This window comes from Manis javanica, chromosome 4 (assembly GCF_040802235.1).
Source record: "Manis javanica isolate MJ-LG chromosome 4, MJ_LKY, whole genome shotgun sequence".
Classification (NCBI taxonomy): Eukaryota; Metazoa; Chordata; class Mammalia; order Pholidota; family Manidae; genus Manis; species Manis javanica.
Genome location: NC_133159.1, coordinates 147,426,925 through 147,674,566, shown reverse-complemented (window position 1 = coordinate 147,674,566; position 247,642 = coordinate 147,426,925). Strand labels below are relative to the sequence as shown.

The 247,642-nt window shown below is 40.1% G+C and overlaps 2 protein-coding genes and 2 long non-coding RNA genes across 16 annotated transcripts; 2 read left to right on the top strand and 2 right to left on the bottom strand.

Moving 5' to 3' along the window:
- Positions 1–7,241: 7,241 nt before the first annotated feature.
- Positions 7,242–12,399, bottom strand: LOC108398508 (uncharacterized). 5 transcript variants are annotated; one of them, XR_012130650.1, is made up of 5 exons: positions 12,263–12,399; positions 11,002–11,076; positions 10,623–10,823; positions 10,015–10,112; positions 7,242–9,181 (listed from the first exon to the last, which is right to left on the bottom strand). It is a non-coding gene; the product is annotated as an uncharacterized lncRNA (long non-coding RNA). The 5 variants fall into 5 exon arrangements; XR_005057478.2 differs by having other exon boundaries at positions 10,015–10,043; XR_001853444.3 differs by lacking the exon at positions 10,015–10,112.
- A 159-nt stretch (positions 12,400–12,558) lies between these two features.
- On the top strand, positions 12,559–123,608 carry YPEL2 (yippee like 2). Of its 4 annotated transcripts, XR_012130648.1 has the most exons (11): positions 12,563–12,736; positions 30,864–31,185; positions 59,036–59,079; positions 60,052–60,160; positions 63,802–66,627; positions 71,739–71,877; positions 82,039–83,465; positions 85,168–85,264; positions 88,114–88,219; positions 91,439–91,616; positions 123,095–123,588. XR_012130648.1 is itself a non-coding variant. In XM_037004035.2 (5 exons), the coding sequence occupies exons 2-5, from the start codon at positions 31,069–31,071 to the stop codon at positions 63,889–63,891; spliced, it is 360 nt and encodes a 119-aa protein (XP_036859930.1). In that variant the 5' UTR covers positions 12,563–12,736; positions 30,864–31,068; the 3' UTR covers positions 63,892–68,488. The 4 variants fall into 4 exon arrangements, 2 of the variants coding, with proteins under 2 accessions (XP_073091425.1, XP_036859930.1); XR_012130647.1 differs by having other exon boundaries at positions 82,039–85,264; positions 123,095–123,608; XM_037004035.2 differs by lacking the exons at positions 71,739–71,877; positions 82,039–83,465; positions 85,168–85,264; ... (1 more) ...; positions 91,439–91,616; positions 123,095–123,588 and having other exon boundaries at positions 63,802–68,488.
- On the bottom strand, positions 89,226–201,516 carry LOC108398501 (uncharacterized). Of its 5 annotated transcripts, XR_012130652.1 has the most exons (5): positions 201,207–201,444; positions 197,965–198,069; positions 142,608–142,735; positions 136,108–138,065; positions 125,089–135,273 (listed from the first exon to the last, which is right to left on the bottom strand). It is a non-coding gene; the product is annotated as an uncharacterized lncRNA (long non-coding RNA). The 5 variants fall into 5 exon arrangements; XR_005057470.2 differs by lacking the exons at positions 125,089–135,273; positions 136,108–138,065 and adding an exon at positions 89,226–89,404; XR_012130654.1 differs by having other exon boundaries at positions 125,089–138,065; positions 201,378–201,516.
- Positions 201,517–201,557: 41 nt separating this feature from the next.
- Positions 201,558–246,503, top strand: DHX40 (DEAH-box helicase 40). Of its 2 annotated transcripts, XM_017662585.3 has the most exons (18): positions 201,558–201,747; positions 202,576–202,743; positions 203,775–203,920; positions 205,390–205,509; positions 205,700–205,927; positions 206,143–206,209; positions 207,155–207,286; positions 216,345–216,444; positions 218,199–218,285; positions 218,419–218,601; positions 221,173–221,253; positions 221,869–222,026; positions 234,741–234,855; positions 235,370–235,478; positions 236,164–236,258; positions 243,683–243,752; positions 244,021–244,249; positions 245,218–246,503. In XM_017662585.3, exons 1-18 carry the CDS (start codon positions 201,636–201,638, stop codon positions 245,355–245,357), a joined length of 2,340 nt encoding a protein of 779 aa, XP_017518074.3. In that variant the 5' UTR covers positions 201,558–201,635; the 3' UTR covers positions 245,358–246,503. The 2 variants fall into 2 exon arrangements, with proteins under 2 accessions (XP_017518074.3, XP_036859933.2); XM_037004038.2 differs by lacking the exon at positions 207,155–207,286.
- The last annotated feature ends 1,139 nt before the right edge of the window (positions 246,504–247,642 follow it).

The following is a 247,642-nucleotide window of genomic DNA, read 5'->3' as shown; positions in this document are numbered from 1 at the left end:
TACAGAGAAATCTGTGGCTTTCCTATACACTAACAATGAACTAGCAGAAAGAGAAATCAGGAAAACAATTCCATTCACAATTGCATCAAAAAGAATAAAATACCTAGGAATAAACCTAACCAAGGAAGTGAAAGACCTATACCCTGAAAACTACAAGACACTCTTAAGAGAAATTAAAGAGGACACTAATAAATGGAAACTCATCCCATGCTCTTCGCTAAGAAGAATTAATATAGTCAAAATGGCCATCCAACCTAAAGCAGTCTACAGATTCAGTGCAATCCCTATCAAAATACCAAGAGCATTCTTCACCAAACTGGAACAAATAGTTCTAAAATTCATACGGAGCCACAAAAGACCCTGAATAGTCAAAGCAATCCCGAGAAGGAAGAATAAAGTGGGGAGGATCTCACTCCCCAACTTCAAGCTCTATTACAAACCCACAGTAATCAAGACAATTTGGTACTGGCACAAGAACAGAGCCACAGACCAGTGGAACAGATTAGAGACTCCAGACATTAACCCAAACATATATGGTCAATTAATATACAATAAAGGAGCCATGGACATACAATGGCAAATGACACCCTCTTCAACAGTTGGTGTTGGCAAAACTGGACAGCTACATGTAAGAGAATGAAACTGGATCATTGTCTAACCCATATGCAAAAGTAAATTTGAAATGGATCCAAGACCTGAATGTAAGTCATGAAACCATAAAACTCTTAGAATAAAACATAGGCAAAAATCTCTTGGACATAAACATGAGCGACTTCTTCATGAACTTACCTCCCTGGGTAAGAGAAAAAAAAGCAAAAATGAACAAGTGGGACTATATCAAGCTGAAAAGCTTCTGTACAGCAAAGGACACAGTCAATAGAACAAAGAGGCATCCTACAGTATGGGAGAATATACTCATAAATGACAGATCCGATAAAGTGTTGACATCCAAAATATATAAAGAGCTCATGCACCTCAACAAACAAAAAGCAAATAATCCAATTAAAAAATGTGCAGAGGAGCTGAACAGACAGTTCTCTAAAGAAGAAATTCAGATGGCAACAAACACATGAAAAGATGCTCCACATCGCTTGTCATCAGAGAAATGCAAATTAAAACCACAATGAGATAGCACCTCATGCCAGTAAGGATTGCCACCATCCAAAAGACAAACAACAACAAATGTTGGCGAGGTTGTGGAGAAAGGGGAACTCTCTTACACTGCTGGTGGGAATGTAAATTAGTTCAACCATTGTGGAAAGCAGTATGGAGGTTCCTCAAATGCTCAAAATAGAAATACCATTTGACCCAGCAATTCCACTTCTAGGAATTTACCCTAAGCACACAGCAGCCCTGTTTGAAAAAGACAGATGTACCCTTATGTTTATCGCAGCACTATTTACAATAGCCAAGAAATTGGAAGCAACCTCAGTGTCCGTCAGTAGATGAATGGATAAAGAAGATGTGGTACATATACCCAATGGTATATTATTCAGCCATAAAAAGAAAACAAATCCTACCATTTGCAACAACATGGATGGAGCTAGAGGGTATTATGCTCAGTGAAATAAGCCAGGTGGAAAAAGACAAGTATCAAATGACTTCACTCATCTGTGGAGTATAAGAACAAAGAAAAACTGAAGGAACAAAACAGCAGCAGAATCACAGAACCCAAGAATGGACTAACATTTATCAAAGGGAAAGGAACTGGGGAGAATGGGTGGGAAGGGAGGGATAAGGGGGGTGGAAAGAAAGGGGACATTCTGATTAGCATGTATAATGGGGGGGTGCATGGGGAGGGCTGTGCAACACAGAGAAGACAAGTAGTGATTCTACAGCATCTTACTATGCTGATGGATGGTGACTGTAATGGGGTTTGTGGGGGGGACTTGGTGAATGGGGGAGTCTAGTAAACATAATGTTCCTCATGCAATTGTAGATTAATGATACCAAAAAAAAAAATACACCTGACCAAGCACTGCCTTGGTAAAATGAAGAAAGATTTTAAAGTGGTGACTTTCCTGGGCTTCTGATTTCCCATCTGAAAGGAATCATTTGTGACTGTAAAGAATCAATCAAGCCCCTCACCTAACACAGCAGTATCAGGTGAGAAAGGCAAAGATTGATACCGAAGAAAACTGAATAGAATAAAGGAACCCAACTACTTTAAACAATTCTTACAGGTTATTCCTATTCTATTAAGTAGGCAAATGTGGCATGATCATATAAAGAGAATAGCAATGATTATATGTCACTGATACCCCTTTGAAGTTGGTACTACTTCTAGTTCTCTATTCAAAACTCAAGAAAATAAAGTCTCAAAGAGATTATGTATCTGTCCAAGATTATAGATCTACCAAGTGGCAAAACTAAAATGCAAATTTTTACATTTGATGCTAAAATCTTTGCTTTTAACTTCTGCGCAATTTTCCTCCCTATATGTGACAGCCAAGGTTATTCACTGATACTGTAGAATATGTATTACATAATTAAAAGAGTGTTGAACAAAAAACTAGAAGTCTGGGTCCTCATTTGGCCCAGGATATCAATTTCCTTACCAGAAAATTGTGGAGAATAATACCTGATGTGTTTACTTCACTGGGTTATTTTAAGATTCAAATGAAAGAATATATGAGATAATGTTTTGCAAACTGTGAAGCATGGCATTGCATCATTAACACATTTTTACTTTTGCAGTTTTTGCATTTATGTCTGTGAGCTAATTGCAAAATGGAATGTGTGGAGATGATTGAGGGGAGCTTCAGATTAGAAGGCTTAGAAAAGAATCGCATCAGCTTCAAATCCTCCCTCTGAATATAAGATGCCAAGTCTATGGTCTTCATCACTGACTGCACTTATCACCTGGGGAGCTTTTAAAGGCATCCATGCCCACGTTCTGCCCCAGACCAATTAAATCAGAGTTGCTAGGAGTGGGGCACAGGCGTTGCTATGTTTAGAAAGCTCTCCAGTTGATTCTAATATGCAACCAAAGCTGAGAACTGCCTTCCTAATTGCTCCAGAGTCAGCCCAATTCCATGGGGTCCACCATACTCGTCTGCTGGGCTGCTCCTCACGTCTAGAAATTGCTAGAGTTGGAATATCGTCATCAGGCAGTGAGGCTCAAATAAAAGTCTACTAGGGCAGCTGATGATATCATCATTTGACTAAAGGAAATGGGTGTCTCTCAGTTTCATCCACAGAAGGAAGAGTTCAGTAGACGGGGGGAGAATGTGACAGGTGCTGGCTCTGCAATGTCTAGTGCTCTGCCTCAGCAGTAGGCCGGCATAGCAGAAAGGCTGCTTCTAGCCTTCACAAACTCAGCTCTGAGTTGGTTTATCATGACTATTGTGTTACCTGAAGAGCCTTTGTTGGGAGACTGGTGCTCCCAAACAACAATGAGCTTATGAGTTAGTAAATTAAACTAAGGCCATAGTAAAAGCAATAACCTTCGTGTCAGACCTGACAAGAAATGATACCAAAAAAATTCAAAATTAGCCACAGATGATTTGAAAAATGAAGTTACAACTTTTTATTTTCCTGTTAGGAACACACAATCAGAAAAGTCTGGAGATCCCTAGTTTGAAAAAGTGATCCCTGAAGAGCAAGAATTTGTCAGGGAATCTCTAATGTGGTCCAGACCCACTCAGAGCCTGGGTTATTTCATTCAGTTTAACTGGTCATCCTAAGGGAGACATAATGAATCCAGCTACTGAAGCTTGATGATACCATCTTTTAAGATCACCCAATTCATTCCTTAGTGACATCATTGATTTTCATGTATAATTTATGGTTCTGATGTGGCTCCCCCTGTTGTCTTTCTTAAAGGTAGAGAATGTACCATCCAGTGCTAATAGCTTGCCATTGCATAATTCAGTATTGGACTCTTGGTTAATGTGGGTCCATCCTCAAGGGAGTGCTCACTTCTGAATGTTATGACGAAATGAATTCCTGGATTTGTCAAGGTGATTCCCAGACCATAGAGGACAGGGACCCTCAGTTTCCCCAGCTGACTTCTCCATCTTGGTACTCTCTTCTGGCAGGCTGTAACCTAAATTCTTCCATCAAAGACCCTGAGAAGCAATACGCAATAGGAACCTGGGTCTTGTTTCCAAAAGGAAGTTTCTGGCTCTGAATTGTACTAATTCTGTTGTACACCTAATGTTATTCTTGCTCAACAGTTTTTTATTCTAAGTAATGTGGCTGACAGCTTATATTAAAGGTAACAGCACGGCAGCCCATTTTCTTGTTTGCCTCTGCTTTCATTATTATTACCTTTTTTCATTGTCTCTTTGCAGGAATCTTGCTAAGCCCTTGTCCATTTTATGAATACTATAATCTAATACAATCTGTAAACTGCAAGCTTAGAGGAAACCTGAGAATGAGGTGCCCCTGTCAAGCTTCCAGCTACGGAATTCCAGTTCTTTGCTGGGATACCTCAGTAATGAATGAGGCCATTCTTCAGATAATATATAATACAATACATTCTCTCAGAGACTAGAATATTTTACAGCTTGGGATACAATAGCAATCTACAATATTGTATACAATTAAATACAATAGCGCTTGCTTAGAAATTGTACCCTAATCCCTAAATGGATAAAGTAGTCCTAAGTCTCTACCCATTTGCCGACTAGGTGAATCTTTTGTGTGGATAGTCAATCTCTTCCATCACATTTTGATTCTCCTTTTTCTTACTCCCCTAGGGGAACTTTATTGGAAGTTTTTGGGGGTAGTTAAGGACTACACTGCTCTCTATAAAATCACAAAGTTTAATATGAGGGAGTCACAGTCATCACCACATTTTACTGTTAGGAGGATGGTTTTATTTAATCCCAGAAGCAAAACAGCTAAAAGCAAAGTTGATTCGGTTGCAGGGGACAGGATGGACGAGTTTCACCCCTCTCTCTTCAGAAACTTCTACTACAGGGCTTCCCAGGAATGGGAAGACTTCCACTGAGTTTGAACATTGTGGCTCTAAACCACTTAAAAATCGACATGGAATTTTGTTATAACTGGTACTGTACTAGAAGTAAGACCACAGGAACCAGAGACAAAGGAGACCCAGGCACAGTTTGCGGTGAATTAAGAACAAAAGGAAGCATTTGTTCCATGTCTTAGCCCAAAGGTATAGCACAAAGTGTTAGAGTTTGGACTCTACTGTCAAACAGTGTTGGACTGCTCTTCTTATTCCCTCCATAGAGAATTTAATACAAATTTTAATAGGTCATACATACACATGATACTAAATGGTAAGGCTCCCTCTCATTCCTAATCCCCACTCTCCCAGTTTTTCTCCCCAGCAGCAACCACAGGTACCAGCTTCTTGTGCCTTTTCCTAGAGTTAGTAAAGCCATCTTTAACATATTTGTACACATATGATATGTAAATATATTTTCAAAAACAAATGTTGGAGTACTCTGTATAGCTGTTCTGCACCATGCCTTTTCCTCCATGTAATTCTTGGAGTTTGCTCCCTCTTCATTCACCCATTCAACATATACTTACTGAGCACTGTGAGAGCCTGACCTACTGCTCCCTACTCAGGATGTAGTTGCACATCCTGAGTGACTTCAGAGACTCTTTCAGTAAAGAAGGTATAGTGTACTTCTCTTCTCTCTTGACATTGGGCTTGGCCAAATGATCCTCTTTGGCCAATGGATTGCAGGTAGACGTGACAGTGTATCGTTCTTGGTAAAGGCTTTAAGACATCAATTGTTTCCATGTACTTCTTGTAGTCAGTGGTCCCTAAGTGAGATACTGGAAGCCCACCTAACCCAACCTGTGACCCTCAGCCTGAAACAGTGCCACCATAGCTGCCCTTCATTTCCATGAAGGAAGAAGAAATGTTTTTCGTGTAAGCCACTGATAATTTTGGGTTGTTGGTTACCAAAGTCAGAAGCAAACTAAGACTACTAGGTGCCCAGGCACTATTCTAAGAGCCTATGTTCATTAGGGAACCAAAGATCCTTGCCCTCATGGAGCAGCTACATACAGTCCTGCCTCTTTTTAATGACTGCATAGTATTCCTCTGTACAGAGGCATTGTAACTTATTCAACCAGTCCTTCACTGATGGATTTAGGTTATTTCTAAGCATTAGTGTCAAAAGATGAAAAGCATATTTCTAATATAAATGCATAGAAAGTACATATTAAGGTTTTAATTCATAATGAAGAAACCACCAGGATGACAACATTGGTTCAAAAGAGAATATGAAAATTGGAAATTGTAAAGTTAGTAGAGAAAAAGAAATTTAAAATAAAATTGCTAATTGTGATACAAAACTGGTCAATGTCCTACAGAGTAAAAATAATAACTTCTGAGTTTCTCTTCTATTAGACAGAAAAAAGTAATCATTCCCCCATTATCAGTTTTAGAGCATTATAAAATGTCTGGGCTTTAATCAACTCCAAAATTACATTCCTCAGAGAATTAGCATTTTTTGCTGATACAAACAATGTTACAATATCCTTTTATATCCATCTTTGTGTACATGTGTGAGAATATCTTAAGGAGAAATTCCTAGAAGTGAAATTTTTGAGTATATTAATTTCTAATTTTGAGAGAGCTTACCTAATTGCCCTTCATAGAAATTTCACCAACTTATCTTAAGGCAAACAACATATGAGTGGCTGTTTCTGCACATCTTCTGCAATAACAATGTTAGTGAACTTTTTACAACTGGCCAATCTGATAAGATAAAAGCATATCATTGTAATTGTAATTTATATTTTTTTCTTGTTTCAAGTATGCTTATTTTTTCATATGTTTACAAGTTACTTCTTTTTCTTCTACCATGAATTGTCACTTCATATACTTCATATCCTTTGCCTTCAGAAAAATGAGCCCTTGTCTGTCATATGTGCTCCAGTTCTTTTTCCCAATGGTTTCAGACATTTTTCCAATCCTAGCTCTACTATTTACTAGCTGTGTGACCTTGGGAAAATCACTTTATGTCTCTGAACCTACATTTATTTGTCTGTAAAGTAGGGATAGTAATATCACACTCAAGCCAGTACTTGAAATCTTGGCATATGTTTTAGATTCTAGAGCTTTCATATGCTATATGCATTTCTAAATTTTTCTAGAAATAAAGAAATGAGTACAAGGGAGAATTATCTTCATATATTTTTAAAAGTTTATATACTATATATTACATAAAACCTTAGGGAATATGAGTTCTTTCAAACATTAATATTCCTATAAGAAACATATGAATATACTAGATGGGATCAATAAAGCCTATAAATGACCTCAGGTCAGTTGAAGTTTGCCATCAAATGAGCTGTGTCAAATGTTTGTTTTCCTTTAAATGGAACATAAGAAAATCTTCTATGTTTTATTACATCCGTTTATTGAAAGTTAAAATTGTGCAGAAGAGTGATATCCTCAATGGCATCACAACTGACTGTGAGATATAATCTACTGATTAGAGAAATATTGAGAAGACTAACCCACCTGGGAAAGACTAGAAATGAAAAGATATTCAATGAGGGTACTATTAGTAGCTTGTGAAAACAAAGGAAGGAAGATATATAATTGCTTGTATCCTCTCAAATATTTTCTACCCTCCAGATTTTAGTTATTGAACACTATTGCCCTCTTACTGTTCCATGTGAGCTGTGTCAAATCAAACTTACTTTTGATTTTCAGAGCTGTTTGGATTTTGGAAGTGTGGTTAAAGTATGCAGACCTGTGGTATCTTCTTCATAAGGTTGTTGTGAAGATTGGGTTAAATTTAACAATGCATGTAAAGTGTCTACACCAGCTCCTATAACGTAGGAAGCACTTAATAAATATTATCATTATTGTTGTTCTTAAGATAGAAGTGCTAAGCCCTTACAACTCTTGTTTCTGGGCCCTTTACCTTAGCATACGGTTTTACTTTGTGGGGCAGTTTGATATTTTGATGAGTTTCCTTGTAAAGGCGATTGGGAGATTTGTAAGAGAAGAGAGAAGCACTTTTACTCTTTGATGGTACAGAAGAGAATGACTGGGCTTTGAAACCAGATAGATCAGGGTCCAAATGCCATAGGATCAGCTCTTTAAAAAATGGGGAAAAATACCTGTCTCGCAGGTTGCTTTGAGGATTAAATATAACTGGGTAGAATAGAAACTTATCTGTACACAACATGTGCTCAATAAATAATAGCAGCTCTTTTGTGTTCAGGAGGCAGTGGCACAGCATTTTCCATTTACAGTCTAAACTAGTACATAATCAGCCACTTTCATGACTGAAAATGAGGGACTTGGACAAGGATCAGAGAAAGCATTTATTGTACTTAAGACACAAAGCACTGTTACCATGATCTGTCTGCGGGAAGATGGCACCAGGGCCTCCTCTGTGATGTAATGTCATGGGACTTGACTTGTTGGGGAGGAAGGAGGAAGAGGTGAGGCCTGGGAGGAGCAACTCCCACTGCCCACACAGACAGAGAGAATGTTTTCCCAGGTGGCATGGTAGTGTGAGAGCCTGTAACCTTTAGCTGTCAGCAAGTTTCCCATGTACTGTCATTTTAAAACGTAGCCTGTCCTTTTTATTATAGAATATCCTGAAGTTTCAGCTTTAATGTTGTCGTGCTGCCAAGTTAAGACTGCTGCCTGTTGATCAGTTTTACTCTTGAGGACAGACCCTATTCATTCCTGCTTGGGTCCCTACTGGATTCAATTCAGATATAAACCTTGAGGATGGCCTACCCTGTGTCAGGTGCTAAAAATACAAAGGCAATCTGATAAGGTTCCAGCCCTGGAGGGATGGGCAGAGAGGATGGGTAACTGGTAACTCTTAATAGGCAGGCAGTGTTGAGCGAAGTAACAGAGCTACAAATAAAGTACTATGGAGGGCACTGAGAAGGGGAAAAGTAATTTTTCTGGGGAGATAGGGAAAACTCCTCCAAAGAAGTGACATTTGATCTGATCATTGGACTGAGGCATCAAACAGAAGGCTTTGAGATGTGAGGAGGAGAGGGAAGAGCAGAGCAGGAGGGGAGGGGGATAGAAAAGAGAGCAATGTCCCAAGAGTAAGAGGCTGCTGGGACAAGGGTGTGAGGCGTAGGCATTCAGTTGTTCAGTTATTTATTCAACAAATATTGGTCAAGTGCTAGACACCGTTCTTGGCACTGGGGATCCAACAGGAAGCAAGACAGACTAGGTCCCTGATGCTCCGTGGTTTACATTTTGGAGCTGCATGGGATAGAAAACAAGGAAATAAATGAACAAGGTAATTTTTGAGAGTGATATATGTTCTAAAGAAAGTAAGATGGGAGAAGGTATGACAGAGAACGCTGGGGTGGGGAGGGGGGCTTGTAGGATTGGGTGGTCAGAGGCCTCTCTGGAGGAGGCATTTGACCTGAGAACTAAGTAGTGAGAGGCAGTCATCTGGGGGCTGTTAAAAAACAAAATTCAGTCAAGTAAATCTGAAGATCTAATTGATTTTATTAAGTGACTCACAAATTAGGCAGTATCCCACCTGGTGAGTAGAGAGATGCTCTGAGGAGTTGTACAAAATGGAAGGTTTTTATAGACAGGAAGGTGGGGCAAACAGTTACTAGCAAACTAGATTAGGGATTGTTTCCAGTAAAGTCACCTTCCCTTAGGAGGAGCAGCAGGTCTTAATGCAGTTTACCTCACTGGAAGTTCCAAACTGATTGACTTAAAATTCCACTCCTGGGAGAGGCTGAAACTACAATTAGGTTGGGCAGTAAGGCTCAGGTTGGTGACTTTACCTAGAAGTGACCCTATGTTGGGTCTGTTTTTTTTTAACAGGGCAAAGTGCTCTAGTTGAAGGTAATAGTAAATACAAATAATCTAACAGGAATAAGCCTGGTGTATTTGCAGACAGAAAGGTGGCCAGCTTGCCTGGAGCAGCATGAGCAAAGAAGCAATGGGGAAGAGGAGAGAGGTTGGAAGACCTGGTCGGTAGGGCCTCATGGGTCATCGTAAGGAGTTTGTTTTGAAGAAGTACCATTTAGCTGCTGTGTAGAGAATGACTGGAAGCAGGGAGATCTATTGCTTACTCTGGGCCAGAGATACTGGTGGCTCCAACCTGGTGGCAGCAGAGACAGAAATGTTCAGAGCAAATATGTTTTTGAAGTAGAGCCAACGCTGATGGGACCTGCTGATAGATTAGTATCAGGGTGAGGAAAGGACGACGTGATCATGCCAAATGCTAGCAGTTGGCTGTAACAAGCACGTGGAAGTGAACAGGATAGTGAAAGCCATGTGGCAACAAGTGGGAACATGGCATGGGAGAGAGAGCAGGCTGGACAAGTATGGCTGTGAGGGCTGGGAATGAACGCATTCGGCCTCACACTGAGAAGAAGGGTATTGGCCACTGATAAGCCGGCTGATAACCTGCCTGTGAGGCCAGGAACCTCTCAAAGATCCTTTTACTCCAAGCGTTTTAAAAAATGAGCCCTCAGACCATATCTGAATAAATCTGTCTACATCTCTCCCTACATCTCACCGTCTCTTTTTTGCCTTACAGGATAGGAAATTCTGCACCTAATAGGCACTGAGTAAATGTGTCCCGAGGGGCAATTAGAGGTGCTAGTACTTTTCAGAGAGGAATTTAAGTCCCTTCGACTTCTTTGTTTCACTTCTACCTTCTTGCTTAACGACTTACAATGCTTGGCTCTTCTGGTTGGGAGGAGGTCTGATGAAGCTTATCAAGTCGCATTTTTTTGTTGGCCGGCTGGCTGGTTCCAGCCTCCTGGTCCCAGTCCTGGTGCCTCTTCCAATCTCCTGCATACACACAGCAGGCCTGCAGGGGGCCTCAGATTTCCCTCTGAACCACAGCATCAGGCTTGTCCTCCTTAGATAACGTCTTTTATTTAAACAGAAACAGCAGCCACCAATCTTGTTACATAACATACAAATACCCTGGGGTGCTAAACTAATGGGGCATCTACTGGTGTAAAGTGGTGTGAGGTGGCAACACAAATATTCACTAGGAGAATACTGCCGAAATGTTGTAACAAATTTGACTTTCTGGCCCTACTTACAATTTTGGAGCTGGAAGGGCCTTTAGAGATTATCCTATTTCAATCTTCTTTGTCATAAACTGTGGAAACCAAGGCCTAGAGAGACAAAGAAATTTGCTCACGAGACAGACCAGGGCTAGACTTCAAGCTCTTAATCAATCTAAAGAATCCATTTTATCTTCTTAGATTAAGGATTAAGTGTGTTAAACCTTTCTTGATCATGATTCTTTCTTATCTGAAAAGCATTTTTTTTTCCGTTTCAGACTTACCAAGTGTGTCAATTGTGAAGTGACACGTACTCCTGCTCACACCAAGACTGATACATATGTAGGAGACTGATGTATTTGAGGTATTTTTGTTGTTTTTACTAACATTAGGACTGGATTCACATCCAACCATGCAATGTATAATGACTGAATCAAATATATTTTAAAGACAGCTGGGTGGAATTGCAGATGAATTTAGAGCTACTGGGATCTACTCCAGTACCATTCCCCATTTATGTGCAAACCAGTGTATGGAAGAGGGCTGAAGTCAGCGGGTGCCCCAGAAGTATCTCACATCCTGATAGTTTTCAATGAAAACATGGGGTTTCCCTCTGTTCTCTGAGGAATTATAGAGCCTCATGGAACAGTGGAAAGGCTGGGCCGCTCTCTTCCCCTGACCACTGCCAGCATTCTTTCTCAAACTGACCTGCTTTCCTGTTGGGAGACTGCCCCACTCCACCCACCTGGTGCCTCCTGGATTTCCTGACTGTTCTGGGCTTATTTTTGAATCTTCTCTTCCTTGAAAAGCACCACCCTATTGACTCAGAACGTGGGGTACCCCCCTACCCCGGTCACTGATAACCCTACTTTCATTTCCTAGGCTAACCATCCTCATCCCCCTCTAAAAGCCTAGGAAAATCAGCAGCATTAGGGGGCTGGGCGCCTTTCAATTCCTCTAAGGCCTCTTTTCTAGTTTTAACTCTCGGAAATTACTAGCAGAGCAGAGAAGAGGGGAAATACCTTGCTTCTAGGAGTAGGGCCTGGCTGGGGCGCGTGGGACTGGCACTATTTTATTAAATTCAACTGCCCTGGGTCCGGAGGGCCTCTTCAGGTAAGGCTCTGGGTTAGGCATGGCTGCGGCGTAAGGAGGGAGTCACTACTTGACATTTCAAACAGAAGCCCTATGAATCCTCCCCTTTGCCCACCCCAGGTTCTGGGGCTCCCAGCTTAGACCTGGGGACAAACCCCAAACCCAAACAAACAGTTATCTTTCCAGGTGCTTACAGCCCACCCACCTTTATTACCCTTTCTCGCCATTCCTGCGGCCAGTTGCCCTCACTAGCCAGGCGCCGCCGGCAGAGCTTCGCCGCCCCAGAACCAGCGCTAGCGGCTAGCGGCTCTCCCCGCACCCAAGCCCGGCTAGGGCCGAGGGGTGGGGGGGTGGGAGGTAGGGGAAGCGGGGGGCGGAGTTCCGTCCTTCGCTGATTGGCTCTGGGAGGATGGGCTGCGGCCGTGCCGAGCCAACCCGCAGCGTGTTGCTATGTGCTGAACCGAGAGGATAGGTGCGGGGGCGCGTCCATCACAGGGTAGCACCCCCCCCCCACCCCCCCGGCCCGAGCCGGAGGGATGCGGAGTGGCGGCGGCGGTGGCGGGGACTGTGGCTTTAAGAGCGCGCCCGGAGCCCGGGATCCAGCCTGGCGGGCTCCCGCAGCTGCGCACCCCCGCGGAGCCGAGCCCAGCGCTGGCCGGACGCGGCGGCCGGCGGCCGGGTGAGCCAGGGGGAGCGCAGCGCGGCTCGGGCGCGCGTGAGCGTGGGTGTGCTGTCAGCGCGGGCGCCTGGTACCCGGCCCTGGGGACCGGTCCCGCGGCCCCTTCGGCCCCGCTTTGGAGGAGCGTGCGGCGCCCTCTGCCCGCATAGCCGAGGCGGGGTCCGGTGTGGGGTCCCTGGGCGCAGGGGGCGGAGAGCGGGCCGCCAGGGCCACGTGACCGGTTTGTTTACAAACACTGTCTGGCCCCGGAGGCCGCCCGCGGTGGGAAGCGCGGGACCTGTGCAAGGAGCCGGGCAAGTCTGGGCTGCGCGGGTCGGCGGGGGTTTGGGGTGGGGGAACCTGCAGATCCGGTCGCTGCTGCTTTCTTAGCACAGTTCCCGCGGGCTGGGACTCCGTGAGGGCCAGGATGGAAGCTTTGGCTGTTCTCTGTACCCGGTGACGCTGGGTCTGCCCTGGAGACACTGGGTCCCGGGGCGCCGCCCTCGGGGCCCCCACCTCTTGGGGACTAGCCGCCCTCGAAACTCCCAGGAACGCTTGGCCGGCCCTGGGCCGAGGTAACCGCAGCCGAGTTCCTGCCTGGCCGCTTCCCGGCGCCTCCCCAGTGTCCTTGCCAACGGGGTGGGCGCGAGTTCCCTCCTGCCCGACGGAATGCAGGGGCCTCTCCAACGAGTACCTCCCAGGAACCGGCGCTGAGGGGCAGCCCCGACTTCTCACTGCTTTAAGTTAACCCCCTTGGCCGCTGAACTCCTCTGGGTGTCTTCACCCAACTGGTGGCTTTTCTGCCTTTGGGGTGTGTGGAGGGGAACCACCTGTTCTTTTGGACCCAGCCCAGCAGACTGCCACCTCTGACTTCAGCTAACAAGAGCTTAAAAAGCCACGTGAGTGCGTGTGCTCTGTTTTTCTCTGTTCTGCATGTAGCTGATCCTCCCCCTGTCCTGCCAAATGGCCTATGAAGCTGCTCCTGGGCTTTGCTGGGGTTTAGTGGCCTCTTGTCAGCTTGCTGCATTGGAGTCTTTTGGCTCTTTTCAAAGAGTGCTTGCTTGTGGTGAGTCTAAAGGCTGGCAAGACAGTTGCTCATCCTTTTTTCTTGTCCTTCCTCCCTTGTTTCCTCTCTCCTGGTCCAGCAAGATATGCAAGTTGGGGCTCTGTCCTACAGCATTGGGCAAGAAGGGACGCTGTCTGCTTCTCTGCACTCTACTCACTCACAGAACAGGAGTGGTTCAAGGCACCTAGGGGGTTGAGAAGTGATTTACCCGAGTAACTCATGTCATTGGTTCTGGGGTGGGACTTGACTGCACATTCTGGATTCTCTCCAGTGCTCTCCTGGTTCTGAGAACTCTGGGCCTTGTGAGCACTGGGCTTGGATAGACCCCTAGGGGGCTTTCCTTTGACTTAATCATTGCCACAGCGCTGCAAAGATAGGCGGAACCTGATTCCGTCCATCCCTTCCCTCGTTTCCTTAGTCCTTAGTGCTGAGACTGAGTCTTGCCTCTGATGAGGACCATTTAAATTCTTCTGAACTGTGATACACACGACTCTTAAATTCTTGACTGAGGAATAGGTTCAGCCTGAGGAGAATTGTGCAAACTTACCTTTGGCACCATCCCTTATCCGCTGCTCGGTGAGGGCTTCAGGCAGGAGTAGAGTGGGGGCCTTGGGCTCATCCCCTCTTCAGTTTGACTTTGTCCATTGTTTTAGGATTTCATAACAGCATTTCTGGGATCTGTCTTGATATCTTGTGCTTGAACTAAAATCAAGAAGCTTGGATTTAGGGGTGGAAGATAGAAAGTAAACACCATGCACAAGAATACTGTTTTCCTCCTTCCTTCTAGGAGAGTGGTTTTCACAGAGTAGGATTCACAGTAAGAATACATTTACATCATTGCACAGAGGTCCACAACTGTGTTAAGTCCCAGGAGACAATAACTGCTGTTAGCACCTATAGTGCGCTGTGTTTTATATTTTTTCCTGCTTAACTAAAATAAAATCAACTGCTGGTCATTCATTCGATTTCTTGGCCAAAATGTCATGGCCCACAATTTAAGGAACATTGCCCTAAGGCAGAGGTCCTTAAAGTTAAATGTGCAGACTTGGGTAGTATTTTTAAAATGCAGTTTGCCAGCCCATTCTAGGGATGTTTATTCTCATTGGGGCACATTTTTAATAAGTGGACCATGAGATTGTGATGCAGGTGGTTGATGAGGAACCATGATCTAATGGGAACTGGGGGCAATGAACAATGAAAGGCATTAACCTGAATTTAAGTGGGCAAATTTAGTATGTGACCCACCCTCTGTGCAAACCCGAGATCGCTCATCTGTTAGTCACTCTAGCCTAAGCTTTGAAAAGTCTAAGGGTACAGTGTTTGCCTTTGGCTGCCATGAAGCCCTGGCCAAAAGACAGCCTCCTTGCCCACATCATGCTGCCCAGCCCATTTGAGGGCTGCTGTCCATTGTTTCGGACCACCGGATGTTTCTAGGTGCAAGGGGTTGGAGTTGTGAATAGTGCTGATGAGTTTGCTGTACTATTCATGGATTATGTGAATCTTCACTGTTTTAATGATTTTAATGGTTTCGAGCTAGTAACACAGTTATTACGCCTGGAATATTGACAGCTGGCCAGCAGAAAAGGTTGATTTGATTAATATCTGGGTAATCAGGCTGTGCAGCCTGGGAGAAGGGCAGGCTGGTGATTTTATTTTTGCCTAGGAGTGGGGGCGTCAGAGGCTTGTCTGTCAGCAGTTGTTAATAAGAGGAGGCACGCTTTCCCTTACCTCCTTGCCTACCTCAGCTCTGGCTCTTCCCTGTGGTGACAGCTCCTGTGCGCAGGTGGATCTTGTTAGTCATCCCGTTTGATGCTGTTAACTTTATCTCTGCCTTCAAGCACAAATATACACACACCTGATGCATTCACACATTGGTTGTTTCCCCGTTAGTTATTGTGTTCCGACATGCTGTTAAAAGGAATTTCCTTGAATAAGTCGAAGCCGGAATTTTAGCTTCATGAAGAACTCTAAATTAACTAAATTAAAATTCACCTGTGGTCCTTCCTGCCATAGGTATGCCTTCCATGGGAACACTAACTGTAGGACTGTTGGAATTAACTTTAATAATGTTCAGTTTGGTCAAGCAGCTCACATTTAGAAGGATTAGTTTTGAATTTATGGGAAAAAGAAAGCAACAGAAGAATGACGAAGGATAGGGTATCCTAGTACAGGCAAAGCAGAGCAAAGGTGAGTTTCAAATAGAGGATCAGGATCAGTTTCTTTTGTAAACTATCTTGGCATTTCCGAAGGGTCTGTCAGGCGAAGCACTGGGGGCTCTGAGAGTTGTGTGCCTTAGTGTGAAGGAGTATATAAAGCTTTGGAAAAGGAAGCATCTTTTTGAACTTTAGCCTCCAGTGATGGATAGCCAGGGCGTGAAGGCTAAAGGTATTTTGTTAGAATTGATTGTTTTCAGTGATAATATCCTTAACAAAAGGTGATGTACTTTAATCTTTAAAGACCACACCCACTTGAATTTCCCTATAGGAACTGTGAATATAGCCCTGGAGGGTTTAAAGTAAATCAGATGATGCTACTCCCCTGTTTTACAATTTTCCTGTGGATTTCCATTGCCCTCAGATAAAATCCAACTCCTTTCCCTATAGGCCTTGCAAGACCTCTCCCCTTTCCCCAGTTTCTCCTACCTCATCTGCCAATCCCACCAAGTCTTTTCTGCTATCATCTGCTCCAACTACACCAGCCTTCCTGAGGTTTCTAGAACGTGGAAGGTTTGTTTCTGTCATTGGACCTTTCTATCGGTAGTCTCTCTTTCCAGAATGTCTTTTTTCCACATTTTTCGTGATTGGCTTCTCTCACTTGGTTCTTAGAGAGGCCCTCCCTGACGGGTCATCTGGAATGGCTTCTCCCCTCTCTGACCCTCACACTATCTTTAATTCCCTTAGCATAATATTTTTCAAAGCACTTTAATACCATCTGGAAATACATTTTCTACTTGATGGCTAGATTGGAAGCTTTGAGAACTCTCTCTTGTTCTCTGCTGACAGTGCCTGGCATGAAGTAGCTCTGGATAAATCTCTATCTTGGAATGAATGAATGAATGATTAAAGCGAGCCAATGTTTAGAGTCTCTGGGTAGGAAAAACTTCATTTTCAAGAGAAGAGGAAAAGAAGTTTTCTCTTTTCCTGGGATGGGATAGTGTTCCCTTGGAATTTCTCTGGGGATTTCTGCCTTTCACATTATTTTTCATCCTTTTATACTTTTTATAGGTTGACAAAGTCTCTAAAAGCCCTATTGCTATTTTGCTGTTATTAAGAACAACTCTTTCCTCCCCCAGTAGCCTTATTATGGCCTCACATTTCTGTTGACAGGCTTAAGCATTTCTATGAATAATCATATTTCATTAATACTAGAGGCACTCTAAAGTAGGACTAAGAGCCTAGGCTCTAGATCTAGAAAGATCTGGATAATTAGCTCTATGACCTTGGGCAATTTGCTAAAATTCTCTAAATCTCTCTTTCGTGTATATGAACTGGGACTAATCACAGTTACTATGACACGGGATTGATGGGAGTCTCACGTGAGAGAATGCGTGGGGAAACGAAGCACAGAGACTGGCATATAAGTACTTGGTGGCTTTCGTTGGTAATAACAACACTAACATTAATAGTTAGAGCCCCCCTGTCTGGCAGAAATTCCCAATCCATTCATTTGGGAGTGGGCAGTAAGAGGGGGAAAAATGACCAAATCTTCTATTTGTATAAGTAAATGAAGACCAAAACATCACTTAGATCTTTCAGAACTGGACTGGAATTTAGAAACCATCTAATTGCAAACTGCTGCCCAGCTCTTATTAAACACCCATGTTGAAGTATTATTTATAGAGGCTTTTGCAAGGACATGTTGTCTGCATGTCCCTCTGACCATTCTTTGTTTTATCCTTGAATTAGGCTGGGTCAACTGAAAGCTGCATACTTGGATCATTTTATCTCAGCCCCACCAGAACTGTTTTCGGTGAGGTGAACTTCGATGTTCTACACTTTGCTTTAATGGAGGAACACTGTCCAAAATACCTTTGTATAACTTAGTACTACATTTCTTATAAGGGTTTATACTGTTGAAGCATTAAGTTACAACTTCACTTAATGTGTCCTCTTTAAGAAGTTAATTGGAGAAATTTCTTTCAGAATCAAGTGCCAGGAAAAAATTTTGTCTCTCTTGAGGAACTGGTATGTTTTTTTCCTTGTGGACAACTAGAAATTTATAATGATCAATGTTTCTCGTTTTGCTTTGGCTGTCAGGAAGCACAGAGCCAACTTTGTGGCTTAACTTTAGTGCCTATAGGTCTCTGCATCCTAATTTTTTCGGGTGTTAGTTAACCTTGTGATTTTTATTTTCTCTCTAATTTCAAGTTAATGATTTATAACTCTTTTAATTAGATATATGCTGGATTGGGTATTAAAATCCATTTGTGGTGTTACACTTTAGAGATACAAACATTGAGGTTCAAACAGGCATGGAAAACTTGCTTAAGACAGGTAAAGCACAGACCATAAACCATACCTTCTGCTTCTCAGGCCCAGGGCTCTTTCTGCTCCTGTACATTCTGGAGGAATACCCACTCCTGGCTAAAGCCCTAAGTAATGTCTCAGTACTAGGAAGCCTACCTCCTCTCTGTGATGGGGCGAAGGAGCATTCTGCCCCTGCGGTGTGACAGTGCCACCTGCTTTCCTGTAGCCTGGGTGAGTCGGCAGCACTGTGCCCTCCTGTCTCTGAGCTTCAGGGTAGCCCGCCTTCCCCTGGGATCTTGAGAATACGATGTGTCCAGATGTAGTGGCTTTGATGTGACTAGACTGCCAGAATGGAATTAACCTCTACTGTCTGGAGTTCTCTTGTCTATTTCTTACAGGAAAGGAAGGCTCTGACTCTCCAGGTGGCAGCTGGGAGCCACTAGGCTCAAACAGGTTTTCAAGACATGAACAGTGGCTGAGTTTGGTTGGATTGAAGAAAGTGGCTTTATTTTATCTGATGTGAAATTTAGTTATGGGAAATACTGATTTGTTTTGTTCTGTTTTCAGGTATTCTGGTTGGGAGTGACTGGGGCAAGAGAGTGTAGGCTTAGAATGCATTGTGGCTGGGTCAGGAAAATTTTGATTCCTATATTGAGCTAGAGAAGAGGAACCTCAGGCCTGGGGCAGAAGCTTAGCCTTGGTTTTGTTTTTTCCTGGGTAATAATCATCATTGGTTAGATAATAAGACGTTGGGAGATAAAGATAAGTTAAGATGCGGCCCTTGCTCCGAAGGGCATATGTTCCAATAGAAGTGATTAAGGCATCTGTGTCAATAACCAGACTACAAGGTACTAAGAGTTTAAAATCATTACGGAGAGAAGGGTAAGCAGTTGGAGATGGGGCTGTAAGGAATAAAGAGGTTTTAAACACACAGAAACATTCCAGGGGTAACAGTGTGTGCAAAGGCACAGAGATATGAATGGAAAAGGCAGTGTAACAGGAAAGTTCAGCTCCTGAGATGTGGGAAGAATACTGGGATATTGCTCCAGTTACTATCGCTGCACAAGAGATAACTACATGGATGTGGACTGTGGTTCCCATTCTCACAACAACTCTTGAGGATGAAGTCTTGTGAACAATGGCTAGGTGACATAGATAATAAGCATCCTCAGAACGGAGACTGTCCCTAGGGATTCTTAAACCTGGCTGCCATAATAATTCCTAGCCCAGCCAAAGGTCTACAAAATCAGAAATTTTAGAATAGGGTATCTAATGAAAGCAAGCAAATAATAACCCCCCAAAATATTTTCCATGTTTGTCTAATGCAGCCCACCCCACACGTCTGAGGTCTGGATGCCACTGAGGTAGTGTGTCTTTGAGGCGAAACCAACTGCTAAGCATCCTTGACCTTTAGCCTCCTTTCTGTTAAGCTATTTTTGCTGCTTCCTTCTCTTTTGCTCTTTTGTTTATATTGATCCTGTGTGTGTCATCCATTATATTTGCTGCTCCTTTCTCTCCCTCTCTCTCTCTCTCTCATTTTCTCTCTCTCTCTCTCTCTCTCTTTTTTTTAACCTGTCGTCTTTGTCTTTTGGGGACCCTCCCTAAATTGACCCACTGCCAAATGGACCAAAAAGTAGAAATGTGTTTCCTTTTGGTATTTGCTGTATTAATGGTATAAACATGTGTGTTATGTAAACCTAAGTTAAATACCGCTTTTGGTTAGTTTTGCTTACGTGGTTCTTACTTTGTTCCCTTTAGGATTTGAAGAAAAAGTATCCCCCCACATGACTGCAATCTTAAAGCTAAATGTCCCATCAGTAGGAGGGTGTGGCCAGAACTGAGCCAGCTTTCTGGTCAGGGGGTTTGTTCCCTTCCCTCTTTGTTTTCTCAGGTTTCTGCAATTAGGAGTTGAAGCATTGAGCCAACCCTGAGATCTGAAGATGTTTTAAGATGTTTGACATCCTTGTTCTGCATTACAATGAGTTGACTGAGACTTGGGGAGATACTCTCTTTGTTACTGTAGTGGGCTGCAGGACCAAGCCTGCACATCTTCCCACCCCGCTCTGGCCTGTTTGGGTTGAACAGGGGTTTGGTTTGCAGGATTTAAATCCTGGTTCTGGCACTTTGTAATTGAGTGACCTTGGGCAAAGTAACTTCTCTTGAGCTTTGTCTTCATCACTGAAATAGGGGTAATCATAATAATGCCTGCCTCTCCGGGTGGTTGTGAGGATTCACTGAGATAATGCACATTGCGTGCCTGGCCCCTCATTGGCCCATACCAGAGAACTAATCAACTGTAGAGTACTGGAGGCTATTGACAGTAGGGCCCTCATACAGCTCCTCCCTCCTCCCCTTACTTCCCGCCTTCCTGCAACCAGCACTTTCTGGCCTCTTCCTGGGAGCCAGCCTTTGGGCTAGTTATGAGGGATGATTAACCAGACAGTGTCTATAGCCAGGAATGGCTCACAGTCTAGTGGGACGACTGACCCATAAACCACCAGCTTTGTGGAGGTTTCTTCTATGAAAAAGCAGCCTTGGCAATGTGCATGGCATGGCTACCCGGCCTGAAAGGAGAGGAAGCTGTCATTCTTATCAAAAATTTCTCTGCCATTTCCCTACCAGGAGAAACCCAGATATTTGCTCTAGAATCAGCCTCTCCCCCCGCCAACAGTAGAGTCCTGGACTCTACTGTTTATTGAAGTTGTCCTTCAATAAATGACAATATTAGATGACAATTTAATAATTCTTAGAACAAAACACATCCATCTCTGGGCTGGAGATGGCTGGGACTTTAGACATACAGGCATCCTTTTGGAAGTGCCTCTGCCCTTTTCTTCCTCTTGAGTTTAAAGTTCAATTTCCAAAATCCAATTGTGGAAAGGCAAGGAGCCCAGCCACAGACGTCCGTGTCTAGAGTTTTGGATTTATTTGAATTGGGAGATTAAAGTGAGAAAGCCAAAGGCACGCTGACAGCTGAGTAGTGTTGGCAGATCCGGGGTGGATGGTCTGTAACTAGCTGGGGCCCCGGCTGTGCCCTGGAAGAGCAGCAGTTAAAGGGAAATAGAGGCCACACAGTACCCATAGTTCAAAATGCATTCATTTATTCAGTAAATAATATTTGAGTGTATGGAACACAAATGACAATCAAATAATCATCAAAATAAAAGTAAAACTAAAACAGTGAAAAGTCCTACCTGCGTGGAATGGGGCACTGACTTAGTGGGGTCTGAAGAAAGGTAAGGGCACCTCGTGAAGTAACTTCAGAAGATTGGCCACATCTGTTACCCAGCTTTCCAAGACATTTTCTTGATAGATCTTCTAAATGGCTGTTTTACACTGTAGTTCAGATGTAGCCCTGTCTGGGGGGCAGAGGAATGGACCTGATCCATCTCTAGGTCCCAGATCATGGGGAAAATGTATTTGTTTTGTTTTAACCAGGATAATCATCTTCTGAGCATGACCAAATATAAAACAAAGGATTGATACTGAGGGCGGCAGTCCCTGGGGGTGGAGGAAAAGGGCAGATCGGGAGGACTTCCATACGTGGAGTAAAGTCAGTGTCAAGGGACCCCTCTTCTTCTTGGCCTGAACTAAGTCTGACACTTCATTTTTCTCTGACTAAATCCTGTCCAGCACATCCCAGACTGCCCAGGGGGATTTGTGGGGAACACCCTCAGAGAAAGAAGTTTCTTGGGCTGCAGTCTGAGGATTTCTCTAGGGGTTGCAGAAGCCAGTGCCAGCCCAGGGAGGGTCCCTTGGGACACCACCCTTGGTGGTATACAGGTGTTGTGAAGGGCCAGGGGAGGTGGAATGGGAACTGTCCCTGCCATCAGACAGGGTGCCACCATCACGCACTTGTGCTGGTGGCTCCCTGGAGACATGGCTCCACGGCGCTGACTTTGAGACTCCATCTGCCAGGCCAAAAAAGTTGACATTACAGTTGTTTGCTGACTTTTTAACTTTGTGGAGCATGAATGCTGTGTGAGTCCCATGTGATGCACAGAATTAGATATTTTAAATGTGCTGGATAGTGGCAAAGTAAGTAAGGAAACTAAATATCAGCTTTACGGAGCAGCAGTTTCACTGATGGTCATTCATCTTACTAAGTGAACATTTATCAGGTCTCTCCAGTGTGCCGGACACTAGGAGTGCTGGGGAAAACAAGGGGGTAAAGACTGCACTCCTGACTGCAGGATGCTCCTGGTCTGGGAGACAGACGCCTGTGTGATAAAGTGCCATTTCAGAGTGCTTTGCATCTGGAAGAAGGGGGCCCTCAGCTCTGCTTCAGGTCTTACTTGAGCTGGGTGTTAAGGGATGAGCAGGCATTTGCCAGGCAGAGAAGACTGGTCAAGGCTTTGCAGGAGGCTGAAACAACTTGAGAAAAGGTAGTGGACAAGCTTGGAGTGCTGGGAAAACAGGTTAGGAGTGAGGTGGGAAGGCGACGAGAAGATTAGGAGAATCAGGCCTGGGTTCTTGGTGCCACCTAAGGGGTTGGACCTGGTCCTATAGGCTGCTAGGAAACCACTGCAGGTTTTGAAACATGAGAGAGATGTGATCAGATTGTGTTGCATAAATGGAATTCTAGAGTGGGCTGGAGAGGTAAGAGCTGAGTCAGGGAGGGAGTGCAGGAAGTACCCGCAGCAACTGGGGCTGAGGGGATAGGCTCCCCCTACCCCCCGCCCCTGCTGCTGGCCCAGACTGTGAGGAGGGTGGCGGGGTGCTGGACGGCCCAGGCAGAACCGGCTAGGGGACAGGTGGATGTGACACAGGAGGTGGAGAGAAGGAAGTGTTTCCTGCTTTGGTGACTAGGCCTTCAGGAGCAAGGAAGGGAGCTGCGGTGAAGGTGACAGGAGCAGGGCCAGGGGAAAGGTGCTGGCTTCGGATGAGTTTAGTTAGAAGTGCCCTCCTGGGAACCAGATAGAGGCATCCTTTAGAAAGGGATCCGGGCTTCAGGAATGGGAGGCAGGGTTTGGAAGACAAGGGTGTGGGTGAGAATGCCCTGGGAGAGCAGGCCACCAGGCACATGGTGGAAGCGACTTCAAGAAGGAGGAGGGTGGAAGAAGAGCCACTGGGGAGATTGAGGCTGAGTGAGAGAAGAACCAGGAGAGGCAGGATGAGGCCCATGAGAGAGTTTCAGGACAGTGGAACACTGACGGGCAGTGATTGTAATGGGGTATGTGGTAGGGACTTGATGATGGGGGGAGTCTAATAACCACAGTGTCGCTCATGTAACTGTACATTAATGATACCAAAATAATAAATAAATAAATGAATAAAAGTGGGAGAAAAAAAGAGAGAGTTTCAGGGAAAAGCAGCCCGCAAGAGAGAGCTGAGTGCAGCACCAGAGCCACAGAGTGTTAGTTAGCATTCAAAAGTATTAGTGTTTGGACTTGGCATGTTGGAGGCTGCCCATATTTTTGTTACTCAAAAGCCTGGTTGTGATAAATGATATTCTTGGGGCATTGCCAGAAGGCTCTGTCGTTCTTCCATTCCTCTGGAGAGTCTGTATTACTGGAATCAGCCAGACCATCAGAAAGCCACGTTCTTGGGCTGCCCTGCTTTGACCCCAGGTAGCATCCCTTTTACTGAACTGCCCTTATGGTGTTTGTTATGCTGTCTGTTTTCATCATGGAGGGACCTCTGAGAAACAGTATTGCAAGAGGCTTACATGGTAGGGACTACTGGTGTGTGCTGGGGATCTTGTCCACTGGGTTGCTTACAACTGCTGACATTTTCTTCAGCCTTGCTTACTGGGGAGCTCAAGGCCAAATCAGCAATTGAAATTCTGTAAATATTTAGCAACTTAACATGCATTTCTATGTCCTAACTCTCCTTGTGTACTTTCATTCCTCCTCCTTAATATATTTTAATAATATTACATTGTTTATGTTCTTGTAAGACACTCTAAGTCTTTTTTGAGCTGGGAGTTGCATAAGAAAAAGAAGACATGGATGAACTTAAGCCAAGTGTCCTTGGTAATTAATCTTCAGACAGATCATTTGGGCTTTTAACATTACTTCTGATTGAAGTTGTGGAAACAACCCAAAGTAGTATCTGATCTCTTCACAGACAGCTACTTCTATCTAATATCTAATAAATTACATGCCAGTTTTCAGGATGTTCAGGGGAACTGCTGCTTCTCTCTGCAGATGTTCTCACAGATGCAAGCCTCAGATGGGGGCCCCTCCAGGCAGAGCGCTAAACTAAGGGCCATGTGGCAAACACATTGTTCTGCTAACAAATGTTGCAAAGGACCTGTCCAGCAGCCATCTCTGAGTGGACTCTATGAGGCTGGCATGCTTTGTGACCTTGTTGAAATCAAGGTCTTAACAGAATGAAGGTTGGTTGATGGACATTGCTCTGGGCGTGATTCAGCTGGCAGAGACAGCACAACACAGAATCAGGACTTTCAGAGCCGAAGGAATCCTAGAGATCATGTAGCATTATCATTTGACAGATAATCTTCCTAAAATCAAGACTAGGTCCTGTATCCCTCCCTGGTTGAAATGAATGATTGGTTTTGTTTATGAAATATCTAAGCTGGTTTTTCTTATCATTTGGGTGGATTCGAAGTACCACTGGGCCCAGGGCTATGCAGTGGGTAACTCTGAAACAATGACATTGACTTTCCTGTGTGTTTTGCACATCAGCTCTGTGGCAGTTTTAACAGGGGCGTTTTAAAGTTTTCAGTAGTGGCGCCATCCTGGGATTAGTAGTCAGTCCCGAGGTAACTTTCCTGTTGCACTAGTAAAGGAGCGGTCTGTTTGGAATGAGATAGCAAGAATCCCAGGTCCCCTAAGCCACAAAAACCTACTTAAACTACAGTGTGACTTTAAGTGGATTCATTTAGGCCCTAAACCTCGAGCCCTCAGGAGTCAACCTGGGTCACAGGAACACTGCTCGTCTGGGTCTTGAGAATAAGAACGGTTCCCATGCTTTCTCCCCCGTATGGGTAAGGGGACTATAGCTGGTCAGGGCCACTGAGCACTGGCTGGGTGCCAGGGGCTGGGCTGAATGCTTCACCTGCGTTATCTCCTTTGATCCTTCGTGTGCCTCCGCACATATCTTACTCCTCTTCAGGGAACTTGGCTGATGGCGATGCGGCTCAGGAGAAGAACCGAGACTGACCCCAAAGCCGTCTGCCTCCAGGTCCGCACTCCTCGCCTGCAGGCTAGATTGACCTCTAGCATCTGACAGCCCAGCGAAACTCGATCTCCCTGCTCCATGGTCCAGGGGTTCAGGATTCTAGCTAGATGAGGACTGGGGAAGGAGGAGAATAATCCTGGGAGAGAGACCTTGCACAGTCACTCTCTCTCTCTCTCTTTCTATCTTCCAGTCCCAGAAATGGCTCACCTATTCCCCTTCCACTGCCACCTATTTATTGCCCCCAGTCAGGGCTCTCTCTTTCCTCTCTCAGGTGGAACAGACTATTGATCTTGCTCCTACCCTCCTGTCCTTATAGGTAGTATAAAGTCCTCTTCAGACTTTCTTAGAGTTTCTAGAATGAATAAGAGATGGAAAGGCTGGAAAATGGTTCAGCTGTCACTGCAGCAGCTCTGGCCTAGATCCTGCAAATGCAGAGAATGGGTATGATGCTAACGACAGGCCGTTGGTCAACTCCCAGGACTTAAAAAAAAAATCTTCTGTAGCCCAGAAGAACCGTAGTTCTGGGCATCCCAGCACAGGACCTGAGCAGGGCTACAGAATAGGGTTTCATGGGGCCTGGGGACCCAGAGTAACTGTCTCCTGCCTCATTACTTGGGGTGCTGGGAAAGGGCCTCGGTCATGTCTGCTTCCCCCTCAGGTGGGTAGACTGGTCTGTCAGCAGCCCAGCGGGAGGCAGAGAGAGTTCAGATCATCTGTGTGTATGTCACTGCTGTATGCTCTGTGCTGTTGAGTTCAGGGGGGTATAAAAATGACTGAAATGAGAACCCTACTCTTGGAGCTTACCTCTAGTAGGTGATACCGAGACAGAAAAGGATGCTTTCAGTGTCACTAGGTTAAGTGTTAAAGTAGGGGCGAACACAGGAGGAGCCACTAAGCCTGATGCCGAGGTGATACCTGAGCTGAGTCTTAATGGACAAGTAGGGCCTAGTGAGGAGAGGTGGGAAGTGTGTGTCAGGCCAAGGGAATGGCGTGAATAGAACCATGGAGGGATGGAATGCAAGGGTAATGTGCTGTGGGAACTACAAAGAGTTTGGTTGCCAAATCTGAGCACTAACGAGAGTTCCTGACACATGGTAGACCCTTGAATGTGAGTTCAAAAATGGAGTATAGGGTATGAGGTGGTAGAGCTGGGTCAGAAACCATTCGTGGGTGTCAGTGGTAGATGACAGTCAGTGATTATACACTTGGAATTTATTGTGTACTTACTACATGCCAGGCACGTATCTTGGGTACTTTGTATGTATTAGCTTAGTTAAACTTTATAATAGCCTTATGTGGTTGGGATTATTATTCCTACTTTTTTGATGAAAGCAGGGTCCAAAGAGGTTAAGTAACTTTCCCAAGATCTCACAGGTAGTGAATGATAGAACTGACAGTGAAACCCTGAGAACCCATCTTCTTAACCAATGCCTGGGATTGCCTTTCTGAAGGTCATGGAGTGGTGGCATGGTCAGATCTGCTTTCCCATAGACAGACTGGCTGAAATGTGGAGTGGATGTAAGGGAGAAAAGAGGCCTGGGCCTACAGGGCTGTGTGTAAGTCAGGTGCTGTGTTCCCAGAAGTGCTTTCAGGCCTGTGGGAGCATTGCCACCGGAGAAGCCACCTCTCAGAAGGACCTCAGTGGCCGTTAGGGGAATGCCTGTGTGGTTCCTCCAGTATCATCACCACCTTGTCTAATCCGGGGAAGAGAATTCTAGGTTTGGAGAGATGTCATCCCAACGGTACTATTTCCTGTGGCATCTGAAGACAAGCTAGAAGGTCCTAAAGGAAGTGGCAGGCAAATTCTGTGTCTTTTTCCTTTTCTTCTTTTTTTAAGCAACAGTGTCACCTTTTATCTTTTTGACAACTAAAAATAATAATAGCTACCATTTTGGCATGTATTTATTGTGTGCCAGCCCTGTGTATGCACTGACATCATCTCATTTAATCCTCAGAACCCTATGTCGGCATTTTTAGAGTTGGGGAAGCTGAGAGTCAGAGTGACTGAACAACTTATTCAAAGTCACTCAGCTGGGAAGTCACTCAGTAGAACTGTTTTGTGATTCCAGGGTCCACTTCTTTGCCAGGCAGCCTCTGTCTGCCCTCTACCAAAACACTGAACAAAAACAGGACCATGCAGGCACTCAAGGATGGTCCCACCCCGTGGCTGGAGGAGTTCCTTCCCCTAGTGAGTTCCACCTTGTCGTTTTTGTGGCTCTGTGTGTGGCAATATGGTCTTGTTTCCCACATCATTCATTGAGTTCTTTCGTGGCTTCCCCGGAGAAGCTGCACTTCCTGCCCCTCCATCCTGGGGACTTATTAGAGGCTCTGTTTTGAGTTCGAGCTGCAGTGGCGGCTTCTTGGGTAAAGGCCTGTCCGTGAGGTGGGTTTTCTGTGCACTCCGCATGCATTTGGCTATCAAAGTGGTGTATCTAAGGTCTTTGTTTTTAATCATAATAGTTCTCATCATTTCTTTCCACGCTGATCAGCAGGAACCAACTGGGGGTGGTAGCAAATCTTTCTTCAATTTCCACTGTGATGAATTATTACTTCACATAAAATGGTGTTTAATCTGTACACGTGCCCCAAGCCTTTTAAATATTGAGCTCACTTGATTATTGTTGGAAATCAATTTAGATTCCACAGTATGTTCTGTGAGTTGGACTCCTGAAGCCCCATGGAGCGTGTGGCCATTAACAGGTATCAAAGTCCAAAAATTAGAATGTGGTGAGTTCTGCAGTCCCATACCCTTAATTTCTTCCTTAAAACAATAACAAAAAGCACCAATTTTATCTTCCTAAGAATCAGCTCAAAGAAGCAGCTTTGAAATTTCCCCTTAAGGGAAGACAGTACCAGATGTCTTTTCAGCCCCTCGCTCTCATCTTTATGTCACTCAGCCTGCTTTCTCCTTTATTCTCAGGCACAAGGACCCTCTCTTCATCCTTCTTCACCTTGCTTTCCACTTACCCCCTTCTCATTCCTATTTGCTCTGTGGCACTTGAACAAGGCTCATATTTCAGCAAGCCACCTTCTTCTCCTTTCTTCTTGGAGCAGCACGGCCTGCGCCTGCTGGTGGGGCTGCCCCCGGGTTTCTCTAGCACCAGGCAGCCACGGATATTGCTTACATAGTCGATACTTCTCGTCTTTTTCAGTTCAGAGCTCTGGTGTGTGATGAATGTGTGTGCATAGGTATGTGTTTGTATGTGACATACTCACATTTAACGCAGATTCTGAATGCTTATTCTTCAGGAGGTAGCTTTGAATAAGTTTTGGGATTCAGATCTAAAGCTGAGCATAACCAGAAACCCCTGCCTATAAACTTTTTTAGGGTTTCCTATGGAAGAGAAGTGAGAGAAGAAATAATTCGACTCTGGGGAAAAGCATGATGTAGAAGCCGTCTGCATGTGTAAGGAAACAGACTCTGGCTGCTCTGTAACCCAGACTGGCAGCCAGAGCTCCTTGTTTCCTTTTCTTCCTCAGTGTTTGCCTAAGACAGATGGGGCCAGTGCTGCTCGTGCTCCCCACCGAGCCACTGAGGCTGTGGACCTCAGAAGCTGGGCTGGCGCAAGCCTCCCTCCCGCTCACTTCCCCTGCCTGTCTCCACCATTCCTTACCCTGACTTGCCGCCTCTTCCTTTCCTGGAAATCCTGTCCTTCCTGAGAATGAATCAACAGTATTGGGAAGGTCAATGGTATTTCAGGAAGCCCCACATGGGGGTACTTGGCTCTTTTACCACCTGTAACACTTTAACATCCTGCAGCACTGGTCTGCATGGGCTTTCGTCGTGACCACTTACCTCGCCCACCAGCTTGCCCAGGCGAGACAGAGGGGCCTGGGTCCAAGGGCCCACGTGTCTTCCTTCCTCGTCTCCTCTCATGGTCCTGAGGCAGAGCTGGGGGAATTGATTTTAACCTCCATATTGTTTGGGTATCTCTATAATGTTCAGTTTAACCTGATTTCACATCTTGATTAAAAATAGCAATGGGAGACGGAGCAGGGAAGATATTATGCCTGGGCCCCTGTAGGTCTGAATGCCTCCAGTGGTTGGACAGCTCATGAGTAACTGGTCGCCCTGGGTGTGGAGCCTGCCTGGCTCAGTGCTGTGCAGGGGTGGATGCTCAGGTTGAGGCCCACTGTTGTCCGTCTGCCTAGCCCTGGCTAGTGGTGTTGGCCAGGCAGGAGGATATAGTGTCCCACTTCAGTGACTGCCATAGTGGGAAGGATGTGAGGGAGGAGGGTAGTTTCCCTTTGGAAGACTTGGTTCCTGTGAGGCTTAGAGGAAAAAGAGGCCTATGATTTGTAGACTTCATCTAAACATTCAGCTGGGTCCAGATGAGTCCCAAACCTCAACCAGCAAGGAAGATCTGATTTTGTTTGTCTTCCTCCCTTGTCTCGAAATAATTTTATCTTCAAAGCCTGATGCAGTGTTAATTAACACTCTGGCTCTCCTGGGAAGTAGGCTGGTGGGAACACCACCCCCATTAGTGAAGCCAGAGACTAGGCAGGTCCAGAAGCTTCAGGCAGGTAAGCCACAGGAAAGGAGAGTGAGACTTGGACCTTGGGGCTTTCCCCTCTGACCTATACCTGGTCATACCCTGGGAGCCAGCCCACTTTTTCAGTGTCCTTGGTTCCCAACAGAATAAAAGAGCTGAGGCTATGGCATGAGAGTGTTCAGTTCTGTGGAATGAGTTATGGGAAGTTTGAGGGTGAGGAGAAATTCTGGTAAAATTCACTGTTGTGCATTTTAGATGCAGGAATCTGATTTTGTCGTTAGTTTCTTCACTCCCTTGCTTCCCCCAATACCCCTTCCAAAAAGTACCAAGCATCTACTTCTGGGCAGGTTATTGCAAAGGGAATCACACATCTCCCGAAAGAGCAGACTAGGCACGAGGGACTCTGCTCACTGGGGACTTGATCCTTTTTATCCCATGCTTAGTCCATAAGCAAAGCATGGTGTTGGGGTTGTTCCTGTGTAGGTGGTGGTTTCATTTCAAGTGGAGGGCTCCCATCTGGAAACAGATAAGGAATCCGTGTCTGACTATTGATTCAGTGAATCTCTAGAGACAGAATTTCTCTTTTTCCTTTAGCCATTTATCTTGGTTGGCTTGGAAGAAGGGGAGCTCTTAGGAGTCCTTTCCCTGGGGCTTGGGTAGCCCATTTTCTGGGCTGGCCATTTCTAGGGCTCCCTGGGATGGTGATCATGCCAGTTCGCTGGGTGCCAGTGGAGGGCATCTAGGGTAACTACTGAGAGCTGTGAGCTGGTACTGAATTCCCAACTCTAGAAAAGCAACACTACTGGATCTCCAAGGGTTTCATTCTTGTTATTCGGGGTTCTTGGCACAGTGCAAGAAACTGCGAAAGGGGTCATTTTATCCTGTAAATGTTGCCCTCTCTCTTGGGTGGCAGTTGGACTGTGCTTGCTTTGCAGGAAGCCCAGCCTCATCAGCTAATGATATTCCCCTTATCTTAGCTCTGCAGGCTGCTGAGAACCAGCTCTAGACCTCTGCTTGAGTGCTCCTCCTCTGAAGACATCACCAGTGTGTGGAGCCTGCCCCACACCCACCTCCTGCCAAACCACGGCCTTCACCTGTGTCTTCCGGTGCTTCCCGTGCGACCCATCCTGTGCGGGTGCCTCGTGGGCCACCCCGGAGTTTGCCCCACGCTCAGCAGCACCAATGGTGAAGATGACGCGATCCAAGACCTTCCAGGCATATCTGCCCTCCTGCCATCGGACTTACAGCTGCATCCACTGCAGGGCCCACTTGGCCAATCATGATGAACTCATTTCCAAGGTACATTCCCCGCAGGCCTCTCTTGCCTACCTCAGAGGAAAGCATTTCTGGCTCCTAAGGTTGCAAGAGGTTTACAAGCTCACCCAAGGGAGCCCAGGATATTTGTATTCCATCTCTTGTACAGGGAGGGATGACCCCCATGGCTGTCTCACTCAATTGAGAAATAACTCTGAGGTGGAGGGAGAGTGTACTAATTTAACTTGTAATATTGGAAATTGGATACCATCCCTTTTGGCAGCTGTGGGGGCGGGGCTGATGGCTCGCAGACCGGAAGGTAGGTGGTGAACGCTGACTGAACATTTGCCAGGCTCGCTTGGCGTAAGTGAGCAGATGAACGCCACACAGAGGGCTGCCTGCCCGGAGAGTGAGTTCTGAGAAAGGTCGTCACAGGCAGGATCTCTTGTAGGAGGGGAATATTAGCTGAAATGAGAGAGGATATTGCCTCCCAAGCCCCCAGGAAGGTCACCATACTGCTGAATCACTGAAATGGGGGGTCCCTGGGAAGGCCAAAGTGGCTTGGAGAAGAGCTGCCCCACTGGCCAGTGGGGACCCTTAGGGGGCTTCTACCTGAGGAAATGTGGTATGATGTTTGATCATAGTCAGAAGAAAGAATTGTACCCAATTCCCCTTGAGGATCCCTGGCAACTGCTTCCTAAAGTTTGGGGCAGAGCGATTACTAGTAAATAAACAAGCCCAACACCCCAGTTGCATAATCCAGGAACTGGCTCCTTCAGGCAGCATTCTCAGGGGAATTCCTCCCTCCTGGCTCTAAACTCCCAGGGGAGGAGAAACAGGTTTTACTAGGCTGCATAGAAAGGAGGAAGGTCATGGGGGACTTCCCCCCTTAAAAAGTGTCCTTCCTCAGAACCTGGAATTCATGCCATTAAAGTAAAAAAAAAGGAACAAACAAACCTTTAAGCAGACCCAGACTAAGTCAAAAAATATTTTCTTTAAGCATTCTTGATCTGTTTTCAAGAACTGCTAGGAAAGGTGGCACCACTCTCCCTGCCTCCGGCTTGCTAACGCCAGCTGGTTTGGAACGGTGCTGTCCAGCTGGCCGGCATGGCAAGGAGTGAAGAAGACCGCTTGCACAGCCTTGTCTCTGGGCATGGGGATTCTCAAGTCAGGACTGAGGACAGGACACTCCTTCTAGGCCTGTTTCAGGGCCCAGGGTGACTGCAGAGCTTGAGCCCTGGAGCCTTCAGTGTCCTGGTCTCTCGCCCACTTTCCCTTTTGTAGGTTTCTGCTAATCACGCCCCTTTATGCTATTTATATTCCAGCCAGTGTATTGCTTCGTCTTCTGTCAATTAACTCATCTCGTCTCTGATTCCTCTTGAATCTTTTGGGAACCCCTTCAGTTTGGAAGTTTGGATGTAGAGGGGCTGTGTCAGTCGGGGAAGAGAACAGTGCTCTTTGCTTTAGGAAGGGGGCCTGCAAGCTTGGAGGGGAAATGTGAATTGTCCTGTTTCTTCTGGACGTCTCCAGAGAAAGTGAAAGCCAAGACATCTTTTTAATACCAGGAAGAACTGCTAAGTATTGTAAGAAATTGAAGTAACAAAGTGTATTTTAGCTCTTTCTATGACTAAAAACTGCTATTTGACACTTCGTAAGTGTTCTGTCACTGAATCCTCATAAGAAGTCTTTAAGGTATGTGATGTTAGTCATATTTTATGTGAATGGAGAAGTTGAGACTCATACAAGTTGTCCATGAACTGAAATTGGAGGCTCAAAAAAGAGCGAGCAATTAAGTGTATTCAAGAAGGATTTCCAGGAGAGGTGGCATTCGAGCTGGGCCTTGTAAGATGGGCAGAAGTGACCATTTGGAGATGACAATGGCCTTCAAAATTGATGTCTTATCTCTTTGGCCTGGTATGTAGGGCCTTGGACAATTTGGCAGAGTTTAGCTTCTGGATTAGGTCTCCTGCCAGTTCTTTGCTTTGTGTTCGAAACCACTTGGAACGAAGCAGCACCCACTGAATGCAGACAAGGTGTTTCAGGCCTCAGTGCCTCCACCAAGAGCAGCCCTTTTTCTTCCCCTCTTCCTATCCCAGGAGGTTTTCTACCTGGGCCATGTCCTACTAGCTTTGTGTCTCTGGGTCAGGATCTGATCTATGGCAAGAGCTCAGTAAATGGTAAGTGGATGGAGCTTGAGCCTTGGGAGAAGACAAGTGGTGAGCAAAATAGACTTTGTTGGCCTCCTGTCCTTCCTGCCTCTTTGGGGGCAGGAAGTCTCATTTATAAGGCCAAGCCAGAGTCAGCACAGGCTTCAGTTTCACTGGCTGCAACCAGTGCACAGATGGGGTGCATTAGAGCTTGATGATTTAAAGAGTTGGGTTAAATGCCTGACTGCGGGGGGAAAACGCGAGGGAACTGTGGCTGGCATTGCACAAAGATTCCTTTATTTCCTTCCACAGCCACCCCCGGTGTTAAATAATCTATAGATTCTTATGCAGGTCCGCTTAACAGAAAGATCATTGCCCCAGCCCCCTCCTTGGAAAATGGGCCTTTCTTTTCATTCTGTTTCTCTCTTCCATTTAACAAAGTTCAGGGAGAGAATGTTTCTCCTGTTCTCCCCTCTTGACATAATCTCCTGTGCGGTTTCAGAATCTGCCCAGTGGGAGTTAGGAGCTGGGAAGCAGATAACTGGAGCTGCAGTGTAATTAAATGATACTTTGTACTTGTAATAGAGCCTTTCATCTGGAAGCTTGACATTCCATTGTTTGGTTTAAAAAAAAAAATAAAAAAGAAAAAGTAAGCCTGCCTTCATTATGGAGAAGGCAACACAAAGGTCCAGGGCCTAAAGCTCTGAATATGCAGCCAGCAGAGAACTGGGGACAGAATCAGGACTTTGGGCTCCCTTCCTGTCATTAGTGTGGCTACATGGAAATGTGTAGCTGAAAAGCTTTGAACGATTAGGGTCTATATTGATACAGTGTTGCAAAGAACCCTGCACTAGGCTTTCAACCTTCCTAGCTTGCTCCCAGTCCCAAGAGACTGTTGCCTGGAATCAGCTGTCCAACCTCTGAGCCTCAGTTTCTCACTAACAAAATGAGTAAGGTAATATTTGCTATATTGTAAATCAACTATACTTCAATAAAAGATATATTTTGCTGTGTCTAATGGCTACTAGCTAGCACTTACTGTGCACTTACTATGTGCCACCCCCGAAACAGTCCTAGGAGGTAGGCATATTTTGAGGATGGGAGGAGCAGGTTTACCTCACTGAGTAGTCATGAGGCTGGATGAGATCATGGATGTGTGGGTGGTTGGCAAATCACAAAGCTCTATGCAAATATGTAGTAGTCCCTTGCTTCCCTTGGCCTTGCTGTACAAAAAAAAAGTGTGTCCTGCCTGACACCATGCAAATTTCGTCTAGCCAAGACAGTGTCCTTTTAGAACCTGGAGCACAGGAGTTGGATTTAAGAGGAAAAGGCAATAGAAGAAAATAACAGCAAAGATGTGTGTGTCTGCAGGAAGGTAAGAACATCTGCTCTGTAGGATGGTTGGGTGTAGGGGTGCTTTTTGAGTTGATGACAGAACTATCTAGGGAATGTGCTGAGGCATCCTACAATTTCTTTCTTAGGTGGTGGTGTGGTCTAAATGGTGGAGTGTTTGCACACAGAGGTATTTTGAGTTGGCATGAGGAATTGCTCATACTGTTGTTTCTCCCGTAATGGAGCAAGCCCCAGTATAAAAATATACTTTGGTTATAAAATAATAGCTTTTCAGTTGGAACAGTTAGTTGCTCTGAGTGAGAAGCACCTGATGCTCATTTCAGCGGATACTATTATGGGAACCTGGATCTTCACAAAGCTTTTCCATGAACATTTTCTGTCAGTGGTTCTTCCCTTGCTTCCCTCCTGCAGACCCTTCGAGGGCATTGTGGAGCAGCCGCTTAGGACTGGTGAACTGGATTAATGTCTTGCAAACCCACTTTGGGGACCATGGTTGCATCCTGTAGTGTGCTGGGTCTTGGGGGGAAGGTGTCAGAGGCTGTGGGGTGGGTGTCCAGTGCAGGGAGAAGGAAGAAATCTCATGCTTACCCTCAAAATATTTAAGTTATTATTGTCACATCTTCAGGCCAGATTATTTTCTGGTGACAAATACAGAATTCCCAGAATTGCAGATCATCCAGCTCAGCCCCTCTCGAGGGAACAGGCCACAGGTGACCCAGGGACCACCAGCCTGGGGTTACACTGCACCAATGCCGGGCATCTCTACCTCACACCCCTCAGCTGCACCCCAGGTGAGGACCTCCCATTTTACTTGTTTCCAGGTGCCAAGGCTGGGAGCTTTTAGGAGGTCTTTTTTGTTCACTCTGGGGTTCCGCTGGGCTTATGGTGGTGGTGGTGGTTTGGTTTTCCCTTCCTGCCTAGACATTAGATGCAGCGTTGCTCCAAGAGGAGTGGCAGGGAGGAAGCCTAATTTGGACTGATCCAGTGGCGGCCGAGAGACCCCCCCTTGCCCCATTGTCCCCCTCTACAGCCCAGCACCATGGTCTCCATCAGTGATTCTCAAGAAGACTTGCACCCCCAGCACAGTGGCTTAGAGGTGGAGGACATGGAGGGGATGCTGGTGTGAGTTGCAGAGATCCGCTCCATCCTGTCCACAATACTTGTCAGGAATTTGTTTCTCTTACTCCACCCACCCGCAGTGTTTTTATGTATATAATAAAGCTAACATAAATATTAATGCAATTATTTGTGTTGTGAAAACTTTGTGGGAAAAATAAATACAAGAATTTCTAAAAATGCACTTTTCTTTTTCTCTAAGTGTTGGGAAAGTGTTACAGTGAGTGTTAGATTGTACTGGTGCCTGCTATGTTACATTGAGCAGCATAATTCAGAAAGAATATGTATAATAAGATGTGACCCTTGAAGATAATTCTGTCAGCCTAACTTGCAAAATAGATGTTGAATTCTAAATTTTTTAATTGAGTGATTTTTGATACCCAGTGGTTATATGACAATGATTTCAAGAAAACTGTCATCAATAAAATTCTATTCTAGCAGGAGGGGAAAAGGTATGTAAACCTATAAATGGTCTGTATCATGAAAAGTGAATTTTTTGTTTCTCACGTAGTGGGACCCAGGCTTTTACCAGAGTGATCGATGGGCTTTAGGAAAGAAACATTTGAGAACCACCACAATGTAAAATGTCCTTACAAGAGTGGGTGTCTCTGTTTTTTTTGCAGTGTTTGCAGAACATTGTTGAACATTTGTCAGAGGTTCCCAATTTCTGAGGTACAGAAAAAGCAGAAGCGATACATTGTGGAAGAGTGCTAACATAAGCCAGTAAGTTCAGTTTGAAAACACATTCAGTCAGTTTAGTGTTTGTAAAGAAAATCAACATGTGCAACCTAAAATTCCTTACTTCTTTTCTTCAACTGTTTGACCTTTGAAAGCCCTCATCTTCTATTAATGAGGTGTTAGTTCTGAAGGGGTACAAAAGAGCTTCTGTTGACCACCCAGGAAGGGGTGACAGGTGAACCAAGTCTATACAAAAAATTTCCAAAGGAATGTGGTTAGATCACAGTGTTTCTTGGTGAAAAGAAACCATTTGGAGCCTGTAAAGTATAATACCTTATGGCCTCCTCCCCCATAGAGATACTGGTTAAACCAACTCAGGGTGAGCTAAGCCATAAATTAGGCTGTGATAATTTGTATAGCATAATTACTCAAAGACAGGGCCACCTTAACTGGCTCCCGGAGTCCTCTGGTGTGAGAGTGATGGCAGGAGGCACTGGGCCTGTACTTGCTCTTTTGTCAATTGGTTCTATTCTCACTTATACTAAATGTGTCGTGTGTGGAGCACTGTACTGGGTGTTAGGGTACTACCCTCAAGGATTTTTTCCTCGAGGAACTTTTACTGTAGGTGGGGAGATAATAGGTTCTTAAATCTTCCCTTCTGGAAGTGTGTGTTTCACCTCCTGTTTATCTTAAAGCAGATTTCACAGTGAAGTGACACGTGTCTCCCATTAGCCTGAGAACTACTTGAGAAGAGGATTGTGATGTCGTCTTTGTATCTCTGGTACCCCGCACAGCTCCTAAAGACTGGATTCTCAGTAAATATCTAAGGAAATGACTTTTATTAGTACTCTAAGGTAGAGAGAGACATAAGGGATTCTTAATCTGGGAACTGGGGACTGGCTTCAAGGAATCCCTGAAAAAATTGTGTGTTTAATTCTATGTGTATGTATGTCTTCCTAGGGTTTGGTTCCATAGCATTCATCAGGTTCTCAAAGGGTTGTTGAACAGAAAAACCCTTAAAGCCCATCTATCTAGAAACTGAAGTTCTGGGAAGACATGATAGGAGAAGTGACTTTGGGATGTGCCTTGAAGCAAGAACCTAGACATGTGGAAATGGACAGGGAGGGGCTGGTTAAAAAGGGCACTATGAACAAAGAGGTGGAGGCAGGAAGCTTGTGGAGAGCAACCATTTGTTTGTGTTAGATATTGGGGAACTGTGAAAACAGACTGGAAGAGTAGGCTGAAGCCAGACTGTTGGGAGAATAGAAGTTCCGACTTCATCCTGGTGGTAGTTGGGTGCCATTGAAGATTTTTGAGCAAGAAATGAAGTGACCAGAGGTTTGCTTTGAGATGTCAAATGTCGTGGTGTGGTAGGCAAATTGCCGAAGAAGACTAGAAATGGAGAAACTAGGGTCTGTGGTTCGAAGTTCTTTGGGCACATGGTGATCATTCAGAAAATACTTGTTGACCATTGCTTGGGAAAGAAATATGAGTATTCTAGGGTTTTAAAAAAGACTCTTTTTATCACTTGTAGCCATGAGCAAGAGGAATTGAGTTCAGGAAGTCACACTCTGTATGGGAGGCAGACCTGTCCCATAATTTCCTGCTCCCTGTGAAAATTAATGATATGGGCCCAAGTTGATTGCTCACCAATTTATTATCAGAGAAGCTGCCAGGGACCAAGTCTGGTGCATCATCTGTGTTTTTTGCTGTAAACTGCAGGCAGCTGCAGCACCAGCCTGCTCATATGTGATCCTTTCTATGTGGTTGCTTTCAATACCAAAAGGAAATGCTGACTTGAGCTATGAGGCGTACCTGGGAAATTAACTCTGTGGTTTGCAAATGCCTGCGAGGTTCCAGTCATAAGATTGGTTTGTACATTTGTGTCTCAGCATTCACTTAGGAGGACACTGGTGATTTGCAAGCCTGTGCTCCTCGTCAGAATCTAGTGAAACACTGAAGAGGGTGTTCTTCCTGGGAAGCAAGAAGTAAGTGCAGGCCTCTTAGTCTTGTGCTGTGTTTCAGTGCTGGCATTCCTTCAGTTTCTGGAATGGTAAAGCTGCGCCATTGCTGGTTTGGCTGTTTGTATTTGGGGCTTGACCAGGATCCATCATCATACACTGATTGTTCAGTTAAATACATTTTTTGTGTTTCAAATATGCCAGGACCTAGGCTGGATGCCAGGAATAGGGAGGTGAAGCCGGCATGATTCCTGCGCTCACAGAGCCTGTGATCTTGCGGGTACATGCGAATGTCAGGCTTACCATGGAGGGTAGAAGAATGTTCCAGATGAGGTTGTGTTTGTGCCATAAAATTCACAAGATGAAAAATCTACAGTGCTGCTATTAACTGCTATTTATTTAACATCTACCACATGCTAGGAACTCTTCAGACATTTCTCTTACTCCTTCACTTGCTTAACAGTATCCCTTCAAGGTGGGGACTAAGTGACTTGCCTAAGGCCATAGAGGCTACCAAGAAGCCTGGGGGTACAGACCTAGCCAGTCTGTGCCTGCCGATTTACCATAGCCAGCCTGTTTTGCAGCTGCACTGGCTCCTTGTGGCATCAACCGTTTCCTGGTCTCTCAGTGATGCTGGAGGGAAACCCTGCCCCATCTTCCTTTCCAGCACTTCCCTTGCCTGGAGAATCCTTTCTCTCAATTCAATTTCTATCCATTCTTGAAGACCAGTTTAAGTATTTTCTAGGATGTCTTCCTGGACTGTAGGATTCTGTTCCTCCACTGAGTATCCATGGAACTCACTGCCTGGCTGTTCATTTGGCTGTTAATAATGACTGTCTTATATAATGTGGTCTGTGTTTTTGTGGTCACCTCCACTTTTTATATGTAACTGTCTTGTTTCCTAATAAGATTTGAAATGACCTAGAGTCATAGGCTCTTAGAACATAAGAGCTAGAAAGGCCTTTGACCCTGGGTTTTGTAGGTCAACTCCTCATTTTACAGATTAGGAACCAAGGCCCAGAGAAACTGAGTGCCTCTTGATTGTACTTTACCACCTCATCCCTGCCACACTGCCCACCTGCTGTCTTGCACACAGCAGGTGCTTGCAAATGCTGGAGGCAGCCCTGGAGGAGAGGGCTGGAAGCTGGCAGAATGAAAGTATCCAACCAGTGTAATCTTGGGCGAGGCTGTTCTCTCTGGCTCTCCTTTTTCTAAATCCATCCAAATGAGCCATTAGATTAGATTGTCATTAAAGGTTCCTTTTACCTCCCCCATCTTCTGATGCCATTATAGCAGCAAAGATGATATGAGGCAACATAATTTAGTGGTTAACAGTATAACCTCTGGGCCATACAATCTGGGTTCAAACACTGGCCTTTTCACATAAGCAGTTATGCGAGTTAGGTACCCTCTCTGTGTCTTGAGGCCCTCAATGGGAAAATAGGAATAATATTAATACTGGATGCCTAAGAAATTTTTGTGGAAATTGAGAGAGGTATTCAATATACAGTACTTGTCTCAGTGCCTGAAATAATAAATGCTCAATAAATGTTGGTCGTTATCTATGAATATTCATTAAGCAAAGCCGCTTGGCATTCAGACATGAGCAGGTTCTAACACCCACAGCAGTCCTAATGTATTTACCCAGTCATTTTCTGAGAGTGTCAGCAATTACCCTTGAGCTATATAGTTACTGTCAGTGGTCTTCTGAGACCTCTCTAATCATCGAGTCTCTTGTTCTTTGTAACTGCAGCGGGGCCGGCAGGTCTGTGGAGGTGTCAGAGCCGCAGCCCCCACTCTGCTCTCCGGGACCTTACCTGCAAACAGCCAGTGAGGCCTCTCTAGAATTTAAATGGTAAAAATCTTGCCTGCCTCCTTTCCATGTCGTTTGTCAGGTGGTTGTTTTGCCTCAGACCCACACATCCACCGTTACAGACTTCAAACTACTGTGACGACAGCAGCGCAAACAGCTGGAGAGAGTTCCGACCTGGGTGCCTGGAGAGAATGCTTGTCAGCTGGGTTCGTCCTGTGTGGCTTCATGGTGGGGTGGGGCAAGGTTCTTTCGAAAGAAGCCATTTTTCCTTATCTTTAAAAAACAAAACCAGAAAAGATTCTCTTAAACCTTTGTTTCCAAAGGACTCAGCCAGCTCTTGAGGGGAGGGTCTGACCTGGTGACACGGGTTGTTGTCTCTGGGGTCAGGGCTGCCGAGACAAGGCAGCTTTAGCACTCTGCCTCCTGCCCGGCCTGTGCCTGCTGCTGTGTCTGACAGTGACTGGGGGAGGGGCAAGGATAGGAGGGGATGAGGGGATGTCTCTGCCAGCTGCTGCTATAGACAGCATCTAATCAGTCCATAAACTCCCTCCCCTCCAGACCGCAGTGATGTGAACAGGCAGCACAGGTGGCTTTCCCCTCCCCCCAACACCTCTGGATCTTTGAGGGGACAATTTATGATTGTCAAAAGGGAAATTATCCATCTTTGGGGGCCCAGGAAACTCCCTTTTACTTCCTATCTGGGCTGGTCCCACCAAGAACATTCACTGTATCCACAACTCCAACAGGTAAATGTGGGGACAGCAAAGCATTTATTTCCTTGCTAAAACAAAAGATCCCAGAGAGAAACCTCCTGCATTGAGCCCCATCATTTGTTCCACATTAGTGAGCTCCTCTTACGAGTCAGATATTGGGGACACAGTGGCAAACGGTGTGCCTTGCCTTCACCCTGCTTGTCCCCAGTACCCTTTGGTTACTGGAAAGCCCACAGTGTGAAGGAGCAGCTGGTGGCAGTAGGAGTGTGGGGCTCTTTGTCCCCAGGCTTGTCTAGGGCAGCTGAGAAGCCAGTATTTCCATCCAATTTGCCTGATTTTCGTGAGATGCCCAAATGTGGACAGCTTTTCCCCTGCCGTCCCTGCAGTGTCAGCCCAGCTCCCCGAGCCTACAAAACTATCAGCGAGGCTGCTGTCGCTGGGGATGGCCAGTGAATGAGAGCTGCCAGTCCCTGATGTGTCTTTGGGGGAATGTCTGTTCTCAGAACCAGACCTCTCACTATTAGGTGGTGGCTGCTTTGTTTACTGCTGAAAGCTGCCCGACTTCGCCCTCAGCTGGCCCCTTCCCTTTGGAGGCAGAATGTTCCAGATGACAAGTAGGGCTCTGAGCAGGCCTTTGAAGATCATCCCAGACAACCTCACTGAGGAAACCCAAGGAGGGAGGAAGTGAGAGAAACTACACTTCCTGGAGCTCCTTGGTTTCCAAGTCCCCATATTTCTTGATCTTCCCTCAGCAGGAGAAAGAAAAACAGCAAAATATATCTGTGGGGGAGGAAAGCTCCTCCCTGTCTGTCTCCTTCTCTCTAAAAACAACAGGCTGGTCTGCCCCAGGCACTGTGGGGGCAGGTGCTGGGTAAATATACAAGGAAGGAAAGCCGATAAGATAAGGTCTGACAAATCTAGGTCAGGAGGCTGCTGCCAGGCACCTGTGTGACTAGTCACCTTGAAACTGACAGGAGGGAGGATGGATTTTTGTTCAGGGCACAGACAGGCTGACATCCCATGTCTTCATTTGTTTGTTCAGTAAACATTTCACAAGCACCCTTACCTGCCAGGCACATGTGCTCAGTGTTGCCGGTTCCAGGGTGTCTTTGTCAGGCAAAGTCTCCTCCTGGACCCCAGGCCTATGTGCAGTGCTAAAAGAAGAAATGACATCATGCAAAAGCCAGTTGGTCCACTAACTTCCAAAGTGGGGGCAGCCAATCTCTTGGTAGAAGGTAGGGTTGTTCGGAGTCTTCATCCCCTGTTCCTGTAGCTAGATCAGGGCTGAGCAGAATTTTTTGTGAAGGCCAGATGGTAAATATTGTAGGCTTTGCTGGGCACATTGTCACAACCGCTTGACTTGGCAGCCATAGAGAATACATAAACAAATGAACATGGCTCTGTTCCAGTAAAACTTTATTTACAAAACAGGTAAGAGGCCCAGTTTGGCCTTTGTTCATAATTTGCTGCACCCTCGAGCTATACATTTGGAATGACTATTGTGAAACGAGTGTTGGAGAAAAGGGTTCCTGTGGTTTCAGGAGGAAGCCCACATCAACATGGTGGTTCCATTTGGTATGGAGAGTGTAGGAGTCGGCGCATTGTACTTATTAACAAGGTCTGCTTGGCACTCTGGTGTCAGTTAGCTGCATAGAGAATTCCACTGCATAGGCCACATTTCAGACTCAGCCATTTAGCACCCACCAAAGGTTAGAAGATGACCAAGCCAGATAGTGCATACTTTCTTACTGTCTCATTACAGTGTGGGGGCCTGTGGATGGAGAGTCAGTGGCACCACTTTAAAAGTCCTAAACGAAGGATCAGGCCTCCTCTGCTCTGGGCCTGGCTCTTCCACTATTTGGTGCACTGTTGGATAAGTCCCATAACCTCTCTGACCAACATATAGTGACTACTACTGCATGAGGCGCTGGGGATACAGAAATAGATACAACATTCTTGCTCTTAAGTAGCTTATGATCTAGTGGGGAAGACAAACAGGTAATTATTATAAGATGTAGTGAAACCAGGCTTTGAGTAGGTGATAGTTCCAGGTGCTATGGGAGCAAAGAGGGTGGGATGAGTCTTTACTAAGTGAACAAGACAGGGGAGTCCCTTCTGAAGCAGAGGCAGAGAAACCTTCTAGAGAAGGTTAAGCCTAGGGACCCACAGGTAAGACAGGGGGAGGGTGTGTGGGAGGTCAGCAGGAGCGGATCACACAGGCCCAGAAGGCCCCCTGAAGGAGTTCAGACTCAGCCCTGCATGCTGTAGGGGGCCACTTAAAAGTTTTAAGCAAGGGAGTGATAGAGTGTGATTGAGATTGGGCTGGAATAGTATAACATGGCCTATTTTAGAAAAATCAACTCCTTTCCAGCTCCTATAAATCATATATCCACGAGTTGTGTGTGAACACAAATGTTGTATAAAGTTAATAAGCACCAAAAATTAAGCTAGTGGCTATAATTAATAACCCGACTTACTGCCTCCCTGGTGATGCCTTCAGCTAAATAGCAACCAGAAGATGGGTCGCTGGCAAGTACCAAGCACGCGTGTGTCCGAGAAGAGGACCGTTCAGAGTTCCCGAGGGCCTTGGTTCCCCGGCTGGCAGGACCAGGTGCTCCCTCCTGCACGACCCTCCTGGCTTCTGGGGCTCACTCAGTCATCATAAGCTGGCAATTGCAACCCCACATTTATGAGTTATTCTACTGAAAGAGAGAACTGAGTTGTAGAATTCAGATGGCTTTTGGTGTAGCCATGGGGTTTGGGACAGGGCAAAGGGAAGGTCAGTAAGTGGCTTCTGCAGTCTTTGTGTGTTTAAGGACCTGCCTGGAAGTAGCTGAAACTGACATTAGAAAATGGGGTTTGTGGGCACTGATCCCCAAATCTGAGAGCACATCATCAAAACCTGGGGTCATATGGTTGATCGCCAAGAGCTGCTTCCAGAGATTCATGTTCTGTAGGTCTGACTGTGACTGGGAGTCAGGGCCCTGACCAGAGGGAGGAAGGAAGTCACCCAGGGCACAAGGTTGAAGGAGGCATCCACTCAGGGCCGCGCCAGTGCAGGGGCAGCTCCAGAGTGACTGCCTGCTTCCATGTTGTGCCCTAGCTTTCTGGCTTGCCTCACCCTAGGCCCAGCGTTCTTGGTGTTTTGAATATAGCTACACACTATGCCCCTACTGTCCACTGTCTACCTTCTAGTCCTTTCCATTCCCTAAGGCCCAAAGGGTGGTTTTGACTAACATTTGTTTGAAAAAGGGACGAGGTCTGTGGAGGCCTTCTTCTGATAACAGCAACAAGAGTCATCACCTTCCTGGACGCCTACCAACGCCAGCCCTGTGCTGGGCACTTCTTACGTGCCTCACATCTTCTGTCTCCTGCTGACTCAGGGAGAGGTACTACTGTTGTTCCCACTTTCAGATGAAGAAAGTGAGGAAGCAGTAGAACCAGAACTGAAGTTCAGGCCTGACCCCCAGTCTGCGCCCCTCGGCGCTCTACCACGTGGCCCATTTCCTGCTCTGAATTAGCAGAGGGACCCTGCCCAGCCCACTCCCTTGGTCCCGTCTAGGCTGTCTACCAGGCTCTGAAATCTCCAGGTAACCCCCTGTTTTGGGGGTCTTGTGCTTGGACCAAACATGGCATCCCATGGCCTCTTTTTTTTTATATAATAGATCGTCTGACTTGCAGAGCTGCGGCAAGCCAGGGAAGGGTGGAGGAGGGTGAGAGGAGCCGTTCTGTCCTGCGCTGTTTACTGATTAACTCCCTTTGCTCCCGAAACCAGAAAGAAGAGCTCAAGAGTCAGTGGGGCTCAGAAGGCCTAATTAGTCTGTGGTCCAACTGGGCCAGGGGGAGTGACCCTGTGCAGTGGCCTTTATTTTTTTTCTTCCCCAGGAACATGTGTGCCCCAGCTCAGTAGAGCAGAGTTCCATGGCACTGAGGGGGGTGGTGTCAGCACCCCCCGGGGGAGCTAGATCTCCCGTGAAGCCCATGGCTGCCTACTCAGTTCCTTCCTCCCTGGCCCTCTGGTTGGGCTCCTACTGGTGTTAACTTGCCCCAAATACCCAGTCTCTTATTTCCCATCCTCAGGCAAAGATTCCACAGCCAAGGTGCCCTTTTGGCTTAGCTTCCCATAGGCTGCGCACTGACACATAAGCTCCCCAGAGTGGGGAAAAGGGAGGGCGGAGAGGTGGGAAGAACCTGGGGCAGACCCCTTTGCCGCCTTGTCGTGGGGTCCAGTGGGTCCTGCAGCTCCGCAGTACTGTTGGGTGGACAGGCGCGGAGTGATGGCTAGCTGCCTGGCCCCAGTCCGTTATTGGCAGCTGGAGCTTGACTCGGCTAAGGCACAATTGTACATGTGCTTAGGCTTTACCTTAGGGTGGAAATTGGAGGCTAAAAGTTTGTGTCAAGAGACAAGGAAACTGTGTTCAGTGTGTGGGCTGGGAGAATGCAAGGGCTCCCGAGCCAGGGCCTGTTCCTGCACAATCTGCCGTGGCCGTGCCAGACTCCCCGTCCAGACCTCGCAGAGATGTTTCATTCCTTGGGCTGGGTGGAATGGAGACACGAGTGCTGCTGCTAGTCGGTAGGGGAAAGAAGCCAGTGGACAAAATGTTCCTATGCCTGGATGGAGCGGCCGCAGCACAGGCTGGGTCCCCGGGAATTGGGGTGAAACCTTCTGCTCTCAGCCAGCCCATAGCTTGAGTAGCAAATGATGTACTGCCAGACAAACTGGGTTTAAGTTACCTTTCAGCAGTGATAGCTGCACTTTAAATAAAAATAGGAGTGACTAGCAAGTCTGCACAGTTAGCTCCAGCAGGCTCACTGCTTTGGGGAATGAGCACATCCGCCGGGACTCAGTACCCGTACCTTCTCCTCTCTGTCTGTCACGTGCGACCCGAACAATCACCTGGAACCTGGTTATAGGGATTATTATGTTATGTGGAATGAGTCGATATTCCAAACAGTCTCAGGTTATTCCTTCAAGAAAAGGAACCCCATCCATGCTCTCCAAAGGTAACCCTGCAGGTAGGTACCAGAGTGACAGAACTCTAAACTTGGGCCTCTGTGTATAAGTTGGTCTTGAGCATCCAGAGACTGTTTAAAAATGTGGACAGAAAGGTAGCAATTAAGTGTATCTTGGAATAAGCCTGGCCTCTGCATTCTCCCAGGAGCCCTTGCCTAGGGAAGATGATTAAAAATAGATCTGAGTAGCATTTCCTGCTTGGCAGATGGCTGATAGCAAATGCTAGTGCTTACAGCTGACCTTTCCTTTCTGAAATCTGCTCTGTGTTTCCATGATGCTAATTGAGTCCCTTTCTAGACCTAATCAAAGAGCTGGCTGCAAAAAACAAGGCTTGCTATCCTGGCTGGGTTCAGTTTATGGAGCAACTTGAAAGTGCTGAAATTTGCATGGAAACACTCACTCTGTGGTCCAACTGGCTGGTCCTTGTTTAAAAACTAACAAATTCTGCTTTCAGATTTGCTGCCTGGTACTGTTAAGGATCCTACATCCTCTCCACCCCCATCAAGAAGGGAGATTAGTGGATTGGGGAGTGGTAAGAATGCCCTCTACTAGATGTGTGCAGAATAGACAATGTTTATACTTCAGAACAAAGTGGGTTCCCTAAAGAGAGGCATGGGGCTTCATGAGATTAGGCTTCTAGAGGTGGCCCCACCCCCATTGGCTGTTGTCTTTCCTCTCTTATAAAACACATATCAATACTTGAGACAGTGCTCTCAGATGATATCAAACTGTGGAAGATAGAAAATAGTGATGTTTTTCATATTATATGTTGCAGACATCTAGGGACTGCTGTATACTTCTCTTGGTGTTATTTTCCTTCCCTAGGAAAGATATGGACATGTGGACAGGCAGTACTAAGACCTCTCCAAGGGAAGCCTCTGCTGATACATGCCCACCTAGAATGTTCTCATCCTCTTTAGTCCCATCCATGTCCTCAAACCTTCTTTAACACCCTTAATGTTTTACAGTGATATATATTGTTTTATACATACTTTTTTGTGTTTTAGTCCCATTTCTAGTTGGCTAGATTGTAAGCTTCTTCAGGGCAGAACTGGCTTACTGCGTATTCCATGGTGCCTACCAAGGTCAGGGACACAGCTGCTCACTGAATACTTCTTGATTTAAAATTATGGAGGCACAGTATTCCTCCTAGGACTATATCCTTATTATTGGACATTGAGATTACCCCCTTATTTTTTAAATATCATAGACTATTTTAGCTGGACACAAAACTCTTTTGTATGGAAGATGACTGTCTGATTCCTGATACTTCACTATGTGCCTGAGGTTTCTATCTTGGCCACTGAAGGAGGTTGAGCACCAGAATATGTGAAAGGGATTTAAGCCTCTATCTCTTGAGGATGAGAGTCTTAACTGAGGAATTATCAAATAAGATAGGTCAGCTGATGAGAAAATACCTTTTATGAAGATAAACAAGAAGTTTAAGAACTTGAGAGAAAAGGTCTAACTCTGAGTCAGAGATGTTCACTTATTGTGCAAGGCATCTACTCTCTTGAGAATATGGACTTACAGAAGGTTCACCCTTGTAGGAGAACTTACTCAACTCCCTCATCTCACACATGATGCAACTGCCAAGGACAGATCGCTAGTTAGAGGCAGATGATCTAGTCTTGCCTGGCAGGGCCGGGAGTCTGGTTATTCTGACCCATCCATGTTCTCTTTCTATAGGGAATGTGGAGAATCACCAGTGCCCAGCATTTGGCAAGCACCCTGGGCTCAAAGCTAACACTTCTATGTGCATGTCTCTTTCATAAGAGCCCTTTGGTTGTTATTTCTTCAAGCCCTACCATCACCCGTTTAAGGAATATTGTCTCTTCCTTAATAACTATTTCTTATAACTCTACTCCTAAACCAATCCCTGGAGGTATATAAACGCAGAGGTGAAATGTAGATGTATATGCCCACTGGAGACCAGTCTAATGCTGGACGACGGCCACAGCAGGGAAGAACACATTAACCAAGACCTACTTTAGGTGGTTTGTGCAACTGAAGTCCAATGGTTTAAGTAAGGCCTTGTGCTTTGATTAGTAGTTCTAGGAGAGGAAAGTGTTTAGAGAACACCTAGTCTGAAATGAAAAATCAGGCTTAGGAGGTAGTGGTAAATTTGGTGAAGGTAAAGCCATGCCACACAGAATTTGAAGGAACAAGGAAGAATGCCACCATTCACTGAGGACTCATTGTCTTCCAGGCACTCTACTCTCCGTGAGGTGGATGTTATCCCATTGGGCAGATAAAGAGCTTGAGACACAGAGAGTCTGAACATAACCAAGAATACATAGTAGAGAAAATGCCAGAACTCAGATTTGAATCCATAATTCTTCTAGTAAAGCTGCTAAACTGGGAGAAGGTTAGCCTACAGAAGGAAACCTTGATCTAGACGAGAGAACATGAAGAGTTACTTGGTGCCAAAGGATATATGAAGGATTCAGAGAACTCTCAGGAGAATGAGTTCAGCTCGTATGAGGAATTTTGGTACTTGTCAGAGTGACTGCCAGAAGGATGGGCTTCTTTGGTAGATAGTGAGTTCCTTGTCCTGGAAGTATTTAAGCAGAGGTTTGGTAGAATTGTGGACAAGAGCCATGTATCAGGTGAACAGTCAACCTTTGGGGCTCCTTCAAGTCCACTGGTCTATGAAATCAACACTGGATAAAGTCCTATGTATATTTTGTTCTGTTTTGAGATCCTCTGCTATACCCAAACTGCAGTAGGTTTACAGATTTAATTCTATCTATTCTCACCAGGCTATGGTGAAGTGATTTCACCCTAACACAACTCATAGGAAGCTGATTGGTAGACCAGAATTCTAATTCATTTACAGTGAAACAGATAATCTTGAAAACTTGGACGGACTGTGTGTTACCTTCATTGAAGGTAAACCTTGAGTGAGAGAATTAAATTTAGGCAGTTGCTAAGTAAATATGGAATTGGTGCAGAGGAAGTTGAATAGCCTGAGATTTCATCAGTTCTGACAGCTTGATCCATCCTTTTTTATCAACAGAGACAGGTTTTCCAAGTGTACACACTCTAGAAAAATCTAGGGATTTGGAGTCAAAAGCCATAGGTTTAAGTTCTGACCTTGACTTACAAGATACGTGAAATTGCAGAAGTTCACTCATACAGCCCTGGGCTTCAGTTCCCTCCTCTGTTGTTTTCGAGGTTGAATCAGTTAATGTATGTGAAGGTGTTTAGTACATTCTCATGTCCTGTGTATGTATCTAATTCTGTAAGGCTTCTTTTCACTCCAGTTTCACTGTAATGATTGCTTGCTAGAAAATAAGTTAAAAAGTGGTCCCTTCCATAGCATGTGGCTTCAGTCTTGGAGGGAAGCCTTTTCTGGCTTTTGCCTGGATTGGACAGCACCCTTGTTACCTTGTCTTCATTTGACTTGGAAGACTTTGAAGTCAGACTACCTGGGTCTCTGTCATGTTTTGGTGGTTTGACCTAGGGTATATGTCTTCAGCTCTCCTTGCCTTATCTTTCTTATCTGTAAAATGGAATATAAGTGTAAATGGGATGATAATTGTACCTACCTCCTTAGATGATTGAAGGAAGACCACATTACTTGCTTTATATAAAAAAATTTGAATCTTGCCTGGCATATATATAGTAAGCACTATGAAAAAGCTGCCATCACTGTTATTTCACAATTTCCAATTTAATGAGTCACTTCAATCTCATCTATAAACCCTCCAATTTCACTGTAGTGATTGCTTATTAGAAAGTATGTTAAAAGTGTCCCTTCCACAGCGTGTGGCTTCAGTCTTGGAGGGAAGCCTTTTCTGGCTTTTTCCTGGATTGGTTGCAGGGAAAGACTTGCCTTGAGAATTTGTAGGTTTCGTCCACTGGCGTCACAGATAGCGACATAGGGTAAGGACATTTTCATTGGCCAATGCCCAGCTGGCTCTGAAAATAGAAGTGTACATTGAAACATAAATCCAAGAAAATTGCTATTTGTCCTTCCTAAGTATATTAACTTGCATTATCTTTTTTAATTTCAGCAGCTCATAGTGAATTGTTTTCCAAGGAAGGCCTAATGGTTTTGAGAGAAATTTGAGCTCCAATAACTCAGCCCCATGAAAGTTTTAGTTTATATTTGAACTGAATTGCAGAGGTCCCAACTGTACACGACTGCCTGCCATTACATCCTGATTCCAGCACTCTAGTCTCCAACTCAGAAGCTAGTCTCTGAGCAGACATAGTGAGGATGACGTGTCAGGCTTTCTTTTGTAGAGAATAAGGGTTGTCTTATTATGAGAATCCCCTGGTCTTTATCCTTCTGGAGAATCCACTGTTTTCCATGCCTCCTCTATGGAGAGCAAGGAGGGAATGCAGGATGTTGAAAGCTGGCAGCATCTGTTTTTCCACTGGCTGCATGTTTACATTGGCATCTACTGTCCTGACCCTTTGCCACAGAGTAGAGAGCCTTACCTGCTCTTGATTCAGCAGAGAACAACCACACGGCCCCAAGCCACAGCTGAGGCCCTTAGGACAGCTGCGAGAGGAGCTGGGGGTCTGTAGCCGTAGGGGGCTTTGGAAGAGAGTCTGGGGAAGCTCTGGTAAGACCATCCAGCCCACCCAGACTAGTCATGCAGCTCCCATTTTAAATCTTGAAAGCCTGTGGTGTTACACAAGGAAATAAACCTGCATTAAATGCTTTTTATGAGCCAGGCACCGTGCTTTATTTATAGGCACTCACCGGACTCACAGCATCCTTTGGGATAAGGCCAAGTGGGGTAGGCATCATGTTTCTCCCTTTTGTGGATGGGACTCCGAGGCTCAGGAAGATGAGGTGCCTTGGCCAAGCCTACGCAGCTGAGGGCTGGACCCGAGACCTCGCCCAGCCTGCATCCTTCCTGCTGAGCGTCAGGCAGGCAGGACAGGGTGAGGGATGCACCTGCAGGAGCCTTCTCCATTCCTTTCCACGTCTATCTAGGTCCATCCCTGAAAGCAACCCATTTCATGTTCATCACCAGGAAGGGAATTTGAAGGTCTGATCATTAAATGACTTAGACCCCAGACTCTCTCCCTTTCAGCAGCAAAACATAGCACTCAGGCCCCTTACCACCTTTTGTTTCTGCCGCTCTGTTCCTAGTATCGTTTGCATCATGTCTGCTCCCATGCCTTTGGAATTTCATGACTCCACACAGCAGATATTTCCTCCTCTAGAGCCAGTCCCTTCCCCTCCCCTCCCTCCATCTGTTTAGGGAATGTGAGGGTGAATTGAGACCTTCCAAAGCTCAAAGCCAGGGGAGGAGGGCTCTGGGAGGCCATGCTTCGGCCCCTAGGCAGCACACATGGTTTTTTACCCATCTCAGAATTTCTAGGCATGTAAGTGAAAGCTCTCCTAAACCAAAAACACATACCAATGACCGTTCTTTCCTTGTCTTTCCTGATGACCTGTGTCCTAGTGTGGCAGTTGTACAGAGTCTGGAAATTCTTCCCTTATAATTAACCCAAGTCCTTCCTATTTCTATCTAAGTCCACCACTTATTGCAGAGAAGATGGAAGAAACCCTTGTGATTTTCATTCCGCTTAGTCAAATATTCAGTTTCTTCAAGTTGCACTCAGGTTCTATTCTGGAAGTTTTCATCATTTTCATTGTTCTTTGTTATCACCCTTCCCACTTTCTTCATAACCTTCCTCAAGGTCTAAATCTAAAAGGATCCAGTCCTGTTTTACTTGCGTTTCGACTTTTCGGAATGAAACCTGTGGCTTATTTGACTCTAAATAGGAAACTCCACCAGGCATAACTATAGATGAAGAAAATAAGGAGGAAGACAAAAGGGCTGACCTGACCCTCCCAGCAGAACATCAGATGTGTCAGGTGGGGGTGTTTAGCCAGCACCCCAAGGGTAGGGGTTTTACTATCCCCTCTTTGGGTCTCTACCTGACACTTCTGCTAGCGTCTCACTGAGATGGTATATAGTGCCTTGAAGTAGATGTGTGGTTGCTAGGGGCTAGGGAGAGCAGAAACGGAAGGTGACTGGTATATGATGTGGGGTTTCTTTTTGTATGTGCACATGTTCTGGAATTAGATAGGGTGATGGTTGTATACCCTGTGACTTTATCAAAAGCCACCAAAGATCGTGAAGTACACTATATAAAAAAAAGGAAGACTTTTATGGTAATGCAAATTAAATTTCATTTAAAAAAAATTTGACCTCATGTTTGTCCCACTAAGTTCTTTTATAGCTATATGATAAAAACAAATTCTAACAACAAAATATATATAATGCCTTGAAGTTTATGAAGCACTTTATTTCATGTACAGTATCTCATTTATTTCTCAAACAAAGCTGGTGTGAGTGTGAATACTATTTTATTGTGCCCACTTTGCAGATTAGAAAATTGAGTCTCAGAGGAGTTAACTGGCTTGCTCATGTTAATGACATAGCTCGTATATGGTAAAGCCGGGACTCAACACTGGCAGTCAGCCTCTTGGAAGCCCGTCACTCTTGGAAGTGACCAACATGTGCCTATAGATGACAGGCTGGAGAAGCAAGCGCTTTAAAAGATTCACAGAATAATATAACTGAAAAGGATCCTGGGGGGTTTCAGTTCCATTCCTCCATTTTTCTGGAGATTGAGTTGCAAAGAGTGGAAGACTTGCCTCTTGTCCTAATAGTAGAGAAAAGGGGAAACCAAGGCTGCCAAGGGAAGGAATTTTGAAGAACCAAGTAGGTTAGAATCAACATTTTCATCTCTCTTCCCCAGGCTCCTGAAAAGGCCAGAGAAGGAAGAGGAAATGGTCTTTTTTTTTTACTCTGGACTTTATTTACCTTGTTTTATTTATCATTCTCAACAACTCTATGAAATAGTCATGGTTTCCATCTACAGGTATAAAAGATGTGGAAGCTGAGGCTAAATAATTCCCCCCAAATCAGTAGTTAGTAAATTGAAGTTTGATCCTGCATTTCTGATGCCAAGACTAGGTCGTCCTGACATACGCAGACACGCGTCCAGCTCCCAGACAGTGGAGCTGGGCGGCCCCGGGCACACTCCCTTCTCTCACCCCTCCATGCACCTCCTCAGCAAACGTTCTGCTGGTAACGGTTGACTTTCTAGTGGGGTAGGAGGGGGTCTCAATTCCAGAGGCTTTGCTTCATGCTTGGACTTCTTGCCCGAGCCCCTTCCAGCAACAGGGCTCCTGGGTGCAGACCTGCGCCTGTTGTGGAGGGAAGCAGCCCACATGTTTGCTCTGTTGTCACCACCTCACAAAAGTATTCATTTCTCAATGGTTCTCCTACTTTTAAAAGGAATTGCTGCCTTCCATCCTTTGAAAGGGGCCAGAAATCCATGGTTTGGGATATTAAACAGGAAACTCAAAGCGCTTTCTGTTCCTTTGAGCTGTCCAGAAGGGCTGGGCCTGGAACCATTACTTTGGAGGACAGAAGAAAAGTGTTTAATGTAAAAATGGAAAACAGAAACCCTATCAGTGGAGTCCTGAACACCAGTGTTGTTTGGTACACAACGTGGAGAAGAGCCGCCTTGTTGCCTGGCAGTAATGACAGCAAACAAATATGTCTGACAGTCTGTTTGGGATCTCCTGGTCTGAAATTCTACTTGCTTCATTCTAATTGCTTCCTTAACTTCCTTTTAGCCTCCCCACCTTCAGTACCACCCTCACTCAAGGGAGTGCCAGGCTGTGCCTGGTTGCGCCAGGCTGGGCTGCGCCTCACAGGATGCAGTGACCCAGCCGGGGCTATTCTTGTCTCTATTTGCAAGACGCCTCTTGTTCTCCCTGGCTGTTTTTCCCATCATAGATGTCAACTTGGCAGGGGCCCAGCGTGAAAGCCATAGTGGAAGAGCTTCCAGAGTTCAGCCCCAGGAAATTCAGCTGGTCCTGAGTGCCAGGCTGAGGAAACGGGTCTGCAGACACTGCTGCTCAGGAGGTACCTGGAGATACTGGCACCGAGACGGCCCTTACCCGGGTGTGGGCCTCTGCCAGCACCCTCTCGCGGAACAGGCCTGGAAGAACCGTAGAGGCCCTGCGCGGCACCTCTGGGCCTGGCTGGCACTTCTCTTCTCTGCCCTGCGTCCTTCTCCACCCCTGCTCTCTAGGAATTCTGATCTGTGAGGCTAGAGAAAGTGACTGTTAGGCCCTGCCCTGAAGTGGACTGGAACCCCCAGAGCAGTGGCTCCAAGCTCTTGAAATCACACACCTGTGGCAGGAAAATGTTTGAGGATATACTCCTAATGTGTGTCTACTTACCTCAAAGTGGTATATGTGTACTTCTGTGTACTATGTACATTATAAACACATATCAAAAATTTTAAATGATTTATATAATTTTAAAGGATGGAAGAAAAAACAATTATAAATTTGTTTTTAATCTTATTTTATCCAAGGTATATATGTGATTAAATATGTTCTTTTTGAAAAAAATCTTGGCTTATCACTTTCCGGTACAGTAATTCCAAGTATGTCCTAGGAGTATGTATTTTAGTACTTCATTTCAATAGTGTCTCTTGCTGGCAGAGCTCCTCACAAAGAAAGGTAGATTCAAATGGAACATTAGCATCTTTGTGCTTATGAAAATCATGAATCCTGTTTTCCAGCTTATCTGCTTCCCGATTTCCAGGTATATGCTGAACTTCACAGGCGCTCTTGCAAACTTTCAGAGAAGTGTTTTTAATTTAACAAGGCTTCAAACCCCTCTGAAATTCATTGTTTGGAATGCTTTTAAACAGATTAGGAAATTCTTTTACAATTCCTAAAATTGTACAAATATAGCAGTACAGTGTGGAGATATATGAGATTTTCAGAGATGGCTTAGTATTTTGAAACTTTTGTTGGCTTTTTAAATATTTATTTGTGATTGTACATGGTAAGATTCACTCTTTGGCAGATAACCCTAAGAGTTCTGACAAACACATAGTCTTGTAACCGCCCCCATGATCAAGAAAACAGAACAGTTCCCTCTGTATTTGAGCTCCCTTCTTACCCATGACCTTGGCAGCCGCTGATCTTTATTCTTAACCTAGTGCATGTCCAATTCATCCATGTTGTTAAGTGTATTAATTGTTTATCCCTTTGTATGACAGAGTACTGTTACATGGATATATCAGTTGTCTATCCATTCACCAGTTGAGGGACATTTAGGTTGTTTCCAGTTTTGGACAATTATGAATAAAGCTGCTAAAAACATTCTCATACAGGTTTTATGTGAACATAGGTTTTCATTTCACTTGGGTAAATGAAACTGCCAAACTCGTTCTTGTTCAAAGTGCTGTGCTGTTAAGAGTCCCAGTTGCTACACGTTCTTGATAGCAGTTGGTTTTATCTGTTAAAAAGAAAATTTTAGCCATTCTCCTACATGTGCAGTGATACCTCATTCTGTTTTTAATTTGGATTTCCCGTAATGACTAGTGATGTCAAATGTCTTTTCATGTGCCTATCTTGCATCTGTTTATCTTCGATGAAGTCTGTTCAAATCTGTTGCCCATTTAAAACATTTTTTCTTCTTGTTGAGTTTTGAGAGTTCTTTATCTATTTAATATACAAGTCCTTTGTCAAATAAGTTATTTGCAGACATCTTCTCCCAGTCTGTGGCTTATCTTTTCATTCTCTTAACAGTGTCTTTTTCAGAGCAAAAGTTAAAATTTTCATGAAGTCCAGTTTAGCAGTTTTTTTCTTTTAAAAATTGTGTTTTTGGTGTAGTATCCAAGAAATCTTTTCTAACACAAAGTCCTAAAGATTTTTCTCCTGTACTTTCTTCTAAATATCATCCATCTTGAATTAATTTTTCCACAAGGATATCACTTTTAAACCACAAAGATTATATAAAATGAAAACATTGCCAAATATGAGTTCTTTCCATAACACAAGTTCCTTTTGAAAAGGAGTTACATTCCCATTCTCTGTTAAAATGGCACCTTTTACTTTGAAAGGACAGATTTAGTGTGTTTATTTTTTGGAAAATATTGCAAAGTAGCATATTATCCCAGCTACTTTTTACCACAAAGACCAGCTAGTTTGGAATGCTCCTCTTTTTGTAAAATAAAAATGTATAATTTATCTTTACATTGTTAAGTGCTTTGATGTAATGGGCCTCTTTGTGGTACTCTAGACCATTATAAAAAAAATGGCAAGGATCTTCCTATTTAAAGATCCTGTTTTTATGAGATCAGCTCCATTATTGACGTATTAGAGCACAGAAACAACAGTGTTCAGCCTACATTGAAAGTAAAGGCAGAAGAAGGGTACTACTGTCACCTCCCCCTGCCACCCCCCCACATGCCACACACACACACAGCCCCAGATGTTCTCCTGGGTGACTGTACACAAGTGACACACTACCCCAGGGAAGATCCCAGTGGCAGTCCATAGACTGTTTAGTGAAGCTTTTTTTTCCTTTAAAGGTAAAAATAAATAAATTTCTTGTATTTTCTCCGTACTTGGAGGATTGTCTTACATACATTCAGGGGATACCACTGCCCTGAAAAGTCTTACAGTGCTTGCCCCTCTCCCTGCTTTCCCAGTTGTGCCTAGGAGAGAGATGATCTGCTGAGTGTCTGAGAAATAGATGTCTTCCTGTTATAAATGTTGATGCTCTGTTATGTCGTTATCATTTTCCTGTCTGCTTTCTTCTAGAATTTGTTTTCTCATAGCCACCTACTTCTGTGCGTTGAACTTGAAGATACTGACAGATGTTTCTTAGAGGATGGTGCTCCTGATACCTGTGATGTAGGACCATGGAATCATAAGAGAATATAATTTTGGAGCTGGAAGGGAACTTGTAGGTCAACTAGTCGAAATCCAGTACTAAAATCAAACCAAAAATAAGGTCTAATAGATCCACAGAATGGAATATGACTCAGCAATAAAAAGGGCATGAACTACTAATACATGTAGCAACATGGATGAAGCTCAGAAGAATCATGCTGTGTGAAAGAAACCAGACAAAAAGCACTACATCCTGTATGATTCCATTTATAAAAAATTACAGAAAATAGAAACTGTAGTGACAGTAAGCAATGGCTGCCTGTGGATGAGTGGGAAGGGGGTGACGAAGGGAGGGGCCTGAGGAAACTTCTTGGTTGTGACAGTTGATAATCTTGATTGTGGTGAGGGTTTCACAGGTATGTAGAGATCTCAAAACTCATCAAGTAGCACACTTTAAATATGTACAGTTTATTATATGTCAGTTTACATCAATAAAGCCATTTAAGGGGAAAGGAAACCAGAGGTGGTGCACTTGTGGAATAACTATTTAGTAAGTGCCTATTGTATGCCAGGTTTACGTGCTCTGTGTTGGGGATTGAGAGAGTAAGTGAGACATGGCCATGCCTTCAGCGAGCTCCCCATCTAGCAAGAGATGAGACAGTAAGCAATGTAAGTCCAGTATGCTAAGTGCTAGGAAAAAGGAACAGACAGGCAACAAGAGGGTCCAGAACACAGTGCCAACAGGTGCCTCTTCTTGGGGAGGTCAGGGAAACCCTGACGAAAGGGAGGCAGCTGAGTTGAGGCTCAGGACTGGTTGGGTGGAAGGGCCTCCCCGTCTGAGGGGACGTCTGGGCAAAGTTGGTGAAAGCCATGTTCTAAAAACCACGTGCAGTTCAGCCTGACGAGAGCAGAGGACACAGTGGGGCAACTACAAGAGAAGAGACCGCGGAGGCTGGTGGGCCAGTTCATGATGCTCTTGCCACCCGTGGCGGTGCTTGGGGCTGGTGTCTGGTGCTCCAAGGCTGAACCAACAGGCTGGCCGAGTCTGCGGCCTGCATCCTGGGACATCATCTCATCCAGACACTTGGCACGGACCTCCAGCTTCCAGGTTTCGAGGCTGCGACATGCATATTCATGCTCAGTTCTAGTCTGGGTGCTCCTATGTTCTCCAGAAGCCAAAGGGAAAAGCCAGTTTAGGTCCAAGCAGCAGTGGGGAACATCTGCGCGTGAGCATGCCCAGGAGTGAAGGATTCTGGAGCATTTGCATGTCGGAAGCAACCAACACTAGCTGTTCCAAAAGCAGTTTTTCTACAAGTCAAGAATTTTGCCTCTCTCCCTGGCTGGTGGCACAGACCCCTAAAACCCTGTGCTTTGGACAGTGACTGTCTTGTGTACAGTGATCTGTGTCCTGTCTGGTTCTCCCCAACTCCTGGTCATTCATTAACCAACCAGTCATCACAGGATCTCTCCAGTCATCGTGTAACAGAGGTCAGGGGAGAGTCCCTTGTTTGCTTCCTTGTTAGAGTGGTTTTCAGAGCAGACTGGGATGTTTAATTCAGGGTATGATTGTCAGACCACATTAAAAATGCAGGCAGCAGTGCAGAACATGGTCGGCTCATGTCAGCCAGACATTTCTGTGTAACCAGAGGAGGAAAGCATGGACAGGGCCTGTGTTAATGGAGTAGACACCCAGCTGCATGGTAAGCTCCAGCTCCTGCTTCTCCTCTTGATTGCCACCCTCTAGCTGGAAGAAAGCAGCTCATCTTTAGGCTGTTAGTTGAAATGGAATTTGCTGCTTAAGCAGCATTCCTTTGATCTGGAGACCGAGTTGCTTACACCTCCCAAGCAGAGCTCTAGTGCTCCCATTCAGGGGGACTGTAGCTGCCGTGGCCATTGGGATCTATCAGTCAAAACAAGTGAGAAGCAGGGGTTTGGTGGTTTATTCTTGCATTGGGGATTCCATGCTGTCTTCTGGAGAGTTGGACCAAGAGGGCAAGCATAGATGCTCTGACTGGTTTCCGACTTGAGGGAAGCTGAGGCCAGCACAGACGGCTAAAATCAAGCGGGTAGAGGAAAGGCTGATGGGGATTAATTATCCCAAGTGGGTTATTTATATCAGCCAATGTCAGGAGGGAAGGAGTTTTTAATGATATTGTTGGGTTTGGGTTTTTTATATCTGCTCACCTGGGCTAGAGGAAATAGGCCAAGAATGGTCTGGTCTGAGCTCTGTGGCTGTTTATTCTGCCTTCCCCATCCCACCGTGCTGTTTGCCAGCTGGACTGTTAACTGGACCAGTGCTCCCTTTTTGCTGTGTCAGTCCTAGAAAGTCATGGTTATTGTAATTTGGGGCTGGTTTCCCAGATGGGTGGGTGAACTGGGTATCTAACTTTGAATTTGTTTTCTTGCATTTCAGTTGTTCCAAGGAAGTCAAGGACGAGCATACCTCTTTAACTCCGTGTGAGTGTCTGAATGTACATCCATTGTCTGGTGCACATTTTGAGGGGTGGTGAAAGAGCAACCCTTAAACCATGGACCCTGCTCTCTCTGCCACAGTAAAAACCCTATGCAACATTACTCTCTGCAGTTAGCAGCCAGGAGGCTTTGGGGCACTTGGGGGACAGCATCTTTGGCTAAAAATAATATATTCATTCCCTGAAGTAGGCACAGCAGAGGGCTGTAGTCTCATAGGGAAGGAGCTGAAGTGCTTCTGAAAGAGCCTCAACATTGGGCCTCATAACCTGGTCTGAGATGTGTCACTGGGGAAGAGAAAAGGTGAACAAATGACACCGTGATCTGTAGCAGGAGCTCAGGCTGGAGGACAGGCCCGGGTAGTGGAATCTCCGTCTTCCACTGCAGCCATGGCCAGCCTGGCCCTCAGTATCACTCACGTCAATTTATAGCCTCTTGCCTGGGAAAGCCTGATGGACTGTGAAAATGGAAGTCTAGCGTGTCCAGCCTAAGATAGTTCGTGATCTGGGAAGGAGGATAGTGTATTTGATACCCAGGCTCACTCATCCTCGTGATCAGGACAAGACCATGCCGCTGTGTTGGACATCATCACGTTGGGCATCTTTGGCTGCATCCAGATTGTAAGGACCTGTGCCTGTGGCTGTCAGTTCATCCCCTTAAGTAGCCCAAGATAAGAAGCATTATTAGGAAAATTCCAAGCAATGTCTCAACCATGAAGATGGCTTTTCATAGACTCACTGAATCAGAACTTGCAGGTCTTAAATTCATTTTAACTGAGATGTTTCCCCGTGGCTCCTTTTTGTGGGTGGTTATTGCTTTCGGTTATAAACGATGCTCTTTGTAGTGCTGGCTTCCCTTGAGGCAACCGTGCTCAGTTATTTTTTGCTGGGCGCCCAGCTTGAACAGCTGATGATGGACATGGGACTCACCACATGTTCTCTCTCTGTGTCCCTGGCGTAGAGTTAATGTGGGCTGCGGGCCTGCCGAGGAGCGCGTGCTGCTAACGGGACTGCATGCGGTTGCAGACATTTACTGTGAAAACTGCAAAACCACCCTGGGCTGGAAATATGTAAGTACTGAGGAGTTTGGTGGGTAGAGAGAGGGCTCTGAGGAGAAGAGCTGAGGGCCTTACACTAGAATGCTGTTCTTCCACTTGTTTCCTACGGCCTGTGGTCTTTGACCAGGACAGGAACCTGAGCCCAAAGAGCAGTTCCTGACACTCCTGTCTGCTACACTCATTCTTCCCTTTTCATGATAGTCCCCTCCTGTGACACATTTCTTCCCCCTGCCCCTGAGACACACACACACACGCTTACCTTTCCATTAAACAATAGCACACGGCATTTCCTGACTACTTACTGTGTGTTCTGGGCATATGTTATTTTATTTCTTCTTCACAGCATCTCTAAAAGATAAGTCATATTTTAATCCCTGTGTTATGGATGAGGAAACTGAGGCTTAGGTAGGTCAGTAGTATGTCCAGTGTTACCCAGCCACTGCACGGCCAAACCATGGAAAAGAGACCAGGTAGTATTCTGCCCGCAGAGCACATGCTGTCTGATGCCCCAGTGAATGTCCACAGAGCCTCTCTCTTAGGTCCTGGGCCCTGTGCTAGGCACCAACAAACATTATGGTCTTTAATGTCCACTGTCCGATGTAGTCATGGCTGGACTCTGTCAATTGGACATTCATTCCTTCATTGTTTAACTCAAAAAATATGTTTTACGTCTTCTTGGTACCCAGGAAAGTGAGCAGTTCTTTGCCAGGGTGAGAGGAGGTATCTGTGTTCAGTGAAAATGAACTTGTGTTATTGTTGGCACATAGTTGCACAGTGTTCTGCTCTGCTCTGCCATTGTGGGGATATTAAAAAAATGCACTCCTGTCTTTGGGAGGACAGTTTACTCCATGTAAAATGCCCTAAATTCCCTGCCCTGTCAGTTGTACAGGGACAGTGTGGGGCTGGCTCATGCGAACAGTTAGGTAGCTCAACAGTAGTCACAACTGCCCACAGAGTGATAGCATAGGTGTGTTGATTGTAACATATGTACCACTCTGCAGGATTTTGATAGTGGGGTGGTGCAGGAGGTTTTGCATGTGTGGGAGCAGGGAGTGTAGGGGAAGTCTCTGTAATTTCTGGTCCTTTTTTCTGTGAACCTTAAACTCTAAAAATATGAAGCCTATTAAAAAAAAATGTTGAGCAAAAGAAGCCAGACATAAAGGTATGATTCCATTTAAATAAGGTTAAAAAATGCACCAGCTTACAAACCTTATACCACTGCTTTTAGATTTCTCTTTTTCATATCGCCCTTGACATGTTCAGGTGTAGAAAGAAAAATCCTGGACAGTGTTTTTCATGATGCCAGGATGGTTTAGCCACAGCTCCCTGGGGCCACCTTGGTGGTTCCTTGTGGGAAAAGCCATCCTCGGCCGTTATACTCCCCCGCTGTGGTCACTGGCCCCCTCCGAGTAAGCCGGGGGCCACAGATCTGGTTTTGATGATTTAGAAATGGTCTGCCACTTCTCTTTTTCTCAACCTCTTGCCATCTTATTCCATTGAAGAAGTGCAGGATTATGGACAGAAGGCAAATCTGGGTGGGCTGGATTTGCTCCTAACTTCAGGTAAAATGATTCACTCTTTGGTAAAGCTTTATTGAAAGTCTGTGCTGGATACAAAGGGGGATGAGATCCAATCCTTGCCCTCAGGGTGTTTACAATCTGATACCAGGGAGGAAAGCAGGAAACAGATAAAACAGCCTGAAGGTATAGTGATGTGAGCAGGAAAACTGAGAAACGTCTGTCTCCCCACATTACTGATCACCTCTATGCCAGGCCCAGTGCTCCAGTCTTTCATTCCATCATTTTTTCTGCCCCTCACAGTAGCCCTGTGAAGTAAGTGTAATTATCCCAGTTTTGTAAATCAAAAGTTTACAATTTCATAAATTGTAAATGGAAGCTGACTGGTTAAGTGAGACTTCCAATGCTAGGCTGCAATAGAAGCTGGGTTCAGTCTGGGGTGTAGACTCCATATCTCATGCTCTGTGCACCGGAGTCCAGTTGTGACATTCTGCAAGTGCCCTGTGGCTCGGGGCTGCTTTTGTTTTGTTTTTGTTTGGTTTTATTTGTTTGTTTAATGGGGATACACTCTCACTCTCCTGGCTATGTTTTTCCCTCCCCCTCCCCTGAGCAAACTGCTGTGGAACAGTAGGTCTTACTCCCGAACCACATTCCTCTGTTGAGTGCACATCACACAACCCACAGAGCTGAGGAATAATGAGGCTTCAGGGAAATTACTGCTGAGCCCACAGCTCTTGTGTGTGCGTGATGTGTTGGCACTTTCCCTGTTGGTGCCCCTCCTCTCTTCTCTCCTCTCCCTGTTTTGTGGCATGATTGCCCTTTCCCCAAGAGACTCAAGTCTGAACTCTTGTTCTGAAACCCAAAGCCCCTGAGTTCTAGGACAGAAGATACAGTTCATATGAAGGCTGCCCAGAACCTGTGCAGAGTGGGATTTAGTCACTGACGAATTCGGGGGACTCGAGAAAGAGCTCATGTCCGCATCCTCTGCACAGTGAGCTTAGCCCTCCCATCACTCTGAGGACCAGTGTTTCTCAGCTGGCACACCAGGACTTTTACATATGTGTCCACAAGTAAAATACCCTTTGATTCTACACCTATGCAGGTCTTCTTTCTGTGGGGCTCATTAGCTGGGAGAGCCCATAAGGGCTGTACGTTGGGGACTGTAACCTGCTGGGTGGTTTGTGCTGAGTTGTTCTCAGGAGGCCTGGAAGCTGGCAGGGGCTTGAGGGCTGCTGGGTCCTTCAGCCTGGAATTCATGTAGCTTCTTTCTCCCTGGAGAAAGGCAGCAAAACTAAAATGGGCTCAACACATCTGCCATAGAAACACTAAGAAAAGAAATTAAAAGGAGACCTGTCTGGCCTCACAGTACCTTGCCCCTCTGCCTGAGTATCTTGTCTCTAAGCCTAACAAAGTACAGTGTAAAATATGGCAAAAGAAACTTTATGGATATAATCATAGGGCAGATTTCTGGTTAGCATCCGAAACCAAGTTCCCCTAAGATTTTAAGGCTGCATAGGCACTCACTCACACAGCAGTTATATACTGAAGACCTCTCGTGTGTCAGCCAGTCCGCTGGGCACTAGGGTTACAGCAGTGAAGAGAACAAATGAAAATCGCTGCTGCCCAGGAAGTTTGTATTTTAGTAGTGGGAGGTAGACAATACACAAAACAGATGTGCAAGTTATAGTGTTTGCTGGAAAGTGATAAGCACAGTGGAGGAAAATAAAACAAGAAAGCAGAGAGGGAGTGGGTGAAAGTTAGGACCTTAAGTAGAGTAGCTGGGAAAGACCTACTGAGATGGTGACATTTGGACAAAGACTTGAATGAGCAAAGATCCTGAAGAAATTCTATTGTAAATATTTAGAACATTTAAATCCAGAATATTTCAACTTAAAAATATTTCAATTCTGTTGTAAATACTGAGAAAGTTCCAGTGTTTCCTTAGTGCTGTAGTTAAGTGAAGGGGGTATAGTGTGCTTGAGTGGGTGAGTTCTCTTGGTGAGTGTGGGTGAAGCTAGGGCCAGGCTTCAGTGGTCTTGATGCCTGTCATTGGCTTCACCTCTGCCCCTGTCTCAGAAATGTCCGCTGCTTGTCTTTGGTCATTCAGTGTATTTTTTTTTTCTTTGTGTTTTCTAGGAACACGCATTTGAAAGCAGCCAGAAATATAAAGAAGGCAAATACATCATTGAGCTAGCACACATGATCAAGGACAATGGCTGGGACTGATTGGAGCACATCCATCCAGCCCAGTGTCCACGTGAATGCCATCCAACCGAACATCTACCCAAGCGTGAGGGAGTGACTGAACCCTCGGTTCCATCCATTTAGGGGCCTTGCCATTTGGGGCATTCCCCCTCCCTGACACCGTCTTTCTGGTGACTGGCCTCTAAATTGCTGTCTCTGTCTCTTTGCTTTGTATCTGTTTGTGAGTTGATCCTGGCTTCTCTCTCTGTTCTAGTGTTGGCTGAAAACAAAATAATGAAAGGACAGACTGCATGGCGGCAGCCCACCTTGATAAGGGTCTCAGGGCCCACGTGAGAGCTGCCTGATGGCCTCTTGTCAGGAGAACAGTGGCACAGCATGGGGGTGTGAGGAAGAGGGAAAGGGGGGACCTTAAGAATCCTGGGGGTGGGCAGGGGATGGGAAGGTAGAGGTAGGCACAAAACTGTGCTGCTCCTGGAGCCCCAGTAACTTAGGCTTGAAATAATCAACTTGTCTAAAAGGATGAAGAGAAAAAAAAAATACCTCATGACTGCATTCTCTCTGACCATATGTGCCAGGCCAGCATGTGAGTGCGAGAAGTGGCCCAGATTCCAGCTGGCGGGGCAAGGGCCTGGTTCTCCTGGGCTCAGAGGGAGGGAGGGTATCCTGGAAGCGATGAGTGGCTTGGAAAAAGCCCAGATGGGTTTTGATGGCTCTGGTGCCTCGTGCTCCTCTGGGTAATATTCTTCTTGCCTCTTCAGCCACCATAGGTGAGAGGAAAGGGGACGGCCATTTGCAATGGGTGCAAGAGTCAAACATCCCTAAAGTTTTTACCAACAACCAAATAAAAGCAGTAATTGAGCAGAACAGGGAACAAAGAGAATTGCTGTTTGGGAGCTCCTGCAGAAACAGCTCAGATATTGAGCCAGAAAAAATAAAAAGTAGAACCAGTTAGCAATTCTGAGTGTATGACCTTTGTTTTGGACCCTTAATAAGAGAAGAGCATTGTGGCAAGGAAAGGAGTAGGGTGGGGCGATGCCAGGGATAGTTTGGATTTGACCCACTGTGGGATAGGTGTATCTTCTCTGGTATGCAGTGGCTTCAGTGAGGTCAGCAATTCTTTGTACATAGAGTTTTAGGTGTTTTTCTCCAATTTACTGTAGATTGTGGAAAACCAAGTACGAAGGTTTTGAGCTTTAGTGATGACCTGGCTGCTAGACTCCTCGTGCCCCTAGCTCCTTGGACTTGAATGTTTGAGAGAGAGCTGTCAGAGCAGTCCAGCAGCAGGGAGGGCTTAGATTTGGTGTCAAACATCATGATACAGATTCCAGCATTACCTCCTCCCCCCCCCCCCACCCAACTCCACACACCTCACCATCCAAAGTTCACTGTTTGGGAAATGGAGAAAAAATCCCTATAAGGTTCATAAGGGAAAGAAAAATTCATTACATTTTAGTCAACACTGTGAAGTCTGTTCTGCAGCAGTTCAGCCAGTACACGGTGCATGACTGATACTCATTTAACTGAGTTAATTTCATTGCTTAGACTGAAAATATTATTGTTGTTAAAATATGTATAGGTTATGTTATGTAATTCTCAGCATCTCAAGTTCCAAGTAGGCTGATTTATTGGAAAGTTCACTCTAAAAGTCATAAAAGAGTTCAGGGAGACAAGCATTATAAAATTGATTAACCAAGATGCAAGCAGCCAACCCAGGACATTTTCAGAATTGAACCAAATTCCCACAGTGGGTGAGTCCATGGTGAAAATGCCTTGTGGCGCCTCTGTGTACTGATGGCAGAGTGGGGACCTGAGCTAGGCGTGGTCCTGGCCTGCCGTGGTGGGCAGCAGGCCCGACTGCAAGCGGGGCAGTTCCGTGTTTACCCGTAGATGGCCTCTGTAAGACAAAAGGATTCTTAGAAATCGAGTTTTGTTCCCAAAGTTTTGTTTGGTGCTTTAGTAGCCCTGGGAGATTAAGTTCTCTCCACATTACTAAAAAGCAGACTAAGGTTCAGAAGAAGTATTTCATTTCCACTCTCAGAGAAACAGTTCTTCTGGCTCCCAGGCCCAAGATTTCAATAAACAATATTTTCCACTGTCACATTCCCAAGCTCGCTTGCCAGCATAGAGATCAGAGGTTCCCTTCTCTGTCCCCTGTGAAGGTAGTGGTCTTCATTTATGGATTTTGATTAGCCTTTTTGCTCAGGGAATGTCCTGGCTATTGAAACTCCTTTACGTAGGAAGAAAATAGGGGTTAAATATGGGTAGGTGTTTTGTCTTTAAAACTAAAAATGGAGTGTGGTGACACAGAAATGGGACATGGGTGTCCTGCAGTTTTCAAGGAGCAGCACAGATCAGTGTGCCACTGTTGTCCCTTGGGGATGGGGCCTCCAGTTGTTGCATGGATCAGAGCAGGCTCCAGTTAGACCCTGGTTCTGTTTTTTTCTGATGACTCTCCATTGACCATCTGGTGGGTGCATGGCGCATACTTGGTGGGAGAGACCTGAGTAGAATGTTGGTTTTTCCATGACTACAGGGAAAAAACAACTCACTAGGCTTTCCCTTTGTGTCAGTGAAACCAAAAGTGCTCCTTATAACTTGAGCTCCACTCATGGCTTGTGTATGTACCATCCAGCAGGATCGGAGAGACCACCGCCCCGTGACGGAGACCCATCAACCCATGGCCTCAGTTCATTCTTTAATTTCCTCACCGAATTATTGACTCAAAGCATAACCAAAGACCTCATCCACTCACTCCTGGTAGGTTCAGGGAATTGGAGTTTGATGGTAAAGCTTAGACAGAGTGCAGGGAGTCTGGAAGGAGAAAGGGAGAAAGGGGAAGGCATGCAGTTCTATACCTCAGCCAGCAGCTGCCTTCATTTTCAGCTGAAGTCCAGTGGGCAGACTATTTCCATCTCCCCTGTGCCACCCGAGCTCATACGGCCCTGGCGGCCTTGTTCCGCGGGATATTACTCGTCTCAGGCTGCTGATGGGTTGACTTGACAAGAATCAAATATAGCCAAACTTAATGCCCACAGATTGTCGACTGGGCTTGAGTGCTGCCTCAACTCCTGCGACAGTAGTGACATCATGAGACAGGATAGAATGAATCTTTGCTGGTGGATCTGTGTACGAAAAAGAGGTGTCCCCTTTATCAAAAGATTTCCCAGTGGATATATATAAAGGAAACAGTTTCTTGTGAAATATACTTTTGTAAATAATATTTAATTTTTTAAATAATATATTTGGTGCTGTTTTCTCAGATCCCCTGAGAGCACTTTTTATTTTCATTTTTTAATTCTATGGTTTCCTCCACATTTCTTGAAATATATTTTAAGGGAAACAGTGATCACCAATATACTCTTTTTTTTAGAAAAAGATCTCTATCACTTTAATCTGGACAGAGGCAATAAAGTAATGTCTCTCTGCATTTTTCCCCAATGGCACAGACTCTGCAGTACATTACCAGGTTGAGAATTGATATATATTTCTAGCACCAGTATTGGCTAGAAAATAAAATAAAATAAAATTTAGTAACGACTTAGAGGGATTCCTCTTGTGGGAAAATTTCTAACAATTTGGGATCTTGTTTTTTATTTGTGTGTGTGTGTGTGGTACAAAGCACTTTGGGTTGTGCCTCCTGTTTTCTTGTTAATTGAGGACACTATACTACAGTTTACACCTTGGGCACATAAGGTCTTTCTTCTGTGTCTCTCTGGTTGTTTTGTTTCCAAGTGGACCAGCAGCACAAACCACAGGGATTTTGTCATCCTGAGCAGGGAGCCGCTGCTGATTGGTTCCGTTTTCTTTGTGCACTCAACTTTTACAGACTATAAAGGAAATCTGTTGTTCGTGAAGATCAAGCAGAGCCAAGTCTGCATTTCTAACTGAGATGTGAGTGCGCATTCATCATGTTTCCCAGGGTTCCACTTGTGGTAGACGCCACATCATGTTAAACGTTATTAACTGGTTGGGTTGAGAGAGCATGAATAAAATAATGCACATACCTTGTAGGTAAACAGCTTTTTTTTGTTTTTTTAAGGTCAGATTGCCTCAGGTTCAGAAAGAGGCTGGGAAATCAAATCTTGAACACAATCAACTTGTATATTTTAAAAAAGAGTCTGCCGCAAAGGAGAAAACATGCTAGTGGTCTAGGTAAAGGAAAGAGACCTTTAATTTTTGAATTAAAATACAGTCATGAAATCTGCCAGCAGTGAAAGGTAAAGCCATGAAGAAACAAGCTGTTGTATTTTTACCAAATTCTATCTGCCCATTTGTTTTGTATAACGTTTTGATTAAAGTAAAACTCCGTTCCCTTTTCCAACCTGCAAGACTATCTTTCAGTACAGAATCTGTCTGTCTGTGCTTGTGTTTACAAACGGTATTTGTTGGGTTTGGGTTTTGTTATTTTCTTTCTTTATCTTTTTTGTTGTTGGTGGTGGTGGCATTTTTCAGGTCACATTGCTTCAATAACAAAGATAATTATTTTCAAATAATTCGTCTTCACCTTTTTCCTGTATTTGTACCTAGTGATTCAATATTAGAGAAAAGTGAATTGTTTCTGTCATGTTTCCAATCTGTGTTGGTGCTCATTTGAGAAAATAAAGTTTTTAAATACTAATTCTTTAGAGGGATCATGTCTTAATTGACCCAGCATATTTTATCTTTACATTGAACTTTGAAAGTAACTAAAAGGTCTGCAGGAGGTCATCTGTCTAACCCCATTCACAGATCTGTCAGCTGAGACCCTGAGGGGTTATTTTTTCCAAGGACAGTTGGCCAATAATGAATAAAAATCATGTCTCCTGCTTATCTACAAATGCTGCTCCTGGCTTTAGATATCAGAAATGCACTTTATTATTTCTGTCTACTAAACCCCATATTTTTAGATTTCTGTTGGAGATAAGATTGCATTGTTGGAGATAAGGTGAAGGGAAAAAATAAGTAAAACAACAAAACTATGTCAAAAAGAGGCAGCATAATCTCTGAATAATTGGTTAACAAAGGAAGGTAAAATTCAGTTATAATACATGGAAATCAACTGTTTTTGCTCACTGAACAAATATTTATTAAACATCTATTAGATTCCAGGCACAGGGTGAGGCAATTCAACCATCCTAATAAATCAGCTGTTTGTTTTCCAAGTACCTTTCCTCCTGTTTTGCCCACATGCACACAGCCTTGCATAGCTAGTCGCTGTAAGTACAGTTTTATATTCTGGTGTCTTTATTTAATGATGAAACATTTTTGCTTAGACATCAATTTATACTATAATTTAAAATACTTTTTCAAAAGCTTGCCTCCATAACTTGAAAGGCTCCCACCTTGCATAGACAACCTAAATGGCAAAGAAAGGATATTAAAACCACACAAGTATGTGTATAGGTTTGTGTTTTCACATTGGTGATGATAGTTTAAAAGCCTATTTCCTAAAAAATAGGAAACACCTTCTCTACTTTCTGTGAATTTTCTGGGCTTGGATACAGTTAACTTTGATATGCCCTTGAGGATATTATCATCTTCCTGCGACCTGTTTTGCTTCAGTGGATATGCCTGTTGGCACTTCATTCTTGGGCAGACAGGGAGGAGAGGAAAGATAACATGTGCCCAAGACAGCTAGTCTCAAACCAGCAGTTCTTGAGTCCTCACCCTTCCAAGTTCTTATCCCCGCAGTGGCTGTCCTGGGGGTCAGGCTGGGAGAAAGTGAGGGGAGAATACTAGTCTTCACTGAAGGTCTAATTTGTGCCAGCCCCTGTGTAAGCCCCTTTGCTTACGCTACCTCGTTGAAGATTCTTGCAATGAGGGCCTTCCTCACATCATCCTAGGAGAACCTCACTGCCCTGTAGGGACACAGTGACAAATGCTGATTATCCCCCATTTTGAAGGTGATGAAATTGAATTTTGCAAGGTTTCATTGCTAGTGACAGGGCCAGGGATCATAGCCTGACTTCACAGTCCTATGCTCTTTACCTGTACTGTGTTCCAAATGTCAGCCTCTCACTCCAGCCTTCTCATTTCTAGTGTGACTACTGGACACTTTCCCAGTCTCACCACTATGACTGTTGATAAAGGGTTGGGGGAATGGAATGCAAATTAGAAAATTAACATAGATAAAGCCACAAAGGTCAATGCTAAACTGAAAAATACTGTGTATTTCATAGCTGAGTATAAACTGGGCTTTGTTGTTTTTTAATACTCTAATGGATTACATTTGTAATCCTTGGCCCCTTGATTAATAGTAGTACTTAATAAATGCTTGGTGAACATTGCATTAATGTGGATGTGGAGAATGAACAGCTTTAAAAAAATATCTGTTTAACATGTTAGTATCCCTAAGGGGAGAATGGAGAAGAGGTTAGCACTGAATGTTCCAACGTATGGTAAATAGTTATACTGTGAGTGCTCAGTTCATCATATGCATTTATTTATTCAACAAGCATTTTTTTTTTACATATAATATGTACTTCATTTTAGTCAGGAAACTAACCCCAGAGAGCAGAAAATCAGTAGCGCTAATTGTGCAGAGTAGGAGAACAAAGGCTTATGTGTAGCCTACCTATTGTTGGCCAAATATCCAGCCAAATCAGCCACCACCCTCACAGGCAGCTGTTTCCTGCAGAAGCAATTGCTCATAAATCCTCTAATCAGAACCTAGAGCAGGGCACAGGGCAAGCTCTGGAGTTAGAGCACCTGGTTTCAAATTCTGGTTTCCCTTAGTTAAAAGGTAATGCACAGAAAGGCTCGGCCCATGGCCTGGCACATAGTAGGGAGTCAGTAATAAAATGATTGTTAACATTACAGATTCCTCAAGTCTATTTTGAATTGGAAATGGGATGAAGAGGACTATTTGCTCTTTATGCACTATTTGTTTAATTTTGCAACAGTCCTATGAAACAAATATCCCTGTTTTATAAGGGAATAAACTGAGGCTCAAAGGGCATAAATAACATGCCCACTGAAGATTTGGGATTTTTTTAACTCTTGTTTTGATTCAGAGGCCCATACCCTGTCTGTGGCCCCAGCCTGCCATTCAGGAAACAGGCATAACTATCAAATAGGAAACTTTCTGGCGGATCTGACCTAGCACACACCCAAAATGTCGTGGCAATTTTGTTCTATCATGTTTTACTTTTCTTTTATGGAATGGAAATCCTGGCTTTTCCATTGAGAACCAAGAGTTTAGAACTGAGTAAGGATTGAGTTGTACTCTGCCTTCATTTTATAGGATTTCAGGCCTATTGATTGCTGTGCTATGATTTTATGCTTATGTTGAGGGGGAGGGGCGAGTGTTGCTTTCAGTTGTTCAGACAGATTTAAAAGATAAAAATCCAAAAACTTTAAGTGACTGAAGTATCCAGCGCATGACAACATTGTGGGGCTATTTGGGGATAACTCTACAGGCCAACTTAGAATAAGCTAAGTATTCGAAGTTCATGCTGCATGAAGATACTTCTAATTCCCCAGTGATATGGGATCATTTTAATGACAGAATAGCTAGAGAAGCTGAACTTTTCAAGGCATTAGGAAATTATTTGGAAACAATGATAGAACAATTGAGCTATATTTATTTTGATTTAAAATGATGTTGATATTTTATCCCAAGCTCAGAAATTAGCAGGGTCAAAGCAGAAAGAAGATTAGCTTTGGAGTTGGACAGATGGGGACTTAAAGCCTGACTGCAGGCCTGTATATTAGCCACTGTGAGGAGATCTCTGCAATTCTCAGGGCTACTTCCTATCACTTACAAATCAGGGATAACATCAACCACTCATAAGTTATTGTGTGGATCAAGTAACAGCCATAATGTGCCCAGCACATTGCCTAGATAAAAAACAGGCCTTAGCAAGTGTCACTTGTCTTTTTCTTTGCAGAGTGATTGGAATTCACTGTGATGGGCACTGATAACACATAGGATATTTAGGATCCAACATTCATCCTGTGACCCACATCTGCAAAGGAGACTGACACCCAGTGGGGTGTATGAGTCAGCAACACTTGGTCCTGGGCCTGGTAAGTAGCAGAACTGGAACTGGAACCCAGAGCATCTAGGCAGTCAGGCTAGTTAGTGGTGCCTGCACCACACTACTTGGCTGGTACTTCTAGAGGAGACCGTGTATGTTTATAGAATGGAAAAAGGAGGGGCGTCAGCTAGAAAACATCCTTGCATTTTGGATGCTGTTTAAAATGTTTATAGGAACCGTCTTGGGCGGTCTTCAGTCAAGCCGATGTGCTCGCTCTCCTTGCGCCCTGTTGGATGTGCAGGCTGCACACGGGAGGAGGCAGTGCTCTCAGACTTGCTCGCCTCGGCCTCCCCTGGACTGCTTTCCTCTGATTCTGAGCCGCTTCTCCAGAGCGAGGACACGCAGGCACAGCAACCAAGCAGTTCATCAGGGACGTTTTATTTATAGTTTTAATAATGGAGTCTCTTGGGAAAACTTTGGCTTCCCATTCCCAGAAGCAAAAATTCATCTACAGAATGTTCTTGAAATTTATTAGTTTTTTTTCTTCCTACCACATTCTTTGAGCCACCTCAATAGAGTTTAAATTGTTCCTTCACAAAAGTAGGAGAATTTGAGCTGTCGTTCATTTGGCTGGAATGTTCTGTACCAAGCCAGCACTGTCAAAAATTGAGCATATAGGCTGATGCTGCTAATGACATAATCCTATGTTAAGGTGCCATGTTTATTGCCAAAACTGCCACTAATCTAGCAGGGGCTTGTTTTAGCTTTGTCCTGTGCCCAGTTCCTTATTTCCAGGACATCACCCACCTCAGGAGGCACGCAGGCTTGACATTGTTTCCATGGTGATGAGACCTACCCAAGTTTCATTTCATTTTATATCTCAACAATATTATAAAGAAAAAGTACCAGGGAGAATGCTGTCATCTGAAGGAGGAGGATTGAGGAAAGGAAGAGTCACTGACCTCCTGGGGCCCTAGCTGTAGGAGGGATTTCTGGAAGTTACTGTTTAACAAGAGGAAATGGGTAGTCAGTTATCTTGCTTAGAAAAGGTCAGTTAACACAAAGATAACTGGTTTGGACCTGTTGTGTCCAATGCATCAGATATTTCATCTTGTCTTGGGTAGACCTAGGTTTAGCCTGATTTAGTCTGAGGGAAAGCCACCTTGAAAAAGCAGTGTGATAAGGTAGGCATGAGAATGAGAATTCTCTACATGAGAATGCCTGTAAACATCTTTTCTGCCCATGGGCAGGAGACTAATGGATGCATGAGGATTAAAAAGTAGGCTTCCAGGCTCAGGTTAGCCGTGTGACTGTAGATAGGTTGCTTTTCTTTTGAGGCTCAGCTGACTCACCTGTAAGAGAGGGTTGTTATGAGGCCCAACTGAGATAATGCACATCAAGTGCCCAGATGGAGCCTGGGACCCCAGAACTGAAGACATGTTGATTATTGTTGCTTCTGTAGCAGGGAAGGCAAGGCATGGATGTATGTCATTCAAAGTGGAAAAATGCATGTGAATCACTGGAGATGAGAAGGATTATAGTAGGATTGTTCATAACTATCCTTTTGCTTTGTATGTACTTTCTGAACATATTTTATTTTCTATTTCTTTATATTTGGCAAATATTAAATATCCCCAAAGACAATAATCTGCATTCTTTCAGCAAGTCCTATGAGCCAGGCATTGTGCTAGGGATACATAGACAAGGTCCCTGTCCTCAGGGAGTTTTCTCAATCCCATGGGGGAGCCCTTGCTTAACAAGGTGGAGTGGGTAGTTGCCCAATAAAGAAAAGGTCAGAGTTACCACAGCACTTACTTGTGGTAAATGTATAGTTCTAGAAAAGCTTCCCAGAGACCCCTTGCTGCCCTCTTCCATTGGGTCCCTGGTGCACCTGACTCAGGCCTCTGCTGTGGTCTGAACCAGGTCGTACTGTCTACCTCCTCTAGTACTGTCCCCAGGGTGGGGACCCGACTCTTCACAGCTGGCCAGATGAGCAGCTCAGTGAATGTTTGTGAACAAATCATCATATGGATGTAAGGATAACCCAAGAAAAGACTCATTCCTTTCAACATCAAACCAAAAGGAAATTAGTGATACTTAACGAATGTATGTGGGGGAAAGATCGCTTTAGTGTTCATTTTTAGTCCACTGGCAACAATACGGTGAAGAGAGAGAAGTTTAGAAGACAGGAAAGGAAACTAAAGCTGGCATGTGTTGTATATCTTCTGAAGGTTCTCAAATGGTTTCAATCAATCCAACCTAAATACAAGTGGTGGGGAGTGTGAGGTGACTGTTAGTCACTCACGTAATAGGAAAATGTACCCTTTTTAGATGTACAGTTCTGAGTTTTGACAAATGTATATAGTCTTATAACTTAACCATCACTGCAATCAAGATATAGACTATTTCCATCACCTCAAAAGTTCCTTCCTATGCCTTTCATAATGAACTCCCTCCTCCTTTTCCCAGCTCTGACAACCACTGATTGGTTTCTGTTCCTGTGGTTTTGCATTTTTCAGAACACCATACAATTTGTAGCCTTTTGAGTCTGGCTTCTTTCATTATAGTATAGTGCTTTAGAGATTCATCCATGTTTTGCATGGGTTAGTAGGTGGTTCCTTTTTATTGCTGAATAGTAATCCACTGTGTAGATATACCACAGTATGCTTGCCAGGTGATGGACATTTGTGTTGTTTCCAGTTTCTGGCTATTATGAAAAGCTGCTATACACTTTATGGATGGGTTTTTGTGTATATTGCCTATATATTTTCACTTCTCTTGGGTAAGTTCCTAGAAATGAGATTGTTAGATCATGACAAGTGGATGTTTAAATTTAGAAGAAACTAACAACAGCTTTTCCAAACTGGTTATGCCAGTTTGCATTCCCACCAACAGTGCACGAGAGGTCCACTTGCTCCATATCCTTATCAGCACTTGGAATTGTCTATTTTTCAATTTAGTTGCTCTGATGGATGTGGAATACTCTCTCTCTCTCTCTTTTTTTTCTCATTTTTACACCATATTCCTCCCTTGGGGTAAATGTACAGAAAATCCTATCTGACCAAACAAGGTAAAGAGCCAAGAGAATATTTAAGAGTGACTTTATATAATAAGCAAAAAATATATTTGCTTCATAAGAAAACACAAAGCCAAGAATGAAAAATTGTAGTGAAAGAGGAGGTGTTGGGAAGAGGGACCCAGGTGTGGGGTCTCATAACCTTTCTAATACGAGTCCTTTTTGTCATCCATCTAAGCAGGAAGCATGCCCTTTGGCCAAATTTTCTGATTAATCCATTTGGAAACATCCACTTCCTCTGGGCATGGGTTCTAAAACAGATACCTTTTTGTTAACTCCTGTTTTCTAACCGACTTTCCTTTAAACCAGAAATGCTACCTCTCACAGAAAGATGGTTGGGATGATAGTATTGCTAAAATAGCTCCATGTAAAAAAAGAATTTCACATTTAAAGGAAGACCTCATCCAATACCCAAAATTGTTAGTTCCTTAGAAAGTGATTTGACATGAAGAGTCTTTGAACCCTTCTGAGGAATTACAACCTTTTCCTGGTCATTCCCCATTCACTTCATTGGCATACTCATTTTTCAGGATAATCCTGCAGTTTATAATCATGGCCATTTAGTTCAAGGCTCCAGTGAGACTATTATGACCTCTAAAAGAGGCTGCTTGAATCAGGATCTAGGTTCTAAACTAGAAACTCTATTTCAGGGTTCTGAAATAGAGACTATTCACCCCTGACTTCTGCATGAGAATTGAAAGGAAGGCATTTCTCCCACCTGTGTGTGGGTCACACACTGGGAGACTCTGTTTACCCAGGTTGCTTATAATACACCTCTGTGTAGTGGACAGAAGTAACAAAACACCCATAGCCTCCTCTGAGAGTCTCTACATCCTATATACTTTCCTCCACAGAGAAATTGCCGAACTGCCTATAGCTATCACATCTCTTTTTCCAAAGGCAAGGGAGAGCAAGGGGCCAGAGGGCTGGGGATTTTGAAGAATTCAGGTAGTCTGCTGAAAGGTTGGCAATGCTTACTTTTGACTACTAGGCAATAAATCGTGACTACAAGGAAAAGGCTGCTCCTGGTTTCAGCCACTATCTGGATCCACATTCCCTAAGGTCCTGTATCTAGGGTAACCCAGTACTATGGCAAATGAAAAACCTGCTGAAATTGAGTGTCCATGTTTGAGACCAGTCTCAGGACATTTGGCTTAAAAAGTGATGGTGACACAATGGGGTGAGGTAAAGCTGTCAGGAAAACAGCCCCTACTAATAGCTCATGTGTATTGAGCACTAGCTCTGTGCCAGCCACCAAATGCTCCATGCGTTCCTTTTTCACTAGTCCTCACATTGACCCTATAAGGTGGGTCCTATTATTGACTCAGTTTTACAGTGAAGAAAACTGCGGCCTCATGAGGGTGAAGCTAAGAGCCCACAGCTAGCAGATAGTAGAGCCAAGTTTTACACCCAGGTAATGTGACTCTGGCGTCTTCATTCTTAACCCTATATAGTCTCCTATAACTCCAACTCCATGGCAGCACAAATCCCCAGGTAGATGTCTGACACTGGGAAAATGGAAGGACACAGTGTTGTCTCGATTTTGAAATCTACTTCAAAAATCAATTCATTTCAACAAGTCATACATTTCTTCATTCAACAATGATTTGTGAACATGTACATATGCTGGGGATACAACGGTAACAAGATAACTGTGGTTCCTGCTCTCATGGACCTTACCATTTTAAAGAGAGTTAGTTCGCAAAGAGAAAATCACAATGACAGAAGTGATGTGCTTCATCAGAGGTACGGAAGGGCAGTGCCAAAGAGGAGGAACAGGTGTCTAAATCTGACAGAGTGAGAAAAGATTTCACAGAGGAGGCTTCTTGGGAGCTGTATCAAAGAATAAAGAGGACTCACCAATGGATAGCGTGCATGTGTGTTTGTACATGCACGTGCATTTGGAAAAGCATGTTACACAGAGGAGAAAAGGAAGAAGCATTCTGGGTAGAGAGGACAGCTCAGTTCCCATATTCAAACGAGAGAGCACATGTTTGGTAATGCCTGGGACTCAGGGTTTAAGGTAAGCAGCAGAAGAGGAAGATAAGATGCATCAAAAAGAGTAAAATACCTAGGAATAAACCTAACCAAGGAAGTGAAAGACCTATATCCTGAAAACTACAAGACACTCATGAAAGAAATTAAAGAAGATACTAATAAATGGAAACACATCCCGTGCTCATGGATAGAAAGAATTAATATTGTCAAAATGGCCATCCTGCCTAAAGCAATCTACAGATTCAATGCAATTCCTATCAAAATACCAACAACATTCTTCAACAAACTAGAAAAAATCATTCTAAAATTCATATGGAATGACAAAAGACCCCAAATAGCCAAAGCAATCCTGAGAAGGAAGAATAAAGTGGGGGTGATTATGCTCCCCAACTTCAACCTCTACTACAAAGCCACAGTAATCAAGACAATTTGGTACTGGCACAAGAACAGACTCATAGACCAATGGAACCAACTATAGAGCCCTGATACAAACCCAACCATATATGGTCAATTAATATATGATAAAGGAGCCATGGATATACAATGGGGAAATGACAGCCTCTTCAACAGCTGGTATTGGCAAAACTGGACAGCTACATGCAACAGAATGAAACTGGATTATTGTTTAACCACATACACAAAAGTAAACTTGAAATGGATTAAAGACTTGAATGTAAGTCATGAAACCATAAAACTCTTAGAAGAAAACATATGCAAAAATCTCCTGAATATAAGCATGAGCAACTTCTTCCTCAGCGCATCTCCTCGAGCAAGGGAAACAAAAACAGAAATGAACTCATGGGACTACATCAAACTAAAAAGTTTCTGTATGGCAAAGGACACCATCAACAAACAAAAAGGCATCTTACAGTATGGGAGAATATATTTTTAAATGACATATCCAACAAGGGGTTAACATCCAAAATATACAAAGAACTTACATGCCTCACCATCCAAAAAGCAAATATCCCAATTAACAAATGGGCAAAGGATATGAAGAGACAGTTCTCAAAAAAAGAAATTCAGATGGCCAACAGACACATGAAAAGATGCTCCATATCACTAATCATCAGGGAAATGCAAATTAAAACCACAATGAGATATCACCTCACACCAGTAAGGATGGCCAGCATCGAAAACACTAAGAACAACAAATGCTGGCGAGGATGTGGAGAAAAGGGAACCCTCCTACACTGCTGGTGGGAATGTAAGCTAGTTCAACATTGTGGAAAGCAATATGGAGGTTCCTTAGAAAACTAAAAATAGAAATACCATTTGACTCGGGAATCCCACTCCTTGGAATTTACCCAAAGAATAAACTTCTCAGATTAAAAAAGACATATCCACCCTTATGTTTATCGCATCACTTTTTACAATAGCCAAGATATGGAGGCAACCTAAGTGTCCATCAGTAGATGAATCGATAAAGAAGATATGGTACATATACACAATGGAATACTATTCAGCCATAAGAAAGAAACAAATCCTACCATTTGCAACAACATGGATGGAGCTGGAGGACATTATGCTCAGTGAAATAAGCCAGGTGGAAAAAGACAAGTGCCAAATGATTTCCCTCATTTGTGGAGTATAACAACAAAGCAAAACTGAAGGAACAAAATAGTAGCAGACTCAGAGACTCCAAGAATGAACTAGTGGTTACCAAAGGAGAAGGGTGTGGGAGGGTGGGTGGGGAGGGTGAGAGAAGGGGATTGAGGGGTATTATGTTTAGTACACATGGTGTGGGGGATCACAGGGAGAACAGTGTAGCACAGAGAAGGCAAATAGTGTATCTGTGGCATCTTACTACACTGATGGACAGTGAGTGCATTGGGGTATGGGTGGGGACTTGATAATATGGGTAAATGTAGTAACCACATTGTTTTTTCATGTGAAACCTTCATAAGAGTGTATATCACTAATACCTTAATTAAAGAAAAAAGAAGTGGTATACATACACAATGGAATATTACTCAGCTATAAAAAGGAACAAAATTTTATCATTTGTAACAACATGGATGGCCCTAGAGGGTATTATACTAAATGAAGAAAGTCAGACAAAGACAAAATACCATATGATTTCACTTATATCTAAAACACAAGACAAATGAATAAGCAAAAGGAAACAGAAACCAATACAGAGAACAAATTATTGGTAGCCAGAGGGGAGGTAGGCAGAGAGATGGGTGAAACAGGTGAAGGGGATTAAGAAATACAAACTTCCAGTTATGAAATAAGTAAGTCATAGGGCTGTAAAGTACAACACAGGGAATATAGTGAATAATATAACAACTTTGTATGGTGACAGATGATAACTATACTAATGGTGGTAATCATTTTGTAATGTACATAAATCTTGAATCTCTACTTTGTATACCTGAAACTAATACAATGTTGTATGTCAACTATACTTCAATTAAAAATAAATTTTTTTAAATTTCACCTTGTGAAGAAAGTTAAAAATAAAAAATAAATAAAAAGAAGAGGAAGATAAGACTACACTGGGTGGGTGGGGCCGGGTCTTGAAGGGCCTTGTCAGGAATTTGGGTTTTAACACATGAGCAGCAAAAAGTAAGAGAACTTTGAGCAGACACATGACATGATCAGATGGACATCAAATTCCAACTCGGTCAGTTACAGAAGGAAGGAGTAGAGAAAGGTAGAGAAGCTAGAAGGGGGCAGAGAGATTAAAGTAAGAGGATGTGTTAGCATTTCAGAAGTATGGAGCACAGCATGTACTAATCGTGCATATCCTAAGCATTAAATTATTAGTAGCTGCTTTTATGCTTCTGCAAGCCCGGCATTGCCAGACACTGAGCATACAGCAGTGAACAAGAGAGTTAGAGGCCTGCCCTCATGAAATTTACAGTCTAGAGAAGAAAGATGTGGAATGAGTAATTTCTCCAAAACAGTGGCACCTGCAACTTCACGACACACAAGTACAAGGAAATTCTTTCTGTGTCTATTAAACAGCACTACTATCTTCCCAGTTTATTAGGTTCAAAAGCATAGGACTCAGTTTTGATTCCTCTATCACCCTTCCCCTATATCTACCATAGACAACATTTGCTAGCTCTATCCCCAAAATACAAATCTGAATACAAAATTTCAAATCTGGCCAGTTTTCACCATCTCCAAGGCTACAACCTGGTTCAAGCCACCATCTACCTTGCCTGGACTCCTGCAACAACCTCCCTAACCGGCTCCCTTACTTTCACTCCTGCCCTTTACATGCACATTTCCAAGAAGAGCAGCAGGGATCTTATCAGACCTTGCTGATCCCCCTGCTTAAAATGCAACAATCAGAATGACATACAACCTTCAAGGCACTGCATATTCTGGCACCGGCAACTACATGACACACAAGGACAAGGAAATCCTTTCTGTGTCTTGAATGTACCAAGCTTGTTTCTGCTCAGGGACTTTGTATTGGGGTCTCAGCTGCTCGGGAGGCTCTTGCCCTCACCCTCCCATGTCTGGCTTCTTCCCACCCATCAGCTCTCTGCTCAGGTGTCATCCGAGGGAGGCCTTCTCTGGCTGCTCTACCTCATTATCCCTGTCCCCCATCCTTCTATCCTGTTACCTTGTTTTATTTTCTTCATATTACTTTTTTCTCTTCTTCCTCCTTCCCTCCCTCCCTCCCTCCTTCCCTTCCTTTCTTTCTTTTTTAATCTCTACATATGAGGGGCAGGGCTTTGCTTTTTGGCTTCCATTTCCCGTGTGCCTTGAATGTCACTCAGCACACGGTAAACGCTCCATAAATCTTTATTGAAGTAATGACTGAGTGACTGAGTGAAGGAATTCTGATAAAGTGTGTGTGTGATCACAGAAGCCGTACTGCTGGGGCAATGTGGTGCCAGCTGCTCAACTGTGTATTGGAAAAGAGTCCCATCTGTCTGAGTTTTAAATTCAGTCCTGCCGGATAGCAAAAAGTTGGACTAGAATTTTCTCAGGATTCCTTCCAATCTGAGATTCTGGGATCCGTGCCCTTTACCATGTCCTGAGGTGTCCTCCTTTCACCTGGCTCTTAGCAATACACAGAGTAAAGAGCTACTGCAGCCAAATGGTTGGTGAAATTGAGACATGGCCGTCATTCTTAACAGAGCAATCCATCGTTTTTTTAAAGGAGGCACCACCAAAATTTTATTCAGGCTATTTTGTAGCTGACAAATAAGAATAATTCCCATTTGTAGTACACCTACTACATTCCCTCCATCTTGGATGTCTCTTAGCTAATTTTTCCACCAGCTCTGCAGAGTAGGTATTATCCTTCTCATCTTGCCTATAAGGAACCTGGGGCCCAGAGAAGCCTTCTGACTTGCTCAAGGTCACAAAGCTGGTAAAGCTGGGAGCTGGGATTCAAACCCAATCTGTCTGCGCTGGTTCAACAACAATCTAGAGGTCAACCCCTTAAAGCAGGGGGTAGTGTTGCTATTGACTTAGCTAATGCTAATTTAGGGAAACAATCCTGAGATAAAGCGATAGAAGATTCTGTAATTAGCCTGCTGGGCAGCAGGGATGGTGAGTTTTGTGTACAGCAGATCAGAGCTTCATGGCTTCTGGAGATTCAAGGGCAGGACTGTAGGGGCTTTGGAGAAAAATATTTGCAAAGACATGAAGGGTTTCTCTGGACTGTGCCAGGGGCAGCGATATCCTCACAGTGAAGGGAACTGCTGGGGAGCACCAACGAGGAAGAGCATGTAGGGAAACAAGGGACCAGAAAGGGCCTGGACAGAGGACAGATGGGTGTGGGGCTGGGCGTGGAGAGAAAGGGAAGAGCAGTAAATGCGTCCACAACAGGGGACTTGGAAGAAGGGTTTTGTAGCCCTGGCCCTTCTCCCAGAACGTTCTTCACGGTATCCCTGGCTGAGGTGCCCTATCATTCTACTGAGAATCTTTCATTGAGAAGAGAACTTAGCTGAGCAGGAGGGGTGACTTTCATGGGTAACTGCCGCTGAAATCTCACCAAATCCTTAAGGGTCACCTCCTCAGAGAAGCCTTCTCCGATCTCTCAACTGACCATCCCCACCATCATTATTCTCTGTTACTGTAGCTGAGTACTTTTCTCAGTAACATTGCTCAATGTGTAATTACATATTTATTAATTTTCATATTCATTATCTGACTTCCCCCTAGGGCAGAGACCATCTTTGTTTTACTACCAGATGTGTATTCAGAACCTAGAACAGTGCTGGTGCGAGGCGGATGACACAGCCATTCGTCGAGTGACTGAAAGAGTGCGTGGTGTCCAGGTGGCTGATTATTGGGTGGTCTTTGTGGCATGTAAATAAATTAGAGTGTGCTCATCCTCCTCAACATTTGCATTAAGATAAAATCAGATTGGAGTCAATGACAAGGATAGGTTCAAAGGGGAAATAATGACCACTCCCCAAGAGGTGTCAGGGGAAGTCCTGTTCCTTTACCCAGTGAGGTGAAGGGAATTCAGGGCTGTTTTTATGAAAATGAACCTAGACTTATCCCCAACTCTCTCTTCCCCGACACCAGGCCCCAGTCAGCACCTGGCTGGGGACAGAACACGGTGGGGCGGTCATCCTGGGGCTTGCCCCACTTTGTGCTGCCAGGAAACTCCAGCTGGCTCCCATCAGCTATACGCTGGTGGCTGGCAAGATAGAAGGAAGCAAGCTGTAGATAGTCCGCCAGTTACCAGGCTTGAAGTAGAGGCTAAGGGAAACCAGCTGGTACTGGGTTAGAGACAATTGTTTGCCATCTTATAAGCAAGTGTTGGGGGTGGGGTGGGCAGATTATTTCTTAACAGATTGAAAAACAGGGCATGCATGGTATTTCGGTCCTCCTTTGGCCTTGCTGATGGTTCTTGAGGACTGGTTGACCTGGTTCTTTTAAGGGGACTTTGAAATGTAGATAAGGACACAGTAGTGGAACAGATGGATGCCCTTCCTACCCGTTGCCTACCCATTATTCTTGATGCCATCTTTTGTTTATGAACTGTGAGGCCTATAACAAATGTCTTTAGGGAAAATAAATGGAGCCAGGAGACTCCTCACTAAGGCCTTAGCAAGACACACCACAGTCCAGACGGGGCTTCTGCTTGGGATTTCTAAATGGTATGAATCTGAGAAGGAAAACAAAGTTATCGCTGTTCCCATGAGCCTTCATATCAGAGATGTTTATGTCCTGGGTCTGCACACAGAGAGATGTGGTCATTTTTTCCCACCAACATGAGGGCGTCAGGTGGCCTTGGTTTGCTCTCACATTTCCTCCCTTTTATTTTTCTAGAAAGAAAATGATGACAATTAATCACCTCCCAATTTCTGGGCACTGTACTAGGCATATTTTCCAAAGTTGTCTCCCTTCATTTGCATTAAAACATTTCAGGAGAGATGATTATTCCTTTTATATACATGAGAAGATGGAGATTTGGAAAAGTAGAATAAATTTACTGAGCCCTCTCAGCTAAGAGACTGAGTCAGAATTTGAGCCCAAGGTGTCTGGCTCCTAACCTTGTGTGTTCTTCCTATCCAGGGTCCACGGAGAACAAGAATGCTGGAACAAATTACAGGGTGACTCGACTGTATTGCTTAACAGTATGAATCTAACTCTTAAGATTGTTTGGTGTGTCTGCTTTTCTGGGGAGAGACAGGAGGGGAAGGAGGGCAGTGTGAAAAGATTTTTTTGGCTGGGATTCAATCTTCTCTGTCCCATTGGGACAGTCCAAGCCTGTCTAAATGGGCCACCTTGTTACTGCAGCATTGGAGAAAAGGTGATTTCAGTAGATACTAATCCCAGCTTGGACCAGAACTTCCATCCAGGGTAGCTGACAACTCTTACTGGATAAGAGCCACACTTTTCCAGCCCTGTCCAGGAATACTGGAAATAAAAGCTCCAATAAAATGAAAGTTAGCCTGCATTGTTTGTCTCCCGCCCTAAACCAAGGGCAGTCAGTAAGACAGAAACCCCAGAGCAGTAACTTGTCTTAGTCACCCCAACCTCTCCCCAGCTGTTCCTTCTGTAGAAAACGAGCCTGAGACTCTGCCTGCTGGGATGGAGCATGAGCTTCACCGGCCTTCATCAACCCAGCTCCAGGAAGCTTGCTGCTTCCTTATTTGAGATGTTTTATTAAACTGTAATCACACTGTGAGTGGAGCCAGCCAAAGCAGTGGCTATTAATAGGGAGGTGAAGAAAGCTGACTCAGGAGGAAGCTGACTTAGGCTGGAGGGGAGAGCCTGGCCGCCTTGGCTTGCGATCCTCGGCAAGAGGTCAGCGAGAGAGACCCGAGCTCATTTCATTCCTGGGCTGGAGTCAGCACTATCTGGATTTCCCAACTTTGGAAATAGAAACCTGAAGCAGTCCCAGTCAAAGGAATACACAACTCTCTTTCCCAGGTCCTCGGGAGACTCAGAGCCCTAAGTACAAATAGCTCAAGTAGCTATGACCCAGCAGAGCAGCGACTCCCCCCTTCACAATGTCATCAGTTAACAGGACTTGGAAAGGAGCACTGGGTCTACATTTCTGTGGCCTCCCTGAACTAAGAAGCCAGTGCTGAGCCAGCCCTTAGCTGGCCAGAGCTCCCCTTGGCAGAGATGTCACAGTAGGGAGATTCTATTTCTGGCTCCTTGATAAGACTTGGGGACGTGGGTGTTACAGAAAGGTGGAAACAGAGAGGCGAAGGTCCACAGCAAACGCAGGGCATAGTGCACAAGGGCCTGATATGTGGGAGAGAGTTTTTAGTAATTTCTATAAACACATTGCATTTCTAGGGAGTTAAGTCTCCATCCATTTGGTAGATTCACCATCATCTGGCAGTGAGAAATAGGATAGATTCCCAAATCTGGCCAATGTTATGCCATAGGAAAAATAGAACTGCCCCTGGAAGCTGGGTTCCTAGTCTCCCTGCACACCAGGCACTGAGCACATGTTCTACATTTGCTGCTGCATCTAGTCCTCAACAATCCCCACAGGTGGGTTTCATTGCCTGTCTTCTCCGGGAGAAAACGTGAGATTCGAAAGGTAAAGTGACTAGGTCACACAGCTAGCAGGGGACAAAGCCAGGACTAAAACCCTGGTCTGTCTGAGGCCGGAGGAACAGCTGGGCCATAGTGAGCTGCCTCTGTGCCTGGGCCTCATCCCCATCTTCTCAGTTTCCCCTGTGGAGACCAGTGGTGCCTCTCTCCATTGTGGCTCCAGTACCCACACTGAGGTCGGGGTGAGGAAGGTCAGTGTGTGGTCCACTGGGAGGTGCGGAGATGCTGGAGTGGTATGCTGCCATCCTGTCACCTCTCTTTCAGGTAGTTAGGCATGCTGAGGTATGTCTCCTCCAAGTGGAAGACTCATTTTGCTTCCTGGATCTCTGAAGACAGATGTTCGGATGAAGATAGGATACAGGTTTTTTTCCCCCTTCCTTCCTTCCTTCCTAAAAATATTTATTAAGCACCTATTGGGCTCAGTTCTGGGTGGCCTGGGCACTTTCAAACGATAGAAGAATTTAATGACTCTGTTGAACTGATATTTTTCTCCACAGTTTTTCATATATCCTAGCAACTATCCCATGTGCACGTCTCCATAGGGTTACACAGGTGTCATAATCTACCTACTTACATGTATCTATAAAATACCCTTTTGCTGAAAAGAAAGAAGGATTTTCCTTCCACTGATTGTCATATGGGTCACTTCCTGAAACTGAAAGAGATCCTGGGACCTCAGACACCAGGTCCTAAGCTCTAGCAAGTACATGAGGGAAGAGTTTCAGCCCCCAGCTGTCAGGGGACCCCAAATACGGAGGCGGTACCACGCCAGGCTTATGGGGATTTGTTCATCATCATTGAGCCATATTATAGCCCATTTTGAGAGGGCTGGAGAATATTCTCCAAGCCCTTAGCTAGTAGATAATCTGAGCTATTGTTTTTGAGTCTTAATGTATTTTTTTGGTCAATTCTTTATTCTTCCTTTTTTGAAAGGCAAACAAATAGCCTAACAGGACGGGGGCAGCATCCAGGTTCCGACAGCTGCCTCCTCTTGCTGTAGGCAAAGTGAATTAATCCCCACTGTCCGTTGACCTAGGTCATCTGCAGGTCTGTGCTGCGGCCTGGCCTGGTGTCAGGGGAAGGCATTGCTCACCTGGCTCTTGGTGTGCTTCCCTGAGTGCGGGGAGGGGCACGGGGGTATGTTTCACCTTCGTGTGGGATTGGTTCTCTTTTCCTCCAGGGAGGTGATCATTTTCAAATCTGTGGGTGGGGAGGAAAATCTTCTCTTCCAAAAATAATCTTTTCTGCAGTGGGGTTTGAAGCTGGACCAAACTGCTAATGCTATTTTTATCCAGCTTGCAGTTCAGGGTGTAAATAGCAACTCTGGCTGTTTTCTCCGACAGCTGACAACAGAGTCAGCCTCTCGAGGCAGAGGCATCCTGGCATTTTGCACAGAGAAAACAGAACAAAGGTCACCCTCGGCTCAGGGGATGATGCCTTGGCCACCAGGTCGGTACACAAGCAGGGGTGGCATCTCCATGGTTCTGTTATCTTGGTCTCTGCTATAAACACCAGGCCCCATGCTAGCTGCTTGGCGGAGGCTGAGTTAAAAAAGCTCGATGTGGAATCATGAGGTAAGAGCAGGCCCATAAATCTGTGCAGGAGCAGGCTGGGGGCTCCAGGAGCTTGAGCAGCTCCAGGCTCCCGCTGGCCGCCCTTCTCGCCTGCCCTCTTGCACTAGCAAGCGCTCCCTCCAAGGTCGCCCTTGGAAGGTCTCTTGCCCCAATCCCACCAGATTGGGAGCTAAAAATCCACTCAAGGCTGCCCAGATGACAGAGCATCTCTCAAAATTTATGCCTCCTGGTTCTCAAGTGATTGGAGGACCTACAGTCTTCAGTTTGGGGGAGGATCATTTAGAGGTCATGGGGAAAGGACTGGGTCTCTCCATCCTGAACCAGAGCCAAAGCTGTAATAGACTAACCAAAGCTTTGGGTTGTGTCTCCAACTGGCTTGGGGTAAAGTAAGGTGGAAATTTCAGCTTCACAGAGGGTCCCTGATGAACACGGATAAACCAGCAGAGACTGAGACGTGCCCATCACAGCTGGCAATTCCCTATTGCTTCTTTCTGGGGAACAACAGACTTCAGTGGTTTTTCCCTGAGGCCAAGTTTCCTATCCAAATCCCTCCATGGGGTCTTTGGTCTGAAATTAGAAAGGCATTATGAGTCAGCAGGAAAATCGCTCTTCATTATGGATCACACAGCAATTCCTCCTGGAGTCTCCCCTTCCCTTTCTCTTGGTACTCAACAGTCAATCATCAGTCATTCCGAGAATTCCTCAAAATATCTACCACACACTCAGGAAGGGGCATTTAGGCAATTGGTTCAGGCTTCAGACTCATCTAGCAGATGATGTGTGGAGTAAGAAAAGGTTTGGAGGACAGGCAAACAGCTGCGTAATCCCCAGATCTGCTTTTTTGGCAGTGTTCTTTTCTGTGCAGTTCCTTGAAATTGATTCTGGGCAGCTGTTACTGCAAACCTCACTGCCAATTATCAATAGCTGAAGTGGCATTGGAGAGCTTCTGATGCTAAAATTAGGGGCATGTAATAAATGAGAAAAAAGCTTTGCATTTTAGAAGAAAGAATGGGGACATATTGTCTCAATCCGCTATGCCATGGGTTTCCATTGTAAGCTTGGGTTCTGTCCCAGGCCAGGCCAGGCAGACCTAAGGGGCCTCCAGCAAAAACACCCGGGAGCTGCACAGGATGAGAGCAAAGCTTTGTCTTAACAGACAGACCTGAGGAGATTCATGCTGGGTTTAGGGCATCCTGATTCTCACTGTGCTCGGTCACTTTCAAGAGCCAATACCACAGTTTTCAATAAGTCCTGTTGTATTTTAAACATACTGTTGGCTAATTCAGTTGGTCTGGTAATTTGTTTTTCATCAAACTTCAAATTTATAAAACAATGGCTTTTTGGGAAAGACTCTTGAAGGTTCTATGGTAAATGTTTACCTTAAAAAAAAATAAATAACTGAAGCAGGAAAAAGTGTCCTGGTAAGTAAAACCAAAAGGGCACGTGCAGACAGTCCCACTGCTAGACCGACCATTCGTTACTGAAAAGTGCTCGAGCCCCAGCCTTGACATTGGGCAAACTGGGAATGTGGCAACAGACTTTCTTTCTAGTATTTGCCTCCATTTCCTGGAATCCAATTTGAAGTGCGTTTTCCCCTGCATCACCAAGGAGTTAAACTTTGGCTTTGCTTTCCTAGTGACTAATAAGCACCGTGTGGCTCTGAGATCATCGAGAAAGACACTGACAATCGGCAGCGTGGGAAGTGAGACTTCAGTGCTCTTGAAAGGCCTCTGATGGGCGTGGTGAGTGAGCACAAGATTATTGCCCTTAGTGCCCCAGATTGTGTGATTTTTACCATCATTTCTTTGAATTTTTCACGATTTTAAATGAAGATCTCTAACTCCTTTGGGACCTTGATATTACTGCAGTGTGAGTTATTCCATTAAGAATATTTCAGACAGCGAACAGATGCTACCACTTTGAAAAACAACCCATTTTCATTAAAAACAAGGCAGAATCAAGCGATATGACCAAATCTCACTTGAAATATGTTAGGGAGACTTTTGACTTCCCTCTCGTGCAGTGCTCTTCCCTGTGAAAGGAGCCAGGTCAGTGTAACCCTCCAGGCTTCTCTCCACCCCCATTCTTCCCTAGGAAGTGGTTTAATCTGATGGGAGAGTTTGGAAGGAGGAACTGCCTGGTACCACCTTCTCCTCCTGTCTTCCTGAGTCCACAGGGCTTGCGCAGGGCGGTGCAGGTGGGCCTGTTCTGGCCCAGCCACCTATGGCTGAGAGGCATCTGTCTGTCTGATCACCTTACAGCAGCAGGTTGGGTATTGGGAAGCTCTTTTGTCTGATGATATAAGCCACGTTCTCTAATATCAACGTTATTAGTAATAAAGGTTATTTTTGGTCATTATCTAGCTTACTGCTATCTTCTAATTTAGTTCCAAACTCACAGAGAAGGGGGAGGCCGCTATTTTGGGGCTTCCTCAAAGACCCCAACCTATTTACTAGGAGACTTCCTGGTGGTTAGAAAAAGGCTTGTATTGGGGTAGATCCTGGCTTCTAGATCCACTTCACTACTTTCTTATAGAACACCAGATTCCTTAGTAGGCAGATGAGTAGAGGGGGGTTTATAGAAGATGTTCCTTCCAGCTGAAATGTATCCATCCCAAACTTACGTATTGAATGTCTATTATGTGCCAGGGGGACAGTAGTGATCATCAGACACAGCTTTTGCTGTCACATAGTTTATGACCTAACTAAGGTTATCAGTTAGAAAGTTTAATGTTCCAGCTGACATAAAACAACCTCAACAGGCTTAAGCAATGAAGAGAGCATACCTGCTTATGATCCAGGCACAATTTGATCCAGGACTCAAACAACAGGGATCCATTTCTTGGCTCTGCTTCCCCTGGGTAGATTCATTCTTCTGTCACCATATGAGTCAACCCCTCCTCTCTCCTGGCAGCTTCAAACTTTCCACTACAGCAGCAGGAATAAGACACGTACTGCACCAGCTGAGAAGAGTCCAAGTCCCAATATTCCCTGCAAACTCCCAACGTCCACTCTGATTAGACCCGTTTAGGTCACAGGCCATCCCAAAAGTAATGATGGTGCTCAGTGTGAGAGGATCTGCTGATGGGCTTAAACTGAGGGGAGCCCACCCCTGGAAAGTTGGGCCCCTTCCACAAGACTCAGAAATTTGGGGACCTATTAGGAAGAGAGAAGGGACAGCAGCCAAAAACTGTCCATGATGGAGGAAAAGGCAATAAATAAAAAGATAATTCTGCTCTGAGGGAACAGTCCAGCCTTCAGAAAACGCAGACATCCTGTTATGACCTGGTGAGTCAAACACATGCCTGAGATTCCAGAAATTTGGGTTCCATATTCTGTGCAGGGCGCCTATATACAACAGGCCCTTAGGAAGTTTCTGGAAGTTAATAGACTTTGCTGCATGACTGGGCCCCTGGGAAACTACCCTTGGGTTGGATCCTCCTGCTTTGTGATCCCTTTCTCTCTGTGGCAAGGAGGATACATGCGGCTGAGAGGGACACCAAAAGGGTAGCTGAGGTGACAGCCACAGAGCACCTGTCACTAACTAAACTCAAGCTACACTGGCCGGCGTTGGTTATTCTTTCAGACTTAAGGACGTTCAGCCTGTGGTTTAGGGACTGAACAGTAACCACCTTGGAGCAGATCAGCACTACAGGAGCTATGGGCCATGAAGATACACAAGCCTTCAGTGTTCTAAGTTTAAAATAATTGTGTGAAACAAGATATAACCCAAAGGAGTTGAAAATGGTCAGAAATGAAGTGAGACATGCAGGGTGGAGAGAGAGTGCTTCAGTTAAGTACCACAGCTAGTCCTCAAGAGGGTATGAGTGCTTGCCAAGCAATTCAAAAGTACCAGTGGGGCCTGAGCAATCCTTTAATTCTGCATTCAACAAGCGTTACTTCTATACAGGAAGCTATAGTGGAGACATCATCAGTGACAAGGCTGCCACTTAAATCCTTTTTAGAATAAAGAACGATCTCCATTTTCTTATAATAGGTAATTATTATAAGAAACTAGATTATTATATGCAAAGCTAAAATGAACTAAAGATTTACTATTATACCAGAAATAGAAGGTAAAACTAGTTTCATTTTGGGGTGGAAGTTGGAGGAGTGGGCCATGCCTGGATCTGAATGAATCTTCCATTAAGGCATAAACAGATATATAGGGGGGTTAAGTTGAAAGACTGCAATCAATTACACAGCCCTTTTTTTTTGGTCTCTCAAATAAATGTGACTCAGTCCTCCGAACACCTTACAGTAGCAGTTTATTTGCGCCCACCTTACTGCTCTTGTTATTCTGACTCCTATCACAGCCAATTATTTATTCACTCAATTATTTGGTCAGTCACTCAATGAACATTTCTGGTAAGTTTGGGGATATGCTCCAAGTGCTCTGTCACAGGCCGATACCAACCAGAGTGAGATATGGCCCCTACATTGTAGGAGTTCAGTCCAGTGAGGGAGGAGGCACATAAAAAGATAGTTATAATACAGCATGAGAGGTACTATAATTGACACATGTGCTCAGTGCTTGAAGGTGCGGCTGTCCCAAAGGATGTGACTCTTGAAGGATTTGAGTGGCTCTTGAAGATAACAGGAGTTTACTAGGCTGAAATTTCCAAGTATCTAGAAAATCCCTGAAGGAGGAGCCAGCATGTGTGGAAGGAGTAAGGAGTTTGGTATGGGGGGATCTTAAGGTATGCGGGAGAGTGTCAGAAGAGGAGGCTGAAAAGATAAGTGGGGTAAAAGGTAAGTCACACAGAGCCTTGTCGATCTTGCTATGGACTTTGGACTTTATTTTATAAATAAAATGGATTTGCTGAAGGACTTTAAGGAAAGGAGGGACAGTATTAGGTTTGGGCTTTAGGAAGACATTCTGGCAGCAGTTTGAAGGGTCAGCATGGCAGGGTGGGGATTGGAGGCAAAGAAATCAACAGGACGGTTATTTCAATAATCTAGGTGAGAAGTGACAAGGTCTTGGTGGTTGAAAATGAGGGAACAGAGTGGATTCAAGGAAGAATTGAGAGACTGAATCAACAAGATGATGACTGCTTGATGGGAGATGATGAGGGAAAGGAAGAATGACTTAGAAGTCACCAGCCTGCACAGCTAAGGAATGAAGGATCCATTAACCATGGTAGGTAACAGAAGAACAGGTTTGGGAGGAAAGAAAATGACATACTAGGGAGGGATAAGGGGGGAAAAGGGGCTTTACGATTAGCACACATAATGTGGTGGGGGTACAGGGAAGGCAGTACAACACAGACAAGACAAGTAGTGATTCTACAACATCTTATTATGCTGATGGACAGTGACTGTAATGGGGTATGTGGGGGGACTTGATAATGGGGGGAGTCTAGTAACCATAATGTCATTCATCTAATTGTACATTAATGATACCAAAAGAAAAAAGAAAAAGAAAAAATAAAATGACATACTGCACTTTAGATACCCACATGACATTCAGGTGGAAAAGCCCCACTGGCTATTAGAAACGTCTGTCTGGAGTTGATGAGAGAGAGATAGGGACTAAAGATTGACCAGGGGATAGGTAGGTGCTGATGCCATGGAATTAAATGGCACAAACCAGGCCACTAAAGGGTAAAGCTTTTGATGATGTGAATTTGATAATCCCCACAGCCCCTGGTACAATACTTTGGATAAAGCAGCCAGTACCTAAGTAAAAATCTATAGAAACACATATAGATGTACCAATTTGGAGCTTGCTAGTCATCTCAAATTTGGAGCCCCTGCAATTTTAAATACTTACCATAGGGTCAAATTGTCAATAAGAAGAGTACAACTAGCATACTAGTATTCAAAGAGATTCTAGCCTTCCACTAAATTCCATTAAAAAACTACTGCTATCACTTTGTATATTTCTTTGGTCTTCCAGAGAAGATACTATAAAATGAATAAGCTGGGGAAATACAATTTATCAGAATAGGGGAGGTCAGTAGCAGTTGCTGGAACATAGAAATCAGTGTCAATATGTTTGGCCTTTAGTAAAGTCATTCTGAGAGCAACTTCATGGTGTTTTAGGAACTAAGTAGTCTTCTTCAAATGTCATACACTGTTACAGTTCTTTTGCATTTACCCGTTCTTCCAACAAACACTGTTTGAGCACGTCATATATTCTAGACATTGTGTGAGGGACAAAACACATCTTCCCATCCCTCCAAGAGCACACATTCCAGTTGGGAACATAGACAAGGAATACAATTAAAATATACTGTGAAGTGCTATGATACAGGTAAGCACTGTGTGCAATTGGAGACAGAGAAGGTCAGCCCAACAGAGAGGAGAAAATGAGGACAGCAACATAGCTGGAGACGTTTTTTCAGAAGATACCATGAGCCAGGTGACACAGTGAGGGGATGAGATTCCAGATCAAAGGGAAATTAACTGTAAATTCAGGGGAGAATAAGTTCACTGTTGCTCAGCAAGAGATGAGCTGGGAGAGGTAGACAGGGGCCTTATTAGGCCCTTGTAAGCCTTCTATGGTGTCTGAACTTTTAGCCTGAACACCACAGAGAGCCACTGGAGGATTCTTATAGAGGACTTCATGGGGAAGTCTTTGGCTTTTGATTTTTTTTTCTTTGTTCCCATTCTCCCTTCTGTTTCTTTCTGTCTCTCTGTTTCGACTGCTCATCTTCTCTTCTTCCTTCCTGTAAGCTTTGGAAATTGCAGCTGATCTAGCCTATACCTCAAGGGCAAGGGATTTATTTATGCTTTGTCCATATTTGGGTTGGAGATAAAGGAGTTGCAGATTCCTGAGACCTGACTTTTGATGGCAGAAAGAAGCAAATAAGATCATCCCAGAAATAATTCATATCACCCAGAGACTCTCCTTCTACTCAAATCTGCACATGCTTGTGTTCACATTTAAACCAGGGGGGCTGTTACGTCCAAGGTGTGGACAGGTATCTTAACTGCAGAGAGGTCTACACTCTTGCAGTTAAGTCTCAACTTAACTGGAGTCTACACTCAAATGGGGTCTCTGGACCTGCAGAATCAGCATCGCCTGGAAGCTGGTTAGACAAACAGAATCTCAAGTTCCTCCCCAAACTTACTGAATCAGAATCTGAATTTTTAACAAGATGCCTGGGTAATTCCAATGCACATTCAAGTTTGAGAAGCCCTGGTCTATAAGATAGAAAAACTGCTTAGCTGGTAAACCATATGTCACCATGTTGTGATTCATGCTGTTATGCATGGTTCATTGATATGTGATCAGTTTTGTCAACCTCTATGATTTAGAATTTATGTCTAAAAGTAAACTCCATCAGGGATTGAACTATTTTTACTATACTGAACATTTCCAAGAAATCTTGGAGCCAGTGATGTTGAGATCCCTTTAAATAAAGGGCTTGCTCTCTGACTGATGGATGAAAGATACATTTTTTTCCTATTGTGGCAAAATATAAAGTTACCATTTTAACCATTTTACAGTATACAGTTCAGTGGCAACAAATACATTCACCATTGTTGAGCAACCATCACCAGCCACCCATCTCCAGAACTTGATTTCATCTTTCTAAACTGGAACTCTGTACCCATTAAACACTAACTTTCATTCTCCCCTCTTCCCCAGAACCTGACAACCACCATTCTACTTTCTGTCTCTATGTACTTGACTACTCCAGGTAGCTCACATAAGTGGAATCATACAATATTTGTCCTTTTGTGAGTAGCTGATTTCATTTAGCATAATGTCTTCAAGGTTCATTTATATTGTAGCTTATATCAGAATGCCCTTCCTTTTTAAGGATGAATAATATTTCATTGTGTGTATATACCATATTTTGTTTACCAGTCATGTCAGTGAACCCTTGGGTTGCTTTTATGTTTTAGCTGTTGTGAATAATGCTGCAATGAACATGGGTGTAGATTCATTCTTATAACCAGCATTCATGCCAGGCAAGTAGCTCCCCTCTTCTAGCTTATCCACATTATTTCCTAGAGATGTTCCACAATAAACATTATAAAATTCATAGGCAATGGATGTTCTCAATGAATTTTCTTTAAAATATCAAGTCTCTAGTTAACTCCTCTTTAAGAGAAGGGAATTTGCTGTTGCTGGGAGTGAAATATCTGTTCCATTTATAGTCTCTGGGAGCAATGGCCTCCTGAATATAAGCAGAGCCAAAGTCAAGACATTAATTTGTGGAGCTCAGGTGTTGATTTGGTGACACCATTCTCTTCCCTTGATGCTATTCCTATCAACCCAAATTAACTCTTTGAATATGAGAAGTTTTTCTGGGTGACCCAGGCAGCTGGTGACAAGCTGCTTGCTGTTAGGCTCTGAAAGAGATGAGCAGTCACTGCTCCTGGGCAATCCAGGCCCTTCTTGCCATAGTGTTGCTGGGCAAAGGAATTTGAGGCCAGGAAGTCAAGGCGCAGATACTTACCTGGGCAAACTGGGAGCTCCATCCTGATTTCAGCAATTCACAACAGGACTCAGGGGAAGGGAAGAGCCCCTGAGCTTACGGTGGAACTATTCTAAAAAATTATGTAAAAGATAGTATCTCCTCAAAATGATCATATTTTTCTTCCTTGCGGAGTCTCCAGGTTCCCTGTGCAGTTTCTGGAAGCTGGAGTCAGGGCCTCCTTATGTGCTCTCCCTCAGGCATCCAGCGGGGGCGCTCTTGCACTCCATTTCACACCCACCATTTCATCAGGGGACAAGACAACTCTGGATTATCAGGGACGTATGTGAAGAGGAGAGAGTTACAATTACACCATCTCATTTGAAAAATAAACACTGAAACTCTGAGCTTCATCTTCTGTGTAATCACTTTTGCTTTGCAAAACAAATCTAGACCTAAAGACGGGAAACATGCAAGTTCCTGATTTTCATGTTCATTCCTGGCCCTAAGGACGATTAACTTTATCTAGAAACTGAAAACATTCAGGCTAGTCATTTATGAGACCTGCTTAAGAGAAGACTTGCACTATGTTAGAAGTCCAGCCGTTTAGGAGAGTGCACATGTAAGGAATTTCCTTTTGCCAGATTATAAAAGAACTGGAGATCACAGCCAATGGCACAAGAAAGGAATGGGTGAGGATCTGCCTGTTTGAATCCAAAGGAAAAAAGTTTGCATACTGGTGAGCACATTCAAAGAATTCCCATGAGAACCATTAACTAAACCAAAATATATAACATGGTTATATGCATAAGTAGCCACAGCAACATATGATGTCCTGGAAGGATCCAGTGAAAGTCTAGGCACATGCATAAGATAAAAAATCTGTAGGCCACTGCCTAGAATGTGTACTTTACCATTTCCCAAGTTTATCCTGATCTGTGCATTTGAAATGCACTTCCCTGTCTTCTCCCTCTCCATTAATATATGCTTATGAAAATCTTACCATTTATGGGAAGACTGCCCAGTATGACCATTCTTAACTATAATCATTTTTTTGCAACCTTTCAAAATGTGTGTTCTTGTATGTCTTGGGAAGCCTACAAGGCATTGATGGCATATTTCTCAATGGTCATTTTCGTGATGTTTTTTGCATGTGTGGTTTATGCTTCTAACCAGTCTATAAGCTCCTTGAGGTAGAGACTACTTTGAGGAAGAGGGTATTGTTTGTTTATTGCTGGCTTTTTTTTGGTCTTTTCTCTAGGGTATCCTAAGGCAGTGCTCCTCAAACTTTAACGTGCATGAGAATCAACAGGGGGTCTTGTTAAATGGAGATGCTGGTTTAGCAGGAATGGGTTGGGCCCAAGATTCTGCATTTCTAACCAGCTCCCAGGTATTGGTGCTGGTTGGAAGACCACAGTTCGGTAGCAAGTCCCTACAATACCCAGTATAGTGCTCCAACATAAACAGGTAAGACTTTAGAGTGGTAGTAGTTCCCAGGAAAATTCCTCTTCTGAGGCCTGACTCCTTTAAGTAAATGCTACCTCCCTATAAGGCCTTTTTCCCTTCTATCACTAGACTGTCCTCTAAACAAACCAAAGCCTGAGGGCATGATTTTATTATAGTGCAGGGGTTTAGATTTTTCTTAAAAATTTTTTTTTATTTTGCTATCATTAATCTACAATTACATGAGGAACATTATGTTTACTAGACTCCCCCCATCACCAAGTCCCCCCGACATACCCCATTACAGTCACTGTCCATCAGTGTAGTAAGATGCTATAGAATCACTACTTGTCTTCTCTGTGTTGTACAGCCCTCCCTGTGCCCACAACTACATTATGTCTGCTAATACTAATGCCCCCCTTTTTTTCCCCCTTATCCCTCCCTTCCCACCCATCCTCCCCAGTCCCTTTCCCTTTGGTAACAGTCCATTCTTGGTTTCTGTGAGTCTGCTGCTGTTTTGTTCCTTCAGTTTTTTTCTTTGTTCTTATACTCCACAGATGAGTGAAATCATTTGATACTTGTCTTTTTCCGCCTGGCTTATTTCACTGAGCATAATACCCTCTAGCTCCATCCATGTTGTTGCAAATGGTAGGATTTGTTTTCTTCTTATGGCTGAATAATATTCCATTGTGTATATGTACCACATCTTCTTTATCCATTCATCTACTGATGGACACTTAGGTTGCTTCCATTTCTTGGCTATTGTAAATAGTACTGCAATAAACATAGGGTGCATATGTCTTTTTAAAACTGGGCTGCTGCATTCTTAGGGTAAATTCCTAGCAGTGGAATTCCTGGGTCAAATGGTATTTCTATTTTTAGTTTTTTGAGGAATCTCTGTACTGATTTCCACAATGGCTGAACTAATTCACATTCCCACCAGCAGTGTAGGAGGGTTCCCCTTTCTCCACAACCTCGCCAGAAATTGTTGTTGGTTGTCTTTTGGATGGTGGTGATCCTTACTGGTGTGAAGTGATATCTCATTGTGGTTTTAATTTGCATTTCTCTGATGATTAGTGATGTGGAGCATCTTTTCATGTGTCTGTTGGCCATCTGAATTTCTTCTTTGGAGAACTGTCTGTTCAGATCCTGTGCCCATTTTTTAATTGGATTTTTTGCTTTTTGTTTGTTGAGGAGTATGAGCTCTTTATATATTTTGAATGTCAACCCCTTATCAGATCTGTCATTTATGAATATATTCTCCCATACTGTAGGATGCCTTTTTGTTCTATTGATGGTGTCCTTTGCTGTACAGAAGTTTTTCAGCTTCATATAGTCCCACTTGTTCATTTTTGCTTTTGTTTCCCTTGCCCGGGAGATATATTCATGAAGAAGTTGCTCATGTTTATGTCCAAGAGATTTTTGCCTATGTTTTTTCTAAGAGTTTTATGCTTTCATGACTTACTTTCAGGTCTTTGATTCATTTCGAATTTCCTTTTGTGTATGGGGTTAGACAATGATCCAGTTTCATTCTCTTACATGTAGCTGTCCAGTTTTGCCAACACCAGCTGTTGAAGATGCTGTCATTTCCCCATTGTATGTCCATGGCTCCTTTATTGTATATTAACTGATCATATATGTTTGGATTAATATCTGGACTCTCTATTCTGTTCCACTGGTCTGTGGGTCTGTTCTTGTGCCAGTATCAAATTGTCTTGATTACTGTGGCTTTGTAGTAGAGCTTGAAGTTGGGAAGTGAGATCCCCCCTCCTTTACTCTTCCTTCCCAGGATTGCTTTGGCTATTTGGGGTCTTCTGTGGTTCCATATGAATTTTAAAACTATTTGTTCCAGTTTGTTGAAGAATGCTATTGGTATTTTCATAGGGATTGCATTGAATCTATAGATTGCTTTAGGCAGGATGGCCATTTTGACAATATTAATTCTTCCTAGGCAAGAGCATTGGATGTATTTCCATTTGTTAGTGTCCTCTTTAATTTCTCTTAAGAGTGTCTTGTAGTTTTCAGAGTACAGATCTTTCACTTCCTTGGTTAGGTTTATTCCTAGGTATTTATTCTTTTTGATGCAATTGTGAATGGAATTGTTTTTCCTGATTTCTCTTTCTGCTGGTTCATCATTAGTGTATAGGAAAGCAACAGATTTCTGTGTATTAATTTTGTATCCTGCAACTTTGCTGAATTCAGATATTAGTTGTAGTAGTGTTGCAGTGGAGTCTTTTGGATTTTTTTATGTACAATATCATGTCATCTGCATAGTGACAGTTTGACTTCTTCTTTACCAATCTAGATTCCTTGTATTTCTTTGTTTTGTCTGATTGCCGTGGCTAAGGCCTCCAGAACTGTGTTGAATAACAGTGGGGAGAGTGGGCATCCCTGTCTTGTTTCTGATCTCAGAGGAAAAGCTTTCAGCTTCTCGCTGTTAAGTATGATGTTGGCCGTGGGTTTGTCATATATGGCCTTTATTATGTTGAGGTACTTGCCCTCTATACCCGTTTTGTTGAGAGTTTTTATCATGAATGGATGTTGAATTTTGTTGAGTGCTTTTTCAGCATCTATGGAGATGATCATGTGGTTTTTGTCCTTCTTTTTGTTGATGTGGTGGATGATGTTGATGGATTTTCGAATGTTGTACCATTCTTGCATCCCTGAGATGAATCCCACTTGATCATGGTGTATGATCCTCTTGATGTATTTTTAAATTCAGTTTGCTAATATTTTGTTGAGTATTTCTGCATCTATGTTCATCAGGGATATTGGTCTGTAATTTTCTTTTTTGGTGGGGTCTCTGCCTGGTTTTGGTATTAGAGAGAATACCAATTAGAATTCATTAGAATGAATTTGGAAGTATACCTTCCTCTTCTATTTTTTGGAAAACTTTAAGGAGAGTGGGTATAATGTCTCCTCTATATGTCTGATAAAATTCAGCAGTGAATGCATCTTGCCTGGGTGTTTTGCTCTTGGGTAGTTTTTTGATTACCGATTCAATTTCGTTGCTGGTAATTGGTCTGTTTAGATTTTCTGTTTCTTCGTTGGTCAGTCTTGGAAGGTTGTATTTTTCTAGGAAGTTGTCCATTTCTTCTAGATTTTCCAGCTTGTTAGCGTACAGGTTTTTGTAGTATTCTCTAATAATTCTTTGTAGTTCTGTGGGGTCCGTCATGATTTTTCCTTTTTTGTTTCTGATTCTGTTGATGTGTGTTGACTCTTTTTCTCTTAATAAGTCTGGCTAGGGGCTTATCTATTTTGTTTATTTTCTCAAAGAACCAGCTCTTGGTTTCATTGATTTTTTCTATTATTTTCTTCTTCTCAGTTTTATTTATTTCTTCTGTGATCTTTTTTATGTCCCTCCTTCTGCTGACTTTAGGCCTCATTTGTTCTTCTTTTCCCAGTTTCAATAGTGGTGACTTTAGACTATTCATTTGGGACTTTTTTTCCTTCTTTAAGTATGCCTGCATTGCTAAATACTTTCCTCTTACAACTGCCTTTGCTGCATCCCACAGAAGTTGGGGCTTTGTGCTGTTGTTGTCATTTGTCTCCATATATTGCTTGATCTCTGTTTTAATTTGATCCATTGATTATTTAGGAGCATGTTGTTAAGCCTGCATGTGTTTGTGAGCCTTTTTGTTTTTTTTGTACAACTTATTTCTAGTTTTATACCTTTGTGGTCTGAGAAGTTGGTTGGTAGAATTTCAATCTTTTTGAATTTACTGAGGCTCTTTTTGTGGCCTAGTATGTGGTGTATTCTGGAAAATGTTTCATGTGCACTTGAGAAGAATGTGTATCCTGCTGCTTTTGAGTATAGAGTTCTGTAGATGTCTATTAGGTCCATCTGTTCTAGTGTGTTGTTCAGTGCCTCTATGTCCTTACTTGTCTGTCTGCTGGATCTGTCCTTTGGAGTTAGTGGTGTGCTGAAGTCTCCTAGAATGAATGCATTGCATTCTATTTCCTCCTTTAATTCTGTTAGTATTTGTTTCACATATGTTGGTGCTACTGTATTGGGTGCATATATATCTATAATGGTTATATCCTCTGTTGGACTGCCCCCTTAATCATTGTGTAATGTCCTTCTTTATCTCTTGTTACTTTCTTTGTTTTGAAGTCTATTTTGTCTGATACAAGTACTGCAACACCTGCTTTTTTCTCCTTGTTGTTTGCATGAAATATCTTTTTCCATCCCTTGACTTTTAGTCTGTGTATATCTTTCAGTCTGAGGTGAGTCTCTTGTAAGCAGCATATAGATGGGTCTTGCTTTTTTATCCATTCTATTACTCTGTGTCTTTTGATTGGTGCATTCAGTCCATTTACATTTAGGGTGATTATTGAAAGATATGTACTTATTGCCATTGCAGGCTTTAGATTCGTGGTTACCACATGTTCAAGATTAGCTTCTTTACTATCTAACCATTGAACTTAACTTGCTTATTAAGCTATTATAAACACAGTGTGATGATTCTTTATTTCTCTCCCTTCTTATTCTTCCTCCTCCATTCTTTATATATTAGGTGTTTTATTCTGTACTCTTGTGTTTCCTTCAACTGCTTTTGTAAATAGTTGATTTTATTTTTTGCCTTTAGTTCGTATTTGGTTAGTCTGCTTTCTTTGGTGTGATTTTATTTTCTCTAGTGACATCTATTTAGCCTTAGGAGTGCTTCCATCTAGAGCTGTCCCTTTAAAATATCCTGTAGAGGTGATTTGTGGGAGGCAAATTCCCTCAACTTTTGCTTGTCTGGGAATAGTTTAATCCCTCCTTCATATTTAAATGATAATCGTGCTAGATACAGTATCCTTGGTTCGAGGCGCTTCTGTTTCATTGCATTAAATATATCATGCCCTTCTCTTCTGGCCTGTAAGGTTTCTGTTGAGAAGTCTGATGATAGCCTGATGGGTTTTCCTTTGTAGGTGACCTTTTTTCTCTCTCTGGCTGCCTTTAATACTCTGTCCTTGTCTTTGATCTTTGCCATTTAATTATATGTCTTGGTGTTGTCCTCCTTGGGTCCCTTGTATTGGGATATCTGTGGCCTTCCATGGTCTAAGCGACTATTTCCTCCCCCATTTTGGGTAAGTTTTCAGCAATTATTTCTTCAAAGACACTTTCTATCCCCTTTTCTCTCTCTTCTTCTTCTGGTACCCCTATAATGCAAATATTGTTCTGTTTGGATTGGTCACACAGTTCTCTTAATATTGTTTCATTCCTGGAGATCGTTTTATCTCTCTCTGCCTCAGCTTCACTGTATTCCTGTTCTATGACTTCTATTTCATTAACAGTCTCTTTGATTAACAGACCTCATCCAGTCTGCTTTTAAGTCCTTCCAGAGATTGTTTCATTTCTATAATCTCCCTCCAGACGTCATCCCTTAGCTCTTGCATATTTCTCTGCATGTCCATCAGCATGGTTATGACCTTTATTTTAAATTCTTTTTCAGGGAGATTGGCTATATCTATCTCCCCAGGCCCTCTATCTGGGGTTGTCTGGGTGATTCTTGACTCTACCAGATTCTTCTGCCTTTTTATGGCAATAGAGGTAGTCGTAGGCAGGTGGTGTGTCTTTCAGCTGGGAGAACAAAATCCTTTCCTGCTTGCTGGTCACCTTGCCCTTCTCCACTGCCTGTGCTGGTTACCCACACACAGGGAGCAGTCTCTGGGTTAATTTCCTGAGTTGCCATGGGTGGAGCCACCTTTGGGGTAGCCTGAACCCTGCAGGGAGTGGCAGACGCATAGAGTGTGCTCTCTTGTGAGAACAGCGCCCCTTTGCACCTTGCTCCAGCTTCCTCTGTCTGCTTAGGGCAGCTGCGCACCGGCGGCAGCCTCAGTGTCTGGCCCGGGAGGCTGCGCGCCGGGAGGAGACTCTGGGTGGTTGCTGTGGGCAGGGCTGCTCTCTGGCTGCTCCACCACTGTGGCAGTTCAGCAGATTTGTTTGCAGTGCTGGCCGGGGGGAATGAATGGCAGGCTGATTATCACTGTGAGGGACTTCAGAGCTGTGTTGCCACCCAGGGGGTTAGGGCACCTGAAGTTTCTTAGGATTCCCAGCTGCTGGGCTGAGTGTGCCAGGGTGATTCCAGATGTGAAGCGCCTGTCCCTTTAAGACTTTCAAAAAGCACACGCTTTTCTTTTGTCCCAGGGGAGCCGGCTGTGGGGACCTGCTTGCAGATTTTACTTTTCTGTTTCTCTAATATCCAGTTCACCATGCAATGTGTGTCTGTGCTCCCGGTGCAGATTACTAGGGCTGGTTATTTAGTGGTCCTGCACTTCCACTCCCTCCCCACTCCAACTCCTTTCCTCCTGCTGGAGAGCTGGGGTTAGGGGAGTGCTCAGGTCCCGCCGAGTTGTGGCTTGTATATTACCCTTTTCGTGAGATGCCGAGTTCTTGTAGATGTAGATGTAGCCTGCCTGTTGTGCTGTATCTTCTTGTCTCTCTGTTAGGCTTAGTTGTATTTGTTGTATTTTCAAAAATATATATGGTTTTGGGAGGAGATTTCCCCTGCCCTACTCACGCAGCCATCTTGGCTCCACCCAGGTGTGTAAATTTGTGTTTAAATTCTAGGAATATGAGTGGCTTTATTAATGTAAATTGAGATGATTATTAATGTAATTTGGTGAGCTATTTGTTGCACCTAGCCCAACTTTGTCATGCTAGGCCGCTCTTGATAAGAGCCACAATCATATGAGCTGGTCCCAGGAAAGGGAGCACATGCTGCCCTGCATAGAGTGCTGAGAGTTGCTAACTCCCCATCTGGCCTAGGGGGCCTCACTTTTCTCCCAGGTGGGGTAGGTAGGTGGAACAGAAATAAAGCTTCTTTACCTGTGTCCATTAAGCCTGTGTAAAGTCCTACTCTGTTGGAGGCAAAAAACCACCTCTTAGTTTCACCTTTGAAACTATGAAAATTCTAACTATACTAAGCAGACTTGAATAAATACTTTTTAACTAGGGGAATCAGACCAGAAGGATAAGCTGGCATTTGTCAGTGAAACTGCAAAGACGTCAACAGGAGGGCAAATCAGGCCCCTCAGGACTTTGGTTTATTTGTCTATAAAATCAAGGCATTAGACTGGAAGATTCTTACCAGCCTCAATAGTCTGTGACTCTAATGAGCATATCAGGAAAAGGCACAGGAGGGAACAAGAATTCCACACCTCACTACGTGACAGCACATTGCTCCTGGGAACCTCTCAGCTGCTCACAGGCCTCAGCCCAAACACTTGCCCTGATAAGGTAGTAGGTTACCCTTCCTGGACAATTTGGTGCCTCACATGTGCCAGCCTGTTGTAAAAAGACCTGAAAAGATATGCCCTGTGCTGCCACCTAATGGTTGCTATTCTATCAAGGCAAATCTCTGCACCGTTTGGATATTACAGAACCTTTAGGCCCTTTATGTATAAACCACCAGCAACAAGAATCTAACAGGAAGAATGAAATAAGGTAATTCCAGGTGCTACCTCATTAAGGGAATCAGGGACTATGACTGTAAGAACTATAAGACTGTTTAAAATGTAATTTCCTCCTTATTGTTATTTCCTGTCTATTTCCTTGTAGTGATTAACGGTAAAATTCCCAAAACAAAAAGGGCTGAGCTGTTTGTTTTCAAGGGCAGCAAGGAAGCAGGGAGCTGGGGAGACAACCCTCCAGGGTTTGAGGTAAACGAGTCCAGGAGATGGAGTGGGTGGAGGAAGATGAATAGCTGAAAGGAAAGCAGGCTGAGTCCTTAGGATTGTTTGAAAAAGGAAAGAGGGGGTGGGAGAATGAAGTTGTGCTCTAGCTGGGGTGAAGGTAATGGTCTTAATAGCATTGTCATTCTTTCCTGTTTTGTCTTCAGAAGTACCAGTGTATTTTCAAGCCAGGAAAATGAATGAAGCAAAGGTACAGCTGTTGACTACTGTTGTAGTTCAGGGGCCTTTGTAGCAGATGATACACTGTTAGAGTAAGGATACAATGTCTACAGAAGGGCCAGGCAGATAGGCATGGTAAGGGGCAGCCAGGAGTAATTGTAGGGAGTGGTGGGGACTGTGGTAAACTGGAGAGCACTTACCCCATCTAATGTGGCAACACCTACTCATCCCCAGGCGTTATGGCCCTAACCAGATTGTGTACCCACATTGCCTAGTCTTTCAAATTTTCAAGAGCAGCTGGAAATTTCGATTATTATGTGAAGTCTCTTTATTTTTAAATGTTGGCAGTTAAAACTAGTTTAAAAACAAATAACAGGAGCTCTGTATGGGCCAAATAAAACATGTCAGTGAGACATACTTAGCCCAAAGGCCAAATCTTTGAAAACTTGGATCAGGAGCAATTTACATTCTGGAATATCAAAGCACTAACAATCCTTGTGAGTCAACAATAGCAAGCCTCAATTAAATAAGAAAACGTCAAATTAATTGGGGAAGTACAAAATGCTCTGTATTTAGATTTGTTGATTTGTTAATTTTCATACCCAGCTGGAAAGCCTTAATTCAATAAATCAATAAGCATTTATTGAGCACCTAATATGTGCTTAATAATGATAAATAAAACTATTTCTAGAAAGGGCCAGATAGTAATTATTTTGGGCTTTGAGGGCCACACAGTCTCCATTACAACTACTCAGCTCTGCCAGTTGTGTTGCAAAGCAGCCTTAGATAATATAAACAAATGGGTACATCTATGTTCCAGTAAACTTTATTTACAATAGGCAGCAGTACACATTTGTCCCATGGGATATAATTTGCCAATCCCTGAGCTTTTTTCTTTCTAAGAGAGCTTGAAGCCTAATGCAACAGTTTTCCTTAAGGAAACCTACATATTTATGCTTTGCCTATTAAGACAAGAAATTAGGGTGATATCACTGTGATTTTTAACTTATATTTGTAAGTAGGATACTCAAAATAGCTCTCTATTATCAGTTATCTCTGATCATTGATCTCTAGTATCATTATCTATTATAACATAATACAAACTACCATAACTATCCTGTAAACATAAACAAGTTACTATAAACATTGGAAATAATGCTGGTCTGAAGTTACTACTGAAGTTAGTTTGGCAAGGCTGCCTGAATATGAATTTAATTTAGGATAATTTTTTACAGAGAGAACTATTTACACGGGAGAACATTGACTGAGTTAGTTATCTCAATGGAGTGTTTCGTTCCTGTTTTAATTGAGTTTGAAACTATTAGAGTTGTCCTCTGAGTCCTAGGACTTAACTACTTGGAACTTTCAAAAATATAAAGAGAACAAATGAAGCAGTATAGCATTTTCATCTTTATATTCTCAATGAAGTAAGAGTGCATAGAAATACTAAAAATAATTTTTTTTCTTATGAATGGAAGGCATACAGACTTTGGCCATGTTGACTTCTTGAGATGTCACTTTATAAAATATCAGCTAAAGATACCTAGTTATTTACATGGCTGTAGACACTGTGTATTGGGTACTGAAAGCTATTTGTAGTCCTCTTCTCCTTTGCTTTCTTTTACTATAGACTCCCACGCAGGTAAGGGGACCATGTTCCAATTCTGGACAAGATGTAAACATAAGTATCTGCTTGGGCTTCTAAGAACATTTCCCAATAAAGATTGATGCGGTTTGGTCCCTTATCCCTTCCCTCTTCTTCCTGGCCTAGAACATAGATCTAACACCTTAGAAGTTCAGTAGTCATCATCTAACCAGGAGTACAAGAGTGACACACTAAGGATGGTGGAGTGGAAAGAAAGAGGAAGGCTTGATGATGTCACTGAGCAGCTCCATTAGCACTGAACTGACCACCTCAGGGTTTCATATTTCAAGAGAAAAAATATAATCTTCATGGGGTAAAGTCATTATTACCTGGCTTTCTATTACCTGCAACACAACACAATTCTATCTATTTGGGGCTATTTAGAGTTTCCCTCTATTCTCACACTCCAACAACATTGCCTAGGAAATGAAGTTTCTGACTCCAGTGCGGTTGTACTTCCATCTCTTCCTGTTGGGTTAAAGACATTTAAAATCTTGTTACAAACTCAAATAATATATAAAGATCAAAACTCACTGGTTTTCTTGGGAAGAAGTCTTATTCCAATACATCAATATCAGATGCAAAGAAAATGTTCTATAATATAGCTTCTAAAAAAACCAAGAGTATTGTCAATAAATTCTTTCTAAACTTGCTTTAGGTGGCAAACATTTTATGCCAACAAACTATAGAAGAAATATTTTAAAATATATGAATATAGCCCACATTTTAGAGTTTTATGGTCCCCCAAACTATCATGTTTTGTGACATATACACTAGGTTATTATGCAGACTTTTTAAAACTTGGATTTTAAGAGCTCCCAGTTGCCAAATGTCAGACAGTTTGAGCATCAAAAAAAATTAATTATGGTAATGGATAATGACATATTACATGAAATGTAAAAAATCTGTGAGTTCACAGTGATTCAGAAGCATGCCAGCTAGTAAACACAGGCAAATTACAGAATTAGAGTTTGCAACTGCCAACATGATAATTGCTTCAGGGCACAATCGTTAATGGATGCTGAAGCCCTTGAGTGAAAGGATGTTGGGGAACATGATCATCACATGGTTTCAAAGTAACACCACACAGATCAGTTAGTAATTCCAAAGGAAAAATTTATCTTTATCATGGAGAGATCTGGTAGATGCCATCTTACCCACATGATCAAACTTGGCATCAACAATGGTAAAACAATGGGTGGTTTTCTGCTCTTATGTACTAAAGGATACACAACACTCCCTATGCAGAATTCTTGCTGGAATGTTTAATGTGAATCTCAACATAAGGAAATAGGTAAATCTAGAATTTGGAAAAACCTGCAAGACAACTTGAAATCTTAAAAAAGTTCAGTATCATGGAAAACACTGGAAGTTGGAGATTTTTCTAGACTATGAGAGTAAGGTGATAACAACCAAGGCAATGTGTAAATCTTGATTAGATTCCATGTTGAGTGGGGGAAGCCTGTTATAAAAGACATTTTTAAAGACCACTGGAGAAATTTGAATATAGATAGTATATTAAATTGTATTATTGAGTGAATGTTAATTTTCTTAGTGGTATTGTGGTTATTTAGTAGAATGTCCTTTTTCTAGGAGATCCATATTGAGACACTTAGGGGTGAGTTGTCATAATGGCTGCATCCTACTTTTTGAAAACAGTGGTGTGTGTGTGTGTGTGTGTGTAGAGACAAATAAGGCAAAATGTTAATACCTAATAAATCTGTGTAAAGGATTTAGAATGTTTATTGAACTATTCTTTCAATTTGTTTGGAGGTTTAAAACTAAAAAGGAGAGAAAAAGTCTTCTATTTCATTCTATGTCTTGGATTTTTAAGAGTATTATAGTGACCAATTTTCATAGTCATCTGGTAGATATTAAGATGTGCTAGCAGGACATCCTGATGCAAGGTTTAGGTATCACATAAGGATTATTCAGCAAAAAAATTCTGAGTTTCTACTACAAGACGGACACTATTTTAGGCAACTCGGATACTTAAATGAACAAAACAGTGATATTCGGTCTAAAGGAACTTATATTCCAGTGGGGCAGAGAGAGCTATAAACTATAAACATTGTAAGTAGTAAATTGTGCAGTGTTATGGAAAAAATAGCTTGCGGGTGGGGCCTCAAGTTGGGGAATATTAAAATGGAGGCTTAGATAAGTAAATGAAAGAAGCACAAAGGGATATTGAGATAATGTCCAAGTTTTCTACATTGTTCTAGGATATGTTGGTTTAGTATCATCCTGAAGAATACCTCACCTCTTTATCCACAAAGCCATTTCAGTTGTATCACAGGCCGAGTAGGCTGATTCCCAACTAGTCCTGGTTTACTCAGGGTGAAGGGATTTCCTGAGACAAGAGATGTTCAGTGCAGAATCAGGACAGTCTTGGGCAAAGTAGAATACTGCTACTTAACAACTGTGTGACCTTGAGCAAATAATTTAGCTTCCCATAGTCGTGGTTTGTCCATCTATGAAAAGGAGATTATATACATGCTACAATACAGATGAACCCTGAAAACATTATGCCAAGTGAAAGAAGCCATACACAAAAGCCACATATTGTATGATTCCATTTGTATGAAATATCTACAATAGGCAAATCACAGAGACAGAAAGCACATTAGTGCATGCCAGGGGATGGAGGAAGGGGGAAATGGGGAGTGATTGTTAAAGAGTATGAAATTTCTTTTTGGGGTGTTGAAAGTGTTCTAGAATTAGGTAACAGTGGTTGTACAGCTTTGTGAATATAGTAAAAAACACAGAAATGTACATTTTAAGAGGGTACATTTTATGGTATATGAATTACATTTCAATAAAGCTGTTATTTAAAAAGTTCAGTGACACAGAGTTACCGTATAACACAGCAATTTCATTCCCAGCAATGGGCAAATCCACAAAGACAGAAAGCACATCAGTGGTTGCCTATGGCTGGAAGGGATGGAGGAAAATAGGGAGTGGCTGCTCATGGGAATGGGGCTTCTTCTCGGGGTGATGAAATCATTCTAAAATTGTGGTGATGGTTGCAGCACTCCATCAATATACTAAAAACTATTGAACTGCACACTTTCCTGGGTGAATCCGATTGTATGGTATGTGAATTATATCTCAGTAAAGCTGTTAAACAGGCAATACAGTAAAAATATTTTAGGAAAAGAAAAGGGAGATTATAACATCTGTGTGAGGTCTACCTTAGTCTTTGCTTTCATAACACCTCATGCATCCCTTCCCCCTCCACACTGGTTATCATACCAAGTCATCATTGTGCATGTGTTTGTGTTACCTGCTGAGCTGAGAGCCCCTTTGATACAGAAACTTTCTAATTCACCCAGGGCCAGCAACCTGTGCAGTCAGGACTCAGAAGGGTCCCACATTTGGTTTAATGCTCTGCTATCACTGTCTTGAAATTCTTAATTTTTGAACAAGGTGCAGGTGCCTCTCATTTTCATTTTTCCCTGGGCCCTGCAAATTTTGCGGCTGTCCTGTATCCACTTTTGTAACTCAGCTCTTAGCATGGTACTGATGCTCAGTGGGTGTTCAATGAAGTTTAATTTAATTAAACCTCAAGACTTTCCGCAGAATAGTGCATTGACCTTCAGCACAGATTTACCCAAAGCCTCCTAAGTGCCAGAACTGTGTGAGCAGCTGGAGATACAGTGGGGAGCCAAAGCAGGCAGCTGAGGCTCTCTTACCCCTTTACGGCAGGGGAATTGCTCAGAAGGAGGCTGCTCACGCAGGCAGATGTGCCCACCTAACCATTAGTCTCAAACAGCAATGACAGCATTTGACTCATTTGTGATTTCAGTTAGAGAAAAACACACCACCGTGGGATCCTGATTTGGGGAGTTCTGCTTTGTTACAGGAAATAAAAAGCTCTGACAAGTGAGGATGGGACTTCAGTTCTTTTCCACAGTGTGGATAAAAAGTCGACTCTGCCTTTTTCAGTATGCTTGTGGTCTATCACGTTGACATCTATTATTAAAAAGATCCGTCAGCACCTTTTAATTCAATTCAGTTTCATGCAAACAGTGTGCTAAGCATTGCTGATAGGAAGACTGTAGCTGGATCTTTCTAAGCTCATCACACGAGCTTTTGGGGCAAAAATTATGGTGGGCTACAACCGCATGGGGAGTCAGCAGAGAGCAATAGTCAAAACTCTGAAATTCCTGGTAGACCTAGCTTCCACTTGCTGCATGTTTTTTACTACGGTGGGTCCAGGTTTTTTAATCAGTTAATATAACACTGGTGTTAAAGGGCTGTTATAAAGATTAAATGAGATAACGCATGCATACCTTTTGGCACAGTGTCTGGCACTCAGCAAGAAAGCCACAGTAAAAACAAAACCTAAAACATCCTGTAAAAACTGTGCTGTTTTGCATCTTAATGGCTAAATCGTACTGTTCCTGGCACACAGCCACACATCATAAAATACCTCTGTCTGCAACTTCCATTTTTCCAGCTAGAGGTGAAGGCAAACAATTCCCGCTAATATCACCTAACGCTTTGAAGTTGTGAGGCCCTCTACTTCAGCCTTGGTGGTGACCCCCACATCTGGTCCTCACAACCCCAGGCACAGTCTTTATGGAGCAGGCTTAGTAAGGGTTCTGGGATGCCTGCAGCTGCTGGTGGGACCACTGAGGGGAGAGATTTTGCCCTGTTCTGTTATCTTTAGCTGTTTTGGAACCTGGAGCCCATGCCTTCCTAGCACAGTGTGCTCACTGAGCATCTAAAAACTTGGCTGTCCTGCACTACCCACATCCTTGGCTGCCGCCGAGGAGAGGGGCGTGACGTTGGGTAAGACATCGTTCTTTAGTTCAGGGAGGGCAATTCTTGGAGAGACACCCATTTGAGAACTGTCAGCCAACTCTCCCAGCAGGTGAGGTAATGAGGTCATAGTCTTGAAGAGCAGAATCTGAGTAGGCAGTATACCACAGGATACACTATAATCACGAAATGGTAGGGATTTCTCTGATAAACTTCAGCTATTCCTAAGAGTTCTGGAATGAGGATGGATTGGGGGAGGATATAGCATCATGACACATGACATCTGTCAAATTTCATGGTTGATTATCTGGGAAAATTCATTGAAAACTACATGGTTTTATGTGCACTTACTGAATGTAAAGTTGACACAAGCCCAAAATTTCTAAACAGATCAACAAAAAGTACAAAGAAGTCTTTATCACAAAATGGCCATCATTTACAAGATTCTGCTTGCTATCTTTTAAAATATTTATTGTTGTATAGACATAATATTTACATAGTCAAAACAATAGCAATAACAAAACTTGGGCTCTGGAAATAGACAGGACTGGGTTTGAGTCCCAGCACTATGACTTATGTTGAGTGACCTCTATAGAGTGACCTGTGTAATGAAGATAATTTTATCTACCTCACTGGATTAATGAGATAGTATACAAGTTGCTAAATAAATACTACTTCTTCTTTTCCCCCTCCTCTTCATTATTATTGTTTATTTTGTGTTTCCCTGTCTGAGCACAGGAAAAAATACTGGGTTCTCACTCTCCATCCACCTACTGTTTTAGCAGTCCACCTGGGTAGTCTATTTTCCAGTACATTAATGTTGTTTTGCTTCATATTTAATGATATTCTCATTGTACACCCATTTTCTGATGTCCCTACCTCTAGTATTAATTTTTGACAATGAAGTGAGGCCTCTTTGTTAACAAATTACAGTGATACTAAAAAAAGTGTTCACTAGGAAGTCTTCTCTGGAACTGACCCCAATCTGAGGGGTGTTTTATCCCTTAACATTGAGTAAACAATGGAGAGACTCAAACCACTTGACACATTTACCAGTGAAACTGTTTTCAAAGATCATTCCATTTAATTTCTCCAATAAGTAGAAACTATGTCAGCTGAGACAATCATAACACTATTTTGGGACTATCCTTGAAATCTTACACATGGCCAGGTTGAACTCTAAAGCCAACATCCACTGTTTACAAGTCACTATATTTGCAATATAGATGAACTGAACACAGATTCACCCTCAAGGAGTTTAACATTTTATAGGGGAGATAAGTCATGTTTATAAAGAAATTAATATAGCATAGAAAGCAGTAAATGTTATAGAATGAATATTTATGTTCCCCCAAATTTATATCTTGAAATACTAACCCCCAATGTGATGATATTAGGAGGTGGGGCCTTTGGAAGGCAATTAAGTCATGAGGGTGGAGCCCTCATGAACAGGATTAGTGCCCTTTTCAAGGGGTCTCTTGCCCCTTCTGTGATATGAACACACAGCAAGAAGGTGGCCATGTATGAACCAAGAAGGAGCCTTACCAGACACTGAATCTGTTAGCACCTTGATCTTGGACTTCCCAGCCTCTGGAATGGTGAGAAATAGAATTCTATTGTTTAAGCCACCCAATCTGTGGTATTTTTGTTGTAACAGCCTAAATGGACTAAGACAGTACAAAAGACAAAAGAGTAAAAATACAACTGTGGTTCAGGAAAAGATTTATTCTGACTGGGAAAGTTAATTAAGAAGGGCTTTATGGAACAGGTAACTCTCATACTAGCCTGCCTACTTGGGCATTGAGAGATGGGGGAAAGTTGGATGTGCAGAAATAAGAGTATCATGGAAAGGGAAAATTACTACCAGTATTAAAGAAAAAAATTGATGACAACAGTTCCACATCATGGGAAATGCTATAGATTTCCTCTTTGTTTTAGGAAAAATCACTGATAATCCTTTTGTTTATGAAAATCAAGGCCTATGGCAAGAGGGAAAATAGAGAAGCTGAATTCCCATGCAGAATCCAACAACCTGGTATCTTCCTTGAGATAGAGAGGTTGTTCTAGTGTAAAATGATATTACTTTCTTTGGGCAGGCCCTGGGATGGGAGTTCTTGGGGTGCTTAGAACTCAGAGAAGTAAGGAGATAATGAGATGTTATGAAAAGAGAGCAGTCAGCAATAGGGAAGCAGGTTGTTGGTTATGAAAAGTGGCCAGTAACTAAATTCCCCTTGTTAAGAGGGGCCAACGACAGCAACAGCAGTACCTATTAAACACCTCCATTATCCCAAAATTTTCACTAAAAAGTATTAATTATTCAACAAATAGCTATTATGAATAAGATTGATCAGGTTTCTGCTCTCATGAGCTTGCAATCTAGTGGGAGAAACAGATAATAAATAAATGATTAGACAGCAATAATTGCTTTGTAACACTTTAAAACAGATTGACATGATAGTGTTTGTGATTACTTAGCACAGGTTGGTCAGAGAAGGTCTCTCTGAGGACATCTCCTGATGCTCAAGTCTGAATAACAAGAGCCAGGCAAGTGAAGATTGGAAAAAAGAGCATTCCAGGGAGAGAGTTCAGCTAGTGCAAAGGCCCTGAGGCTGGAACAGGCTTGGCTTGTCCAAAGAACCAAATGGCCAAATGCTCGGAGTATAGTGAGAGGGACACTGAGGAGCATGCACTGCAATCAGAAGTTAATTTACCATGAAGCCAATGGAATGACATTTTGCAACATTTCAATAAATAAGTAAGAAGTTATAGATTCCTGATTTGGATATGAAAGTCACCATCTTTTGAAATCTTTACATTTATTTATGAAGAAACTGAAAAAATTTCAGATTAAAAATTAGTAAAATATAAAACAAAAATGATAAAGATGAATGCTTAATTCAGTACTAAATACTCTGGCATTGAAAGGTGGATTAAGCAACAACAAAAATTTCAGATGCTACAGATAGTACGTGTTAAAAGGAGGAGACAAAATTAGATGTAATAAATAAACCCCTAGATTGTTTGATAATCCAGTTAATGAAGATGAGGGAATCATGGGAACCCATCAGAAAGTGATTCTCTGTTCTTTGATATGAAATATTGATGTCAATAAAAGTAACCTAACACTTAGAAGTTACCACTAAAACAAAGACTTCAACAACAGACCAGTTAGACAGTATTGTCAAACCAAAGAATGCTTATGATTAATTTTTAACAAGAGAACCTGAAATGCCCTGAAATTTTATAGCTGATTTATGATAGAAACTTGATAGAGGTTTGGCCAAATTTGACAACAGTCCTAAAATTTTATATAAAAATAAGTTGTTTTGAAGTCAGAAGAAACTCTTCTTCATAAAAAAGATCATAAAAATCAAATTCTGAGCAACCATGGTAGATGAAACATAAATTATCTTTCTACCTTCTCCTTAAAAAATTAAATTTAAAATGATTTGAAAATTTGTTGTTATATGAAGGGACAAAGAATCTGTAGCCAAAAAATACAGAAGTATTATAGTGGTGTTAAGCAGCTAATTTATAAAAGTATTGTACTCTGTTATTTTTCTGACCTTGGTGATATTTGTAATGTTTGTAAGCTTTTGTAAATTTGAAATTCCTTGTGGTTTCTTTTCAAATTCTAAGTGAATATTCATTTTCAATTTAATTTTTCTTAAAGGAAAAAAGAGAACTTTTTGAATGTATTACGTGAAATGGATTAACAAAGACATTTAAGTCCAGACTACAATGACACAGATTTAGCATAAGTTATTTATTTATTCTCATCTAAGGACAATTAAGTTATAAGATAGTTATAAAATGCTAATTATAAATTAGAAAATAATTATAAAACAATAAATTATTTTTCACTGATTAATTTCCGTAATGAAGTGTGGCTATAACAATAAATTTTTTATTAGGATGATGATAAAATATATAGTTTTTGGTAATGTGAGTGAGTGCACATGTTGATCAGGTGCTTTCAATTTAATTTTTCACTTGTGATTTTATGTTGTCTTCTTAAAGAGCCTACTCCCCCAACAAATAAATTGTATAAATTTCAGGCCCTACAAAGCTTATATCTGCCCCTGGGTATAAAAATAGGTATGACTTTGTTGGTTAAGGGAAGGATTTAAATTTTCTTCTAAGTATGCTGGGAAGCAATAAAGGGTTTGATTAGACAAGTGACATGAACTAACTTTCATTTTAAAAAGATTGCTCGGCTGCTGGGTTATATGCAGTAACATGGTGTTAGTGGGGTCTTGGAGAGGGCTGCCCAGCCTTCTGGTGAGCGGGGAGTGGCCACAACTGTGCAACAGCCAGAACCAACAGAGAAAAAGCCAGGACAGGGGTTCACAGCAGGAGATGATAAGCCCCAACTGGGAGGAGGTAAAATAGCCCTGGGTAGATTCAGAAATATTGAGGAAGAGGTTGAATTTCCCATAGGATGGGGGCTCAAGTTAAGGGAACTGTGGTCTGAGAAAGCTGGACTTAGGGACACGGGGAGTGCATGACTGATGGGGAGAGAAAAAAAGACACATAGGGACTCAAACACAGGACATGCAAGGGTAGAGACAAGTGAGAAATCGTTTGGACTGCAACAAAGGACATAAAAATAGCTAACACTTCCACAGTGCCCCCTGGGTGCCAAGTACTGTTCTTTGCATGTATTACCCCATTGATTTTAGAAAGATGGGCTGCAGTCAGACGGTGAGCTCTAAATGCAGGGCTAAGGAATATGGACACATTTTATTCAAGGTAGAGAGCCACTAAAGGTTTTTGAGCAAGTATTATTAGGAAATAAAAGAGAGGCATCTAGATTGTTTAGATATGGGAGCCTGAAGACCCCGCCCCTGAGATTTTGAGTAAATATTTGTGTGAATAGCCATGTTTCTTTTTCTGGGGAGACAGTTGATAACTTCCATCCAATCTCAAAGGTGTCTGAGAGTTCAAAAAAGGTTAAGCATCACTGACTTAGCACTTTCAAGCCTACATGACCAGCTGCAGAGTAGCAGCATTCAAGGAAAAAGGGGTCCCAGGTCAAGAAGTAGGGAGGTGGGATTGGCTAGAAAAAAATAGAAATGATCACTTCCATCTGAGATCTATTGCTTTTAAGATACTGTAGGTGGATCTTCCTGTGGGCGCCAGAGACAGAGACCCCAGCCTGCCGGAGGCCTCAAGAAGGCCGCCACCAGCAGGGGAGTGACCTCCATCACAAACTGGAGTTAAAATGACATTGTCAAGGAAAGCAGAAAAGAGAGCCAAGGACAGATCTTTGAACATATTTAATCTGTCTTCTGGGCGTTTTCCTAAATGCTTTCTGACAGATTTTTTTTTTTCTACACAAGAAATTCACACTTTGAACTTTAGTTCCCAAAATACATTAAATCACACTTTGGCTTCTGAGCAGGGGCAGGAGGGGATGTACATAATGACTACTTATGTGGTTCACTTCTCATCTGAGGAAATTATCTTTTCAAAATGATCAGGTGCTCCTGACCTTGTTAGAAAGAGTGTGGGTATTTTGGAGCTAAGTTAGGAAGTGTGTAGGATAATTGTTAGCACTCAGAGGACGTCGTTGGAGCCCAGTATTCCAGAAATCTCAGGAACCCACAGAATTCCTCCTCTCTGTAGAGAAAGACTGTGATGTCTGTTACCCTTTCCCTGCTCATTCCTGGAATCCCAGGAAGATACTTAAAATATTTGGGTAGATTACAAATTGATAGCTCCTGTCCTGGGTCAGTGATCATAACCCAGCTATACTATTGTGTAGAAACATCCCTAAGGATAGCCAGTATTTTCCCAGGAGTTTGTGCAATCTTGTGTGGCTGTATAATTTCATGAAGAAGGGAGCAGCAGTTCTGATCTGTCATCCTCAGAAACTAGTCATCAACATCATGGAACTTTGTGGAAGAAGGGCACCATCGTCCATGAGTGGCCATCATGGTCACCACAGCTAACATGCATCAGATGCTTACTTAACCCCAGAAACTGAGTTAAGGCTATATATTCATTATTCATTTAATTCCCACAAAAATCCTGTAAGGTAATTTTTCTTTATGGATCTCATTTTATGGATACAGAAATTGTGGCTTAGTGAGCAGACTGTTCCTGCTTTACTCTGGGTCAGGACTTGTGCAGACCTCCATAGGGCTGTAACCCAGGTTTGTGGGCCTGGGCCAGCCATACAAGAGGGTAGGAGTAAACTCCCTTAGATCTATTATCTATAACTCTACTCAGATCTACAACTCTGCTGACCTGTAAATTCTTCCGTGTGGCACTGAACCTTGTCTGCCTGGATCTAAATGTCATTCCTTCCATGAACTTCAAACCTGGCTGGTTTCTCTAACGACACAGCTGGGTTTGGCCACACTACCTGCATAGGCTGGGACACAGCTAAAGAAACAAGAGACCTGGATTTGCTGCACCCCCTGAGTCAGGCCATTTCTAAGAAAAAGACACTCAACTGTTTCAGAGAGCCAGAACTAACATTGGAAGGTCAGTGAAACAGAGATGGGCACCCAAGGGTGAGAGAGGCTGGGTTGCTGACAGGGAGCATGGAGATGGTCAAGACTAGGTGGTGCTGGGCAAAAGGCACCACTCAGAATATCAGAGGCTTGCTGATAGGAAGGTAGCCCAGTGTAAGAAATTCAAGAAGGGTCAGTATTTAAGAACCAGGACAGGTCTCATGGGGTGGCCTTTCCCCACCTATACCCCTGTTATGGGTTGAAGAGTATATCCTCCAAATTTATATGTTGAAGTCCTAAGTCCCAGTACATCAGAGAGTGATCTCATTTGGAAATAGAGTTCTTGTAGATGTAATTAGTGAAGATGAGGTCATTAAGATGGCCTTAATCCAATATGATTGGTGTCCTTATAAAAAGGAATAATTTGACACAGAGACACACACACAGGGAGAATGCCATAGGAAAGTAAAGGCAGAAATTAGGATGATGCTTCTACAAGGAGCACCAAAGATTGCCAGGAAGCCACCAGAAGCTAGGGAACAGAATCTTCCATGTAGCCTTCAGAAAGAATCAATGCTGCCAACCCCTTGGACTAGGATTTACAGCTTCCAGAACTGAGACACAATAAATTTCTGTTGTTGAAGCCACCCAGTTTGTGGTACTTTGTTACAGCAGCCTAGAAGATGAATATACTTCCTTTCTCTACAACTGTAGATCTGTCCTTTCTGCTTCTGGTCAATCTAGTCCTGGTTTCCTTAACCAAGGCCTAAGCGGAGGTGGAGCTACGGAGAGCTTTTCAGTCAAAACGGCTCCTGCGGAGCTTGAAAGGTATGCAGAGCTCACTGGAAGACTGCAGGAAGAGTGGCATGGGGACTTCCAACTCTGCCCTGCACGTAAAGATACTCTGTCCTGTAGCTTAAGAGAGGGGTCCCTAATGTAGAGCAGGGTGCCAACTCTCTTGAGGAGTCAAAATATTCAACCCCAACTATGGAGCATGGATTTTGCTAACCCGGGGTTCTAAAGGCTTTGTTCTCAGCCTCTCTCCCCATCATCATCATCAGGCTGTTACTAACTTGCCTTTAGTGACCTGATGACGGCAGCAGGTTTCCACGGTTACCAATGATCTGGATGGAGAACTGGGGACAACTAGATCTCAGAAGCAAGTCAGAAGCCTAGTTATGAGAGCCGGGCATAAAGGCAGAGGCAGAGAGGCAATCTTCCTTAGTACTACTGTTTGCTGGGCACCGAGTCCTTACTATGAACCAGGTGCTACACCAAGCATTTGATGTACATTACCTCTCTTTGGTTCTTGCTTACTAAAGCCCTCTGTTTTATCAAAGAAGGAACTGAGCTTATGTGATGTGTTGAGCACACAGCTGGTAGGTACAGAGCAAGGATTTTAACCCAGGTGCAGAATATCTTCCATCTATCCCTCCAGATCTGCTTTCTGATCTTCTCCACCCTGGAGGATGACCTGCATGGGCTGAAGGTCACGCCTCCCACGCCTCCCTTGTCCCTTAGCTCCAGCTGGGTCTGTTACTGGAGAGCCCTGCAGATAAGGGGAAGGAAGGAGAGGTCACTTTTGTTTGGTTGTGTGTAGACAATGGCTGTCTCTACAGAATCCTCTCTGTCCATTTCCTCCCTTTGTGTCTTTGAGTCTCAGTCTGCTGTTCTTGGCTTGATATCCTATCCTTTGTGGTTGCTGGGACCCTCTCTTCTGTAGAAACTCCTTTCTAATAAGCCGTTTAATTATCTTGTTTCTAGTGAGACCCTGACTAGAAGGTTTTGACTTTAGCTCCGATGCCATGCTTCTCCCCTTCCCTACTTGTGTGATGGTGTTGAGTCCCTGTGTAATGGGTCAGCAATCCTTAAACCCCTGTAATCTAAGGGCAGGATTGGTCTCTGAGATTTGGGGCTGCAGGAAAGAGGTGCTGAACCTGAGGCAGCTGCGCAGTGGTTAGAGGCATGGGGAGAGGGCCACAGCACAGCCTAGAGAATTAAGCAGGGTCTCTTACTCACCTGTAAGGACCTTCAGTTCCCATGTGGTCTGTCCTGTCCTGACAGCCTCCTAGTGCTTAGCAACTGCAATGAGTTTAGCTAACTGTACATTTTGAGTGAACAATCACAAGACTACCTTCACTTCACATACCAATCACAAGTTTGTTGGTTCTCAGGATCCCCTCACTTTAAACTGGTTAGCTAAAAATTCAGGGGTTCACAGTCACCCTCAAGTTCTATAATTTGCTAGAACTACTCACAAAGCTCAGGCAGTGCTCTACTTATGAGTATAGTTTTATTATAGCAAAAGAACACAAATTAAAATCAGTAAGGAAGAGATGCCAGGGCAGAGTGCAGAAGGGGCCCAAACATGGAGCTCCTGATCGTGTTCTCCCGGGAGAAGTCCTGGCCACGGCGTGTGAAGACGCTCAGAGCGTGGCAGCAGGGGAAGCTCACCCAAGCCTTTGCTCCAGAACTCCTCCTGGGGCTTGATCACATACTGCCTGCCTGGCTGACCTTTAGTCTCCAGCCCCTTCTGGAGGTCGGACCTGATACGGTGTGGCCCAAAGCCCCAGTCATAAATCACATTGTTAGACTATCCAATGGCCAGAGTCCCCAGGCAAACAAAAGCACTCCTACAGGCAGGACATTCTAGGGGCCTAGAGATCACCTGTCCATAGCTGAGGGCAAAGGCCAGACCTCTCTTGGGTAAGGTTAGTCCTTCATTACGCAGCTATTTTGTTTCATTTATATATTCCTCGCCCTGTCTCTCCTGGCCAGCCCAGGGCTGCCACCAAACATGTGTCCACTGCAGTTTGGAATGAAGCTAAGGAGATACCTGATACAATATATGGTAAGCCTAACAGATCTTACCCATCCCTGCCACTGTGATAGCAGATTCCATGTCTGTGTCCTACCATTGGAGAGGGAATCTACTTAACAAAAGAGTTTTTCTTTGTGGCACTAGGAGAAGAGACCACAACCTCCTCCCAAATGCCCTGGCACAAAACAACTGCTGCCACCTGGGGAATGGTGGTGGTCCCAGTCAGTCAGTCATGGTGAACATGCTCCCTGGTCTACCTTTATTCTATCACCTACCACATTATATGTCTGCTTCCTCCTGTAGTTTTAGGCCTCTTGAAAGCAGGGATGGGTCTTATTCATCTTATACTTCCAGTACCTACCACATGCTAGTCTCTCACAGGCATTCTGTAAATGAACTTGTCCAGGTCACCTGCACAGAAACACCACTGCACTTAGTTTCTGTAGATAAGAATTAGCAGAGATGCCTCTGACTGCATGCCTATCTGCTCTTTGATAATAATAAGTCATACCATACCTATTTAGAAGACTTACTGTGTTTACAAGTATCTCCTTTAACCTTTGTACCTGTGAGATACGTACTCTTACTATCCCCGTGAACAGATGAAGACATTGAGGGAAAGACAGCAACTTCCCCAAGGTCATCTAACCCGCAGGTGGCCCAGCAAGGACAGAACTGAATCTGTTGGATTCCAGAACCCCAGGCCCTTAACCACTATTCCATAATAGATTGCAGCAATCCAGTGATATCAATGCAATTGATAGACCATTTCCAGAAAAGGATTTGGCGTGAAATCAGGTTTAGAGTTAGGAATGAGATGTAAAATACAGTGATTTTGAATAATCTGCAAAGGACTGAAGTGGAAGCTAGCAATTATGACTGAGAAAGTAGTAGAAGTAGAGAAAAAGTATTGATCCTAGGTTTTTTTTAAGGCAGCAGAAAGCCACTGCAAGTGGGCGAAAGAGATCATTGTAAAATCTACAGATAAAATGCAAGCTGAAATACTTTTGTGTGTAGTTTTTCTCTGATCTTAAATTTTGCTTTGCAGCTCTTTTTTCTATATTTTTCATATTGCATGAACTATCTATCCTTTTATTTTTAGGTTAATTTCTATTTTTATATCACACACACACACACACACACACACATCTATATATAATAGTACGAAAAGGTAACATTGCCTAAAGATTTCTAATAAAATATCAGTCCCAAGTGGTCCCTATGTACCTCTCAGTTCTTTTCCCCACAGGCAATCAATCACTTCAACTCTTTAAGCCATTTCTTCTAATATGTATCATCATTTTTTAAATATGTTTTTATTCAACTTATTTACTGATAGATTTAGATATGATCTATTGATTTCCCACCATGGTAGATGAAGGTTTTGCTTCTCTGTACTACCTTTCCCATTTCTCTTTTTCCTATATTCCTTGCATAAGCATATCAACACCTTTTGTTATATCGAAAGTTAGTGTTTACACGATTTTTCTATGACCAATTAATGCACCTACTATGAAAAAGTTTTTTACTATCATTCACCAACAGTCCAAAAAGGACTTCGATATGGTATAATATCATCTCTGAAGTATTTTTCTTTATTGGCTTTTTCTAAGCATTTCGCCACTCGAGTTTACCATTATTATGGCCAAGCAAACATTGTTGACAAACTAAATAGTATTCTCAACACACCTCTTATCTTGTATAATCTTCCTTTTTCCTGTGTTAGAAGTTGGCGTGTTTCTTCATTTGCCCATTTGTCCATGAACCCAGCCAATTTTTCCCCAAGCCTTTCAATGACCCTGTCATCTACATATCAGCAATGTCTCCCAAAGATTCACACATGTCACTTCCATTGTTTCCCCAGAACTATCGCAGGATCTTCCTTTATGCTCCTGTCTGGGCAGAATGTTCTCTGGGGCTGTACACAACTGCCAATCTGGGAATCCCTACCTTTTTATTCTTATGTGTCATTAAAATGTAAAAACAAAACCAAAAAACCCCACTACTGCTTATATACTATACCTTCTAAAGGTGTTTTTTTTTTCCAAAAATAAATCTTATTTGATTTTTTAAAGTAATCTGTGACTCACTATTTTGAAAACTGGAAAATGAAGGGAATGAAACAAATGTTTATTCTGTCATTCTGCTTTTCCTATTCTAACTATATCCTCAGGTAACCAAGTGGTAGGTAAGGAAAAATTTCTCTTTATGGAATTCTTCTAGATAACAAATGAGAAAAGAATCAAAATAAAAACTCACCATTTTATAATTCTTAATGAATTAATGGGTCTAAGCATTGAGCATCAATGACTGCTGATGTCTTAAAGAAACAACCAGATATTATGTGCCTCCTGCTGAAAGAACTCAATACCACCTATACAGTAGTATTGCCAAAAAAATCAAACTTGAATCTAGTTAAATATCATTATCTAACTACCAATATATAGGAAATAAAGATATTTTTTTAAATGGTAAAATTGCATCATAGGGGTGCAATCAGCAAAATCCAGATAATGGGAAATTTTATAAGACAAACAACCCAGTTTATTCAACTAACAAATTGCAAGCAAAAGAAAAATGGGATGGCGGGGAGAATTTAAAATTTAAAGATCTTAAAGATGCATTGACACATTGCAATATGCAGTTCTTATTTTGATCCTGATTCAAACATATTAAATAAAATTATGACAATGAGATGTTGAAAATTTAAATGCCAACTAAGTATTTGATGATATTAAGCAATTATTAATCACTTGGATTGATCAGGACTTTAAAAAAAATTCTTAACTTTCTGAGATATATTCAAATTACAGATAAATCAATATGATATCTTAGATTTACTTCAGAATAATATGGGAGTTGGAAATGGAGGGAGGCAGTGGAGGTATAGATGAAACAAAGTTGGCCATGAGTTGATAATTTTTGAAACTGGGTATAGGGACACAGGAATTCATTTGACCATTCTGTTTGCTTTCATGTATGCTTGGAATTCTCTCTAATAAAAAGTTTAAACACGTCGTAACCTAGCGATAGTTGCACCCAAGACCAAATTATAAGGGTAGGCTGACTATGCCAAAAATTATCAACCTGGCTATGGTAATTAAAGTTATGGCCCCCAAATTCCTTGACTTTAAGTGATGGGCTCTATGAATCTGCCTTTTGAATCTGGGTGAATTTGTGATTACTCCGCCCCACAGAATTCAGAGGAAGTGATGGTATGGCTTCTGTTGCTGGCTTATAAAAGGTGCTGCAGCTTTCTCCTGGTTCTCCTAGGATGCTGGCTAGCTCTGTGGGAGTTAGTCACCATGTAGGAAGTCTGGCCCCCCAGAGCCCACCTGCTGGAGAGGCCATGCGTGAACAATGCCAGAGACGGCCCAAGCTGTGCTCCCAGCCGACCACCCAGCACCAACTGCCAGCCACAGAAGTGAGCCAACATGACATCTGGCCCCGTCACGCCTTCAGATGACCACAGTCCCAGCCAGCATCTAACTCCAGCGGGGTGAGAGATCCCAATTTCCTGACTCATAAAATCACAAGCAAAACCACTATGTTTTGGGATTAATTTGTTATACAGCAATAGTAACTGAAATACTGATCAAATATAAGAACCAAAATTAAGGATATGCAGAACAATAAAATTGCTTTGCACTTTTTTGAACACATGAGTATTTTATCTGAAAAAGTCATTAATCTCTTTGGATATCCACATTTTCACTTATGAATTGAGGTGTAGAAAAGGACTTAGGTCACCTCTAAGAATCCTAGATCTAGCATTTTCTAATCAATAAAAACAAATAGGCAAATATTCGCATCATTGATCAGTTTTTCACTTTGTGCAAACTTTTACTTAAACAGCATCATGAATTCTTTAAACAAATGTTTAACTCAGGCCAGCTGTATGTTCTGGGCACTGTTATTATATTATCTAAGGGAACTTGATCCAAATTCAGTCATGACAGAAGCACAGCAGACTGTCCCTTGTCCCACTGCTCCTTCCTCCAGCCCCCTTGATGTATCCACAGGCTTACTGGAGTCAGCACCAGAACACTCCTTTCATAATATTTCATCTTTTTGAAGAAAAGGCCTTTTTATTCAGCAATTGCCATAGATAATCCTGAACTCTATTCATTTGGGTACATAAATATCAATGAAAGTGGCATGACTACATAAATATCAGGGAAGCTTGCTTTAAATTCCAGGTAGTTCCATGGTAAAACTGCTACCAAAATAAATACATTTATTATTTTATGCAACACTGCTTCATACTCATTTCTGGACTGACATTTGGAGTCTGGGCTTTGTTCTCAGGCTGGAAATGAGGAGAGCTTAATGAAACAAAAACAAATGTCTTCTTTGCTGAGGCAAAATGATGAGAATGTGGGCCTAAGAGAAATTAATTTGAATTTTAAAGAAATGATCTGGATAAACCTGCACCCCTGTTCAAAAATTTTGTTTGCTTATCATGGTTTCTCTTTAAAAAATGCACCAATTTTATGTTTATCCTATGTGTGTATGTGTGTGTGTGTATGTAAATATGAACATATGAAATTATATATTTCATCACAAAACATATTTATAATACTTAAGCCAATCAGTATGGTCAGTTTACTGTTTCCTGCCTAAGACAGCAAGTTAAATTAAAATAAAATTCATTCTAAAGAAATTAATGCTGTACTTAGAAGTAGGTTAGGAGCTAGAGGTTTGACTTCTTCTGAAGTTCACAGTATTATTGGTGTCTACCAAATGTACATCTCCTGCCCAGACTCCTTCTGGACTGAGCCCCAGACGTGTACACTCAGTAACCTACATGATATGTCAGGTTGGTCACAAGCTACAAAAAACAATTTTAGCTACCTAGGGAAAAGGAAATTTTATTGAATAATATGAGAATTCAAAAAGGCAAGAAGATAGAATGGAACCTGGCATTTCCAGAATAGTAACTCCTCTATAGTTTTTTCCATTTGTGTGTTACTCCAGATGAGATTCAAAGCCCTGGAAAGAAGCTGATTGGCCAAGTTGGTAATATGCCAACTCCTTGGTTGATCCAGTGTGATCAGACTTGCAAAGGTACGACATTTACCAAGACTCACTGTTGGTGTAGATGTGTGGAAATAGGCATTCTCATGCACTACTGTTGCAAGTAAATTGCCTCAGCCTTTCCTGAGCATCAATTTGGTAGTATACTAAAATATATCTATTTTTAAGTACATACTCTTAATCAAGAAATTTCATATTTTTTTCTTTACCAAGAGAAAAAAATTGGTAACAAGCTATGGATAACAAGATATGGATACATCGTTGGTTATTTTATTATTGCTTAGAATAGCAAAACTGCAGATGTCCTAATTACCCAACAATAGGAAATTGGTTAAATAAATGATGATACAGCCATATGCTAGAGTGCTTTACAGACATTAGAAATTATGATGGAGTCTCATATTTGTTTATATGGATACATGTCCATTATGTACTGTTAAATGAAAAAGGCAGGTCTTAAATAGTATGTACATGACCCTAGAGTTGTAAAAATAAATACACATGTATACTTAAAAAATCTAAAAGAACATAGAACACTTGCAAGCAAGTATATTTTTACTTCTAGAATAAGAAAAGACAATAAATCTATTTAAAAAGTGGGTGTTAATAAGTAAAAGTAGAGTCAATATTACTTAAATATGTTTGGAATTCTTTTAACACAGGTGAGTTGAAAAAACTCTTATTTCTCTTTTATTCTCACACTATTACCCCATAATACTTCTGACTCCAAATGTATAGATTTCTCCACACATCAAGCAATTTGCAACAGCAGCTGGGTGTCCTGCAATTCAGTTCTGTTCTGACCCTGTCTGCCTGGAGTTACGACTGGATCCCACAGTTTGAGGGCTCAACCCCGCAAGGCTGCTCTCACTTCAGATATTGATCCCAAGTCCCAGACTGTCACCTGTATTTCTGAAATACTGGCTATGAACTAGGGTTCTCATGCCCTCTTCTTTGGGTTTGACAATCTGCCAGAATGGCTCACAGAAGTCAGGAAACACTTTCTTATGTTTACTAGTTTACTATAAAGGATGTAATAAAAGGTATGAATGAACAGACAGAAGAGATACATAAGGCAAGGTCCAGAAGTGTCCCAGTTCAGGAGCTTCTGTCCCTGAGGAATTGTGTGTGCTACATGCCAGGGTATGTAGATGTGTTCACCAACTCAGAAGCTCTCTGAACCCTGTATTATTGGAATTTTTATGGAGGCTTCATCACATAGGCATGATTGACCATTCATTCCATTTCTGAACCCTCTCCATTCTCTGGAGAATGGGGTGGGGGGTGGGGGCTGAAATTTCTAAGCTTCTAATCATGGCTTGGACTTTCTGGTGACCAGCCCCTACCCAAAAACCCACCAAGAGTCACCTCATTAGAACAAAAGACACTCCTATCATCCAGGAAATTCTGAAGGATTTAGATCAGCGTCAGCTGCTTCTATCACTCAGCAAATTATAAAGATCTTAGGAGCTCTGTGTCATTACAGGGGTCAAAGACTAAATGTTCAAAGATTCTTCTACCACCCCTATTTACAAGCATTTTAGTAGCTCTGTGCAAGGAACTGGGGGCAGATATATTATATATATATATATATATATATTTATTTATTTATTTATTTCACAATCAATTATTTCTGTAAGATGGTAGCTCACTTTTAACTTAGTGATAGAGCCTTCAAGATTTTAATTGTCATGATGGAACCTTACTAAAAATAACATCATCAGTGATAATAATAGCTAACATTTATGGAGTGCCAGGTACTGTTAAAAGCTTTCTATGCATTATCTCATTCAGTGCTCACAACAACCTGGTGAGGAAACTAAGGCCTTATATCAAGTTGGTGGAAAGTCCCAGACTCCCACCCAAGTCCACTTAAGTCTGGAAAGAATCATCTTTCCAGAGCCCGTGCCTTAAACTTCTAAGCTATCTTTCCTGTGTAATTAGGAAGTTAAGTCTGAGCAAGATCTTTTATTTATTTATACCACTGACTTGTTCCAGAAAGGATTTCAGGCATCTGGTTAAGTAATTTGTACAAGATCACCCAGACAATAAGTGGACGGGCCAGGAATCTAATCTCTTTCTCTCACGAACTGTATAAACTAAGTGAGATAACACAGATGTAGGCCCACATCATGTATTTCCTCATAAACATAAGTAGGGGAAATGGGGTCATTTTCTTTGGCTGGTTTTCATTTTCATTCTCATTGGATATGTTCTCAGCATTAGAGATCCTCGTTTTATCTTTTGAGAACGGACGAATAGGGCAACAGGGATACTGGAATAACTGGGCAGTAAGTCCATTGAGCCCATAAGGAGCCAATGAAAGGAAAGGCCTGAGACTACGAAATGTGCTTGGTACATGACTGGCAACCTGTAAACACCACTGAGTAAATAAACAGTGTTCAGAGAAGGGCAAGGAAGAGCAAAGAGAGGGTTAAATGAGACAAAGGAAGAGTGGGGAGCCACATTCAAGAGTGAGTGAGAATAAAAATAATTGAATTTGGCTGTGCAAAATTTCAGAGAAGTATGGAAGGTATTCACCATTTTAAAAAAAACCGCATATCCTAAAGTATCTCTGTTCAGAGACAGTCCCTCAAGTCTGAACAATGAACCAGTCTGTCAATACCCCTCAGTCTTCTCTTGGGTCTGTAGCATCATCCCTCTTAAGACAAATACTTAATCTACTTAATCCAATTTTTTGTCCCTAAGACTCAGTCCAAACAGGGTTGTGTAAAGAATCATCTTTCCTTGGCAATAACTTGAAAAATAAACAGAATAAATATATACTCATTCTTTTTTTGTGTGTGCTTAACAAGTGGAACATTCATTTGCTTTCAGTTTGAATTATAAAAACACTGCAGACGCTGTTCTTAATCTTTTTTTTTTCTTATGAAGGAAACTGTCTCAATTTAGCATCCTTAACCAAATGTGCTTTAGTCTCAGTGCAAGAATGACTAAAGAAAACACATCCTTTTAATAGCAGCTCTTCTGGCCTAGCTGTTCACTGAAAGCTAACTATGAAGGCAAGATGTGTTTGAAATTTCTCATTAAGAACCATGATGTTTTACTTAAGTTGAACTTGGCCACTATGGATAATGTGAAACAGAAGTCACTTACTGAGAGGCAGGGACAGGAAGAGGAAATGGCTGATCTGTTACTACAGTTCTTCAAAGGTGATAGGTACATTTATTAATCTCCAGGGACACATATTCAGTTAGCAACTTGAGCTGACTAGCACATGTGTTGAGTAATGTTTAAATCATTAGAGGGGACATACATGAACTTAACATTGCAGGAATTTATTTCTTCCCCATCCCTCTTTTCTAGACATTTCCTATTTTCTTTTTTACCTAAACTACGTAAACAATATTCAAGAAAAGCAACTCAATTTAAGCTTGTTGGATAGAATTCTGTGAAATACTGATCTTTAGAGCTTCTTTTCTGCCTTCAAACATGGACAAAGAGTTCTCTGCTGCAAGTAAATTAAACTAGGGCAAAGAAATTTCCAGTATCCTTGAGTTTAGTTTGGAGGTATTCCGTCTTTCCACAAAGGTGGCATAATGTATACATTTACTTTTTAATACATGCATTATATTTTTAAAATGTAAGCAATTTAATCTTGTTTGAAGGATTAAAAAACTCTCCAAGATAACTGACACAGAGTGACAAATGCTACAAAGTAAACAACAAAACCATGGTGTTCTGAAAATACATAGAAACATGCACATAGTAGAAAATGTATCATTATGATAGCCAATGGCCAAAAGCCTGATCTAAATTAAATTTAATCCCTCATTGACTACCTTGTAAAACCACAGGTCCAATACAAACAAGATAGGCTTGACACAAATGCAGAAGAGGCACAAATGTATGACTTAAATGCCCAATAAAATTATTTGAGACCTAGAATAGACCCTGATACTATTTTTTAAAATTATGACTGATAAGACATTCTCAGCTCTACGAAGCCCTGAAAGAAAAGTGACTCATTCCATTTTTATAAGGGAAATGGATTTAGAACTTAAAGGTGACATTTAGTCATTATAAAGCAGATAATTTCATGAAGAGTAATTTGCTATTTATAACAGCTTCATTGTCAATTATGTTTGTAAAGAGTAACAGTGAATCAAAGGTCCTTGAGCAAAGAATGACGAAGTGGAAGCTCTGTAATGGGGTAGTTAACTGTTAAGTGAGAAGAAAAACAAAGGTAAGGTTGTAATTGTGGTTGTTTATTTTTAATTTCACTGATCTGTCCGTCTGCATCATAAAAGAATCAAAGGCACTTAGTAGTAGGTAAATGTACATAAGTTCAGGTTTCTTGATGGCCAAATCTTTTTATGGAGTTCATTGTCTCCTTTCTTTTTCTGTTTGGATTAATCAAGAATGTAAGACTTCTACAAGTCTTATTATTGTTGTTAGAATTTTTGGTTGGTAGCCCATTCCTGAAACACAGTTGTTTACCACATTCTAAAAAAGCCACAAACAAGGAGTGCTTCCATTCTTCCTTTGCTACACATTCCAGGCTATTTAAATTGTGAACCAACTTGTTTTTCTGTTGTTTGTTGTCTATAGCCTCATATACTCTGTGCTACCTTATGAGGACAATGCAGGTATTGTAAATGTCAGGAACATATGTAAGTAATCAAACTCCATTGTATGATATATTGTGCCAAGAATGTATTTTTCACACATGGTGTGTTAGTGAAGAAACAAAACTTTGAAAGTAAAGCGTTTTCTATTAGGCTACTTATGGTAGAAATGATAGGTACCCCAAGGCAATAATTAATTGGTGCTTAGGCATAACCTATTGATTTTTAATTGAAACCTTGTTCATTTTACCAGTGTAAATCTATGACCTAAATCACATTTTGAGTCTAAGGATTTATAACTAGTAAGTCTAGTGCTGAATTAACTCTTATGAAGTGAGCCTTAGAATAATAGCATTAACTCCAAAATATATTTTCTTTGGTTGCTTTATTGCATCCAAAATGAAATTATTGAAATTTGACAATAGCATAAAACATTTACTTTAAAAAATAATAGCACATATTTGAGGATAAAGTTTGTTCAATAATTGTTTCCTCCCATCCCAACACCTGGAAATGTATTCACAACATCACCTGACCAGCAAACAAAGATTACATTTTTAGGGCTGAAAAGATGAAGTTTTAACCCGTAATTATTAAGGCTATGTTTTACGGAAACTATCTAGTATTCCCCACTTATCCATGATTTTGCTTTCTGCAGTTTCAGTCATTCCCCGCCAACCACTGTGGTCAGGAAGCAGATGATCCTCTTTCTGACAAATTGTCAGGTCAATACTAGACTAACTACATCACAATGCCTACATAATTCACTTCATTTCATTTCATCACACAGGCATTTTAGCATCTCACATCATCACAAGAAGGTGAGGACAGTACAACAGGATATTTTGAGAGAGACCACATTCACCTAACTTTTGTTACAGTATATTGTTATAATGGTTCTATTTATTATTAGGTATTGCTGTTAGTCTCTTACTGTACCTAATTTATAAATGAAACTTTATCATAGGTTATGTATGTATAGGAAAAAACTGTATATGTAGGGTTAAGTACTATACATGGTTTCAGGCATCCACTGGGGATCTTGGGGTACCCTCTGTGGATAAAGGGGACTACTATAGTATATTGTTATAAGGCTTCTTTTCTGTATGAATATCTGCTTTGAATTTTCATTTAGTCATTGGGGTTTGTATCTTGATAAAACACAAATAACAAACTTGAAAAAAAACATTTTTTCTCATGACTCTTCTAACTTCCTGATTGGAATTTTAGAAGATCAAAAGGGAAGTAGGCAATAAATGCTATTTTTTTAATGATAAGAGAACAAACACCTGACTCATTTACTGCTACTTGAGACCTGCATGAACCCATAAAAATGGAAATGTGTTTATGTAACTCAATTAAAATGTAACCAACCCAGAGAAAACAGCCTTCAGTGGCCATGTCAATACACAGTTTTGTAATATGAGAAAAGAAAGAACGACCTAAAAAATAAGATCCAGTGGTAATTCCTTTTTCTTAAAGTAGTTTTTTCCTACCAAACACAGCTAAGAAACTTTTGCCCCAAGTACCCAAATGAACTAAGTTAAATCTGCAGCTGGTGTTTTGCCTCCAGGTATTAGGAGAAAACACCGGTGAGCATACTGCACACTGACATTCACCTGTTCATTCACCCTCGAAGAGTCATTCAGAAGCCAGTGTGTGCCTAGCACTGTGCTCAGTCTATGCACATGCCTCAGAGTGCAGTGAATTATCAGATCCCTCTGGAGTGAAACTGTATCTGTAGATTGCCTTTCATTTTCAACCCATTGTTTCATTGACTTCATATTCTTTTAGACATTTTCTCTCATATGGAAACCTAAATATAATGTTTTAGAAAAAGGTTATATTTAGATTTTCCATTGTAGAGAGTTAGTTTGAAAATGTTTTATTTGCCATAGTCCCAGTGAATTATCTCATGTTTTCAGGCCTGAGTTCTGAGGCTGTCAGGCCTCATCAAAGCCCTGTTGAAACCACTCTCTGTTGAAAGGGTTACTAAGGTATATATGAACGTTAAGGTCATGTGGGTCAGTGTACTGCTTTGATCAGAGAGTTTTGCCCAACCAATAGGACTGAATTTGACATTTATTCAAAATCATGGATTATTTGGTGGCAATATACATTTCTTTTTCTAGAATATTTGTCAAAGTACTTGTCAATTTTAATCTCTCTTTTTCTTCTAAAAATTTAGACTTCTTGGCATTTTTATTTTCATAGCTATTCCTCCTTTACTCCACTACCCCCCACAAACCAAGCCTGTTTGTTAGTATTCAGATTAGACTTTCTACATGTTTTTTTTTTTTTTTTGGTTTAGAGCTGGACCCTCATTTTAGCTCCTCATTTTAGCTCTAGTTCTGGTAAGATAGGGTTCTTCAGTATTAAAGCAAGATGTCTCCAGGGTAACAGAGCAGAGAAGTGGTGGGATATGCTAAGTAAAGCTCTGAGCCATTTCAAATATTACTTGGAAAGCAATCAGGAATAATCAAAGGCACTATTGAGTTTAAAAGAAGGGCACTCTTTGAATGAACATATATTCAAGAAATAAAATGCATGTAGAACAGAGCCAAGCATGCTATCTGTTGTGTAACAAAAAGGGGGAAATAAAACATATTCATATTTTATTATATTTGCATAAAGAAAACACTGGAAGAATAAACACAAAAAAACAATAAATATTGTTACCCAAGAAGTAAAAGTTCTAGAGGGGGCAAGGAAGGGACTGGAATCTATTTGCATATACCTTTGTATTTAGTTTTGACTTTTGAGTCATGAAATACTAACTTAAAATAAAAATTACTGGTAAGATCAGGATCCCCAGTCGGTAGATTGAGGTCTATGAAGTTACCTTTAGGCCTTTCCAGGTGGACCCTCATGAAAATTCCTTCCACCAGCCCCATGAAACCTCAACCTACTCTCCTCTTTTGCTCAAGTACTAAATTTTCTGCCATCTCTACCTGTGTTTGATGCAAGTGCGGAAAAACCCAACCCAAATGGATCTAAGCAAAAAAGGTACTTTATTGACTGAGGTAAGCCAAAAAGTCCAGGCACAGCTTAAGTCAGGCATTAAACTAGAGAACAGCAGGATCCAGTCCTCAGCTCTACTTCCTCAGAATGAGTTCAGCTCTATCACGGCCAGTGGTCCCTGGCAGATACAGGCTGTCAACATCACAATACCAATTACAGAAGATCCACTTTCCCTCTAAAAAAATGTACCAGAATTGGGTCATATGGGTTTTTATTGGCCTACTGAGTCATGTGCCCATCTCCTAAGCAACCACGGTAACCAGAGAGATAGCATGCTATCATCTGCTTAGTCTAGGTCACATGCTCCACTATGGAAGCAGGAGTAAAGTGTGCTCCATCTAGAGATCATAGATTGAAAGGAGAGGAATAACTCCCTCAGACTGAAACCTGGTTTCATGTCAGGAAGAGATGTTAGATGCCAGGCAGTAAAAATGCAAAGTGTCCACCACCCCCACCCTCTCAGAAAGACTTCCTGTCTCTTAGGGAATTTACTCTTAGGGCTCACTCCCACCAGACATCTCAAATTTGGGGGAGACTACCAAGTTGCTTTTTAAAAAGATTTGAGATATCTGAATTAAAATGGCTGAGAAATAGGCTATTCAGGGAACATTTTACTTTTCAAAGCAGGTCAGAAAAATTGCTATTTTTACATCAAGAAAGAGCAGATTTAAATGAAAATTGCTTATATCCTGAAGACTGGAATTTATGAAATAGTTAATGATGACCAATTTAATAGAAATGTCTTTCTTGAGTTAGACAATAAAGTATTTTTGTGTTGCTCTTTTGCTATAAAAGCTGAGTAATTATTTGGGCCTTTAAACCTTCTTTCAATATGTATGATTTCTGAACAATGACCATGGCAAGTCTTTAAATAAATAAATACTCCACAAAGAAAAGAATGAAAGGAGGCATTCTTTCCAGGGGAGGTTCTAGCCTGTTATTCCATGGCTGGTCTCAATTAGCTTTCTGCCGCCACCACGCATTAGTGAAAATGGCAGTGGGCGTAAAGAACAGACCCATAGGTCCATGGAAGATTTCCATTTTCTCTTCATTTCTGGCACCACTGGAATACTTCAGTCCAGCACACATAATCAGTTTGAGTGCATGAATAAAACTCTACTATATATAGTAGGAGTGAATTCCAGGATGCAAACTATATATAGTTGAACTAAATAACAAGTTTGGTCTCATGTTACTCAGCTTGGCAATGTTTAAAACATTAAACAGTCCTTTCCAGCCACTCCTTTTTGAACACTCGTCCTTAGTGGCCTCCTTTGTGCACCCTTACCTTCAGCTGGGCTGTTTTCACAAGTGTCTTCCTGGACTTTTGTCAAGTGGAAGCTGTTCCTGTCTGAATTCCATGGACAGAAGTGGTGCTAGCATCTCTACACAGGAAGAGGTCAGGGCATGAGTGTGGTTGGGGAATTGCCTGGAATCTTTTTGGAGGTTCCTTGGGGAGTGATACTGGAGGCAACAGAAGAAGAAGGGCTACAGGACTCACCCTGCCTTTTGGTGCTCCCACTACTCATACACATCTTTCTGTTTTCTTATTGAAGGTGCTTGTTCTGGCAGGCACTTGCCTAGCCACTTAAGCCAAGCTCATCTGACAGAAAATTTCTAATTTTTCTTTGAACTTCCCATTTCCATCAGCAACATCTTGAGAGATCTAACAAACATTTATTTGGACGTTGGAGATGCCAATATGAACAAGATGGTCCTTATCCTCAGGTTGTTCATAGTCTAAAGTGGAGTTGGGGGTAAATGGACATGCAAAAATAAAAATAAGATATAGTTAACACTTGAACATGGGTTTGAACTGTGTGGGTCTTTATACATAGATTTTTTTCTCATAAATATATTGGAAAATTTTTTTGGAGATTTGTGACAATTTGAAAAAATTGAGTTTCTCTAGCTTATTTTATTGTAAGAATATAATACATACAACCTTCAAAATATGTGTGAATCAAGTGCTTATGCTAGATTCTGGTAAACAGTAGGAGTTGTTAAATTTTAGGGGAGTCAGAACTTTTATGCACATTTTGGACTGCAGGGGTCAGCAACCCTTCCCCCCATGTTGTTAAGTATCTACTGTATATGCAATAACTGGTGATTTAATGGTGCTTTGTGAAAGTTACAGTGTGGGCACAAGGGAAGGGTCCATTTACCTCAGATGGCTCTCCCTCTTTGTGTCCCATCTCTCTAGTCTGGAGCAATCAGATTTCGTTTTCTCCCACATTTAACAAAAAATTAATGAATATCGAGAATTACTCTGTGTTCATTGCTGCAGCTGCAGCTGTGTTGGACTTTTATTCCAGTTTGGGAATCAGATACTAAGTAAGTAAACAAATAAGATACTGTCTAGTGATAAATAACACAGGCTGAGGGGTAGATAGTGACTGTAGAGGGACATAAAAGGGGAAAGGCTGCAGCCAGAGGCACAGAGATCAGGAAAGGTGTGGTGGGGAGGTGACATGAAAGGAGGCCTGATTGGTAGAAAGTAACCTAGCATGGGGAGATCTGGGAGAAGGGCACTGCTGGAAGGCAAAACTGGGAAGGGGGAGACTGGAAGGCAGGAAAAAGTTTAGGGTGCTTCAGGAATGGAAAGAAGGCCAGTGTGGCTAGAGCCTAGAGTGAAGGGGGAGAGCAAGGTGAGTTGAGGTCAGAGAAATCAGCAGGGGCCAGATCAGAGGGCTGGAGATCTTGGCAGGACATTGCAATTTTATTCGCAGTGTAATTTGGAGAGGGGATATATTTTTCCAGTTATTAAATATCTGTGTTTCTCATCTAGGATACCCTTTTCAGCATCTAAAGGAAAAAGAATTAGTAATTAAAATATTGGCTGGTTAGTGAGCACAGAATTAGAGTAAAGACAAATTAAAGGATATCTTGAAGGATATTTTACCTGGGGATTTACACACCATTGGGGTTTTTCTCTTTTGAATGTATAGATATCTGTGAGCTCCAGATATACTTCATACCCTTAAACAAATTTCTACTCCCCAGGTTTTTTAGGGTTCATGGGAATCCCTGCCCATTTGTCTGTATTCTTCATCACACCATCCCTTTTCCTCATATCACAGCTTTCGATATACTGAGGACCCTGTTTATAGATAATATTTAATCACTTCAAGAATCTAATCCAAAATCTGTTCTACAATAGATCCTCACAGGATCTATATAGTTATATAATATCCCATCTATGGTTAGGGAGTGATTGTCAGAATCAGCTCCACGGGGTGAAACTTCCTGACTTGGTCTTTTGGCGTGGGGGCAAGTCTTTCTTTCAGGCTTGTCACCCTATATACACTGTCCATGATATGAATATGGTTTTGATGTAAAATAGAATATTTACCTAAAGGATCTGGCCACCTAGCAACTTTAGAACCCATACAAAATAAGTTGAGTACTGATTTTTCTTTGGGGACCTCATTTGTTCATTCATTCAAGTTCATAGAGCCCCAGGCAGTGCAATGGGCAAAAAGGGAGAAAACATGCATGATGTACTTCTATTCCCTGAGTCTGATGAAGCTTTCATGTGTATCTCCGGTCCTTAAAATGAACAAATTGTCCACTTACAAACTGTGTACTTATGACTGCCCTGGATTTACAGGGTGTGTTCTGCAGGCAGCTTACAAATACCTGTCTTCAATTATCTCCCGAAGACTAACAGCCACCACTGCTTCTGGTTTCTCCTCTCCCCTCTTCCTCCTTCCTACCTCCAGAGCTCTTGCTGCTGTTGCTATGACAACCAGAATGAAAAGCCTTGGAACCTTTTACTGTGGGTACATGCTTCCCCATAAGGACATTACTGTATGTCAGCCAAACTGGATTCCGGGGGCTGTTCTTTAAATATACCATTAAGTCATGTTGAAACTAGAACTCTGCAGGCAAGATTATGATGATATTTACTCAGGGACCTAAGAATGATTAAATCTGGCTTTCAACTAGCCATCTCTTTCTGTGAGGTCTTCAAAGGAAATATGTTCACTAATGACAAGCCAAGGTACAGGAATGCTTTTTACTGAGTCATCACATCTAAACCCAAAGGAGAGTTCTAGTGAGTACATCCAGGCCTGGTGGAGATAGACCCCTTTTGGCCTAAGCCAGATTGGCCTGAGAAACCTGCTTGACCACTAAAAGAGACTGGAAAAGAGATCCCTCAGCTCAAAATTTGTCGTCTGAGCCCCAGGCTCTAGCAGCCATCTGCCTCCTTGACATTTCTCCTTGCGTGACTCATAAACAACCTCACCTTATCAATCTTCCCACGCCAATTCTTTCCCTAGTCTCCTCCTCTCCATGAACAGCTCCACTGTCCAGCCAGTGGCTCACACCATAAACCTGGAGTTATCCTTGATTCTTCCCTTCCCCTAGCCTCTCTTCATACCTAATCCTTATCAAGACCCATCAGCTATATCTCCGATAAAAACCTTAAAGAGTTCTGCTTTTCTACATCTGCACTCCCACCTCTTTAGAAAAATCACAGTCACCTTCTGCTGGGATTATTTTAACAGCATTCAGATTCTTCTCTTGTTTCTCCTTGAAGCCCTTCTCCATACAGCAGCTAGAGTGAGCTTTGAAAAGGATAAATCAGATCACATCACCTTGCTCTTTAAAACTCTTTATGGCTTCCTTTTACATGTGGAATAAAATCCATCCTCTTCATCCAGCCTATAGGGCCCCACCTGAGTTCTTGAGCAACCTGTCCAGCCTCATCCTGGACTACTCTCCACCTGGCCCTTACTCCGGGCACCCTTTTCTTTCTGCAGCTCCCCAAGTGGCTTGCAAATATCTGTCTTTACTTTCCTCTGAAGTAAAACAGCTGCCACAGGTCCTGGTTTGCCCACCAAGCTCTTTTCCCGACTCCACACCTTTATACTTTCAGCTACTTTTGCCTGGAATGCATTTGCTGACCCTTTGCCAGCTCTTTGTACAGTGGCCGTTTCCTTCTCAACCTTGAGGTCTCAGCTCAGTGTTACCTTCTCAACGTGGCCTTCCCTAAAATTTGGCACCTTACTCAAAATTGCCCTCGCCAACCAATGATGCTCTCTCACTCTACTCTGTTTATTTCCTCCATAGTGTTTCCGAGAACACAGAACTATTTTGTTTATTCATCTGTGTATTTATTAAGTTTCCCTTCCAACTAAGAAAGTAAATTCCTTGAAGGGAGTGGCTATATCTGTTTTGTTCACAATGAATGACACGTAGGAGGAGCATTTAATACCTGTTAGATACATTAATGAATGATCCTGCCTGAAATACTGCCAGTGACTTCTACACCCAGAAAAGGAATAAGAAACTGTTTTTCTTCTTCTTCCTTCACTCTCTCAGGATCAGGTGCATGGAATTCCCCTCAAATAGTACGAATGAAGACATTTTAATGAAGGGATTATTAACTGAGGTGTGGGCAAAGTTAAGAGAACCAACACAGAATGTTGAGATACCAAAGACAAGCAAGAACACGGAGTGGTTGAGGAGGGGCAAGGAGAGGGAATGAATGGTGTTTCCAGAGCTTAGTGAGGGCTGGAGCTGTGCAGGAGGGGCCACCCCACTAGACCTGTAGTCTTGGAGGGACACAGCCAGTGCCAGATTGGCAACACCTAAGGAGAACAGAAACAGATGAAGAAATACCCTATCCTCTCTTACTCTCTCATCTCTGATTCCTTGTTAGATGAAGCCATCTGAAAGCAAGCCAGTAAGAGAACCCAGGTGAATGAATCCCTTGTAGCCCAGCCTCCCAGAGCACAGAGCTGTTGATAGAGAACAATCAGCACAAATGTTGACTCCTAGTCACTTAGAGGTCAATCTGATTTGGGGTTTTTGCTTGGAATTTAACTACCACTTATACCAATACCATTATGCCTAAGGAAAAATCAATCAGATTTCTAAACAACCAACTTACTAATAACCTTGAGAACACAATTTAGTAGGGCATTGGATCCTTCCTTTAGAGTGAATGAGTGGGTGAGGTTTGTTTTTGTTTTTTGTTTTTATTAATAAGCACAATAGAGCCTACTCAAGAAAAAGAAAATGCCTATGATCTTATTTGGCTATCTCATAAATCAAATAGTGGAGCATTTTGATGATATAATGTACAATCCTCAGAAAATATATTGGACCAGTATTGGCAAATTAGATTTTTAGGTCTATCAAACCAGTTACAGAGAAAATATAGCTATTATTTTTTTCTGAGTCAAAAATGCTTCAAGTTTTTGAGTTGTCATTTTCATACTGCTCTGAAGTTGCTGTGTGAGAATGTCCATTTCTGACTCATTTTACATTACAGAATTGCACCCAGTTGATTTTCAAGATATTGATCAACTTGGAGTTTTTGTAAGGTTTAACAGACATATGCTGGAGGAAAAATAAGAAGTGAAATGCAAATCTTCTTAAAAGCTGATAAAGCAGTTGTCTTGCCAATGGGTTTCAGACCCGAACACATTCACTATGGATTCAATGAGACCGAAAAATGATTGGAACATTCTTGGGGTGAAAGGATTTATACCCAACTATACCCTTGGCACTGCCACCACTCCAGCCTTTGCTCTCCTGCAGCCTTGCAGCTGTGCAGCAGCCATGCCACCATGTGGCCCACAGCACTGGGTGGAGCTCTTTATATACAGTCAATAACAACGTATTGCCCACGTGTGTAGTGAGCAAGCTTATCAGGGTCAGGTGAGAATCCTGGCCATAGGAACCTTCACTTTCTCCACAGAAAAAGTTATTTCATCTTTGTACCTTTAGCAGTGGGGGGTTGGGGCTGGGTTGCATGGCTGTGAGAGTCATAATGTCAATATATAACTCTTTAAAAATTTCTATTTTACAATATGACTTCCATGCTCAGACAGCTACAGTGAATGTCTCAATAGGAGCAGAGGGGCCTTCAGACAAAGAAGCAGCCATTCAATTTTTTGTATCTTTGTTAATTTAGAGCTAGATCTGTGAATGAAACTTCATAGTAGCAAACAGCAACCTCATTTCCAATTCATTTTTGTCTTTGCTTAAAATGTTCTAAATATTGGAAACAAGAACTACCAATATTTAATAATAATGTCCCCCCTTTTTCTACTCTAAGTTGTGTAACAAGAAGGCATACAGTATATTTAGAAGGCATACAGTATATTTATTGTGTTTATTGATTGTCATGTTTAGAAAAATAAAAGAATGTCAGTTTAAGAGAGGCTAGATTTCATCTTTTCACTGTGTAGAAAAGAGGTAAATTGCTCTTATACCTCCAAGTGTTTAATACAAAGAGGTTTTGAGGAAATTCTTATCTGCCTATGATTTCCCTGTATTCTGAGATTCCACAGAAAATTCTCTCCTAAAGAATTACATACCATATGGCACATATCTTGAGAGAAGCAAAGCAGGGTAGATGGTAAAGTGAAATATAATCTCAGTGGAAAAATACTTGGAAAGCCACTTTATAGCATTACAGATCTTAATTAAACCACCCAGGACCTTATCCATAATGATATGCACCAGGTGTTTCTACTTCCATTTAATCAGCTCAGCGTCATTCCTCTTAGAAATGACACATACTGTGGGCTGACCCACACATCCACATAAAGTGCAATGCTTTTAAAATGTGTTTTTTTCAATGTATATATTAAAATGGCCTCATTTCTTTCCCTGTCTGTGGACTGACCTTATGGGTCACCCAGGATAAAGAATGAAGTAGAAATAAGGCAGCTCCACATTTACAGGCATGAAAATACAGTAACTGCAGTTTTATGGAAACTCAGCTTAAGAAATACAAGGCATTTACTGGCTTCTCTTAGAAATCTCTCAGATGTGGGACAAGTATGTGGGAGATTTGGGCTTTCATCTATCCAAATATGAGGAATTTGTCTGCTTGAGTCAACCGACAGATAGTGGATGGGAAGGATTAGTGTGGGTCTTATTTGGCAGGCTTCTCAGTGGAAACTCATATGCTCTCTGACATTGATTATAATTATTTTTCCATTATTCCCAGGTTACATTCTTAGCGGGAATGTGAGCCAACTCTCTCCCTAGGAAGGCTCCTGCTGTGAAACCATCTTTGGCAACGAATCTTTAACAAAAGATCAGGAACTTGACATTTATTTTTAAGCATGAGAAGAAAATGTGTGCAATGTTGGAAACAAGTACAGGGACAGGAAGAGCTTCCAAACAGTTGCAGGGAGAAGTGGAATAGGGAGCAATGTTACAGGACATGCTGGTGGCTTTACTTTTGTGGAGTAGCAGCTAATGACTAAGTATGAAATATGTAGACTGCATAACGTTAGGCTTTAAGGTCTTTTTCAAGTAGAAGGGTGGGGGCAGTGTGTTTCCTTGTTATTTTGGACCAGGTATATCTTTATGATATTATATTTGTTCATCAAGGAGATTAGAACAGTGGTTGAAACAAATTTAGTGTGATATTCTAAGAAAGAAAAAAGGCATTCATTTTTGTTCTAATTGACTGTATGGCAGAAATTCAAAAAAATAATTTTTTTTCAGAAAGTATGTGCATCCAAATTTGTGAATTCATTATTCTGAGTTGGGGGATGGTTCTTAATGGACTATATTAATAAAGGTTAGATGCAATACTCTGGTTAGATGCAGTTACCCTCAGAGGCAGGTATTACTATTTGCATTTTACTGAGGAGGAACCTAAAGTTGGAAATTATTTTATGCCCCAAATGGTAATAACTTTAAGAAGCATCCTGGATATTCAGGTCTTGTTCTCACATTTAAAATTTTCGGGAAGTTGTGAGTCGCGTTGCGAGGATCCTGACATGTCCCTAGGTTGTACTGCCAGCACTGCAAGTGCCCTGTGGCTGACCCATCTGAGCAAAACCAGACTGCAACTTCTCTGTGGATTCCATGCCAGTAGGTAAGTGGGTTCTTCCACCATCTTCCTAGCACCACAGTTTTGCTATATGGCTATTTCAGACACTGCCTGGTCTAGGCAACGGGTAATGTAATGGACAGTATTCTTTGCTGACCCAGCATCCATGGGGTGAGATGCTTCCATGGGGTGAGAATTTTTCATCCTCATACTGTCCACCTACAGTAAGGAAACCTCTTCAAAATTAATTTTAAAAGCAACAGATGCAGAACATGGCATGGCTATCAGAAAATTACCAAATTAAACATAAAAGGGTATCAGTTTCTCTCCTAAAGGACAATTATATCTATCTCATGGCTTACTGCACTGAAATGATTGGTTTCCCCATTAAAATCAAATGCAGAATATAATTATGTAAATCCTTCAGGTTACATGTCTTAAAATTCTACTAGCTAAAGGACTCCCCAGAGGAAGTGATAAGTACTTTAATAAATATTTTGTACTATAAATTTAGTTCAGATGTGACTTAAAGTCAGCATAAATGTTACCATAGTAAATTTATAGTCACTGGACTGATAAAAAAAATTTTTTTTCCTGAGTTACACTCTTCTAACCTTTTGGATAAAGTTCATAATGGTATTCCTCTTTCTACTTTTCTGAAAACTTTAGCCAAATAGATGTGTAAATGTTTATACATGAGAATAAGATCAAATGAAAAGTTTTAATTTAAAAAGGAAATCATGTATTATTGAAAACTGAAATGTATCAAGATAATGGACCTGTGAATGCTACATCAAAATTCATTGCAAGAGGATAAATTACCCACCCTTGTAATAGGGTTTTTAGACATGGAAAATGTACACTGTTTTTCATGTTTTTTGACATGTAGGTTTACATTCAGTTATAAAATCACAATTCAATTTGCATCTCAAAGTTGATTATCATTAATATATCAATTTTTAAAATTCACATTTATTGAAACCATTACCATTGCTTGTACTTGGAGTCTACTCTTACCTTCTTGGTATGGCATTACCAATAGTTCTTTTCTCACTGCAGGTGAAGACGTTAATGGTAACAGGGAAAAAATGAACATATCCACCAGGATGAAAGAAAGCTAAAAAATTCCCATTCATAGTCTGCCTTATCTCCTCTATTAGCATAACAGCTAATTTTTACCAAATGTGTAAGGTTGTCTGCTAAACATTTTACATGCATTCTCTAATTCTCATAAAAACCTTAAATATTTTATATAGTTAAGATCCCTAAAACCCAATGAGAGAGGTTCCTCATTTTATCTGAGAAAACTAAAGCGTAGAGTTTAACTTACTTGCCCAAAGTCACATGGGGAGGAAGCCATCTCTTATAACCATCTGTGTCAGTGTGTCTTCCAGGAAGCAGACACTGAGATAGGGTTAAGAGTACAAGGAGATGATCTGATGATTTGGGTGAAAATACCTGTGATAGAAAAAAGTGGGAGGAAGCAGGGTTAGACAGGGAAAGCCTCTGGACCATGATGCAGATCTGACACTCATGAAAGAGAAGTGGGGAGGAAAAGGATTGAAAGAGGAGTGACTCAGAACACAATGTGGATCTGACAAAGTTTTGGCCAACTCAATGGGAAGCCCTGAGCAAAGGCTGCCAATTAGAGGAGATATGTGTTGGGCAGAAATAGGCCCTAGTTCTTCCATTGTGTTCATTTATTCTCTAGGGGCTATGCCAGAAAAACAGAAAAACTGAAGTATACTGAAGATGCCGCAGCTGAAGACTGTCAGCTAATTGCTCTCCAGGCAGCTGGATGGAAGCTCTTTCTTGAAGAGAGATCCAAGCAGTGCATTTTACTGGCTGCTGCAGTCTACAACCTTTTCACATTTGAGAAGCAGCTCCTCTGGGGCTCCAGTGGGCCTTTCTTCTTGCAGAGAAACTTAGAAGGAGATCAGTAGGATAAATTTTAGCCCTGGTCACTGTAGTTCGTCTTGGGGCCACAACCAGTACTCATCTTCTGCCTTCTCCACCACCCACTCTAAATTTACTTGTCCTTAGCTATCATCTCTACTGGTCTCAGTGACTTACATGGTGGTGGGACACAACCTTTACTTCTGAGGGGTTTGAGCCACCAGTAACCACAGCTGGGGTTGCTGCCAGACCATGGGCTGTCCATGTACATTCTTAGTTGGGCAAGGGAGTACGATAACACACCCAGGCTGTTTGTTCATGTTCCACGTTTAATCCTCACAGCTACCCTCAGAGGCAGGTATTACTATTTGCATTTTACTGAGGAGGAACCTAAAGTTGGAAATTATTTTATGCCCCAAATGGTAATAACTTTAAGAAGCATCCTGGATATTCAGGTCTTGTTCTCACATTTAAAATTTTCGGGAAGTTGTGAGTCGCGTTGCGAGGATCCTGACATGTCCCTAGGTTGTACTGCCAGCACTGCAAGTGCACTGTGGCTGACCCATCTGAGCAAAACCAGACTGCAACTTCTCTGTGGATTCCATGCCAGTAGGTAAGTGGGTTCTTCCACCATCTTCCTAGCACCACGGTTTTGCTATATGGCTATTTCAGACACTGCCTGGTCTAGGCAACGGGTAATGTAATGGACAGTATTCTTTGCTGACCCAGCATCCATTGACTGTCAGTCCGCTAACAGCACCATGGTTTTCTTCCATGGAATTTTGTGCTGGTGTCTCCACCCTCCGCCCCAGGAAGGGCCATGTGATGGCACCTGGCCAAACAGAGTGCTGCATTCTCAGCCACAGTGATTGGTTTGAGGAGAGGGGACATGTGACCAATCCAGGCCAATGCATGTCAGACCCAGGACTTTATACTGATGGGAATGAGAAGCCATTTTTTTTTAGGCTTGGAGCTATAATAATATTAACCTGCTACTGCTGGTCATTGTCTTCCTACCATGAAGTGAAAGTATGCCTGAGAATAAAGCCAGCACAGAGAGGAAAAGCAGAGACATCGAGAGAGCTGTGGTCCTGATAATGTCATTTACCCTCCCCCACCCTGTCTCCAGATATGCCTATATATTCCTGGACTTCTTAGTTACATAAGCCAGTACATCTTTTTTTCTTTTTTTAGATCATTTAAGCTGGGTTTTCTATCACTTGAAAATAAACAACTCCTGATATTCATTCAGTCTGTCAATATTGAGTAACTTCAGTGTGCCAGTCATTACTCCAGTGTAAAAATGTATCAGTGAACAAAACAGGTAACTCTCTGTTGGCCTGAAACTTGTATTTGGAACTTAATCTTCTAGAGGGAAGAAAAGAAGAAAAAAAGCAAAAATGTAGATATTGTATGTCAGTTAGTGATAAATTTTGTAGGGGAAAAATAAATTAAGCTGGGTAAGGGGAAAGACATGTTGCAGGGTACTCAGGGAAGGAATCACTGATATGGTGCCTTTGAGCAGAGACCTAAGGTATGTTGAGGGAGTGAGCCATGCAGTAATTGGTAGGGGAGGGGGTTCCAGGAAGAAGGAATAGTAAGTCCAAAGGCCCTGAGACAGGCATGTGTCCACACAGCAAATGAGACCAAAGTGTTGGGTGTAGGATGAGCAAGGAGGTGGGAATAGAACATGAGGCCAGAGAAGCAGTAGGCCCATATCATCCAGGCCTTTGAGAACCTTTGAGCTTTGTGGTTTCCCTTAATGTGGACTGGGATTCCATTGGAGAGTCTTTTTTTTTTTAATGACATGGACTACCTTACATTTTCAAAGAACTCATTTGGTTGTTAAACGGAGGGGCAAGGGCAGAAGCAGGGCATCCAGTTACGAGATGCAGTAATCCAGATGAGACATGGTGGGGGCTAGGGCAGCATGATAGCAGTGGAAATGGAGACAAGTAGACAGTTATGGAGTATATTTTGAAGGTCGAGTGTATAGGATTTGCTCATGAATTTGGAGGAGGAGATAGGAGAAAGAGAGGGGTCAAGAATGACTCCCAAGGTTTGTGGTCTGAGCAACTGGAGGTTTGGTGTAAAATTACAGTCCTTTATTATTATTATTATTAAGTTTGAGATGCCCATTAGATAATCCAAGATCTCACACTCAGACATTCAGGGGAGAAGTTGAGGGTAGACATAGGTATTTGGTAGTTATCAGTGCATAGTCAGTATTTAAAGCCGTGAAACTGAATGAAACATGAATATAGACAGAGAAGAGGTATGAGGGCTGTTTCCTGAGACACTCCCACATTCAGAGGTCAGAGAAATGAAGAACAAGTAGAGACTGAGAAGGAACAGCTATCAAGGGAGTTGCTTTTGTATATACTAAAAAAAAAGCTTCAAAGGTGTGAAGCTCACTTAAGCCTGTTTTGCTAAGAACAATTTTTACTCAAAACTCATTAGAAGATTTGTATGTCATGTATATAAAAAAATCTCCTAGAACAGAAAGCTATTACTTTTTATTTCACATTCATCAGTTCTCTCATTTTAGATAGGAAACATTTAAAATTTTTTCCTATTTCATCTTTAATTTGGTTTATCTCTGAGTTTGTAGGCTGGCACTATATTCTGTGATTATTGTATCAAGACAATAAAATATTTCAAAACAATCCTTTTTTATAAAGCACTTAGACGTCTAGAAAAATAACTCATTTTCCTTTTGTTTTGTCACTTTAAGATTTCATTATTAAAAGCTTTTTAATTGCTTTTAATGTTTACATATCTATTATTTTTAAATAATTTTATCTGGGAAGAAATTATTCTACAATTATTACTTTAAAATAAAGCCTTGGGTTAAAAAGTTATTTAGATATTTTGACAACTGAATGGAAATGTCAGTCTTCAGAAAAGATTGGCTTTGGCAAAGAAATATCTTGCTAAATGTGTAATTCACTTTTCTCTGTAAACACAATTTATATTAAAATCTTATGTACTCTCTTCAATCTTAAGTAAGTAGAGAATTATACATTTGTCCAATGAAATTTTGTGAAAAGATTCATTTTAAGAAAATGAGTAAAATTACTAAACAAAACCACTTTACTTTCTCTAATTATAAGCAAAGTTGAATATAGTAATCTTGAATCAATCCAAATTATTAATTTAGTTAGGAATTGCTGACTTATAGTATATTTAGGTTTACCCTTAGACCAAGAACTATCTGGTATATAAAAAAAAAATTGCAGAAAAGACTTAAAATGCTATTTCTGTAAAAGATGGGTAGGAAATCTCCAGCCTTTGATTTAACTTCTTCTGGTCATGGGACAAATTTAAAGAATTTATGCCTAAGGCCATAAAATTATAACTTTATTTTAAAGTATATAATAGCAATGCTCTTAAAATGTATTTTTTGTGTAATAAAAATCAGCCAATAAAGTCCAAGAAACAATTTTTAAAAAGCAAACAAAAGAAACATTTCATTTTTCTTTAAAGATAAAATAATGAATCCATTTTCCTATGTAAATTTTTAATTTTTTTTAGTTTAAAATATACATGACATATTACTCAGCCATAAGAAAAAAACAGATCCTACCATTTGCAACAACATGGATGGAGCTAGAGGGTATTATGCTCAGTGAAATAAGCCAGGCAGAGAAAGACAAGTACCAAATGATTTCACTCATATGTGGAGTATAAGAACAAAAGAAAACTGAAGGAACAAAACAGCAGTAGAATCACAGAACCCAAGAATGGACTAACAGTTACCAAAGGGAAAGGGACTGGGGAGGATGGGTGGGAAGGGAGGGATAAGGGCGGGGAAAAAGAAAGGGGGCATTACGATTAGCACGTATAGTGGGGGGGGGGCACGGGGAGGGCTGTACAACACAGAGAAGACAAGTAGTGATTTTACAGCATCTTACTATGCTAATGGACAGTGACTGTGAAGGGGTATGTGGGGGGGACTTGGTGAAGGGGGGAGCCTAGTAAACATAATGTCCTTCATGTAATTGTAGATTAATGATACCAACATAAAAAAAATTAAAAAAATAAAAACAAAATATACATGACATAAAATTTACCATTTCAACTATTTTTAAGCGTACAATTTAGTGACATTATGTACATTTCTAGTGTTGAGTAACTATCACTGCTATTTTCAGAACTTTTTCATCAGCCCAAACAGAAACTCTGCACCCATTAATTAATAACTCCCCATTTCTCATTCATCTTAGTCCCTGGTAACCTCTTTTAGATCGTCTGTCTCTGTGAATGTCTCCTCTAGGTACCACCTATAAATGGAATCATACAATATTTGTCTTTTGTGTCTGGCTTATTTCACTTAGCATAACACCCTCAAGTTTCATTCATATTGTAGCATGTGTCAGAATTTCCTTCCTTTTAAAGGCTGAATAATATTCCACTGCCTTTATATGCCACATTTTGTTTATCTATTCATTTGTTGATACATCTGGGTTGTTTCTACTTTCTGGCTATTGTGAATAATGCTGCTATGAATGTTGGGGCAGAAATACCTGATTGAGTCCCTGCTTTTGATTCTTTTGGTTACATACCTAAGTAAAATTCCTGGTTCATATGATAATCCTGTTTAATTTTTTTGAGGAACTGCCATACTGTTTTCCACATCAGCTGTAGTATTTTACATTCCCACCAGCAGAACACAAGGGTTTCAATTTCTCAACATCCTTCCCAACTTAAGCAAAATTTTAACCTTTATTTATATAAACCTTGATATTAAAAAGTCTTCTAACCCCCTCATCGCTAATTATTCTGCATTTTTAGACTGCATGGTCCTTTCTCAGTTCAACATAAATATTTATTCTTCTATTTTAAATATATTCTTTCTCTGATTATAAAAGCATTATGCTCTCATTGAAAATCTAAAATTCATGTAGTCCATATTTTTCCCAGGTTTCATCAAGCGGGGAGTCCTGATTGGATCACATTAACAGTAATACCTGAAATTTTACTGCCTCTTGTTCCCAGGCAAATCTGCCTTCCTCTTCTGCCCTGCGGGAGGTGTTCCTGGAAGTTATCCGGAAGCCTCTGTGCAGGCTGTACAGCCACTGGTGTAATTACTTGGGAAACCACTGGAGGGCAGCAGCTCCCTCTCGCCCCTGACCACAGCCCTGGAGAGGAGGCTGCCCATCAGGCCAAGAGCATTTCTGAAAACAGCATCGCAACTACACAGAGACAGGGGACTATCCTTCTACTATACTCTTGGTCATATTTTGTCATCAGGGTTTTGTAGAGTTCCATGTGGAAACTTGAGCACAAGTCAGAATCCAAGATTAATAACTGACTGAGAAAGTGAAAACAAAAAAGGCCCTGACTGGCGATAGCTTTCAGTTCGTTAATAGCTGTGCATTAAATAAACATTGAAGATAAACAGTTTTCACAGAGTAACAATGATCAGACAAAGTAACTCTGTGACCATGGTGGAATAAGACAATAAGATCACACCATAATCATAACTGAACATAGAACTAAGGACATTAAGCAATCACAAAAATACTCCCCTGTCCTAGCTACATGAGTGACTCTACCCTCCTAAGTATAAATTTAGATACCCATCCACACATTGTCCCTGCTTCTTGACAGAACTCATTCTAGAACAAATCCTTGCTTCCCCCCAAACTGAGCACAAGCCCAGATCCTGGTAAGACCCTCCCACCTTGTTCTCAACCCAGACTCCCCGCGAGTCCTGGAGTGTGCATTTGGCCTGGCTGCAGCAAGCTTCTAAACAAACCTAACTTTATTTGATACCAAGTGTATTCCTGGTGGCTTTTGGGTGGCAAGTTTAACATGCTGGAGCCACAGGTCCTTCCTCCCATCCTGAGCACTCTGCTTCCACCTCGCCAGCACCTTTCCTTTTCTCTCAATCATTTTCTCATGCAAATTAATGCCTGCAGAGTGGCTGCGTTTTAAGTGAAAATTTTTTTTCTGTCATTTTCTGAAAATTAACAATGAACATGGAATACTTTTATAATAAGAGAAAGAATTAGTCCTTTAAGATAATAGTACCTAAGAATATGTTTTTTGCCCACTATCCAATTGGTAGGGAAACTTTGAACATCTTTATAATTTTCTCCTTGCCTTACACATCAAAATTAACTACTGCACCTTTCTCTTTTTGTCAGTTTTCTACTCTCTCATTGCTCCTCACTTTTTACTCTCCAAATGCTTCTTTTCTTGGCTCATGCACATATTTTTACTTCCTTTCCATTTCATTTTTCCCTCTGTGAGTTCTAATGTAGGGCTTCTGAGCTCTCAAATAGCAGTTTCTGGCAGATATGGTACCACTTCTTCCTGCCCCACTTGGCAAAAATCACTACTTGATCTCTCTCAGTGACCCTGAGCGGGTTCTCAAGATGCTCTACTCAGCACTTCTGGGAGTTACAACTGACATGCTCGAGCTGACCTCCTACATGAAAATGGTTTGTCATCTCTTGACACAGGTAACAATCTTAATGAATTTCCCTGCTATAATTTGTGATCATTTCCCCTAAACTGGGATAATACTTACTCTTGAACCATCTTTAAAGAAAATTATATTGGAAGGGTGATATTTAAATTACTTAGATTAGAACAAACATATTCATATTTCTTATTCTTTACAATACTCATAATTAGGAGTATGAAAGAAATTCTGCTGATTACAAATAGATCTATCTTATCCAATATAATGAGACCTTTATGTAATAATAAAGTGTTTTTCTTTATTGATCTTTTAATTCCTAAATTTTTAATAAATTTTACTTATTGAGTATGCCCATTAATCTCAACCAATGAGATTTTTATACCTCCTACAACTACATGAATATTTCTGAGTCATGCATATCCTTTTTTATGTTTCTCTAAATAAACCCAAATTGAGGATTTTATAACTTGTCAAAAGTTTAGTTCTGAAAAATACATTTCTCAGACCAGCTCAAAGGAATACATAGGACCCATTTTATTTTTTAGCACAGAACTCCATATAAAGTGACCTCCAGAGACAGTTCTATTTGTCATTGTTCCCACTGGCATTAGATTTTTAGATCACTGAAAAGCTTACTAATTCTCTCAGTGTTGGGGCCCAGATGAAAATCATCGCAAATTCAGAGAAAGCAAAATAAAAGACTGTGAGCACAGATGGAAAAATAATAAGATTAATATTTCCAATGTATTGCTGCATTCCTGATGCATATCTTTATTCTCACTAAAAGGCTTTAAAGTGTTTTGAGAGATAGAACGGGAAAAAAACAGTTTTGCCTTTTCTTTTTATTTAATTGGTACTTAATATATGTGTAAACTTAGCTTTGTATATAATCAAAGCAAACATTTTCAACTTTCTTAAGAGGTTATGTATATTAGCTTGTTTATTCCTTAAACATCCTTAAGAGATCAACATTATTCTTATTCCTATTTTACAAAAGTACAAACTAAGCCACAGAGAGATTAATTACCAATGTCACCCAACTAGGTAAACACTAAAGCTAATATTAATTCCAGAAGTCTGGCTCTCATAGCAGTAACCTCTTCTCTACTGGATACAGTCTCTCGAGATAGCAATTGGGCCCCCACCCTCTTGCTGGTCCAGCTGCGCCAAGCTATCCAACTGAACACTCCCTCCCCACAATTCCTATCCTAAGCTACGGGAGGAAAAGGCTGCAAATGTTTGGGAGTCTGTGCATCTCAGTTGGGAGGGATCCTGACAAGACCACCTGTGCCACAGCTTTTCCTGCAGCTCTTGCCCCTGACCCTCCAGATCTGCCCTATTTCTGGCTTGAATCTAAGGCTACTTTTCCAGCCTTCCTATGGGTTCTGTAAGCTCATCACATAACTTCCAATAAACTTCCTTCTGCTTGAGTTGCAGAAGTAGTTTTAGTTTCTTGCAACCAAAGGACTCTAACAGATACCACTTAAGTTAGGGATGATGTTTGTTATTTCTTTAAATTATCTCGGCTGTACTAGTGTTGTACACAAGGGAGGCATTTTGTCATTGAGAGGGCTGGCTCTGGAGCTCCGCCTGAGTTCCATCCCAGCTCTACCACTTACTGGTCTCTTGTCTATAAAATGGGGATAATGACACTACATACCTCAAAGGGTTGTTGTGAAGATTAAAAGAGAGAAACATATAAAGTACTTAGAAGGACTTCTGGAGTATGCTAAGCACCCAATAAATAGTTTCATTTCCTTCATCACCTATATTTCTAGTCAATTAAAATTATTCCATTTGTAAATGCAGTATACCATATTAAATTTAATTCACCTTTAAGATGTATTTCTCCACATGTAAGTCCTCACATATTTAAGTAAGATGTTAATTTAATTTGAAAATCTTCAGACGGAAAATTTCTGAATAAGAAAAGCCAATTTTTTTAAAAGATACACTTCGGATTCTACAACATTCTCATTTTAGTATATATTCTATCTAGTGAGATCTCTCTTTTTATTTTAACTGCTGCCTGAGAGACAGTGATGTGAATATTGATTTTTCATATAAGTAGTGAATATAATTAAATATTACAATAAATCTTTATTCACACTGAGAAGATAATCTTGAAATCTATATAGATAAAGCCACTTCAGTTTATTTTGTATAATTAATGAAGTTTTAAAACATGATTTCTGAATAAAATTTGTAGCATTTTTTCTCTTAGAAGAAGATTGAATTCACTTTGGACTTTTTTAGTATATAGCTATAATAGATCAGTGATTGTTAAATTTGTGAATTAGCTAAGTGAGAAACATATATTAAATTATTTTTTCTATTGACCTGAATTATCTTAATTGGTGCCATTGAACTCATTAGGTAAATATTCAACCCTTAAATTATCTTTCCTGTTTAGAAAACTGAAGTATATGCAAAGTATGAGAATGGTTTCTGTTAAAAATGTAATTCCATCTAAAATAAAGGCAGCTATCTGTTAAGTACTGTATCATCAAAGTTAAGCTATCACTGCACATAATTGGTCTTAAAAGGTAAATATAAGTTTCAATTATGAAATTAAATATGAGTAGGTGAGAAAGTTCTCATTATAAAAAACAGACACCAAAACAAATAGTACAAAGACATTTAGAGGTATTGAAATAGTGCAAGAAGCAAAAGAAAAATATAAAAAATAAAACTATTAAAAACATTCTCAGAGAGATAAGGGAGGATATGCACTCATGAATTAATAAAGAGCCCATGGAAATTGAAAATATTATAGCAGGAGGAAAAATTTTAATAATTGATTTGGAAGATAGAGTCAAGGAATCTTCCAGAAAGAAGAAAAAACAAACAAAAAAAAGGGATGGAAATTGGAAAGAGAGAAAAAAAGAGTAGTTTAGGATCACTGCAGAATGTCCACTTTCTACCTAAAGTGCAAAAACCTTCCGGGCAAGGATTTTGTATGTTTTGTTCATTGCCTAGAACAAAACCAGATATAGTAGATCCCCAATAAATATTTTTTAATGAAATGGGTTGAAGAAACAAAAAACAGAGAAAAGGGAAAGGAGCAAATTATCAAAGAAATGCAAGAAAATTCTCAGGATAACACAAAATCAGTCTCTACAATGAAAAGATTACTCAATACAAAAAATAGAGAAAGACTCACATCAAGATACATGATTGTGAAACTAGAACACCAGAGATAAAGCTTCCAGAGAGGAGGAAAAAACCCATGCAAGGATCAAGAGTCAGAGCAGCTTCGAACTTCCCCATAGCAAAGCTGGAACTATGTTAGACAACAGTCAGGAGCCCTGGTGATATGATTTTTATACATTGTTTCAAATGCCCAATGATACAGAGAAACCTAAGGACAGAGAGCAATCTACAATGCCATGCAAGATCAGTCCTTACACAGACACACTAAATCCTTTCAAAAATTTACCATCAAAGATGACCAGAAAAGCAAGTTCATGTCTAAAGTTTTGTGGCTTGATATTAATTCCCTGGTGCTAAATTAAAATTAAAGTCATTTACAATTCAATTTATTTTATGTGCCCTCATTGCATTCAATTTCAACAAATAGAAAATGGAGGTTAAGGGTGGAAATTATTTAACATAAAATTGATTCCCAAATATCCCTTCAATAAAATAAAAACTAATAACACTTACCTCTGGTCAAAATTCACATGGTGACTAGGGCTAGTGATAGTGTCACAACGCTCCATGTGGCTGGATTGTTGATTTTTTAATGTATGGGCCCTTTTTATGGTAAGTGACAGAAATTCAACTCAATCTAATTTAAACAACCAAGAGAATGCATAGGCTCCCAAAAATGAATGGGAATTACAAGGTAAGGGTCCTGCTTCCAGCATAACTATATCTAAGAGTGCAAATCACATCATTTGATCTCTCCTTCTCCACTTCTCCTTGCATCTCTCCTCTTAGCTTCTGCTTTCCACTATGTGAGCTTCATTTTCCGGCAGGCTTTCTCCATTTGGGAGCAAAGATAGCCACCGAAGAGCCCAGGTTTATATTATTGTCACAGCTAGCACTTCCAAAGAAAAGAGTGCAACTCTTGGCTGCCCCAGTTTTTGCATCAATCTTTGGAAAGAACTTAGATTATGTCACTTGCTCCCTCCTGGACCAAGAGTGTGTTAGGGGAATTAAGTACTTTGGACAGCCTAGTTCATAAACCCATGTAACTGACAGACCCATCAGAATCCAGAGTGAGAGAGTGATGTCTTTCAAAAGGAAAGGAAACAATGGGAGAAGACTCCTCCACACCTTCCCCCGCAAAAGTAACAGATGGCCACTTACACGAGATTTTCCCCTAGGAGTCAAAATTCTTCATGCTGTATGAGACTAAATAAAATTCAATGGTTTTAAGAAGAGCATACTTGAGAAAATTGTCACCTTGAAGTGATGGATGGCTTAATTAGAATTTAAAAAAGAAAAATATTCAACCCACAGCATTATACAAATTACTGGAGGTATAACATCTTTGGTTTCTAGGAGATATGTAAATGGTTTGCTTGTATTTTTAATTTGTAAGTAAATGGTGCCAGGTTTCCAGCTTGAAACTGAAGCCTCATCTTTATCCATACGACTTCACAGAGAGGCACATCTTGGGAATAAATACAAATTTCAAATTGTTCTTATCTAAATGTGTCCCAACATTGTACTTAGTATTTGCTGGTCATGGTCTTTTCACTGCCCTGGGTGCTTCAAATCAGATGTGGACTCTTTTTAAAAATATCTCCCTAGTAGTACTTTAATACAGTCCTGGGACTTGATCTGACCAAAACACATTCTATTAAACTTGCATAGTAAATAATCTTTCCTCTGTCAGAACCTGCCTAAATCCCAACTTCTATATCTGCCCTCTTCCCACAGATACCTACCATCTGGCCCCTTTAAAAGAAATCTCAGCCTCTGAAAGACACTCCTGCCCATCACCCAGGGACTTGGTATTCAAGTTACACTCACTGCTAGACAGCTCTGACCTCATGCTCCGATAACTGGGCTTCTGATATGTCTCTGAGACCATATTTTCTGGTAATCAGGTCTCGTAACTACGAACCTCTTCGTTCCCTGTGCCTGAATCTCTGACTTAGAAACCTGCTGAGAACCACACTCTCCCCAGACCTACAGACCCTGCCTCGTTCATATCAGTCCCTGTTCTTATTGTACCAGGGACTGAAGGTATGCCCCGTAATCCCGGCTTAAATATCTGACAGACGGTGACTCTCAATATTTGAAAATCTATGCCAAAAACATTCAACATCTGCCATCTCAGATCTTTCAGCTTTTTTGTGTTGGGCTCATGCTTTCTTGGACTGTAACCTGCTGTCTTTTGCAATACCTTCCCGAAGTAAATTTAGTCCCAACACCTGTAGTTCTCTGTCTTGTTCTATGACCATTTTACCTCAGTGGGTTACCTACTTCCTGTTCTTGCCCGTCTCTACATCTCTTAGGAGAGCAACATTATTTCTTGTCCTGCTACATTTTCTCAATATCCTGAGTTTCATTTCATGAAAAAGATATTCTTTAAGAAGAGTAATTCAATGAAGTACTGGCAGAGGAACGCCAAACTGAGGTATAGCGATTTATATACTTCTTTTGTGCTGCTCTCATAAAGATAATTATTCGTAACTTCCCTTGCCATTCTGGTTTTTGTCCTTTTTTTCTCTCCAGCATCCTTGGCGTTGGGGAACTAACTCCTCCAGTTTCATAAGATTTCCAGTTTCACAGTACTTGGACAGCCTCGGCCTCAGCAAAGGGCCCATTACCAAGATCTGGCCAGTTAGAGTCCCACCCCCTGGCCAGAGTGATTGGTTCCGAGGCTAGGTCCCGAACAAGCATGGCCAACCAGAGACCTTCCCTCAGCTATGATGAATAGAAGTTTGGAGAGACGTGGGTAGTGTGCTATGGTACAGGTCAGGGGCTGCCGTGGCATCTTTCCCACCAGGTGGAGAAAAGCTGAAGGCACCAAGAATGCAGATACGAAGATACGAAGGAAGAGAATGAAGCCTTGCCAAGGAGAGAGGGGCAGTGAGAGGCAGGAACTTTTAATTCAACATCTACTCCTGTTATTCCCAGGATGTGAGCAGATACACCGTTTTTTTGCTTAAGCTAATTTGAATTGAATTTTTGTCTTTATAATTGAGTCTGGACTAATCAAGCTCTGTTTCAATATTTTCACGTATCTTATCAAAATCTATCTGCAGGTGGTCTCCTATCTTCCCCTTCAAATTCTAACCCACTGGAAAGCAGATCTACAGAGGATTTCTTTGTAAAACCTGTTAAAACGATGTAGTTTTAGCATGAGGCTAAATCAGGGCTTCTCCCGATTTCCCTCTTGTCTAGGCCTTCCAACCCACCCTTAGAGACACTCCCTCAGTCAGCAGTGCAGAGGGTGGGAACCTGGATCATAAGCCCGTCACCATCAGAACAGAGAGCATATCGACCTTAGTTGATGGTGTAAGCCTCTGGACCCCCTTTCTCAGTGCACATTTTCTCAATATCCGGAGTTTCATTTCATGAAAAAGATATTCTTTAAGAAGAGTAATTTAATTAAGTAGTGGGAGAGGAATGGCAAACTGGGGTATAAGCGATTTATATACCCCAGTGTTTGATGTTACTAATCCCAGTGGCTGTTTCCAGTGGCTGATGTTTCTAATCACAGAAGTCACTCTGACCTGATAGTACAGAAAAGGATGGTACCCTCAGGGAATCTCAGAGAATTTATTTCTACAAAAGTCTTTCTTTTATGGAAATGTGAAGGAGAGTCACCACCCCTTCCCTTCTTGGGTTCTTATCTCCTTTCTCTTCTTAGCACCTCATCCTAGTTCCTCCCATTTTATTCATAGTACATTATCCACAGGGTTGGCATATGGCTCAGAAAGGACCAATTAGAGACCATCTCTAGACTTTTGAATCGAATCCAATCATCTATGTCCCCTTCCTTAGATTCAATATAGTCCCCCCTTATTCACAGTTTCACCTTGCTTGATCTAGGTTTCCCCCAGTCAACCTTGGTCTGCAAGCAGATGATCCTCCCTCTGATGGATCCTCAGAAGGTCAATAGTAGCCTAACACTACATCACAATGCCTACGTCATTCACCTTGCTTCATCTCATCATGAACATTTTATCATTTCACATCATCACAAGAAGGGTGAGTACAGTACAATAAGATATGTTGAGAGACCACATTCCCATAATTTTTATTACAGTATTTTGTTACAATTGCCCTATTTTATTTTGTTATTATTGTTAATCTCTTATTGTGTCTAGTTTGTAAATTAAACTTTATCATAGGTACATATGTATAGGAAAAGCAGTATATATAGGTTTTGGTTTTATCCATAGTTTCATGCCTCCACTGGGAGTCTTGGAATGTATACCCTGCAGATAAGAGGGACCTTGTCATCTCACTTGACTAGTTCTTGTCTTCTTTTAGACCTCTAATATGACTTCCTCAACTTAAATATTACTCCTCAGAGAAGTCTTTCCTGCTAGTTCTATTTAAACTATAACTCACATTGTGATCTCCATGTCAGCCCCTTGTTTTACAACAAAAAGAAATGATCACTATGTTTGAAATATAGACTGATATAAGAAAATAGAATCTATTTACAGCTAAAAATTGAGATGAAGAAGTACATTGAAATGTCTTTTAAAAATATGCTAGAAGAGAAAAGTTGCCCCAAATTGGACTGGGAAGAAGTCAGTATTCCTGATAAAATATTTAAGGAGTTTTCTGAAATTTAACTGGATTAGGATTTATTCTGGGAAGACCAATCACCCATCCATTTAACTTACTGGAGCGCCCGTAAAGGAACATTCTTTTATACACAACCTAAAAACGATTAACTTTCTATTTTCCTTTAAAATATTTCTACCAAGACTGAATCCTTGAATTGTCCCGCTAGGAGCCTTTCCTTTATAGTCAGAGTATAATAAAACTACAATGTGCTTATAATTAAATTGTCTGAAATGTTTTGCTTTGCTATTTTTACACAAAAAATGATGTGATGGGATTCAGGACATTCTACCCCAAAATGTGGCACCTTGGCATGCTGAATAGTTTAAGCTGAAGGAGTTTGGAAAAATAGCAGAAGCAATAAAGTCACTCTGGCCTTCTTCTCATTCTTCTCCCTTGAAAAAAGCCACAAACTGTTATGTGAGAGGTGCTCTCCTTATACCTGGAGGAAAGGAGCATCCTTACGTCTGAAGACAGAGTGATGCCAAGAAGAATCCTAATAAACAGGCTTTGCTAATTTTCCCCCAGTTTACCACACTTACCTCACACTCCTTAACCTATCATATTTCTACAAAACTGCTATTCTTCATCAAACCTAGCATAAATATACTCAGATCTAATTATTTCTTCTGGTCTTTATTTCCTTATGAAGGCTCTTGTGTCACATAGAACTTACATTAAATAAGTTTGCATGCTTTTCTCCTGTTAATTTGTCTTTGTCAGTTTGATTTTCAGACCCAGCCAGGGACCCTAAGAGTATCCAGGAAAATTTTTACCCTCCCCTACACTTATGAAAAAAAGAAAAGAACATGAAAGAAAGAAGTCCCTTTTCCTCTCTCCAAGCTGTAACATGAAGGTACTTGACATCCCATGGCCCTTTCTTATTCCCCATGGAGGCCACTCTCCAATGTCATCTCACCCAAATGATAGACATCCCACTGCAAAAATATTGGTGAGTAATAATTTTTTACTGAAGGTTTCAAGGGGGACAGAGAGAGTAACCATAATACTCCACTGGTAGCACCTTTTAAATACCTATAGGAGCATTTCTCTTTCCCTAACGTTTCTCAGACACCAGCCTCACATCTTTTTCTTTTCTCTTTCTCAAATCTATTCAACGCCCCTCCTGTCTTTGACACTTTGAATTCTTGTCCTCCTCTTTCTCCCCAAGACCTTCCCCTTTAGGTCTCTTTTCCTTTCTAAAGTGGAACAAGTGGCTCTTTCAGCTTCTTCAGTTTGCATCCCTCTCTTCAGTAAGCACTCTGCAGAAAGGCTTTTCTCAGGATATACTAATAATAGAGCATGGGAGAAAGGAGGCAAATAATTAAGCATTTTTCGTTCTTTTTTCATATTCCTTCTGTTTGACATTACACAAGCAGGGAAATTGGTTGATTGTACAACACACAGAATACACCCAAATTTGAAGGCTGTGCCCAAGGGGTCTGCAGGGACAGTCCTTTGTACTTAGCCTGATTGTCTGTTGGGGCACTAAAAGGATTAAGTGATTTGCCTTGGCTTTTGTACTGGGCTTTTTGTATTAAGTGATCTGCTTGGCCATTAGTGCCAAAATAGCTAGTCACAAGTCATTAACAACTCAATCTGTTAAGGTTTCTCTGTGTAACTTCTAAGAGAATGCATTGCAAATATTTTGGGTTTGATTTTTAACTCACTTAATGATCTCTCATTTAAGGTGTCTTTTATTGTCCTCTAGATACAACCTTTATTAAAAATATATATATATTGCTAAATCCTTCATTGAACTGATAAGTGCTCAAGATGCAATAGGCCTCCTGCAGGCCTTCCCTCCTTTTGCCAGTGTCAGCTGCCAGTTATATGACTGCTGATCTAAGGACACTGGAGAAGTTTCCAGCATTGCACTACTCAAGTAAAGGTCCAATGTACAACCAAACAGCTAATTCTAGATGGGACAAAAATAGGTGGAAATGTGTTATTTGTGGTTCTGCTTGACTTGCTTTTTGACTTAGCAAAGAACTGATCTCATTTTTATATCCTGCTCTGTTCTCTACACTGACTTAAAAACATAGTTTAGAAACTTTAAAAAGAGTATCTGGTCGATTGGATTAAAGATGGTGGTGTGAGAGGAGAGACAGAGGCTTCCTCCTAAAACTGTATACAATTAGAAAATATAGTTGTTGCAACTAATACTGAGAGAGCAGCAGGAAAGAGGACAACGCTAGACTGCACACACCTGGAGAAAAGAGCAGACCTCATGGAACAGGGTTAACATACCAGAGCTGTGGCTCCGTGGGACCCGAGCCCCTCCCCTACCCCAGTTCATGGGCAGGAGGAAGAGAAACAGAGCAGCGAGGGAGTAGAGCCCTGGGACTGCTTAATACCTAGCTCCGGATATCTGCGCTGGGAGCACAAACCTACATTTCATGGTGCTTTCATGATACATGATTATCAGGTTGGAAAGCTAATACAGGCAGAATTCCTGGAGAGACTGAGATTCCAGCCGCTTGTGGAAGGCAGGGATCCATATCTGGCTGCTCTGGGACAAAAGCTTATACCTGTGTGCTTGGTCCACTGGTTCAGGCAGTGGAGACAGGCACAGCTGCTGGGAAGCAGGGAACAGCTCTTTCCTCCCCCCAGGCACCAATATTGCTCCCCTACGACTCCCGACATTGCTTCAGGGACTGAGCAGCTCCATAGTAGAGCTTCTGTACACTAGAGGGCGCCATATACAAATATGAAACGCCAAAAGAACCTGGTCCAGAGTAAAATTAATATGACTCCAGAGAAATATTTGGATATGGACCTTACGACTCTTCCTGAAAGACAGTTCAAAATAAAAATCATCAACATGCTAATGGAGGTACGGAAAGACATCCAAGAACTCAGGAATGAATTCAGGTGAGAGATCCAATGGCTGAAGAGCACGATGGAGGGTATTAAAAGCAGGTTGGATACAGTGGAGTAGACGATAAATGAAATAGAAACTAGAGAAGAGGAATACAAAGAAGCTGAGGCACAGAGAGAAAAAAGGATCTCTAAGAATGAAAGAATATTGAGAGAACTGTGTGACCAATCCAAATGGAACAATATTCACATTATAGGGATACCAGAAGAAGAGAAAGAGAAAGGGATAGAAAGTGTCTTTGAGGAGGTAGTTGCTGAAAACTTCCCCAGTCTGGGGAAGGAGATAGTCTCTCAGACCATGGAGATCCACAGATCTCCCAACACAAGGGACCCAAGGAAGACAACACCAAGACATATAGTAATAAAATTGGCAAAGATCAAGGATAAGGACAGACTACTAAAAGCAGCCAGAGAGAGAAATAAGATCACATACAAAGGAAAGCCCATCAGGCTAACATCACACTTCTCAGCAGAAACCTTAAAGGCCAGAAGGGAATGGCATGATGTGTTTAATGCAATGAAGCAGAAGGGCCAGGAACTAAAATTATTTTATCTGGCAAGATTATCATTTAAATTTGAAGGAGGGATTAAACAATTTCCAGATAAGCAAAAGCTGAGAGAATTTACCTCCCACAAACCATCTCTACAGTCTATTTTGGACAGACTTCTATAGATGGAAGTGTTCCTAAGGTTGAATAGCTGTCACCAGAGGAAATAAAACCACAGTAAAGAAAGTAGAACAGCTAATTACTAAGCAAATGCAAAATTAAATTAACTATCCCCAATGTCAATCAAGGGATAGACAAACAATACAGAATATGATACCTAATATATAAAGAATGGAGGAGGAAGAAAAAGGGGGAGAAAAAGAAAAGAACCTTTAGATTGTGTCTGTAACAGCATCTTAAGTGAGTTAAATTAGACTCTTAGATAGTAAGGAAATTAACCTTGAACCTTTGGTAACCATGAATCTAACGCCTGCAATGGCAATAAATACATACCTATTGATAATCACCCTAAATGTAAATGGATGGAATGCACCAATCAAAAGACACAGAGTCACTGAATGGATAAAAAAACAAGACCCATCTGTATGCTGCCTGCAAGAGACTCACTTTAAACCCAAAGACATACACAGACTAGAAGTGAAGGGATGGAAAAAGATATTTCATGCAACTAAAAGAGAGAAAAAAGCAGGAGTTTCAGTACTTGTATCAGACAAAATAGACTTCAAAATACAGAAAGTAACAAGAGACAAAAAAGGACATTACATAATGATAAAGGGGTCAATCCAACAACAAGATATAACCATTATAAATATCTATGCTCCCAACACAGGAGCACCCACATATGTGAACAAATACTAACAGAATTAAAAGGGGAAATAGAATGCAATGCATTCATTCTAGGAGACTTCAACACTCCACTCACTCTGAAGGACAGATTAACCAGACAGAAGACAAGTAAGGACACAGAGGCACTGAACAACAGAATAGAACAGATGGACCTAACAGACATCTACAGAACTCTACACCCAAAAGCAGCAGAACACACATTCTTTTCAAGTGCACAAGGAACATTTTCAAGAATAGGTCATAAACTAGGCCACAAAAAGAGCCTCAGTAAATTCAAAAATATTGAAATTGTACCAACCAGTTTCTCAGATCACAAAGCTATGAAACTAGAAATAAATTATGCAAAGAAAATGAAAAATCCCACAAACACATGGAGGCTTTACAACACCTTCCTAAATAACCAATGGATCAATGAACAAATAAAAACAGAGATCAAGCAATATATGGAGACAAATGACAATAATTCAACACCGCAAAATCTGTGGGATGCAGCCAAGGCTGTGCTAAGAGGAAAATATATTGCAATACAGGCCTACCTCAAGAAAGAAGAACAACCCTATATGAGCAGTCTAAACGCACAATTAATGAAACTAGAAAAAGAACAACAAATGAGGCACAAAGTCAGTAGAATGAGGGAAATATAAAGAGTAGAGCAGAAATAAATAAAATCCAGAAGAATAAAACAATAGAAAGAATCAATGAAAGCAAGAGCTGAATGGGAAGCAAAAGCAAAAATGAACTCATGGGACTAAATCAAATTAAAAAGGTTTTGTATGGCAAAGGACATCATCAACAAAACAAAAAAGCATCCTACAGTATGGGAGAATATATTTGTAAATGACATATCCAACAAGGGGTTGACATCCAAAATATATAAAGAACTTACACACCTCGACACACAAAAAGCAACTAAACCAATTAACAAATGGGCAGAGGATATGAAGAGATGGTTCTCCAAAGAGGAAATTCGGATGGCCAACAGACACATGAAAAGATGCTCCACATCACTAATCATCAGAGAAACGCAGATTAAAACCACAATGAGATATCACCTCACACCAGTAAGGATGGCTACCATCCAAAAGACAAACAAAAACAAATGCTTGTGAGGATGCGAAGAAAGGGGAACCATCCTACACTGCTGGTGGGAATGTAAGCTAGTTCAACCATTGTGGAAAGCAATTGGTAGGTTCCTCAAAAAACTAAAAATAGAAATACCATTTGACCCTGGAATCCCACTCCTTGGAATATACCCAAAGAACACAACTTCTCAGATTCAAAAAGACATATGCACCCCTATGTTCATTGCAGCACTTTTTACAATAGCTAAGATATGGAAGCAACCTAAGTGTCATTAGTAGATGAATGGATAAAGAAGATGTACATATATACAATGGAATACTATGCAGCCATAAGAAAGAAACAAATTGTACCATTTGCAACAATATGGATGGAGCTGGAGGACATTATGCTCAGTGAAATAAGCCAGGTGGAGAAAGACAAATGCCAAATGATTTCCCTCATTTGTGGAGTAAAACAGTGAGGCAAAACTGAAGGAACAAAATAGCAGCCGACTCAGAGACTCCAAGAATGAACTAGTGGTTACCAAAGGGGGGGGATGTGGGAGGGCGGATGGGGAGGGAGGGAGAAGGGGTCTGAGGGGTATTATGTTTAGTACACATGGTGTGGGGGATCACGGGGAGAACAGTGTATCACAGAGAAGGGACATAGTGAATCTCTGGCAACTTGCTTCACTGATGGACAGTGACTGCATTGGGGTATGGGTGGGGACTTGATAATATGGGTAAATGTACTAACCACATTGCTTTTTCATATGAAACCTTGATAAGAGTCTATATCAATCATATCTTAAAAAAAAAAGAGTATCTGTTATTCCCAGTGGCCCAAAATGGATATTCAAAAGAGCCTAAAAGTAAAACAAAATAGAATGAACTCACTGTGGCTACTTTTTGTATAATTTGGGTCTTTTCTCATTGTTATTAAAGACACATACTCTTTTATCCCTGATTTTGAAAGTAATACTTGTCTATTGTGAAAATTTATAAAATGCATCAAATAAAAATCACCAGTAATCACCAAACCCAAAGATCACTGTTGACATTTTGGGATATTTTCTTTCAGTCTTTTTTCTATGAACAGGACCAGTTTCAAGGGCATGAGACACATATTCAGAAGAGTCCTACATTTGGTTGAAGGCTCTACTATTGCTATCTCAGAATAATTAATAATTTTTGAACAAGAGGTACTGCACTTTCATTTTGCACTGGGCCTGGTAAATTATATATTTATAATATGTCAATATTCTAAAATTCTTTGTAAATGTTATTTTTAATACTTGCATAATATTTCATCATATGGAAACATAATCATTTATTTATGTTCCCATTTTTAGCACCTAGATTATTATTGTTTTGCTATTTTTGTGAATTTTTTCTCAATCTTTTTTTAAATTAAGGTATCATTGATATACAATCTTATGAAGGTTTCACATGAACAATATTGTGGTTACTACATTCACCCATATTATCAAGTCCCTCCCACATACCATATTGCAGTCACTGTCCATCAGCATAGCAAGATGCTATAGAGCCATTACTTGTCTTCTCTGTAGCGCCTAGATTATTAATAATTTCATAGTTACAAACAATGATGAGGAACATGCTTTTTTAAAAGATGTTTCCAACTAGTTTCTTAAAATAACATCCCAGAAGTAGAACTGAAGGGATAAAGCGATATGAAAAATTTTGTAACTATTAAATTGACAAATAGCTATCTCTTCATGCCCTCAGCAGCAAAGAATATTATAATTAGAAAATATTTTGTAATTAAATATGTTAAAATATTATCCAGTTACCTTAATTTCCATTTCTTCAACTACTAGAAGTGGAAGGTTTTAAAACATATTTTTTGGTCATTTTTATTTGATCCTGAAATTGCCCTAGAATGCAAACTTCTCAACATGGTTTTTAAGGTCTTTCATGTCCTGCCACTCTAGCTTTATCTTCCACCACTCCTCTCATCCCCCCAAACTCTATTCTAATTTCCAGCCATACTGAATTTTACTCAGTTTCTGTAGTTTGTCATGCTTTCTCTTGTTTCTGGCCCTTTAAACATTCTATATACTATTTCTGAACATCTCTTCCTATATATCTTTTTTTTTTGAGAGGGCATCTCTCACATTTATTGATCAAATGGTTGTTAACAACAATAAAATTCTGTATAGGGGACTCAATGCACAATCATTAATCAATCCCAAGCCTAACTCTCAACAGTCTCCAATCTTCTGAAGCATAACGAACAAGTTCTTACATGGTGAACAAGTTCTTACATAGTGAATAAGTTCTTAAATGGTGAACAGTACAAGGGCAGTCACATCACAGAAACTTTCGGTTTTGATCACGCATCATAAACTATAAACAATCAAGTCAGATATGATTATTCATTTGATTTTTATACTTGATTTATATGTGAATCTCACATTTCTCCCTTATTTTTTTTTAAATAAAATGCTGAAGTGGTAAGTAGATGCAAGATAAAGATAGAAAGCATAATTTAGTGCTGTAAGAGGGCAAGTGTAGATGATCAGGTCTGTGCCTATAGACTAAGTATTAATCCAAGCTAGACAAGGGCAACAAAACATCCACGGATGCAAAAAATTTCTCTCAAAACAGGGGGGTAACGTTCTAAGCCTCACCTCTGTTGATCCCCAATTTCTCACCTGATGGCCCCCCTGCGACTGTGCCTGTCTTAGGTTATTCCTCCCTTGAGGAATCTTACCCGTCTCTGGCTAACCAGCCATCTTCCAGGGCTATACAGGAAAATGTAAAGTTGGTAAGTGAGAGAAAAGCAATATTTTTTGAAAAGGTTAGCTTTTACTTCTTTGCAGATTTATGCCCTGTGGCTTCTATGCCCAGCATTTATTTGTCTTGAGGTATCTTTACCACTTGGAAGAATTATGATGCTTGGTAATTTTTGATATGAGGCATGAATTCTACTAAAGGGCTGTAATTAGGAAGGAAGAAGAAAAGCTATAGAAGTAGCAGACGGAAGAAAACATGGGAAGATTATTTCTTTGACATAACTTCCTGTAGAGTAACATAAGCATGTATAGGTTTTAACAAACTACTAATTAAATTGTGTACACACATTAACAGAATAGGAATATAGATATATAACAAAAGCAGACCTACAATTACTGGCCATATCCACTGAAACCAAGAAAACCAGTTAGGTACCCTAGGCATTTGTGAAAACTTATGAATAATATGATGGATATTGTCTAACTGAATTTGAATATTTTGAGAAAAATCAGACAAATTAAAACAACACATTCCTGGGAACTGTTCACATCCCATATGTTCTTTTAACAACAGATAGTCCATAGTAGCATGATTTTGAAGCACTGCAACTCGCACTTCTCCTAATTCCTGGTTGAGTTCCGACAATATAGAACCAGTCAAATTTGTTGTTTTACTGTATGCACAGGCCAGCTTAGATATCTCCTTCTGCAGTCCAATGGCAAGTCCAGGAACCGGTGGGATGAATGCAGCTACAACTACAACAGTTCCAGGATTTTGTTGAAGTTTTTTGATGATCATCTTCTGGAATGACTCCTCCAGAGGATGTTGATGTTGGAAGTTCTTCTTCATATCGTATCTTAGTTCATTTTCTGTGTAGCCAAATTAGGCTTTGATCCTCTGTATAAACACAAACAAACTCTTTGCCCACACTTTGATATTACCATTATACCATTGTGAAGAACCTATTGGAGACCACCACACAGGAACTGCTTTTTTTTTTTAACAGAAAGAAATATTATCAGAAAAATGTACTTCCATAGCTGATCATCTGACACCCTAAAAGATCAAAATTAAGGATATGTAGAGCATGCCTTAATAATTGATTTGCAGTTAATTTTATCCTACCAGGGAGTAATCCCCCCCTTTCTTGTTAACATTAATCTAAAATTAATCTAAAATTAATGTTAATATTAATCTAAAAATCTAGGATCTCCCCTACACCAAGTCCCTCCAACAAACCCCATTACAGTCACCATCCATCAGCATAGTAAGATGTTGTACAATCACTACTTGTCTTCTCTGTGTTGCACAGCCCTCCCCTTCCCCGCACCCCCCACATTATACATGTTAATCAAAATACCCCCTTTCTTCTTCCCCGCCCTTATCCCTCTCTTCCCTTCCATTCTCCCCAGTCTTTTTCCCTTTGGTAAATGTTAGTCCATTCTTGGGTTCTGTGAATCTGCTGCTGTTTTGTTCCTTCAGTTTTTCCTTTGTTCTTATACTCCACAGATGAGTGAAATCATTTGGTATTTGTCTTTCTCTGCTTGGCTTATTTCACTGAGCATAATACCCTCTAGCTCCATCCATGTTGTTGCAAATTGTAGGATTTGTTTTCTTCTTATGGCTGTATAATATTCCATTGTGTATATGTACCACATCTTCTTTATACATACATCTATGGATGGACATTTAGGTTGCTTCCATTTCTTGGCTATTGTAAATAGTGCTGTGATAAACATAGGGGTGCATCTGTCTTTTTCAAACTAGAGTGCTGCATTCTTAGGGTAAATTCCTAGAAGAGGAATTCCTGGGTCAAGTGCTAAGTCTATTTTGAGCATTTTGAGGAAACTCCATACTGCTTTCCACAATGGTTGAACTAATTTACATTCCCACCAGCAGTGTAGGAGGGTTCCCCTTTCTCCACAACCTTGCCAACATTTGTTGCTGTTTGTCTTTTGGATGGTAGCCATCCTTACTGGTGTGAGGTGATATCTCATTGTGGTTTTAATCTGCATTTCTCTGATAATAAGTGATGTGGAGCATCTTTTCATGTGTCTGTTGGCCATCTGAATTTCTTCTTTGGAGAACTGTCTGTTCAGTTCCTCTGCCCATTTTTTAATTGGATTATTTGCTTTTTTTTGTTGAGGTGCATGAGCTCTTTATATATTTTGGATGTGAAGCCTTTATCGGATCTGTCACTTATGAATATATTCTCCCATAGTGTAGGGTACCTTTTTGTTCTATTGATGGTGTCCTTTGCTGTACAGAAGCTCTTCAGCTTGATATAGTCCCACTTGTTTATTTTTGCTTTTGTTTCCCTTGCCTGGGGAGATATGTTCATGAAGAAGTTGCTCATGTTTATGTCCAAGAGATTTTTGCCTATATTTTTTTCTAGGAGTTTTATGGTTTCATGACTTACATTCAGGTCTTTGATCCATTTCGAATTTCCTTTTGTGTATGGGGTTAGACAGTGATCCAGTTTCATTCTCTTACATGTAGCTGTCCAGTTTTGCCAGCACCATCTGTTGAAGAGACTGTCATTTTGCCATTGTATGTCCATGGTTCCTTTATCAAATATTAATTGACCATATATGTTTGAGTTAATGTCTGGAGTCTCTAATCTGTTCCACTGGTCTGTGGCTCTGTTCTTGTGCCAGTACCAAATTGTCTTGATTACTATGGCTTTGTAGTAGAGCTTGAAGTTGGGGAGTGAGATCCCCCCTACTTTATTCTTCTTTCTCAGGATTGCTTTGGCTGTTCAGGGTCTTTGGTGTTTCCATATGAAATTTTGAATTATTTGCTCCAGTTCATTGAAGAATGTTGCTGGTAATTTGTTAGGGACTGCATCGAATCTGTATATTGCTTTGGGCAAGATGGCCATTTTGACAATATTAATTCTTCCTAGCCATGACCATGGGATGAGTTTCCATTTGTTAGTGTCCCCTTTAATTTCTCTTAAGAGTGACTGGTAGTTTTCACGGTATAGGTCTTTCAGTTCTTTGGTTAGGTTTATTCCCAGGTATTTTATTCTTTTTGATGCAATTGTGAAAGGAATTGTTTTCCTGATTTCTCTTTCTATTGGTTCATTGTTAGTATATAGGAAAGCTACAGATTTCTGTGTGTTAATTTTGTATCCTGCAACTTTGCTGTATTCCGATATCAGTTCTGGTAGTTTTGGAGTGGAGTCTTTAGTTTTTTATGTACAATATCATATCATCTGCAAATAGTGACAGTTTAACTTCTTCTTTACCAATCTGGATTCCTTTTATTTCTTTGTTTTGTCTGATTGCCATGGCTAGGACTTCTAGTACTACGTTAAATAACAGTGGGGAGAGTGGGCATCCCTGTCTAGTTCCCGATCTCAGAGGAAATGCTTTCATCTTCTCTCTGTTCAGTATAATGTTGGCTGTGGGTTTCTCATATATGGCCTTTATTATGTTGAGGTACTTGCCGTCTATTCCCATTTTGCTGAGTTTTTATCATGAATGGATGCTGAATTTTGTCAAATGCTTTTTCAGCATCTATGGAGATGATCATGTGGTTTTGTCTTTCTTTTTGTTGATGTGGTGGATGATGTTGATGGATTTTCTAATGTTGTACCATCCTTGCATCCCTGGGATGAATCCCACTTGGTCATGGTGTATGATCCTTTTGATATAATGGTGAATTCTGTTTGCTAATATTTTATTGAGTATTTTTGCATCTACATTCATCAGGGATATTGGTCTGTAATTTTCTTTTTTGGTGGGGTCTTTGCCTGGTTTTGGTATCAGGGTGATGTTGGCTTCATAGAATGAGTTTGGGAGTATTCCTTCCTCTTCTATTTTTTGGAACACTTTAAGGAGAATGGGTATTATGTCTTCTCTGTGTGTCTGATAAAATTCCTAGGTAAATACGTCCGGCCCCAGGGTTTTGTTCTTGGGTAGTTTTTTGATTACCGTTTCAATTTCTTTGCTTGTAATTGGTTGGTTTAACTTTTGTGTTTCTTCCTTGGTCAGTCTTGGGAGGTTGTATTTTTCTAGGAAGTTGTCCATTTCTTCTAGGTTTTCCAGCTTGTTGGCATATAGGTTTTCATAGTAGTCTTTAATGATTCTTTGTATTTCTGTGGAGTCTGTCGTGATTTTTCCATTCTCATTTCTGATTCTGTTGATGTGTGTTGATTCTCTTTTTCTCTTAATAAGTTTCGCCAGAGACTTATCTATTTTGTTTATTTTCTCAAAGAACCAGCTCTTGGTTTCGTTGATTTTTGCTATTGTTTTATTCTTCTCAATTTTGTTTATTTCTTCTCTGATCTTTATTATGTCCCTCTTTCTGCTGACTTTAGGCCTCATTTGTTCTTCTTTTTCCAGTTTCGATAATTGTGATGTTAGACTATTCATTTGGGATTGTTCTTCCTTCTTCAAGTGTGCCTGGATCGCTATATACTTTCCTCTTAAGACTGCTTTCGCTGCGTCCCACAGAAGTTGGGGCTTTGTGTTGTTGTTGTCATTTGTTTCCATATATTCCTTGATCTCTATTTTGATTTGTTCGTTGATCCATCGATCATTTAGAAGCATGTTGTTAAGTCTCCATGTGTTTGTGAGCCTTTTTGTTTTCTTTGTAGAATTTATTTCTAGTTTTATACCTTTGTGGTATGAAAAATTTGTTGGTAGAATTTCAATATTTTGGAATTTACTGAGGCTCTTTTTGTGAGCTAGTATGTGGTCTATTCTGGAGAATGTTCCATGTGCACTTGAGAGGAATGTATATCCTGTTGCTTTTGGATGTAGAGTTCTATAGATGTCTATTAGGTCCATCTGTTCTACTGTGTTGTTCATTGTGTGTGTGTCCTTACTTATTTTCTGCCCGGTGGATCTATACTTTGGGGTGAATGGTGTGTTGAAGTCTCCTAAAATGAATGCATTGCAGTCTATTTCCCTCTTTAGTTCTGTTAGTATTTGTTTCACATATGCTTGTGCCTCTGTGTTGGGTGCATATATATTTAGAATGGTTTTATCCTCTTGTTGGACTGAGCCCTCTATCATTATATAATGTCTTTCTTTATCTCTTGTTACTTTCTTTGTTTTGAAGTCTATTTTGTCTGATATTAGTACTGCAACCCCTGCTTTCTTCTCTCTGTTGTTTGCCTGAAATATGTTTTTCCATCCCGTGACTTTTAGTCAGTGCATGTCTTTGGGTTTGAGGTGAGTTTCTTGTAAGCAGCATATAGATGGGTCTTGCTTTTTTATCCATTCTATTACTCTGTGTCTTTTGATTGGTCCATTAAGTCCATTTACATTTAGGGTGACTATTGAGAGATATGTACTTATTGCCATTGCAGGCTTTAGATTCGTGGTTACCAAAGGTTCAAGTTTAGCCTTTTTAGTATCTTACTGCCTAACTTAGCTCGCTTATTGAGCTGTTATATACACTGTCTGGAGATTCTTTTCTTCTCTCCCTTCTTATTCCTCCTTCTCCATTGTTCATATGTTCGGTGTTTTGTTCTGTGCTCTTTTTAGGAGTGCTCCCATCTAGAGCAGTCCCTGTAAGATGCCCTGTAGAGGTGGTTTGTGGGAAGCAAATTCCCTCAGCTTTTGCAAGTCTGGGAATTGTTTAATCCCGCCATCATATTTAAATGATAGTCGTGCTGGATACAGTATCCTTGGTTCAAGGCCCTTCTGTTTCATTCCCTTAAATATATCATGCCATTCTCTTCTGGCCTGTAGGGTTTGTGTTGAGAAGTCTGATGTTAGCCTGATGGGTTTTCCTTTATAGGTGACCTTTTTCTCTCTAGCTGCCTTTAAAACTCTTTCCTTGTCCTTGATCCTTGTCATTTTAATTATTATGTGTCTTGGTGTTGTCTTCCTTGGATCCTTTCTGTTGGGGGTTCTATGTATTTCCGTGGTCTGTTCGATTATTTCCTCACCCAGTTTGGGGAAGTTTTCAGCAATTATTTCTTCAAAGAGACTTTCTATCCCTTTTCCTCTCTCTTCTTCTTCTGGTACCCCTATAATATGGATATTGTTCCTTTTGGATTGGTCACATAGTTTTCTTAGTATTGTTTCGTTCCTGGAGATCCTTTTATCTCTCTCTATGTCAGCTTCTATACGTTCCTGTTCTCTGGCTTCTATTCCTTCAATGGCCTCTTGCATCTTATCCATTCTGCTTATAAATCCTTCCAGGGTTTGTTTCACTTCTGTGATCTCCTTCCTGACATCTGTGATCTCCCTCCAGACTTGATCCCATTGCTCTTGCATTTTTCTCTGCATCTCCGTCAGCATGTTAATGATTTTTATTTTGAGTTCTTTTTCAGGAAGACTGGTTAGATCTGTCTCCTTCTCAGGTGTTGTCTCTGTGATCTTTGTCGGCCTGTAGTTTTGCCTTTTCATGGTGATAGGTATAGTTTGCAGAGCTGGTACAAGTGATAGCTGGAAGAACTTTCCTTCTTGTTGGTTTGTGGCCTTCCTCTCCTGGGAGAATAGCGACCTCTAGTGGCTTGTGCTTGGCAGCTGTGCACAGACAGAGCCTCTGCCTCCTGCCCGGCTGCTATGGAGTTAATCTCCACTGTTGCTGTGGGCGTGGCCTGGCTCGGGCTGCTACTCCAAAATGGTGGAGCCCCGTTGGAGTGGGAGCAGCCGGGAGGCTATTTATCTCCTTAAGGGGCCTTTGTGCTCCCTGGTGCCCGGGGGTTTAGGGTGCCCAGAGGTCCCCAGATTCTCTGCCTCTGGAGTAAGTGTCCTGCCCTGCCCCTTTAAGACTTCCAAAAAGCACTCTCGAAACCAAAACAACAATAGAACAACAAAAGAAGAAAAAATGAAATAAATAATTAGAAAAAAAAAGAAAAGAAAAATGCACGATTTTCTTTGTCCTCAGGCGCCGGTCTCAGGCACCTGCTCACCGGTCTTGCTTCCCTGTTTCCCTAGTATTGGGGTCCCTGTCCCTTTAAGACTTCCAAAAAGCACTTGCAAAAAAAAAAAAGGCCGCTCCCGTTTCTGTGTTCTCCAGTGTCAGCCTCAGGCACCCACTCACCAGTCCTGCCGCCCTGTTTCCCTAGTATCCAGGACCCTGCGCATGCACTGTGTCTGCGCTCTGGTGGGGATGGTTGGGGCTGGTTGTTCAGCAGTCCTGGGCTCCTTCTCCATCCCTGCTGACTCCTCTCCACCCGCCGGGAGCTGGGGGGAGGGGCGCTCGTGTCCCACTGGGCCAGGGCTTGTATCTTACCCCCTTCGCGCGGTGCTGGGTTCTTGCAGGTGTGGATGTGGTCTGGATGTTGCCCTGTGTCCTCTGGTCTCTATTTTAGGAAGAGTTGTCTTTTTTATATTTTCATAGATAAATGGGGTTTTGGGAGGAGATTTCTGCTGCTCTACTCGTGCCGCCATCTTGGCTCCCCCTCTCCATTCTTTACATGTTGGTTGTTTTATTCTGAGCTCTTCCCTGTTTCCTTTATCTGCTTTTTGTGGGTAGTTGATTTTATTTTTTGTCTTTAGTTAGTATTTGGTTGGTCTGCTTTCTTTGCTATGATTTTATTTTCTCTGGTGACATCTGTTTAGTCTTAGGAGTGCTCCCATCTAGAACAGTCCCTCTAAAATATCCTTAGAGGTGGTTTGTGGGAGGCAAATTCCCTCAGCTTTTGCTTGTCTGGGAATTGTTTAATCCCTTCTTCATATTTAAATGATAATCGTGCTGGATACAGTATTCTTGGTTCAAGGCCCTTCTGTTTCATTGCATTAAATATACCATGCCATTCTCTTCTGGCCTGTAAGGTTTCTGTTGAGAAGTCTGATGGTAGCCTGATCGGTTTACCTTTGTAGGTGACCTTTTTCCTCTCTCTAGCTGCCTTTAAAACTCTGTCCATGTCCTTGATCTCTGCCATTTTAATTATTATGTGTCTTGGTGTTATCCTCCTTGGGTCCTTTCTGTTGGGAGTTCTGTATACTTCCATGGTCTGATTGATTATTTCCTCCCCCAGTTTGGGGAAGTTTTCAGCAATTATTTATTCAAAGACTCTTTCTATCCCTGTTCTCTCTCTCTTCTTCTGGTATCCCTAAAATGCAGATATTGTTCCTTTTGGATTGGTCACACAGTTCTCTTAATATTGTTTCATTCCTGGAGATCCTTTATCTCTGTCTGCATCAGCTTCTATGCGTTCCTGTTCTCTGGTTTCTATTCCATCCATGGCCTCTTTTGTCTTATCCATTCTGCTTATAAATCCTTCCAGAGATTGTTTCACTTCTGTAATCTCCCTCCAGACTCATCCCTTAGCTCTTGTATATTTGTCTGCAGCTCCATCAGCATGTTTATGATTTTTATTTTGAATTCTTTTTCAGGAAGACTGGTTAGGTCTATCTCCTTCTCAGGGGTTGAATCTGTGATCTTGGTCTCACTCAAATTCTGCCTTTTCATGGTGAAAGAGATAGTTTGGAGAGCTGGCACGAGTGATGGCTGGGAGAACATCCCTTCTTGTTGGTTTGTGGCCTTCCTCTCCTGGGAGAACAGTGACCTCTAGCGGCTTATGCTGGGCAGCTGTGCACAGACAGGGCTTCTGATTCTTGTCCGGCTGCTGTGAAGTTTAGCTCTGCAGTTGCTATGGGCATGGCCTGCCTCAGGCTGCTCCTCCGATATGACAGAGCCACGTCTGAGGGGAAATGGCTGGGATGTTGTTATCTCCATGAGGGGCCTCCGAGCTGCCCTCCTGCCCAGGGGGTTAGAGTGCCCAGAGTTCCCTCCAGATTCCCAGCTCCTGGGCTAAGTGTCCTGGGATGCTCCCATCCAGCTGTGGTGTCCCTGTCCCTTTAAGACTTTCAAAAAGCACTCGCTTTTTTTGTCCCTGGGGCGCCAGCTGTGGGGACCCACTCACAGGTCTTACTGTCTTGTTTCCCTATTTTTCAGCACCCCACGCACATACTGTGTCTGCGCTCTGGTGCAGATGGCTGGGGCTGGCTATTTAGCAGTCCTGGGCTCCCTCTCCCTCCCCACTCTGACTCCTCTCCTCCCGCCGGGAGCTGGGGTGAGGGGCCTCAGGTCCAACCAGGCTGCGGCTTGTATCTTACCACCTTCGCCAGGTGCTGGGTTCTCGCAGGTGTGGATGTAGTCTGGCTGTTGTCCTGTGTCTTCTGGTCTCTCTTTTAGGAATAGTTGTCTTTGTTGTATTTTCAAAAATGTATGTGGTTTTGGGAGGAGAGTTCCACTGCTCTACTCACGCCACCATCTTGGTTCTGCCTGTCTTCCTATATATCTTTATCTGGTTAACTTCTGTTTGTCTTTCAGTTCTCAACTTAAACATTAGTTCCACTGAAATCCTCCCCTGACCCCCGGATTAGGTTGGGTGCCTCTGTCTCTCAAATCACCCTGCTCCTCTTCTCATCTTCTTCCTCCACTTCCTCCTCCTTCTTCTACTCCTTCCTCCCTCTCTTTTTTTAGCAAAGTTTTTTATTTTGGAATAATTTTATTTATTTTTTAACTGAAATGTAATTGATATACACTATTACCTTGGTTTCAGGTGCACAACATAGTGATTTGACAATTATGTACATTACTAAATGCTCACCACAATAAGTGTAGTTACCATTGTCAATATACAAAGATATTACGATATTACTGTCTATATTCCCTATGCTGTACTTTCATCCCCGTGACTAATTTATTTTATAATTAGGATTCGTAATTCTTTATACCCTTCACTGATTTCACCCATCCCCCCCTCCTCTATGGTAACCACCATTTTGTTCTTATATTTATGAATCGATTTGTTTTGTTTTTTAGATTTCACATACATACAAGTGAAATCATATGGTATTTGTCTTTCTCTGATTTATTTCACTTAACATCATACCCTCTAGGTCCATCCATATGTCGCAATGTCATGATTTCATTCTTTTTTATGGCAGTTAGAAGTAATTTCAGGTGTACAGAAAAAGTGGCATTTTGAAATGATTTTAGGTGTATAGAAAAGATAGGACAGAATTCCTGAATGCCCTTCACACAGCTTCCCCTAATGTTACCATCTTAACTAACTGTGGTGCATTTTCAAAACTAAAACATGAACATAGATACAATGCTATTAGCAAAACTACAGACTTTATTTGGATTTCACTAATTTTTCTATAACGTCCTTTTTCTGTTCCAGGATCCAATCTAGTATGCTGTATTGCACTTAGTCATGTCTCCTTAGTCTCCTGTGCTTCTTATGTTAGAGTATGTATTACATTTTATTCCAATTGCCTGCCCTTCTAAAATATAAACTCTGTGGGAGCAGGGACTATGTGTTTTTCACCATTGCATGCACAGTTCTTACAGTATCCGTAGTGAGCAGGTGATGTATGTGACTGAATGTAAGATTTTAAAAAAAGATCTCTCAAAGGCAAACCATCTTCCATTTCAGTTGTTACAAAATCTCTTACACTGTGTTACATTTTCTGAATTATTTTATTTAGAACAACAAAATAATGTTCAAGAGACACATATTAGCCTGAAATGACCTCATTGAAGGCTTGGATGCTTATAGAGATATCTTTTGGAATCAGTAAAAATGGAGGCAAAGACATTTAAAAACATTTAGTTCTCAGTGTTTGGGGGTCTATGACCTCATTGGTGGTAAGGGCTAGATGTCCTTTTAAATAAGGCTTTTAAAATGAAATGGAGGAAAACAGGAGATGGAGACTGAAGGACAAAGGCTTATTATAAAGTTCACTTTTAAAAGCAATACAGCTATTTAGGGAAGGAAGTGGAGCACCTCCCTGGTCAAAGCTACTGTCTCTTGCTTGATACTACTACAACAGCCTCCCAAATGGGGTCTCTGAATCCTGTCTTGTTCATCTACAATCTGCTGTCCATCAACATCCAGAGTGATCTTTTCAAAATTCAAATCTATCTAAAAACCTGCAACAGTTTTTCAATTGATCTTCAAATAAAGATCAAAATCCTTAATGTCCTACAAAGCCTTGAACGCTCACTCTCTTGTTCACCTTTCTACCCTCAGCCATGAATCTCAGCCCAAGCCTCAGCATCCTGACCATGTCTGCCCTCCAGGTGTATGCTCTCAGCATTCAACTGACCTTTTCTTAATAGCTTGTTAGAATTAGAGGTATAAATATAAACTCCATGAAGGCAAGACCCAGGTCAGTTTTTGTTCACCTTGTTTCTTCAACATCTGGTACCTGGCATAGGTAATTTGTAAGCACTTGTAATTAGTTGAAAAATGCTTAAGTGCCTTCAGCAAGAGTGAACTATCTACCCAATTTAACAGAGTAGCCTTAAATATTTGTAGTTCTCAATTTCTGAGTACCCCAACTTTACTTTGAGTCCTGACATCATGACAACATGACAATTGACCATCTAACCTGATTAGGACTATTCAGCTCCACAATTCTGGAATCAAATACCTGCCCAGCCTAAGTGAAGTCTTATTTGGAGGTCCTCATTTTTATTTTATGTATTTATTTTTTAATTAATTAATTAATTAATTTTTAAAGTATAGCTGATAGACAATATTATATTTGTTGTGAGTATACAACATAGTGATTCAACAGTTATATACATTATTATATACAATTATATATATACATGTATAATAGTGTATACATAATAATACAGTATTATATACATTATATATATAGTAACTAGTGTGGTTACTATCTGTCAACATAGAAGATGTTACAGAACTATTGACTATATTCTCTGTGTTGTACTTTCATTCCTGTGACTAATTTATATCATGAATGAGATTTTGTGCCTCTTTATCCCCTTCACCAATTTCACTCCCCGTGCCAATCCTTCCCCAATGATAACCACTTCTCAGTGTCTATCACTCTACTGCTGTTTTGTTCATTTTATTTTGTTTTCAGATTCCACATATAAGTGAAATCATATGGTATTTGTCTTTCTCCTGGCTTACTTCACTTAGCATAATACCATCTAGGTTCATCCATGTTGTCACAAATGACAGGATTTCTTTCTTTTTATGGCTGAATAATATTCCATTGAGTATACCAAATGTTTTGAATGTAAAGAAGAATGAATCTTCTTTATTCATTCATCTATTGATGAATACTTTGGTGGCTTCCATATCTTACCTATTGTAAATAATGCATCAATAAACATAGGGGTGCATGTATGTTTTCAAATCCGATATTTTGTTATCTTCAAGTAAATTCCTAGGGGTAGTATGGTATTTCTATCTTGAAATCCTGAATTTTTTGAGGAACCTCCATACTGCTTTCCATAGGTGCTGACCAATTAACATTTCCACCAACAGTATAGGAGGATTTTCTTTTCTCAACCTCCTCACCAACACTTGTTATTTCTTGTCTTTTGAATAATGGCCATTCTAACTAGTGCAAGGTGATATCTCATTGTGGTTTTGATTTGTATTTCCCTGATGATTAGTGATGTGGACATCTTTTCATGTGCCTGTTGACCTTTGTATTTCTTCTTTGGAGAAATGTCCATTTAGGTCCTCTGCCCATTTTTTAATTGGGTTATTTGGTTTTTTGGTATTGAGTCATATGAATTCTTTATATATTTTGGATACTAAGCCTTTATCAGACAAATCATTTATGAATATATCTCCCATACTGTAGGTTGCCTTTTTGTTTTGTTGAAGGGTCCTTTGATATACAGAGCTTTTTAGTTTGATGAAGTCCCATTTGTTTATTTTTACTTTTGCTTCCCTTGTCTGGCGAGACATGCCCAGAAAAAAATTGCTCATGCTCATGTTCAAGAGATTTTTGCCTGTTTTCTTCTAAGAGTTTTATGGTTTCATGTCTTATATTTAGGTCCTTAATCCATTGTGAGTTTACTTTGGAGATCTCATTTTTCAATTGTCTCTATCTAGCTAGTCATCAGTAACTGACATCTGCTGTCTGATTCCTTAAAAAGTCTTTCTTCTCCACCTAATTTCAACCTGATACTTACCACAGGAGAATTCTTCCCCTGAGCTCTCTTGGCCAGGGCCTTTTTTAGATTTTCTGAGTTCCTTCCCTGGTTAAGGACATTTCAGGTACTCTACATGGAAATGAGGGTTCACATTCAACTATTTGTATCTGACATAGAGAAGGAATATAAAACTCTGTGTACATGTACTTTAGGAAATCTCCTTGGAGAATAAAGTGTTGCTTCTCTATACTGCATTCAGTCCTTTAGCTCGTATACTTTTTGTCAGCCTGAAGAGTAATTCAGAATTACCAGGCAGCTGTATCTCAGTTATATAGAAGGAATTGCCCCCTCTCTGTAGTGTGTACTTCATATAATCTGCTTGTGGAGTAAAGCTGAGTTAACAGCATTTGTATCCCTGCACAGGATACAATACTCTGTGTAATGTGTCTTCACTATAACTTGCTTGGAGAAGGTTGCTATCCGGTGTGTCTTGTGCCAAGAAGTCATGCTGCTCTACCATTCCCCAGGCTGCTTCTTCACTTCCTGGCCATAGGCCTAATGCAGAGTTCCAATCCTACTGAACTTGTTCCCTAAACATCCTATTCCCATCTTTCTCTTTCTCCCTGAAGGTTGTCATAGTTGTCTGTTAAAAAGATCACTGAATTAAAAGTGAAAGAGTTAAAAAGATCTCCCTTCTTTATTTTTCTGTAATACTTATCATTATCCAACATAACAAATATTTACCCATGATTTGCCTGTTTCCCCTCACTAGGAGGTATGCCCCATGATTCAGGACTTTTTGTCTGTTTTATTCACTGTGGTAATCCTCATGCTTAGACAGTGCTTAACACATAGTGTAGGTGCTTAATAAATATCTTTTGATGGATTCTGTATATTCAAGATTATATCATGCATAGGGTTTAATGCAATTTTGCATTCAAATTGCTGAACAGATTTCTCAAAGTTAAAAAAAAAACCCACTACTTTGGAACAGAATAGACATGTGGAAGAAATGAGGTACAGAATTAGGGAATTTAGACTGGAATACCACTGAAGAGGGAACACTTGGATACAGTGTGATGAGTCATAAGAAATACAGGTGCTGGGAGGCTGAATCAGCCAATGGCCAATAATTTAGTCAATCATAACTGTGCAATGAAGCCTTCAGAAAAAGCTGAGAAAATTCTACCCCTCTCTTGGATCCTGCTTTTCTGTGGGAGACAGCTTCTATGATGGGGAACCAGAATGCCTCCAAGCTCCAAGCCAGGCGCCAAGCTCCAAGGGGACAGATGCTCCTTTATATGGGACCTTGCCCTGTGTATCTCTTCATCCGGCTGTTAACTTATATCCTTTATTAAACTGGTAAAGGTAAGTGTTTTCCTGAGTTCTGTGAGCCTCTCTAGCAAATTAATTGAACCTAATGGGGAGATCATTGGAACCTCCAGTCTGTAGCTGGTAGGTCAGAAGCACAAGTTAACAGCCTGGGGCTTGTGACGGGTGTCTGCAATGGGGATGGAGGGCAGTCTTTAGGACAAAGCCCTTAACCTGGGGAATCTGGTGCTGTCTCTGGGCAAATAGCATCAGAATTGAGTTGAGTTCTCCAATACCCTGCTAGTGTTTGAGAATTGCTTGGTCTTATGTATGGGAAGAATATCTCTCACATACTTACACACATTGGAATTGGGTCCAGCAACCTGAATGGAGTTATACTACTATTACTACTCTGTATAATACTATTACTGTTGTTGTATATATATGTAGGAAAAGACACTATAGTAGGTAGGTATAGCTAAAGATCACACATGTGATTGGGGCCTTGGTGTCCAGAAATAATTGCCCTGAATAATTTCTGAGAGTTTATGTCATCCCTGATCTGCTTGGCTTCACCTGCACTGGGGCTTAGCCACTTGGCATGCTTCCTTACCAGAGAGGTATTACGAGATGATAGCAGAGTCAAGGGCCTTATAAACATGAGGAGGGGGTAAGGCAACCTCCTGGGGGTGACGACTGGGCTGCAACAGCATTTTCAGGAACCTAGTGTCACGGCCTGGACCCACATAGGCTCTGGCTACCCTGGGGCAAGCCAGGTAACACAACTCAGAAATACATGGGAGGTGAATTGTTTGCCCTTCTTTTCTGTCTTCCAACAGATTGTTCTGAGATGTCCCATGTGGCCAAGAATTTTGCCTCTTTGAGAAGCTGTGGCCCTTTCCTTCTTATTCTTCCTTCCCTGGAATTGCACTCATCTCCTCTCTTCATCCACCCCCCCCACACAAAGAAAATGAGCTCTCTAAGCTTTGTCTCAGGCTTTGTTTTCTAGAAAACTCAGGCTAAGACACAGAGAAGAGGGAGAAGTTGTCACAATTCAATTTCAGAAAGATTACACTAACCCATAGACATACTTTAGAATTCAAACCCTTCTCTCACGTGTCTTACTGCAAAGAAGTATGTTTCTACTGCAAAACAGTTAAAATATTAATGTCTAAAAAGTAAATAAGCATAAGATGAAAAAATGGTAGAACTTCAAGTTAAGACTGAAAGATATGGAGATGAGTTATTGTGGTTAAAAAGATCTAGAATTCATTCATCATTTCATTCATTCATTGAACAAAGAGTATAAAGCACTATCATAATACTGGAGACACTACAGCAAACAAGAAATAGGGGTCCTTCTGCAAGGAGCTTAAATACTACTGGAGGTGACAGATAATAAACAAACCAGAAATATTTAATATAATATCAAATGTAATAAATAATACAAAGACAAATAAAGTGAAGGGGATAGAGAGTGGTGAAATACTCTTTTAGATAGCATAATGGGAAAGGCCTCTCAATGAAAGAAACCTAAGCAAAGACCTAATGAAATAAGAGAAGTATCCCCGGGAAAGTCTAAGGACTACATTCAACTATGTGTGTTCATAGGTTGGTTGGGTTGGTAGATTAGCTTCAAACTAAGACTAAATAAATGGAGCAAGGGAAGGAGAAAAGCATTTGCTTTTCTTTTTTTATCTAAAAATTATTGAAAAGCCTCTTTCCTCATGTTTTGAATTAATCAACTTGGAAGTTGAAGATACTTCCTCCTTCTTAAACGCAAGATTGTTTCTCATCTTATTCTAACCCCACACTTCGCCTGGTATGATTGCTATTTATTCATGCATCTCATGTACATGTAATATGGTATACACTTTGAAAGCAAAATTTATATATTTTCAGCATTGCATTCCCTGAAATATCTAGCATAGTGCCTGTCACTGATATGCAAATGTTTGCTGAATTAAAATTTTTATTTTTATTAACGTAGGTACTTTTTGGAAAATATCATTTGACTCCCTAAAAATCATAAACCACAAATAAGTGTTTAGTTTAGCCTATATGAAACTATATTTATGCATACACTGAGTCTTAAAAAGTAAAATTTCTGGTCTTGGACAAGTTCATGTAACCTCTCTGGGCCTTAGTGTATAGCAGATAGGAATAACAATTCTTATTGATAGTACTTTTTGGTGCAAGAATTTTTAAAAGAACATATATCATCTGGTATAGGAACCAGACACATGATAGTATTTAATAAAGTGTTGGTCATTCAATCAAGAAATTTGAAATTTTCAAGGTTAATCTAAAACCAGGTTATTTGATTATATAAAAAGTGCCCTAGTTATTTGTTAACAGCATTTGTTGTTAGTTATTTCCTATAAGGAAACCATGATAAGGATCCCAAGATCCTTTCTTTAATCAGCTTACGATAATTTACATGTAACAAAATTAATCTATTTTCAACATACAGTCTTTGACAAATGCACCACCACAATCAATATGTAGAACATTGACATCACTGTAAAATGTTCCCTTACACCCCCTTTGCAGGCAATTCCATCCTTCCATCCCTGAGATCTGTCAACCACTGATTTGTTTTCTGCAAAACTTACTTTTATTTATTACACAAATATTTATGAGGGAAGTCCTTGAGCTAGCTACCTTAGAGACTACAAAGATAAGTAAGACATTGTTTGTATCCTGCTCAAAAAACTAGCCTAATTGTGTGTAATTTTGAGATAACTTGTCTACAAATAATATGGGACTGAATTTCAATATGAATGATGCCCATTAAAGAGGAATAGGAAGAAAAATGTTGCAAATGATTTGCAACTTTTAAAATACTGAACAAAATCCTGTATCTTCATGAATTCTACTAATGGTGAAATCCTTTAAAAGGCACAAATTTGTGTTTGCATGATGTTCCACAAAATTACCAAAAAGTAGGAAAGTGCAGAAACCCTAAGTGTGCAGCTCCATCTTCCCAGGTTATTTAATGTCAACCTAGACCAGCTCTCTGGCCAATACAGTGAAAAGGCAACATCCTAAAGCCTTTTGGTTTAGATAGAATAATTACATCATTGAAAGAAAAAAAAGAGAGACAAGAGAATAATGTTCTGCAAAGGCTCACAAAGAATTGTGAGGATCAGTAGTGAGAAATTGTATGGCACATTAAAATTCATGAGGAAATGCCAGTTAAGTTCCATGCATAACAAAGTGATTACTATGCAGGATCAGGTTTTTCTTTCATTATTACAGAAAGACACAAAATCATTATCATGATCTGCCATGTGTTTTTCCTTTGTTATTAGATGCTGGGACAGGCCTATTAAATGTTTAGCGTTACCCAGGGGAACAGTCACAGTGGCGAGTAACGGTGGTTGCAGTGCATGTGGCTTTCTATGGTTCTAATTTTAAGTGCATTTAGACCAGAGGAAAGGAACAAATTAAAAAGAAGGGCAGACGGCTTGGGGGTCATTTTCTCATGATTACAAAGACCTGAGTCTATTCTTCACATTACTGCCCCTTGCTTCATGCCTTACACCTGCTGATTCCAGAATAGACAAAGCTTGTCTCTGCATTTGGAGACTCTGGTCAATACAATGCGGATAACAGTTCATTTCAAACGGGGTAATACATGCGAGTTGATAAAGGGTACTAACATCAGGAGAAAAAACAAAAAGAATCTATAAACATTTGTATAGTGGGGTCAAAATATACCCCCACTGTAATTCTAACGTGCAAAGGAAATAGTGCCCTTTATTTTATTTGATGGACCTAATTTTCCTTGCAAGCTTCCATAGTGGGAGGGGAAAAAAGCCCTAAAAAAAACCCCCTGAACTTCAAGCTTGTCAATTCAAGGTAACAATCTCTTTCAGTCTAAATAAATAGTCACTTGTGAATAATACATTTTCTTCTGGGTAGGTGGAAAATCTTTCATATTTCTTCTCCCTTAACCTTGCTTCCCTTCAACATAGTGTCTGGCTGTATGGAAGGATTTGTGGCTGCATAGGGGTTGGGAGAGGAAGGGCCTCAGATCCCTTTGGGGTCTCAGGATGCAAATTTGTTCCTGTGGCAGTATGGCATCTCTGTGGACTGGTGGCCATTGAGGGCCCCTTTGAGATGCAGCAAGACTTACCTGGCCTTTGGGCAGTGTGTTGATATCATCATGGGTCTGGGGTTTAGGTCATTTGCCCTACACACTGCAGCATCTTAGCTTCTACTGGACTCTTCACCACTTCTGTGGTCCATCACCAGCATTCCCAGTAGGCCACACAGGAGCCAGGACCACTGCATCAGGCTCAATCGCCACTTCTACTTCTCTCTGTCACTGCTGAGCAGTCTCCATATTGGATGTGGCACCAAGTCATAGAGAAGCAGGGCATGAACCCTGTCACCTTCAGCTTTCTCCTCATGCCATTTAATGGACCTTCCTCCTCTAGAAGTTGCCCTGGGGAAGAGCACGCAAGACGCAGGAGTCAAACTTCTTTTTCCCCTTTCAGGGCCCCCTTCACCTTCTACTCCCTCTCTCTCTGAAGAGGCTTTCTCTATATCCTCTTGCTTCACTAGAAGAAGGAGGGTACTGCATGGCTCCATCTTAATGGCAGACAGAGCATCTTTTCTGCACTATGGAAGAGACCCTTCAGAGTGAATCCTGACAGGGTAAGTTGTCTTCTCTGAAAGACAACTGAGAACTTGGGTTTACAAAATGCTTATTTATTTTCCCCAAATATTGCTCCAGTTTATTTTTGAGGGAGTATGGCAAATGTTCCCTAAGTACATATGTTATATGTAGTGCTTAAAAAAATTATGACCATCAAGAAGAGAAAAATGAAATTTGTGCTTTCATATTTTAGGCTGCTCCTTGAGGCTCTTTATGAAAATAGAATTTCAGACTTTCAAAAATTCCTATTGGAAGCTTGAGATGGGTTATGTTGGAGAAGAGTGCATTCCAGTTCTCATTTAGAGGACTTTAATCCCATTTCTTTTTTATTTGGCCCCTTCCTCTATTCTCTGTCTTCTCTTGCATGAGAAGATTTATCTAATTCTCCCAATGACAAAAGACCCACATTGCCTTGAACCTATAGATAGAGAAACAAAAACACGGAAGCACCAGAGCTCCTACAGGAAGGGTATACCTTTTGTATGCTTCTATTTCTTTAAAAAATACTGAACATCATTGAAGGGACTGCTTTTGATGCACCATAATACATAGAAATATAGTCTTGCATCTCAAGGATCTTCTACCTTCAACTTCTCTGCAGCAGTATAGAGGGTTTTAGTTAACCAGGGAAACATGTGGTATGGTACACTCCCTTTCCTATAAGCTGTGCTGTTTATAGTTGATGTGAAAAGACAACTTTTCAGTCTTCTTCAATGTCCTTACAAACAGTGATAAGATGTTTGTAAGTATTTAATTATTTGTTTGTACAAAGAGGCTTATTTATTGAGGTTTTTCTTTGAGATAATGTTTTGGGAGTTTTTAATATAGAGATAATATTTCAGATATACAGGAAAAAAGTATAGAAAATAACATGATAAACATCTATGTATCGAACAGCAGATCTTACCAAGTTGCCATGTATTTCCGATTTTATAAAAAAAAATAAAAATTATTAATAAAGTAGAAGCAACCCTCCCTCATTCCTTTCCCTACTTATCACAGGTATCCAGTCTCTACAACTTATATTGTGTCCCATGTTTCTATAATTTTACTACATAGGTATGTGTCCATAAGCAATGTTTTTTTTTGTATGTTTTAATTTTTATCTAAGTGGTATCATGTTGTAAGCATACTTTTGTAAGTTTACTGGTTAGAGTAGAATTTATTTCCACTATTTTGGTTTCTATTTAGTATGCTTTTTCTTCACTTCTTTTTTCTATACTTTCCTGAGTTATTGAGTTATTTTTCCACCACCTCTACTGGCTTGAACATTCTACAGTAAGAAATATAAACCTTTATTTACGGATTAAGAAGGTAATCTCTGGTAAAGAGGTGGGGTTTCAGGTTTATTTACATAAAGCTTTATGTGATATAGGAAGAGTATTGAAAACAAAGCTTGCTATTTTCTTACAGACTTACACAATTTTGAAACCTCTTTACTGTAATTATGTAAGCTTTAAACATTTTTTGGGAGGTTGTTTTATCCATTTTTCCTTCGATACTTTGGTGAGAAGTTCATGGTTGTCAAGTGTATTTTCTTCATAGTGGTAAAATGAACAACTTGTTTCTCTTTTACATTTATAAAGATACATACTTTCCTTTTTTAAAACTACATACAACTTTCTATTTATTCATTCAATGTTTACCCTTAAATTTATAACATGCACACTCAACTGGGTCTTAGATATCAGCCTGTTTTGAACAATACACAATTTTAGATGATTCACTTCCCCATCAGTTATGTTATTATAATAATTTGATTTCAGTTCTTCAAAAACCCTCTCAACTTAGAAATATTTATCATTATTGCTTTTTAATGCTAAGTATTAATTTTGATATACCAGTCTTTTTACTATCTTTTCTCTTCACAATTGGTACTTTATCACCAGTCCTTTTTCCTGGATTTAATTTCCTTCATCTTGAAGTATATATTTGAGTATATTACAAGCAATAATTTATTACTCGTAAACTATTTCACTATTTGTCTGAAAAACATCTTGATTTCAGTTTCACTCCTGCATGACAGTTTGATACAGATTTCTTGATCTTTATCCCTTAACAATGTGGTGATGCCTACCATTCTACTGTCTTTTCTCAATTTTTGTTGATGAAAAATCTGCTGAAAATAAGAATTGTTCCTTTGTAAGAAATATTTTATATTTTGTTATTTTAAAGATTTCCTCTTTTTCCACTGTGTTTTGTGTTTCACTCTGGTCAGGTGTATGATTTTTACTTTTATGTATATGGAGCTCAGTGATTAGCTACTCAAATATTGCTTCTCTCCTATTCTGTCTATTCCATCATTCTGGAACTCCTTTAAACATGTGTTGGGTCTTCTCATTCTATCCTCTGTATCTTTTAATTCCTCTTTCATATTTTCATCTCTTCATTGTTATATGCTACATTCTGGTGATTTCCTCAGCTCTGTCTTCTACTTCATTATTTTCTCTTGATTTCTTTATACTGTCTGTTGAGTTTTTAATATCAGTGAATTTTTTAATGTTCAATTTTATTATTTTTTCAAATTTGTCTATTTGGTTTTTTTTTTGGTATCATTAATCTACAATTACATGAAGAACATTATGCTTACTAGGCTCCCCACTTCACCAAGTCCCCCCGACATCCCCTTCACAGTCACTGTCTATCAGCGTAGTAAGATGCTGTAAAATCACTACTTGTCTTTTCTGTGCTGTAGAGCCCGCTCTGTACACCCCCCCCACATTGTACATGCTAATTGTAATGCCCCCTTTCTTTTTCCCACCCTTATCCCTCCCTTCCCACCCATCCTCCCCAGTCCCTTTCCCTTTGGTAACTGTTAGTTCATTCGTGGGTTCTGTGATTCTGCTGCTGTTTTCTTCCTTCAGTTTTTCTTTGTTCTTATACTCCACATATGAATGAAATCATTTGGTACTTGTCTTTCTCTGCCTGGCTTACTTCGCTGAGCGTGCCTATTTGTTTTTATAATGTTATCTCATTTCATTATGGTTTCCATGATTTCACTTTTCCAGTGCTTTAAACTACACTTATTTTACAGTTTCTTTTAGATTCTCCTATTATTTCTAGTTCTTCGGTTACAATTTTCCTGTTTGTTGGATTACCTGATCTCATGATGGCTTATTTCTTCATGTGATAAGTAATTTTTTGTTGTGATCTCATTTCCAGTGGGGAATGTTTACTCCATGGGAATTCCTTGCACCTTGAACAGTTTTTAATTTTCCTATAGATTTGTATTCTCTATTCATTTCTGGCATCTAGGGATTTCTCTTTTTTATATTTTATCAAGCATATTTATGCTGTTGTTGCATAAGGCAGGACTGGACTATTCAGATTTAATCCATCAAGTTGCTGAAAGTCCCATGTAATAAAAAAGATGAATTTTCTGTCTGACTGTTTGATTTATAATTGAATGAAGAGAGATGTAGCTAATTTAATGTAAAGTAAAAATTACATGTGTAAAGTCGGAATTATCAACTAAAATTCTCCATTTCCTCATAGGAGAAAATTTTAGCAAAGGCAGGGACTTTTGTTGTTAAATGATACAGTTAAAATCTGTGATAGATCTTGTTTGAGAGTTTTTTCAATTTTTTTTTAGAAGTTGTTTAACTTTATTTTCCAAGTATTACTACACCCTATTTAAAAAGAGCCATTTGTGTCTTGGTTCTTCCACCTCTCATTTTATTCCATTAGCAGTGTCAGGACTTTAAGGCATTTTTCAAATGATATTATCAATCTCTGCACTATATGGAGTTACGGGATTTTCAACTGTAGAGAGTGCCAGACCCCTTTTAGAGAGTGAGTATGTTAGTACTCACTAGATTACTAATTAGATTTGTTTCCTTTGTTAGGTTATATTTCTTTTGTGCGTATATTTATTTCGTGATAGATTTTAAACCCAGTGGCATTGCATAAAGCTTAAAGGTATTTTATAAGAATTGGGTTTAACTTTGCTTAGTCAAATTTCATGTACTAGCTGCAAAAGCAATGAAAATGATATTTTAGAGAAAAACTTGCTGTTGCAGCAAATATCTATATTTAATAAAGAGAAAGTTAGTAACACACTCAGCAGGGACTCCATAAATAGTTGGTGGAAAGAGCAATGGCCTGGAGATTTGGAAAGCTGTACTTGGACTTTGATGTGCCATTATCTAGCTGTACCACCTTGGGCAAGTCACTGAAGATCGTCCCAGTTTCCTCATCTCTAAAAGAGGTCTGGCACTCTCTACAGTTGAAAATCCCATAACTCTGGATAGCGCAGATATTGATAATATCATTTGAAAACTGCCTTAAAGTCCTGACACTGCTAATGGAATAAAATGAGAGGTGGAAGAACCAAGACACAAATGGCTCTTTTTAAATAGGGTGTAGTAATATTTGGAAAATAAACAACTTCTAAAAAAAAAATAGAAAAAACTCTCAAACAAGATCTATCACAGATTTTAACTGTATCATTTAACAAAAAAAGTCCTTGCCTTTGCTAAAATTTTCTCCTATGAAGAAATGGTGTTTGAACAATTGGACATCTATATTAAAAATAAGAACATATACAAGAACCTACTCAAAATGGATTAAAAACTAAATGTAAAACATAAAACTATAAAACTCTAGAAAAACACATATAAGCAAATCTTTGTGACCTTAGGATTATGCAAGCTTTCCTAGATACCACCAAAGGCACAATAAAAAGAGAAAATGTTGATAAATTGGACTTCATCAGAATTAAGAATTTCTTCTTGAAAGGCACAATTAAGAGAATTAAAAGACAAGCCAAAGACTGGGCCAAAATATTTGCAAAGCATATATCTGATTATGGATTTCAATCCAGAATCTATAAGAAATTCTCAGGACTTAACAATAAAAAATAAGCAACTCTTCTGTCCCACATATATATTGGCAAAAGATTTGAACAGACATTTCACCATAAAAGATATATAGACTACAAATAAATACACAAAAAGATATACAACCCAATCATCATAGGTATATGCAAATTAAAACCACAATGACATACCACTATTACTTATTAGAATGGGTAAAACAAAAAAAAACTGACAATACCAATCTTAGCAAAGATGTGGAATAACTGAAATTGTCATACATGGCTGGCAGAAATGCAAAACGGTCCAGACTCTATGGAAAACATTTGGCAGTTCCTTTCTTTCTTTTTTCAAATTGAAGTATCAAATATACATTCTTATATTGGTTTCAAATATACATACAGCACAGTGGTTCAACAGTTACCCCTATTATTAAATTCTCGCCCTATATGCAGTTACTATCTATCAACATAGAAAGATGTTACAGAATCATTGACTATATTCTCCATGCTGTACTACCATCCCCATGGTCACCTTACATTGTGATTGCAAATTCTGTGCCCTTTTATCTCCCTCACCCTTCCTGCAAACCTGCCCCAACCCCTCTCCCTTGTAACCACTAGTCACTTCTCAGTGCTAGTCTACTGCTGTTTTGTTTCTTCTGTCTTGCCTTGTTTTTATATTTCACAAATGAGTGAAATCATATGGTATTTGTCTTTCTCCACCTGGCTGATTTCACTGAGCATAATACCCTCTAACTCCATCCATGTTGGTGCAAATGGCAGGATTTCTTTTCTTTTTGTGGTTGAATAATATTCCATTGTGTATATGTACCACATTTTCTTTACCCATTCATCTATTGATGGACACTTAAGTTGCTTCCCTGTCTTGGCTATTGCACATAGTGCAGTGATAAACATAGGGGGGCATATATCTTTTCAAATGAGGGCTTTTGTTTTCTTCAGGTAAATTCCTAGGAGTGGAATTACTGGATCAAATGGTATTTCTATTTTTAGTTTTTTGAGGAACTTCCATACTACTTTCCACAGATGTTGCACAAATTTATATTGCCACCAACAGTGTAGGAGGGTTCCCATTTCTCTGCATCCTCACTAGCATTTGTTCTTTCTTGTCTTTTGGATAGTGGCCATTTTGACTGGTGTGAAGTGTTATCTCATTGTGGTTTTAATTTGAATTTCCTTGATGATTTGCGATGTGGAGCATCTTTTCATGTGCCTATTGGCCATGTTATTTTTTTAGGGTTGTTGAGTGTGTGTGTGTATTACATGAAGAACATTATGTTTACTAGGCTCCCCACTTCATCAATCCCCCCCTACAAATCCCATTACAGTCATTGTCCATCAGCATAGTAAGATGCTGTAGAGTCACTACTTGTCTTCTCTGTGTTGTACGGCCCTCCTCATGCCCCCCACCCACATTAGACATGCTAATCGTAATGCTCCCTTTCTTTTTCCCTGCCCTTATCCCTCCCTTCCCACCCATCTTTCCCAGTCCCTTTCCCTTTGGTAACTGTTAGTCCATTCTTGGGTTCTGTGTTTTGTTCCTTCAGTTTTTCTTTGTTCTTATACTCCACATATGAGTGAAATCATTTGGTACTTGTCTTTCTATGCCTGGCTTATTTCACTGAGTATAATACCCTCTAGCTCCATCCATGTTGTTGCACATGGTAGGATTTTTCTTCTTATGGCTGAATAATATTCCATTGTGTATATGTACCACATCTCCTTTATCCATTCATCTACTGACAGACATTTAGGTTGCTTCCATTTCTTGGCTATTGTAAATAGTGCTGCAATAAATGTCAGGGTGCATCTGTCTTTTTCAAACTGGGCTGCTGCATTCTTAGGGTAAATTCCTAGAAGTGGAATTCCTGGGTCAAATGGTATTTCTATTTTGAGCATTCTGAGGAACCTCCATACTGCTTTCCACAATGGTGTGTGAGTTTTTTTATATATTTTGGATGCTAACCCATTATCAAATATGTCCTTTATGAATATATTCTCCTATACTGTAGGATGCCTTTTTGTTCTGCAGGTGGTGTCCTTTGCTGTACAGAAGCTTTTTAGTTTAACATAGTCCCATTTATTCATTTTTGCTTTTGCTTCTCTTGAGTAAGGAGATGCATTCAGGAAAATGTTGCTCATGTTTATACTCAAGAGATTATTGCCTCTGTTTTCTTCTGAGTTTTATGGTTTCAAAACTTACATTCAGGTCTTTGATCCACTTTGAGTTTACTTTTGTGTATGGAGTTAGACAATAATCCAATTTCATTCTCTTACATGTAGCTGCCCAGTTTTCCCAACACCAATTATTGAAGAGCCTGTCTTTTCCCCATTGTATATTCATGGTCCCTTTATTTTATATTAATTGACCATATATGCATGGGTTTATATCTGGGCTTTCTATTCTGTTCCATTGATGTATTTTTGTACCAGTATCAAATTGTTTTGATTACTGTAACTTTCTAAGAGAGCTTGAAGGCCAGGAGTGTAATCCTCCAGCTTTGTTGTTCTTTCTCAGGATTGCTTTGGCTATTCGCGGTCTTTTGTGGTTCCACACGAATTTTAGAATTATTTGTTCTAGTTCTTTAGAACTGCTCTTGGCATTTTAATAGAGATTGCATTGAATTTAAGTTGTTTTGGGCAGGATGGACATTTTGACAATATTAATTCTTCCTATGCATGAGCACAGGATAGATTTCCATTTATTGGTGTCTTCTTTAATTTATCTCATGAGTGTCTTACAGTTTTCAGAGTACAGGTCTTTCCCCTTCATGGAATAGGTTTATGCCTAGGTATTCTATTCTTTTTGATGCAATTGTAAATGGAGTTTTTTTCTTGATTTCTCTTTCTGCAATTTCATTGTTAGTTTATACGAATAAAATAGATTTCTGTGTATTAATTTTGTATCCTGCAACTTTGCTGAATTCATTTATTAGTTCTCATAGTGTTTGGGTAGACTCTGTAGGGTTTTATATGTATAATATCATGTAATCTACAAATAATGACAGTTTAAGTTCTTTCTTACCAATTTGGATACCTTTCATTTTTTTGTGTTGTCTGGTTGCAGGGGCTAGGACCTCCAGTACCATGTTGAATAAAAGTGGTGAGAGTGGCAACCTTGTCTTGTTCCTCATCTTAGAGGAAAAGCTTTCAGCTTTTTACTGTTAAGTATGATAATGGCTGTGGGTTTGTCATACATGGCCTTTATTATGTTGAGGTATGTACCCATTTTGTTGAGAGTTATTATCATGAATGGATGCTGGATTTTGTCAAATGCTTTTTCAGCATCCATTGAAACAATCATGTGATTTGTATTTTTTTTTTGTTGATTTCGTGTATGATATTGATTGATTTAAGAATATTGTACCAGCTTTGCATCCATGGAATAAATCCCACTTGATCATGATGGATAATCTTTTTGATGTATTTTTGGATTCAGTTTGCTAATATTTTGTTGAGGATTTTTGCATCTATGTTCATTAGGGATATTGGTGTATAATTTTCTTTTTTTGTGGTGTCTTTGCTTTTTGTATTAAAGTGACCAGGCCTCATAGAATGAGTTTGGAAGTATTCCCTCTTCTTCTAGTTTTTGGAATACTTTAAGAAGGATGAGTATTAGCTCTTCTTTAAATGTTTCCTAGAATTCAGCTGTGAAGCCATCTGGACTGGGAGTTTTGTTTTTTGGAGTTTTTTGATTACCAATTCAACTTCATGGCTGGTAATCGGTCTGTTCAGATTTTGTTTCTTCCTGGGTCAGTCTTGGAAGGTTATATTTTTCTCAGGAGTTGTCCATTTCTTCTAGGTTGTCTAGTTTATTGGTATATAATTTTTCATAGTATTTTCTAATAATTCTTTGTATTTCTATGGTATGCATTGTGATTATTCCTTCTTTGTTTCTGATTTTGTTTGTGTGAATATACTCTCTTTTTTTTCTTGGTAAATCTGGCTAGGGGTCTATCTATTTTGTTTATTTTCTCAAAGAACCAGCTCTTGGTTTCATTGATTTTTTTTCCCCTATTGTTTTATTCTTCTCTATTTTATTTATTTCTCCTCTGATCTTTATTATGTCCCTCCTTCTACTAACTTTGGGCTTAATTTATTCTTCTTTTCTAGATTCTAGCAGTTTCTTATAAACAGACATTTATCATTTGACACAGCAACTCCATTTCTAGGTATTTACCCAAGAGAAATGAAATAGTACAATAAAAAACCAGTATGTGAATGTTTATAATGACTTTATGCATAGAAACAACATAAATGTCCCTCAACTAATGAATTCATAAATGATTGTGGTAACATTCATACAATGTAATACTACTCACTAATAAAGATTGAATTATTGATATACACTACAACTATATTCAACTGTACATGAATTATATCTAATTATATTTAATGAAAAAAGCCAGAACAAAAAAAAGAGTACATACCAGATGATTCCACTTATATGACATTTGGAAAAGGCAAAACTATAGATACAGAAAACTAATCAGTGGTTGTCAAAGCCTAGAGGTGAAGAAAATGGTTGACCACAAAGGAGCACAGGGGAATTTTTTAGAGTGATGAAACTGTTTTATATCTTTATTATAGTGGTGGTTACAAACCATATGCACTTGTCAAAATTTATAAAAGTCACAACTATACACTAAAAAGGTTGAGTTTTACCACTCGGAAATTATGTCTCAATAAATATGCTCACCTCCCCCTCTGCCAAAAAAAGACATAAATAATATTTATCACAGATTTTAATGGTAATACTTAAAAGTATAAGCTGCTTTTTTCCTCCCATTTTTCTCCAATGAAAATATTGTATTATAACTGAGAAACAGGGACAATAAAAATTAAAATATTACAATGAAAAATATTTGCAATATAAAATCTATGTGCTTTAAAACAAGTAATATCAAATATGCACAGTATTTACATGATTTTTAGTAATTTTCAATCTTTTTTCACTTTGATTTTATGAGTTAAATGTCAATTTTTTTTTCAGAGAAATAGTACTCTCATTTTTCTTTCAAGTAATGTTGATGCTGAAGTTTCTGAAATAAACCTTGCTTGCCACCTTCAGGCAAGTGAAAGATTTACAGAGACCAATATCAGAAATAGAACATTAATTATGCAAATTTCTCAATCCATACTTAATAATGTCTTGATCACTCTGTTAGTGCATTTGTGAGATTTCCTCTACCCAGAATCTTTCTCTGGCATTTACTGGAATTTTCCAAATTTTCAAAGCTCAGTTCAAATGCCATTAACTCCAAAAAGCCTCCCCTGATAACCCTAGCTAGTTTTTTCCCTCTAAATATTTTATCTCCTTGAATACTATAATGTTATTGAAGGTAGTGATCATGTCTTACACATATTTTTATGCCTTTGTATGGCTATTAAAAAGGGTACATATAAGAGTTGTACATCCTAATGCCTACTTAATGAATATGTGAATGAATGAATAAGAAGTTAGAGTAATCACTGAGCCTTCATTTGAAAGAAGCCCTATTTTATTAATAAAATGGGAATTCCACATATCTATAGAAGATTATATGCATATATATAAAGCATCAATTTCACTGACAATGGTTAGAAGTGTCTTGATCTTTATTAATCTCTGAATTAAATTATATCATTGATGAATGATTTAATGACTCCTTGGTGACCAACCCTGTCATACTAATTCAAATCTTAATATCTGGACACCTGAAACATAAGATTAAAAAGAAAGAAAAGAAAGTGTGATGATTACATCTTTTAGTTTTGGACTGAAAAGTGTACTCTTCTCTAAGTTCTATGATATGGGCATCTAATTACTTTCTTCCAAATCTGAGATCCTATAGGCATGTTAATAGAATATGTAACAGTGGTGTGGGGTCCCTCACCACTTCACTCATAGAAAAATTCCCAAATGTTTCTGCGTGATTCTACCTGGTTTAGGTAATGAGGTCCTTCTTCATGTTTCCATTTCCTTTATAATGTACAAGCACCCCTATCTTTCTTTTCATACCTACCTGTGGACTGCTAAGTAACAAACTGGTAATATGTTTTGGTTTTTATTTATTTTGATTAATTTTATTTATTTGTAGGTAGCTCCTGTTCTTTTTTTTTTCTTGGTATCATTAATATATAATCACATGAGCAACCTGTGGTTACTAGATTTCCCCCATTATCAAGTTCCCACCACATACCCCATTACAGTCACTGTCCATCAGCATAGTAAGATGCTATAGAGTCACAACTTGTCTTCTCTGTGCTATACTGCTTACCTGTTCCCATCCCCTATATTATGTGTCCTAATCGTAATGCCCCTTATTCTCTTTCTCCCTGCCTTCTCATCCGCCCACCCCAGTCCCTTTCCTTTTGGTAACTGTTAGTCCATTCTTGGGTTCTGTGATTCTGCTGCTGTTTTGTTCCTTCAGTTTTTGCTTTGTTGTTATACTCCACAGATGAGTGAAATCATTTGGTACTTGTTTTTCTGTGCCTGGCTTATTTCACTGAGCAAAATACCCTCTAGTTCCATCTATGTTGTTGCAAATGGCAGGATTTATTTACTTCTTATGGCTGAATAATATTCCATTGCATATATGTACCACATCTTCTTTATCCATTCATCTACTGATGGGACACTTAGGTTGCTTCCATTTCTTGGCTATTGTAAATAAGTGCTGTGATAAACACAGGGTGCATATGTCTTTTGAAACTGGGATCCTGCATTCTTAGGGTAAATTCCTAGGAGTGGGATTCCTGGGTCAAATGGTATTTCTATTTTTAGTTTTTTGAGGAACCTCCATACTGCTTTCCACAATGGTTGAACTATTTTACATTCCCACCAACAGTGTAGGAGGGTTCCTCTTTCTCCACATCCTCACCAGCATTTGTTGTTTCTAGTCTTTTCTATGTTGGCCATCCTAACTGGTGTGAGGTGATATCTCATTGTGGTTTTAATTTGCATTTCCCTGATAAATAGCGATGTGGAGCATCTTTTCATGTGCCTGTTGGCCATCTGAATTTCTTCTTTGGAGAAGTGTCTGTTCATATCCTCCACCCATTTTTTAATAGGGTTATTTGCTTTTTGGGTGTTGAGGAATGTGAGTTCTTTATGTATTTTAGATGTTAACCCCTTGTCAGATATGTCATTTACAAATACATTTTCCCATACTGTAGGATGCCTTTTTGTTCTGCTGAGACCTTTGCTATACAGAAGCTTTTTAGCATGATGTAGTTCTATTTGTTCATTTTCTATTTTGTTTCCCTTGCCTAAGGAGATGCATTCAGAAAAAAGTTGCTCATGTTTATATTTAAGAGATTTTTGCCTATGTTTTCTTCTAAGAGTTTTGTGGTTTCATGACATACATTCATGTCTTTGATCCATTTTGTTTACTTTTGTGTATGGGGTTAGACGATAATCCAGTTTTATTCTCTTGCATGTAGCTGTCCAGTTTTGCCAACACCAGTTGTTGAAGAGGCTGTCATTTGCCCATTATATGGCCATGGCTCCTTTATTGTATATTAATTGACCATATACGCTTGGGCTTGTATCTGGGCTCTTTACAGTCTGTTCCATTGGTCTATGGGTCTGTTCTTGTGCCAGTACCAAATTGTATTGATTAATGTGGCTTTGTAGTAGAGCTTGAAGTCTGGGAGCATAATCCCTCCTGCTTTATTCTTCCTTCTCAGGATTGCTTTGGCTATTGGGGGTCTTTTGTGGTTCCATATGAATTTTAGAATGATTTGCTCTAGTTCATTGAAGAATGCTGTTGGTATTTTGATAGGGATTGCATTGAATCTGTAGATTGCTTTAGGCAGGATGGCCATTTTGACAATATTAATTCTTCCTGTCCATTAGCACAGGAAGTTTCCATTTATTGGTATCTTCTTTAATTTCTCTCATGAGGGTCTTGTAGTTTTCAGAGTATAGGTCTTTCACTTTCTTGGTTAAGTTTATTCCTAGCTATTTTATTCTTTTTGATGCAATTGTGAATGGAATTATTTTCCTGATTTCTCTTTCTGCTAGTTCATCATTAGTGTATAGAAATGCAACAGGTTTCCGTGTATTAATTTTGTATCCTGCAACTTTGCTGAATTCAGATATTAGATCTAGTACTTTTGGAGTGGAGTCTTTAGGGTTTTTTTCTTTCACACAAGAGATTTTATTATCTGAAAGAGAAAGTGGCTGCCCCCAGAGGGAGGGAGAGGAAGAGAGGGAGGGGGGGGGAGAGAGAGAGAGAGAGAGAGAGAGAGAGCAGCCTCTTTAGGGTTTTTTTATGTACAATATCATATCATCTCCAAACAGTGACAGTTTAACTTCTTCTTTGCCTATCTGGATGCCTTTTATTTCTGTTTTGTCTGATTGCTGTGGCTAGGACCTCTAGAACTATGTTGAATAAAAGTGTGGAGAGTGGGCATCCTTGTCTTGTTCCCAATCTTAAAGGAAAAGCTTTCAGCTTCTCGCTGTTAAGTATGATGCTGGCTGTAGGTTTGTCATATATGGCCTTTATTATGTTGAGTAATTGCCCTGTATACTCATTTTGTTGAGAGTTTTTATCATGAATGGATATTGAATTTTGTCAAATGCTTTTTCAGCATGTGTGGAGATAATCATGTGGTTTTTGTCCTTTTTGTTGATGTGGTGGATGATGTTGATGAATTTTTGAATGGGTTTTGGTTTATTTTTAAAAGAGTGACCAACAGTTGAGGATGACTCATCTTGAATTATTTTAAGAATTCTTTCAATTAGAACTTTCTAACCAAAGATCCTCTTTCTCTTGCCTATGTTGAGGGCTTTCTATTCCATATATCAGGTCTGTATTTCTTATTACATTCTCCCTTCTCTGTGCCCTCTCTCTAGGCCCAGTCTTACCTGTCTGAGAGAGGAAATTACCTGTTGTTCATGCATGCTCGGGAGGCTCTGGTCTTGACCCTGAGCTCAGCAATGTCCTTGGATCTATGTTTCTGCTCAGATGAGGGCTGGGGAGGATGAAAGGCCCTGTGTTTACAAGTAAGATAGAAATAGGGCAGGGAAATATAGTGAAACAATCAGATTCATATTTTGTGATACAAATCTGCCACAAATGCAGATTTTTAGTACCTACTTTGACCAGAAGTTTTTTCTCTTTCCTCCAGTCTTGTGTCATCTCTCAGAATGTGCACTTGACTTTTCTCCCTCATGAGTATCTGTTTCAACTCTCCTAAATATACCTTGTAACTATACCTCAATAATTTCACTGACCAAGTCTTTTTAAAATCATCATACATACACTGTAGTACCAGCATCTTTTTCTGGCTATTCTTTTCTCTCCCTTTCATTTACCTTAGTTGATTCTAAGCAGACATCTCCAAATGCATTAAGTACATTTACAGTTTGCTCCCTAATTCTCTTCCCACCCACTTACAATCTGGCTTCTCTCTGCTTCTCTTTATCAAAACAAGTGTCATTTTGGTCAAATTCATGAATTTTTAAAAACCCATGTACTGTGACACCATTGTTCATTCTCTTTCTGTGAATCCCTGTTATGATTAGCTTTCTACATATCACTACTAGTGGCATTTTTAGCTTTCTGGATTTTATTGTATTAATATATTTGATAATTTTTCTTTCTCTTCCAGTTATTTCATTTAAATTAAAACACTGTTTCTTTGCTTTCTTCCTGAAGATGATTTAAAAATTAGATTCTATTTGCATAAATGTCTAATACTGAGCATCCTTCCTGTTGTTTGGATGCTCAGAAACAAATTATTTGGATCCAAGAACCTTTTCAAAGACTGCTTATGAAGTAATAGAAGTAGGGTGCAATTTATACTTTTCTCACTTCTTTGAATGTCATTTCTTTCAGTTTATCCCGTGACTTGAAGATAGCAGGAAATAGATTCAATGTTGTTAGGAACACTGACCTTCTTTCACACACAACCGATGTATTTTCTATTTTTATTCTGTATCTTGTTTGCCATTGTCATTTCTAAACTCACTGGGCAGGAAATAATTGTTGATCTTTCAATTTGGAATAGCCTCAAGCACATGGTGATTAATAGTAATATATTTTAAATGTCCTTGGTTTCAAAACTGACAATGTTAAAGCAACATTTGAGTTTTTCACTTTTACTTTTCTTCACTCTTGGTTTGCAGGTTTTATGCTGGATACTCTTATTAGGTGGTTTTCATTCAAGACTGAAATCATTCTATAATACCTGATTTACAAACACTGGAAGAAAATAAATTGGGCACCAAAACTGATCATTTTGATTATCAAAGAAGGTAATTCCTTCTCCCATTACAGTACAGTAGTGTGGCTTTGATTCACCTTTTTGTTCTGTTGTCTTGGGCAAGTATGTGAGCCTTGGTTCTCACATGTGAAAATTTAGGGATAACAATAACCTACCTCTCTGGGTTTTTGTGAAAACTAAATGAAAGAGAATTATATTAAATGCTTGACTATTAAGTTCTCAATAAATAAATGGTAACTATTATTGGTCTGAAATTATTCTGCTCCTGTTCTTAGGAAGTGGCTTTATTATGTCACTGATACAGCTGCCCTGTACTCAAATACCTTGCTCTGTACTTACCATGCCTGGGCTAAAAATGTATTTTTTATTTTTTTGCTTTGTTTTTCCGATCTGTAATATTTAAAATTTCTAACAGAATCCAGAAGGTTGGCAATTTCCTTTAAATGGATGAGAGAAATCTGGGATGTTCTTTTGTATTACCAGACTAATTTCTATAAGCACCCTGGTTTTGGAGATACAAAGTTGTTAGAAAGCTGCACTTCGTTTAGAGTCATTCAAAAACTGGTGAACTTGCATTTTAGGAGATGTCAGTCCCACTCACAAGCAGTTGGTATAAGTACATTTTTAATGAGCACAGAAAAATCTTGGGGTCCTGTGACATATTTTTTTTTTGAGAGGGCATCTCTCATATTTATTGATCAAATGGTTGTTACCAACAATAAAATTCTGTATAGGGGACTCAATGCAGTTATTAATCAACCCCAAGCCTATATCTCAACAGTCTCCAATCTTCTGAAGCATAACAAACAAGTTCTTACATGGTGAACAAGGTCTTACATAGTGAATAAGTTCTTACATGGTGAACAGTGCAAGGGCAGTCATATCACAGAAACTTTCGGTTTTGATCACGCATCATGAACTATAAACAATCAAGTCAGATATGATTATTCGTTTGATTTTTATACATGATTTATATGTGAATTCCACATTTCTCCCTTATTATTATTATTATTTTTTAATAAAATGCTGAAGTGGTAGGTAGATGCAAGATAAAGGTAGAAAACATAATTTAGTGCTGTAAGAGGGCAAATGTAGATGATCAGGTGTGTGCCTATAGACTAAGTATTAATCCAAGGTAGACAAGGGCAACAAAACATCCACGGATGCAGAAGATTTCTCTCAAAATGGGGAGTGAGGTTCTAAGCCTCCCCTCTGTTGGTCCCCAATTTCTCTCCTGATGGCTCCCCTGCGACTGTGCCTGTCTTAGGTTGTTCCTCCCTTGAGGAATCTTACCTGTCTCTGGCTCCTGTGACATATTTTGAAGCCTGTCATATAAGAGTAGTGGCCTTTAGGTAATGGTGAAGTGACAACTTTGGGTTTTCTTCTTTGGCAGTAAGTATTGGTTAATTCTGACAGCAAGAATGGTTGGAAAGTCCAAGAAACAATCTTCTTGCACTCATTTAGTTACAACTGACACTATTTACAAAACTGGAAGTTTCTATAACAAAGATCTGCTCCCCAAAGTGCCCTTTCTGGGAAAGTCTCTCCACCTGATTATTGTATGTGTGCTTAACTTTTCAGCTATTGTGGTTTCCAAGGAATCCACATCCATTAAAAGTGAGCTTAATTCCTCTGGAGATTAATCTTTCATTCATATATTCAGCAAGTTCAACAAATACTGATGGCCCATTTTGAATCACTTTGCTGGGCTCTGAGTATACCGTTTTTTTCTAAAGTTCCCGCCCTCGTGTCCAGACGGGGTAAAGGGGGAAGAAAATAAACACGGAAATAGATGAAAATGCAGGGTCCTTTGAGGGGAAAGAAGCGTGCGGACCCAAGTTTTGGACATTAAAGAACTGTAAGCCCGGCATGCAACTCAGTAGTTGCGTGCTTTAAACATACCACTTCAGGATGAGCAAGGCGAGAATGTTGTGGAATGCCACTCCAGGAGGGTTCCAGCTCCACGCTGGGTGTGTGAAGGGAGAATAGGTTTGCAGTGACCACTGTAGCTGAAAAAAGTCGTGTCAACTGGCTCTTTTCGGCACAAGAAAAGAGGAGAGGGCCTTTCCGCACCTTGGGGATGCCTTCGCGCTCGAGGCGCAGCGCGCGCCGACAGATGGCGGGAAACCCTCGCGGGGAGCTCAGCAGGGTCGAGGGGGCCGCGAGTTTTCCTGCCGCCGCGCGCCACGTCACGTAATAGCTCCCCCTCCCCTTGCTTTGAGTCGCACGCGCGGAAGTAAACACCTCGACGTCATCAGGGCGCGTCTTCGCCTTTCTCCTCCCATCTGCCAAGATCTGTGGACGTGCTCACCTCCGCTCCGGGCCAGGTCTATGTCCCGGTTTCCCGCCGTAGCGGGCAGGGCGCCAAGGCGGCAGGAGGAGGGTGAGCGGTCAAGAGACCTCCGGGAAGAGCGTCCTTCGGCTGTTTCCATCGCTGACAGAGGTGCGGTCCGCGGGACGCTACAGAGGCCAGCGGGAGTTACGGCATGCGGGTTTTTTGGGAGGGGGATGAAAGTCTCCTTGGGCGGGCAGAGAAGAGTGGAGAGGAGGCCGCAGCGTTCTTTTCGCCCTCCAAGCCGGAGGCGAACTTTGCGTCCAATTAACACTTTGCTTTAGAGGGGGGCCGTCCCAGACCCAAGTTAGGTGAAAACCCTACTGGGGGACAAAAAAGTGAACCCCAAAGCTCAGACGCATTCTGCTCGTAAACAGGTTCATAAAGTCTTTGTTCTCTACCCATCCATCCCCCCGCACCCCCCTTCGTCGGGCCGCCAGCCTGCCTTTGGGTACGATATGAAGGGAGCCAGTTTCCAGGAGCCAGTTTCCATGGTTACCCACCACTTGGCCTTCTGGGATATCAGTCACTCTGAACAGGGACCCAACTTGAACCATGAATCAGAAGCAAACACAGGTGGCTTTTAATTCAACAGAGTTTTCTGCTGTATTACAGTTTTTGGTCTATTTAATGAAATTGGGTTTTGTGCTTCTGTATACGTATGCTTACATATACGTAGTCCTATGGTAGGCTTACTTTGTCAAGTACTTTGAGTCATACTTTAGCAAACACTCAGATTGGTAGATTTCACTGACAAGTTGGTATGGGTTTATATAAGCCTCACTTACAAACTGGGCATAGGTGATTTAACTGAGAATTCATGGATTAATCTCTTCCACCCCTAAACTTCTATCATCTTCGTTTTTCAGTTCTGGGAAATTGAGTCACAGATATCTTTACAGCCCTTTTAATTGCACAACTGTTTTTCTGTGATTGCAGAAGAGAAAGGATGCACATCACAGGAGGGAGGAACTACTCCAACTTTTCCTATTCAAAAGCAAAGAAAAAAGCTTATTCAAGCTGTGAGGGATAATTCATTCCTTATTGTTACTGGAAATACAGGAAGTGGTAAAACAACTCAACTCCCAAAATATCTATATGAAGCAGGTAATTTTGTTCTGGGATAGCATTGGGAGTAGTTTTTAAAATATCTTCTTAAAGGCTTATAGGACAAACTGTATTGCACAGATGCCCACCATTTGTTTTACAGTCCCAGTTCTTCTCTTGGCACACCTTCCATACATCTCCCCTGTTTCTTTATGGTCTTATTACTTATCAGGAGTTGTTGAGAGGGCAATTTTTCCATTTTTAATTACCATAATAATCCCAAATAGAATTATAGGTAAATATTGATGCTCTGCTATAAAATAAGATTGTTTGCAGTTTATTGGGTACTGAAATAATTTTCAGCAGAAAGGAATATATTGATATCTATTGTTGATACAGTATTTCTTGGTTTTTTTCTCCAGAGAATTGTCAGGTAACGTTTTATTCCCTGACTCTGCTAACACCAAACCAGATACCAAATTACCCTTAAGGTGTCTTTCCTTTTGCTATGGTAAGCTTTCTATCAAAGTTTGATATAGAGGTATTTATATGGATATTATTCATATAAAAATCAACAAAAATTTATTAGCTTATTTTAACTTATTCTACTGCTTCAAATCCAAGATGCCATCTCTTTGGATGTAAAATAGCGCTATTTTACATATTGTTAATAAAGAAAATACGCCATCAGTTGTAAGCATCTTCCTTTTAGAGGTATTAAAGTGGTAAAAAGAAAATGCCTATAAAATTTATGAAAGGTGTTAAATTTCTGTAACAAAAGTAAATCTATTTTAGCAAATGTAGGAATTTTATGGATTCCTAGGGATTAAAAATTCTTGGCTTACTCTTTACAGTAAAATCTTTACACTGAAATTGGAAAAAAACATTAAGATATGTTCATTTTGAATGTTAATATGTATTTTTATTTTTAATTAATACTTACATTTCCATGGTGCAGTGTAATACAAAAAGTTATTTGCAGTTTTCTTGTGGAAATACTTGAACAGTTTGGATTGATTGACAGAAACAATTTAGCTCTAGAAGAAAACAATTGTTAACATTGTTGTGTTTTTTACCTCTGCTTTTGATAGGGTTTTCCCAACATGGTATGATTGGTGTGACTCAGCCACGAAAAGTAGCTGCTATATCAGTTGCTCAGAGGGTTGCTGAAGAAATGAAATGCACTTTGGGATCCAAAGTAGGATACCAAGTTCGTTTTGATGACTGCAGCTCTAAGGTACAAAAGTTTTCTTGGTATTTGTTTAAGTACTATAAACTTACAGAAAGAGTGGGGAAAGTTATGAAAGATTTTAACTTCAAAATTCCATTTATATTTTAAAGAAAGAAAACCTCAGATTAGAATTTTTGTTGCCCATTGTTAACCTTTAGCTCTGAAGGGTCCAATATTTATCCAACTTTCTTCCTTTTCAATTAGTTTGTAAGAGACAGTTGTTTATTTTTCTTAGGGCTCTCTTATTTTTATGTTTTTTTAGCTGTAAGAATCCTTGACATGTAACTTTCATTTGTATTCTTTTAAAAACTTTTTAACTGTAGGAAACTGTACACAACAAAATTTACCTGTTAGTTATGTACAATTTGGTGGCATTACATACATTTACAGTATTGTGTAACCATCACCACTATTTATTTTCAGAAGTTTTTCATCATCCCAAACATTAGCCTTATCTATTAAACAGTAAATTCCTATTCCCTCTTCCTCCCAGCTCCTGCTAAGTTTAATTCTACTTTCTGTCTCTGTGCATATCTGCCTGCTCTAAGTACCTTATATAAGTGGAATCATACAATATTCTGTCCTTTGTGTTTGGCTTATTATTTTTTGAACATGTTTTCAAGGTTTATCCTTGTGGTAGGTTTATATTCTTGAAGTCGGTGGAAAAGTGATAACTTAATTAACAATGTCAGTAAGCAAGTATATTTTGAGCATCTTCTATATTCATGGTGCTAGCAAGTTAAATTGCCTTCTTTTTAATAGATAATAGTTACAATTTACATTCTACCAGGCTTTCTTAATCCTATGCCAGATATAAAACAATCTGTTCTTTTTCTGTGGTCACTAATAGGGAATGGCTGTCAATTATGGCATAAAGTGACTCCCCCAAGTACTGTCTTTGTCTTCCTAGTGGTCACTGCTGGGGATTTTTCTTTTTTTTCTTTCCTTGTATTATTGGTATCACTGCTGTTAACTCCCAGCCTTTGGACTTACTCTCACTTTGTTCTAATCCTAGTTGACTGACACTATTTTTTAATAGAATGGGCAGGGAAGAAGAAAGTGAGGAAATCACACGTCTAACCATTTCCTCTACTTTTCTCCTGAGTCCTCTAAAATAGTGGCTGATGGGGAGAGATGAATCCCATTTCATTGTTGTTTCCCACAACTTTCTCTCCTGAGGCTGTTGCATTATTTTGCCACTTTCTGCTGTCTTCACTATAGCTCCTCATGTGTTACTTTTGTTGCTTTCTCCCCGTACATCCATCTTAGTTCCTTATTACTGCCTCTGGAGAGGTCACAAGTTTCATAATTTACTATTCTTGGTATTAGATTATTTTATGTACCCTTTTATTTCATCAGATTAGTTTGATTGCTGAAGGTCAGTACATTTGGGGGGAAATTTAGTCCATGAAGCAGGGGTGAATTTCTGTGATACTATATGTATAAGTTGGTGTACTCTGCTGTTTGAACATTAGGAAACTGCAATCAAATACATGACTGATGGATGTTTACTGAAACATATTCTGGGAGATCCAAATCTTACCAAGTTCAGTGTCATTATTTTGGATGAAGCCCATGAGAGAACTCTAACTACAGTGAGTATTTTAATATATTGGTTCTTTTTAGGCAGTTTATTTCTTTGGGGTAGCTTTTCACTGTATAGACAATTGCCTCCTCTTAAACATTTCAGTTTATTGAAATAGGAATTCTTTGATTAGGAAATGAAAATATTTAAGTTGGTTATCAGGTACACTTGTACTTACTAGAAATTTACTTTTCTTTTAGGACATCTTATTCGGTTTATTGAAGAAGCTGTTTCAGGAGAAGTCTCCTAACAGGAAGGAGCATTTAAAGGTCGTGGTGATGTCAGCAACTATGGAATTAGCCAAGCTCTCTGCGTTTTTTGGAAATTGTCCAATATTTGATATACCTGGAAGGCTTTATCCAGTCAGAGAAAAATTCTGCAATTTGATTGGCCCACGAGACAGAGAAAATACTGCATATATTCAAGCGGTATTATTTGGCAACTTTATGTCTTTTTTAAATCTATGATTAGTTGATTGAGTAGTTTAATAATTCATTTGTTCCCTACCATTTTAATGGCAGCACTCATAAGTCCTAAGACTTTTGAGAACCAAATTTAATTTTTCTTTGGAATAAGGCGAGGTGGTAGGGGGTGGGGACTATACTTCCGCTAACATTTTATATGCTTGTGTTTCATACTTTAGATTGTTAAAGTGACCATGGATATCCATTTGAGTGAAATGGCTGGAGACATCTTGGTTTTTCTGACTGGTGAGCACAGAGTGTCTGGTTTTAAAATTTTACTATTTACTAGAGGGGAATGTGGCATCACAAAAGAGTGTTGCCTTTGTTGGGAAATCTGAGCTCTACTCATGTTGCCCTATCTTTTTATGATTATATGACAATTTTTGGCAATTACATCTTATGTAAGATACATAAGATAATTCTATTCTACACTTCCATAAAAAATACCAGTCTCATTAGCAAACATATGTAATACACACTGACCTTTTAGTTGGAAAGATATTAAATGGTAAACTATTAATATTTTTATTAGTATCTTATATAAAGCTGTTACAACACTGAAAAGTCCTATATCTGAATGATTAATTCCATTGTTTCCAAAGATATCCTACCAGCTCCTTTCTTTGAGTGGTGGGATGGTACTGTGTGATAGCATAAGGTGTGGACTCCATGTCTCATAGACAAGCCTTTTGGAAGTCAAAAATAGAATAGTTAAACCCTAGGCTAGTGTGTTTCTTCAAGTAGCAGCATCCTACTAACAGAAATGAGTCACTTTATCACTCACCTCCTACTCTGCCTTGTACTGATTTCAGAAGTGAAACATTCAGAAGTGAGACTCTTTGCTTTTTTGAGGTTATTTTGAAATACACCTAGAGGCAGTATCTCCTGGACTAGATTCCTCTATGTTAATGATTAAATTTGCTGAATCTTCCTCAAATACTGTGTTAGTAAAATGAAAGGCTTAATGATCATAGACATTTTTATTCCATAGAGACTTTAATTCCTAGGAAACTAGTGTTTCTTCTATTTTTACTTTTATTGTTGAGATTTGGTACAACTTATGTGTTCATCTACTTTAGATCAAATGAGAGATCATTATGCAAAACTGATTTTAATCTAGAAGGCTTTTTTTTTTTCTCCATTCTTAAATTAATTTTGCTGTTCAATTATTATTCCCCTCCCTCATTTCAGGTCAGTTTGAAATTGAAAAAAGTTGTGAGTTACTTTTTCAGATGGCAGAATCTGTTGATTATGATTATGATGTTCAAGATACCACTCTAGATGGCTTGTTAATATTGCCGTGCTATGGATCTATGACAACAGGTAATTCCTCATTAGCCTAGAAAATTTGACGGATTTTTTAAAAAGCTTTTTATCAAATAATCACATATGTACAGAAAAGTGCACAGATCCTAAGGATTTAGGTCAATGAATTTCACAAACTGAATTCACCTTTGTAACCCACACCGAAAACATGAAACAGAACATTAAGAGAATCATCATCCCTTGAGAGAAGTGATTTCTTTTCACATTCACTTTTCCAAGTGCCCTGGACATCCCCCTTAGTATTGTTAAGAGTGGGCTATGTCCTTTCCCAGCAGAACAAAAATATTGTTCTGAATATTTTGAAATGAGGACTGTAATTTGACAGCAGTACCGTAAGTCAAATCTAATTTGCAACTGCCACAGAATTTCTAGAAATCATGTATGTACAGATATGTCTGAGACTGAACACAAGGGATTGTTTCCTTTTTATGTAGCTACACGTTAGTCTGCTTTTCAAGAATAATGCTGTTCTTTTGTAAATTCAGAGAGCAAGTGTAAACTGCTTGTTCTGATATTTGTTCATAGAAAATGTTGAATGAGGGTTAGGATTTGTTTTGTAAAGCTATTTTATTACAGTTTGATATGTAAAACTAAAGGGAAGTTAACCATAGTTTTCATATTTACAGTTTAATTGGGGTTAACATTTAGTGTAATGTAAAAAGCATTTAAATCTTTATATTTTATGGGTATTTTGTTTTTGTTGAGTAAGTGGTTCTTACATTAAAAAAATTTCATGAGTGTATTTGTTGGTAAATAACCATAACCACATACTATTTTTGAAAGCTCTTTTGTGATAATATTAGTCCAGAAATGTCTTTTGTGATAATATTTGGTCCTTGCCTCAATATTGAAATCTATTCTTAGAATTGTATATCTTCAAGAGAATTCCTAGGGTTATTATTAGATATTTAAAGTTCTCATTGTTTTCTGGAGATTTGATCCACTGACTCCTTTGTAATTTACTTTGTAACTGATAAGGTAATTCAAAACCAATTATTGTTGCCTTGTTATTAACCATTAACACTGTATATACATATATATTTACATTTATACATATAATTACATTTCAATAAAGTAATTTCATTCTTACTGCTACATTAAAAATAATATTCTGTATCTGCTGTTGCTTCTTAACACCCTGAAATCAATCCAGTTTTTATACTATTAAAGGTTGCTAGTGACCTCTTATTTCTCAAATCTCGTGGCTTTTTTTGCATTCTTTTGTATTTCCATTTTGTGATTAGTTAAGTCTTTTTGAAATGCTGTTGTCTGGGGTAGTATTTAATTATCTGGTTCTCCTGAGTGCTCTTTTCCAGATGGCTGCTGCCCTCTTGCCCTCATCAGCCTCTCTTCACTTTAAATGTGACTGTTTCCTAAGGTTTTAATCCTTAGCTTGCTGTTTTCTTAGAATTCTCTGCTTTGGGATGTTGACTCCCCAGTTACTTCTCTGTAGATGACTCCTGGAAGCCATCTCTGGTTCAGTCTTACTACTGCACCCAGACCTTCTGGGTCTTCTCACAGGGCTTACTGGCCTGTGCATCGCATCATCCTCAATCCTTCAACTTTAACAAGTGGAAACTTCTCAGGTTTTCTTTTATCCTTGTCGTGTCCAGACCATTCATTCTGCTTTTTTTTTCTTTTTTTTTTTATTAAAGTATCATTGATATACACTCTTACGAAGGTTTCACAAGAAAAACAATGTGGTTACTATATTCACCCTTATTATTGAGTTCCCCCCATACCTCTTTGCAGTCACTGTCCATCAGTGTAGAAAGATGCCACAGAGTCCTTACTTGTCTTCTCTGTTCTGCACTGACTTCCCCGTGACCCCACACACACCATGTACACTAATCATGATACCCCACAATCCCCTTCTCCCTCCCTCCCCACCTGCCCTTCCTCACCCCTCCCCTTTGGTAACTGCTAGCCCCTTCTTGGAGTTTGTGAGTCTACTGCTGTTTTGCTCCTTCAGTTTTGCTTCATTGTTATACTCCACAAATGAGTGAAATAATTTGGTATTTGTCTTTCTCTGCCTGACTTATTTCACTGAGCATAATACCCTCTAGCCCCACCCATGTTGTTGCAAATGGTAGGGTTTGTTTCTTGGCTGAATAGTATTCCATTGTGTATCATTCTGCTTTTTTTTTTCATTGTCATTCTTGGGATCCTCAGTTTGTTTTTTCTGAGTTGGTAACATAGGCTGCTAACCTGTTTTGCCTGATTTAATTTGCCATCCTATCTGCAGTGGTAAGTGTAATCTTTCAGAGGCACAGCTGTGGTTATGTCAGTCTCCTATGGGTACTGTTAGCCATTCCCTATTGCCAGCTGAATTTGAGTGCCAATGTAATCATCTGGCCAATGTAATTCATTATCCTTTCAGCATGACTTCAGCGTGCTTTCAGCCTTAATTCTCAGTGTATGTGCTTTCCTGTGTTGATGTATATATGTAAGTGGTAAAGATGTGGAACTGGTTATGAGTAGAACCTTACTGAAAGGTTTTGTTTATTTAATTTCCCTCTGGTTCAAAGGACACCAGAAAGATAGTCATTGATGATCTATTATGAGCATAATAATATTTATTACAGTATATGTTATAATTGTAATATAATAATAACATTGCACAGAGGCATTCAAATGGAGCTGATGAGTCATTGAGTAGTGGGCAAGGTGGAGTTGGATAAAGTAGGGAGAGAGTGGCAGGTTCTTAAGATCTCATGCTTTCTTTTTAAGACTGGTTAATACAATACAGCACTTGTTTTCTTTATTATTGCTACTGTGGGTGGTGGGGAGAGACACTATTGTTATTTCCTTCATTTCCTATTGGGCTTTAGAAACAGAAAACTTACACTTGGGAATGAGCAGACAAAAGAAAGCATTTCTCTGCTTGTAGCCTGCAGTGAAGAGGGTTCAAAAATGATGCATACCTAGGTTTAGTGAATAAGTAAATATTCTGAGGTGGATAATATTTTATATTTGCTCTTATTTCTGGACTAGTCTTTAGGGTGACTGACTGTTCTAAGGGGATATCTTAAAATATCTCCCTTATTGACGTAAGAAGTTCTCATCTGTGATGAGATGCTGTGGTATCCCTCTATTGCCAAGGTTATATGACCCTGCTGCTCCCTGGGCTAAACTCCCCCAAACTCCAACTCCCATCCTTTGTGATGTTCTCTCAAGCTCAAAATGTGGGAGGCATTTTTGATTGCTTTTCCTCCCACACCTTTTTTTTGACTCTGTGTTGGCTGGTTTTTTAACTTGAATTCCTCCTTTTGCTTTTATTCTTCCCTCTTGCTGAAATCCTGCTATTTTGTTTCACAAGTGCAACCAATTCCATGAAAGCCTTTACTGATTTTCCTTCTCACAACTGGCTTTGAACCTCCTGATGTTTTGCTGTACCTCTTGTGGCACTTAACACATTTTGCCTCATGTTGTGGTTATCTCATCCCCTGTCTGTGATTGTGAATTTCTTGAGGGCAAGTACTGTATGTTGAAAAAGGCTTAATTAATTATTTGTTAAACTGAGTTCTAGATTTTTTTCTTTTCTGCTGGACATTTGTTAATGTCTGGTATCAACAGTATGTCTAGAACCTTATTCTTATTTCTTTGAAACCTTCTCACTTTTCTGACTTCTCCCTTTTGTTCAAGGCATTACAGTTCTTCAGGTTTGTCACACATCTAGGGACAGCTGAAGGCCGCAAAAATTTGAAAGTGAAATATACCTGTTACTTTGTAAGTGACAAATACTTGCATGGAATTAGTTTTAGCACTAGAAGTAATTATCTAATTTGGTGCTTGGTAGCCTTTTTTTGAGGATTTTGAGGTCTCAGATTCTTTTAAAAAGGTAATAAAAGCCATGCCTTCTTTCTCTAGGAAAATGTACATATACCTTTATTTATTTTTAGATAATCAGACTTCTTTACTTTATAAATAGAGGCTAGGTGATGTTCCTGAGGTCACATGATAATCAGCATTTGATAACTGGCTGTTTGTTCAGTAATTAGTGAAATAACAGTACATGTGTTTTCAGAATACATGAAGGAAAGGAAAGGAGCTTTACCCTGGATTAGTGTACATTTTGAAAGAGGAAACACTGCTCATTTAGATTATTCCATAAAATCAAAAATAGTTTTATTTTTTTTTCTTCTTCCTGCGAAACAGAAACTATCTCAGTATGGCAAGTACCTGGAATTTGACTTTGTCTATGATAATTTCCTTAAATGTTAAGATCAAAGATATGGGGAATTAGGCTGGTGAGCTTCACACAAAAACTTTTATTCTGTGTGGAATCTCCCCAAATGGGAAATTTTCCTTCTGTCTTAAAAAAACAATACTTAAAAAAAAATAAAGTCAGCGAAGTAAGAAAAATAATTAAACTTAGATCCCACCAATATGATTAAGTGATCATCACTGTTCATATTTTGAGGTATATTGTTCTGAACTTCTTTATACATTTAAATGTTTTGTTTAGTTTTTTTAAACAAAAAATGGTTTAAAAGAACTATTAAATAAACATATGTTCTTTTATGTTTTACTTTTTGCCCTTTGTAGAAATTTTTAAAGTAAAAAAAAGTACAAAAAGAATCCATTTCCCACTATGCAGAATTAACACACTGTTAGTGTCTCAGCGTAATTGCTCCAGTTTTCTCTTAAGAAAAATTACTCAACTGGGGGAAAATGTTTCAGCTTCATTCTAACGAACTCAAGCAGTGTACAAAATCATGTCAAATTCCTGCATCCAGAAAATAACCATCTTTAGCATTGAGAAAAACATTATTCAGATCTGTGTGTGTGCATGTACATTTAAAAGGATAAGTAGGTAGTTTGATAGAAATACGTCTTAAAAGGGAGATCATACTATTAGTTGCTTTTTAATAAATATTTAATTGTACTTTATTTGAAGGAATTTTAAACTTCAAGCACATGTTTCTTTACCACGAGATAATATTTTATAAAAGATTGGTTTAAAGCATAAAAGGATGAAAATACTAAGAAGCTGAAGTTAATATCCTCTTATTAGGACATGTTTTAGTGGAGATCTTGTCTGTCAACTTCTCATTTGAAAGACAAGGACTTAAGTACTTTTACTCTTCTATATTCTCCCATCTGGCTGCTGTTAATTATTTTTACATTGTTCAGGTGTATTCAGTGATCATCATCAATCCTTTTACCACAGTTTTTCTATTCTTAAGGTTTTATTTTTGGCTAATTTTAGATTGGCTGAATGTTAATTTTTTTTTTAATAGAAGGGCTCTGGAGTATTTTTGTTGTTGTTTATCTTTATGTTTGAGAAAGTGAGGCTTTTGCCTTTATACTTGAACTACATCTTGGCTGGGTTTTATGTCCTTGGGTCATGCTTTCTTTTCCTTAGAACTTGGTAGACGTTGTCCAGTTGTCTTCTGACTTTGAATGTTGCTGCGGAGAAGTCTGAGGCACCTGATTTTTTCCCCCTCCTTGTAAGTGATTTGCTTTTTCTGTCTGATTGCCTGAAATTTTCTACTTTTATCCTTAAAGTTCAGTAGTTTAATTAGGGTATTTTTTGGTGTTGAATATGAAAATTTCCTGGAATTTAATGTGCCCTTTTGAAAATTCAATTTTATTGAGGTATAATTTACATACAGTGAACTATGAATAGTTCCATGAGTTTTACATACTTGTGTAACCACCACCACAAACAAGGTGAACTTTTCTGCTATGCTCTTTTGATCTCCAAATTCAATTTTTTATTTTAGGGAATTCTCTTGTGTTAAATCTTTGAGTATAACTTTTGTCTATTTATATATTTGGTTTTCCTACTTCAGGGGTACCAATTATTCTTATGTTGGATTGCCTGTCTTCCATATTTTTGTAGTTTTGTTCTAATTACTTTCTTTTTCAACTGCATTTACTAATTACTGCAAGCCTTTTCTGTGTGGCAGAAGTTTGACTCTCAACTGTGTTAGTTAGAATGCTGTAGGTAGTTTTGACTTGCCGAAAAGTGACTTCTGGGGGAGGGGCAGAGTTTGAGCTGAGCAACGTTGTATCCCTCTGATCTGCTCCAGAATCATCTTTTTCCCTCTTTGATCAATAGTTTCTATTTATTACTTTAAGTTATGTTCCTTTTAGATGCACACACAGATATATTCTCAGACATATTTCTGTTTGGGGATCTTTTGGGGGGAATTTGGGACAAGAAATTCTGTGAGGAGGTTTCAATTAGCCTTAACATATAATATGTCATATATGTGTATCTAGGAACATTACTCCATTAAGAGTGTTGAGTGGTCTCTCCTCAGTATCCTTATTTCTTGTTAGACTTTGGAACATCTTTATGCCTTATTGTCAATCTCTGCCACTGCCGCCCCTCCCCACCCCTCACCCTGCTGCCACTCCACACCTCCTGTTAGTAACATCCTAGTACCTATACTTGGTATTGGGATAGATGGGTATGTGTATCAGAATCTTTCTTAGGTAGGATAATCAGGGAATGTAGGTAATCAGTAGAATGGCTATGTCTTAAAGTATTCAATTTCCCCTTCCCAAAGAGTATGAATGTGCTTTAGAATATGTGTACTTAACTCTTTTCCACACCTTTATAAACAAACATAGAACTAGCATGTGTTTACACTTGTGGAATATGGTGTTAAAGTATGTGGGGAATGCAAATGTGAAACAAATGTGAGCCTTGTCAAAAGAGCATTTTCAGGGCTTTTTAATTGAGTATAGTGACAGAATCATAAGTGAAACTGAAATTTTGCTTGAACTGAAGACTAAAACAAATTAGGTACTTAGAAATGGGCTGATTAAAAAACAGACTTGATTATAGTTATATATATTCAGAAGACATTTCTTATTTATATAAAATTTTAGGATTGTGGAATTTTATTTAAAGGCAGAGGGTTTATTTACATAATGCATTTTTAAATTTATCAGTTCATTCAGCTGCATTGAGTGCTTAATGGTCTAGGCATTGTTCTAGGTACTGGGGATATTTCTTGAATAAAAGAAAGTCCTTGTTTTCATAGAGTTACATTATAGTAGAATAAATAGATAATAAATGTATAAACAAACCTATAATTTGAACTTCAAAGTAGCATGTAACTCCTTTGAATCATCTGAAAAACATGTACTACCTAAATTAAGAAATACCAAAAAAATAAATTTTAACACTTTTTTCATCAGATTCTTCAAATCTAAAAGAAATTGCTCTTTTTGGAATTATTTTTGTATTTGTATCAAAACTTCTCTATAGGTATCTTTTATAAGCTGCCTTTCTAGCACTTTTTTACTTGCAAAATTAATTTCAGAATGACATGGTAGAGTAGCAGCATTACTCAGTGTGGCTTTAAATTTGCCTATCTATATGTAAATCTTGGCCAAACCACTTGATCTCTCTGGCTTTTGTTTTCCATCTATAAAATGAGGTGGTTGGCCTATTTCCATGACTTTAAAACTGTGCTCATCTGTGTCACTCCTTTCTCCCTCATAATAGTTCAGTGTTGGTATGTTTTATAGTACAAAATATAGGAATACATGGATTTTTAAGATTTTCATTTGAAAACAGCTTTTGTAAAACATTTTCTTGGCTGCTGAGAAGAAAATAACTTGAGGTCGCTCACATGGAAAATGTGAGTTTTCTAAACAAGTATGGGCATATCTCATGGAAATCAAACGTAGCCAGGAATTTAAAAATTTTTTCTTTTTAAAGTATACATTTATACTTACTGTGCTAATATATAATATACAATAGTAAGCACATGTAAAATCAAACATTTAAAAGAATGTTATGTAAATTGAAAAACTAACAATTTCTTTCATAGCTAATCATTTCTTTTATACTTCAATAGATTGACTTGTGTATTCCCTGGAATAGTTACTCCTAATTTTTAGAGGTCATTGAAATATGTGATCCACAAAATCCTTTGCTTCAAAGTTCTGTGACCTTTTGAGCTTGAGTAATCTTTTTCTCATCCCACCTTAGCCACCCATTCAAAAGCTTACGTTCTATACTTTGTCATTACCATAATTTCTGATCTCAGTTTTAAACATCTTTCTCATAATTACTTCCTGTTTCTTCCAACTCACTGTACTGTTCTTAACTCAACAATTTTCAGCATACGTTGACACTTTTCCTTTACCAGGCTTCACTTATCTCCTCTAGCCCATGCTATAATCATTTACTTGCAAACATCCTTAACTCTTTAATCCTATTCTCTGCTTAACCTGGCAGGAGAGAAAATCTGGCCAAATCCATCTTTCTACTTATTTTACACTAATGCCTCTTAAGTTCTCAGAAGTCAGAAAACTCAGAGCAATACTCTTTTGTCAACTCTCATGGCTGATTCATTTTTTTCTCTCTTTAGAATTTTTTCCTGCAGTTACATTAGTCACTTCCCTATGGTTCACAACTTTATTTTTCCTCTTTGCACAAGAGTAGCCTACTCCAATTGGGCATCTCTTGAACCTTATTCCAAATTCACAGGAAAATCAGATTGTCCCAGCTTGGGGGGAGATGTATATTCTTGGTGCCGTAAACTATGGCCCCTGGAGCAAGGTACCATACTTCAGGTGATGCTGCTGGGGCCCACCCTTCCGAATGTGTGGGTAGTGCAAATGAGTGGGGTGTTACTTGTGCATAGAGAGGTAGTTATGAATTGGGCAGAAAACTGAAAAAGTAAAAACTGCTTAGCTAATCAGTGTTTCATGCAGAGAGAGGTCCTTAATCTGTAGTCCATATGTGGACTTCAGAGAGTCCCTGAACACCCTGAAATTGTTTGAAATTTTATGTGTGTGTGTGTGTGTGCCTTTTAATGGAGAAGAGGTCCACAGTTGTTAAATATTCTCAAAGAGGGCTGTGACCTACATAAAGGACTCTGCTGTAGGGTTTATTTTAGCAATAATATGCTGTCTTTCCCTGTTCCTAGAAGTCTTAACTGTAAAAGGTGGGAAAAAATAGTTTTTGCTATTAATATTTTGAATTGAAGGTGAAGAAAACAATGAAAAGAAATGAATTTTTCAAAACTTGAGCTTGGCAAATGCATGTTGTAAATTAGCATTTTCTTTTTACACATATTTTTAGATCAACAGAGGAGAATATTTTTACCACCTCCACCTGGAATTAGAAAATGTGTCATATCCACCAATATTTCTGCAACATCTTTGACAATAGATGGAATCAGGTACAACTTTCAAGTTTTCTTTTAAAGCCAAGGAAACCACTTAGCTTATATCATAAAGCATTGAGTTTGCTTTTCTATGCCTTCCACTAATTCCCTTCTCACCTACTTGTAATCACCTATCATTTTTTGTAATTATTGATTATATGAGGTACATATAGCATTCCTGTTCATACTTTTTAATCACTTATACTTGGCAAGCTTTCTCTTCCCAACTTTAATATTATATATAATATGTCATAGGTTTCGTTAAATAGGAAGCCATACATGTTTTTCTATACTCCTATTTCCAGTATATATCAAAGATGATATGATAGTCCCTCTCACCTGGCAGCTCCACTTGGTAGAGTAGTAAGCTTTGAATATCCAAGTGTTTATTTTGAGGTATGGTTTCTCACTATTCATCTTTTTGTGAAATCAATTATAGCAGGTCTCTTCTTTTTTAAGGTAATCAATGATATCATCAAATTTTTTAGTATATTTAGTAGAGAAACACCTGGAAATTTCAAGTGTAGATTGATAGCTAATGTGAAATTCTTTTAGAATGTTCAGCCATATCCCTTTAGGATATTTATTGTTTGCCCAATAAAATTTTTGCCCTTAACTGAGTCTGTCTCTGTGCACAGGAATCCCAAAGATCCTATATTTCTTCTGTGGAAAACAATCACTTTGATCTGAGAGAAAGTTTAATTTCCTCTGCTTATCTCCTTTACTTTAAAAATAGTGTTTTCGCTGAGGGCTTAGTGGAGCAGCTCTCCTTAGTTAAATTAACTTCTGCAATGTTCTGTTTCCAGCAAAGGAAAAGGCCATTAAATAGTGTTTCAGAATGTTTCCTTAGTGAACGATCGACTTTCTGCTATTCCTAACTTAGTTTTTTACCTGACTTGTTCTCCATTTAATTGACTTAAAATGGTGTTGTTAAAGGCTAATTCGAGTAGATTCTGAACCTGTTAGAATGGTCTGTAGCTGACTTGCAAGTTCATTATTTTTGAAGGAGAAAAATTCACATAACACAAAATTAATATTTTAAAGTGAACAATTAAGTAGTATTTAGTACATTTACAGTGTTGTGCAATCACCACCTCTATCTAGTTCTGAAACATTTTCATCACCCCAAAATGAAGCCTTTAAGAAGTTACTCCCCATTCCTCAGTCCACCCAACTCCTAACAACAGAAACATTTTCTATTTCAATAGAGATCCTATTCTGGATATTTCATATAAGTGGAATCATAAAATTATGATCTTTTCTGTCTGGTTTCTTTCATTCAGCATGTTTTTGAGGTTCATTCACATTATAGCATAATTAGTACTTCATTTCCTTTATGGCTCAATAATATTCCATTATTGCAATATTTGTTCAGTCACCCCTTAATGGTTAACGGACATTTAGGTTGTTTCTACCTTTTGGCGCTTATGAATAGTGCTTCCATGAACATAACATCTGTGATTGTTGAGTATTTGTTTTCAGTTCTTTTGCTTATAAGAATGGAATTCTATAAGAATGGAATTTCTGTGTCATATGGTAATTCTGTGTTTTATGTTTTATGGAACCTTCAAATCTTTCCACATTGGCCGAACCATTTTGCATTTCCACCAGCAATGTACAAGGATTCTAATTTCTTGACTTTCAAGTTTTAGAATTAATATAAAAGTTAAGTCATGTAGTACTTTGGTAGAAAAGGAGAACCACGTAGTAAAAAATTAACAAGTTTTTCCTTATTTTCTAGAAACTTAACTTGTCTTGATTCTCCTTAGATACGTGGTAGATGGTGGCTTTGTGAAGCAGTTAAATCACAATCCCAGATTAGGGTTGGACATCCTGGAGGTGGTTCCAATTTCAAAGTAAGTCTTTATGTCAAGCCTTTTTGTTCAAAGAACAGTTGATTAGATAATGTCTAGCTCATTTGGGGGTAGGAAGTTAATTACTTAGGAAACTCACAGAACATTTTGAGGACTTTTTTTTTTTATTCTAAAGGAGTGAGGCATTACAGCGCAGTGGCCGAGCTGGCAGGACTTCCTCAGGAAAGTGCTTTCGCATCTATAGTAAAGATTTTTGGAACCAGTGTATGCCTGACCATGTGATCCCTGAAATTAAGAGAACAAGTTTGACATCTGTAGTTCTGACCTTAAAGTGCCTTGCCATACATGATGTTATAAGGTATGTAGACAACTTGAAAGAAAGAAAAATTTCTTAGGGTAGAACCAGGTTATTCCTCAGAAAATCTTGATTTTCCATTTAAGAATAGGGCAAGTTCTTGAAACAATTGCCCAGTAAGCTTGACACTCATTTTTAGCAAACTATGCAATAGTTTATTGGAAAATGGTTTAAGAGAATTTAGTAGTAATTTATCATAATCAGTATGAATAAAAGTGGTTCACAAAGAATATGTCATTATAAACCATTTTCTTTTCAGTTTGAAGACAGGATGATCTACATAATGGTACACCACAAGAATTTATTGAATTTGTTCATTGATAACCTAATGTCTCTTGTTTTCAACATAGTATTTAACAAGATTAGAGGTGATATCTTTGTGAAGAAGAAGGTGACAGTACTGCTGAATAGAGTGTAGTTGCCAAATAGCCAAATCCAGAAAGTATTGATTAATTTCTTAGCATAGCCTAAATGGAGGTTTTACTGGTAGTATGCTGACATTCACTCTTTCCTGATAAGCATTTTTAATAAAAATATTAAATAAGGATATTGAAGTTATAATAATCAGATTGCTGGAAAATGTCTTGGTATCTAATCAGTAGATGATTAAAACCAACATTAAGAATGATCTTGACAGGATAGAACTTTGGGTAAAAATCAACAAGGTGAAAGTCTGAAGGGATACCTCTTATATCCTGTATTTTGGTTATATATTAAGGAAATTCATGTGGAAAAGATCTGAAATTATCAGATTATCACAAATATAATATAAGCTTACAGTTATTCTATTTAAAAAATATTTTAGAAATTCCACTGAAATATGCTTTTATTCTATTAATAGATTGCAATGGTCAGATGACTGAATTACAACATTTTTATTCTGTGTTGGTCACTCTGTATTTGAAGTTCAGTTTTGGATATCATGTTTTATGAAGGCTTTGGCAAAAAGAGAGTGTTTCTAAAAGAGGTAATTAGGTATGCTGAATCTCTTAGAAACCAAATAACACAAGGAGTGCTTGATAGAATTGGTAATTGGTATAATAAAGGGAGAAAAATAATTGTAGTTTTTACAAATCTGAAAGGGTTGCTCTTAAATAGAGGAGGAAGCTGACTAGTTTGGTAGTGTTCTGCTACAGGTTTTGCAGACTATGGTTCAGATTCATTGACCATTTTTGTAAATAAAATTTTATTGGAATACAGCCATGCCACTTCATTTATGTATGGCTGCTTTTGCTATAACAGCAGAGTTGAGTAATTGTGATAGAGACCAAATGGCATGCAAACCTTAAATGTTTACTGTCTGGCCCTTTATAGAAAGTGTTTGCTGACTCTTGCTCTAGAAGATAGCAATACTTGTTGGTACAAGTTTTAGGAAAGCCATAGAACAATCCACAAGATTTTTGTTTGTTTTAAATTGAGCTGTCAATCCTGGAATGGACTTTTGTTTAATATGTTGGGCTTTTGTCCTTTGTTAGACCTTTTTCAAGGTGAGAAATTGGAGTAAGATGATTTATCATCTCAAGACTTAAGGTGGAATAAAAACCCAGTGCCGATAATGTTAAGTAACTATTGTTCCTATTTTAAAAAATTTTTAAAAACTTGGTTATATATCCTTTGTGAACATTATCTTATTTATGTTCATTAATGGTATTGTGGTTATGTAAGAGAATGTCTATTTTCAGGGGTTACATGCTGAAGTGTTTTGGGGGTAAATTGGCATTGTACTTGTTTTCAGATCAGGAGAAGTTAAGTACATACACATATGTATATACATAAAACATATATGGTAATATTAATTGACTATACTTAGCATTTTATTAAAAAAACATATTAAGGTACTATTAAACAGCTTTTAATTTTTGGTAACTTTCACTTAATTTTCCTCCACTCTTTTATAAAGTCATAGTAAAGATTATGGACTAGAATTTGCTATGAAGAATGGGACAGGATTATGATAAATAGAGAGGAATGGCAAGAGTGTTCCAACTAAGAGGGATGAAGTGCTTGAATTAAATAGAAGAGTGTGAGTCAGAAAAAATTACTTCCTTTGCTGAATGCTGATTATGATCATAAAATGCTTAAAAAAATGAAGATTTATGATTTCACTTACTTGCAGAATATAAAAACAAAACGAAACACAGTGAACAAAATAGCAGTAGACTCATAGACATGAGACGTAACGTGGGTGCCGTAGGGGAGGGGTTGGGATGGGTAAGTGGGGAGGGTGAGGAGGATAAAAGGGCACAAAAATTCTCAATCATAATATAAGTGGGTCACGGGGATGGTAGTCCAGCATGGAGAATATAATCAATGATTCTGTAACATCTTTCTATGTTGGCAGATGGTAACTGCCCTAGTGGGGGTGGGGATTTAATAATATGGGTAACTTAAACCTCTGTGTTGTATATTTGAAACCATTATATGATTGTATGTCAATGAATTTCAATAAAAGAAAAAGATGAGATCTTGAAAAATAGAAGAAAACCATTTAAGAAAATTTTAAGTCTATATATATTAAAATCTTACCATGTTCAAGGAATGGAATCTCATTTCATATCTCATTTAAATATACAGATTTCCCTACTTGGATCCACCTAATGAGAGACTTATTTTGGAAGCTCTTAAACAACTTTACCAGTGTGATGCTATTGACAGGTAAAAACAAAAACAATAAAACCCCCAACCACAACAGATACTAATCTTTTAAAAACAGGGTTCTTTCCTTTATCAGTAGGAAATGGTTTGTTGGAGTTGAATGAATTGTTTTACCTGAAATTAGAATTTGTCCTCAGTCTTTCTTCACCACAATTCTGAATTTAAAAATTGAACTATAAAATTATTATTGTTTACTGTTACTATTTTACAGAGAATTTCTGAGTACCATTTCAGTACCAGGCATTATGCTGGGTACATCAAAATGATAAGAGAACCAGAGTCCTTATGCTCATGATTATGATGGGGAAAGACTGGGTAATTATGATTCTCTCATTTCTTCAAAGACATCCTCTTCTTTAGCATTTTGTGTCTTGTATTATACTACCTTATTCTGACTCATCATTTAGTTTTTTAATATATTGACCCTTGATAGCTAGGAATTTATCATCTTTATGTTTGTCTTGTGAATGACCACAGTGTATTATGTTTCTTGAATTGAATTTCAGGAGGTGATTTAAAGTAATCTAAATTACACCTGCCTTATTCTGAATGATGAACGTTTTGTTTGTACTTTCCCAAGGTAGAAAGATTTAAGAACTTTTTCTTTCTATTAAGGAGTGGCCATGTGACCAGATTGGGTTTGTCTATGGTGGAATTTCCTCTCCCTCCACATCTGACATGTGCAGTAATAAAGGCTGCTTCTTTGGACTGTGAAGATCTACTACTTCCAATAGCAGCAATGTTGTCTGTGGAAAACGTCTTTATTAGACCTGGTAGGAAGTTTGTTAATGAGGTTTTTTTTTTAATTAATAGAACAATTATAGGTTTATAGAAAAATTGAGAGAAGGTACAGACACACAATTTCCCTTATTATGAACATCTTCCATTGGTACATTTGTTGCAATTGATGAGCCAGTATTGATACATTATTATTAATTAAAAGGATCATTGTTTGTGTTGCATATTCTATGGTTTTGACAAATCTGTAATAACACCACTATTACAATGTTATACAGAATAATTTCAGTGCTCTAAACATCTCCTGTGCTCTGTTTATTCCTACATTCCTTCCTCCAAATCCTGTGCAATCATCACTATGTTTTACTGTCTCCATAGTTTTGTCTTTTCCAGAAAGTCATGTATTTGGAATCATACTATATACAGCCTTTTCAGATTGGCTACTTTAACTTAGAAATGTACATTTAAGGTTCTTCCATATCTTTTTGTGGCATGATAGCTATTTCCTTTTTTGCTGGATAATATTCCATTATGTGGAATTTTTGTTTATCCATTCTCCTGTTGAAGGACAGCTTTCTTTCAAGTTTTGGCAATTATGAATAAAGCTGCTTTGAACATCTGTGTGCAGATTCTTGTGTGGACATAGGTTTTCAATTCATTGCTAGGGCATATAAGAATATGCTTAGATTTGTAAAAAACTGTCAAACTGTCCTCCAAAGTGTCTGCACCATTGTGCATTCCTGCCAGCAATGAGTCTTTGAGAATTCCTGTTGCTCCTCACATCCTCACCAGCATTTGGTTGTGTTACTGTTTTGGATTTGGTCATTCTGATAGGTGTGTGGCAGTATCTCATTGTTTCAATTTGCAGTTCCCTGATGACATGGAATGTTAACCATTTCTTTATATACTTACTTGCCATTTGTAAATCTTCTTTAGGAAGGTGTCTGTCTAGATCTTTTTTAATTGGGTTGTTTGTTTTCTTAATGTTGAGTTTTAAGGTTTCTTTTTATATTTTGGATAAGAGTCCTTTATAAGATATATTTTTTGCAAATACTTTCTCCCAATCTGTATCTTGTTTTCTTATTATCTTGATTGTCTTTCAAAGAGCAGAATTTTTTAATTTTAATGAAATCCAGCTTATGAATCATTTCTTTCTTGGGTCATGACTTTGGTATTGTATCTGAAAAGTCATCACCAATACCCAAAATTCTCTAGATTTTCCCTTATGTTATCTTCTAGGAGTTGGATGTCCGTTTGTTCCAGCCCCATTTGTTCAAAAGGCCATCCTTTCTACACTGAGAAAGATCATTCTGATTGTCAAAGATCATTTGACCATATTTTTGTGGGTCTGTTTCTGGGCCCTGTATTCTGTTCCATTGATCTAGTTTTCTATTCTTCTGTCAATACCACACTGTCTTTATTTTTGGAGCTTTATAGTAACTCCTGAAGTTCAATAGGGTGAGTTCTCTGATTATGCTCTTCCCTTTCAACACCGTTTTTCTATCCTGGGTATTTTCCTTTTCTGTATATATACTTAGAACTGGTTTGTTGATATCCACAGAAGAACTTTTTGGGACTTTAATTGGGATTGTATTGAATCTATAGATCAAATTGGAAAGAACTAACATCTTGGCAGTATTGAGTCTTCCTATTCATGTACATGGAATATCTCCATTTGATATATCTCCAGTAATTCACTGAGCATTTTTTGGTTACCCTGTACCTAGCCTGACATGAAACTGAGGATAAACAATTTTTACATTTTCTTATCCTTTAACTTAGTTGTTTGAAATAGTTCCTGGCTGAGAGTTAATTTCCTTGCACTGGTAAAGGAAAATAGTATGGTGAACCTTTGCCCTGTTATAGTACATAGTAATATATTAACCTTTTTTTTTCTATAATCAAAGGAGTTGTAGTTCAGCCCTTGACCTCTTAGAAAATAGTTTTGTCTTGAAACTGCTTTCCTTTCTTGATGTGTCAATATAGGACACAACTTAGTTCGTTACATGTCAGCTTTGCTTCCTTCTAGGGGGGTCATAATTTTTTTAACAAAATGTTTCTGAGTTTGCGATGTAGTCTGTCTGCAGCCAAGATCAGCCATGGAGTGTGTGTTATTTCACTGGCTGTACCCTTTTCTAGGCTGTGTTGGGTCCAGATTGGTTTACTATTTTGTTGTAATGCAATTTCAAATTTATTGAAATGTTGAAAGAATAGTAAAGGAACCTCTTTGTATGTGCACCTTTTATTTAGTTTTAGGAGTCTTAAACATTTTGCTGCATTTGCTTTATTGTCTTTCCTATATATATATATATTATGAATGTGTATATGTATGTATATGTATACATATATATTTATAAATACACATTTTATTTCTTTTCTGAGTCATTTGAGAATATATTGGAAACATTGTGCTCCCTTACCACAAAATATTTACCTGTGTATTTACCAAGAACAAGGGCAACTCATATAACTGTAAGACATTTATAAAATTAGGGAATTTAACATTGATACAATACTACTATCTAGTCTAGAGTCTACATTCAAGTTGTCCTTCTCCCTCAAATGTATGAAAGTAGTTTCAAAACTGCTAAGCTATATCACCACAAAAGGCAGCTCTTTATAACTAGAGTTCAGTATTTGTTTATAGTTTGTTTATTTTTTGAAGTAAAATTTACATGTAGTGAAATATGTAAATCTTAGGTATATAATTCAGTGAAATACATACACCCATATAACCCACACCCCTATCAAGATATAGAACAGTTTTATCACTTCAGAAAATTCCCTCACCTTCCCAGTTAGATGCCATTCCATGTCCCCCAACTCAGCCACGTTGCTGATTTTTTCAGGTTTTACCTCTTCTGAAACTTCATATAAATGGAATTACATAGACTTATACAGTACTTTATTATAGTGATACTTTTTCTGTTTGGCCTTTCTTGGTCAGCGTAAGATGTGAGATTCAGCCATGTGGTTATACGAATTAGTGCTTTGTTCTTCTATTGTTGTATAGTATTCATTGTGTGAGCATACTACAATTAGCTTATCCATTATCCTACTGGTGGACATTTGAATTGTTTCTTGTTTGGTGCTATTTTGAACATGCCTGTGCAAGTTTTTTGTAGATGTTTATTGGTATTTCTCTTAGATAAATACCTAAGAAAGAAATTGTTCCATCATTGAGTAGGTGTATGTTTAACTTTAAGAAATTGCTGACCCTTTTCCCAGAGTGGTTGTACCATTTTAAAATCTTATCAGCAGTATGGGAGAGTACAGCTTGTACTACATGTCCTCCTCAACATTAGTGTTACCAATCATTTTCATTTTATACATTGTTATGTATTAGTGATACCCCTGTGGTTTTAATTTGCAGTTTCCTGAGACTAGTAATTTTGAACACTTTTTCATGTGATTATTGGCCATTTATCTGTCTTCCTTTGTGAAGTGCCTATTAAAATATTTTGCTCATGTTTTAAATTTTTTAAATATTACTGAATCTGGGTGTTCTTTTCTTTTCTTTGCTATCATTAATCTACAATTACATAAAGAACACTATGTTTACCAGGCTCCCCCCTTCACCAAGTACCCCCCACACACCCAACTACATTCACTATCCATCAGCATAGCAAGATGCTGTATAATCACCACATGTCTTCTCTGTGTTGCACAGCCCTCCCCGTACCCCCCCACAACACTATACATGCTAATTGTAATGCCCCCTTTCTTTTTACCACCCTTATCCCTCCCTTCCCACCCATCCTCCTTAGTCCCTTTCCCTTTGGTAACAGTTAGTCCATTCTTGGTTTCTGTGATTCTGCTGCTGTTGTTCCTTCAGTTTTTCTTTGTTCTTATACTCCACATATGAGTGAAATCATTTGGTATTTGTCTTTCTCTGCCTGGCTTATTTCACTGAGCATAATACCCTCTAGCTCCATCCATGTTGTTGCAAATGGTAGGATTTGTTTTTTTCTTATGGCTGAATAATATTCCATTGTGTATATGTACCACATCTTCTTTACCCATTCATCTACTGATGGACATTTAGGTTGTTTCCATTACTTGGCTATTGTAAATAGTGCTGCGATAAACATAGGGGTGCATCTGTCTTTTTCAAACTGGAGTGCTGCATTCTTAGGGTAAATTCCTAGAAGTGGAATTCCTGGGTCAAATGGTATTTCTATTTTGAGCATTCTGAGGAACCTCTATACTGCTTTCCACAATGGTTGAACTAATTGACATTCCCACCAGCAGTGTAGGAGGGTTCTCCTTTCTACACAACCTCACCAACATTTGTTGTTGTTTGTCTTTTGGATGGTGGCAATCCTTACTGGTGTGAGGTGATATCTCATTTTGGTTTTAATTTGCATTTCTCTGATGACAAGTGACGTGGAGCATCTTTTCATGTGTCTCTTGGCCATCTGAATTTCTTCTTTAGAGAACTGTCTATTCAGCTCTTCTGCCCATATTTTAATTGGATTATTTGCTTTTTGTTTGTTGAGGTGTGTGAGCTCTTTATGTATTCTGGATGTCAACCCTTTTTTGGATCTGTCATTTATGAATATATTCTCCCATACTGTAGGGTACCTTTTTCTTCTATTGATGGTGTCTTTTGCTGTACAGAAGCTTTTCAGCTTGATATAGTCCCACTTGTTTATTTTTGCTTTTCTTTCCCTTGCCCGGGAGATATGTTCAAGAAGAAGTCACTCATGTTTATGTCTAAGAGACTTTTACCTATGTTTTTTTTTAAGAGTTTTATGGTTTTATGACTTACGTTCAAGTCTTTGATCCATTTCGAATTTACTTTTGTGTATGGGGTTAGACAGCGATCCAGTTTCATTCTCTTACATGTAGCTGTCCAGTTTTGCTAGCACCATCTGTTGAAGAGACTATCATTTCCCCATTGTATGTCCATGGCTCCTTTATTGTGTATTAATTGACCATATATGTTTGGGTTTATGTTTGGAGTCTCTATTCTGTTCCATTGGTCTGTGGCTCTGTTCTTGTGCCAGTACCAAATTGTCTTGATTACTATGGCTTTGTAGTAGAGCTTGAAGTTGGGGTGCGAGATCCCCCCCACTTTATTCTTCCTTCTCAGGATTGCTTTGACTATTTGGGATCTTTGATGTTTCCGTATGAGTTTTTGAACTATTTGTTCCAGTTCGTTGAAGAATACTGTTGGTAATTTGATAGGGATTGCACCGAATCTGTATATTGTTTTGGGCAGGATGGCCATTTTGACAATATTAATTCTTCCTAACTAGGAGCATGGAATGAGTTACCATTTGTTAGTGTCCTCTTTAATTTCTCTTAAGAGTGTCACATAGTTTTCAGGGTATAGGTCTTTCACTTCCTTGGTTAGGTTTATTCCAAAGTATTTTATTCTTTTTGATGCAGTTGTGAATGGAATTGTTTTCCTGATTTCTCTTTCTGCTAGTTCATCGTTAGTGTATAGGAATGCAACAGATTTCTGTGTGTTAATTTTGTATCCTGCAACTTTGCTGAATTCCGATATCAGTTCTAGTAGTTTTGGAGTGGAGTCTTTAGGATTTTGTATGTACAATATCAAGTCATCTGCAAATAGTGACAGTTTAACTTCTTCTTTACCAATCTAAATTCCTTGTATTTCTTTGTTTTGTCTAACTGCTGTGGCTAGGACCTCCAGTACTATGTTGAATAACAGTGGGGAGAGTGGGCATCTCTGTCTTGTTCCCAATCTCAGAGGAAAAGCTTTCAGCCTCTTGCTGTTCAGTATAATGTTGGCTGTGAGTTTATCATATATGGCTTTTATTATGTTGAGGTACTTGCCCTCTATGCCCATTTTGTTGAGAGTTTTTATCATGAATGGATGTTGAATTTTGTTCAATGCTTTTTCAGCATCTGTGGAGATGATCATGTGGTTTTTGTCTTTCTTTTTGTTGATGTGGTGGATGATGTTGATGGATTTTTGAATGTTGTACCATCCTTGCATCCCTGGAATGAATCCCACTTGGTCATGGTTTATGATCCTTTTGATGTGTTTTTGAATTCGGTTTGCTAATATTTTGTTGAGTATTTTCACATCTACGTTCATCAGGGATATTGGTCAGTAGTTTTCTTTTTTGGTGGGGTCTTTGCATGGTTTTGGTTTTAGGGTGATGTTGGCTTCGTAGAATGAGTTTGGGAGTATTCCCTCCTCTTCTATTTTTTGGAAAACTTTAAGGAGAATGGGTATTATGTCTTCTCTATATGTCTGATAAAATTCTGAGGTAAATCCATCTGGCCTGGGTTTTTTTTTCTTGGGTAGTATTTGATTACTACTTCAATTTCTTTGCTCGTAATTGGTTTCTTTAACTTTGTGTTTCTTCCTTGGTCAGTCTTGGGAGGTTGTATTTTTCTAGGATGTTGTTCATTTCTTCTAGATTTTCCAGCTTTTTGGCATATAGGTTTTCATAGTAGTCTTTAATAATTCCTTGTATTTCTGTGGAGTCTGTCGTGATTTTTCCATTCTCATTTCTGATTCTGTTGATGTGTGTTGATTCTCTTTTTCTCCTAATAAGTCTGGCTAGAGGCTTATCTATTTTGTTTATTCTCTCGAAGAAACAGCTCTTGGTTTCATTATTTTTTTCTATTGTTTTATTCTTCTCAATTTTATTTATTTCTTCTCTGATCTTTATTATGTCCCTCCTTCTGCTGGCTTAGGGCCTCATTTGTTCTTCTTTTTCCAATTTCAATAATTGTGACATTAGACTATTCATTTGGGATTGTTCTTCCTTCTTAAATATTCCTGGATTGCTTTACTTTTAAGACTGCTTTCGCTGTGTCCCCCTGAAGCTGGGGCTTTGTGTTATTGTTGTCATTTGTTTCCATATATTGCTGGATCTCCATTTTAATTTGGTTGTTGATCCATTGATTATTTAGGAGCATGTTGTTAAGCCACCATGTGTTTGTGAGCCTTTTTGCTTTCTTTGTACAATTTATTTCCAGTTTTATACCTTTGTGGTCTGAAAAGTTGATTGGTATGATTTCAGTCTTTTTGTGGCGTAGTATGTGGTCTATTCTGGAGAATGTTCCATGTGTACTTGAGAAGAATGTGTATCCTGTTGCTTTTGGATGTAGAGTTCTGTAGATGTCTATTAGGTCCGTCTGTTCTAGTGTGTTGTTCAGTGCCTCTGTGTCCTTCCTTATTTTCTGTCTGGTGGATCTGTCCTTTGGAGTGAGTGGTGTGTTGAAGTCTCCCAGAATGAATGCACTGCATTCTATTTTCTCCTTTAATTCTGTTAGTATTTGTTTCACATATGTTGGTGCTCCTGTATTGGGTGCATATATATTCATAATGGTTATATCCTCTTGCTGGACTGAGCCCTTTATCATTATGTAGTGTCCTTCTTTATCTGTTGTTACTTTCTTTGTTTTGAAGTCTATTTTGTCTAATACTAGTACTGCAACACCTGCTTTTTTCTCTCTGTTTGCATGAAATATCTTTTTCCATCCCTTGACTTTTAATCTGTGCATGTCTTTGGGTTTGAGATGAGTTTCTTGTAAGCAGCATATAGATGGGTCTTGCTTTTTTATCCATTCTATTACTCTGTGTCTTTTGATTGGTGCATTCAGTCCATTTACATTTAGGGTGATTATTGAAGGATATGTACTTACTGCCATTGCAGGCTTTAAGTTTGTGATTACCAAAGGTTCAAGTTAGCTTCTTTACTATCTTACTGTCTAACAACTCGCTTATTGAGCTATTATAAACACTGTCTGATGATTCTTTATTTCTCTCCCTTCTTATTCCTCCTTCTCCGTTCTTCATATGTTGGGTGTTTTGTTCTGTGCTCTTTCTAGGAGTGCTTCCATCTAGAGTAGTCCCTCTAAGATACCCTGTAGAGGTGGTTTGTGGGAGGCAAATTCCCTCAACTTTTGCTAGTCTGGGAATTGTTTAATCCCTCCTTCATATTTAAATGATAATCGTGCTGGATACAGTATTCTTGGTTCAAGGCCTTTCTGTTTAATTGCATTAAATATATCATGCCATTCTCTTCTGGCTTGTAAGGTTTCTGTTGAGAAGTCTGATGATAGCCTGATGGGTTTTCCTTTGTAGGTGACCTTTTTTTTCTCTCTGGCTGCCTTTAATACTCTGTCCTTTCTTTGATCTTTGCCATTTTAATTATTATGTGTCTTGGTGTTGCCCTCCTTGGGTCCCTTGTCATGGGAGTTCTGTGTGTTTCTGTGGTCTGAGAGGCCATTTCCTCCCCCAGTTTGGGGATGTTTTCGGCAATTATTTATTCAAAGACATTTTCTATCCCTTTTTCTCTCTCTTCTTCTTCTGGTACTCCTATAATGCGAATATTGTTCCGTTTCAATTGGTCACACAGTTCTCTTAATATTGTTTCATTCCTGGAGATCCTTTTATCTCTCTCTGCATCAACTTCTCTGCGTTCCTATTCTCTGATTTCTAGTCCATTAATGGTCTCTTGCATCTCATCCATTCTGCTTTGAAGTCCCTCCAGAGATTGTTTTATTTCTGTGTTCTTCCTCCCTTAGCTCTTGCATATTTCTCTGCAAGTTCATCAGCATGCTTATGACTTTTATTTTGAATTCTTTTTCAGGAAGATTAGTTAAGTCTGTCTCCCCAGATTCCTTCACGGGGGAGGATGTGGAGGATGTCTGGGTTAGTCTGGTCTGGATCAAATTTTTCTGCCTTTTCGTGTTGGTAAATGCAGTGGTGTGCTGTTGGCTCATCTGTCAGCTTGGAGAACCAAGACCCTTTCCACTTGCTCCTGGCCTTTCTTTCCTGAGAAAACGGCGACCTCTGGCAGCTTGTGTTGGGCAGTTGCGCATAGACTGGGTCTCTGTTTCTTGCCTGGCTGCTGTGGAGGAAGCTCCCTTGCTGTAGGTGTGGCCAGCCTCAGGCTGCTGCTCTGCTATGGCGGGTCTGCGCCCCCTTCACGAGGTGCTGGGTTCTCACACGTGTGAATGGAGTCTGGCTGTCGTCCTGTATCTTCTGATCTCTCTTTTAGGGATAGTTGTATTTGTTTTATTTTCAAAAATATATATGTTTTTGGGGGGAGATTCCCACTGTCCTACTCACACCGCCATCTTGGCTCTGCCCCTGGGAGTTCTTTTTATTCTGAATATGTTGTTAGATATGGGTTGCACATATTTTTCTCCCATCTGTGGCTTTTCTGTTTACTTTTTTAATGTAAATGTCTTTTGATGAAAGGTCTTGAATTTTGATAAAGTCTAATACATCAGTTATTTGCGTTTTTGTGGTTTATTGCTTCTGCTTGCGAAGAAATCTTTTCCTACCCCAAGATCATGAAAATATACTTCTCTCTCATATCTTGACTGATATTTTGACAGAGAATCTTTACAGTGTCTAGCTTTTAATTTTAGGATAGTGATCTACTTGAAATTAAATTTTGTGTATGTTATGAGATAGAGGTCTAGGTTACTTATTTTCTCTGAATATCTACTTGTCTCAGTTCTTTTGTTGAAAAGATTTACTTGGTTTTTAAATTTTTATTTATAATTCTTCTTCTGTGGTTGGACTGTTGACTCAGTTTTTTAGCCTTCAAGATTGTTTAGATCTTAGGTTTTAATTATGTGTTCTTTGTTTTTTGTCAGGTCCTTGAGGTGGTGTTTTGGTATCTTGAAGGCCTTTATTTGGCAATACACTTTAGCAAAACATTATTTTGGAAGTGAACTACATTTATAGGCATTCAAGGAAAAGGGAGACTTCCCCTTACTAGGCTAATACTTGGCCTTATGGACATAGGGCAATCTGATCATTTACAATATTGAGATAATTGCCAGTAGGAATATGCCTTGTAGTCTGTGCTTTATTTGTTGAAAAATTTTTTATTAAGTCTTGCCTCTAAAGCACTTGATGTCCGTGATGTTAATAATGTGAAACATGAATTACCCCCAAAGCACTAAGGTAGCTCAGAGTTATATTAGTGTTTCTAAATTCTACAGAACAAAATGAAGCAGTGGCCTTTTTCTGGTGTTTTGTCAAACTCAGGATTGGGTTCATTTTCCTTAGCTACTGGTATAGGCATCTTTCTTAAAAAGTAGATAATATATGTGTTGTTATTGCAAATATATTACATTTTTATGTTATAGGCCCAACAGTACACTTTTGTAGATACTGTTTCATGCATTTTCTTTTAAAATCATGTAAGGGTATAGAATAGAAGAAATAACCGTTATACTCTTTTTAAAAATTTATTTATCTACATATTTATTTTTACCAGTGCTCTTTTGCATCATTCTAATTACCATCTAGTGTCACTTCCTTTCTAACTACCTTTATTATTTCTTGTAAGGCAGGTGTGCTAGCAATGAATTCTCTCAGGTTTTGTTATCTGGGAATGTCTTTATTTTGCCTTCAGTTTGAAAGGTACTTTTGTTGGATATAGGATTCTTAGTTGAACAGTTGTTTTCTTTCAGTACTGTATATTGTCCTACAATCTTCTGGCCTCCATCATTTCTAATGAGAAGTCAATTGTTAATTTTATTGGGGTTTTCATCCACACAATAAGTTTTTTTTTTTTTCTGCTTTCAATATTTTGACTGTTACATATCTGTAGATCTCTTTCCTTTTGTCTTTCTTGGAGTTCATTAGGCTTCTTAAATGTGTATATTAATGTTTTTCATCAAGTTTTGGTATGTTTCAGCCATTATTTCCTCAAAATTTTTTCAGCCTCTCTATTTTTCCTGTACTCTCATTATGCGTATGTTGGTATGATATGATTAATCATGTCCCACCTTTCTCTGAGACTGCTCATTTTTCTTCATTCCTTTTTCTCTTCATAATCTCTCTTGATTTATATTTTGCTGATTCTTCTGCCATCCCAAGTCGACAGTTGAGCCACACTAAGTGAAGTTTTCATCTTGTTTATCATACACGTCAACTCTAGCAGTCAGCCTCTGATTAGTCAGAGATTGTACCTGCACTCCTTAAGCTAGTGATGTTTTCAACCTTTACGTTGGATATGTGTTGTGTGGTTGGAGTTTATGAGTTTGTCCTATGTTCAGCCAAAGACCACAGGCTCAGACATTCCCTCTCCTTTTGTTCCTCAAGGTACAACCTTGGGCATCTGTATACTTTTCCAGAAGATTAGGACAACTATGGTTTTAGCAAATTTCTCTGATCTATTAAATTTTTGGCTGGTCTGCCTCAATTTTTTTTCGGTCTGTGTTGCTTGGTAATACACCAAGGTGTTAGTCTCTGCTGATTGGTAGCTGATTGCTCTGTTGTTTTTCACAGTGTCCTGGACCACCATAGTCTGATCTAAATTAAGTTGGGCCCCTTAGAAGGGGCAAAATATTGCCAGTCTGCCAGTGCTTGGTCCCACCCTCCCCTGGGAAGAACCTCTTTGCTATAGTGCAGGAGTGGTTGATTAGGAACCTCTTCTTCACTGGATGCCCCCCTCCTGGGTCCTCTTTATAGAGCGGAAACTTGGGGTAGGAGGTGATGGGAAATGGTGCTTTAGCTACCACTACTTTCCAGTGTACATCTACAGCACAAAGCCTGGCAAGATGGGTTCTGTGGCTGTTCACTGGCTGACACGCGCACACACACACACACACACACACACACACACGCACACACGCCTGAAATAGCTCTAGGAAACTGGGAGTAGTGGGAGCTACCTTTGGCTACTGAACTGACTGAAACAGCTCTAATGCAATACAGAGCTTCTGCAGTTCTGTAATGGATTGGGGGACTGCACTGTCATTAGATGTTCCTTCATTCATTAGCTGTTCAATCTTGATCTTTCCTACAGAGTAGGAACTGGGGGTGAGGGAAAGGGTGACACTTTCAGACTGCCAAGGCCTCTGGAACAGTTCTTCCACACACAGAGCTGTTGGAGAATGAGTGTAGTTCCAACTTGAATGCAATGCATTCTGCTGTTCTTACTGAATTCCATATGTTCAGTCAATCTCCAAGGACTTTGAATGATTTCTTTGGCAATATTGACTCGCTTAATAGATAATCTCTGTGGGAGAGGTTTTACCTAACTCTACACCACCACCATTCCCATCGTATAATTAAAAATTCAAACACTATAAAAAAAATTAAGTGAAAAATGTCTTTCCCTCCCAAACATGTCCCCAAGTCTGATTCCTAGAGGCAACAACTACTACCAGGTTCTTATTCCATCCTTAGAGAAATCCTCTTGCTACATATTCATAAGTAGTATAGGCTTAATTTTAAACCTGGATCGTCAGGAACTTCAGTTGCTGCAAAATGCAGTTTCCATTTTTGGGCATCTAACTTCCTGAGATCTTGTTACACCTAAAATATGTATTGGCTTTCTAGCTGCTTCTAAGTTTATAGTCCTTATAGGTTAAGCAGTTCTTTCTGGCTTGGTCTTAGTCATTGTACATCATCTAATTTAGTTTATTATATGCTTATTGGTAAAACTGGCTAGTATTTTCAGATCTAACATTGAATAAAGATTTTAAACAAAATTATACTGTCAACATTTTTAGTAATCTCACTCTTGCCATAGTAAACCGTATACAATATCTGCTAGTATAAATACTGCTTTAGAGGTCAGTGGAGTGAGAGCTATTAAATTAAAATTTTTTAGATGGTAAGCAGCATTGCCTTAAAATGGAACAAATTAAAAATAACATTGGGTTGGTTTTAAAGTTTTTATTTTAATTATTTTTTTAACTGTGATATTTTTAGAAGTAAAGGGAACTTTATGTATGACATCTATAGCCTTGTTAGAACTAAGTTGCTTTGCTAATTGTCATTTTAGTTGATCCAGAGTACCAGAAGGAAGCTGAGCAGAGACATCGAGAACTGGCAGCTAAAGCAGGAGGATTTAATGACTTTGCAACTTTAGCTGTTATCTTTGAACAGTGCAAATCAAGGTATGTGAGGTAGTTCTGTGTACTGAAATGTGTCAGTGTGAGATAGAGCTCCAATATATTACTTACTATGTGACTTTAGACAGTAAGATTCAGTGGGGATGAGAGTGACCTCAGGGTATTATTTGTGAACATTTGTGAGATTTATCTATATCAGGTGACTGTTACTTAGTTGGCATTTATTATATAATACTAGTTCTCTCCTTTCTTCTCTCCCTAAACCTTTCCTGAAAATGACCTTATGGAATTTTGGTTCTGTATAAGTAGCTTAAATGTGAAAATGATTAGGTGTTTGTTAAAGCATATATGTATAAAAGGAAATACATTTACAAATTATTTTTGAATTCATTCAGAAGAATTAATTTTTCAAATTCCTTTAATTTTTCAGTAATTGGGCAGGTCTCATGGAAATACTGACAATTGCTTATGGGTTTCCAGTTTTGTAATAGAGAGAGAATATTAGATTGTCTTTCACTTATGAAGATATTTTCAAGATAGCAGTGTTTTTGTCTTGCAGTGGAGCTCCAGCTTCATGGTGCCAAAAACATTGGATTCATTGGAGGTGCTTGTTTTCTGCATTTCGTGTTGAAGCTCAACTTCGAGAACTAATCAGGAAGCTTAAACAGGTGATTGTTATGTTTTTTTTCTTGAGTAGTATTGTGGCAAGACCCTTTGATTACTCTACTGCAAACTTTACAAATTATGTGATGTTTCTAGTCTGGTTTGTAGCAACGGGCACCATTCCAAACCCTGTGTGAGCACCAACCACTGTTACCTCTTATCCTTTAGGTAGATTCTTTTCCTGGTCTTGGGTAGTTTCCTCATTCACATGCTAATCAATACTCAGCTAAACACTTGAGGAGACCCTTCTGCAGATCTCTGGAGTTCTCTTTCTAAGCAGTACTCTTCTCTCCGAACTCTGCCCTGTGAACTTTAGCCACCTTGGTTTTCCTGGACTCAGCTCTCTCTCTAACTCAGGGGGTTTTCCAGGTTCCACCTGGGTTTTTTCCTTTCCTGGGCCTTGGTCAGGAATTTCTCTCAAGGTTGACTCTAAGCTGGGGCAATGGTTGGCTTTACTTTCGGTTATTTCTCAGAGATCACTCTCCTTTATTACTTGATATACAATGTTTTGGAAGTCTACTGAATATGTTTTGTCCATTTTTTGATTGTTTTGATCACAAGGGTAAATCTGGTCCCTTTCATTCCATTTTGCCAGAAACAGAAGTCTTTAGAAATGTAGATTTTTTTTCACAATAAAACATTTCAAATTGGTCTGTGAAATTTACGACTGTATATATATTCTTTCTATAGCAAAGTGATTTCCCAAGAGAAACCTTTGAAGGCCCTAAACATGAAGTACTACGAAGATGTCTTTGTGCAGGCTATTTCAAAAATGTAGCTCGAAGGTAAGCAATGTGAGTTTGAGAGATGAATATGGAAATACTCTATTTGATTACACTATTGAACTACTTAATTTTAAAGGTTGATGGTTTGATTTAAGCTCTGTGATTATGATGACATCAATAACCCTTTTCATAATTGTCACTTGTGCAGGGGGAGCTGCTGTGCTTAAAGTGGGATATTGGAACTTAAGTGGGATAGGAGGGAGTCTGTAGGATAACTGTCCAGCATTGGGTATCAGTGCCTAAGTTGAATGATACGGGTTTTCTTGCAGAGGGGTGGCTCTGTGTGGAGTGTGAAAACCAAAGACAGGGATGGCCTCCCTGAGGAAGGGCAGCTTGGTGTGGAATGTCAGAGCTCTGGCAGGATAGGGAAGGGATTCACATGGGAGTTGTCTGGTGTTGAGTGTCAGAGTGTAGTGAGGCAGGGAATTTTTGTAGGGAAAGCGGTAACTGGGGGTGATGGGAGATTCACTATACAGAGGAATTGATCACATAATTAAATACATTAAGGATGGTGAAGGGAGTTAGCAATATTGAAAGGTAGAAAATAAGAATGAGCTCTGTGTTGTTGGGTTGGAATTTCAGGGTATCATTGTGAATTTACAGTTTTTAATATATAGTTGACCCTTGAACAATGTGGGAATTGGGGCACCAAACCCTCACACAGTCAGAAGTCTGCATATAACTTTTTTATTGAATGTAGTTGATATGCAATATTATATTGGTTTCAGAGGTACAACATAGTGACTCAGTAATTATATACATTACTAAATGCTTGCCATGGTGAGTGTAGTTACTCTGTTACCATACCAAGATAATACAATATATTATTGGTTATATTCTCTATGCTGTACTTCCATTCCTATTTTATAATTTGAAGTTTGTACCTCTTTATTCCCTTCACCTATTTCACTGATCCTCCCAATCCCCTCCCATCCCCCTAACCAACAGTCTGTTGTCAGTATTTATGGGTCTATTTCTTTTTTGTTTGTTTTGTGTTTTAGATTCCACATACAAGTAAAATCATTTGGTATTTTTCTTTCTCTCTCCGATTTATTTTGCTTAGCATGATACTCTCTAGGTCCATCCATGTTCTTGCAAATGGCAAGATTTCATTTTTATGGCTGAGTAATACTCCATTATGTATTTGTATTACATCTTCTTTATCAGTTCATCTGTTGAAGGCCACTTGGGTTGATTCTTGGCTATCTTGGCTATTGTAAATAATGCTGCAGTAAACACAAGTGTGCATATATCTTTTCAAATTAGTGATTTTGTTTTCTTTGGGTACATTCCTAGAAGTGGAATTGCTAGATTGTATGGTCTTTCTATTTTCAGTTTTTTGAGGAACCTCCATATTATTTTCCACAGTGGCTTGACCAGTTTGCATTCCCACCAAGGTAGGAGGGTTCCCTTTTCTCTACATTCTCACCAACACTTGTCTTCTGGATAGTGGTCATTCTGACTGGTGTGAGGTGATACCTCATTGTGGTTTTGATTTGCATTTCCCTGACGATGAGTGATGTTGAGCATCTTTTTATGTGTCTGTTGACCATCTGTATGTCTTGTTTGGAGAAATGTCTATTCAGGTCCTTTGCCCATTTTTTAATTGGGTATTTGGGTCTTTTTGGTGTTGTATGTAATTTTTGACTCCCCTAAAACTTAACTACTAATAGCCTACTGTTGACTGGAAGCCTCACCAATAACATAAACAGTCAGTTAACACAAATTTTGTATGTTACCTACTGTATTCTTTTTTTTTAATTTTTTATTAAGGTATGATTGATTTACACTCTTATGAAGGTTTCACATGAAAAAACAATGTGGTTACTACATTTACCCATATTATAAAGTCCCCACCCATACCCCAGTGCAGTCACTGTCCATCACTGAAGCAAAATGCCACAGATCGACTATGTGCCTTCTCTGTGCTACACTGTTCTCCCAGTGATCCCCCACACCATGTGTACTAAACATGATACCCCTCAATCCCCTTCTCCCTCCCTCCTCACCCACCCTCCCACCCACACTACTCCCCCTTGGTAACCACTAGGTCATTCTTGGAGTCTGTGAGTCTGCTGCTATTCTTCTTATGGCTGAATAATATTCCACTGTGTATATGTACCACATCTTCTTTATCCATTCATCTACTGATGGATACTTAGGTTGCTTCTATAACTGTGCTATTGTAAATAGTGCTGCGATAAACAGGGGTGCATTCCTTCAGTTTCACTCCATTGTTGTACTCCACAAACTAGGGAAATCATTTGGCACTTGTCTTTCTCCGCCTGGCTTATTTCACTGAGCATAATGTCCTCCAGCTCCATCCATGTTGTTGCAAATGGTAGAATTTGTTTCTTTCTTATGGCCAAATAGTATTCCATTGTGTATATGTACCACATCTTCTTTATCCATTCATCTACTGATGGACACTTAGGTTGCTTCCATATCTTGGCTATTGTAAATAGTGCTGCAGTAAACACAGGGGTGCATATGTCTTTTTGAATCTGAGAAGTTGTACTCTTTGGGTAAATTCTAAGGAGTGGGATTCCCGGGTCAAATGGTATTTCTATTTATTTATTTATTTATTTATTTATTTATTTTTATTTTGATATCATTAATGTACAATTACTTGAACAACATTATGGTTACTAGACTCCCCCCATTATCAAGTCCCTCCCACATACCCCATTACAGTCACTGTCCATCAGTGTAGTAAGATGCTATAGAATCATTACTTGTCTTCTCTGTATATACTGCCATTCCCATGTCCCCCCACTACATTATGTGTGCTAATCATAATGCCCCTTTACGTCCCTTATCCCTCCCTTCCCACCCATCCTTCCCAGTCCCTTTCCCCTTGGTAACTGTTAGTCCATTCTTGGGTTCTGTGAGTCTGCTGCTGTTTTGTTTCTTCAGTTTTTTCTTTGTTCTTATATTCCACAGGTAAGTAAAATCATTTGATACTTGTCTTTCTCTGCCTGGCTTATTTCACTGAGCATAATATCCTCTAGCTCCATCCATGTTGTTGCAAATGGTAGAATTTGTTTTCTTCTTATGGCTGAATAATATTCCATTGTGTATATGTACCACATCTTCTTTATTCATTCATCTACTGATGGATACTTAGGTTGCTTCCATTTCTTGGCTATTGTAAATAGTGCTGCGATAAACATAGGGGTGCATATGTCTTTTTCAAACTGGGCTGGTGCATTCTTAGGGTAAATTCCTAGGAGTGGAATTCCTGGGTCAAATGGTACTTCTATTTTGAGTTTTTTGAGGAACCTCCATATTGCTTTCCACAATGGTTGAACTAGCTTACATTCTCACCAGCAGTGTAGGAGGGTTCGCCTTTCTCCGCATCCTTGGCAGCATTTGTTGTTCTTAGTCTTTTGAATGGTGGCGATCCTTACTGGTGTGAGGTGATAGCTCATTGTGGTTTTATTTTGCATTTCTCTGATGATTAGCAATGTGGAACATGTTTTCATGTGTCTGTTGGCCATCTGAATTTCTTCTTTGGAGAAGTGTCTGTTCATCTCTGCCTCTTTTTTAACTGGATTATTTGCTTTTTTGTTTGTTGAGGTGCGTGAGTTCTTTATATAATTTGGATGTCAACCCCTTATCAAATATGTCATTTATGAATATATTCTCCCATACTGTAGGATGTCTTTTTGTTCTACAGATGGTATCATTTGCTGTACAGAAGCTTTTTAGTTTGATATAGTCCCACTTGTTCATTTTTGCTTTTGTTTCCCTTGCCTGGGGAGATATGTTCATGAAGAAGTCGCTCATGTTTATGTCCAAAAGATTTTTGCCTATGTTGTTTTCTAAGAGATTTATGGTTTCATGACTTACATTCAGGTCTTTGATCCATTCTGAGTTTACTTTTGTGTTCAGCGTTATACAATAATCCAGTTTCATTCTCTTACATGTAGCTGTCCTGTTTTGCCAACACCAGCTGTTGAAGAGGCTGTCATTTCCCCATTGTATATACATGACTCCTTTATTGTATATTAATTGACCACATATGCTTGAGTTTACATCTGGACTCTCTATTCTGTTCCACTGGTCTATGGGTCTGTTCTTGTGCCAGTAGCAAATTGTCTGGATTACTGTGGCTTTGTAGTAGAGCTTGAAGTCAGGGAGGATAATTCTGCCTGCTTTATTCTTCCTTCTCAGGATTGCTTTGGCTATTTGGGCTCTTTTGTCATTCCATATGAATTTTAGAACTATTTGCTCTAGTTCATTGAAGAATGCTATAGGTATTTTGATAGGGATTGCATTGAATCTGTAGATTGCTTTAGACAGGATGGCCATTTTGACCATATTAATTCTTCCTAGCCAAGAGCATGGGATGAATTTTCATTTATTAGTGTCCTCTTTAATTTCTCTTAAGAGTGTCACATAGTTTTCAGGGTATAGGTCTTTCACTTCCTTGGTTAGGTTTATTCCAAAGTATTTTATTCTTTTTGATACAATTGTGAATGGAATTTTTTCCTGATTTCTCTTTCTGGTAGTTCATCATTAGTGTATAGGAATGCAACAGATTTCTGTGTATTAATTTTGTATCCTGCAACTTTGCTGAATTCAGATATTAGATCTAGTAGTTTTGGAGTGGATTCCTTAGGGTTTTTTATGTACAATATCATGTCATCTGCAAACAGGGACAGTTTGACTTCTTCCTTGCCTATCTGAATGCCTTTTACTTCTTTGTGTTGTCTGATTTCTGTGGCTAGGACCTCTAGAACTATGTTGAATAAAAGTGGGGAGAGTGGGCATCCTTGTCTTGTTCCCAATCTTAAAGGAATAGCTTTCAGTTTCTTGCTGTTAAGTATAATGTTGGCTGTGGGTTTGTCATATGTGGCCTTTATTATGTTGAGGTACTTGCCCTGTATACCCATTTTGTTGAGAGTTTTTATCATGAATGGATGTTGAATTTTGTCAAATGCTTTTTCAGCATCTATGGAGATAATCATGTGGTTTTGGTTGTTGTAGTGGATGATGTTGATGGATTTTCGAATGTTGTACCATCCTTGCATCTCTGGGATGAATCCCACTTGATCATGATGGGTGATCTTTTTGATGTATTTTTGAATTCGGTTTGGTAATATTTTGTTGAGTATTTTTGCATCTGAGTTCATCAGGGATATTGGTCTGTAATTTTCTTTTTTTGTGGTGTCTTTTCCTGGTTTTGGTATTAGGGTGATGTTGGCCTCATAGAATGAGTTTGGGAGTATTCCCTCCTCTTCTACTTTGTGAAAAACTGTAAGGAGGGTGGCTATTTTTAGTTTTTTGAGGAACCTCCATATTGCTTTCCACAATGGTTGAACTAGCTTACATTCCCACCAGCAGTGTAGGAGTGTTCCCCTTTCTCCTCATCCTCGCCAGCATTTGTTGTTCTTAGTCTTTTCGATGCTGGCCATCCTTTCCCATGTGAGGTGATATCTCATTGTGGTTTTAATTTGCATTTCACTGATGATTAGTGATGTGCCTACTGTATTCTTAAGTTAAATAAAATAAAATGTTTTTTTCTTTGTTGCAAATCTCTAAAAAATGTTCTATTATGTCTATTGAAAAAAATCCACATATTAAGTGGACCCACACAGTGTTGTTTAAGGGTCAACTATAGTTGGATGGATGGATGGATACATAGTTATAGGAATAAAAACATGTTACTGTATATGAGTATAATAAGTATTTGTATGTTCAAATATTTATATATAAAAAAACCCTAGCTTCAGGATGGACAGGGAGTAATGACACCATAATGGCAATGAATATACTTAGTGCCCAGATCTTGACTTGGAACAACCATCTGCACATAAAGGAGTCAGGGCTCTTTGGGGAATTAGGGCTGGGAAGTAAAAAATGAGCCTGGAACATCTTATTTCACGAGCAAGGAAGAAGTGATTAACAAAGATTGAGGCCATACCAGAAGTACACAGGAGCCACCTTAAATCAGCCCCAACTGATCAAATATGGGACATTTTGCACATCAAAATAAAGGATGATGGTAATGGATTACATAATTCATTGAGTAAAATGTGAAATAATGGGTTTGTAATCACATAAAATAAATAAGTTAAAAGTTTAATAATGAATGATTTACATAGTTGAACACCTCTCCAAAAATTATTGTGAATTACAAAAAGAAAAAGTAACTTTTCAGTGGAGAAACCTGGAAAGTGTTATCTAAATCAAGCAATCAAAGGGAATATTATTAGTAATGAAACAAATCAAAATTATATTTTCCTGATGGGATATAATGAAAGCACCGCATCACTTATGTGATATCCCTGCCAAAGATGCATAACCTGAATCTAATCATCCTGAAACAGACAAACTCAAATTGAGGGACACAGTACAAAATAAGTAGCCTAAATGTGTCAAGATCATGAAGGTCAAAGAAAGATTTGGGGTTAGTATTCCAGAATGAAGGACACATGAAAAGAAAAGGCAAGTCATGATTCAGAACTAGATCCTTTTGCTGTTAAGTATATTATTAGGATATTTGGCAAAACTAAAGTGGGGTTTGAAGATTAGATGTTAGTAACAGTGTTAATTCCCTTGTTTTCGCTATCATATTATGGTTATATAGGAAAATGTTCTTGATGATAGGAAATGCATTCTCAGGTATTTGGGATGATGGGGCATAACATTGGCTACTAACCCAAGTGATTCAACTAAAAAAATGTTTGTAGTGTACAAATATATACTATACTTTAAGACATATAAACTATTATAATGCAGTCTCTTATGGATCATAATAGGAATATATAAAAAGTACTGTAGGAAATCAGTTGTGGTAATTGAACTAATATTTTGACAAGTTTTTGGAATAACGTAGGGAAGTGTAGAAGAGATAAGAATTTGGAATTAAAAACATGAATAAAAAATGATAGATGAAATGTTCTAATTGTCAGATTTTAGAATAGTGAAAATCATTTATACCTGTAAAAAGAAGTGTAGCATAATATAATTAAAACAATACTGTAAATCAGAAGACTAATGTTTGGGACTTGCTTTCTCCAGGTATTCACTTGTAACCTTGTGAAGACTAGCTAATTTATTTGATTCTCAGTTTTGACCTTTCAATAGAGCGCCTTGCTCTCAAAATTCGTAGATTGTTTTGAGGCTTTATTATAAAAGCATTTTGGAAACTAAAGCAGAAATATAACAATATTGTTAATATTACTACTTATTAACCAGAAATGTTTATGCTTAACTGAAATCATTCTTTAAGTTATGTCACTAATTTAAGATGAATTGGTAGAGAAGTTATAGTAACAATTTGAAAACATTTATACCTCTGCATTTAGCATTCTTTGTAGTAAAACATATTATAATAATTCATTGTTAGACTTAGTGCTTTACTTATTTCATTGTTTTACTGTTCATCTCTTTATTCTTTGTTTTTTGGTTTTCAGATCTGTTGGGAGAACGTTTTGCACAATGGATGGTCGTGGAAGCCCAGTTCACATTCATCCTTCCTCGGCAGTAAGTACCTTACTTTTAATAAAGGGAACAGATTTTGTAAAGGTGTGGGAATAAGTAATATACAAATGTCTTCTACTTTTCACTTTGAGGTTAAGTTTAGCGTGTATCTATATTACATAAAGCTGTAAAGGTATTGGTTGGCTTATGCCTCCTGTTTGATTAAAGAATACAGGAATTCAGAAGAGTTTGGGCGTTAGATTTTGGTTGGTCCACTGTGGAATAAGGCAGATTATTGAGATACCATCCTTAAATGAATTCTTTTGTGTAGCTTCATGAACAAGAAACCAAACTTGAATGGATCATTTTTCATGAGGTATTAGTTACCACCAAAGTCTACGCAAGAATTGTGTGTCCAATCCGTTATGAATGGGTGAGAGACTTGTTACCCAAGTTGCATGAATTTAATGCACATGATTTGAGCAGTGTGGCCCGACGTGAAATGAGAGAAGATGCAAGAAGGAGATGGACAAATAAGGAAAATGTAAAGCATCTAAAGGGTGAGTGAATCATTTGATCCAGTGATACAAGTCCAGGGAGCATTAGTGACCAAATTCTATATAATTACAGAAATATTCTTACAGAGCTTAGATTGTGGCTTTGTCTTCTAAGAAAGAAAGAGTTGTTATATGTCTCAGACTTCTGATGTCCTTCTTTCTTTCCAGTTAAGTCATGTTCCCCTTAACCCCAAACACCATTATTAATTACAGTGATGTCTATTCAGCTTCTACCATGTGCTAACAATTGAAAATTGTTCAATATTACCCCACTGAATTTTCATAATAACCCTATGAGGTATGTACATATTCCCACTTTATAAATGAGGAAATACTTAGCAGCATATAATAATTTGCTGAAAATCCCTTAGTTAGTAATCAGTGAATCTGGATTTTAAATGTAAGGGACTTGAGTTTGTGGCCTATACTCTTACCATTATGCCAAACTGCTTCCTAGTAGTCCATTACTATTTTTATTTTGTTTATAAAATTTGTGAATTGTTACCTCAGAAGGTCTTTTTTTCCAGGATATTTTTCCATGAAATGTGGTGCTGGACAAGGACAGAAAGCCTAATTCTCAGCTCACATATACAAAAATCTTTTCAGGAAAGCTTTTGAGGCTGACTGTTGGAGCAAATTATATTATCCTTATTTAATATCACTGAGGAATGGAACGGTGGGGAATTTTGACCAAAATCATAGAGTCTTTAGAAATGTTAGCCAGTAGGTGTTTTGTTGGATTGTGTAATTGCACTACACTCTTGAATTAGAGTCAGTTGTTCTGATTCTTTATAAGTCTCCATTCTCTTATATTTTAAACTGTAGATTATATCATTTCTTTTGAGAGGGAAAAATTTAATTTCTTTCTTTTTCCCTTAACATTGAAAAATCAGAGCATCTCTTTCTCTTAAAATTTCTAGTACTAAATCTCAAAACTAAAGTTTTACTGTATTAATTTGTAATGTTTTCAGATGGAATATCAAAAGAAGTACTAAAGAAAATGCAAAGAAGAAATGATGATAAATCCATATCAGATGCACGTGCTCGCTTCCTTGAGAGAAAGCAGCAGAGATCCCAAGATCACAGTGACACCCTGAAGGAAACAGGCTAAGCAGTGAACCCTCCAATTCAGGAAGTAGGAAAAGCAGCCAGGAAATATGCTTCTACTTTGCCACTTATGTCAGACAGCACTCTCAAGAGGAAGTGGTCAGCAACTGTTAATTAGTATATGAACTAAAAGCAAATCCAAGTTCATCAATACCAATAAATGGAATTTTCAGGTTGGGTTGCCATAGTCGTAGGTAATAATATATGAAACCAATGAAAAACAATACATGTGATATTTTCCTTAATTCAGTTTTGCTGGCCTTAAACTGGTATCAAATGCTGTCATTGAGATATTTTCAAAGAACACTGAATTGTATTTAATCAGCGTGTATTCCATTTGCATTGAAGCATTAAAAATTATTTTCCTTAAATCTCTTTAAGGCCTTCTTGTTGCTCTTAGAATAGTATTATATCAGGTTATCAGGTATGTAACCATTTCCTTTGGAAGGCTGAATATAAGAGGTTTTTACTCAGCAATACTTAGATGTCTAACCATTTAATTGCTACAGAGCTTTATAGATATTTAGAGAAAAGACTTAATCAGTAAGAAAATTGCCTATGGCAAGATTCTTTGTTAAATTAATATTAATCCTTAAATTGATTTTTCTGGGATTATATAAATTCCTTTTTATATAAAAGTATATTGTTTAAAACAGTAGCTATAGCCATTAACCAAAGGACAGATGATATATATATATGTTCTTTTTTTAGCTGTCCCTACATACTTGTTATCAGCACCATGTATGTAGGTATGACAGTGTTTCAAACAGCCCCTCCATCTGGCCTACTCTCTTGCCTCCAGCTGCTTGGGTAGGACCATTTAAACATCTGTTATGCTGATCTTGAGAAGGGATTTTTAAAGCAGCCAATACTACATCACCAGTGTTTCAGATTGGAACCTTGAGGCTAGTTAGTATCACACTCAGGCCACACTCAGCACTTGCCCACTCTGTTGTTAATTGCCTTGTATTCTAGTTATTTGTATATTTGTCTGTCTTCTCCACTAGATTATACGCTCCTTGTGGGCAGGGACCATGTCTATTTCATCTTTGTATCTTTCACGGCACCTAGCACAGTGTTTGCACATAGTAGTCACTCAGTGTTTGTTAAATAAACTTTTAGTGTCATTAAAATTCGAAAGGTAGTATAATGTGTGTTTTTAGATATTTTTTGTAAAAAATTAAGAATCTGCATTTTTTATAGGTAACTATAAAGTTATTTCCTTTAACATCTAAACAGTCTTCTGTTCAGTATTAGAAACTTGAAGCCTTTATTGAAAACTCACAAGGACTCATTCATTTATTTGTTAAGTAAGGTGAGTGGTGGTGTTTCTCTGAACAGTCCCTAGCATTGTTAATTTGTTCATTTTAATCTTCAGTGCTCTAGACACTGTTTCAGCACATTAATCCTGCTATCGGTTTCTCTTTTCAGGTGTATGTATCAGTGCATTTGCTTAAATGTGGTGGAGGGTGGGGGTGGGGGCATGTATGTGGATTCTTAGAATGAAAGCTTTTATTTCAGTAAATATTTATTAAGCACACATACTAATCTGTAGTCCATACTCAAATTTCATCAGTTGTCCCAATAATGCCCTTCACAGCATTTCCCCCCAGTTCAGGATCCAGTCAAGAATCATGTATCTAATTTCTTTTAACCTAGGAAAGGTCCTCAGTCTTTGTGTTTCACATTTCACATTTTTAATATTTTATTTATTTATTTTATTTTGGTATGGTTAATGTACAGTCACTTGAAAAACACAGTGGTCACTAGACCCCCCTCATTATCAAGTCCCCCCCACACACCCCATTACAGTCACTGTCCATGAGCATAGTAAGATGCTGTAGAATCATTAGTTGTCTTCTCTGTATATACTGCCTTTCCCAGGTCCCCCCCCTGCTACATTATGTGTGTTAATCGTAATGCCCCTTTTCCCCCTTATCTCTCCCTTCTCACCCATCCTTCCCAGTACCTTTCCCTTTGGTAACTGTTAGTGCATTCTTGGGTTCTGTGATTCTGCTGCTGTTTTGTTCCTTCAGTTTTTTCTGTTCTTATGCTCCACAGATGAGTGAAATCATTTGATACTTGTCTTTGTCCACCTGGCTTATTTCACTGAGCATAATACCCTCTAGCTCCATTTGATATTTTTATATAATACAGGATAGTTATTTTATAAAATGTCCTCAATTTGGGTTTTCTAATGTTTCCTCATGGTTATCTATTTTTTTTTTTGGTTATGTATTTTTGACTGGATGCATAAATGATACAATATCTTTCCTAAGGCATCAAATC

Excerpts from the sequence above, each read along its gene's own strand:
- YPEL2 (XM_037004035.2), top strand. The coding sequence starts at position 31,069 with ATGGTGAAGATGACGCGATCCAAGACCTTCCAGGCATATCTGCCCTCC. Across the intron at positions 31,186-59,035 it reads ATGATGAACTCATTTCCAAG|TTGTTCCAAGGAAGTCAAGG; the intron begins GTACATTCCCCG and ends CTTGCATTTCAG. Across the intron at positions 59,080-60,051 it reads GCATACCTCTTTAACTCCGT|AGTTAATGTGGGCTGCGGGC; the intron begins GTGAGTGTCTGA and ends TCCCTGGCGTAG.
- DHX40 (XM_017662585.3), top strand. The coding sequence starts at position 201,636 with ATGTCCCGGTTTCCCGCCGTAGCGGGCAGGGCGCCAAGGCGGCAGGAG. Across the intron at positions 235,479-236,163 it reads TAATCAGGAAGCTTAAACAG|CAAAGTGATTTCCCAAGAGA; the intron begins GTGATTGTTATG and ends TTCTTTCTATAG. Across the intron at positions 243,753-244,020 it reads ACATTCATCCTTCCTCGGCA|CTTCATGAACAAGAAACCAA; the intron begins GTAAGTACCTTA and ends TCTTTTGTGTAG.